At 43.8% G+C, this 277439-nt stretch overlaps 1 protein-coding gene and 2 long non-coding RNA genes across 6 annotated transcripts; 2 read left to right on the plus strand and 1 right to left on the minus strand.

Annotated features, from left to right (window-relative positions):
* Positions 1-10202: 10202 nt before the first annotated feature.
* LOC121143440 lies at positions 10203-12874 on the plus strand. Its single transcript, XR_005880625.1, has 3 exons — positions 10203-10255; positions 10566-10746; positions 12123-12874. It is a non-coding gene; the product is annotated as an uncharacterized LOC121143440 (long non-coding RNA).
* A 46043-nt stretch (positions 12875-58917) lies between these two features.
* Positions 58918-218456, plus strand: Pip4k2a (phosphatidylinositol-5-phosphate 4-kinase type 2 alpha). Of its 2 annotated transcripts, XM_040755419.1 has the most exons (10): positions 58922-59252; positions 149619-149716; positions 151464-151560; positions 169397-169549; positions 189284-189430; positions 195053-195091; positions 207663-207776; positions 212788-213031; positions 214558-214661; positions 216192-218456. In XM_040755419.1, the coding sequence occupies exons 1-10, from the start codon at positions 59109-59111 to the stop codon at positions 216414-216416; spliced, it is 1365 nt and encodes a 454-aa protein (XP_040611353.1). In that variant the 5' UTR covers positions 58922-59108; the 3' UTR covers positions 216417-218456. The 2 variants fall into 2 exon arrangements, with proteins under 2 accessions (XP_040611354.1, XP_040611353.1); XM_040755420.1 differs by lacking the exon at positions 169397-169549 and having other exon boundaries at positions 58918-59252.
* Positions 175651-181880, minus strand: LOC121143502. Of its 3 annotated transcripts, none has more exons than XR_005880714.1 (3): positions 181799-181880; positions 178112-178257; positions 175651-175833 (listed from the first exon to the last, which is right to left on the minus strand). It is a non-coding gene; the product is annotated as an uncharacterized LOC121143502 (long non-coding RNA). The 3 variants fall into 3 exon arrangements; XR_005880716.1 differs by lacking the exon at positions 175651-175833 and adding an exon at positions 176627-176857; XR_005880715.1 differs by lacking the exon at positions 175651-175833 and adding an exon at positions 176759-176860.
* Positions 218457-277439: the final 58983 nt, after the last annotated feature.

The raw sequence follows: 277439 nt of genomic DNA on the forward strand, positions 1-277439 counted from the left end.
AAACTTTTGAAGGGCAGATATCAGGATTTAGAAGTTCTGTTCCTGAGAATACAGTTATGAAAGCAAAAGGGGAAGACAGGGTTGGGCGAAAAGAATTGCAAATTGCCTGGTGTTTTTTAAAAGGTAGGAGACTAGAAAAGGCACCTCCCCAGAAATACGTCAATGACTACAAAGCACATTTGAAAATTCAGGAGTGCCAACCATTAGGGAAATGTAAATTAAACCCCAACAGGTCCCACCATAACCCCCACAATGGCTAAACTCTAACCAGCAATATCAGATGTTGAAGAGAACCGGTTACATGCACACGCCTCTGGGAGGAAAGACAAGAGCACACTGGTGTGGGGAACCATTCGCTGGCTTCTTGGTAGAGCCAAATGGGCACTTACCAGAGGACCAGAAAGTCCGTTCCTAGTTATCAACCCCAAGAAATGTAAGTGAATGCTTGCCCCCAAACACAAATACTCACTTTCCTAGTTAGTCCTTTTGTCACTTTGACACAAGCTAGAGCCACACAGTGAGAGGGAATATCAGCTGAGGAATTGCTCCCATCAGACTGGCCTCTGGGAAAGCCCATGGGATCACTTTTTCAGTTCATGATTGATTGCAGGAGCACACAGCCCACTGTGGGTGATGCCACCCCTGAGCAGGCGGACCGGGGATGTATATGAAAGCAGACTGAGCTAGACATGAGGAACAGGCTAGTAAGCAGTGTTCCCCCATGGCCTCCGATCAGTTCCCGGGTCCTTCTTCAGTTTTTGCCCTGACTTCCTGTGTGATCAACAAATAAACCCTTTCCTCTCCAAGTTTTTTTGTGTTGACGGTGTTTTACCACAGCAATAGAAACCCAACTAAGACACTTACCGCAGGATTTTATTTATTTTTGCATGTGATAAATGTTATTCATAATAACCGGACATTGGGTAGACATTTTCAAGATCCTCTTAACTTCATGTAGTATTACAGTATAGTAAAATGTGACATGTTTTTTTTCTTAATGGAACAATATTTTGGCATTCTCCAATGTTTCCTATGGGATAACTGGAACATTCAGCTATTATCTCTCTGTCATCACAGTTTTCTTTATAATATTCAAAAACTACACACAATAAATACGTATCAGCAGGTCAATGGAAAAAGAAAGTGTGTCCATGCCTTGACAACACAGAAGAACAAGCTGACATGTACAACAACACACCCTACGGAAATTATGTCTCTCATAATTCTCCCAAAGCTTCCTGCCTGTGGCCCACACCTCCACCACTGCAGAGGCTCTTTCCTCTCTTTATCTTGTCCCCCACTTTCTAGCCCACAGTCTGCACATATTAGGTGGTCAGTTAATAACATGATGAATCAGAGACTTGCATTATTTTGTGATGTTCATAAAGTTCCAATCTATTTCTACTGCATTCATCCTCCTAGGTTCTTTCTTGTGATTTTGATGGAGAAAGAGTTCTTCACCCTGGCTCTGGTAGACAGCTTGGCTGAGTTACAAGAGCATTAAAGAAAGCTGCTGGATTTAGTTGTACTCCTTTATTCCTTCCTCTTGATCTCTGAGAGGTTTGAGCTGAGGCCTCTCCCAGCCCTCCTGTAGGTTCAGGCTCACTGCCAGCTCCAGCCCCAGGATCCAGTTCATTTGCTAGTTGAGCCAAGCTGTAGGCGCCAACATGCAATTTGGCTTTTGCAGTAAGTCCTGGCTCTTTCGTACAGTTTTGGCTCATTAATATTCAAAAGCCCGTGAAGAGGAGGCTGCTGTCACTCCTGGGTAGCAGAAGGGCTTTTCCCCTGGTTCCACGACTATGTTAGCAGTGATCGGACTCTTGTTACTGCTGACACCGACCCTGATGCTTGCTATATAGTCTGGGTTGCTCTCAAACTCACAAACCTCTTGCATCAGCCTCTTCAGAGCTGGGATTAAGGTGTACACCACCTGCTCTGCTCTGATGTTCTTGAGCTGTTGCTAGCTTCCTTCTGCATGAGTATACATTTCATCCTTGAGTGTGGGCATTTGGCCTCCAGAGATGAACACCTAGAGCTTACACCACCCTGAAATACATGATGTTTCCAGTAGGACCATAATGTATTTTTCATTTGGTTAAAGGTTTGTTCCCAGGTCTAACAGCCCACAGCAGCTACAAAGCAAGTCAGAGAGTAGTGTCCTTGTTGGCAGAGGGTGTCATGGTTCAGCGGACCAGGAGCCAAGCCAATTGCTGCTTCTTGGGAAAGATTACTATTTCTGCTTGTGTGTTTCTTGTTTTGTTTTTTCCATTTAGGTCAGAGACTTGTAACATAAGCAAGCCTTTATTTTTCCTCATTCAGCTAATTCATTTTTCAGGATAAGCACTCTAGTTTTTAGTAGATCTTTGAGATGACGCTACCTGGTGTGCATGCATGTATGTAGTGTGTGTGTGTGTGTGTGTGTGTGTGTGTGTGTGTGTGAGTGTGAGTGTGAATGTGTGTATGTACATGTGTGCACATGTGCATGCTGGTGAGTAATCTGTATGGGACACACATTTAGGGGGTTTCAATATTAGAGGTTCTTGGATTAGCTAAAGTAAAATTCTAAGACCAGAATGTTCTAGAATAATCCAAAATATCCCACATTTTTACTTCACATTACAGGACAGACAGTGTATGGAATACTTTCCAAGGCTTATCTCCCTCAATATTGCAATACCCATGTGAGGTCAGCTAACATGAACTCCATGACACAGAAGAATGAGCTAAGATTTACCAAGATGGAGCAACTAACCCTAAGTCACACCTCTGGGCTCTCTTTTGAGCTCAGAAATCTGATAGCAGAAGCAGGCTTTTTACTCTGTGTGTCGGGACTGGTGATTTAGTCCTAGGGCTGAGGCTCTCAGATGAAGAGGGGCAATAGGGACTTCTGATTTCATGCTGTCGACTGTGGACCAAACATTGACCTCTGGTAAGGGTCAGAGTCGACACTCTGACTTGAGGCACTGGTTAATAGTTTCTAGAAGCAACTGTTTTGTCTTTCTTCAAACAGCTCCTAACATGGACCCACAAGAGCTTGAGTAAGGTTCCTACAGGGTGAGAAGGACATTGGTGATTTTCTAGGAGCCTGGGAAGAGCAATAACTCTGGTAGAAACAGAGCCTGCCACCATTACTGATAAGCAAAGAGCCATTCTTTCAAAACACTAAAGCAACTCTTAACTGGAGTTAGAGAGACAACAGCAGACTCTTCCTCATATGGAAGAAAAAGGGCGCTATTAAGTCAGTGACCTCAGCAAGGTGCAGTAAGAGGGGAGCAGAGGGGAATGGTGGGCACCACAGGACCACTGCATCTTAGGAGGGCACTATGGGCCAGATAAAGTGACATCAGGGTAGGAAGCCACAGGGAGAGGCACAGAATCAATATCCAGGCTCTGTCTCAACCATGAAAAGAGGCTGAATAAGACTCAGGGTGCTGAGGAGGGCACCAGTGTCCCAAGACCATAGAAACTGAACCCTGCCAGAGGAAAGCAGTGTGGGCAGTCAGGATTCTGGTGTTTCTCTGATAGAGAGGCAGAGCCAAAACATTTGTTATTCTCATTGCAGATGTCAGCCATCCTGCTAGCTGGTTTGTAGAAATGAGTGCATGCAACCATCCAGCTATTTTCTTATATGGGTTCTGCTAGCTTGCTTGGGAGGCGGGTTCATTTCCAAAGTTGATTTTTCTGAGAAGTAAACACTCACTTTGAAACACTGCCACACAGTGACTTGGCAAATCAGGGAAATGCTGTGATAATTAAAACAAGCCACTCAGTGCTGTCCAACTTTTGCTCCAGCACTCCAACAACAGAAGGGGGCAAACCCATGCCCTCATAGACTCTCGAAGATCACTCCGAGTGCTCAGAAATGGTTCTGCAATGTCTCTTTCTAAAGCATTACATGAATTGGGCATTCAGGGTATAATCTTTCAGGGACTATTTTAATATAAAAATGGAACATTGCATCCAACTCTCAAAGTGAGCTGATCCAGGAAAATGAGCAGGCTGTGTACACCAGAGCGAGGGAACTTCCTTCTTCACCATTACACGTAGCCTTAAAAAATAAACACCGCAATGTACCCGAAATTCACAGTAAAGTTGACAATATTCCACACAGCACTTTATGATACCCACCCCCTTCCCGCTTTGGCACAATGATCCCAAATCTAAACCAAAAACTTGGTATTCATCCAAGATCTCTTTGGATCATTATCTTTGTGGGATTTTTTTGTTTCTTCTCAGAATTTATGAATTAGAGACAGCAATATTCGCCACACAAGGATGCTTTGAGAGCTACACTGAATGAATGTGCTTTCTCAAGGGTGCATTGCAGGACAATTTAAATGGATGGCAAAGACGCATGGTCAGTCTTCTAAGTCCAGGCAGAGTTTCTCATAAAGGGTGTAGTTGGTGAGGCTTTAGCTCAACAGTAGAGTACTGGCCTCACATGCAGAAAGTGCTGGGCTCAAACCTCAGGACTTCAAAAGCAAAATCAAAACACCTCACTTAAAGTAAGTGATTGGAGGACAGGGTTTCATCTCTGTTCTCAACTTCATGGTGATGTCAGAAAATCATTAATGAGGGAGCGAGGTTCGCAGGTCTATGTGTCATGGAGTGTGTGTGGAGGTCAGAGGACAGCCTCAAGCATCAATCCTCATCTTCCATTCTGTTTGAGACACAGTCGCTTTGTTGTTCACCACTGCATACATCAATCTAGCTGCCCGGCAAGTTTTCAGATGTCCTCCTGTCTGGCCCATGTCTCACTTAAGAGCACTGGGGTTACAGACATGAATGACTGCACCTGTCTTTATATGAGTTCTGAGGATTTGCACTCAAGTCCTCACATTTGCACAGCAAAGACTTTACCCATCTCCTCACTCCTTAGAAAATAATTCATTCTTGCTCTGCTGTGCTATTTTGAAACAAAGTTACAATAATGGTCCTGACTTGTATGGAAAGTGAGATTAAAAATATACCCAAAAGATGCACATTCACACAACAAGGATGTCTGTTCCACTATGTTCATAGCAGCATTATTTGTAATAGCCAGAACCTGGAAGCAACCTAGATGTCCCTCAACTGAAGAGTGGATAGAGAAAGTATAGTACACAATGGAGTACTATTCAGCGGGGGAAAAAATGGAATCTTGAAATTTGCAGGCAAATGGATGGCACTAGAAGAAACCATCCTGAGTGAGGTAACTCAGTCACAAAAAGAGAAACGTGATATGTACTCACTCTTTTATGGATTTTAGACATGAATCAGAGGAGTGCCAGCCTACAATCCCACTGCCAGAGAGTCTAGGAAACAGAACCTTCATCCAGCGACTGATGAAAGCAGAGGTAGATACCCACAGACAAACACTGAACTGAATTCCTGGAATCCAGTGTCAGAAGGAGAGAACTGATGGGCAAAGGAGTTAAGACTGGGCTGGTTTAACCCATTGAAACAGTTGACCTGAACAAGGGGCAGCTCTTGGACCCCAGATTGATGGCTGTGTGGAAAGCATGGGACTGACCTAGAACCCCGAATGTGGGTGTCAGTGAGGAGGCCTAGGTAATCTATGGGCCTTGGGTAGTATTTATCCCTGGCATACAAATAAACTTTGAGTGCCCATACCACAATATGGGAGGCACTCTCAGCCGGAACTCTTGGGGGAGGGCCTAGGCCCTGCCCTGGATGAAATGACTGTCACTGAAGATCCTCATGGAGGGCCTCACCCTCCCTGGGGATCCTAGTGGAGATTGGGTCGGGGACTGGGGGACCTGATGGGGAAGGCGGGGGGAGGAGGGGAGGGAGAAGGAGCTGGGATTGATATGTGAAACAAGATTGTTTCTAACCTAAATTTTAAAAAATGATTATTAAAGCAAAAACAAAAACCATTCAAAACATACAGTGCTGTACCAACCTTGACTCTAGTCTTCTAAGTCCATTTGAGAGAGCTGATGATGCTGTTTTGATAGAAAGGAAGTCCTCACCTCTTGGGATATTCAAGAAACATGAGACAAGATGACATGATAGCCATGGAGCTGGCCAACTGGAGGACATCAGTGTCTCCACAACTGCTCATCACTGAGTAGTAGCATGTCTGTAAGTTCCCAAGTTATCCCAGTGTTAGACTAACTACTTCAGATATCTGACAAAAGACTCCCTGAGCGTCTTCTTATTCTTTTTTAAACTTATAGAGCAGAATGACTGAAGGAAAGAAAGGAGAATACAGTATTGGACCTCAAATCCATAGCATTTCTTTTTATTACAATGTAGAATTCTATATCAACAAATAAGATATAAATGGAGACTCTTTAATAGCTGCTATTAAAGTACATAAATATTTATTCTATTTTTAAAGCACAATTAGAGCTAAAAAGCTGCACGATAAAAAAAATGGATACATTATGAATGCAAATGAAATAAATTAAAAGTTAAATTTTGTGTTATAAATCAACATTTGCCATTCTTTTCTTATACACGAAAAAAGAGATTTAAATATTTAGTTATGTTATTAAGAGCATTATAGCCATTATATGCTAACTTGAACCATTTTAAATAAAGGAACATTCCAAAGGGTTTATTAGGCAGTATTAAAGAAAATAAAATTCCATTACTAACACAAAACAGTTTCCCTTTTTGGCCTGATACAAAGCATAAATTACTGTAATACCCTGAAGGACTATTTCACCTTTTTGTTAGCATTGGTAGATCTGAATGTTACAGTAAACAATAGGCTGTGTATACAGTGTGACATTTCCTGATGCTCATTGGATTCTCATCAGTTATGTGGTAGCTGTATTTGTGCCACACCAAAATCACCCGTGTGTTCCCTAATCCATTTTGTTCATTTGCTGCTTTTATAACGGCCCCTGTGCCCTGTGAGTGGAGTCTCACAAATTGAATCTTTTAATATTAGATTGTATTTTCATATTTACTGGGATATGTGGGAGAAAGACCAAAGACTTTGATGCCAGATTGTCACATGGAATTAAATCTGTGTCATTAAAAATGAAACGGTGTGCTAGACACTTGCCTGTGTTCTTGTGGAATTAGGTCTAACAGGGCCTCTGTTTTCATTGTTGTTGTTGTTTTTCATGTAGATAAGAACTACTTTTTGTTGCCTGGAAAATTTCTTTCTGAAAGTTTCTATGCACTTTTTAATTTAAATTGCAATACAAAATGATCTTCCACGGCTCGCTAGCACCCTAGAGCTGCTATGTAAATAAGCAGACTTAGGGCAGAACACGAGTTTCTATGTGCAGTAACAGAGACGCAGATGAGAAAGCACCATGTGTCTGCTCAGCCATCTATTCCTGGTGCCGATTTCAAGATCAGCTTTTCCTGATGAGAGCTCCTCACATCTGAAAATGTATTTTCTGAAATTGGCTCCTTGTCATGAATATTAAGGCATTTGAATTTCAAATAAACCTGCAAGGAATAGCTATTGGTTTCATTGTCCCAGTTTTTTATTTGTTTATCTTGCTTTGATTTACTTTGGTTTTTATTTTTTGCTTTGGTTTTTGAGACAAGTTCTTACTGTGTATCCAGGTTGGCCTTGAATTATCTGTATAAATCAGGCTGGCCTCATGTTTTCTTGCCTGTGCTCTCTGAGTGTTGAAAACACAGGTGTATATCACCACACCCGTTGACTATATTAATTTTCTAAGAATTAAAATCAGTTTTCCCACACATATGTGTTTTCTATTATAATTTCCTACTATGAACTTAAAATGATATTGGTTTTGATGGTGGCATCTGTCCCGTGCTTTCTAAGTGCCAGACCACTTTTAATCCTTATAATCCTTATAAAATTCTATGAGCCAACACTTATCATACCCACTTTGCAAATGAGAAAATAGAGGCTCAGTACTATTAGTTAAGATGTTAGCCAGCTTTCCATTGCTGTAACAAATAACCTAGACAAGTCAAGTTATAAGAAAGAAAAATGGATTTTGACTCATGGATGCTTGGCTCTGTTGCCTTTGGCTGTGTGGCAAGGTAGCACGCCACAGCTCAGCAGTCATGGCAGAGGAAATCCATGGCATCCAAGAATCAAAGAAAGAGAGGAAAACACTAGAGTCTCAATATCCCCTTCAAGGTCAGGCCCTTGATGATGTAATTTTCTTCCTCTAAGTCCTACCTTTTGGAGATCATGCCACCCACCAACACCATAGAGGCCTGGGAGTCAAGCTCTCAATACATGGGGCTTAGAGGGACTCTCCAGTTCCAAACCATCACACATACTCGTGGTTGTACCATCGATAAGATGCAAGGTCGATCCGGAAAGGAGACCCTGTGATTCCAGGTCTCATTTTCCTATGCTGCCAATCTACATAGAAATGTATTAAGGGGCCAGGGAGATGTCTTCTCACAACTTTTATGCAAGTGTGACAACCTGAGTTTGAATCCTCAGAATCCACATAAAAGTTGGCATGGTAACATGTAGCAGTGATACCAGTGTCGTGAGGTGAGTCGTCAGAAGTGGAGGAGAGAGACTCCCAGAAGATCTTGGGCCAGCAAGTCTGAAGTGTTGAGTAGCTAACAACAAGGAGACCCTTCCTCAAACAAGATGGCAGGTGAGGACAGGCCTGTGTACTACAGCACACGTACACACAATTCATATACACACACACACACACACACACACACACACACACACACACCACATTTTAAAAAAAGAATTGAAGGTGGCTTGGAAAAACATGTTATATATTAGAAGAGCATGAGTTACAGATGCATAAGAAAAGCAATAGGGAATGGGAGTTTAATAGGGCCCGGAATTATCCAGCTACCTGAAATGCATGTGCCTGCTTAGGCTGAGCTCTGAATTTATTCTAAGCTCTCCAGCAATCATTTCAAGGACCCAGCGAGAATGCGGTGCCTATATTATAAAATAAAGCCATTTGGCCAGGTAAAGTGCAATATTCTTCATATAAATTAACACTATGAAGACAGCCTCATAAGGATCTTCATAAACAGAGCATGATGCCATATAATGAAGGCCATTTCCAACAGCACCCTTACAGTAAATGGATGATGAATTACTCCAGGCCATTTCTTACTGATCTGCTGACATGGGCAAATGGTCCAATTTAGTTAAGTCACATTGCAGTTAAAGCAATTGTCCAGGAGGCCACGATGACATGCCAGATATACAAGGGCCATAAGGAAGAATGAAGGTGTTAGTGAAGCCCAGCAAATTGCTTGGGAAATAGGAAGCTAAGCCAAAAACACATCATAAATACACCATCGTGTTTCCTCCAACTGAAGATAATAATTGACTTTTGTCCGCAGTCATGACCTAGGTCACAATATTTTTCAAGAAGTAAAAGTAATGGAACACAGACTTGTACCTCAAAAGTCTATGTATGAGTGCAGGATCTTATCAAATGTCTGGCAGGTGTTAGCCAAGCTCACCCTGTTTCACATTCACTTCTCTTTGTGTGATGTGTGCTCACAAGTCAATGAGAGCTTTTCTTCTTCTTCTTCTTCTTCTTCTTCTTCTTCTTCTTCTTCTTCTTCTTCTTCTTCTTCTTCTTCTTCTTCTTCTTCCTCTGTCTGTCTCTGTCTCTGTCTCTGTCTCTCTCTCTCTCTCTCTCTCTGTGTGTGTGTGTGTGTGTGTGTGTGTGTGTGTGTTTTGATCCACAGTCCCTGCACCAAGTGCAAAGTCCATGAGGAAGGATCAAGTCTCGCACTATGTTTCCACGGCCCTTGGAAACGGAGTGATGCATGTCCTAAACATGGCACTTATGCTACAAGAAGATGCTGGTAGTGTTCCCACTTTACAAATGAAGGGGTTGGGATGCTCAAGGTAAAGTAACTCATCCAAAATTTCACACAACAAGCAGCAGAGACCTGCCTGGCTCCAGAGCCTCCACAGGTCACCTTGTGCTCTCGACAGCTGGTTATCATATGGTCGTTTATATTCTTCTCTCTTCCCCTTTCTCCACAGATGAATCGCCCTCTGCTAGCCTTGCTGGGTCTTCAGCCCCTACTCATTTATTGCAGTGACTTGGTTGAGAAATGTTCTACATAGGCTAATATACTGAGCACTTGGTCCCCAGTTGTTTGGGGACGTTATGGGACCTTTAGGGCTTGGAGCCTTGCTAGAGGAAGTACACTACTGGGGGTGAGCTGTGAGGGTCTATTGGCTAGCCCTACTTCCTGTTCTCTTCTCTACTTCCTGTGTGTGATGAAAATACGATCAGTCAACTTCCTGGGCCGCTGCCACACGATGCCTTCCTTACCATGGAAGACTAACTCTGGAACGGTAAGCCAAAATGAACTCTTCCTTAAGTTGCTTTTTGTCACAGTACTTTGTCACACTAACAGAAAAGTGGCAAATACAGTTGTCTTCCCTCTAGGACCCACTTCTGCACCCAGAGCAACCACAGAAGCATTGCCATAGCGACCACCATGACCTCAAAGTGACCTGACTCCTCTCTCCCTGGATCTCCCTGGATCTTGACCACTGCTGATTTCCATTTCTCTTTCTCCACCACAGTCTGCTGTTTCAGTCTCCTTGGTTCTTCTCTTAATGTCCATCTTAAATTGTGACTCTGTCCCTCTCCCTTTTGCAGCCCAGGGACCAGCATGCTTCCCCTTCCCTGAGTGCACTTGCCCTGGATCCCAGCTCATGTCTTCCCAGGCAGACCTTCCTCCTGAGAACAGCACCTGTATGACAGATGTCCCCTGGATTTCCAGGATCACATCCATCCAGTACTGCATTCTCCGCTTTTCTCCTTAGCACCTGGCACAAAGGTAGACATGAAATAAATACTTTAAAAAATTGAGTTAGAGTAAACCAGATTGGAGGATATTTGGGTCAGTCAGGGCAAGCAGATGACACTGTGAGAGAAAATTTTCAAAAGACTGATTAAACATGCGACAGAGAACAAGTCAAATATCATTCACAGGCACCTGGGTTTAATATATGGTCAAAGGTCACTGAGTTTTGAAATTTAAAAAAGGAGGACATGGCTGCTCCAATGTGTGGTTTGTGGAGAAGGTTTATTGTAGATAAGAGGGTGAAAACAGCCAGAGGCATCTGGGAGGATCCAGAATGAACCAGGCCATGATGTGGATGGGGAGTGAGAGAGGATAGAAGAGAGAAGACCAAGAGACCCTGTAGACAAAATGGCTGAGGCCATATAGGAGTCAGAGAAGCTGGGGGCAGGGAAGGGAATGGGGGGAGGCTAACGGTAGGGGGAGGGTGAGAAGGGCTGAGAGAAGCCACCACTGGAACCAGTTTTGGCAATGCTGAGAGACACCAGTGACCAGCATCAACTTTGCTATGTTAAATAGGCACCTCAGTTAGCCGTTTGTCCCAGCTTCCTTTGAAATCTATCAGGTACAGTGTGTGCAAGGAGAGGGATGATATTTTCTGTTGATCAATTTATTAGGTAACGTAATAGGTCAGGGTATCTGTTTTGTGCACATACAGACAGTCCTCTGTGTCAGATGGACACCAAAGAAGAGGTAGTCCTCCTTAGCCAAGTAACTGTGTTAATACCATGATCCTACAAGCTCTAGACATTGCTTTGTTCAAGACAGATACCAGACAGGATGATACTCTCCCTAAAGCATGAGCCAGCCATGCCCCTCCTATTAGTTCACAAGTGTGAGTGCCACAGTCCTGCTTGCTGTGACTAGGATATCATAGGTACACACTATGGCGGCATACACAGCGCTGCCCACTGTACAATGTATTTGGTACATACCCTTTTTGCTTAACATTGGCCCCAAGTGATGCTTGTTCTAGAGCTCACTTGTGTTGCAGAAGTAGCTAAGGAAATAATTAAACCTAAATTAGTCTGATCGCAAAAGCTTCCCTTTAATAAGATGCTGTATGAGTTTCTAACACTTAGATTTTTCCAGGAAACTAAATGGATATTAGGTAAATCAGGCAGTAGAATGAGAGGACTTTGAGGCTTATAGCCTCAGGGCTTGAACAGAATATTTTTTCCTTTATGAATTCTTATATATGATCACTCAAAGCAGGAAAGTTTTCAGTCTGATTTCAGTGCTTGACCCAAGTTTTGGGATGCTGTTTGACAGTAAAAACCCGTAGATGGAGTCGATTCTTCATGATGCTGCATTTGTGGCTGTTTTCATTGCTGTTCTTTGTTTCCTTCTAGGGGAAAGAGTGTGTCTGCTTTGACCAAAGCCCCACATCCCTCTTGGGGCCAGTCTGCAAGCCTTAACTCAGGAGCCTCAGCGTGGGAAGAGTTTGCAAGGCTTTCTGCAACCACAGAAGAGAGACGAAGCCAACACGTGGGAGAAGATTCAGAAATGCCCCCTCAAGAGACTGGGGGAAAAATTAAAGGCAAGAGCAGTACTCAGTATGTGATCTGAATTCTGATTCAGTAAGAGATCTAAACACTGCCATCAAGGCCAGGCGAGACAAGGTGGAGCTGAAAAGATGTGCTGCATTCTCGACAAATCCTAAACTGGGAGAGCATCTTCCCCGGGCTGTGAGAAGCTCGGGGTTCAGCCCCTAGCACTGAAAACCAAGAATAAAAAGGGTATGAGGAGAGGGCCTCTGAGGAAGCTGTGGTGTGGCCGAGCTTGACTGTGGGAAGGGAATCATCACTTTGGGCCAGCACTTTCCTCTTCAGCCAATAGTCTGCTTCAGTTCAGCCAGCCAGCACCCTACACCCACCCACACACGGACCCACACTCCGCCGGCTGCACTGCTGTGTCCTCAGCCACAGTCTCATGTGGGCCCCAGTCAAGGGCAGAAAAGTGAAGGGGAAGATATCGCGGCTTCCTGCTGCTACCTGCTGTTTCTTAGAGATCCCCAGTGATAAAGAAGAAATGATACAGTACTGTCTAGAATGAAGAGTGACAGGAGAGAGTTTTAACCTAAACAGAGTGAAGCAGAGGGCATCCTGGGCTGCTTCTTTGTTAAATGGCTTCCTTTCTTTGCAGAGAGGAGGAGGGAGGGAAGGAGGGAGACAGAGAGACAGAGACAGAGAGGGAGAATGTTTAATGTCTCTGTTAGTTTCTTGAAATAAGCTGTTTGTTCCTTTGTCTAAGCATAAAGCCAAAAATAGGAATGGTTTGGCTTTCTCTTCAATACCAAATCTGAGTAAGCCATGTGTGAGAAAATCCTCCTTGACTATTCTCTAAGTGAGCCTGCAAGGAGGAATTCTGGGATTGTGAAGCTCATGTATAACAGAGTGTCTAAACAGACAACAAAACTTGGCCTGGGTTTGTTTGTTTGTTTGTTTGCCAGCACCAGACACCCCCCACACACCCCTCTCAATAAATCATCTCCCATGCCTATAATCCCAGCTCTTGGGAGACTGAGACAGGAGGAGGGCAAGAGTTTGAGGCCCCTCTGGGCTACAGATGGAGACTTCGTCACAAAACAGACACGTGAGAGAAATCAGCTTGTAAGATTCACATTGCTCTCAGATCCTAAATGCTCTGGCAACTTGAGTCACTAAAAACGAACATGCCCTGATATGTGACTGGATGTGATTACAGGTGTTCTGCCCTTCCTTAAAGTAAAAACATTTTCTTTATCGGAATGGCCACCTAGCTAACACATCTGAGCCAAGCTGTAGCTCAATGACAGACATAAGCATGCACAAGAACGTGGGGCTGATTCTTATACTGCAGATAATAAGAATAAGGGTGATGGAGAGGAAGGAGAAGAGGGAGGAAGAAGAGATGATGACAGAGATGGAGACGATGATGGTAGCGATGCTAAACTTTACTCTGTGCTTTCCCTGGGACTGGAATGCTTTCTAAATACTGCACATGTTCTCATTCAACCTGCACAGCAGTTCTGCAAGGAAGTACCAGGATGGCCCACATTCTATAGATGGTTAGGAAGAGTCTCCAGACATTAACACTGTGACTATGTAGTTAGCAGAGGAAAAAAAAAGTCAAGTGTTAATCTAGGTGGTGGGACTACAGTCAGTGTCCTTGACCACCCAACTCCGAGTTTACAAGAGTAGGTGTACAGATGTATGACACAAGTGAAATCAGTAAAGTGAACCAGTGTAGGAAGCACAGGAAAAAGATGGCTTCCATACTCAGAAAAGGGGCCAGCATCCAGGGGGGACCACTGAGCAGGGAAGAAATCATGACTCTCAAGCACTTTGAGCTGTTTCCAACCTTGAAGCCAGCTGTTTAAACATGGGAGAGATCCCTGAAGACCTGCACAGAAGAGCCCTGAGTCAGTTGGTTGGTGGCCCCTGAAGCCACCTTCCACCAAGGCCACCATCTGTCTGGGCTGTCCAATTCTGATGAGTACAGTCCAGAATAAGCATGACTCTTCACATGCCCTAATCTTGAGCAGGAAGGAAAACATAAGTCTTCCTCCACCCCCAACACACCTTCGCTTAAAATGGCCAAGCCTCCTCTGCCAGTTTTGGCAGACATTTCAGGAAATACTAAGTTAGACTAAAAATTTAGATGTCCCAGTAACATTCTGGATTAATTTCAAACAGCCAGCCTACTACAAATACAACCAAAGCATAATTTAAACATTGATGCTTCCTATTTTAGAAAGACAACAGCTGCTTAAAATATGAATTGAGAACAATAAATAACTAAGAAAACAGACATATTTTCACAGGAGCTAAAAGAGAAGCTATCTTGTGACAGACATATTGAGATGATATATATGTATGTATATATATATTTGTATATATATATATATCACCTTGCCCCACTCCAATTCTAACTTCAAAGGAGAGTGAAATATGTTATGGCCTCCTCCACCTCCCTCACTTCCCACATTGAATACATGACTCAAATCCAGCACTACTGGCCCGTGCAAAGGAAATGCTTGACATCAACCACTGTGGCCTGGCCTGCAAATGCAAACAACCTCTTCATGTGGTGCATCTAGCCCGTCTTCAGAAAATAGATTAGGAACAAAGGAAAAGGAAGTGGATGGGGACAACATTATGTTCAGATGCAGCCACAAACAGCACACCACTGAAGTGGAGTCTGAGAGGCACTGGTACTAGGCGTAGACTGATAACCCTTTGGTCGGTTGGAGTTTTGTTTATTTTTTTCATCCCTCCTTACCTTGATGCAAACAGAATGTGACATCATAATGGTCAGATCGGCAGACATATTTGAATAAGGAATTCTCTCATGGCTGCAGTCATGTTCATATGGACCGTATGCTTCTCTTTGATCTCTCCATTGAGTGCTTATTGGGGTTTGAATGAAAATGGCTCATAGGGAGTGGCATTATTTGAAAGGATTAGGAAGTGTGGCATTGTTGGAGGACATGTGTCACTGGGGGTAGGCTTTGAGGTTTCAGAAGTTCAAGCCAGGCCTGGTGGGTCACTCTTTCTGCCTGCTGCCTACCAATCCAGATGTAGAACTCTCAGCCCCTTCTCTAGAACCATGTCTCCCTGAGTGCGGCCATACCTCCTGCCATGAGAGCAATGGATGAAGCCTCTGCACCTGTAAGCCAGCCTCAACTGTTTTCCTTTTACAAGAGTTACCATGGCCATGGTGTCTTCCCACAACAACAGAAACCCTACCTAAGAGAGTGCATTTTGCAAGTCACTAAGGTGACAGAAATGCTCACTGAAGCTACATGGAAGCACTTCCTAAATGAACCCCAAATATTCTTGTACTATTTTCAGACAGTATTTTTAGAACTTTTGAAAACTCATTACTCTTGACATCTCTCTTGTAAGTTGGAAAGCAAGTGCAATTATTTATACTATTGCCCTAGAGACATTTGTAATTTGGGTAGGGAATATATTTACATTTAAGACATACTGTACAGCATCAGTTATGGCCTCTTTTAGCACAATTCTTGTTTGGTCATCGTTTGGTAGCAATTCTAATTCTCCTTCATTATATAAACCAGGCTTGCCTCCAACTCATAATCCTCCTGCTCTAATCTCCCAAGTGCTGGGACTACAGGTGTGTGTCACCAGGCCTAGCCCTCTAGTTACTTCTTCTGTAGAGTGGTGCAGAGGAAGTAGATCATGTCCTTATTTATTAGTATTATCAGAATATTTGGTGCTTTGAAGCGAGATCAGGACAGCTCTGGAAAAGGCTGTGTGACATTTCCCATCTCCACTAACCTGAGCCAGCAGAAAAAGAGACCCCAGAAGAAAAACTATCCTGGACATTTCCCTTCTGGTAAAAAGTCTTGGACTTGCTCTCCCATGTAGAATAGGAAGCAGATATGTTAAAGTTCACACACACACACACACACACGCACACGCACATGCACATGCACACACACACACACACACACACATACACGCCACAGAGACAAAGATCCTTGGGTATCAAAAAGTCCCCAGATATATGTGCACCAACTTCAAGCACCAACTCATATGCACATTTTGGTTTCTAACTGCAAGTTGAGACACTCTTTCACAGTACATGTATATGTGTACATGTGTAAGTATGTGTGCATGTGAGTGTGTGCATGAGTGAGTTTGTGTATGAATGTGTGCGTGTGTGAGTGTGCGTTATTATGTTTGATTCTTTCTCTTCAGAACCATTAGGTTACTGCCTGTTATAGTTTTCTGTGATAAAGACCATAACCGAAAGAAATTTGGGGGAAGAAAGGTTTATTTGGATTATATGTCCTAATCACAGTCCATCATGAAGGATAGTCAAGGCAGGAATTCAAAGACTAAAGCAGAGAAATGCTGCTTGTTAGTTTGCTCTCTGTGACTTGCTCAGCCTGCTTTCTTATACAACTCAGAACCATCTGCCCAGTGGTGGCATCACCCACAGTTGGCTTGGCCTGTTCACATAAACCAAGAAAATGCCAACAGACATATCTGCAGACCAATTTGTTGGAGTCATTTTCTCAATTGGGATTCCCTCTTCCAAGAGTCCCTCTTCCAGCTTGTATCAAGTTGACAAAAAACAAAATGAAAAACACCCATAAAACAAAACAACTGCAACAACAACAAAACTAACCAGTACATTGACTGAACCCATCACCTTTTACATCTTTAGAACAGAGCATCTTTAGAACTGCCTGTATTACTATTTTGGCTTGCTAAGTTCACACACACACACACACACACACACACACACACACACACACACCCCACAGCCCGAGAGCAGGCATACATGTAGAGCAATGGATAGTGCACAGTTGTTGTCACTATGGAAACCACAAGGAAGACCAGATGAAGGCAAAGATTTCAAAGAACAGGGACTTTTGACTGCAATTCTAGTGTCAAAAATACTCCTTCTGCTCAGAGGAGTGATATGAATGAGACTCAGAAACATCTTTCTGACAGGTATGTTCTGTCTGTCTTTTAGCTCTCCCTCTTCTCCCTCTCCCTGATAACTACAGAATAAGAATGTGTGGAAAAAACTTTTATTACCCTATCTTCAAACAAAACCGCAGATTTATGTGTGTGACCCAGCCACAATCACAGCTTTAACCTTTTCCCCAAATAAACAAGCAACTGACATCCGCACTACCCATCAGACTGAAAGGCACCAAGGAGCTGTGCTTGAAGTTAGGATGCACTGAGAAGAAATGTGGATTTGGAGGGACAACTGCTGTCACTTTCATCTCCTGCCCTCAAAGGGCTTGGCTGCAGCTCTTCCTCCTCATCCTCATCCTTCTCTCTCCCTTTGCCCTGAAACAGGAGCTGGGAAGATCAAACAAATTAGTCTTAGTAGAAAAATTAAGAGACAACAAAGAGGTGCGGTCAATTCAGGGTAGGTGCAAGTATAGAGAAGACCTCAGGTTTGCATTTCTGGCTCTGAGGATGAAGGTGATTGGAGGGTCGTGTGACTGTTCCTAAGTGTTGGGGAAGGGCTTACCTCTTCCTGATGCCACCCCATTCCAGCCCACAGCCATTCTATAAACATTAGGATTCCCTTCCTAGTATCTTTTTTCCCGCTAATATGCCATTGTTAATGTGACATTTCGGAAAGACAGAACGGTAGGCATCTGAGAAATATGAAAATACTTCACTCCTCATTTTTCTTTTTAAAATCTCAGGCTCAATGAGGCGTAGGGGTCCATGCCCATAATCCCAGGCACCCAGGAAGTTAAGGCGGGACAATCTCTTGAACCCAGGAGTTTAGGACTAGCCTGGGTGACATAGTCAGACCCTAAAATTAAACAACAAAAAGATGAGGTACCAACATCTACACCTGAGTCTCAGGGAACATCTCAGATGTAGAAAGATTGTAATAACCAGAGGACCAAGAAATCTGCTGTGAAATAATGTTTCTAGATGTGACAGGGAGCTACATGCATGAGATCTCAACAATGTAGCTATGGAGACAAGACTTGAATAATAATAACATCAGTTGGCATGCCAACATGGATGGGGGAAGTCTCACATGGCCCCACCCCTAAATGGCTATTCAATACCAGGTGGTCAGTCCTAAAAACATATACATACCAGCAACAATAAATGGGCTCAGCAGATTGCATTTCTACATTTATTCACAAATATGTACAACAATGATTGAGGAAAAAGATGGCATGAATTTGAAAGAGAGGGGAGAATGGTAGATGCTAGAAGGAGAAGAGAGAGAAAGGAAAATGATGTAATAACATTTTAATTAAGTAAAAACAACTATAAGCCAAAAGATAAGGTGTGAAAAAGAAATGCAAATGGTAAACACTCTTGCAATCTCAGAAAGCTACCACATGCAACACACATATGCACATACACACATACATGCACACACAGAAACATTGGGGCCAAGCTGCTCATTATTGATGTTAGTGCCTCCTTCACTCCTAGCAGTTTTGTGATTCTAGGAGTTTCTCTGCCTCACTTTCCTCTTCTTTAAAATGAAGTTAAAATCAGTAAATCTTCCAGAACTACTACAAGGATCATGTGATTTATGATTACACACTCAGAAGATTAAGTCTCACTAACTGTTGGCTATTCCTATATTATGCAAGTTACTTATTGTGTGCATTTGGTTTATTAATCCATAGAAATGAAAATGATTGGTTATATAGTTTTTAGAAAAGGGAGGAAGACACACATGATGAGAAAGTTTAGAGAGTAAATTGGACAGGGTGAGCTAGTCAATTTGGGAGAACCATTTAGAAAAATACATCATGAACGCATCAAGCAAATAAGAAGCCACCTTGTCTACACATCATTCATATGTATCTATCCAGAAGTAATATTATCTCTAACAACTCTTAGTGTTGGCATGTTAAGAAAGGAGGGAAAATAATTTTCCCTACAACATTCTAAATTTCCAAGGAAGCCCAGTCCAGGAAAGATACTGAGTTTCATTACAATTTGCACAGCACCATGAAAATGCCTCAGGCTGTATCATAAATACACTGCTTAATACAATTTTATGGAAATCTTTTAAAGTCAGAACTGATGCTGAAAACACTTCCGCCACTTTGTAACGAAAACATTGAATTTCTCCGTTATTATAAATGACGACGTCCATAGGCAGACACACTCTTTTTACTTGTATACCACTGAGGGTTATTAACAAAATTACAAAGAATTATGTCTAAATGAGACAGTCTTTGAAGTGTGTGACGAGTCTCAGTTGGGAGGGATATTTGAAAAAGAATGATGAGCCAGACACATCTTCCGTAGTTGGCCCCTCAGGTCACCCCATTATCGCTCGTGGAGACGAGATGTGGTGCTTTAAAAGGCATTTAGTTTTGAAACTTTTACAAAAGAGCAAATTCTGTGTCACATGGACAGTTTAAATTTTCAATTAAGAACACACATTCATCGTCTACACTAGCACAAACCTGTGCCCCGACTATTCTAAAGGGCAGTGGAACAATTTAATACGTTAAATCCTGTCAAAAAATAACCTGTCAAGGGACGACAAAAGGAACTCTAGCTTTGAAGCTTGGAGAGAAAATAAATGTATTTCTCTATGAAAACTCATCCATCTTTAGTATCTGTTTCATGTTTCTTCAAACGTTCCATGTCAACCCCTTCCCCCAAAGCAAGATTGGAATGGAGTTATGAAATTTATTGCCATACTTTATGCATATCATAGTACCCTTTGATAGTTTTGGACTTTTTTTCTTCATAGGTCTCTGGACTATGGACTGACTTGCTGTGGAGAATAGAGAGGTGGGAGGATTTACAGAAACAAGAGGCTAATGGGAGTAATGGAGTGGAGGTGAGGATGTTGCAGAAAGAACATTTTGCTAATGTGAAAGCTGCGACATAAAGGATCCATGCTCTGAGCACAGAAACAGGATGGAAACTCATGGAAAACTACGAATACCCGTAGGAGTGTGGGAACACCAGACCTTGAGCAGAGACCCACTTCCCCTTCTGCCTGGGAGTAGGCAGCTGTAAGACAATGTTTAGTAAAAGCATGTTTACTAAAAACGATACAATAAGTTCCTGGAAAAGGCCTTCCCACGGAAACCGCCCTGACCTCGACCTTGTCCAAAGACTAACCGCACCTTCAAAACCCACACACATCCACCTCTGGTGTCAGAGCAGAACCAGCCAGGGGAGAGGAGAGAGCAGAAGCTTCTCTGGTGGAAGCTTTTCTTAGGAAGTTTTCTTGAACCTTTTTGGAGCCTGTTTAAAGTTTTCTTTATATCATTGAACGAGTCTCTGTGTTGTCAATCCCCGACACCCTCCGCACGTTCTCGGACACAGGCCGCGCAGCAGACGTGACATAGGAGCATGAACTTTGCAGCTAACACAACTTCACTAAGTCCGATGGCTGCACACAAGCAGGGAAGTCGTATCTATTGGGTGTTGCATGAAGAATGGCAGGCAGGTCCTTTGCACAGTTTATCTTACATCACATGCAGCATGAAGCAGCTGTTCTGTCCCAGGGCATAGATTAAGAAACAGAGACTCAAAGGAATTGGGGAATCTCTCAAGCGGCCTCTCAGGTGGAGCTGAGCCCCAGAGTGTTCCTTCCAAAGCTTGTGATTTTGCCACTGCAGAAGCTGGTTCTCTGCAACGGCAAGGTTCTGCATTCTCGGTGGCTCCCCAGTTGGCCAATGGCGAATAAAAGACTGGTGGGATGATCCTGTCAGTGCAAAACCTTTAAGCCATACATTAATTGAAATCAGTGAGTAAATGTATCTAAATGACATAGAAGTTAGGAACTGGGTGAGGCAGCTTCAACTATCCGTCTCTCATCTGAATCCACAGCTCTTCATCTCTCTCAGTGTGGCTTGTGACATCATTTGAGATTCTGACAACAGCTAAGAAATTGAATATTCAGTCAAACCTACCAAGAGACGAAGGACTACACACACACACACACACACACACACACACACACACACACACATACACACACTGCTAGTTTGGGGGTTCTTAAGCCCCTCGTAATCATATTCAATATAAAATGCATGTAGACATTAAAATACTCATGTGTACTAGCGAAGGACTCTTCAGATGCCCTTAGGTACTTGGTGAACACAAATTGCCTCAAGATTCACCACTGTGGAGGCACAGATTTTGAATGGACATCAACATCAAGGATTACCTAGGGTCTTGGAGAGTAATTTCACTCATCTCAAGGAAAGCCATCAGAAGAGAACCATTCAAGAAAAGCATGTTGGCTTGCAAAACCTGTGACATTATCCTACCCCCGTGGAGCTCTGCATAGTGCATTATTTTCACCCATCAAATGGAATCATATGCTAATTATTTCATGCAAATCGGTGCCAGGCCAGACTGAGCAGGTTATGGGACTCAAATCTGACAGAATTGAACCCTTCATCCACAAGTCAGTCTCCTACTAACGGGGAAAGAAGTTGTAAGAGGAATCGGAATCTCGCTGCCCACCACCAGCTCTCTTCCCCCCAGAATGAGAAGCTTCAAGAAAAGCCCAGGAGAAAAAATGGAGCATTAGATGACACAAGATAACTACCACGAGAATTTAAAGGGGTGCTTGTGTATGGAAGGTGGTGCCTGTCCATAAGGTGAAGGAAGCACTTTAGCCAGCTAGCAAGGATTATGTACAGTCAGAAGTTAGACAATATAAAGAAAGAAGGAAAGAGGGAGGGAGGGAGGGTGGGAGGAAGGGAGGAAGGGAGGGAGGGAGGGAGGGAAGGAGGGAAGGAGGGAAGGAGGGAGGGAGAAAGAAGAAAGTTGGTATAAACAGGACATTTTAGGATACTGGCATCATGATAAATTAGTTTACTTTCCCATTGTTATTACTTCTTTTCTATGTTTTCATATGCAGTGTTTATTAGTTAATATTACAGACTCAGCAAGGTAATTTCTGGCTTGGGATCTGCCACCAATTAGCTCAGGAAATTCAAGCATGTCTCTCTGGGGCTTAATGGGATTTATCAGTCTTTCGAGTGATTTGGAAGACTGTAAGGCAGAGCAGAAGAGCAGACACGCATGAAGAATCATTTGGCAGCACAACAGAATCAGGAAGGAGGAAACTTCTGCACCAAATCCAGGGGTATCGCTCTCTGCTTCTTCTAGGATGAGGGGAGAGAGTAAAAAGCTTGAATGGATCCAATTCTTTCTTTCCTTCTAAACTGAAAGCCTGAAGGCATGGCCAGACAGGGACCGATCAACAAAGGAAGCAGTCTATTCCCAGCACCTCCCAGTGTCTGTTTCGGCCCCGCACCTGGGATGCTGGGTTCTTTACTCCCGTCCTCTCTGCCACCTGCGAAACCTTGGCTGCTGTTCTGCATGTCCGTCTTCTGAATTGCCTCTCACCCCAGAATGAGTCTGTGACTGCCCTGGGGGTGTCCCATAACTGCATTAGATTCAGGCCTCTTCATTTATCTCGGTGCTTTTAAGGAAAATACCATATTGAGCCCATTTACACTAAGCTTTGAGTGACTCATAATTCTTGCATATCCTAAAGTCACTTGCATTGTATATAGCATCTTTCAGAGGAGAGAGAGAGAGAAAGAGAGAGAGAGAGAGAGAGAGAGAGAGAGAGAGAGAGAGAGAGAGAGAATCTCATCATTTTGATGAATGGGTAGAGAGTGAAGCGTATGTACACCAAGATCAATGTTTTAAGCAAGCTTTATCTAAGTACACACGGGTCAGATCTGTGAAGCTACAGGCCTGCACCTATGTTGCACAGTTTCTTCCATTCCTCCTGTTTTGAATCCAGAGAGAAACTTGGAATGTCCTTGCCAGCCCTCCTCTCTGGCCAGACAGATTCCCAGGCTGGGATTGCCTGAGACTCTGGCAGCTGGGATAGGGGTAAACATTTGTAACTGTCTGTTATTTATAAGTCAGAAGCTGTTTATGTTAGTAAGATTTCTAAAATTCCACCACTACATTTGTGACAAATAACACAAACACCAAGTTAATGCCTAAAATCAAATCAAGAAATGGAACACATCCATTTTTTGAACCATTTTACTCTTTGCCTGTTTTCACTGTTCAGAAGACATCAGAGAAGGGGTGGCATAAGAAGCCTTATGTTTTTGGTGGTCCTGAACACTCAGCATTTGGGCAGGCTGGGCTATCACTCTGCTGCTGAGCTACATCACCAGTCCTGAAAGGGGCTATCTATCTATCTGTCTGTCTGTCTATTTTTATTTATTTTAGAGAAGACTCACTACGTAACACTGCTGGCCTGCATCTCTTTGTTGTAGACAAACTGCCAGACATCTGCCTGCTTCCACCTTTTCCGTGCAAGGAGTAAGAGCTGGTACCGCCATGCCCATGCTGAGAAAGATTCCTAGCAATTGCTCACTTAGAGGTTTACAAGCACATAATTTAAGAGGTCACAAATGCTGTGATGCCTCTGTCCTTTGAGCTTTATAAACTGAATAAGAAATAATGAAAACAAAGTCTAAACCCATTTAGTATCTGTGGAAGTTTGTGCATGCACATATATGAACAAGTAGATATATGAACATGTGACTATGAACAAAAATACATATGTAACTATGCATGTGCACACATATTTACATAGTTGGATTTTGTTCTAAATCTATGTACTTTTTAACTCAATTGACACACCTATGTTAAGATTTTAAAATTTACATTATTTTTCTCTGTGAGAGAGAGAGAGAGAGAGTGTGTGTGTGTGTGTGTGTGTGTGTGTGTGTGTTAATGAGCTAATGGAGAATAAAGCTTGAGTTTTTATATAATATGCTAACATTTATGATGTGAGCAAAACAACTTGATAAGGAAGATGGAATTTGGTTCCTCTTAATTAACCCCCTTTGTAGAAGCAAGTTTAAGCTTAGTTCCTCCAGTGACTAGAGAAGTAGCCAAAGTGGTTTGAACATCCCCTCCAAAACTCATGTTGAAGCTTGTCCTTATGACATGAGGGGCAAGGCCTTCAAGAACTGAATAGGTCACAAGTGTCGTTGAGCAGCGATGCATCTTCCTGGTGATAGATTGGTATCACAGAACTGATACACTGTGGAAGTGCCTTTGTGCTCACTCCTCTCCTCTCTAGTCCTCCTTCCCCTCCCCTTCCTCCTTCTCTCCCTTCCTTGCTCCTTCCCTCCTCAAAATGTTTTGCCACAGGGCACTAGGCCCCTCACTAGATTCCAGCATTTTGATATTGGACTCCCATCCTCCAACACTGTCAGAAATAAACTTCTTCTCTTCATAAATTATCCAGCCTATGACATTCTATGGCAATATATAGTGGACTAGACTTACAAACAAATCCACTTACATTTTGAAACCCCCATTTTCCTTATGCATTAATGCCATTCTCATCTTCCAGAGCTCTCATGAACATCAATGTTAGATAATGTATATAAAAGAGCTTTCAAACTGCACATTCTAAATAAATATGACTATATCTGTTACAAAAATTAAAGTTGTTCAACAATGATGCTCAAACCTTGCCGTAAAATTGCTTCCCTGTCATCAAATTTAATACAAAGCAGATCTTTCTCGGAGCTCATCAAAGATCATTTACATAATGAAATATCTATATAATGTCATTTTAAGGGATGTGGAATGTGGATCAGGCCCATTATTCCAGGGAGGCTCCAATTCTCAGGTTTGCCATACCATACAGAAAGCTTTTTCATATTTACACTTTAATGAACCCAACAATTTCACCAAGGATCTCATAGGAGTGTTGAAATGATTTCTTTTTAACAATTTGTTTCTTATTTCAAACACACACAGGTTATGTGGACCTTGCTCCTCAGTGATGACTGCTATCAATATTTTAGGTCACAAATCCCTGCTTTTTAAAAGTATGACACTGTGAGGCAGAGGAGATAAATCTACAGACAAAAGTGTCTGTCCTGGAAACAGAGGCATCAGAATTGAGATCACCAGCATAGTTGTGTGTGTGTGTGTCTGTAACCCTACCATTAGGTGGGCAGAGACAGGCAGGTCCCCGAACATGCCAGCCAGGCAGCCTAGACAAGTTCTCTCCGTTCAATGAGAGACCCTATCTCAAAAAATCAGATGGCAGGCAATAGAGGATGGTACCTAACATTGCCTCTGGCGTCTGCATGTGCATGTACACAGAAACCCACACTCACAATGCAACACACACAGCAATAACAATAGCAACAAACAAAGCTATGTCAATATACACCTGGAAACACAGAGACATAGCTATTAACTGTAGAGTTACCAAGAAGCTCTCTAGACTGCAGGTTTCATAATCCATCTTTTTGTTGAATAACATAACATATCTCAGATGCCCTCATGCCATCACAACAGAAGCAGCTTATTGACTCTGTAATATTACATTGAACACACATCCTGCTATTTATTCATCCAGCCTGGTCTATGAGATGTGCTGTCTGTTCTCTTTCTTTCCATTTTGAACAGTGTTAAGAGCATTCTTGTTGCTACATCATTGGCTTAGAACAAATTGCAGATCATTCAAGGTCTATGGGAAGTAACAAAGTTGGTGGTAATGGTTGCTGAATTTCCTTTCAGACAATATGCCAGCTGGTACTTATTAGTAATTATTTTCTGCTCTTGTTTATACTGATACTACATGATTTTACTATTACATATTTGCTAAATAATGCTGTAAGGGCTGGAAAGATGGCTCAACAGTTAAGAGCACTGACTGCTCTTCCAAGAAGACCCTTGTTCAATTCCCAGCACCCACATCGTGGCTCACAACCACTTATAACTCTAGTTCCAGGGTATCTGATGTCCTTGTCTGGCTCCTGAGAGGGTGCCAGGCAAGCATGTGTACAGATATACATGCAGGCAAATACCTGTATGCATAAACAATTTTAAGAGTATTTTAACGATATAAACACTCCCCCCAAAAAGTCAAATTTCCATTACTCCTCTACCTGAATAATCAGTTTAATCATCAACACTTTGCCATATATCTTTGTGGTATTTGTAAGAATTTATATCGTGTTTTATTGCACGTTTTTAAATGTTTTATATGAATTGGTGTTTTGCCTTCTGTGCAAGGGTGTTGAATGCCCTGGAAATGGAGCCACAGACAGTTGTGAGCTGCCATATGGATGCTGGGAATGGTCCTCTGGAAGAGTAGTCAGTGCTCTTAACCTCTGAGCCATCTCTCCAGCCCCCGCCCTTTTTTTTCTTTTCATGTGTAGCCCAGGCTGTCCTGGAACTCGTGATCTTCCTGCCTCCACCTCCTTCAGCAAATCCTATTAGCATGCACCACCACAACTAGTTATTACACATTTTTCTTCTAGAACTTTGGTATATCTATCTTATCAATTTCTAAAAAGTTATTTTCTGAAATACACATTGCAAATATCTTATTGTGCTTTAATGTTTATTTCTGTACTTTCGGTGCTGGGAACCATACCCAATCAGTCCACCTATGTTGTCATCCACTGGATCTTGTTCAGAGTGAATTCTGATGTGGGCTTTGTTTTCATCTCCAAAGCTCAGATTTCTGACCCTCTCCCTTCTGTGTCACTTGAGCAGGGTCTCCCCACTCTTTGCTAGCTCTTCCATCCAACTGGAATCAATTTGGTATCTAGTGCATGGCTGACAGTCTCATTTTTTCCCTCAAACAGCTAACCATTTTAATAAGGCATTGATTTTTGAAAAAAAGTCCTTTTATGGTTAATGGAAAAATTCTTTGTAATCTGGGCTTTTACACAGTTGTATTCTGTCTCATTTAGCTCTCTAACTCCTAATGCTCTGGTACCATACTGAACAGATTGCTTTGGTTTCATTAGAAAATGTTTTCTACTTATGGCTTGGAATTTTATTTGTGTTTTTTAACAATATCAGAATTACCAAAACAATAGCTATTTTGACTGTTTTTTAAAAATATATGACAATATACTTAAACTCTGATTGGCCTCTATGTGTAAAGTGTGTGCATACACACACACACACACACACACACACACACACATTTCAAGACTGGCTAAACCCATAGATTAATGTCTAATCACCACATATCACTTTTAATATTTAATAAGATCTAGTTTTTCCTAATATCACTTTTATTTGTTAATATTTAAACAAATAGTGCTTCTATTTCCTTTCTCTTAATAGACAGAGAGACGCATGCACACTTCACCCTAACATAGAGTCAGGAGTGTGTGTGAGCAGGGCAGGAGGCACTCCAACTTCCCTAAAGTAAAAAACTGTATCTATCAGATGCAAAAGGCATTTCCGCTTGCAGACAAATCAGCTGCGTGTGAAAAACAAGGCAGTTTCTAAAGTTTCTGGGCTTGTTGACTCCATTCCCTTTCATACCGTCCTCCATTGCAGCAGGGCTGTGGGTGGCAATTGGCTTTGTCCATACTGCCCAGGGTTGTGTTGCTGACTCAGAGAGTCATCTTGCTGGTTTGTGCACTGTGTAGGGCTTGGTGATGCTTGCCTTGCAGCCTTCTTAATATCCCCTGGTTATTTTGATTTCTAGTAACCTTAATTTTTAAAGTCAGCACTGCATTGTCATTCTAGCCATTTCTGATCATTTCTAGTCTACAATGTTTTTCTGTTTCCTCAGCCCATTGCTTGTCAAGTGGAGCCAGCCTTCGGTTCCCCTACCCCAATTGCCATGGTAAAACACTCCTGCAAAAGCAACACAGGGGACAAAGGTCATTATGCCCCACAGTTCATACATCTTTATGACATGACAGGAAAGTTAAAGTGTCAGAAGCTTGAAGCCGCTGCTGCATTGGATCTGAAATCTGGAAGCTGGGAAAGATGAATGCACGCTGCTCCTCAGGTCCTTCTGCACTTCTCCAGCCCAGGGTCCCCTCCAGGAAACACTACCACTCCCAGTGGCTGCATCTTCACACCAATTCAATCAAGACAGTTACCCACAGGCATGCCCAGAGGCCCATCTCCCAGGTGACAGATGATTAAGACTAGCTACCATAAGTCCCCAATAGAAACAACAGAAAATACCAAGCATTTCATTATCTGATTCTAATTATACAACTTATGCTTATGTAGGTACACCAAATACCACAGGAAGTTCCTTCATTATTCAAAGAACTCACTGGCAAGGAGAGGGACCCTCAAGACCTAATCTCCTCTTCAAGATCTCACTTCTTAATGCTGTCACAGTGACCATTAAGTTCCAGTTTGGAGAAGACACAGTCAAACCATAGCACTGTGAATAAAAGTACAGATTTATAAGAAATAAAGAAAGTGTTGGGGATGAATAGATGCTCTTCAAATTATGCTGGTGCCACAGCCTGATAAACCCACTTTTCGTTCCTAGTCACTGTGTCACTGCTCTATTGCTAAAAGCAACCATTATAAGAGAAGCAATTTAATTGGAGGCTTACTTACAGTTTCAGAGAGTCATGGTGGGAACCACGGTGACATGCAGACAAGTACTGGAGCAGTAGATGAGAACTACATCCTGATCTGTAGGTAGAGAGAGACTCTGGGCTTGGCATGGGCTTTTAAAACCTCAAAGCCCATCTCTAATGACACACCTCCTCCAACAAGACCATACCTCCCAATCCTTCTAATCCTTTCAAATAATCCCACTCAATGGTGACACAGCATTAAAACATATGATCTTATTTTTATTCAAACTACCACATCCATCATTAACTGAAAATCTCATAAGGTGAAAATACATTTAAACCATCTATTCTATGGGATATCATGAAGTAGCCAAGTCCATCTTAAGTCTGCACAGGGCTCAGTAGCCTATAGTTGGGAAGAATCATAAAGCAAAAAACTTACTTAAAAAATTTTGTCTGTAGAATAGTTGAACCTGTTCATGAAAGGTAGCAACAAACTGCACCACAGAGAGAGCTGTTTCTGTGTAAGACTGCACAGCTCATGTGTAAGACTGTGACACCTACCACAGTCAACATCTCAAAAGATGTTGTAACCTCAAAGCTCAGAGTTCAAAATTCACAGTATGCTATCTTCTGAACACACATCACTTTCAATACACCTTAAAGTTGAAAAGTCACAGAACAAAACTTCATCAGTCAAGGACTGTCTGTGTCCACATATTTATGCATAAAGCCTGATGACCTGAGCTCCTTCCCTGAGACCCACATGGTAAAAGAAAAGAACTGACTCCTCCAAGTTGTCCTTGACACGCCACACTGATGTTGTGGCATGTACATACATTCACTCACACACAAATATAAATAAAATGTAATTTTTAATGTCCAAAGTTTTGAAATAGTACATCATGAGTCATAAAGAAAGAAAAATCACATGGCATTATCAATGAACTTAATGTCGCCAAGCTTATCCAAAGACATGAGATGAGGCAATGATAGAGGAATGGAGAAACAGTTGTTGGTCAACATTGTGCATGCCCAGAACATTCCAAGCTACTGATAATGAAGTGCAGCCGTTGGGCTCATCACAGTTTGACTGGCTTATGAGGCTTTAAGTATTCTGCAGTGAACGGGACAAGATTTGAATTACAACAGATGGCTGCCTAATGAATGCAGCAGCAAAGGGAGGGAACAGTCCAAGAGTTAAGTGTAAGGAGGAAGAGCCAAGATTTTAAATAAACATTGTCAAGCACATACTTTGGATCTCATCATGCCAAGGACTTGTAAGGGTATTTTAAAACTTAAAATTGTTCTTCATACTACCAACTTCATACAAGCAATACTGACCCATCTGAAAAGATATGATCAAGTTTCAAAACTGAAGGTGAAATTCGGATATAAAAAAAATTGAACATGCTTTAGTAAGATCATGTTGGGTGTTATGCTGGGCTTTTTTTTTATTAGCTGTGGCTGAAGTTTCTGGAGATTATTAAAAACCTGAGAATGGGGGCTGGGGAGATGGCTCAGTGCATAAAGCAATGGCTACCCAAGCGTGAAGACCTAAGGTCACATTCTTAGCACCCACCCACACAAAAACTGGGCATGGCTTGGATACTTACACCTGTAATCTCAACACTGTGAGGCAGAGACTGGAGGATACCCAGGGATAGCTGGGGGGCTAGTCTAACCAACCAACCGAGTCCCAGATTTAGCAAAAATCCCTGTCTCGAAAAACAAAAGCATCAAGGGAAGACTGGGGGGAGGAGGGTAAGAGTACCTGGTGTGCAAGTATGAGTTCAAATCCCCCAGACACAATTTTTGAATGTCAGCATCTGTAACATAAGTACTCCCACAGGGAGAAGGAAAGTAGGGACAGAAGAATCCCAGGAATCGTTAGGGACAGATAGCATGGCATACACAGTCTGGAAAACAACAAACAGACCTTGGCTCCAAAAAAGTGGAAAGCAAGGATTGTCTCCTAAAGGTGTTGTCTGACTCCACATACTTGCGATGCATGATACAAGCAAGGCCCACATTCTCACACACATATCCTCTCTCTCTCTCCCTCTCTCTCCCTCTCTCTCTCTCTCTCCTCTCTCTCTCTCTCTCTCTCTCTCTCTCTCTCTCTCTCTCTCTCTCTCACACACACACACACACACACAAGTAAGTATTAAGAGTAAAACTCTGAGAATTGTATTGGTGCCATTTTCTGAGAACTGCCTTTAAAATTTGGTGTTATTCTTTGTCCCTAAATTTTTATTATGTGTTAAGTATTATAGAGATTCTTTCTAAAGATATTCAAATTAAATTAAAGATACTTGTTATGTTTTTAAAACTACAGCAGTATTTTGTTGTTTATTGTGCAAAAACATTACTTTTAAACCTTAATAATGACAAATAATCGACATTTTTCAAAGTAAAAATAAATACTCTCAGAGAGAAAGAACAATTTAAAAAAGTAATGGTCATTCGTGTAAATATTTTCTCTACTCCTTAAGATTAAAAGGATAATATTTCTGGTAACAACCAAGAAGTGAGTACCATAGTGTGGAAGTTGCCTTAGACTACAATTACAGCACCATGAAATGAACACTGGGTTATGATTTCTTGTAGTCTAAGTTTTTAACGCCCACCCCCCACAAGCTTGCATTGTAGGCTTGGCTTCCATTGCCTTGGTCTCCAGTATTCAGAGGTGTTACATGGAGCATCATGAGGGCTCATCAGTAGATTAACACATTGATTGACATATTTAGGCAGTTATTGGGAAGTAGTAGAAACCTAAGGAGGACGGACTAATTAAAAGGAAGCAGATCACTGAGGACTGAAGGGGTCTCTCTCCTCCCTTAAACTCTCTTCACTCCACACCCACACGAACTCCACCACAATATTCTATCTTACCACAGGTTCCTAATCCATGATGCCAGGTGACAACAGGCTGAAACCTTGAGCCAAAGTATTTCCTCCATTAGGTTTTATGTCTTCAGATCATTTGTCACAGTGACAGAAAGGTGACTTCCACACTAAATGGGGCTGGCCATTCAATGCAGCAACAATCAAATGTGCTGATTTTGTAAGCACAAGGTAAAAGTGGTCCTGGACAGCTTTCCGGCTACAGAAAACAATTCATCTACTATCAGTTTCATCCACTGCCACATGAGCCCAAGCAGCAGTGGCCAGTATTGAACACGACCTTCATAGCAAAGCTTTTGTGCTTGCTCAAAGGTATTAGGTGTTGCTTTGATTTATCCAATCATAAAAACATGTACAGACTGTCTGGATGTTTTTCTGACTTAAGAACTTGTTTTAAGCTGACCTGACAAAGGTTAACTCTTGAATCCCAGGCATCAGCCTGGGAATCCAGCATGGGACTGATCAAGACCCCCTGAATGTGAGTGTCACTGAGGAGGCCTAGGTAATCTATTGAGCCTTGGGCAGCAGATCAGTACCCATCCCGAGTATACACACGGACTTTGTACTCCCATCCAACAATGTGAGGTGCACTCTCACCCTGAACTCTTGGGGAAGGGTCTAGGCCCTGCCCTATATGAAATGACAGACTATGGACACCCCCATGGAGGGCCTCACCCTCCCTGGGGAAATGAGGGGATAATGGGGGGGGGTTGGGAGGAGGGCATGGGAAGAGGGGAGGGAAAGGGAGGGACCTGGAACTGACTTGTGAAGCAACCTTGTTTCTTATCTAAATTTAAACTGAAAAAAAAAATAAAAACTTGTTTTAAAGCATCCTAGTATGAAAAGGAACTAAAAACATCTCTCTAAGGTCAGAGTGGGTTTAAAATACCTTTTGTATGTGGAGAACACACCCAGTGGCCTACAGGAGGGAAAACTCCACAGTCGTGGGCCAGAAAGTGTTTGGAAGCTAACTTCAAAAGAGCCATTTTATCATGAGACCATGTCAGGACGGTTGGGATTTTAGAGAAAACACTGCAGCAGCTGTCTAGTGAATGGATCGTGAGAAAATAGAACTAGGAGCAAATGAAGAAACTTTAGAAACAGACTAAGAAAAATGTAAGAGAATGGGCTATGTTTATAAAACCTTAGATACTGGGCTGGTGGTTAAAGCTTTAAAAAAAGATGATTTCTGACTGCTACTTGTACCATAGTAAGGAAAAATTCAAATATGACTTGCCTTTGAATTACCCTAAAATATTATGCAAATAGTACTCAGTCACATAAAAAGAAAATGATAAAATCATGTTTGCTTGGGACTTGAATTTTTTTTTTGAGATAGGGTCTCACTTTGTAGCCCAGGCTTGCCTTACCTCAAGATCCCCCATCTCCCTCTCCCAGAGCTGGGATTACAGATGTGTGCCACCCATCCATGAAACACCTATATTTGTTATTTCCTCATTGCCAAGAGGAGAGATACCTATTTCCCCTTTTTGTAGGAAAGTAGGAGTGGTCTGTGAAGCTCACATTTGGAGACAGTTGGTGGGAACAAAGTCTCGGGAGCTCTAATCATCTCTGTATGATCCTGGAATTCAAAACGATTAACCTAAAACCCAGAGAGACCTTCCTGGGGATACTGTTGTCAAGCCTTCAGACCCATATTCACAAATAGTTAATTTCTAGTTACCCTTCCCCCTCAGAGCTCCTATGTACCCAACTGCCACAAGAACATCTTGGGAATATCAAAGATGTCTTAGCAGTGGCACACATAAGTTCAAACTGGTGGTTTCTCTCCCCTAACTTGACTTATTTCCATTACTATCTAGTTCAGAGATTGGTATCATCGACCAAGAAAACAAACTAGCTGGCAGTAACCTTTGTTAGTATCCTTGACCAATATCCTATTAATCACTGATATCTGTAATCTTCCTCTCTTTTAAATTCATCAAATCTCTCCAATATCTAACATCTACACTGGACTGCTCTGGGCCTTTCCACTATCATAAGTCATCAAGTGAATGAACAGAGGAGCCTCCTGGAGTTGGACAGGCTATGTGTGATCATCACTGGGCACTACCCTAGTTAATGGCGTGAGTCTTCACTCTCCCCGACTCCTGCAATGCCCTCCCCAGCACTGTTTCTTCCCCCCAGGCCCCACTAAATTTGTGCTTTGCATCTCCAAAAATCCTGAAAGTCTAAATCGAATTCTGCATCTTTTCTGACTGAGATCCTTGTGTGGACTCTCACTGTTTTTAAAATAATGGCTCAAGTCTGGCCTGATAGGGATGGCTCAGTAATAGCTACTTGTCTAGAATGGATGAGGAATAAGACTTTAAGTTTTTAACATGTTCTAGGTCTTGGAATAGAGAGTATAAAACCCTAAATTCAATTCTCAGCACAACACATAAAAAGAAAAAAAAAGAAAAAGGTATCCTGCATGGTCCAACATGCCAAGACTTTGCTTACAGTGTTTCCACCAGCTGTTTCAAGATGTATCCACATAGGTCTTCCCGGGACTCACCATGCCCTCTTCCTGACCTATGGCTCTGCACATGCCTAGTTAATCCCTCTCATTTGTTATCAGCCAACCAACTGCAAAACTCTTTCTCTTAAAATCAATAGACATTGATTACAGCTTAGAGACCTACGGTCAGCGGGGTGGCTCAGCTGTTCTTGTCCAGGCTGCGCTGCTGTGAGGCTGGGCTTGTTCATTTAGCAGAGCAGCTGTGGCCTGGCTGGTGTCTGGTGGTTACATGGCTGTTAGTTAAGGTGTCAACGTGGGGGCAACCCCCCCCCCGTGTGTCTCATCTTTCTTCAGCCTAGCCAAGCTTATTTATATAACAGAGTCAATTGTCAGGGTGACTCATCAAAGCTTATTAAAGCCTTCGTTCAGTATTGGCTCAATGTCCCTTCTTGCACTGTCTATTGACTAAAGGAAGTCCTAGAGTCAGCTCAGGAGAGAGGGGTATGAAATAGACACTTCTAATGGGAGGAGCTGCCACATAACCTTATAAAAATGTAGAAATAACTGGAACAATTTTTGTTGTCCGTTGACCACATCACCTTTTAGATTTTAGCAGGAGAGAAGATTCTTTAGGAGAGCCTTTGCAAGCCTCCTGTCTGGAGAAAATCACACTGCCAACAGGCTTGCCCTGTGAACTCTTCCTAGCACATGTCACAGCTGGAATTGCATGTGTATTTGTGTGATCGTTTGCCTAGGTCTGTTTCTCCCCCTTCATACACTGATTGCCCCAAGATAGAAGTAGAAGGAAAGTCAACCTAACCTCTCTTTGTGCTCACCGTGGTATTTCTAGCTCCTGGCACAAAGTAACTCCTCAATAAATATTTATTTGATAAGTGATAGTGCTTCTCATTTTGTTATTTTCAGAGGGCACTCTGTCTCCTAATAAAACACTTTATTTTTTTTAAATAAATCACCTTTGGGGACAGGGATATAGCTCAGTTGTACATATCATTTTCCTGATGTATGCAAAGCCTAAGTTACATTCATACAACCTACCCACAAGTGAGTTAAGAGGACATTGTGCCCCATGCAGTGCAGAGATCCCAGGCGATACAGTGACTATTAACACCCTTTGGGATCTAGAACAGAGAAAGGACAGTAATTTGGTATTTGAAATAGAGACTCCAGTGATTTTTAGCCAGGCACGCTGGTGCACACCTTTAATCCCAGCACTCGGGAAGCAGAGGCAGGCAGATCTCTGTGAGTTTGAGGCCAGACTGGTCTGCAGCGGGAGTTCCAGGACAGCCAGGGCTACACAGACAAACCCTGTCTCAACACAAAATAAAACAGATTCTCATGTTATATTTATCAACTGAGATCAAGTGTGATGGCTAATCTTGGTTTTCAGTTTGACGCTGCTGGGAAGAAGGCAGCTCAGTTGAGGAATCGCCTCCATCCAATTGCCCTGTGGGTACATCTCTTCTCTCCACTGCTCTTCAGTGCAGGAGGGCCCAGCTCACTGCCAGTGGCACCATCTTAGGCAGTCGGTCCTGGGCTGTGTAAGATGGGAGTGAGACCAGGAGCAAGCAAGCCAGTGAGATACACAACTCTGTGGTTTCTGCTTCAAGCACCTTCCTTGAGTTCTTGCCTTGGCTTCCTTCAACAATGCATTGTAACCTGTAAGCCAAAGGAACCCTTTTCTCCTCAAGTTGCTTTCGGTCAAGGTGCTGTATCATAGCAACAGAAAAGCCAGAAGAAAAATGATACTTAACATTAAGTGAAGGTGGGACTCCAGAAAATGATCTGAGACACCAGAGCAGAGGTCAGAAGAAGTCAGTGTTGGGAGGAAGAAGAGGAAAAAAATTTCCAGAAGGAGGTAACGGGCAATGACACCATGAGCAGCTGGGAGATCAGGGAGATGGGGACAAAACTCAAAATGACCTGTGCTGTAGAGAGTGGAGAAAGCATTGAGTGAAGTCCTGAGTGAATGTGTGTTAGTGACACGGGCGCAGCCATGTAAGGACCTCAGAGCCTGAGTCCACAGAGGAATGACAAAACCTTCTCCCCATGGTGAGGCTCAGAGGCAAATGCAAAGCCTCCCCTCTGGTCCACGTGTGGATGAAATGTGTGTGTAGAAAATGTCTAGCATGGCTTTCTCCCTCCTGATATTCATAGCCTGAAGACCGCTGCCCCCACAGAGATTGCTCCTGTTGAGGTTAGCTAAACCAGCCTCATTATCCAACTGTCACCCTAAACCCTGTCTCCTTGTTTATCTGTAGGCAATAGCCCCACCTTCCTATTCAACTCCGTATAAAAAACACGCTGAGGGAACGGGAGGCTGTGTTCTCTCCAGCAGAGAGCCCTGTCTACCTGACTGTAGCTTTCTGTGTGTCTTTTCTTCATCCCCTGGCCACCCAGTCATATCTGTCCCTGGAGCCATGCTGGATGACACACTGTGCTGTTGGTGTTAAGAATTCTTCCTCTCAAAGCGTTAGTATGTAAATTCAAAATTCCTTGTATACAAGAAGGTAATATAGAAGTACTGTAATCTACACTTTGTTACTCTGGAGATGAACTTCCAGCACAAATGATTGACGAAGACCTATTCAGAATCCTGTTCCCTCCCCAATGTGTGGCACAGCTTCTCATTTACATGTGTATGTGAGATTATTTCAGTAATCGTTACTGCTACATGATAGTATAAACTACTGGCATAGCTGGCCATAGTGATGTATGCCTGTAATCCCATCACTCGAGGCAGGAGGATGCTGAATTCAATTCCAGACTCGGCTACATAACAAGAGCCTGTCTCAAAAATAACCAAAAGCTATGTTTGTTGCTTGGTGATAAAGCACATACCAAGTCATTCCAAGCACCACCCAAACACAAGTTTAGCTTAAGTATAATTAATTCCCATATTCCACTGAATCTTAATAAAATATCATCTGTATCAGAACACTTTATTTTAAAGCAAGAATGTCTTGTGTAGCAAACAGGACATGCTAGATCCTACTGCCAAGCGAGAACACAGCTGCCGAGCCCGGAACAAATTCTCTAATTTGTTAAATAAATGTTCACTAGTGAGTCGATCGCCTCAAATATATATGACACCTCCTCTGCACTCTGTCTTTTCAGAGGATGATGACTTTTTTGTTTTTTTTTTTTTGTTTTGTTTTGTTTTGTTTTTTTTGGTTTTTACGAGACGGGGTTTCTCTGTATTGTTTTGGAGGCTGTCAGTCCAGCCTGGCCTCGAACTCACAGAGATCCGCCTGCCTCTGCCTCCCGAGTGCTGGGATTAAAGGCGTGACCACCGCCCGGCTCAGAGGATGATAACTTATGAAAACAAAAGTGGAATGAGGTGGAGGTCAAGGGTACTAAGCAGGAAGTACCCAATGTACTAAGTGCTCCTTTAGAGGTACTTCTCTGCCATTGAGATAGTCATATTTGGGTCAGGCATGGTGGTGCAAGCCTTTAATCCCAGCACTTGGAAGGCAGAAGGAGGTGGATATGTGAGTTCAAGGCCAGCTTGGTGTACACAGTAAGTTCCAGGATGGCCAGAACTATGTTCAGAGACCCTAAGAAAAGGAAAGAAAGAGAGTGATTGCTAGGTTAGCTCCACAGTCATTGTTTAATGTAAAGTCTTTTAAGGAATTACTTGATTAAACAATTTCAGACCTGTTGTTAAATTTTAAATAGAGCTGAACTGCATCAATACAGGATATGTCACGAAAGAGAAACAGCTGACTTCTGCCCATGGCCAGTTAGGTACACAATGCGTTTTCCTGATAACCAAGATTTTATCTAAGAATGTGGAATTTCCAGTCTTTATATTTGCATTTTTTGGTCATATATGTGTTTCTGTAAAGAGAACCCATAATTTTACTGCTAAAATACAATATGGAGGGTTTTTGTTCTCAACATTCTCTATAGTACAAAGAAACTGAGCATTCAAGAGACGAATGGCTTGTCTAAATTACTAAGCAGACCTTTAAATTTCCCTCTTATTCCTTTACCTTTCCATTTGCACATTTATAGCAATATATAAATGAAGTTTAATGAATTGAATAGTTTTGTTTATCTAACAGGATATCTTATCACCTAATAAGAAGCACTATTTGTACAAAGAAAAGTTCATACTAAAATTTAAAATGTTTTGTGTCATTCTGAGGTCATTACACTGTTTAAGTTGGCACAGAAGTAGAAGTTGTGCTGTATTTATATTCAGAGGGTCTTGCTGGAAGACAACTCAGTATTGGTACTCAGCCAGAGACTCTGCTAGCACAATTTTAAAACAAACAACAAAAATAAAACCATTATGGATGAGAGCTTGGTGGTGCACCGTGGTAAGTAATAGTCCATTAGTCTCAGTGCAATGCTAATCTCACTAAATGTTTAAATTACAGATTGTTCATTTGTTCTGTGTGAATGTGTTTATGTGCTTGCATGTGGGCATGTGTGCTACAGCGTGTAAGTGGAGGTCAGAGGACAACATGCAGGAAGAACTTGTTCTCTCCTTCCAACATGTGTGTTCCAGAGATAGAACTCAAGTTGGCAGGCTTGTGGCAAATGCCCTTACCATATGAGTCATCTCACCAAGCCCTGCAATATTAATCTTTTAGAGAATGGAGAGACAGCAAAATTTGCCATGAATTCTTCCACTCCCTGCACCTTGCAAAATGGCTTACAGCATTTAAGAAGATAGGCTGTGTCTTTACCCACAGTCTGAACTTAGCCATCTGATTTCACTTTGCCAATAGAGCATTAGCAAACATCACACAAGTAGAGCCATGAAAGCCATTTGTACACGAACACCTGCTCTTTTAAGCTCCTGCAAACTCTTCCATCACCAGTGGGACAGTCTAGGATTGGCTCCTGGAAATTGGGAGAGTAGGAAGTATGGCCCCAGCTGAGAGATGAGTATTCCAATGGAGCCCCCAACACCAATAAGCTCCCAGTGTGTCTAGAAGCTAACCAGGCCCCTGAGTGAACCCAAGCACCACCTGTAGGACTACCCAGCTGAGATCAGTCCGAAGTGCTGATGTAGAAGCTCACAGCCTATATAAATACTTGGTTTTTTAGGACACTAAGCTGGAAGGTGGTTTGCTACACAGCAAAAGCTAACTGACACAGGAAGAAAGAATAAAATCCTTTCAGAGATGCATTACTAGTGTTTGATTTTTTAAAAAAGCTAAATTGGAAATACAAAAACATTACTTGGCTTTCTTAAAAGTCACATTATTTAGTGAAAATTTTGAATTCTAAATAACTGAAGTAGAATCTATGTTGTAATTTTTATTTTGTAATGGCCCTAGACAACCTGAAATGCTGCTTTTCTACCAGATTATTACAATCTAATTTTGACTGTAGTGCACTAATTCCTATTATAACTACAGATTCTAAACAACCTATGTTACAGCTGGTTGGGCTGTGAACTAGTTAAAAGGAGTGCTTCCTTAGCTGAGAGAGGGTACTCTTCCACAATTAGAGTGTTAAGTGTCCATTTTTTTATTGTTCTAAAATTATGGGAAATATGGGAGCTTTCCCTTGCTGGTATTGAATATTCTAGAATCTTCATGCAGTTGCTCCCAGACTTTGAGTAGACTCGAGTTTTTTTCTTCATTTGTTTTGTTTTTGTTTTAATGGTACCAAAAATGATATGCTTTCAGTTAATGTCATTATTCCAGGTGTGCATTTTGATCCTTTCCTGGGCCAGTCATGCATGGCAGGAGATTCTCACATCACTGGGGGACACGTCAGTCACCACCCATGCAGACCACTCGATAAAGCAAGCTGTTCTCTTCAATGTACTATTTACTAAATTATGGTTCATTGAATGCAGTTTTTTACTTTGACTTTTGATGCTTTCAATAGGACAGAATTCTATCGTTGTAAGTCAAGGCATGGGGCTATTGAGGTTATCTTCTTAGAGGTCTACAACAGAGGAAGCCATCAGTCTAGATGTCACTGGTTCTCACTTGCTTTAAATAAACATCAGCAAGACAATGGACAATGGGAACTGGCAAGACTTGAATCTATAACAATCAACTTTCTGTTTGGAATGATTTGCATATTTAACTCTCATCCTCTGTCACAGAGGGCCACATGTCTGTTTGAGAAATAAAGCCAAATACCTGACTATCTCTGCCATTTTAACTGAACAATTGTTTAATTCCTCTCTCTCTCTCTCTCTCTCTCTCTCTCTCTCTCTCTCTCTCTCTATCTCTCTCTCTCTCTCTCTTTTGTGTATGTGCATTTTTAAAAAGACTTTTATGTTATTGGTTGGGGATTTGCCACAATGCGTTTATGTAGATCAGAGGACAACTTTCAAGAATCAGTTCTTTCCTCCACCACATAAGTCCCAAGAATCAAACTCAGCCTATCAGACCTGGTAACAAATGTCTTTATCCTCTAAGTCAGCCCCAAGTGTCTGATTTTTACCAAGAATCATCACTTAACTGAAGCAAACAGTTTTCATGGTAATATACTCTCTAAGTTGACAAAAACATCCACATCTATAATACAATATTTAAAGTGTGGCAGTCTTACACACTTTCTAAAATATCCAACTTAGCAGTAAAGATTTTGGGTGTAGACTAACACCACTAGGTGAATGTAAGCTTTGAGGTTGGGTTGATTCTCCTCCACATGGTCCTCGATTACCAGAACGGGAACAATTAGTGTCTACTGGATGAGGATACACATTGCATCTGAAGGGCTTGGCTCCAGAGTGCAGCAGGCTCAGTGGAAGTGAATACAGAGTATGTAGCTCAGTGGGAAAATGCTTGTTTAGCATACTTGAAGTCCTGGGTTCAAACCCCAGTACACCAACTTTAAAAAGAAAGCAATAAGCTCTTCTCTTTCTAGAGCAGTGATTCTCAACCTTCCTAATGCTGTGACCCTTTAATACAGTTCCTCATGTTGTGGTGACCCCCAACCATAAAGTTATTTTCATTGCTGCTTCATAATTGCAATTTTACTACTGTTATGAATTGAAATGTGAATATCTGTATTTTCAAATGGTCATAGACGATCCTTGTGAAATAGACCCCCAAAAGGGTTGTGACCCACAGGTTGAGAACTGCTATTTTAGACCTTCCTACTCCCAAACAAGACCTTATGTAATGAATAAACTCAATTTGAAGAGGTTATATCTGAATCAGTTCTCTATTAAATATATGGGAAATCCATATCCTTCCTGAGCTTAAGGTTTTGTATTATTTCCAACATAAACCTAGAGCATAATGTATCAGCCTGTATCTGCCACTGAGATCTGAAGGTTAACTGTGTTGCATATATTTAGATCATTTCCTTTTTAAATGATAAATGTCATTGCTGCAAGAACCATTCCTTATCTCATTTACTTGTGTCTTCTGGAGAGCACAGCCATCCTTATTAAAACAGCAAGCCTCCAAAACAATACAGAGAAACCCTGTCTCGTAAAACCAAAAAAAAAAAAAAACCACACACACACACACAAACAAAAAAAATCCAGCAAATTAGACTGGGGGTGTAGAGCACTTCCCTACCATGGAAGGCTGTGGTTCAATCCTCAGCACTACACATACGCGTGCACACACACGGTAAATTTCACACCCTATCTTAAACACCTTTATTGCACATGTTTGTTTCTATAAGCAATAAGTATGTGTATAAGCATTAGATGTACATTACAGGGGAGAAAAGGTTTTTCTTCTATTGACATGAGCAGGCACATACAGAGGAGAAACTCAATGGTAGGTAACCCAAGGAACCGTTCCAGCCTTGGGACTCACATAGCCTCTTTATAAAGATTCAACTTATCCAGAAGCAGAAGATGAAGAGAATGGGGTTTAAGTTTTGGGATTTTTTTATTATTAAAGTTTTTGGGGGGGTTTGTTTAGGTTTATGCCTTTTTAGGTTTTTGTGAGATCAAACACATTCATTTTAGTAACTTCGAAGTGTTAGCTTTGGTAATCCATTCTACTGATTACTGAAGTAATATTTAAGGTTTTTTTTGGCTATTGTGATAATTCTTCCCTTTCTGTACTTTAATGAATGGATGTTAAGGTATTTCTCAGCAAAGAATGCAGGATAGGTAACACATATTTTCACTTGCACCAGACAGTGTCCAACTATAGGAAGTTGTATTGATTCCTGCTTCTCCATCAGGGGCTGAGAGTTTGAATTGTTAGATTTTGAAAATCTGTGCCCATTGCCTGGGAGTGCTGTAGCATATTAACTTCAGAAAAGTGTCCTAAGTGGCAGTTGCTCTCCAATACCCCTTGGCATTTAGTTTTTGTAAATAAGAAATCTATTATCTGTTCAACTATCATCTTATCTAGTGACTTGAATCTTTAAAAAAAATGTTCTTCTTGCCAGGCAGTGGTGGTGCAACCTTTAATCCCAGAACTCAGGAGGCAAAGGCAGGTGGATCTTTGAGTTTGAGGCCAGCCTAGTCTACAGAACAAGTTCTAGGACAGCCAGGCCACATAGAGAAACCCTAGCTTGAAAAACCAAAACCAAGCAAAACAAAACAAAAACCTCAAGTTATGGGTAAGTAAGACACTTAGTTAAATGAACTGTTGGCAGATGTTGCCACTTTCATTTAGAAAGTTTCAATAGTTTATGTTTAGAGACGGTGAATTTGTTTCTTCTGTGATTATTATTAAAGGCGGTATTTGTAATGCTTGGGATTGAAGCTGTGTTCTTACTCTTGCCCAGGCAAGAGGTCTACCACTGTGCTCCATTCCCAGACCTTGAGATGATAGGCTTACAGGTGCTTATGTATTGAAGTTGGAAGTACCCTTAGGCATAGTGATCCTTTCACAGGGGTCTTCTAAGATCATCAGAAAACACAGATATTTACATTATGATTCATAACAGTAGCAATGAAATAATTTTATGGTTGGGGTCACCACAACATGAGGAACTGTATTAAAGGGTCACAGCATTAGGATGGTGAGAACTCTTATCTGGAGAGTGAGAATATTGATCAGCTGGTCATGATAGCAATGTCTATAATCCTTGTCCTCAGGAATCTGAGGCAGGAGGATTGTGAGTTTACAAGCAGCCTGGCATATACAGCAAGTTCCAAGCCAGAATGGGATGTAGAAGAAGGAAATGAACCTCATTCAGTCTTAAAATGGAAAAGAAAATCCATCGCCTGCAACAACCTGGATGAATTTGGAGGACATCTATAGTGAAAAGTCAGGCATAGGACATCAGTGCACAATCTCATTTGTATTTGAAGTGGGAAGTCAATCTCCAGAGAATAGATTGATTGCTCCCAAAGGGTCAAAAGAGAGAGGGTTAGGAAAGAGGTGATGTTGGTCAAACAGTGCAGTGTCTCTGTTACACAGGATGGAGACACATTGAGAGCTGCCGCACAGCAGGACGACCACAGGTAATGCTGTGCAGCCCAACACTAAAACAGCAACAGCAACATCCTATGGCAGACTTGGGACCTGCTAAGAGAGTAGACCTTAATGTCCACACACACAGTAGGTACTTCAGTGAGGTGGCAGGTGTGTTAATTTATTTAAGTAATCATTTCACAATGCAGGAATGCATCAAAACCTCACATATACTTTAAAACAAGTATATATAAAAATTTTCTCGATTTTATTTCAATGAGAATAGAAAATTGAATAATAAAAGTAAAAACTAAACAAAACTTAAAACATGATGATTGTCAAAGCGAATTCTTATTAAAAGGACACATTTTAATTTTATGCTATCTATGGTTTCAATATAAAGATATACATAAGTTAAAAGCAAAATAATGTGCAAAGACATCTTGCTAATGTTAAGCAAAAGAATACTGAAATAGTTACATTAATCTCAGACAAAGCAGACTAGAACATGAAGAGGTTGTCAGATAAATTAAATAAATTTATATATTCTTTCTAGTTTCTTATTATTAAAGTAATCAATAATAAATAGCCCATCATAAAAGAAAGCACCAGTCTGGCATGGGTTCACTGATCAACTCAACCCACATTTAAGTAAAGGAATGGTATTCATTTTCAACTAATTTTTTCCAGACTGACACAGAGGAAACATCTCCTGACTCATTCTGTGAGGTCAGCATGACTCTAACAGCAAGATTACATAGCAATAAGACACATACAGAAAATATGTAGACTAATGTTTCTCACTAGAAAGCCAAGTCTAACATATAAGATAAACCATACACCATACAAAAGTGAAGCTTGCCCCCCAGATAAGGGCTGGTTCAACATTCAAAAATAAGGTGACACCATCTTCCATGTTAACAGGCTTAAAACTGATGAAGAAAAAACATTTGGCAAAAAACACGTTTTGTTTTGCTTTGTTTCCTGATTAAGAACTATTAGCACACTAGAAAAAAGGGAGAATTTCTTCAATTTTCTGGAGAACATTTACCAAAAAACTTAGAGATATCATCATGCATAAGGCAAGGACATCTCCTCTTATTACACTGCCCAGCATTGTACCAGAAGTCCTCATTGGTGCAATTTAAAACAAAAAGAAGTAAAGGGGACATGAGGAAGAAGGAGGTGGAAATGACTCCATTGACAGGCGAGATCTTTATGTAGAAAATTCAGGAAAGCCAGGGAAACATAAAGCAACACTGTCTCAAAGCAAACAAAAAATGAAACTAACACCTGGAATATAGGATATGGGGATAAGATATAAGTTCATGGGATTCAAGATTAATATACAATAATAAGTAGAAACACAGCTGCTTTTCCACACAGCATCTATAAATAATTGGAATTTGAAGCTAGAATACAATGTGGTCCACAAACACTTTTTCCCCAAATGAAATACTTAAGTGGTAATGTAATAGACTACAAGCCCAATCTATGTTTAGAAAACTGCAAATTTTTGACAAAATATCTATTTAAATCTCTAGACAAACATATTTCATATGAAAATAAGGATTGGAAAACTCCACATTAAAATGTCAGTTCTTCCCGACTAGATCTATAGATTCTACAAAATTCCAAACCCAACCCCCAAAGCTATTTCACAGATATTGATATAACTACTTCTAACATTGACTCAGCAAAGGACCCAGAATAGCCATAAAAATGTTGAAGAATAAAGTTGGAGAATTGAAACTACCACCTCAAAACTTCCTATAAGACCTACTGTGACTAAGACACTGTATTATTGGCAATACTATATGTATACACATCAAGAAGACAAAAATACAGAGTTCAGAAAGAGAATCCTGCAAATACAGTGATCTGATTTTTGACAAAGGAGCAGAGGTAATATAATGGACAAAGGACAGTCTTCAACTATTGGTGCAACCACAGTCTGTACACAGAAAAGAATAAAGAATGCAGACACACCTGGGCAGTGGTGGCACACACCTTTAACCTCAGCATTCAGGAGGCAGAGGCAGGTGGATTTCTGAGTTCGAGGCCAGCCTGGTCTACAGAGTGAGTTCTGGAGCAGCCAAGGTTACACAGAGAAACCCTTTCATGAAAAAAAGAAAAAAGAATGCAGACACTTTATACCTTTCACAAAAATGAACTTAACAAGAACTAACAGACTAAACATACAACAGAAAACTCTAAGACAGCTAGGACAAGATATATGAGCCTTTGGTTTGGGTGTTAAGGTTTTAGATACAACACAAAACAAAAGTGGATAAGTAAGGCTTCATCAAAATGTAAATCATCTACTGGTAGGGACCCTGTTAAGAGGATGAAAAGACACACCATAGACGAAAAGAAAAAAAAAAAAAAGAAAAAAGGCCGAAGATATCCTTAGTAAGAGATTTATCTAAAATAAACAAAGAACCTTAACATTGGGATGTTCATTTTCTTATGAACATGTTGGGATGGCCGTTTTCTTTAAAATGACTGGAGTAAGGATTTATTTACTTTTTCCCTCGGATGTTTGGGTTCCTGAGAGGGAGCCTGTTTAGTCCACGTGACCCGTGCTATCACTCATGGTGACTTTATAAGGGGGAAAGCCGCCAGCAGAGAAGGTCCTGTGACAGCTGGGGCAGAAAGATAAGAGCCTGAGAAGATGAAAGTACAGATTAGAGTCAGAGAGACTCCAAAATGCCAAGCTGCTGTCTGTGAACATGGAGGGTGGAGTCAAGAAATTCATTGGCTGGGGGAGACAAGGAAATGGGTTTCCCTTGGAGCAGGCAGGAGTACAACCCAGCTAGACTTTGAATTTAACCTCTGAAACCCATCTCAGATCTCTGACTTCCTGATCCAGGAAAGAATCAACTTGGGATGACTTAAGCTAAGTGAAAATACTTTGTTGCTCTCCTCAAATCCCATGCCAAGGGTCCCTAGGAGGGCCTCTTCCCTTGGTCGAATCTGAGAGATCGGATGGGAGGCCTTGGAGAGTTTGCATAGAGCAAAGCAGTCTTCCCTTTCACTTCACTGTGTGGATGGTGAGCTCCTATACCAGGCAGGTGGGCAGTGTTCATTTCTATTGCCTTTCTGTGGGCAAGGCAAGGTTTAGGCTCACTGCTCAGTTTTGGTTCTCCAGGCTATGACTTCTGGGAAACATTCTTAGCCGCCCATCCTTTAAGCTCTTGTAGTACCAAGTGGCCCCTGAGACAAGTGTGGTGTCTTCACCACCCCCCTTTTTTCTTTTGTCTTTTAGAAACTTCTCTTTCATTTTAGTTGAATCATTTATTTACACAGTTTTTTATTTATCCTTCATTTCCAAGCAATTGTTAGGTTAAATAGATTCACACAGACATGACAATCTGTTTAGTAAAGGGCAGAAATGAAACTCAAGATGAGATGCAGGCAAAGCTATGCTTTAGTAAACACGTCTATAGAATGAAAGGCACCTACTATAAAAGAAGAAAGATTAGAAAGAAAGAAATGCATAAAACATCACATCGTTCAATCCAAGGATGAGGAAAAAGAATAAAGCAACCCTAAAAAAAAATGAAGAAACTTTAAAACTGAAATTAAATCCAGATTGGTGTGTACCCTTAGTCCCAGCACTCAGGAGACAGAGGCAGGCGGATCTCTGTGAGTTTGAGGCCAGCCTGGTCTACATAGGGAGTTCCAGGACAACTGGAGTTATACAGTGAGACCCCCATCTCAAAAATAAAAAGAAGAAGGGAGCGAAGGAGGGAAAGGGGTACAACAAAACCAATAAAATGCTAGCAGCTAGCAATTACACTTGCCAAATTGTTGAATATATAATGTATGATGTTGGCAGAAGAAAACAAGAAGATTCCCTTGAAAAATGATTGGTCAGGAGAACAAAATGCTTAGGGTCAAACTAACAGGAAACACGTAAGATCTATGTGAAGGAAATGATAAGGTTTACTGAAGACAATAAAAGAAAACGTTGTAGCAAATAAAGCAGACACCCACAGTATATTCTTAGAGGAGTCCCAGTGTTATATAATTGTTTGGCTCAAATTTGCCTGTAAACTTAAAGCAATCCCAGTAAGAAAAGTTCATTTTCAAGTTCATAGGGGGGAGCTTACATATAACCAAACTTTTTTAGAAATGAGAAATGGAGGGTTTGACCAACAAGTTGCCAAAATATGAAAATACTGTGGCTTTTAAAATAGTGATGATGGGAAAACACATACTATACTACTGGAAATAGTCATGTCACATTCTCATGTAAATGAGAATTTACTTAGGAAGTGACATTTTACATCAATCTGCAGGGGAGATTGAAGATACTGTGCTGGGATATCATCACATACCAGAGGAATTAAATAACTGGCATCTTTAAAGGCATAAGTGCATTCAAAGAACACAAAAAGTATTTGTGTGATCTTAAAGAAAGAGGTACATAAATTTGACTATCTTGAAATGTAACATATCTTTAAAATAAATAATGCTTTAATGACATTTTTTGAGACAGGGTTTCTCTGCGTAACCCTCGCTCTCCTGTAACTCGCTCTGTAGACCAAACTGGCATCGAACTCAGAGAGATCCACCTGCCTCTGCCTCTGGAGTGCTGGGATTAAAGGTCATGCACCACCACTGCCCTGTGATTTAATTAATTTAGTAATGCTTCCAACATCTACAGCATACAGAGGGTGGGTATCCAGGATAAAACCCTCGGCTAAACACTAAGAAAGCAGAAGGACTGAACAAGCCAGTCACAAATTTATGAACAGTGTGCAGCGCAAGTGCTGTGATTTGAGGCTGAAGGATTTATTTTTCCTGCTGACAGCATTCCCGTGTTAGACTTCTTTGGGAATTTCCCTCCTGGGAAAACTCTCCTCACCAAGGGCTTGCAGTCTCGGGCTTTTCATAGAACTGACAGAGGAACGCAGAGCAGAGTAGGTCAGTGCTAAGTGTTTGGTAGGTCAGGGACACCCAGTGTCCATCTTCCCTGGCACACAAAGAGAACATGTCTATAGATAAAACCTAACACACCAAAACACTGGGTTCAGGTGGGGCCGCCCAGTTCTGTTCTCTTGTTTCTCAATAGAATCCCAATAGCATGAGAAAAGCCCCCAAGAAATGATAAAAGGGATTACCTGAAACTAAAAGACTCCTGACTAGCAAAACAAACTCTCAATGGGGTGAATAGAAAACCATTGCCAGTTATATTTCAGACAAGGGATTGATCTCTAGAATATATAAAGAACTGCAAAGATTAAACACACAGACACACTCCCCCCAAAAACAAAGAAGCAAACAACAAAAATGAATTCTGCCAACCAATAAGTGAATAAGTGACTAAACAGACAGTTCTCAAAAGAAGAAATAAAAAGGGCCAATACGTATATTTTAAAGTGTTCAACATTCCTAGCCATTGGAGAAATGCAAATTAAGGATACTTTGGAATGACATCTAAGTACAGTCAGAATGACTATCATGGAGAAACCAAACGCTGGTGAGGATGTGTGTACTGAAAGAGAGATGAACTCTTATGTATTATCAGTGAGATTGTGAACCACTGTGGTCACTGTAGCAATCGGTGTGGAAACTTCTCAGAAACGATAAAAATAGAACTATCATGTGACCCAGCTATTCCACTCCTGGGCAGACCTCTACCTCAAGACCTCTACCTGGCACACGCAGGCTCATTGCTGCTTCTTTGACAACAGCCAAGAAATAGAGCCAGCCTAGACAGCCACCGATGGGATGAATGGATAACGAAAGGAAGAGTGGTACATATACGCAATAGAATTGCATTCAACTGCAATGAAAAATGAAATTATGAAACTTGCAGGAAAATGGGTGGAACTAGAAAATATATTAATCAAGGTAACCCAGACCGAGAATGACAAACACCATGTTTTCTCCCAGACGCAGAGCCTAGCTTCTAATTGTTGAATATGTATTTAGTTGGGAGTAAATGTGAGGGAAAGCAAGCCGGGCCTTGGTGGCCCACACCTTTAATCCCAGCACTTGGGAGGCAGAGGCAGGCGGATCTCTGTGAGTTCGAGGCCAGCCTGGTCTACAGAGCCAGTTCCAGGACAGCCTCCAAAACAATACAGAGAAACCCTGTCTCGAAAAACCAAAAAAAAAAAAAAAATGGTAGTGAAAGCTACAAAACTAGGAAGGGGCCCATGAGACAAATAAAAGAGGCTTTTATAGAGGGAGGAAGGGAGGGAGATAATGAAAGTAGAAGGGGAACACCAGGGCAAAGAGTGCATCTGGAAACGTGGAAATAGAGGGAGGGATTGTTGGAGATTAATCCAAAGGTAATATGGATTAAAATGCCATAGGGAAACGTGTTGCTTTGTAAGCTAATTTAAACGAATGAACAAACAAACAAACTTTAAAAGAAAAATTCATTTTTTAAAGAGCAGGGATTTTTCCTCCAGGCAAAGGTAAAATTTAACAGAAATATTCAAAACTCTCTCTGGAAGGAAAGTTGACTTTTCATGTCTTCTGTAAGTTTTGATATTTGCTTTTCACTATATTTAAAGTATTACACATTATACTTTAACCCATTTTATTGCAGTACTAAGATTGATACAAATAACCTAGTTTTAATCAAGATAATAAAACTCAAAAGAAACAACCGAAAAGCGCTCTGAATGCTACTGGTGTAGCTCAAGTTTAGAGTGTCTCCTTCCTGTGCAGGAGGCCCTGGATTCCATCCCTAGCACCATAAAAATGACCCCCCTCAAAAAGAAGTGCCTTGACTTTTCCACCACAAGAATATTAACGATGTGTTGAACACTAGAGGGTGACCTAAATAAACGATAGTGCCAGGTGCACCAGGAGTCCTCAGACTTTTGAAGGCCCAAGTTGAACAGGTCATCTGCCCTGAGCCCCAGCTGTGTAGCTGGACTGCAGTGGTGGCCTGGAAACAGAGGGGTGTGGCTAGTTCCGCTTAATTTACAGAACATGGCGGTAGGCTGCTCCGGGGACCCACAAAGTGGTTGAAAGGTGAAGTTCAGGACTGGGGAAATAGTATGGAGCAGGAGACCTAGCCTGAAGCTAGAGGGAGGCAGATGCAGGCAGGACCAGATTTGCAGCTCTGCTGGCTGATAGGCCAAGGGCGCAAGGGAAGGGTATGGCACAGCCCTGACTGCAGGATGCTTTCCTGTGTCCAGGGGTGGCTGAAGGGAAAACTCTCTCTGAGGGGAGCTAGAATCCAGATAAGGGGTTTCTAGAGCCCTGGCCCTGAGTAGTGAAGATGGAGGTTATTTAAACAGATGGCACAGGAGCTGAGCTAACAGCTTCCTGTGGTCTCCACTCCAAAGTCAGAGACAGAAGCCTCTCCATCTTTGTCACTCCTAGAGGGAGGGGCATTGAGTTTCACTGAGGAGTGCCCAATGGAGACAGAGAAGGCCAGTTAAATCTTGAGAAGCTCCTATCAAGCCCTCTGCTGTTGAGTAAACAGCAGAACGAACCTGTTTACATAGAAGCAATGTGTGTGATGCCCCAGAGTGTGCTGGGATGCTAATCAGAGGGCAGGGGAGTAAAGGGGAAATGGCAGGGCAGCAGAGTGGGAATCCGGGGAGGAGGACTTTCCCTTTTTAGTCCATTCACTTCTGCACTGCTTTCTCTCTTTACAGGAAAGCATTTGACCGATTTAGAACAAAGGCGACAGTGAAAAAGCCAAAATCTGTCACACTTCAAGTGCCATGCCCTCAGGGCACCCTGCTTTGGCTCTGCAGACCCCACTGCCCTCCCTTTACCTGCCCACAGTGGTTTCTCCTTCCTTCGTTTGCCTTCAAGGTGCCACCCCCAGAATCCCACAGTGGCATGCACCAAATAGCACTAAAACCAGTTGGTTTCAGGGTTGATCTTCTCCACCAAGTTTAAAGAGCCAGGAATGTGTCTCATTCATCTCCACACTGAGAATCTTCTCAACTCTTACTGCATAGGCAATGAGCAAGGATGAAAAGAGATAACAAACCTATTTCTGTCTCCAGATAAGTCTCTCTGAGTTCTATTTTACCAAGGTTCTAAAATACCAGTTCAATGACCTACTTAAATTTTGATTTTTAAAGCTAAAACAGAAAATGCCTCAATGAGCAGAGGAAAAACAAAGCTTTCACTGAGAGTTAATTTTGACAAGTACCAACTCACTGAGGAAGAATCGTGCCATGATTAAGATGATGCAGACAAGACAGGAATAATACTAATAGTTAACAATCCCGAGTCCTTAAAATCCAGACCTAACATTTATGTAACAGTGACGTGTTCCGTAGCTTCTGTGTAATGCAGACTGTTAGCTGGCCCTAAAAATGTTTTTAAAATTAAAAGGTGTTTTTTTTTTCTGAGTCTGTAAAACCTATGAAGCTCAATTTCGCCAAATTTTACAAAATTTGCAAAGTGACTAGGTTAGTCTTAGACACAGGGTTACTAACAGAAGGCAACTATCCCATGACAACTAAATCCCAAATGAAAAACAGTCAGAGGCAGAATTCTCAGATCCTATACAAGAGCAGAGAGGTGAGTTTCTAGTTTATGGTACCCCTACTAGGAGTGAAGATGCTGTGGCTCAAGGTTTGGGAGTGTGGGAGCAAGGCACACAGGAGGGTCTGGGATGCTGTGACAACGTGTGTCCCTCGACTGAAGGCTCTGGAGCTACTTCCGCTTCTGTAGGAGGCCTCAGCAGCTTTCGGGAACTGAGAATGGCGAGGAGGAAGTGGAAACAGCCAGGGGAGCAGTCAGGACTGCTTTGGGACCCCTAGTTCCTCTTGGTGGATGGGAACTGCCTGACACTAACCAACCCAGACCCTTGGTCCGAAAAGGAAGAAGAGAAGCCCATTGTTCTTCACTGACTTGCCAACTTGCTTTGACTCTTCAACTCAGTTCCCAGAGGCGTGGATGGAGACCATAGGGAACACCCACCTCCACTGTTCACAGTGCCTTGAAGACAGCCTTGAGCTGTTCTGGATGGTGATCTCATACCACATTGCTTTAGGTTTGGTCCAAATCTATGTATCCATTATTTTTCTATATCTCCTGCCTTCCTTGTCTTCTCTCCTTTCCCCCTTCCCCCATCCTTCCTGTTTTTTTTTTTTCTTTTTTTGAGACAGACTCTCAATGTAATTCTATGCTGGTCTCAAACTCATAGGCTTCTTGCCTCAGTCTCCCAAGTGCTGGCATTATAGGTGTGTGTCACATTCCCGGGGCCTAGATTTCTTTAGGGAAGAATCAAGGTGACATGCAGTCTTTCTTAGAAAAGAAAAAACAAACAAGCAAACAAAACCCGACCCAACTCTATTAAGGAGACTTTGGAGTGGACTTTTAGTGAATGTGCTTGCAGGAGACCCTCCTGGGTACCAGGTGGTTAGAGTACACAGAAGCAGGACTTGAGTTGCTCTCTTAAACTGCCTCCAGGCAGGGAGTTCAGGTTTGTGGTTTCATCCCACTCCACCCCCATTTTACAGCACTCTGCCCCTTTTAAACAAGTCCGCTCCCTCCCATTGCCAAGATTCCAGATTTCTGTAACACTCTCCTTATTTGATTCCCTCACTTGACATTTGAGCCACTGGGATCTTTTTTATAAACAAACCCTCAAATTCCCAAGCTCCTGCCTCATTCCTTCATTGCCAGCGTCTTGGTTGGCTGGCCTAGTTACTTCCTCCTACCCTGTGCTCTGACTGCTGCCCCTTTGCTGTGTCAGGGCAGAAGCCCTCTTGATGGCCTGCCCACTCTCCCTAGCTGACATCCTTTCTTTCAGACTTACATACTTTTCCCTTGGAGAGGGTTTTCTATGAGTCCCCCCTCCCTCAGTATCTTGTTATGTATTCCAGGCTGACTTTGAACTTGTGGTCCTCCTGCCCCCACCTCCTGAGTGCCGGATTACAAGCGTGCACCACCACTGGCCAGCATCTGGTGAGGGCCTCGTGCTAGGCAATAGGATGAAGGGCGTTGATGGTGAGATAGGCGAACACGCTGGAGAAAGGGTATTTTTACAAGTCAGTCCTCAGTTATGAATGGATTGATCTATTCTTGAGGGTTCTTACAGTCCAATCACCTTTCCAAGATCCTACTTTTCAAATAACATAATTTCAGGGGCTAAGTTCCAACATATGAAATTGGGGAGGGGGACACATTCAAATCATGCCACCACCTTTGTTCCTCCCAGGGCATAAAAAACAAAACAAAACAAAACAAAAAACAAGCAAAACAAACTGATGCAGTGTCTAGAGAGATGGTTGAGTGGGTAAGACTGTTTTCTGCGCAAACATGAGGAACTGAGTTCAAATCCTCAGTACTCACATAAAAAGCTGGGCATGGAGTGGAACACACCTCTGTAACCACAAACTGTGGACAGTGAGGAGAGCAGGATCTCTGGGACTTTCACCCAGGCTCCTGTTCTCTGCAAGTACATCAGAGGTAATCACATACCATTCACACATACATACACATGCAACACCAGATCGGAAAATAGAAGAATTGTGCCATTATGTAGCTCAGTGACAGAACTTGCCTGTCAAATCAAGAGGCCTTGGGTTTGATCTGTAGCACCACAACAGTCAATAAAGGAGCTACCTTAATCACTAGGCATTATTTTGTTGTTGTGAGACAAAGTCTCACTACATAGACCAAGCTGGCTTATCCCTTGCCTGAACCACCAAGCCTAGTTTAGGAACTCCTAGTAACATGAAAATTCATTCACAGGCTACATTTAATACAATGTCTTCATTATATTAGAAGAGTTTCATCAATCATTATGCATATATGTACAATAAGAAAACTAATTCACAAGTTGCTTGTGAATGTTTCCTAAATTTGCATGTATTAAAAATTTCCCATTCAACAGTGCTGTGTTTTGCAGATATTTAATAGTGTTTATTTACTATTGCTATTGGTTTTAGAGTTCTCCTTTGGATCAATTATTTTGACACAATTTAAACTTTTTTTGGCTACATGTAGTAGAGCACACCTTTACTTTTGGCATTCAGAAAGCAGAGGCTCGTGGACCTCTGCGAGTTCAAAGCCAGCCTGGTCTACATAATGAGTTCCAGGACAGCTGGGGTTATGTAAAAGAGACCTGTCTCAAAAAACCCAAACCAAAATAAAATCAAAACTTTTCCTATATCCATGAAAAGCTCAAAGGCGCTCAGCTTTGGGCGGATACTGCTCATTTGTTCTCAACCTGCAGCTGTCTTTTTTTCTCAGGAACATTTTTTTCAAACCTAGGGGGAATTCCTCTCCTTCCTACATCTAGGGAAATGGTCTATCTGTGCCCCACGGCCTTAGCTCACCGTTGCCAAAATCATACAATAACAGTTACAAGAAGCCAAGAGTTCTGACCCCCCCCCCACATATTAGTGTGTGGTGTGTGTGTGTGTCATGAGTGTGCTTGTGTGCTAGAGCATGTGTTCCGAGGAGGTCAGATAATCTCAGGTACCCCACTTCCGGCCGTGCCAGCCCAACTGACCTTTGAGCTGCAGGCATTTTTCTTTCTGTGAAGCAGGAGAATGGGATAATAGACTGGTGCTGCTATCCTTGGATTTTACATGGGTTCTAATGGATTTGAACTCAGGTCCTCACAGCCCAGCAAACACATCAGCCACTGAGCCATCTCCTCCACCCCCAAAGGCCCTCTTACAATGGTTTCACATATAAAGGTTTCTTTTACAGAAACTGGGCTGGTAATATTACATGCTGCTTCTCTGTTCCTCATTCAGTTAGGGAAGATGGTTGTCTTTGAAAATTATGAAAAATAACATTCATCTTAGAGAACGTGGAAAATGCAAAAATCATCTATAATCCAAACTATCTAAACTATACCCCTGATAACACTACCAACTTTTTTATGTTTTAAATGCATACCCACACATCAGAATCATACCATGTATATAATTTGTATCTTTCTACTTATATTAACATTGGCAATAATAATGATTCATGTTTATCCCATCATATTTCTGGGAAAATCTAGGGGTGAAAATCCTGACTGGTGGATTGGCTGTTTGGGAACTGTAGATTGAGCCTAGGGCCTCATACCCTGAACTATATCCCCAAACAGAAATCTTTTTTTGTCTGTTTGTTTTTTTTTGAGACAGGGTTTCTCTGTGTAGCTTTGGAGCCTATCCTGGCACTGGCTCTGTAAAACAGGCTGGCCTCGAACTCACAGAGATCCTCCTGCCTCTGCCTCCCCAGTGCTGGGGTTAAAGGCGTGCGCCACCACCACCCAGCCAGAAATGATCATTTTTATGGATGCCTCATCACATGTTCTGACTCAGGAGCCTGCTGTAATTCACTGGTTGTTCCTCCTGCATTGGAAGCTTCTGTTTCTGCTATAAAGAGCTACCTGCTAAACACCTAACACCCGGTGTGTTGACTCCTGTCCACCACAGCTTCCTGCCTTCCGTGGCTCTGGTTTAAATTCTTACCCTGTGAATAGAAACTGGGTAATGAAGACAACTCAGGAAACAACTGGCCCTTGTGCTCTAAGCTCCATCTTCTCCAAGTCTGGTCTCCCCACACCAGACTAACCATCTTGACACCAACTCAATAGTAGATTCTTGGAATTGCTAACCACTCTCCAGGAATTCCCAGCCAGCTATGGAAGCCAGAAGGATGGTTATAGATTTTTAAGTTGGAGTGAAAAATCCGCAGCTAGCTTGTGTACAAACCCCAGGCAGAAGGGGTTTGGTTATCATATACAGGGATTCACAGACAGCGAGCTCCACCACACCGTGACAGTGTCTTCCTACAGAAAGGAACTCAAAGTTTCATAATTGAGTTGCTGGAGCCTGCTTAACTGTATTTGGACCCCGCTTGTCTTTTAGCTGGGCGTGCCGGTATATTAACTTTAATGGAGGTCTTCCAAGCGTTTTGAGTGGCAATGTTATAGAACATACAACATAAGATGGAATGGACTCATGCTACAGCTCTCTGTGGCTTCCACATAAAGCAGTGAGAAGGGCCAGGAGGTGTAGCTCAGCTGGTAGAGTACTTGCCTACCACACACCAAATGAACAGGGGCTGTTTGGCACAGACCTTTAATCCTGGCACTTAGAAGGTAGAAGCAGGAGGACCAGGAGTTCAAGGTCTTCTTTAGTTACACAGCAAGTTTGGGGCTGAGCTAGGCCACATGAGACCCTATTCCAAATAAAATAAAAGAAGGCACACAAATGCAACCAGATAACATAAACCAAAGAAGTTTCTGGAATTATCCAATTGAAAAAATGTTTATCAAAAGGGCAGTGTAATTTAAGTCGTGTGGTGGTGCACACCTTTAATCCCATCACTCAGGAGGCAGAGGCAGATGGCTCTATGACTTCAAGGCCAGACTGGACTATCTAGGGAGCCCCAGGCCATCCAAGCTGGGGATGGGGGGAGGAGCCAGATCATTCATCCTATCTTCACCTTCATTTCTGGTTGGACACTGTAGTCATCATGGTACCTTCAGCTTTGTTGTTTTGATGGAGGGATTGAAACTGTTTTATGAGAGTGAATCAAGTTGGTTACAGTAAGAGAAAGAATCAACAAAGTAACCGCTACAAGAAGTTCAAACAACACCGGGAGCCTTAACACTGTGCATTTCCCTTTCTTAGTACTTGGCTTCTGGAGCAGTCCTGGCATAGTTGATGGCCTTGACTCAGAATGAACAGCAATAGTCCAAATGCAAATAGATGTGGATCCCTTGACAGTGGAAGCAGCCTGCTCGGGTGTCGAATCAGGATTCAGCAGGATGTATCAGTGTCTCTCGATTATACCTGTGTTTTCCTGTCCTTGTCTATGCCCCTCCCAGGAAAGATGTTGACCTCTGCCCGTCTGTGCTCATTGTTCTCTCTGAAGGTTTGCCTGACAACGTCCAAAGCTATCTATTTCCTGCTCTTGTAGGCTCACCTAGCTCTTTGCCATCACTGAATTCAGTTTTTCAGCAAGCCCATTGTCTTGCATTATTAATATACAATTAAGTACCTTACTGCCATTGCGAACAAATAAAAGAGCTACAGAGGCACTGAAGTGGAAGGATTCAACCAGGAGGCAAGAGGTAATTGTTTTCTAAGGCGAGGGCTAGGAGAGGTTTCTGTGGAGTGGTGCTGAAGAGCAATAATCAATGATGAGAAGCTCTTGAGTCTGGGCCAACGAAAGTTTGTTAAATAAATGAACTCCTAACTGGGTTAACAGCACTATGTTATTTCCAATATAGCATGAAAAACGAAACTACTTGTGGGCTGTGTAGGATGTTGAATTTGGTTGTAGATGCGCATGCGAGGAAGTCTGTGGACAAGATATGCAGACTGCTTCAGAGAGGCTCTTTTCTCAATCAGGAGAGAGCGTATGGGTTAGCAGCAAAGAAAGGACCTTAGACCTTTTTCTTTTCTGAGACAAGGTCTCAGGTATACTGTGTTGGCCTCGACTGAACTAGTTGAGGATAGTCTTGAACTATTTCTGATCTTCTTGCCTTGCCTCCTGAGTGTCAGGGATATAGGTTTGCAGCATTATGTAGTTTTATCTACTGCTGGATTCTAACAAACATTCTATAGAATAGTCTGGAAAGTGACACGTGTCAGTCAGAGTGTACCTATCAACACAAATATCTCGCCTCTGATTAAACAGATCACCTAGAGGAACTACGGGTCAAGCCCATGACTTTAAGAACAAACTTGGGCTGTTTGTGCCAGCGTCCTCTTCCTGCTTAGCCATTACAGTAGTGATGGTTGGTACCAGGAGAAGCAGGGCATCATTTCAGAGGATAGTGCGAACAAGCTAGAACCACCAAGAGGATTTGGGGGGCAACCTCGGTGTTGGAAGGTCGCCACAGGATCTGTCACCTCCCTTCGTTCACACTATCTCTTATTCTTTGTCTTCTTGAAAGACCCAAGTAGAATTTTAGACTCACACGGCAAGCACAGTAAATGCCAGCATAAGGGGGGCTAAATTTCAGTGTGGGGGTGTGATAGTGAAAGATGAAAACATTTGCAAGTCAGGTGAGTGTCCTGAATAAGAGATGGAAGGGGTGACCCAAAAGTGGTTGATGGATTCCAAGCAAATGGTACAGCTGCCCAAAGCAAGGGCTCTCAGTGAGGAATCCCAGGGTTGGCCGGGAATGGCAGTCTAGTGTTCCAACAACAAGGGGGAAGCCCAACCACAATCCAAAAGGCATAAGGTTAGCAAGTTCATTCAAGGCAGAGACTCTCTGGCAGACAGTTGACAAAGAGAAGCCAAGGTCCTTCCGTCGATGCTGGGAAAACCCTGGTCCCGGTGAAGTGCTCCAGGTCCCATTAACTCTCCTGGCCCTTGGCACGGGAAGCGGAGGTTCCGGGATATTCCTGCCTGCCCCTGGCCCACGCATCTGGGGGCTTCCTCTTCGGGGCTCCCTCCACTCCTTATCCCGGGAGGAGAGAGGAAGGGATGCTCGCACAAGTCCCCGCACTCCCCAGCAGTCTCCACTGAGGGTCAGTCGTGGCCACCCGGTTCCGGAGCACAGCCTAACGGTCCAGCATCTGCATCCGCACCCGCCCCGCCCGTCGGCTCAGCTGCCCCGCCCGCCTCTGCGTCATGACGCCGGCGCCCAACGCGGAAGCCGCCGGCCGCCTGGACCAGCCCCGGGCTGTGCGCCGATCCGCGGCGGGCGGGAGCCAGGCGGGGGCGCGAGGCGAGCGCAGCTGCAGCTCAGGCGGCCGAGCGCGCGGAGCGGGCGGAGCGAGCGCCCAGGACCCAGCGCAGGCGGAGCGGGGCTGGAGCAGTCGCGCAGCGGCGGCTGCCCCGGGGGATGCGGTTGCCTCCCCGGGCCGGCGTGTAGGGAGGGCGGGTCCCCGGCCTCGGCGGCGCGGCGGTGGAGGGGACCGAGACTGCGGCCATGGCGACCCCCGGCAACCTGGGGTCCTCCGTGCTAGCGAGCAAGACCAAGACCAAGAAGAAGCACTTCGTGGCTCAGAAAGTGAAGCTGTTCCGGGCCAGCGACCCGCTGCTCAGCGTGCTCATGTGGGGGGTCAACCACTCGGTAAGTCTCCTGCAGCGCGCTCATCTTGTTCCTCGGGCTCAGCCTTCCCAGTTTTGCTTCTCTTGCTGCAGTGGTGGCAGGGCGGGGACCTCTGGCCGGCTGGCTCGGCGGGTCCCAGGCCCTCCCGCTGCTTGCCTCTCCGGGTGCCCCTAACCCCACGGCATGCGTCAGCCCCCAGGGTTCCTCCGGTGTCACTTGCGCCCCCCCTTCTAATCCAGGGAGGGTGCGGGATGAGAAGCGTTCTGTGCTTCTGAACCTCCCTGCCTTAGTCCTCCCGCCGGTCGGTGCCCGCTGCCCGGGAAGTGGGAAGTTTGTGTGGGGACTGACTCCGCCTCAGCTGTCAGCCCCAGGAGGGGACTGCTCAGGGCCCAGTTCGAGCGATCGCCCCCTTCTCTGGAGCCGATAGGCCTGAGTGTCCTGTACCAGCGGGCAGGTGTACCTGTCCCTGTCAGGGAGCGTCCGGAGCTTCCCACAGGAGGACTGGAGTGAACCAGAAGATTTTGGACGGCAGCTTGAGAGTTTAGCTTCCTTTTTTCCTTTAAAGGCAGTATTATCAGACTCAAGGGGGATTTTTTTCCCCCAAAGAAAAAAGACATCGTAAATATGGCCCTGATGCTGAGCGTCTTCGTCCTTTCCTGCATCGCCCGGCTGCTGTGCCCGCTCCAGGTCTCCTGGTGGGGAGTGCCTCCCCCCTCTGCTCGGAGAGCCGGGCAGAAGTCACCGGCTGCGGAAGGGCGGATAGGGTGGTGACAGACGGAGGGGTCCCAGGGGGCGCGGGTTCGAGGCGGTCTAGAGTTAATTACATCCATTTGAAAGGTTGTTTAAAAGGCTGGGGGGAGTGCGTTGGAGAGGTTAGCCTAGCGCACAGCCAGGGGTGGAGGAAGGCGCACAGCTGCGGACTCTGCGGACTGCGGTGTGAGGGGCTGAAATAGCCTCCTGCAGATGTGACAGCAAGAGAACTCCAGCAGCTTTAATCTACTTAGATGGGATCAAGAAACATGATAGGCGCTGGTGGCTGAGCCATGAAAGTTTCAATGAGCTTGTGAATTTTGACCGTGACCTTACCGCTGCAGTCAGCCAGCTCGGGAGGCAGAGCATGAGCCTGCTGCCCTGCTTTTGATTTTGGTGGATGCCCGGGTGTCCTTTTCAGCATAATGGAAGTGACAGAAAGCCAGCGTGGTTTTTGAACTCTGAAATTAACAGAGTTGTTTAAAATGGCTCAGTGTCTTTTATTTGTACTTTTCTTTCCTAAGCGGAGCTGGGGAAAGGTGAAACAGTATAAAGATGATTGTGCTTGCCTGGAATGATTTAAAAAGTCGAGAATGGTTATTTCTTCTGAAGTTCACTTTAACTTACTGACTTCTTTAGCTGGTAGGAATATCAACTGTTAAAACACCAGACACCAATGCACCCCACCCCCAGTTTTATTATAGATAATGAAGTTACAGTTTTCCATTGTAATATGCCTATAATTTAGTTGTGTCTGATTTGTAAAGTTCTTTTTCTATTTCCATTGCTATTTGAAGCTCTTGCTGCAGTGGGGCCCTGTGAATACAAGTAGGTTTCTGGCTGTGGACCCATGTTTATGGGCCTAGTGTTTTGGTCAGGAGTGTTTGGTGTGTCCAGGTTTAATATGGTAATGTCAACAATATGCTGCTGGGGGGAAAGAGTGGCTGTTTGGGAATTAGTCTGAATTCCAGTCCACCTTAAAAAAAGTTGTCATTGGGCATGCTTCACTGTAACATGTGGCTTGCTACCTTGTGGTTTTTTTTTGAGTTGCTACATTTATTTTCCAGTTGTCATACTTGAAAAATACCGAATGAATGATGGCAGGAACATTGAATATTACTTTCTGTTGCTCTCAAGAACAGTTACTAATTAATTCTAAGTATATACACTGACAGAATAGTGTATCATGTAAGCATGTTATTAATTCAACACATACCAGCACACGCAGAGCATGCCACAATGGGGAGGGTTGCTACAATGTCTCTCTCATTGATGTCCCATGTGTCTTTTTTTTTTTTTGAGGAATGTGGGTTGACAAGAAAGTTTTGTTTCTTCATTTTCTAACAATGTATTTTTTAAAAATAATAAAACTCCCACATTTGGAAGACATGCATTTTTGGTTGGTTTTATTTTAGGAAATGTTTCTTGGTACCAGAAAGATGTTTTATCATGCTTTTCTGTGCAACAAAATTTATAGTATAATGTTAGAATAAGTAAGTCCACATTCTCAATAATGAGCATGTATATAAATGGGGACATTTGAGAAAGCATGACAGAGAGGCAGATAATTCGAATCAGAGCCTTTCCCTGAAATTCTAGAAATAGCAGGGACAATTTTATCATGGATATAATAATTTTTTGCTTTTAAAATTCCATCAGACTTTTAATTGGATATTTAAAGTAACCACAAATTTGCAGCACTGAGGAAAACCATACATTTTCATCATTCGAGCATCTTAATGGTGGAACTGGGCCTCTTCCTTGTGCTTTAGCAAAAACTCATTGAGTCAGTTTGAATTTTATGTATTTATTTATTCATTCATTTATTTATTTATTTTCAGGACAGGGTTTCTCTGTGTAGTCCTCACTGTCCTGGAACTCGCTCTGTAGACTAGGCTGGCCTTGAATTCAGAACTCAGAGATTTGCCTGCCACTGCCTCTGAGTGCTGGGATTAAAGTTGTGTGATGGTGACCTGGCTGATTTCTATCCTCAACTGTGGCTATTCACCTTGTCATATTAACCAGTTTGGGGGAATCAGTGTTAATACCTGGGAAATGGGATTGTTAGTAGATGGCTTGCAAATTTATTTTTGTTTTCTAAGTTGACTATTTTTCTGGTTATTGGTCAAATTGCATCATATTAGGAGTCCCAGAGTTTGCAGCAACCTTTGGGGATTTTACAAAGCCTAGACTGCAAGAGGGGGACATCTGTGGTGATTTTAGGAGACTGGACTGACTTTGCCAGATTGATTGTAGCTGAACTTCATTGCCATCTATTAAGTCAGAGTCTATTTGATTGAAATGTAGAAACTTGACATTAAGGCAAAACCTTTCAAGTCCATTGTAGTGGTAATGAAAATCTTGATTTGGACGATGCTCAGTGCGGAGAATAAGCTTGCCATTGTGTGCTTGATTTGATATGTGACTGCTTTCTAACTTAAGATCTCCATCAGTGCGTGGATCTCTGCCAATTCTTATTTTAAGCATTTTAAGCAGAGGATATAATTGAATACATAAAGGAAAAGATGACTTAAGAAGGCAGTTTTATCTTGTTATGTTTGAAATTAAACTAAAAATGATCAGGCAGTTAGCTTCTTAAAATGATATTTTAATATGTAGGGAGCATGTTGAATGCTATGTGCCAAGACTTGTTTTAAATAGATAGTCTAAAAGATTTTTATACACTGTGAAATGTGAGCTATTTGGATTACTATTTCAAACTCTATTTAGATAAATGAAGGAAGACACAGTTTTATCTGTATAAAGAAACATGTAAACCAAATATTGTTTTTAGAAATAGCCACTTTATTGATATTAAAGCTTTGTGGTTTCAAACCATAGGAACACACATAGGTTACAGGAAAATTCTCAAGTATTACAGGAATTTTAGAGATAGTCACAGTAGAAGGGAGGATGGGAACCAGAACATGCTAAGAGCCAGGCACTTTGCTGCAGTCTGACTTTCCCATCCGATCCGGCTTTATTTACCTTGTTCATAGCTGGTTGAGAAACTCCATGGGACTGGGAACCAATGAATTCTGTCATTTCTGTTTTCTGCAAGGACTTTCTGTCTCCAAATTGGCCTCAGAATACCACCAAAAATCTTGACTTGTCTGGATTCAATTAGTGGTAGCTTCCTCTTGGACTAAGTAGTTATAAAGTGTGTAAGGTGAAGAGTTCCCTAGAGAGAGTTTCCAAGAGCTGGGGGTGTGGGGGTCAGTAGGAGGCAGACATCTACCCTAGTATAATAGAGTTAGTGTTGATCTTGATGCCTGTGGGAATCTGTATAGGCCAACCTTACAATAGCATGCCTTGTCATGTGTGGATTGGGAACTATGTTGTTTTCCATGTGGAACATCTGAGACATGTTCTGTATTCTCAGCCAGGTGAGATCTGGAGATAGATGATAGTGTATTCCACTGTTATGTATATACACATTTATTTCTTTTGGGTCCCATGGGTTTATATTTGGATATAGACAAAAGAAAGAGGAGGCTAGGTATAAAAATGATGTGGATTACTATGGAATGGTAATTACTGAAAATAACATAATGAGGGAATTAAAGTATAAAGTAGCTAGATATCAAATGAAACTCACTGAGTGGAACCCAGCCAGTCATACATTCTAGAACTAATCCCATACTGTTTTTTTTTCTTTACGTTCCAGAAGAAAGAAGCAGTCATACATGGAGTTTACTTTTAAGGCAGGAGTTTACTGTTCCATTCAAAGACATGATTATTATTTTCTTCTCCATTAGTCAAACACCTTAGCATGTCTTTAGTATGCAGAATGCTGCCCCAAGGCAGGGTGATTGGTTATACCTATAGAAAGACTGCCAGCAAGAACTGTAATAAACCAACAGCATCTGCATTAAGTTGATAGAGCATGCAGTTATCCTGAGTAGTTAATTCTGCCACCATGCACTTGAAATACATATCTTGACATTGACATGTGTTGGTACACTTTGGCAGGATGGTTTGTGGTCAAGCTGATTAGGTTCAATTCCTCCTTCATTGTTTATGGGTCTTTGAGCATCTGGTTTACCCACTTGAACCTCTGTGTGTGTGTGTGTTTAAACACTTTTATTTACTTTTATGTGCATTGGTGTTTTGCCTGCATATATATATATATATACATGAGGGTTCCAGATCCCCTAGAGTTGGAGTTACAGACAGTTGTGAGCTGCTATGTGGGTGCTGGGAATTGAACCTTGGTCCTTTGGAAGAGCAGCCAGTGCTCTTAACCTCTGAGCCATCCCTTGAGCCCCCCAATTTGTGCATTCTTTGGCTTTTTTTTGTTTTGTTTTTGTGTTTTTTGGTTTTTACGAGACAGGATTTCTCTGTATTGTCTTGGAGGCTATCGGTTCAGCCCGGCCTCGAACTCACAGAGATCCGCCTGCCTCTGCCTCCCGAGTGCTGGGATTAAAGGCGTGCGCCACCACTGCCCGGCAATTTGTGCATTCTTAACATTGAGATAATGATGACTGCCTCAAGAGCTATTTTGAAGGTTAAATAAGACAATGTATTTAAAACCTAGTGTTGTATATTAAGGAGTCAGTAAATGATTCCTAAAAATGACCAAATTGGATGCAGTTCAGGTGGTAACATACTAATGAGCACTAGATCAATGGTTTTCCAAATGTGTTGTGCCTATAAATCACACAGATCATTTGAGGGACTTTTCAGACACTGAATCAGCAAGTCTGGTGAGGATGCTGTCTGACGCTTTCCTCTCTAGTACAGTCTCAGGTGATGTTGATGGGCTGCACTTTGGGAAGCAAGGCAGTGGAAGGAATGACATTAGACATAGACATGTATGTTTAGAATTTGTACCCAAGCTGTTTGTGATGAGTTGCCTTAGCAGCATGGTGACCCTGTAATAAAGATAGAAAAGCTAGGAGAAGGAATTGTGTCTTGGAAAGAGATTTTAAAGTTTCTGGAATACTGACTTGTTGGTGATGATGGTGGTTAATCTGGTTATCACCCTGTGGGATTAGGATTCCAGAGCAGTAGAAGGGAGAGAATAAGGAGTTGAGACTCTGCCACATGTACTTGATGATTGCTGTTGTGATAGTTTGAATGAGTGTGGCCTCCAGAGGATCATATATTTGAGTGCTTGGTTCATAACTCCTGGGACTGTTTGGGAAGTATTAGGAGATAGGCCTTTTTGGAGGGGGTGTCTATGGGGATGGGCTTTGAGGTATCAGAAGCCCACACCAGGCACAGCATCTCATTTTGTCCGCCTCCTGCTTGTGGATGTTGTGTGTCAGTTTCCTCCCAGATTGAAACATTCTGTCCTGCAGGGAAGCTCCTTAAGCAGAAGTCAGATAACTCAAGATAGGTTCAGGAAGTCCCTGAAACCAATCAGATTCACTAGGCCTCCATGCTAGAGTAAATAATAAAAGTGGAATCCCCCTCAGACAAAGCTAATTCAAGCAGCTTAGCTGCTGTGCAACCTCTTTGTGCAAAGCTACAAAGAATTGCCAGACCAGGTCAGCAGCCAGGAAGAAGCAGAAACCAGCTGATCTGCCTGGAAGGGGTTTAGACCAATTGAGGAACCTGGAAAGGACCCTCTTCAACCTGTTGAACTGCAGTCTGTGCAGCACGTTCCAAATTCCCTGCTTTCTAAGCTCACCCATGCTGGGGTGGGCTTTGATGCAGTTGTCTTTGAGTCACTTCTGCTCCCATAAGTAATACTAATAACACTCATTGGCTCACCAAGCTGGACTTCGGTGGTATCCATTTGTCTGTTGTGGGTTCTCGGGATGAATAAACGTGTGTGTGTTGTGTCTCTGCAGAAAGCAGTGGATCAGATGTAAGATCTCAGCTACTGCTCCAGGCACCATGCCTTCCTGCTGCCATGCCCCATCATGAGGGTCATGAACGTACCCTCTGAAACTATCAGGAAGTACCTAATTAAGTGCTTGCTTTTATAAGTTGCCTTGGTCATGATGTCCTTGCATCAATAGAAAAGTAGCTAAGATAGTCATCAAGGAATGGATTATTTACTATCTCAATTGCTGTGAAAAGATTCTCGACAAAAGCAATTTAGGGATTGCATGTTTTGGCTCATAGTTTGAGACAAGAGGAACATGAGGGAGAGTCACATCAAATCTGCAATCAAGACATAGAGAGAAATTAATGTTGGTGTTCAGTTCACTTTCTCCATTTTGACTGAGTCTAATCCCCAGCCCATGGGATAATGTTGTCAATATTCAAGGTTGATCTTCTCTGCTCAGTTAAACCTTCCTGGAAACACCCTCATAGACACAACCCAATGCATGTTTCCATGGTGACTCAAAATCTTGTGTTGTTGACAATGAAGACTAACCACCAAAGGGTTAGATGTCAGAAGGGGAAGGTAGACTGTGGGGGTTGGCTTTGAGAGCAGTTCAGAGGAAGAAGAAAGAGGAAGCAAGAGACAACTGAGTGAGGTGCTGCAGGGTTGTGGGTGTGCATGTTGACGGTCATTGCTTCAGGGGTGGAGGGAGAGAGATAGTAAGATTAACCGTCAAAGGTGTGAGTAAGTGAAATCAGTTTTCTTTTTAGAAGATTAGGAATGGAAGGTAAATAACGGCTGGATCACGGTTGCTTCTGTTTGGGGCCTTGAAGAAGTCTTCGGGAGAGGTGACATTGAGGGGGGAAGTTACAGAAGATGGAAAAGGGTCTATAAAGCCAAGGGGTCAACAGCTGGTAAAGACCACAGGAGTGGAGTGAGTAGTTGGCTCTGGCTATGTGGCCTGAGTTCTTGTCTTCTACACTGGGGCTCATAGAACAGTGATACTAAATATTACCCAAGAAGCTGTTGGGTTGTGGGCCTCCTGGAGTACAATGGGCATTTTAACTAGCAGGCACCTTGTGAATAGTTTGGAAAAGCACCAGCTAGGGCATTCTGCTTTCAAATGCTCAGGACTCTTTGGTGTGCTCCAGAGGCTGCTGGGAGGGCCAGATTGCCTGTGGAAATAAGCCCCACCACACCCTCCCCTCACCCGGAGCAGGTTGTTGCTTTCTGTCCTTCCTTCCTTTGAGGTACTGAATATAAAATATACAGGCAATCTTCTGCCAAGAAGATTGAAAACCAAGGGGTGGGTTGTGGGAAATGTTAGGAGATGGCTGGAAAACAGTTTGGGCTTCAATTTGAAAAGTGGAGAAATAGATTTTAGAAAAGAAATCTCAGTACCGATAGGGTCACTTGATAATTTTTGTGACTCTCCGGTGGCACTCACCCTCCAATGTGCATTTTGCACTGAAATAATTTTTCCTATTTCTTCTCCATAGACTTACCGTCGTATCTCTTCGTTCTCTCACAGTGGCTGTCCTTCACCAGGAAGTACCGGACATACAAAAACTGTTAAGTGTTAAGTCTCTCCACTGACATATGCTGGGAGCTGCCTACTTTGGCTGGTACTGGTCACACATCACTGTCTTGATTTCAATTAATAAACCTTGAATTCAATTTCTCAGTAGCCATCTGTAGCTAGTGGCTACTGATAGGACTTTGTAGCTGGGGCATATTCCAGAAATTTCCTTCCAAGGTGACCTGTCTCTTGCTGTAATGCGTATTCAGCTTCTTGGCCCTTTTCACATTTGAGATTGAAGCTCTAGGGCTGCAGCTGTTGCCTGTGTCCTCCGTGGCTGTAGTACCCTACCCACTCACCAACCTTGTACTGAACTTGCTCCATCCCATCCGCCCCAAGCCAGTTCTTTCCTAGTGTGAGGGTTAATCTCCACCATTACCTGATGTGATCTAGAATCGCCTGGAGACACAGGCCCAGGCACACCTGTTTGTGATTATCTTGGTTAAGCTAGCCTCTGGGCATGTCTGTGGTGTGTTATCTTGTTCAGTGTTATTGCTGTGCGAAGCCCTGTCCTGTGTGTGTGTGTGTGTGTGTGTGTGTGTGTGTGTGTGCTGTCCTCTGTGTGTGTGTGTGTGTGTGTGTGTGTGTGTGCTGTCCTCTGTGTGTGTGTGTGTGTATGTGTGTGTGTGCTGTCCTCTGTGTGTGTGTGTGTGTGTGTGTGTGTGCATGTGTGTGTGTGTGTCTGGGACACTGGACCGCACAGATGGAGACAGGAAGCGAGCAGCAGCACGTACTCTCTGTGGTGAGCTCTCTGCTCAGTTTCTGACCGGCTATCTTCTTGTGAGTCCCCGACAGGCATCGCAGTCCATCCCCTCCAGCCTGTGTCTTCACCTCTGTAAACAGTCGGCTGTCTACACAGGTACCCACGCCAAATGCCTAGGCACGAAGCTCCGGTGTCCTTTTCTTGGCTGCTCCTTGCACACCCTCTTCTAAGTACGGAGTCTGCGTCCTGCTCTCGCTGTGTGCCACACTGGACAGTCTCCCTGTATTCTCCCACGCCCACGCCCTACTTGAGCCCAGATTCTCTAGAGCAGTGGTAAAATGAACTTCTGACGTGTACACGATCGCTCGTCACTTCCTCAGTTAAAGCCTCCAGAGAAGTCCCACGGACATCTAGAATAAAACTTAGACTCTTTATTCTGTGGATCTTTTTCTCACTGTTGTGACCAAATAAAATACCTGATGAGAAGCAGTTTAAGGGAAGGATTGATTTTGGCTCAGGGTTTGCCAGAGAAGACACAAGAATACATTGCATAGAGAGTGGCTCGTGGCTGTAGTAGCAATGAGGTTGCTTGCACACACGTTGGAGGAGAGGAAGGAGTAGGGAGGGGTGCAGGTAGTGGAGACACACACACACACACACACACACAGAGACAGAGACAGAGACAGACAGACAGGCAGAGACAAAAGAGACACACACCTAGACCAGCATTGGGACTTGGTCGGAACTCTCAGTACCAACCCCCGGTGACCCACTTCCTAGAGTTGGAACCTACTTGCTTCCCAAAGCAGCAGCGCACCAGCTGGGGATAGGTTAAAACATATTGTGCCTGTGGGCACATTTTGCATCCAAGCCATATCATCTCTTAAGGCCTTGCCGGCCTGGCCCCACTTCCCTCCTTGCCATCATTGGCTCCCTCCCATCGTTTCTCCTGCCCTGCAGTCATCTGGGAGTAGCCACACTAGTGTTTTTCTCTGCACAGAGCAACCAAAGCGCATCTGTGTTTGTTTCCTCTTGGTCCAGTTACAGTGCTCTTCCCTCAGCTTCTCAGTGGCTCCTGTGCAGATGGCCTCTCTAATCTAATGTAAGGTAGCCCCTCCAATGTCACATGCTCTTTCATTTTTCTCTTTGACACACTGTCTGAAACAGTTGCTTCTGTGTGTATTATTCGTCCCTCTTAAATAAAATGGTAACCTGAGCAGCAGCCAATATACCTTGTCATATCGACTCGGCTGTGCTCTGTACACTGTGAAAGTGCTTTTATATAGAGTCGGCACTCGAAGGACTGTTGAGTGGTGCAGTAGGCCATCCATGCTCAGCGGGCACCCCAGGAGCCCCCAGTCCTCAGAGCCATGGGACGGTTGTTTGCTATGACTGAGCACAGCATCAGTACATTCCACTGAGCTGGTTGTGCAATGTCTTGAGAGTGGGGAAGCTTGCTGCGAGGTGGTGATAAGAGGTGTGGGGAGCCACAGGGCTGTATGCAAGCCAGAACTGTGTTTACAGAGCAGCCGGGAACTTTACCTTGCGCACAGAGCAGTCTTCAGAGAAACACTTCCTCAAACACTGATGGAAGCCAGTGGTTCACCCAGTGAACTGTGTGAAGACCGAAGCTGTTTCTAAATAGGTGACGTTATCGTGTGGCAGAGTTGCACTACAGTGTTATCACGAAACTTATCCCGTATGGCTTAACTCTCTGGAGGCCTTCAGACATGCCTCTAAAATGTCTGGTCCCCAGAGGTGTGCCATAAGTTAGATTCCGTCAGCTTGTTAGGCACGGTGGCAATCCCACTGTCCCAGGTGTTTGTGGGGATTTTCTACAGTCTTGTTTCTGCTGGTCCTTCCCAGGGCTCCTTGTTGCCACACCCACTTGGTTGGTCTTGGCTGCCATCTGTCCATTTCCCTTGAATAGTTATTGAGAGAGGATTTCTTGAATCTGAGGGCAGAAATATGACTCCCAGAAGAGGTTGTTTTTGTCCTGTTTCTCTGAGAACTCTGGACTTTGAACATAAACTCACAACTTGCCATAGTTTGAACCACTTGGTAATATGAATTTGGGCTGCAGTCCCTTGGGAGAGGAGTGGACTCATTCACCTCACCTGGAGGCTGTCATTCATTAGCAGCCGTAGGGAGAAGGGGTTTTCTGATGGACTCCACTCCTTGGTTGGGTGCGAGGCTCTGCCCCTGTTTCCATCCACACCGTCAGGGACAGTCACTAACTTGCTCATACATCCACCGAGACTGTGGTTTAGGCAGGCAGCTCCCCCTGCTATCCTGGCTTTTTTGATGCACTTAGGAAGGTACTTTGAAAGCACTTTATTCAGCGTACCTACTTGTTTCTAGTAGCAGAGCTGATTGGGACAGCTCTGTTGGCAGAATTAAAGAGCAAAGCCTTAACTGCCTTTCCTTCCTGTCTTCACCTCCTTCCTCCGGCCCTGCTCCTCTCTCTCTCCTCCCTCCCATTCCTTCCCCTCTAGCTGGGGGTTACAAGCTTGGACAACCGTCCTGCTGTCTTGGTTGTTTTCTTTTTCTGTGACCACGCAATTTGGAGAGGAAAGGGTTTATTTCATCTTGCAGTTTATAGTCCATCACTGAGGGAAGTTGGGGCAGGACCCTGGAGGCAGGAGCAGAAAGAAGCTGAGGACGCAGGGAAATGCTGCTTGCTGACTTGCTCCTCATGGCTCACTCGGGTTGCTTTCTTATGTACCCCTGAAGTACCCCAGGGGTACCACCAGTGGGCTGGCTCTGCTTACATCAGTCATTAATCAAGCAAACACCCTCCACCCTTGCCTACAGGCAAACCGAGAGAGGCATTTTCTCAGTTGGAATTCAGCTTCTCAGATAACCCTAGCTTATGTTAGGGTGACAGAAGCTAGACCTGTGTCCTTCATGGCTGCTGGGAATTCAGGTCTTGATGTGTGTGTGTCAGGAACCTTGCTGACTGGGCCCCAGCCCCTCCCCATTGTTTCGTGACCCTTCACCTGGCAAGAAGTCCATCTAGGCTCCTCCTTAACTTCAACACTGTGGGAGAAAACTAATCCTGGCTTCTTTAAGTGTGTGTATATTATAGTTGACTTCAGTGCAGAGGGCTTTCCCTCATTTTCAATCCAAGCCAACTGCTTTGTGGGTGGATTTTTAAGAGGGGAATGCCAAGAGTGTGGTTGGTTGTCGATCCCCAGGACTGGACAGGGAGACTAGGCTCTTAAAACTAACCCAGGGATTCCTACTGATTCTATCAAGAGAGGAATTTTTATTACCTTTTCTAGGAGTAGTGTTGGCTTTGGGTGCCTGAGATCACATACCCATTGAAAACAACAGCATCAGGGCCTTGTGCTTTGGGCTAACCTCTGCAGAGGAGTCTGTGCATAGTTTCTTGGCACCATGTCTGTGAGCTGGACATCATGGCGGTGCGGCGTGTGGCAGAGGACAGCTGTTCACCTCAAGCCCACAGGAGGAGAAAGCAACAGGAAGTGGCTGGGAGTAACGCACCCCAGTGACCCTCCTTCTCTAGTTAGGCCCCATCTTTAGAGCCTAGGAAACCTCCTAAAAAGCCACTGGCTGGAGACCAAGTGTTCAAAACATGATCCTGGGGACATTTCCGATCCAATCCGTGACATAGTCTCCCCCCCACCCCTTTCAATGAAAGGGGGGATTTGCAATATATTTATTTTTCTCATATAATATATTCTGATTATGGTTTCCCCCTCCCTCTCCTCCTCTCAGGTCCTTCCCACCTCCCCTCCCAACCCGTCCCACCCATTTGTGTCTCTCACTGGGAAACAGACAGGCTTCAAAGGGATGATCATAAAATATGACACGATGAAGCAAAACCTAACACATCCATATAGGAGCAAACAAACAGAAGGGGAAGAGCCCAGAAGACGGCACGAGAAAGAGGTATACACACAGTGATCCACTCATTTGTACATTCAGGAATCGCATAAAAACGCTAAACTGAAGGCATAGAAGATCACAGAGGACCTGGAGGGGAGAGACAGAGAGAGGAAGCAGAGTGTTTGTGGGAGAGAGTATATATATAATAAAAATAAAAAACATTGAAAAAAGGCCCTGAAACATCATGAGACAAGGAACTACCAAATATGCCGTTGAGTTCTTTTTCTGTTTGCCATCCACGGCCAGGCATGCAGCCTACCCTTAAGATTAGTTTGTTTCCCCAGGAGACTCTCTTGGACATTTTCATCTGCAAGCGGTTGTCAGGTGGAGACAGCTTTGGGGTTATGGTGGGGCCTGCGTCCACTTCTCCCGGCTGTAGGACCCCACGTCTTGCAGACCCGTGCGTGCGTGTCAGTGTCCGTGAGTTCCTGTGTACACTGACCCTTCACTTAGGGGGAAGGCGTCAGCTCAACTTTCTCCGTGTTCAGTGAGTCATAAACAAACATTCTCAGCCAGATTTCTAAGAATAAGGTCTTTCTATTTATCCCACACAAGTTCATTAGATATTTATTAGATATTAGATCTGATCAAGGCCTTAAGAGAAGAGTGGCAAAGCCTTTGTGAGGAACAAATCTGCATTCTGACTGGGAAGATAAACAGGATTGCAAGGTAGGAAGTAGGTGGAGCCCCGGAAGTAGCTCATTCTTCGTTTATTGGGTGATGTGTAACAGTTACTAATGAGAGTAGCTAAAGGAAAATGAGCGGAGGTACAATTGGTCAGTAATTCTGTGATGCTGAGGGCAGGAGCCCGGTCAGACCTCGCCACCCCCAGCCCCAAGATCAGGACCCAAAGTAGCTTCACTTTCTCTTGGGGTACTACAGTCTCTAATCTTTTCCCATGGTGTGTGTGTGTGTGTGTGTGTGTGTGTGTGTGTAGGGCGCATGTGTTTATATGGAGGGCATGTGTGTGCATGAGCACAGTGTCCAGAGGAAGAAGCTGGGAGTCTTCCTCCATCACTCTCCGCTTTGCTGAGACGGCCTCCCTTTGAACATGAAGCAGCGTTTCAGTTGCACTGCCTGGGACAATGTGAACATGTGGCCATGCCTGGTTTCATGTGGGCGTCGGGGATTTGTGCTCAGGTCCTCTTGCTTTCACAGCTAGCATGCTTACCCACAGCCACCTCCCCAGCCAGAGCATGAGTTTTCTCTAAGCCCTTCCTCCAAGTGTGTTCATTTTCCTGGTGTTTATAGACTAGAACACACAGCTGGTTTACTTGTCCCCAGATTTGTGTACATTTAGATTATGATCAGCCACTCTGAATCCTAGTTTCAGACTTATTAAAAAGTGAGACGAAGCCTCGGTGCACACCCAGAGACAACCCACTGTGGCTTTTGGAACTGGGTAACTGTGTACCACCTGAGTGGGTGTGGCCATTCTCAAGTCTTAGAGTCACCCTGGGCGGGGCACTCCCAGCAGCTCATTAACCTAGATGCACAGATGCCCCAGAGTGGCAGAGCGTTCACACACTGCCTGGGGGAGACTTTGTGATATGTGAGTAGGATCTTGAAATTCCTTGGGAATTGGGTTGGAAGTCCCATGGTGGGGAAGTTAGAGAAAGTGGGATTTAAGCATGGTGATTAACAAATACAGAAGCATGGATGGTATGAGGTACAAATCTGCTTCTTCTACTTAAGAGTGTCAGATCCCCTGGAACTGGAGTTACAGACAGCTGTGAGCCACCATGTGGGTGCTGGGAAATTGAATCCCAGTCGTCTTCAAGAGCAGCAAGTACACTCAACCAGTGTGCCATCTCCCGGCCCCTCCTCTTCTGCTTTCACAGTTTAGTCATTTCCATTTTTAAGGACACACTGCTATTTAATGCTTCTGTTTGTGTTGTTTCCATAGGCTTGGTCATTTATGACTTGCATCCTGGAAATCACTGACCACTTCTACTTTCAGGGTTTGGTGTTATTTATAATAACAGAGGATCATTTGTCATAAGCGTGCTTGAGGGCTGGTTGTTTTGAAGGTATTCAGTAGCAGTCAGCCCTGGGGGGGGGGTTCTCTAGGGTGCCATGTAAAGGCCCTGGCCGTGGGAATAGGTGGGAGCTGATTTGAGCATTGCCTTGTGCGCATGGTGTCAAGAGCTGCTTTAGCCAGACAGGCGCCCTCTCTAACGCACCTGCTCACAGGACCCAGCTGGCTTTCTGACAAGTTCAGAGGCGTCTGTCTGCTGCCAGTGCAGCTTCCTCCTGGATTTCTTGAGTCATGTATCCAGCATTCCTCATTTCCAGTTCTCAGATGCAGTAATTTCTGTTACTCTGACCATATATCCAACCAAAGCGACTGAAGGAAGGAGGGCTTTCCATTTGGCATATAGTTTTAGGGTACTTTCCATCATGGCAGGGAAGCCGAAGCTGAGCAATGTGAGGCAACTTGTCACATTGCATCTGCCCTCAGGAGACAGCATGAATGCTGGTGCTCAGCTCACTATCTCCTTTATTTGCAGTCCAGGATCCTAGCCCATGGACAGTACAGATGAACCAGGTCCCCTGGCTGTCAATGGGGGGATGGAGCTTCCCACTTCACCTAACCCAGAGACTTGTCTCTTTCTCGAGTCTAGATGTTGTTAAGCCAACATTATCAACCATCACACCAATATCTGTATCATTGGGGAAGCTCCCAAGAGGCGCTTTGCTGGGAAGAAGGGAAAAAGTAAGATGTACAGAGTTCTCTTGGCAAATCTGATTATGTTTTAGAAAATGCAGGGCTATACCATCTTCTCTGCCCCATGCTTACTATAAGCTCAAATTAATGTATAGAGGATGGGGGGGCAAGAATGGAGCCTGTGGTGCAGGAAGCCGTCCTTCCCCAGTTTCCCTTGGGTCCATCCCTGTTTGGTACCTCCAGGTAATTGTAACTGGGTGCAAAGTGTGGGGAACAGTGGGCAGGAGGGAGCTTGGCAGACCAGACTGTGCACCTTAATCAGTTGACCATGGCTTTCTCCCTGCTCAAGTGCAACACTCCATATTGGAATATATTTTCAAAGTTGGATTTTTGTTTGTTTGTTTCATTCTGGTGATAGAGTTCTATAGATTTTAATAAAGGTCTTGCTAAAATTTGCTCTCTTTATTTCTCTGTCTCTCTGTCTGTCTGTCTGTCTCTCTCTCTCTGTCTCTCTCTCTGTCTCTCTCTCTGTCTGTCTCTCTCTCTCTCTGTGTAAAATTTAAAGCTTTTGGGGAATACACACATTACATCACAGCAGAAGGATTTGCATTTACAGGTTTTTGTGATCAGCCATGTGCCCAGGCATCCTTCCAAACACACAGTCATAGTTGGTTGATTAGTTGATTGGTTCCATGAACTGGAGACTAAATGATCCTTTGTCTAAAAAGAGTGTAGACACATTCTAAACATGAATGAGAGAAAGGTATGGAGACACGCTCTAAACATGAATGAGTAAAGAGTGTGGAGACACACTATACATGTATTTTTTTAAGGTTTTCAGCCCTGAGGATGGGACTACAGCCATGTGTATGCTAGACATGTACTCAAACTAAGCTTCACCTCCATCCTGAAAACAGATTTCGTTTGTTATGGGCCCCTTGCATTTCCCTAGAAATCTTCCTTTCTGCCTGTTGCTCATTGTAGTTTTCCCAGCTTCTCACATTCCCGAGTACATTCAGACCTCTCATGGTGTGCTCTGACCCTTACATTGCCCTTCTCCAGAATGACCCCTGTGCTGGTCAGCCACTGCCTTCTTCAAAATCCACCCTTGCAACCAGCTCGCAAGTGTACATTACAGAACCCAGTTATAAATTAGGTCCTGCCAGCACCGAGGCAACAAGTCCCAATGCTTTGGCGTAGAAATGTCTCCTCAGTTAAGATTATGGCTTAAAAGACACTGTGAATATTTGATCTAGTCTATAGCCAGTGGGGAATAGGGGAATATTTTAACGTGTTATGGGAATATTGTTTAGTGTTACAGACATATTCTTTCTTTTAAAAGAATTCTTTCCTACTCTGCACACCAATTACAGTTCCCACTCCCCCCCACTCCCCCATTTTCCTTCACCATACCCCTCATCCCTCCTCAGAGAGGGCAAGGCCTCCCATGGGGAGTCAACAAAGTCTGGCACACCACCCCAAGGCAGGACCAGGCCTATCAAGGTATCCCTCCAAAGAGAATGGACTTCAAAAAGCCAGTTCAAGCACCAGGGATAAATCCTGGTCCCACAGCTAGTGGCCCCACAGACTGCCCAAGCCACACAACTGTCACCCACATTCAGAGGTCCTAATTTGGTCCCTGCTGTCAATCCAGAGTCAGTGAGCTCCCGCTAACTCAGGTCGGGTGTTTCTTTGGTTTTCCCTGAAATGGCTTAGCTGTGGATCTCTGCATCTGCGTCCCTCAGTTGCTGGATGAAGGTTCTTTGATGATAATCAAGGTAGTCATCATCTGATTACAGGGGAAGGCCAGTTCAGGCACCCTCTGCCATTGCCTAGGGTCTTAACTGGGGTCATCTTCTTGGACTCCTGGGAATTTCCCTAGTGCCAGGTCTCTCGACAACCCCACAATGGCTCCTTCAATCAAGACATCTCCTTCCCTGCTCTGCCTCTCTGCGCTTTTCCCGTCTCGACCATCCTGTGCACTTATGTTCTCCTCCTCCTCTGTTTCTCACCTTCCCCTCCTCTTCTGCCCCCTCTCCAGGGCTCCCAACTTTCCCAGGGGGATCTGCGTATGTCTCTCCTAGGGTTCTCCCTGTTCCCCAGTTCTCTGGGGCCATGAACTATAGGCTGGTTATCCATTGCTTTATACCTAATACCCACTTATGAGCGACTACATACTGTGTTTGCCTTTCTGAGTCTGGGTACCTCACTCAGGATGATTTTTTTATTTCCATCCATACAAACGTATTCTTACATGTCTTTTTAAAAATAACTTTATTATTTTTATTTTATGTGCATTGGTATGAATGTGTCCGATCCTGTGGAACCAGAATTGCAGTTTTAAACTGCCACGTGGGTGCTGGGATTTGAACCCGGATCCTCTGAAAGAGCAGTCAGTGCTCTTAAGCACTGAGCCATCTCTCCAGTCCCTTACGTGTCTTTAAGTGATACGTTCACATGGTTTCAGTGGAGTCTAAGTTTTACTAATTACTGTCATATGGGATATTTTTTGAGAAACTTGAAATTTCACCTAACTATACCACTGTAACTATGCCACATGCAGTGACCAGTGTTAGTGTTTTGCTATCTTTCCAGCATCTTTTTCTTCTAACCCATTGAGATTAGATTGTTTTTATTTCCCCATCTTCTTGTATATTTTTCACAGTGAAATTTTAACTGTTTTTTATTTTTGAGACAGAATCTCACAATGTAGGTCTGGCTAGCCTAGAACTTGCTATATAGACCAGGCTGGCTCACAGAAATTTGCCTCCCTCTGTCTTCCAAGCTTGTGCCCCACCACATCCTGCAACTTTTATGCCAAGGAAGTTTTTGCATTGTGTCCATTGGTTCCCGCCTTTGCTGTTGCAAATCCTGCTGCTTTCTGAATATCATTTATTCTTGTCTTCTCTGATTCCCCTAAAGAAGTCTCCTTCTAGGAAATTACTTGGTTGAAGTGTGAGAATATTACAGGATCTTGACATGTACTGTCAAATAAAAGTTTTCTACAGTTTTGATGGGAGTAAAGGGGGGCTAACTTCTTCATCCTGTGTCTTGCTTTGAGTATTTCAAGGTTGAACAGCAAGGCTTCCAGTAAAAAGATATCTTTTGTTTATATATGGCATGTCTTTTGCTATGGTTTTTTTTTTTTTTTTTTTTGGTTTTACGAGACAGGGTTTCTCTGTATTGTTTTGGAGGCTGTCGGTCCAGCCCGGCCTCAAACTCACAGGGATCCGCCTGCCTCTGCCTCCCGAGTGCTGGGATTAAATGCGTGCGCCACCACCGCCCGGCTTGCTATGGTTTTTTTTTTTTTAATCTGTAATGACCTCTGAAGACCTAGTGTGACAGTGTTACCAGCTGTTGCACTGTGTGGTGGTGTCTGATATAAGGAAGTCTGGTTATGGAGAGTTATGCCCTAGAAGGAGAATTTTTGGCCCTGGGTCCTCCTCTCTAACTTCTCCTCTCTAATTTCCTCTCTTCCCCCATGGAGGGAACAGGTCTTCTCTACCAGATGCATCATGATTGACCATGCTGCAACAGGCCAAATAACCATGAGCCAATGGATTATTTCACATATTTTGTCATGGTGTTGGAAGGCTGGCTCGTATACTCTGAGATCTCTGTTTATAGGAATTTTCTCCAGCTCAGCAAAATTGGAGCACATGTGTGCAATGGGAGTGTCAGGGCTGGAGGTGTGAGCTCTACCTCCAGGAAAACCACTTGGGCTGGAGGCTGACTGTGAAGGAGGGTTGTGAGTTCTTTCTGGGCTCTCCTGTAGACTCTCAAGTTCTTGGAAACAGAAAGTACTTTGTTGTTGTTGTTGGTGGTTGTTTACACAAAAGCAAGGTGACTAAACCTATGCTTTCCTAGAAGCCTAGAGTCTGGCAGTTGTTTGGAGGTGAACCAGGTTGGTGGTTTGGTGGTAAAAAGCATCACGTTGATAACTTTCCAAGCAGATGGCCCATGTGATGTTTATTTATTGTACTCAGGCCAGATCATTCAGTGGCAGGAGTTCGTAGCTGGTAATCCAGCCTGACCACTCACCTTTACTAAGCCTGACCTTTGGATGATTCAGATGTAACTGTTCAGAAAATTTAACATGACATCCCTTTGGGTCCATAATTAAGAGTGTACGTGTTTGCTTTCAGAGATTGGATGCTGTCGCCACTCTGTGGTCCTGTCAACCTTGGCTGTTTGATTTGGTGCATGCCTGCTGTGAAGGCTATGCCATCTGATGTTAACACATTACTGAGCTGACATCACAGCCCTCCTGAAGCCTGACAGAGCCAGCTAGAGGAAGGGGAGGCAGTGAGAAAGGCATGCTTGCCCACCAGAGCTCCTCTGCCGCTAGTGCTCCACTGTGAGGACGACATGCTAAGTCCTGGTGACGGTCATTGCCACTTTCCAGAAGTGAATACAGGCTGTAAATATAGCCCTTGGGAAACAATTCCTTTAAACCTAAGCTTTGATTCTTTTTATTTTTATTTCATTAGATTTGTTTGGTGTGTGTGTGTGTGTGTGTGTGTGTGTGTGTGTGTGTGTGTGTGTGTGTGTGCGTGCGTGTACCGCTCGCTGTGTGCCTGGTGTCTGTGGAGGTCAGAATAGGACCTATGATTCTCTGGAACTGGAGTTGTAGATGGCTGTGAACTGCCATGTGGGCTCTAGTGATCAAACTTCGGTCCTCTGGAAGAACAGCCAGTTCTCTTAACTGCCAAGCTATCTCTTCAGCCCCCTGATTCTTGTTCTCTTAACTGTTGAACCATCTCTTCAACCCCCTTACTCTTAATTTTTAAGTTTAAAATTAAATTAAAAGATGTTAGTATATATTTAACTGGGATGATTCTAATAAAGAACTATACCTTATTCTATTATCACTTAAAAGTGTAAATGTTGGCCCCAAACAAACTATCCTGAATGGGCTTCGGGAAGCAAGGGACTTTCCAGTGTGAATGACTTAGGTACTTTTTCATTAATTTTGAAACAGAATCTTTAAAACTTGTGGGTATAAATCTCCTGTACTTTTTTTTGTTTATTTTTCGAGACAGGCTTTCTCTGTGTAGCTTTGCAGGCTATCCTGGCACTCAGTCTGTAGACCAGGCTGCCCTCGAACTCACAGAGATCCGCCTGCCTCTGTCTCCTGAGTGCTGGGATTAAAGGTGTGCACCGCCCCCTCTGGGAGCCTTTCAACTTTTAAGAAGTAAACAGGAGTGCACCTTGTTTCCTCCTGCTAGCGTTTCAAGGATTCTTACAATACAGGAATACTTTGAAAGGGTTATTTTCCCTTTAGCTGGAATGAGCAAATCCTACTTCAAAATAAATGTATTTCCATATTTTTGGATCTTCACAAGGTACAATTGAAGAACACAATTTTGGTTGGGCTGTTTATTTGATGAAAAGACCATTGTGGCGATGCTGGGTATACGAGAAAGCTCTCCTAGGAACTTTCAGGTGCACCGATTGAGAAGAGGTACAGATGTGGCTGCTGTAGACCTGCTGACACGGAAGTGGGGAAGCCCAGGACAAAGGACTACAGGCAGCTAAGGGAAGCTGTGAGTGGGAGGAAGAAGTCTTCCCCAGGAGAAAGCACAGCGATTTGTTATTCCATACCAAATGGTCAGCCCTGTGGGGAATGGTTTACAGTGGAACTGTAACATATTGTTACCAAAATGAACCAAAGAGGTGGCGGAGGGACCATTGATAGTGGCCAGTTCTGTGACATGCAGCCTAAACGTGGGCTGCTGGTGCATTATCAATCCTGTGTTTCTTGCCCTTTTATTACATTTATTTATAATGTGTCTTCATTTATGTAAGGGGGTCAGAGGACGACTTGTAGGAGTTGCCTCTTTCTACCATGTGGGCCTTAGGAGATTGAACTCAGGTCATCAGGATTGATGGCCACACCCTTGCCAACTGAGCTATTTCACTGACTCATTTCTTACGTTTTAAGGTAAAACTGGCTATAAGTAGGTGTTCTGAAACCTTCTTTTGTAGCCAGTCTTTCTCTGTCCACCAGCCAGCTCCCAAATAGTGGCACGGAAACTTATTAATTAGGAAATCTTTGGCCTTAGGCTTGTTCTCTACTGTCTCTTACAACTTAAATTAACCCACTTATATTAATCTACGTTCTGCCATGTGGCATTACCTCTCTTTCATTGTGTACCTCCTGATTCCTCTCCATGTCTAGCTGGAGACTACACCTTTCTTCTTCCCAGAACTCTCTCTGTTCAGGAGTCCCACCTATTCCTCCTGCCTATTGGCCATTTAGCTTTTTATTAAACCAACCACAGCGACAAATCTTTACACGGTATAATCAAATATCTTGCAACATTCTCCTCTCCCCAAAACTGTCTTGCTTACTCCTTTCCCTAAAATACCCCCTCAGAAACTTTTACACTCAGTGTGTAAATGAAGGAGAAGTGACTCCATTGTGTGTCTTTCACCAGGTTCTAGATTCGTTTCAAAAGACTTAAGATGTTAGAACAAGATGGTAGTTGTGGGCTACTTCCCCGTCCCTTTGTTTTGTACATGTGATGGGCAGAAGTCCTGGAACGGCCTCCACCACGGACCACGCTCATGTGTGCACTGAGTTCATCTGTAGGTAGTGTGGCTGCCTGATGACCCTGCTGGAGTCAGACTTCCTGACAGCTAGTTTCCTTCTCACAACTTCTGGCTCAGTGTCTGCCACCAAACATAAGGTCTTGATGTCACTTACTTGGTTTTCTTTTTGCTTCCTTCTTGTCTGAGACGTAATGCTTTATATAGCTAGGACTGGCATGTAAAATGGTTCTCATAGATAAACCCTCATTTTCTGAGAAGTAGCCATCTAAGGGGTCGAAATGCGCTTGTAGAATCTAGAATCAGCCCCAGAAAGAGGTGATGGCAAAAGCCTTATGTATCAATTCTCCAAAACCCTTTGCAACTTTTAACAATAAAAATGTAATTTTTTAAAGGCGAGGGGCATTCAATAAAAATACCAAAGTAGACAGAGAAGGAGGAGAATACATTTTCCCGTAACAGTAGCACAGCCCTTGACAGGGAGGCTGACCTTTGAATAGAAAACCTAGCACTCAGTTTCTCAGCTGGAACAAAGCTGGGGCCAGCTTTCTGTGGCTAACTGGGAACTGCCAGTTTAGTTTCATTCCTTGGTTTTGAGGGAAATTTGTTATGAGGGAATTAAGCAACAAAATGAATGACACCAGAATATTAGAAGAGTTAGTCCTCTTAAGTTACTGGGTTTGCAGAACTGTTCCTGAGTTCTGTGAAAGCAGAGGCGCAATGTGACTCTGGGTATCATTGACACAGCTGAGCTGTGTGGCCATCTGTTAGTGTGACTCTGCTAGTGTGCTCTGTGCTAACGTGGCTCTTTGTTTCTGTAACACTATGCTAAGGTGGCTCTCTGCTAGTATGGATTTCTTCTAGCACGGCTTTCTACACAGATCAAGCACGAATAAATGATTCCTTCAAAAATCAGGCTTTCTATTCTGACTTGGTAGCAAAACGGGTGATTATTAAGGGCTTGAGGAATGTGGCTTCTGATCTGCTGACCGGTAGAAGCCACCTGTGCTGTGTAATTTGGTAGGGGCTACTAAAGACTTCCTTGTCTTTTCCTGGAAGTACTGCCTGGATTGTGGACAAGAGGGAGAGCCTGCTCTGTCTTTCTTGGGAAATATCCCGGACATCGCTTCTTTTACATTTTATTTATTCCTTGACAGTTTTAAATGTGCACAATGTATTTGGTCGTTTTTTCACTTCCTGTTGTTCTCATACATCTCCACCAAACCCATTCTTCTTCACAAGTCCCTCTTCCTACTCTCTTGATTTTGGATTTTTGTTGTTTGTTGGTGTGTTTTTCTTTTCTTGCAACCTACTGAATTTAAGTACAGTTACTTGCGCGAACATGGATGAGGGATTATTTACTAGAGCATGGGCAGTTTAGCATTGGCTACACCACTGAAGAAAATGACTTCCCCTCTCCCAGCATCCATTAGCTAGCCCATCTTGTGTCCAGCCCACAGTTGTCATGAGTTCATGGGTACAATGGCCGTGACATAGGACCTGCATATTTCTGAGAAAGTGCCCCAAAAAACCTCCAGCGGGAGACCCCAAATTCAAAGCTGCGGGTGAGAAAGGATAATGTGGAGAGAGATCAAGTTCTCAGTGTTAGAAGACTCTTCATACAGCTTGCATGGTGTTTATTAAAGTATTCTATGCTGCTCTCATCTCAGATAGTCTGCTGCAGCCTTTACACAACTTTCCATTGTCCGAGGCACTGACGGGTTCTGATGTGTGGGTGAGACTGCCAATGCCAATGCCAAGGAACAGAGAGTCTCAACTGTAGTTCAAAGAGCCTTTGAGTAGTCATTAGACTACATTCTCCGCAGACCTCACTGTTGAGCCTGTGCTTTTCGGGGGGAGTTTGTCTGTTTGCTTGCTTGCTGAGATAGGGTCTCCCTGTAGACCAAGCTGACTTTGAGTCTTCTTGGTCTTCTTGCCTCAACTTGCAGAAGTTGTTGAGGTGCCGGAGTTACCATGGGAGCTCTGAAGGGTGACCTTGAGGGTCATTAGCTGAAGCCTTCCCTGGTCAGCACTGTTCCGAGAGCAGGGCTACCCCCTTTATAACTAGCTTATAATTGGAACCACAAAATGATGGTAGTAATAGCTGCAGACAGAAGCAATAGTGGAAGGGCCCCCAGGAAGCGCATCTGTGAGGAATGGAAGGCTGGAAGTGGGAGCTGGTTCTGCTGTACAAAAGAAAGAGCCTGTGCTTGGTCCCTGCCCCTGTATAGAGAGGGTAGAGCCATCAGTGTACTCGGTCCCTGCCCCTGTATAGAGAGGGTAGAGCCATCAGTGTGGCCACACTGGAAGCACAGATAAAGGGGTCTGGCGATCACAGCTCTGTCTTCAGGTTTAATACAGAATCGTGGCATGGGGCTAGTGGTATGCATGACTGTGGAGTTGTAGCCAAGGTATGGCCAGGCTGGCCATTGTCTCAGCCCTGGTTCTGCAGGCTTTTCCCTGTCCCTATCATCCTTAGGGGGACCGTTTGGTTCCTAGAAGATTACTTCTATGGCAGCACTTGTCCCCATCCTAACTGCCCTCTGTGACCTGTTCCAGGAGCACTGTTCATCCTGCATTCAAGGTGACTGCAAACACAGGATGGTGACTTACCTTTGTGCCTGTGGATCCAAGGGAGCAATCAGTGCTATTGAGCAAAAGTAGTTTTTAAGGACTGTGCTGTGAAAAAATGAGAACAGAAGGAAGGAAGGAAGCAAGGAAGGAAGGAAGGAAGCAAGGAAGGAAGGAAGGAAGAAAGGTGAATTGGGGCTTCATCATGTATGACAGGGAAAGAAAAGCTACGGCCTGTGGAAAAGCACCCTAGATTTTTCAGCTTATGATTCTAAGGGCTCAGGAGGCAGGGTGACCATGACCATGTCCAGCAAAAGGAAGGAGCCCATCTGCGCCCTGAGCCATCCTGGCTCTGGTCAGAACAAAGTGGAGAGTCATGCCCATGCACACAGTTGTGTAGAGAAGGCTCACCACAAGCTAACCCTCTTTGGGGTTCCCGTTTGTAAAACAGGCATGCCAAGCCTCTTCTGCCTTCCTCAGGGTACTCCGTGGGGACCACAGAGAAACCAAGTGCTTCAGTCCTTACTCCAACCCCGAGCAAGCAGGGCAGGGACATTCTTGCTCAGTGCCCCACAGCTCCTTCATAATACCTTGCTCTCTTGTTGCATTTGACCTCTTTGTTGTTTTTTATTCATTTAGGGGGAATGCAAATTATTGATTTCAAAAGTCAGAGTGGCAGAGCACCTAGAACAACAGCAGCGACAAAAAGCTGGCTCTGGAGCCAGGCTTGTTAAAAAGCCCCGCCTGCCTCCTGCCTTAGACAAATTGCTGATTGCTAGTCTTTCCAAGCTCAATGTTTCTCCTCCATGAAATGGGTGTTTGTACTGTGTTGTCACAGCACAGAATGTGGCAAGGTTATGAAAGTGTTGGCAGGGTTAATGGTAGTGACTCTTAGGTTTCTTCTTTTGTTGTTTGTATCCTTTGTAGGGACATTGTCTTGGAAGGAGACCCTTCAGCTTTGAGAAAGAGAGAGCGAGAGGGGGTGGGGGAAGGAAAATCGTTCCCATTGGGAACTACTGATGCCTCTTTGATTGATGGAAAACAGTCCAGCAAAGTACCCAGCACTTCAGATTTAGGGACTGATGGACCCGCTCATGTCCTGGCTCCAGTTCTTCCTGTGTGGCCTTGGGCAAGCTATTCAGCTACCCTCTCTGTCTCGGTTTTCTATAGTGAGGGTAGAATTAGAGCATAACTCATTGGGCTGTTTTCCCCACTTCACCAAGACGGGTTTTGTTAGAGACTGTAAGACACACGGACCCTCAGACAGTGGCTGGCATGCACCCACTCTTTGTTACTGTACTTGTGCTGCTGTGAGGCTAGTAAGGGCCAGATGGATGCAGGTTTAAAGAAATGCCTCCTTAGAGTAAAAGTCTTCTGGGATAAGCAGTTGCGGGCCATCTTCTTTCTGCAGGACTCCAGCTGTGAAAACAGTGAGCACATTCTGGCCTTGTGCGGGGACATCCTGATGCTCTCACACACCCTCCTTCTCTGACACACTTCAGCAGCTGGGGAAGATGTTGAGGGGTGTTGCTGCACCTGTGGGCAGGCTGCAGTAGTCAAGCCTTTAGGTTTCCTCTCATATATCTGGTCTTCCAGGGTAATGCCTTCACGTGATGTTTACATTTCCAAGAGGATGTCACGTATTCCTTGCCAGTCCTACACACCAAGATGCATGCATGCTCACCCACCACCTTGGGTGCTACAACAGCATGGCAGAACAATGTAGTTCTCTTAGAAAAATACTTTTAGGTATGAAGGGTCTCTTAGCAGTTGGGAGTGAACTCAGTACGTGTCAGAAGTGTGTGCAAGGTGGTTTGCTATAGGGCAAGGAAAGGGACCGGGTGAGATGTAGCCTGGAGAGTGGGGAGGTTGGGGGCTAGCCTGGTCTCCTGGCCTCACTCTGCTTTCCCTCAGATGAAACCTCAACCCCCCCCAGGGAGAACAAAATGATAGTTCTGTGCATTTGAACTTATAGACATAACTGGCACTGGAGAGGTGGCTCAGCAGTTATACACACTGCTGGGTTCAATTCCCAGCACCTACAAGGCATCTCACAATCATCTGTAACTCCAGTTCCAGGAGATCCAGTTTCTTCTTCTGGACTCTGCAGATACCAGGCACACGTGGCACACAGACATACATGCAGGCACATAAAATAAGTAAATACAATTAAAAAATAAAGTTATGGGCAGGCAAATGAGTCTGTGTGGTTCCTTTTTAAAATCAAAATTTGGTTTAGGTACTTGGTTATTTTGAGATGTGTGACAGATAATGACAAGCCCAGATACTTTGCCTATGTTTCAGGGTGTGCATCCCTGTGAGGAGCTCCCTGAGGACAGGAACACCTTTTCATCTGCACTAGTGACTCTGTTACATTGATTTACAGTGTCAGCCACCTGTTTAGAGTTAACTGAGTCAGAGACATTGTTGCAGATACATGTCATAACCACAGTGAGTACAGGGTTCTGTGCACTGAGGACTGACTAGTCCCAATCCCATGGGCTGTCCTTACTACTGAGATACAGATGAGATTCTTGCAGCTGATTTTCACTTTGTGCCTGATCACTCTGTGTGTGTGTGTGTGTGTGGCTGTGCGTGTGTGTGTGAGTGTGCATGTGTGTAGCTGTGTTGATGGACTCTCCTGCTGAGTGCCCAGAGTCCTATCCTCCCTTGGTACTCCATGTCAACAGCTCAGTGTTCTGTCACCAAGTTCACGTTTTCCTGTTTATTTGTTTTATTACTACTATTAGAATAATTTTCTCTTTAAAGACTGTTGTGAGTCATTTTCATGTTTGGGGAGATTCATCCTTGCTAATGAAATGGTATCTACATGTTGAGATGGGGGTATTTATCATTGCTAGTAAAATTCTGTCTACATGTTGAGATTTTTAAAGTTCATGCTGGGGGTGTATCCTGTCTGTAAATTACCTCTAGATGATTCCTCCTCCTCCTTTTTTTTCTGTCTCGATTTTCTTTTTCAAAACTTTAGTGATACACACACACACACACACACATGAGGTTTACATTATGGTATTTTGGGACATGAAGAGGTTACTATAGTAAAGCAGATGAGCATGTATTTGCTTTCATAGTTACGTTTTGTGACAGGGCAGCAAACATTTCCCCTTAACTGATAAAAGTATTAAATCCCACATCAGCTCTGCAGACTTGTCCCGTGTACCTGCTGTCCTGTGCCCTTAGTCTTGTGTTAGTCCTTCTGTCCCCCATGCTGTCTTCTTTCCTATCCTCTCTTGGTCTTTTATAGAATTCTACGTCTGAGTGAGATTTTGTGATATACCGTGTCTGCTTTATTTCACTTAGGAAAGTGTCCTCCAGGTGCCCTGTTGTGCAGTGGTCAGGGTCTCGGCACTAGTCTCTCTCTGGCTGCATGAACTGCGAGTTGTTAGAGCCCTGGGTGCAGTGCCCAGCTCAGCACGTCACAAACGTCGGCACGTCACACACGTCAGCACGTCACACACGTCAGCACGTCACACACGTCAGCACGTCACACACGTCAGCACGTCACACTACGACAGTTAGTTGGTGACAACGAACGCTCCACCTGGGCAAGTGTGGATGAGCTGGGTGACATACCTGTAGCTTGGGAGGCTGGCTGTGTGCCTGCCTTGGCTTCTGGAGAGCATCATAGCCAAGGTCTTTAGTGTAGTTTGATGTTTCAAGGTGTAGAATTCAGATGGGTTAACCGAACCATATCGACATGTGAAACTTAAAATACTGAAATGTTGCTCGCATATTTTGTTTCCATGCTCTGCTTTTTTAAATGGATTACAGCAGAAAGTGCAATCATTGAGTAGCTACCCAGCCTAGAACTGAAGGGAAGAAAACAGTCATTTTCATACATAATGACACCACTTTTCAAGACTCTGAAATGAGTGTGTGGATTTAAGGTCCCCTCCCACAATTCATTTGTGGGGTTCACTTAAGGTGCAATTGGTGGACACGCTTGAGAGTGGAGATTTCCTTCAACAGATAACACCAACTTTCTCAGAGTTTGTTGTTTGAGGCTGTAGCCAGCCAGCTGCCTTTGGAAATAATGAGTGTTTCCTCCTCTTCCTGTAGTGATGCAAGCAGGTGCTGCTTCAGCATATTTCGCAGTTGTTTTCCATAGTGATAGGCAAGTTGGATAAATACCCCCAGTGGGGCAGACTCCATGGGCAGAGTCAGGTTGGGGCAGCATTCTTGACTCCACTGGCTATGTTCCATGATGTCCCCTTAGGGATGGATATTGGAATTATAGAGTGAGGGATATGGATACAATGATTCTACTTATGGGGGGGATTGGAAAACTGCTGTTAGCTAGGTGTGGTGGGGCATGCCTTTAATCCCAGCCCTCAAGAGGCAGAGAGGCAGGTGACTCTCTGTGCATTCCAAGACAGTCTGGTCTTCATAGTGAGTTAGTTCAAAGCCATCCAGTGCTACCCAGCAAGTCTCAGACTCAAAGAGAAAGAAAAGAAAACTGATTTTTTTTAATGAAGATCCAGGATGAGTATTAATTATCCTCTATCTAAAATACTTGGGACCAGAAGAGTTTGTATTTATTGTCTTCTGGTTTTAGAATGCTTACATGTATATGAGAAGTCTTGGGGAGGGTCCCCAGACTATGCATGTTTCATGTTCATCATATGTGCACAACCTGAAGACCATTTTAGGCAGTCTTTAGTGTGTCTGCCTTTTGACTGTGGCCTGTCACTCAGCCTCAGATTTGGAACTTTCTGCTGCACCCTGGAAATTCAGACTTTGGAGTGCTATGATTTTTGCATTTTCACATTAGGGGTACCCAACTTTATAATAGTGACACAATAGATAAATGACTGTTACACAGTAACCAATATGTGCAAGTGGGTTTGGCATTTTCTAACCTCTTTCAAGACTGCTGTTGTTGGGGCTGGAGAGATGGTTCAGAGATTAAGAACTGGCTGCTCTTTCAGAGGTCCGGGTCAATTCCCAGTACCCACATGGTGACTCACAGCTGTAACTCCAGTTCCAGGGGGTCTGACATCTCCACACAGACATAAATGCAGGTAAAAAGCCAATGCAGATAAAATAAAAACAAATAAATTATTTATTAAAAAAGACTGCTGTTGTTCTCCACACTAGGTGAGTGACAAAATTAAATACTGTTATTTTTTTCAGATGGTCCTATGTAGCCTAGGCTGACCTCTTATCCAAGTGCTGGGCGTTAACTAGTGTAGGCTACCATATCTGGGTTGATTTTTTTTAAACCCTGGGGACTTTGATTCTGTCATGACCAAATTTCACAAGGAAAAACATTCTTTTAGTGATTCATCTTTCTTTAGAAATGTGTTACCGTCAACACTGTGGTTCAAAGAGACAGAGACTTTGTTAAGTCTCAGCCTACTCTGCCTAATTCGTAGTGAATACTTGACTTGGTACGAGTTATCAAAAATGTTGGTTGTCAAACAATGAAGATCATACAAAAATGGCGTGCATATCCTCTCATACTAGGTAATTATATGTTTTAATTGCCGTTTCATAACTTTACATTCTCTCAAAGTCCTACTGAAAATGTATTCAACAGAATTCTTGGGGGGGACAACATGTGTATATGGCAGCTGTGCAGTGGTCAAAATTAAGTGATTGTCATGAATGCTAAGGCTTTTTCATCACATTTGTTCCATATGTAACGGTAATCCTATAGACCCACAGGGCTGCTCAGTTGGACTCTTGCAGAAGTTGCCATCTATGCGAAGGTTAGGCAGCTGTGTGTGGTATGCTTGGGTGGACAGCTGCAGGCAGGATGGCCTGAGAGGAGCTACTCCTCTGAAGAAGGCTTGGCTGGGCATCGGGATGCAGGGCATGAGTAGGACAGGGGAGCTCCCCAACGTTTCCTCAGCAAGAGGTCACATTGCGTGTACCTAAGGCAGTTGGTAGGGGTGACTCTTTTTATAGGAAAAATTCTGAGGTGACTCTGGTGTCTTCTAGATTAGTGACTGACTCTTTTGATAGGAGGAGTCTTCAGCCAGTAGAACTTAGGGTCCTCTGATAGACATAAATATTTTTATTTGTTTACTTGGAACTAGAAATGTTCTTAAGGGGACAGAGCAAACCAGTTGAACACCTTTTTAATTTGAGTTTATTACATTGTCTATTTATTTGGTGTGTCTGTGTGTGTGCTTGTGGAGGACAGAAGGCTCTCTCCTTCCACCATGGGGGTTGCGAGGAATAAACTCAGGTGGTTATGCTTGGTGGCAAGTGCCACTACCCACTGAGCCCAAAACAGTTTTTGAATTATGAAAAATATATACAGTAGAGTTAAATGAAACAGTCATAAGCCAAAGAATGACAGCGTCATATGTGAGCTCTGGGGTGGGGATAATCTGAAAGCTTTATTAAGCAGTTTTCCTCAGCAGAAGCAGGCTGCTTCAAGGGAAAACACTGACTAGCTGCACTGTCAGTACCATAGACACCAGTGCCGGTATCTGATAAAGAAGATTTAGCTAAGTGTGGTAGTACTTGTCTGAGATCCCAGCACTGAGGCAGTAGGATTGTGAGTCCCAGCTAAACCCTGCCTCAAAACAAATGAGAGAGAAAATAAAGAAAATCTGCTCTGTAATATCTCTTAGAATCTTTAAATTTACATTGCAGTGGTGGTAACACTAAAAGTTGATTCGCTCCCAACCGCAAACTCAACTTGGGGAATTTAATATATTAAATGTGTACAAGTGCAGTCATGCATTTAGGGGGTGGGAAAGACTACATTCTACACATAAACATGGAGCTCTGCACTTCTGGCTGGATAGATGTCACCCAGCTTCTGCCGGGTTTCGGTGCTGTGTCCCTTCTAGCCAGTGTCAGGATGGGCCAGGCAGTTCTAGGACAAAATGAAGATGCTCCAGGCGGGTCTCAAAACTGTGTGCCCGGTGCACAGTCAGGTGTGTGTTCCGTCACTGGTAGGAACTAGGCTGCAAAGACTGCTGGGAAAGGGTAAGAGAGGAAGCGTTAGAAGAGGCCCCATGGTTATGAGAAGAAATTATAGTTGAGAAAGACCCTGTAGAAAGACAGGGCTGAGGCTTAGGCGGTGGTCTCCAGCATAAGGAAAGAAAATTCTTTCCTGTGAAGCTGGTGCTAAGAATACCACGTAGGCTGATGACTTCTGTAAACCAAACCCTGCAGAACCAAATTCAAGGTGCTCACTGGGAACTTGCAGGAAAGGATAACTTGGTTTAGGTGTTTACTACATTTCCACTCTTTTAGCTCCTCTGTACACAACAGTGAGGGGAAGAGAGGGGATGCATTGGAGTTCACATTTGACAGGGCAGAAGTCAGCTCAGCTGACTTGGGCCCTGCGCCTGTCCTCTGAGACACCCTGGACAGGGAGGATGCAGGATCCAGGGGACCGCGTGTCAGATCCATCACCTTTGTCAGACTCTCTGGGATGAAGTAACGTTAGAAGATGTGAATACATCTTCTCAGAGGCGGTGCCTCTTTCTTGTGTTAGTTGAGTCTGGGACAGCAAAGTGTCATCCCAGAGCCCTTGTTGGACACCAGTAATGATTGACTGTAGTAAGTTGCTCTATTTTATATGGTGTGAAGTCTCTTCATATTTCGGTACACTGAACCCTTGTTTATAAAAAGAGACAGCCTCTGCCAGGCAAAAAAAACACAAAAAAAACTAAAAACCTAAAAAACCAAAATGATCCAAAAGATGATTCTCGTGTAGAAACGGGAGCACAGGTGTCATAGAAGTGATTGTGCACACAGTTCTCTTAGCTGCTTAGATTTATTTCCCCTAAATTACAGGTCCTCAGTCATGGCTGATGCCATGATCTTCATGCAGTTATGCCTTCAGGCCCTGGTGGGAGTTCCAGGTGTCCTGATGACCCTTGACATGGTGCATTTACCCCTCTCACAGTCGATTCCAGTTGCCCTGCCCACCCAGAGACAGGTGGAGGAATTCACTGTTTAGTCGGTTTAAAGGAAGAGCTGAGTCTATTTCTGAGACCCTGTCATGTGGCCTCCACCCCTAGTAAGATTTGTTCCTTTCACATGCTGCTAGCCAAACCAGGAACTGCAGGCCTCCAGCAAGCATCATTTACTTTAGCTTTATATAACTTGTCAGTAATAAGATGATGAGGACCAGGGGTCTTCTCACTAAGTAAAGGCAGGTGTGCACAGCTGTGTTGGAGAGCAGGTCTTTCAGCGGTGACAAACAGCCTGAGGATACGAGCAGAAAGGTTTCCTGGAAGGTAACATCCACTCCTCAGAAGGCCCAGAGGAGCACGGGAAGACCATATGAATGTCCTTGGAGCTGTTGCAGTTGGGGTGTGAAATATCCCCACAAACATATATGTTGGAGCACATTGCCCCTGCTGGTAGTTCGGTTTGGGGAGGTTGGAGGAAGTTGGTCATGGGGGAAGGGGGATGTTTATAGACCCACAGGGCTTCGGGCCCAATCTCTGGCTACCCTTATCCCCTCCATGGAACAGGAAGTCCTAACCTCAAACCACACCAACTCCTCCCCTGCCATGGAGTTATATGCTAAAAGTCCTTCTTGCTCTAAATTGCTGCTGCTTTCTGTTTTTGTTCATGTATGTGCACATGTGGGGTATATGTCCATGTGTGCATGGGTGTGTGTGTGTGTGTGTGTGTGTGTAAAGGCACTGAAGTCTGGTGCCTTCCTCAATTGCTCTCTCTTCTCTCTCTTATTTACTGAGGAGGAGTGTCTTGATGAACCCAGACATCACTAATCTCATAATGCCACCCAGTCTAGCTGGCCACCCTGCCGTGAGGCTCTCCCTGTCTTTGTTCCTAGTGCTGGGTTTACACCCACTGCTCCCTTGCCAGCGTGTGGTTACTGGGAATCTGAACTCTAGTAGGCATGTTTGCGAGGTGACACTTTATCCACTGAGCCATCTCCCCAGGTCCCTAAACTGCTGCTGACAGCTCTTGTGTGCCAGCCACAGGAAAGTAACTGATGCAGGGGTAGGGTAAGTCCTAGAGGGTGCTTAACATAAGATCCCCACATCAAAAATTATAGGAATCTTGCGTACATTATCCATGTACTTTGCATTTTCCTTTAGTTGAGGAAGGAGTGGATATGTACTCCGTACATGGTACCTGTCTGCACATGTGTGTAAAGATCCAGGTATTAATCATTTGGATTGGCTTTAGGTAGAGTACGAATCTGCTGTTGAAGGTCTTCCCAGCCCACACACTCATTGAATGGAGCCAGGCTGCCTTTTGAACCTGCTGCTCTGTGTTCTTCCTTAGTGAGAAAGTACCCTGATGTCCGTGTTTTCAGTTGGATCAGTGTGATTGTGTGCATGCGATCTTGATCTGCTATAATAACACCTTAGAGTTCATCTGAAGGTGTGGTGCCACACTAGTTGATGTCAAGGTCATGGGGCCACTAGGGAAGTCTGGCTGCTACTGTTTCTTTGCTGTGCCCTGGGGCATTTAATTCATTGTTTTACCGAACAGGAGATTGGCGAGGCTCAAACTTGGCTGATGTTTTTCACTTAATTCTACCAGAAACACAGGCATTTAAAAAAACAAACAAGCAGTGAAAATTGGAGACACTCCCACCCTGCCCTGCCCTGCCCCCCTCACACCTTTCACTGTGCTGTCCAGGATTATCTTGAGCTCATGGGATCAAAGACTGTAGATGCGTGCAACTGTGCTTGGCTGAATATAATTCTTGCCACTTATTTTTAATGCTTTAAAAGGAGTTAAGGGGTTAGAGAGATGGACACTGGCTGCATAAACATGAGGACCTGAGTTCAGATCCTCCAAAATTCACACAAAAAACTGGGCATGACTGTGCCTTTAACTTCAGCATAGTTGGAAGGCAGAGACAGGAGGGTCACTCAGCCTTGCTGGCCACCGTCTTAGCTCCAGATTTAGCAAGAGATGTTTCAAGAGAACAAGGCAGTGGTAGAGCAGCATAACTGATGTTTCCCTCTGGCCTCTGCATATACATGTGTGATCCCCTGGCCCCCACTGAATCTTAAAAATAAATAAACTGAAAGACTTAAACCTCCCAGGCACTTTAACTGATGTCCTGGCCCTGTGAAAACTATGACAATATAATCATGGTCAGCTGTTCATTTAGACAAAGCTGAGTAGCCACGAGTGTTTCATATTTTTAGACTCTTTTAAGAGCCCTCCGTGGCCTCTCACACTGCCTCTTCATTATACTCACTTAGCAACCTTTTAATAAACCTGGAAACTCCTGCCATTATGCAGACATCAGTGAGAGGACCACTTTAGTGCCTCAGCACTAGATCGAGATGCTAAGTTTTATTTTAGCTTTATTTTAGGGACATTTCCCAGGGCTTTGGGAGGCTGGTATTGCTTGCCATTAACTAAACTCAGGCAAAGAATGTGTAGGAATCTTGACGGTGAAGCGGGGCGGGGGGGGGAGGGGGGGAGTTTGAAAGTAGTTTTGAGAACGTTTCAACAGTAGAGAAAGCGGTATACTCCCTCCCCTCCCCTGAACCCCTTACTGAATTCTCAGAGCCAGCCCTGCCAGTTATTCCGCAGAGTCCCCTACGGTAGGTGTTGCTGCCATGTGACGCTGCTGCTTGTGTAACCACTGTTCTGGACTGAGGTGGGCTGTACCTCCTCAGTACCACCTCAGAGGCTGCCCCTCCTTGGAGGGCCCCCGGAGCTCTTACCTGGCCTTTCTGTCTAAACACCTTACCTTCCATGAAACTGTAATAGCATGTTGCTTTTGAAGTTTCAGTCTGACCCCTTGTATCCACTGTGAGTAGGGAGGGAACCCCACTAGGAGGACCCAGAAGAAATGAACTCCCAACATATACATTGTACTCCTTTTTTGCTGTCTTTCTGTCTGTGGTGCTGGGAACCGAACCCATGGCTTTGTGCATAAACAGGTGAGTGCTTTACCCCTGAGCTATCTTCTCAGTCCTTGTTTACTGTCTTAATATGCTCATTCTTGAAAAATGAATGTAATATCCTAAGTATAACCAAAAAAATAAGGAAAATACCTTGTGATAAAAATGTTCCCGCCATTAAATATAATGGCATTTAGATTTTATCAGACTAACCTGAAGCAGATGCAGGCAGAATGACCTCTGAACACGTGCGGCCACGCATGTGCGCACATGTGAGGAGTGGTGACCCTGGGCCACATCGGGCCTCTTATAAGAAGTTTACCAGGCAGGCCCTTCCTGACTGAGTCTATAAACAGTATGTCTGGGCCCTCCCACCATTGCTGGCCCAGCCTCTGCCTGGGGACACCCAGCGCTAGCTGCCATACTGCCTTTTCTGCCTGCTCCACTATGTCCGTGAGCCTGAGAATGTTACCTGTTCTTGACTGTCCTCAGCACCTAGAACAGTGCCTGGAAGTGTAGGAGGTTCTGTGGGATAAGCAAGTTCTTCTTGTTCTCCATTGTTCTCAGAGTCTTTTGCTAGAAAGGCATGTGAACAGCTAGATTGCTGTCAATTGTCTGCCAAACATTCCATCTGAAGGGCGTCTTCCCCTGGCTCCTTGTGTTGTGAACTGAGATAATGTAGGTCAAGAAGTACTACCTGTGACTTCACACGATCTCACACTTGGTAGTGCATGCACTGAGCCCTCTTTCACTTAAGTACTGAGGCAGAGGCAATCAGCGTGAATACTGAATAAGAGGTTCTGCTGGAGAATTTACTGGTATTTGCTGGAAAATTGACTGGTACTTGAAGTCTACTGGGCGTCACATGGCTAGGTGGAAAGATATGTCATTACTGTAAACTCCCATCAATAGTACTTACTTCTTAAAGGAAGGAAATATATTTTTGGATTATTTAGATGCCATTATAACCTTATTACTGAAACTGCTACTTGGTGTAAAATCTCTAGAAGTATCATAGCTTCTGTTTCTGAGACCCAGTTTTCCTAAGTCACCCAGGCAATTTGCTGCATCTCCTGGACTCAAGCTATCCTCCTGCCTCGGCCTCTGGAATGGTTGGGATTACAGGTGCCTGCCACAGTGCTGGACTGGAACACGAGGCTGGGGCCTGTGCTGCAGCGCAGTAACATGTTCTAAAATGCTGAACATAGAAAGACACAAACAGAAGCGCCTAGAGGGAGAAGAGGAACTACTCACACAGAAACCGGCCTAGAGGCCACGAGGGGTAACAGTTTGCCCACTTCCCGGTAAATGGTGGTTGGAAAATACTAGTCAGCACCTCATGCCGCAGTACCTCAGCAACAGATAACGTGTAGGACATTGCTTTATTAAAAGATAAGCCGCCTTCCTCTTTTCCAAGTTAAGAAGTTACAAAGAAATAGTATCCAAGGTTGACAACCAGAAGCCACTAAGGCACTGATAGCACTGTTTTGTTCCCAAACTCTCAGTAGAGTGGACATGACAGTCCATGTATGTAATGTACTCCTCATGTCCTAAGAAACACACCACATTGATCACCAAGGGCCCTCTTGTTCACTATTTTCATTCAAAGCCCTATTGATTGACTTTGTGCCTTTCCATGCCAGAGAACTAACCTGAAGCCTTGTGCTTGCCAGGCAGGTGCTCTGCTGCGGATCTACATTCCCAACTCTTTATTTTCTGAGGCAGGGTTTCATTGTGTAGATCAGGCTACCTCAAACTCATGACCCCCCCCCCCCTCCCCGTGCTGGGGTTTTAGTCAGGCACCACTGTGGCCAGCAGACCCTTCTCTGTGTTTTCTCCTCAACACTGTTCCAAGAAAGAGTTTAGAGCAAAGGTGGCAGGGCTGATTCATTGTGCTGGTGCCCATCCGAGAGCGTTTCAGATGCTCCCCCGCTGTCTGGTGTCTGGGCTCCTACTGCAGCAACATTTCCAGTACTAGAACTCTGCATCAGTCCACAGGGTGCAGAGAGTAGGCGGGGCTGGCCATTCGAGGGAGGTGCCAGGGAGGTATTGCATACCAGTGCCGCCATTCATGTTGCCTGAAGACAATTAATTAAGGGTTGCTTGTTTGGTTTTGGTCTACATGGTGTGCCTTCTATTTGGAAATTTCTTAGTTTCTTAGTAAAACAAAACTGGTCAGTAGTCCAAATAGATTCTCAATGCTATAGTCATATTTTCAGAAAATACTTCCACGTGCTGTCAGCTGAGGACAAGAGTAAAGAACTGTAGCCTCTGTGGGGACTTGGTATAAAGCGGGTGTGCTGTAGACACTTGCGTGTGTGCGGTTGGGTGGCTGACAGAATGGAAGCAGTGAAACAGCTATAATCTCTTTTGGTCTCACAACATGTTCCCTCTTGGTTTTCTGTATTATGGTTCTTAGGAGGAGTGGTGAGTACTAAGCATGGGGAGAGGCTGTGTGTGTGTGTGTGTGTGTGAGAGAGAGAGAGAGAGAGAGAGAGAGAGAGAGAGAGAGAGAGAGAGAGAGAGAGAGAGAGAGAGAGAGAGAGAGAGAGAGAGAGAGCGGGGGGGGGGGTTAATGCCAGGAGTACTCCACTGTGGTTCTGTGCATTATCTTTTGATACAAGATCTCTTACTAAACCCAGAGCTCACTGAGTGGTTAAACTGGCTGGCTAGCTGGTCCAGGCATCCTCCAGTTGCCATCTTCCCAGTGGTAAGAGTTACAGACATTTGTGACCATACTTGACTTTAATGTGGAGACCTGGGATTCAAACTTAGATCTTCCTGCTTGTGTGCCAGGCAGCCTGCTCACTAAGCCCTTCTCCTCAGCCCTGGGAAGATGGGCTCTCAAAGGGAATATGTTCCCAAAAGAAAGATGTAAGCTGAAAAGGGGTATTAGAGCAGTGTAGCATCAACACTAACACCAGTGAGTGCTTCTTGAAAGCAAGCCCAGCATGCACACAACAGTGTTTCCTGGCCGCTCTGAGCCTAAGCTCTTAGGGAGAGTGGAAGTCTGTCTCCATGGCTGAATGCTCGGTTGTTAGCATGCTTGCAGTAGATACGCCACAAACGAGAAACAGGAAAAGCAGCAGCAGAGGCAAAGGCTTCTGTAGACAGCCCTGGGGGGAGTAAAGACATGTTCTTGCACAGCACATTTTATGAGGAAAAGCAGTTGGTTTTTCAGTGGGGAAACAACTTTTCATTTGGCTGTAATATTCCTCTGGGATGGCTTCATGAATTCAATAAAACAAAACTAAAGAAAAACCCATTCTGTTTGTGGGAATATATAATTAACCCATAGAAATTAGTGCCATCCAGTAATTACTGAGGAAAGAGGATTAAATGCTGGGATGAATAAAAATAGTCTCTGATATTGTTCTTCCCCGGGATAAGATTGTAAGGCCTGTCAGTCATGCTGTGTAAGGGTCTGGCTTGCCATTGGTTGGGTTGGGAACAGTGGAGCTTTCTCATCCCTATTACATAACAGCACAGCAGAACATGCAGGGAGCCTCTCCTGCATTCTCGGAGGGTGTGGTAAGGGGAGCTACCAGAGCAGAGGGAAGTTATGCTTGCATGGGCATTCTATTTAGTTTATATTTAATTTGTGTTGCAATACTTTTTACACCTTTTAAATTTTCTTTCTTGCTGAAGAGAAAGCCCAACAGTTGAGAGCGTATACTGTTCTTGTAGAGGACCCAAGTTTGGTTCCCAGCACCCACATCATGAGTCTCACAAACACTGCCTCTATGGGCATCTGCATCCTCATGTTATCACCTGCATCTGGTCAAGGCTTAAAACAAGACCTCTCAACTGGAGCTAGGACATCTGAGTTGACCCCTCCCTCTGCCCTCAATGACTGTGATCATTTCCCTGCTCTCAGTTCTGAACACATAAAAGTGAGTCAACTCCAGTTCCTGGAGATGAGTATTCTGTGAGGCAACACACACACACACACACACACACACACACACACACACACACACACACACACACACACGCTGGTGGGGAAGGACCATTTTCATGACAAAGGGGATAAAACTGAAGCCCTCCTTGGTTATGAGCCGTGGGAAAGACTCCCCAGAGGTGAGACATGAACTTGGTGAAGTAGCCGCTTTGGGGGTTCATGGGTCTAGTGGGTCATTCAGACCAGAGGCAGCTCAGTAGCAAAAAGAGGTGGAGCATGAGGCTGCTCCCAGGAAATGTCTGGAGCCTGGTTCTGTGCCTGAGTGTGAAGCTGTGTTGACACCATGGAGTTTTCACCCACTGCTCTGAAGCCTCCTTAGCTGTTGCCCATCCATTTAGAGTTCTGAGGGATGGGCATTTTCTCTCTCCAGTTGGACAATGTTTTAGAGAAAGACATCTTAAATGAAAGTCTACTTGACTCAGGTTTGAGTTTATCAGACTCAACAAAAGCACCCCCCTATCTTTTGGCCCTTATCTCCCTGTTGCCTTGTCTAGACCTCTGTGTCTTTCTGCCCCATCTTAATCAGATTTTCTGGGATTCATCTTACATCCAGCTCCTCAGGAGGCTTAACGTTCTCTTTGTCTCATGCCCTTCCCCATTTCCATCCTGCTTCTTGGAGATGTCCTACAGATATGGCTGGCTTGGTCCCCACCCTGCTACGTCTTCTTAGGTACACCTTTAGCAGACAGTCTGTGTTTTCAAATTCTGTCTTTTACCAAAAAAATATGCACGCCTAAGAAATTCTACAAGTCACAGCCCTAGAGCTGAGGAGTTGCCTGGCATTTTGAGATGGTCTAGAGAGAGAGGTGAAGATGCTCTATGCAGTGTGCCCTATAGTCCAGCTAACTGTCCCTCACTCCTGTCCTCCCCTGTGAGCTGCCCAGCTGCTGTGTATCCAGAAACTGTTCCCCCAGAGGACTGGCCTGATGTATTACTCAAGGCTGAGTGGCATTCATGTGCTATGTGATTAAGCTCTTAAAAAATGAAGCAAAACAACCCAAACCAAAAGAGTTAACTGCATCATGTCAATTAGTTTTTATTACCAGAAAAACTACTGGAAGTCTTTTTTTGTTTTGTGTTTTTGTTTTTGTTTTTGTTTTTGTTTTTTTGAAGAAAGAAACCCTAGTTTAGGCCCAGACATTCCTTACGTAGATTTTATTAGCAGAGACTGAGTACAGGTAAACTATAGTTACATAATTTTATAATGGTTTGGTGTTTGTCAAAATATTGGCTGTCAGAAGAAATCACCACACATTAACCAGTGTTACACTACTAATTATTTGATAACTTACTTTTCTCTGTAGATGCTAATCCAGTCTTTAATTTTTTAATTTTGTTTATTTTTGAAACTTAAAAAAAGTAAAGAAACATTTCTTCATGGTCATGGACCCACCTACCTCATGAAAGAGCAGCCATTTCTCTATATTTGTAGAAAAATATTCTCATAGGTAAGATCTAGACTACCAAATGTGTATGTACCAAATGTGTGTGCTCACACATATCAAATTCCAACTAAATCTGGATACCCAGGAGAACAGTCACTTTCTAGTAGCCTTTTTGTAGGAAGGCCTGTCTAGCCCTTGAGCTCTGACTGTACCCCTGGACCCATTGCATCTCTTCTGTAATACCCCACTCATTGTAATAGCGGGGTGTGGGTGTGTGCCATTTGCTGTTCCCATACTTAACAGCCCACGGTGGGCCTGCACCACCCAGCCACATACCTTTAGACACATGTGGGTGCAAGAACCCTGAGAGTCTTAGGTAAGTCCCTAAGTGTTGTGCCTGACCAGGATGAGTACATTCAATAGCTTCTCACTAGCAATTTGTCAGTGATGCCTGTTTCTGCCCATAGATGATCAGTAACTAAGGTTCATTACTTTTTCTCCTCCTCCTTAGTTCATATTTCCTTTTATATTTCCTTCTTGCCAAAAGTGGTCAGTAGTCTATTAGCCCTTTTGGTAATCTTTTAAGCCAATATTTTTATTTTGTGTATATTTGTGCACGTGTGTGTGTGTGTGGTTTTCTTTGGTCTGCACAAAGAAGTGACAGCATCCATCAGTATTCACCACTGACTCTGGAGTGCTTGGTAGAGGGAAAGCATTCCCATAGGACTGTTCAGTGTCTGAAGACCCAGTGTGAAGATGCCAACAGCCTGGCTTCTCCTCTCCCATCTCACATAAATCCAGTTCACTTTAGGAACTTGGTTCTCACTGCAGCTATGACTGTAGCTGGAAGCTAATGATTATTTCTAGGGTCAAATAAATACATTGTCTTCTTTAATATCCAAGACTAGAATTGTATTACTATCTTTAACAACAGGTTTTTTTTTTACATTGATTTATTTATATATGTGTGGGGAGGGACGGTGCACATACCATTCCCATGCACAGACATCAGAGAGCCTCTTGAGGGAGCTGGTTCTGTTTCACCATGTGGGCCCCAAGATTTGAACTCAGGTATCAGTCTTGTCAGCAAGCACCTTAACCCATTAACCATCTTGACAGCCCCTTAGCAACAAGTGTGTGTGTGTGTGTGTGTGTGTGTGTGTGTGTGTGTGTGTGTGTGTGTGTGTGTGTATGCGTATGCATGTGCATTCTAGGAATTGAACTTAGGTCCTTGCACGTGCTAACTCTACAACTGAGATATATCCTTAGCCTTAGCAATGTTTTTTTGTTTGTTTGTTTTAGATAATATGTTATTTATTTCATGGACTTAACAATCAACACAAGTTAATGTCAGGAACTTCTTGAGAATGCTGTAAGAAATGCCTATCATCTAGCCGGGAAAATCATAAAAACTTCCATTTTAGGAACAATACCCAGGGGTCGATAGTTGAAAGGATGAAACATTGCATAATTAACCCAACTGTATCCTGTTACATTTCTTCCCAGTTTCAAACCATTTTAGGCTTAAATACAAGCACATTCTCTTTAACCATCTAAATTATGCTCTGTCTCTACTCCGTTGTCACAGTTTTAAATGTTTGTGCCTACTCTGAGAAACCATGACACAGAAACTCTGTTAGGAGTGACATCCTGAAGCTTGTTTTCAGTCACATCTGCTTCCAGAGAGACACTGTGTGAGGATTGTTTGTCAGCCCCCATAGTGTCTTTTGCTATGTAGTCTTGGTGCCTGATACTATATGCAACTCAGACCGACCTTGTACTCCCAGAAATCCTCCTGTCTCAGCTTCCTTATTTATTTTTAACTTAAAATGACTCCTGTAAAACAGAGAAATTGAAATACGTGTTTTGCTAATTTAGCTATAAAACCATAAAAATGATAATCCTTGTTATGAAAAAGCTTCTGTTGAGCCATTTTTCAGTTGACTGTGTTGCCTGACACAATCTCTGCAGTCCACTGGATAGTTGGACGAATACATGGCCCTTGTAGCAGACACCCAGCAGAAGTAAGGACACAGCCTTACACCTGAGAGCCAATCTGTATGTCAGAACTTGGGAGCCTGGACATGCAGGAACTTTTCAGTTGTTTCCTTACTGCATGTCTAATTAAAACCATAAGCAGGTTAGAAGTTAGGAAACCATTATTACTTACAAATATAGATTGATAGAACTGTGTAGAAATTACTTGCTTTGTCACAACTTACATGGTTGCATTACTTATACCCTCAACTTAGCAGATGGAAGCTACCAGCATCAGAGGGCACCAGCTGACTCTGCAATGGGCATGTGAGGTGTAAGTGGCGTACCTATCCTCTTTATACAGATGAATTCCTCAGCATTCTTACTCTTTACATAGCTTGCCTTTTTACTGAAGGTTAACCTCATTCCTTTTGTACATGCATACAAGCCTTTCTGTCTTCAACTTCTCTTATTTTACTTTTTGCTCATTTTCTTCTGATTATAACTGAAGACCGTAACAGTTCCCTGGGAGAGAACTTCACAACCATGAATCTTGCAGTTAAGAATAAGGCTTAAATGCATTGTTCTTAAGTCTCCAGTGGCATGTTCAAATGGTTACCTCAATAAATTTAGGACTACAAATGTACTACACAAGGATAATGCTTTATTATCAGATAACATCAAAATGTAGGGTACTAAAAGCAGGGGTGCTGAGTTGAAAACAGTGCATATTAAAGTGAGTGAGTATCAGCAAGTCATGAAGACTACAGCCTCAATGCTTCTATTAAGTCATCTCATCTCTTTTTAGGTCAAACCCACCCATATTTTCTCTGAAAACTTCAGCCTTCAAGAGAAATAAAGGTTTCTCTTATAATCTTAAATAGTTTGTTTAATGATTAAATGTTGCAGATAGGCTTAGTATGTAAAAGAAAATAACATGTTATCATTTTCTGCATCAGCACATGTGCATAGGGCTTTATTTACTTTACTGGTCATACTTTTGTGGACTTGTTTAGTAAATGACTAATGTTCATACCATTGGATATTCTGGAACATTCACTTTGAGTTTTGAATACTGAGCTCAGAAATTCACTTTGAAAGACAGCCCAGTCGTGAACTCAGCACCTACGTCATAAGCCAACACAGTGTGTTTGCCGGGCACCCTGCTCAGATGTAGTCTAGAAGCAGCTCGTTTGCACAACACAGTTTTTGCTCATCAGCCCAGAACAACTCGGACTTTGCTTTGGCCAACTCATTGTTTTTTAGCAGTAGTCTAGAATGCAAAGGCCTGCTGGGAGACCTCTATGAGATTTCTCTACTTGCTTCAGCATTTCCAATCAGGGCTTCAAAAGTATTTAAACATAGTACACGGAAATCCAGAAACTCTATAGTTTCTCACAAATAGGAGCCAATATTGAATCTGAAAAATACCTCTTTTTTTGAAAAATGTTAATGCTGTTCAAAGCGTTCTCCTGTGTTCTTTGTACAAGTAGTCTCTGGAGAAAGGTGTATGAAAGATGTATTTTCTAGTTATGAAATAAAGGCCAGTATTAGTTTGTCTAAGGGGAATCCATGCCCAGTTTTATAATTTTGAGTGTTAAAAATTGCATCTTGTGGATTCTGCCATGAGGAATATTCCATTGGTTAGATGTTGATGACATTTTCTTTTAATGACTGCTGATTTTGTAAATAATTTTCAGTTTGTTGAAAAAAATCAGTAAAACCCCATAAATACTCTGTTCCATTCCTGCTTTTATCCTTGAATGAACACAACACATTTGGGGTCAAAGGGCCACTAGTGAAATCTTAAGATGTTTGCTATGCTGGTTATGATCTGATGGTCCACAAAGTCATTGTGTACTATTTAGATATATTGTGTTTATACATGTATCACAACTTTCTGCTGACTTTTATCCTGTGAGCTGTTAATTTGCAGCTAGTTACAGAATACCACTGAAGCTACTTGCTTTCATTTCCTTGCTATTGGTGAAGATCTGGCTTTTTAAACATCTCATAAAACCGTTGGGACCCACGTTCACCTGGTGAATTGATGTGTTTGACAAGAGGGTGGAAGGTTTCATTCTGACTCCAGGGAGGGATTTTTGTGCCAGGCATTACAGTTTTAGTTTTACAGAGTCATAATGTGTTGGAAACATGTATTTTACCTGAAACTAGTTTAGCCAATCCATTATTATCTTTGTGCAGTTATATTCTGTGGGTTAGAAACATATGTTTTACTTAGAATAAGTTTTACTGTCATGAATAGTGAGTGGATTCACCTTGTCTTAGAGAAGGTGTGTGTGTGTGTGTGTGTGTGTGAGAGAGAGAGAGAGAGAGAGAGAGAGAGAGGGAGAGAGGAGAGAGAGAGAGAGAGAGAGAGAGAGAGAGAGAGAGAGAGAGAGAGAGAGAGAGAGAGAGAGAGAGAGAGAGAGAATAGGAATGAATGAACGAACAAGCGAACATCCCCCACTGGGGAGAGAACCCAGGTCCCAGTGCATGGTAGGCAGGCACTGTACCACTGAGCCACACTCAACCCCTCACCCCAATCTGTCCTCTTCATGCATGCCCATGGACTAAGTTTCCTGGAGAGGAGCAAATATTGTCTGTTCTGAGACTGTGCCAGCATGTCGTTCCTACCAACAGAGGATTATTACCTTTTCTTACTTTAAAAAAAAGCAACGGAGAGATGTGTGTTGGGGGAGCTTATCAAATGTGAGTGTCTGTTTGAAGCTCTCTTTCCAGTGGGGCCTGTTTTTTAGAAGAGTAGATGTCCCGGAAACAGTGTGCTGAGAACTTGAGAACATTGCGGGGTTGTGTGGCTGCATGTAGTGTTTGAAGACAGGCCAGCTGTGAACAGTTGATAGTGGCTGTGCTCCTCGGGTGTCTAGAATTGCCTTCTGAGATGCTTTTAGAAGCATCTTCTCGCTGTCTTTCAGGATTTGATTATGGCTTTGGGGTTGATGAGTTTCCAAAGCAGGCTTCCTAAATTAATACCGTCCAGTCCGCCTGCATAAAAAGCTGCCTTTCTTTGGTGAGCTGGGGGAGGAAACTTTGAAAGACTGTGGTTTCACTTCGGGTTTTCATCTCACGTCCTTGTCCCCATGGTTAGATGGCATACATGGACACTGTGGTTGGTAGTCAGGAAGTCTCATGTTAACATTGCTGTATCTCCATGCTTCCAGATGTTTATTGTGAAAGCCATCCTAACAGTGGATAAACTCAGCTTCTGCACTTCCACACACAACTCATAATTGTCTAAGTTGGGATTGGGTAATGATGAAAGAAGCAGAACTGGGATTGGAATTTGAAGAGAATAATTAAAATGTGTCCGTTGGTTATTTTTTCCCCCTTAGAATACCTGACCAGTCTTTGCTTACTGTGATTTCTTAGAATCCCATCCCAAACATTGTACAGTTCTGTCTTTAGTCTTTCTGGGAAAGAAAATAAGTTGGAAAAAGCTACCAAAAATATGTAGATTTTCATCCCACAGTCATATTTGATAATCTATTCCACAGAAATAGAACTGGCTCACTGGTTAGTAACATAATTGTGTGTGTGCGCGCACGTGCGCTTGTGTGCATGCGCGTGTACAAGTGTGTGTAATTGTTGTACACAGTGTTAGAACATTGAAAACAAAGTGAATAACCTTTCAGTACTGAAATAGTCAATTAGGCTGCAGTACATTCATGCACTGTGAAGATTAGTTAATTGAGTTAGACCAGCAGCCCAGGAGGAAATCTATAAAATTCTGTTCAGGAAAATGAAGGTTCAGAGAATGATAGGACATGAGATATTCTTGCATGTCTTCAAATCATATTTTAAATACACAAAACATTTCTTGTGTTATTTGAAGATTAATTTATTTTTTTATTTATGTGTATCTGTGTGTGCGGGGTGTGTGTGAGTGCACATGAGTGCAGTGCCCACAGAGGCCAGATGAAGGCATCAGATACCCCAGAGCTGGAGTTATAGGCAGTTGTGAGCTTCCTGAAGTGATTTCTGGGAACAGAGCTCAGGTGCACCGGAAGAGCAATAGATTTCTATAACTGCTGGACCATCTCTCCAGACATACTCTCACCCCATGGTGTTTCTTCATCACAGCATTGGCTATGAAATAAAGTGATAATGGCAGGTATTCAAAAGACAGTTTGAGGGTATTTGTGTTTGGGTCTATTAGACATATAAATGAATGTATGCATACAAGAATTATCAGAATATTAATGGTGATTATATTAGATATTAATAATGTATAGAAAGATGTTTGTATTTTTCCTCATTTTCTTCTATTTGAACATTTGAAGAACCCCATAGTTATATAATGTTAAAGAAAAATAAAGCTTTGTGCATCAGGGGATAATAGAATCATTTTTCCTAGCGACATATCATGATATAGTGAATTATAAATTTGTTTATGATGCAGCCTATTTGTAATGACCAACAGGAAAGAAAAATTACAAATGTGTAAGAATAAGATGACATTGTGTTTTTTATGTTTTGTTTTGGTTTAGTTTTTTTGGTTTCTGTTGTTGTTGCTGCTGGGTTTTTTGTTGTTGTTTTGTTTTTGTTTTTAATTTAATTTTTTTTTTTGAGACAGGATTTCTCTGTGTAGCCCTGGCTGGCCTGGAATTCGCTTTGTACACCAGGCTGGCTTCAAATTCATGTAGATGTGCTTGTCTTTGCCTCCTGAGCTGGGATTAAAGGTGTGCCCCACCACACCTGGCTAAACTGACATTATGTTAAGAGCTATCCAGTTGAGACTTAGGTCATTTCAAATCACAATATAATTGTGTATTCATATGTGCAATTAAAATTTAAAGACGGTTAAAATCAGTAGTTACTTATTAATATACATATATTATTTTTATTTTGTAAAATTATGAATAGACCATTGTATAGAAAAATATCTAGGTGACTACATATCAAAATATAGTAAATTGGCTTGGGAAGCTGGAGCACGTACTGCTCCTGCAGCGGACCCAAGTTTGATTCCCAGCATACATCTCAGACAGATTACAGCTGCTTATAACTCCAGTTCCAGAGTATCCAAGGCCTCTGGGCTCCTCAGGCACCTGCACGCATGTGATTTACAAAAACTCACTCAGGAGCATACACCCATAATAAATACATCCATCTTTAACAGACGTAAGTACATCCATCTTCACCAAAAACACTGTGCCTCGGGCCACTGCGATGACTCAGGACAAGCGTGTTTGCTGCACAGACCTCTAGTGACTTGAGTGCAACCCTGAAACCATGTGGAAGGAGAGAAAGTTCTGCAATTGACCTCCAGATTCCACACACTTGCCGTGGCTCTTGAGCATGTGTGTGCAAATGCACAGTAGAAATAGCGTGTTAATAATAACACCAGCAAACAGTGAGTGTTCCTGGCTGATTTCATTGTTTCATCATTCTGAGAAAACTCCAAACCCGTAATAACCATGTTACTGACATTCAAAGAAATACATTTCTCAGTATGTAAATGTCCCTCTCATAACTAGATTTTAAAAACTATTAATTGGTACATTAAGAAAAACCCAACACCTAAACACATAGAAATTACATATTAAAGATTTCTTCACAACTGGGAGTGGGGGAGAGGAAGGTTAAGCTACTTTTTAAACATTTATTAGGCACTGTGTGCCCTTTCTTCACATACATTATTCTAGCTAAGTGTTTGTTTATTTGCTGATTTAGCGACTTTATATTGGTCATCTGTTGCTATGTTATAGTCCCAATAAACAGTCCTTTTTATAGGCAAGAAAATAGTCTCATAAACCTACCCTTGGAAATCACACAGCTAGTTAAGTGGAAAGCCAAGGTTAAATCCAGCCAGAATTGTCAGGATTCTCCCCACGAGTTGCTGACACAAGGCTACCATGGTTGGTCTGCCAGCGGTCACCCGGCTGTCAGTAGGAAGAGTAGAAGCCAAAAGAATGTGCATCCTAATTCCAAGCTGATTCCAGAATTTGGGAGTCTCCTAGCTGCCAGTGTAACCTGGCTGCAGAGCTCTGTTGTAAACCCATTGAACTGGTCCTCCCCACTAGGCCCAGGCTGGAGTTTATCAGTGATGTATTCTGTGTTTCCTGGCACTGTCGGTGTGTTTTTAACGGATGCAAGTGGCCATTGGGCTAAAGGCTCCTTTTTCATTTACTCATTCACATCAAATGAGATTTTAAGCTAGCTGAAACGTATATATTTCTCCCAATTGAACAATAGTGCACCACGCATATTAAAGGGCAGAGCGGAGCACAGAAGGCAAGAACCCGTAATTATGTGCAAAACGTTTTCAGTTGAGTCTGTTGGCATGCACGCCAATGGAAAATTGAGGCTGCCCCTTGGAAAGCATACAGCACAACACTTCAGAAACCATCTCCAGTATTCAGCAGAACCTCTCAGAAATGCCGAGCCAAGCCAGAGAGAAACTCCTCTGTGTTGTGGAAGGCACTTGGTTCTTTGAGTTGTTTAGGAAAGGGTTGGAGTATGGAGCTACAAGGGCAGCTTATAACAGAATGCAGTCCAGTAGAGAAATGTCGATGCCTCCCTCCCTGGGACATGAACTGTGGGCATTCTTGGGGTCTTCCTCACATTTTCAAACCCTGAGTTTGTAATAAACTGCCAAGGCTGTATTGTCTCTTAGGCAAGAAATTTTAATTCGCACAAATTTGTGGTCCCTTTTGGTGTCTAGCCGAGTTCCTCCATATTCTTTCTATCACTTTGCCTGACTTCATTTCTTAGGGGGCACCATTTTCTCAGCCCCTTTTCTCTTCTGCACACCAGAAGACCTTTCCTCTCATCTAATTTCCTGCCTGCTTTTCACAGCAGAAAGTTCAGGACCCACTGATCGTTTTTTGGAACCCTGATTATGTACCAGGTGTTGTGGCAGGGAGTAGGTTCCAGAGTCAGGGGCACGGGAGATACATTCATGCCTCCCTTGGAGCTAATGCCTGGAGACAGTCCTTAAAGGAGGTTTAAGGTCAGTGACTGAGACCTTGCAGCCCCAGGGCTGAGGGCTTTGCTGTGGATGGGAGAGATGTAAGCCCGGGAGGAAAGTCTCATAAGTCAACTCCTGATCAACCCTGCACACAGCCTGTAGGGCAGTACTTCTCAGCCTTCCCAATGCTGACACCCTGTAATCCTCATGTGGAGGTGGCCCCCAACCATAAAATCATTTTTGTTGCTACTTTAGAACTGTTTTGGCTGCTGTTATGAATAGTAATATAAATATCTGTCTTTTCTAATGGTCTTAGGCATCCTCTGGGAAAGAGTCATTTGACCCCCAAAAAGGGTCTTGACCCACAGGTCAAGATCTATTCTTTATGGCTACTAAATAAAAAAGCCTTTTGTGTAGCTAACACTCATGGTGCTTGAATCGTCTCGTAGCTTCAAAGGAGTATATTATGAGCCTATGGGATACGTGTGTTTAGGGAAAGGGAAAATAAATCACCGAAGACTAGAGAAAATTAGGGTTTTCAAATGGAAGTTTCATAGCCGGAAGTGGGTGTGACTTGTCCATTTTCCCTCTGCATGTTGGAGGGAGGGAGCCGAGACCCAACTCCAAAGTTCTCGGATTCTCTTGTCAGGCATGAGCTGTCCCCAGGAGGCTGGGAAAGCCTGGAAACTAACTTAGGACTTTATAGAACCCTTAGGGAGAGGATATAAAAAGCTCAGGACTAGATTGTCCAATATTCAGAGGATTAAATATGACCTTGGGTTACTGAATTTCTCCTAATTCAATTTTGTCTTCTTTAAATTGGAGATAAAAATCCACCTGTAATGAGATTGTTCTGCAGACTTTCAAGGATAATTTATGTAAAACATGTGTGAGATTTCTGGGCTTACAGTAACTGCTTAGTTAAGAAGGGTGACTCACTCTACTGGAGTCTGCGGCTGCGTAGCAACTATGTGAATGCCATTGGATTGGTGTTGCTAAAGAGGCCATTTATTTGTTTTTAAATCAGAAATGTGGCTACTCTAATTGAACTCACTGTCCTTCTGTTTTGGTCCTTTATCCTTCCTGTTGTTTTGAATTTATTGACATCAGTTTAACTTGTGTTTTCTTTAAGTTTTCAGACTGCTCTATGTACATAAACACTACTATGCCATGGTTGGCTTCTTTTTTGTAGACCAGACTGACCTCAAACTCAGAGATCTGCCTACCTCTACCTCCTGAGTTCTGGGATTAAAGGCGAGCACTATCACACCAGGCTATATTATTTTGTAAATGTTTTGATCCAGAAGTGAACTTGCTGGCCAAGTGTCCTTTTTGTCGAAGTTCATGTCACTTTCTCTAACTTATATTTTCTCTAGTTGACAGTATTTTTCCAGAGCGGGTTGTCTTGGGCATGGCCCGTGCCACCACATCTCAAAGAGCAAACCTTTCGGTGTGTAATTCTAAGATCAAATTTAGGAAACAGTTCTCCTGTGAGGTGAGCAAAGCACTAGTGTGTTTTATTCATAGGTTGCTTAGGAAAAAAATTGTTTCTTTTTCTGCCTGTGCTTCAGGCCGCACATTATTTTTGTAGTAGTGACCTCAGTAGAGGTTGTAGGACCCCCAAATAGATACGGCCCATTTTCTAAGGCCAGCTGAAAAATTATTTTTATAGTGTTCATATATATACACATATCCACCCAATATACTGAATGTAAAATTTAATATGGGTGCACCCATTTTATTGATAGTGCTAATAATAGTAAGGCCCTATGTGAGGAAAAGAAAAGGAAAAAAACAACAACAACATCTTTTTTTAAGAAAAAAAAAACAATACTAGAATTGATGAACAAGTCATCGAAATTCGTTTTAGCCTTTATTTCTCTTGGTCTATCTTTATCTTTGCTCTGGGCTAGGAAGATTGAAGGCCATCTTTTTGGAGATCTTGTGGACAAAGAGAAAAATCTAAAATTCCTTGGGGAGGGATTGTCAGGAGTTCCAAAAGCAAAATTGCAAAATGTATGAAGTTCCCTGAAAAGACTGGTATGAGCCCCTTGAAATATGAAGAGCAGAAGGAAGATTCATGGCTGTGTTCCTAAAAATTATCATTAACCTAAGTGTTTGAGGATGGTTACCAGTCTTTTTCTGAGGATGGCTGGGGGGTGATGCTTCCTGTCACAGAGTCAGGAAGTGCTCTACTGCCAACAGGATTGTCTCCACCAGTGGGTGTGCATGGTTGATGCTTATGAGAGTGTTGTGTGGGAGGCCTGAGCTCTGCAAAGTGACAGTCCCTGTGTGCCATGTCAATCTCAGTATTGTGTGTTGAGGCAGATGCAGAACAAAATAAAACCTGACCCTGGACCTGTGGCGCACATTGACATTGAATGCTGAACCCTCTTTTTGATGCCCTTGGGAGCCAGGGCATACTTAATCAGGCTAAAGGAGTTTAACGTCTAATTGCCAGTCATTTGGGACTCTGTTTTCAAAATCAGGTTTGCAAGTGGCAGAAAATGAACTGTTTTAATCAGAATGGGAAGTCCAGGTGTTGGTGCAGCCAAAGGCTCACAAGTGTCACCATGCTGGCCTCAAGCTGCCCCTCTGTGCTCTGTGCTTGGTTTATCTTTACCCTTGAGGTAGCAGGATAGCCCCAAAGGCCCAGCCTATCCTTTCCCCTCATTGAGTCCAGCAGGGCAGAGTTCTCTCCTATCTGTGAGAATCCACATCATAGGCATGACAGGAGGTAGCCCAGTGGGGACTTTGTTCCAGCAGAAGCTGCCATGTTTTCACTGGACAAGAGTGCTTATTTCTTGGGCACAGGTCAAGTTCCAGCTCTGGAGGTAGGCAGGGTCAGGAATCAGAGAGGGTCTGGCATACCAGGTGAGACTGTGGGAAGCTATTACCAGAAGGAGCTGAGGAGAGGCTGAGGAGAACAGCGAGGGTGCAACAGCTAGCATCCAGGAGAAAACAACAACAAAACAGAACACGTTATGTATCATACATTATTTCCTCAAGTGTGCAGAGAAGACTGGAGTCGTTGAGGCATTAGAGTCATTGAGCAGAGGGATATGAACGTGGCCCTTGAGGGTAGGTACAACTTTGGGGCTGGCTTTCCCAAAGTGCTAATGTGTGGATGCTTTATATCAGAACTGGTGATGTCCATCTCAGCCCCTGTGACTCTCCCATGGAACCTTCCAGAAGAATAGTGTAATACTACATAAAAGACCCTTCCCTTAAGGTCAGCACAGGGACCAAGAAATAGAATTCTTGACTTAAGATATTGTGCCATTTGAATGGCTGGGGAGTGGTCCAGCAATAGTCCATAAGTAAGTTAGGATACAGGTGCATGCTGGGACATTTTCTACCCACCCAGTGTTGTTTACATCCCAGTGAATGGTTGCTGAGCACCCACCCATTACCGTGTTTTGGAGAAGTTTTCAAGGAGATAAACCAAGCAACAGAATAGCTTGCCACATGAGCTCTGCCATCTGCATGCTACTTAGAGTGCCACAGCTTAGAAGGAAACACATCAAGAAGATGTGTGGTTACTCCTGCCCTTTATGTTTTACCTGTGTTCCCAAAACAAAGCAAAAGACCACACAGCTGTGAGCTGGTGAAAAGCAGAGTCTGCATTAGAAGCATAGACCATGGGCTTCTGCAGGGACCGTTCTAGCAGGCATAACAGATGTCACAAAGGGGGCCTCCAGCATCTGCAGAGGTCCCAGCCCGAAAACTGGCTCCGTCTGAATACACGGAATCAGTGATTAGTGTATTGAAGTAATGTGCTCGTCAGTGTCTTCGGCGCCTGCATTATCAGTACCGATCCACTCGTTACTTTCCACGTGGCACCTCCTTCCTGAAATGTCCCTTAGGTGCACCCCTTGTCTCCCCCACCCTGTGCCTGTCATCCTTTCCTCTCTCCTCAGAGGCACTAGCTGCCTCCCCTTTCTGTCCCTGTATTTTCCTCTGGCAACCCCCTGACCCACTTTAGCCAGAGATGTCTTTATTTGAAATTGGACAGGCATCACCTCGTAAAGCTTTCTTTCAGATCTCACATGGTACCTTGTGATGCAGCGTTATAATTCCCAATTAAAAGCAGGAAGACTGTACTGAGCATGTGCTAACTCACACCCACCTTCCCAGAATTCAGCCCACTGCAGCAGGGGGTTTGCAAGTTCAAGGACAGCCTGGGCTACCTAGTGGGGCCCAGGACAGCATAGCTACAAAGTGGGATCTTGTTAAAAATAAATAAATAAATAAACAAGCAAACATAGCCCAGTGGTTTCATGTGTCTAAATTTTTCAAAAAAAAAAAACAGGCCTGCCTTGGAATAAGGCCCTCACTGCCTCACTCCTGAGGGTAGGCTTGGCCAGAGCCAGCAGGAAGGCTATATCTTTGCTGGAAATTACATGCATAACCACCCTGAAGAAGCTTGAAGACTGCTTCTTAAAGACAACTCACTAGTTCTGTGCAGTCTAGCTAGCAACCTTCATTCCTGCTGCCTTTTCATTAGGAAAGCAGAGGCATGGAAGGAGACTCCTGTCCTGCCTGCCAGCTCCCAAATAATCACATGGAGACTTCTTATTAATTATGAAAGCTTGGCCAATAGCTCAGGCATGTTTCTAACTAGCTTTTAAAACTTAAATGAACCCATTTCTATTAATTTTTTTTCTGCCTCATGGCTTGTTACCTTTACTCTGCCCATGTTGCTTTCCTGCTCCTCCAGGTGTGGCAGGCAGCTCCTTAAATCCTGCCCTTCTTCTTCCCAGTGTTCTCTCTGCCCCCAAATTCTTCCTTAGCTATTGACTGTTTAGCTTTTTATTGAACCAGTCCCATGAAATATCTTCACACAGTATAAAGGAATAGTCCACATCAGAGGCAGGCAGATCTTTGAGGTCCAGGCCATCCTGGGCTACTTAGTGAGACCTTGTCTGCAACACATATAAATACTATAATAAAATCCTTTAGTCATGTCCTATGTTGAGAAGTCTTTCACAGATGTTTTTGAGGAGTCTCGTTTTAGGCTCTTCCTGCCTTGTAAGTTGGATCATTTGTCTGCTTCCAGTTAGTGTTGGCGTGTCCCTTGCTCCTTTCCCAGGACATTCTTGGAAAGTGGGACCTGTGTTGTCCATTTTCTGAAGAATTAATCTTCTCCCAGGATGAAGTCCAATGAGGGCTGAGTGACTGACTGACCAGCCCCAAGGAAATAAAGTCATTTACCCTCCAGGAACACTTTCATAGCATTTCTGGAGATAATTATGTGATACAGTTTTCTTGGAAATTTTACTGTAACATCTGTTTTTCACAATGAACTTGGAATTATTAATGGCCTTGGGCATCTGTGCCCAGCAAAACCATTTAACATTGCAGAAACCCTCACTGTGGGGTTTCCCTTCCTGCTCATTCCATCAGGGCTGGGCAGCAGGCAGGACCACTGTACTCACCCAGAATCCAGTGACTGTTTATAGAGGTGCCCAGGCACCTTGGAAACTACAGCTGTTTCCTCCTCAAGTGAATTCTGACCCACAGATGAACAGTCATCCGGAACACAGGCTCTACTGAAGGCTTCTCTAATTTTGAGAATGCAGGTGAGCCCTGAGCTGTGGGTTTTGGTAGTCACAGCGCTTGGGAGGCTGGTACAAGGACTGTCACTGGGGTCACAGATTCTAACCCAGTCTTGGCACCATAGTGAGACCTCACCTCAAAACCAAACACCCAAAATAACAAACCAACAAAAAGTGAGTCCAGGTGAAAATCCCAACCCCTGATCTTGGGATGGGAGCAGCACAGCAGGGCTGTGACCCACTGAACTGTGGGAGGGAGAGCAGGGAGAGCACCGCTACATTCCCGTTCGTTCCTCACGCTGAGCATGGACATTTGTGTCTGTGGCATTGACTGCAGGAGAGAAATTAAGAAGGTGACAAGACAGCCTGCTGTTGCCAAGGAACTTATCGAGAGAATAGGCTTGTAGATGGTCAAGAACTAAATGCTCTCATCACTATAGCCCTGGGATTGAGGTGTTTTCAAAAGGGGGCTGGGAGCATGGGAAGGCAGTGGCTTCCCTTGGGCTGCAAATTTTGACCTTTTGACCTCCTTCATTTACACACACACACACACACACACACACACACACACACACACACACACACACACACACACTGAGGCTTTTCTCATTTTCCATATGCTCCTTCTTATCTATCCTGGCAAACACACTTGTCTATGGATATGGGCCTGAGATTAATTTACCATATGATTCATACCCCTGGGGATGGCCCTTGCTGGAACATGTTCTTTTGAAATAGTGTTCACTGGGTAAATATCATTTCCCACTTCTCTGGCTGCACACAGTGTCATCTGAGTGGTGACTGAGTTTATTGGGCAGGCAGATGGTGCTTGACTTTTCCATGCTTAGTTTTAATACTCATTGGCTGTTATGAAAGTAATTATTACCATCAGCTCATGAAACAATATACTTCGTGGTTTTCTTTTTTAATCATAGATACTTAACCCTTCCAGTTTCATTTATTTCTTAGGGTTACTATAGCTTTGCTATAGTAACTTGCTATGGTACTACTATCACCATGTAGACATTACTTTGCAGAAGTAGCCCCCAAAATGACACGGCTCAGCGCTAGAAGACAGTGACTGCAGGAAACAGATAAGAATGGTCATGTGTAGCTTCTACGTTCATGAATATTAATTACTGGATGTTAAACACATATTGAGCCCTATATCACTCTGAGTTCAGTTATAGGAAGCAGAATCTATGAAGGAAAACTCCTGACTTGAGCCTCGGGTTTCTACATATATGTGCACACTTGCAGACATGTGCTCACACACATGAACAACACATAACTCACATGCACCACAGATGCATACAAAACTGTTTTTAAAGATGAGAACTGTACTGTGGTGGTGTGCTAATGACACTTTAATGAGAGAGCGCCTGAGTTCAGAAACTCTCCTTATTAATAAGCAGTAAAACTGAGAAGAAATCTGTCCTCTTGCTTACATAGTGCTGCAGCAGTGTGCTCTGATGTCCCACGGCAAGGTGTGTAGTGCAGATACTCCTGTTCCTGTTTTATAATTAAGGGACCGGGTTGGAAAAGAGTGGTATGGCAGTAAGGCATTTACAGCCACCTGTAAATTCCTGTGATGGGTTGTCAAGTCACATGTGTCCAAGAAGTCCCTAAAGGCTTGGGAATCAGGGAGTGTCATCTGTGCTGGAGGAGTATTCTAGAAAAGCTTGGGACACAGTCTGGCCGTGTATGGTGTTTATCAAGCCAACCCTACAAGTGGCCCAAACTTCATTTCTGTCCCCGAGGAGTTTAGAGAAGGACAGTAAAGCAGATACAGGTAAGTCTTGAGCAGAGACTAAGCTTGTGCAGGGAAGGGCCTCCTGTGACTAGACTGAGGGGGCGGGGGAGGTGATATGAATGGCCATGGGGGAAACAGAAGCAACATGGACTCGACTGGTGCTGTGGGCTGAGCATCTTTGCAGGGTGACCCTTGTACATGGACTACCTCACTCACTGAGGGAACCGCTGTGGCCGTGGCCTGTTCCTCCTGCAGGGTTGGTTCTGTGGCTGCCACTGCAGCTGTATAGCATACACGTGAAAGTGAGCCAGCTTGCTGTACTATCCAGTTAGCCATTGGTCCCTGCAGTAAGAGCTGAAGGGCAGGGCTCATATACCCTCAGACCTGTCTGCCCCCTTCTCCGTCTCCACTTGCATGGAAAAGCAGTGACAACTGTGGATTTTAGCCCACAGTATTTTTCCACATATTCAGCAGTAACTCCAATCACTGCCCTTTTGCACAGAGGAGAATTCATGCGGCAGCCCAGTTAATGGTTGAAGAATAGGAACTCTAAAGCCACGAAGGGTAGTGCACCCGCAGGCCCACAGTGATCAAGGCTGGGGTAGGAGGATCAAAAGTTTGAGAGCTGCATGTGCTACACAGTGAGACCTGGTTTCAACAAAACTAAAAGTCAGGAAGCAAACTTTAAACAGTAAAGCCACTTTTTTTTTTTTAGTGAGAAAAATAAAGTCCAACGAGAAAGTCTTTCAGACATTTATAGACCCATCTGATAAAGGAGTACTGGAAAATGTTAAATTATTCATAAGTTGCCTGATAACTGGTAAATAAATGCATGACGGAACATTTAGAATTTGGCACGGCCTTCTGGAGAAGCCATTAAACAAATGTATTGTGCAACAACAAAAGGCTTTAGTGGAATTTTTATTCTGATAAATTGGATGGCAGGCAGCTAAACTCCAATTAGAGCTACCAATGAACATATTACCGTGGTCTAGTTAATTAATTATCTTATTAAGGCCATTTGACTTAGAAAACTACTATTTTGAGGGAAATGAGAAAAGGGATTCTTGAAGGTGAGCTGCTGGTGGGTGGAGTGCTCTTGCTGCGCCTGGGTGTGTGGCTCCTCTCAGGCCCAGCTCTGACGCTCACAGATAACCCATTGAATGGCTGTCTTTCTGTTTGAAGAACGTGTGTGTCGTCTCCAGCCTTTATTGGCCAGATTGATCTCTCGAAGACATTGTGGTCTGGAAAGGCCACTTCTTGCTCATTAGGCTTGGAGTGTGTTGTAAATAGCTACATTCAATTACACTTGTTGCCTGGGAGCATGTGAAGAAAATGCTCCTCTTGCAGACTTCAAGAGCGGGGGAGGGGGGGAGGTTGTAGGTTTGATGGTGCTTAATCTGCTCTCTGTGCTTCCTGGAGAGAAACTGCTTAAGCAAAGATCACATGTATGAAATAACAGGGGACCGTCACATATTGGTGACCGTTTTTCATTCTGAGTGAAAATACTGGGCACAGATAAAACGCTTGTTATCTAGAACATGTGGTTAAATACTTTCAAAGACACTCATAAAAATTGGAAAAAGAGGAATAATGAAAAGAAGCTGTCCAATGCGGGGGGGGGCCGGGGGAGCCTCTTTTGTGGGGCTCTTCTTTGGAAAGGTAATAGCCCAGGGCTCGTGTAATGCCAGTTAACAGTATCAGCAGAATGCCCATAGTGTGTACAGTTAAGGAATTAACTGTCCTACATTTTTAATTCTTAGGGGTTTTTTGTTCTCTAAGTATTTTCTATGCTTAATATCATTCGTTGTTAGGCATTTAATTTTTTTTACTTGTATATCATAAGATGGAATCTTTGTAGGAGGGGGGTGGAAAACACTGTAGATAAGTCCTCCGAGTCATGTGATATAACTGTGGGGGGAGGCCGACAGGAAGATCAGGCAGGGCCGCAATTTTCCAGGAGGGCATTGAGAGGATGAAGGAAATCAAATGTAAACAGTCTTGAGGGATGTGCAGACTGGGGTGGAATGCTGGAGAACTGGGTTAGGTGGGTCTTTGGGAAGAGAGAAGTGCCCAAGGTGGTGTCCTTGGAATTTTTATTTCCTACATGTTTTTCCTGGAATATCACCCTTCTTTTCACATATGCTATTCGTTTGCCTTTTCTTAGCCTTCTGCTTCCAGGCCTGATGCTGGTTTCTGTAGCCAGTCTTTCTGTGTCCCACAAGCCAACTCCCAAATAATGGCACAGACACTTATTATTAATTATGGAAGCTTGGCTTATTCATAGTCTTGTTCCTAACTAGCTCCTATAACTTAAATTAACCCATTTCGGTTAATCTACGTTTTACCATGTGGCTTTTTACCTTTCTTTCATTCTGTTCTTGTTGGGGGTCTCCTCCTCCTTCCTCTCTGTGCCCGGAAGTCCCTCCTATGCCTCCTGCCTTGCTATTGGTCATTCAGCTCTTTATTAGACCAATCCCAGCAATACATATTTACACAGTGTACAAATATCCCACAACAGGATTCTCCATAACATCTTGGCAGGGCTGTTAAGTAAAATTCCAGAGGGTCCTCATGTTCACTTGAGTTCGTGTTTTCATGGGGTCACTTACTGATGGCTTCACTACAAACTCCCTCCATGGGCCTGATGAACAGGAAATCCCCACTATCTCCTGTGATCTGTTAGGGGTGTGTGTCTTGATACCTGAGACCAGAATGGTCATGGGAAGAAGTGTTCTGGGACAACTGTCACACCAGCCATCCATCCCTTCTTGTTGAATGTGGACCATGCTTGCACCAGCTTTCCCTTGAGTTGCTGCCCTTCACGGTGCTCGGTGAGATGGGTGTCAGCCAGGGTTATCTCTAACCCCCACCTCCTCCTTTGCCTTCCATTTTCTTATCTGTGTTTGCGCTTCTACCTCTTCTCCTGTAGCTTTTCATGAAATAATGGCATGTTTACTTTAAGACAGAGCAGGAAACACACATTACCATTTAGATATGGAATTATCTGGACCGACTTAGAATCTCATTCACCTGCCCCATGCTGTGCCACTGAAAATCTCCCATGCCCCCCTTCTTACTCATGCTCTCTAGTCCTCCCTTCCCTACTCACTGTCTTAGAGCCCGTGAACTAATAATATACAACATATCTATGCAATAAAGTGATGTGGCATTCTGTTTCCCACCCTGCTCTTCCCAGCCTCGCTAAGCGTCTCGTATGACAGTCTTTGTAGTGTCTATTATAAATGCTTGGTTTGCTTTTCTGGGGAAAATGTCCCTTGGTCATTCAGGTGACAACCTGGTCAATTTGCTGCTTTTTCCCTCTGCGGATTGTTTTCTGTTAGAAGAGTCTTCCTTTACCTGCTCTACCAAGATCAAAGGTGGTGATGAAAAGAGGGGATATCTCACCTCTTCTGCCCCGGAAATGACCTAGCTAGGCCCCTCCGTGTCTCTTTGGTAAGTGGTTAAAACTGGGTCACACCTGACTGAATCACACTAATGGTGGGGCTCCATAGAGCCCCCGCCTCAGCCTTGGAGGACCACCCCTGTGCCTGAGACACCCCGGCCTCTTGCCACTTACAGTGGTGCTCAGCTTTCACTCTGACATACAGTACAACCCAGAAGTGAGGGTAGGCTAGATTTTAAGCCGTTAAAGCCAGTTGGCTTCCTGTCTCTCCGGATGACTGTGTGGAAGGAAGCATGTAGACTGAAATCCGTGACGTTTGAGAAGAGAGTGAGAGGACTAGACAGAATGAAAAAGGAGGCCGCGGGGCAGCTGGCAAGCCGTTTTTGTGAGACGAAAAGAGGAACAAGGCCTCAGCTGAAGAGTATCCGAATTCTGTTTGATGAGAATGTACACAGAAGTCCCTGGAAGTCTCAGTCTTCCCTTCTGTCCTTTGGTTTGTTTCTGGCCACATTTGGGGACTTTCTGGGAGAGCACATCATCATCACCTGCCCAGAGCTGGGTCCTTCAAAGGAAAATTCTATCCTTCCCGAGTGCAGCATGCTGGCTGGAGTACCCCTCTTTGTTTCTGTGACCCTCCAGACTTCTCGGTTTGCCAGGGTTGGTTACATTTTAACACTAAGCAGATGGGTTCATTGTTTCAGGTCATTTTCTACTTGTGACCCACAGCAAAGTTTATGGCCCTGTCTTCTACTTGTATATCCCAGGAAAATGAATCGCCAAACTCTGGCATAAATAAGTAGATAGATAGATAGATAGATAGATAGATAGATAGATAGATAGATAGATAGATAGATAAAATAAGGCTGCACAAAATTTTCTGCCTTTCAGATTTGGAGTTTCAAAGCATATCTGGAAATTGACTGAAGCAATTGTTTTCATTCTGTAGTTGGCAGGGAGTTATTACACATAGTCACATGACTACTAGGTTGGTAGGTTTAGTGGATTTTTTTCATTTATAAAACATTGATGGTTTGATAGCTCTAGTCTAGGTCCGCCCTCCCCACTCCCCCATTTCTTTTGATTCAGGGTCTCATTGTGTTGCACTGCCTAGCATATGAAGACCAGCTTCAAGCCTGCTCCTGTCCTGTCATCTCCCAGTGCTGGTTTATGGACGTGTGCCGCCAAACCCACCCAGAGCTTAGGACCTCTTCCAGGCTAGGCACTGAGCTTCTTACATGAAGTAAACAAGGGTCTTTGATTCATTCTTTTCCTGAGATAGAGTCATGAGTAAATCTTTGTTGTCAAGAGACAGTAAATGTTTTGGCCATGACTCCCACACGGTCTGTTACCTGTGTGTGTTGTTTACCTCTGTGTGCTTAGCTAGAATATAGACAAAGGTAACATGGAAGCAAATGCAGGTGACTTTATTGATTCGTCTAAAGGTGGCGGCCCCTGGAGCTAGGCTGTTTATACTTGGGAGAGGGACAAAGAGGAGGTTGAAAGTAGTAGCCCGAGACTCGAGGTAGGAAAACTAGAGCTCTGGGGTCCCATCCCTTGTTCTGGCTCTGTCCCAATGAGGGAGTCTCTTTCTGGCAAAAGAAAGCATTTTCATTTCTTCATCCTAAGGTGGGAGCAGTCGCTTTAGAGCTTAATGAAAGAGGCAGATAGCCTCGGGACTACCAGTGGCACAGGAAGAAACAGACTTGAGATGTAATTAAAGTCACATGAAAGAATGGACGCTGATAATTGTAAAAATACAAAACTGCCTAGGAAAATGTGAAGGCTATTAGAGTTTTAGTGAACAAGACCAAAGTCCTTCTGTGAACCAGACCATAGAATTTTCACTGTCTAATCAAGTTCTAGGGACTTTCATTGAATTACTATTTTCTACTTATTGTTTCTATTTTTGAGGCATGTTCTCTATATAGCCCAGGCTGGCCTTGAACTCACAAAGGTCCTGCCCCCACCCTTCCAAAATGACAGGCATACAGCATCTTGCCCACTGCAGCAGATCTGTGGAAGCCTATTTTAAATCCAAGTCCTTTGAGAATGAAATACTACACATTTACTACTTCTCAAGTTACACAAGGTCAAATTACTTCATACTGTTTACCCTGGTAAAATGTGGGCTTGGTTATATTTTGAGTGATGAGCTTGGTTTTTGCCATGCCTTTTATTAGTGTAGTTTTATTTTCTTAGATGTTAAGTATCCTCAAAACAAAATGGAGTAAAACCTGGAGGTTTGTGAGTGACAGAAACCCTGGTGAACTAGGCATCAATGGGAGTTTCTCTGAAGGACCTAGGGATGGTGCCGGAGCCCAGAATGAGGCTGAAGCTGCAGTGCAGCCAGGTTGGGAGGTGACACTGGTCAGGACCTCTCCCTCTCCCTCCTGTGTCCTACACACCAGACTGAACAGTATACTTCTGCCTTTGTGTCTCTGCTTTGCCTGGTTGGGCCAGGCTGGGAGGATGGTCTCCAGTCGGAAGCTGAGAAAAAAGATTCAGTACACCTGCCCAGGTCTTGTTCGGTCATGCACTGGGCAGTTTGTGGCTGGGGAATGAGGAACTGTGCTAGCTGAGGAGCAGAGTTGTGGCCATAGAGTTATTTATTGCTCCAGTAAGAACCAGATATATCTGGCAATTGAGAAGGGTAGGATACTTGTGGCAGGCTGAGCATTCCAAAGAGAAGGTTGAGTGTATATTAAGTAACCAGAAAATCTTTTGAAGAGAGTATAGGTTCTGTCTGTCATCACTTTGCTGCAGTCACTAAGGATCTGTTTTCTGAGACAGAGTCTTTGTCATGACGGGGGCCTCGGGCAGCTCAGCATCCCTTCACAGCTCACACCCTTCTGTAGGTAAAAGCAGAGCCCTCTGGGGGAGTCTCTGCGGTCTCCCCCATCTTACCATGTGTGACCTCAGACCTAGCTCTCTTCATAAAGCAAGGGGTTAGGTAGATGGTCTCCAGCGGCCCCTCCAAGTTCAGCCGCTGAGTCTGTGTGCCGTCAGAAAGGCTCATACACAGTGCTGCGTGCCGTGGTGTATGTAAGGACCCTGCAGCCGCACAGCACGCATTGCTTTGTCTGGCTGATAAGGCCAGCACATGAGTAAAACTGGCTGATCTCTCTGAATCTTTCTCATGCCACTTAATGCTGCTTACTGCTTTTTGGTTTGGTAATTTTCTCCTAGAAAACGAGCCCCCACGTTCTTGCTGTGTGCTCAGAAGACAAATATTAACATTCTTTCCTTTAATCCAACTGCAGCAGCCCCTCTCTAATGCATCTGTCCTTCCTTTCCCCTTTGCATTAGGGAATACAAAACCAAGGCTTGTCTAAGCAACTTAGTGTCAATCATGGAGTCTAGAATCTGTTTTCCCAGGCTGAGGAGGAGCTAAAGAAATTGGATCTAGGGAGAAGGCTGAATATTAGGATGTGCCTGCCCATCACTGTCTCTCTCAGCAGGACTCCATGAGGAGGACAGTAGTCCCTGAGGCTCTGCATGGGTCACTGGACAAGCTGCCGTATTATGCAACATCAGCATTATCTACTCTTGGGTCCTTTGTGGGGCAGTGGGTCCCAGGCAGCCTGCCCCAACTGCTGCCCTGCAGGCCAATCATGCACTTTTTACCCTTTAATGCCTTGTTCCCAAGAACAAGACCTGGTGTCAGCTAACAAACCCAGACCTCTACAGAAGGAGTCCTAATTAGCCCCATCCACCCCTTCACTGGGAGGTACCCTTCCGTCTATCCAGAGAGAGAGAGCACTTGATTGTCATCAAGGTTTGTGAGTAGTAAAATACCTGGTGCTACCAAGGATGAAAACTTCCCAGGATGCAATACTATTGTCATCCTATTATGAATCCCTATTATGTTAAGTTAGTCAAATGATTTCTTTCAGTATTCTATAATCATTTGAGAAATCCAGTGAGCTTCTTGTGAAGGATTGTGTAAAACACCTGCTTAAACTCATGGCTTTAAATTCTAACCAAAGCTCTCTTAATCCTTTGTTTGGGATAGCCTGACAATTCTGTTGATTTCTTTCAAAAGAGGGAAAAAAATAAAGACAACAATGATTGGTTGGTTGAAATTTGATTCTTCTTAGTAAAACTGCTTTTAATTAAGTTTGGAAATTAAACTATGGCTGAATATTGAATGAAATTGGCATAATGATCTTCTTGAAGTGTTCTGAAGCAGGGATATGAATTTGTGTTGACAAAGATGTTGTATGACCTTAATTGTTACTGCTTCTTGAATTAAATATGTCTTTGTTTTGTTGGTGCTTATTAGCATACATGTATGCTTATTGAAGGAGAGCGATCACTAAACAACAATAACAATAATTCAGGCCAGGCCTGTTGGCAAACACATTTAATCCTAGCACTTGGGAGGCAGAGGCAGGTGGATTTCAGAATTCAAGGCCAACCTGGTCTACATAGCAAGTTCCAGGTCAGCCAGGGTTACATAGTGAGATCCTATCTTTAAAATGTTCACACATAAACACACACACACACACACACACACACACACACACACACACACACAATACCATATTCAATTGTAATCTATGACTCTTTTTACTTGCTGTAATAAATAGCCATAAAGTTTCTATGGATTGTTTTTAATTGGAAAATTGTAATTGTATATTTATGTGATATTTTGATACTTGTATACTCTGTGGAATGATCAACTCAGGGTAATTAGTATGTCCATCACCTCAAATACTTGTTCTTTCTCTGCAGTAAGAACACTTAAAATCCTCTTTCGGCTTTTTTGAAAGACAAATTATCTGCCCTAGTGTACAGCTGAACTGTTAAATGCCAGAATTTATGTCGCACCTGTTGTGCGGCCTGCATCCAAGAATGTAGCAAGGTGGTCGGGATAGATGACACAGAGACCGGTCGGTTGCTTTAAGAAAACTTTATGCTTCCCAAGTCAGCTTAGGAGGAGACCCCAGTCCGCTTAGGAGAGCTCTCAGGAGAAGTCCCCCAAGAAAAAGGAGCTTCCCTTTTTAAGGACTTTTGCCATCCATTTACATACCATTCTTTCCCCTTCTCACCCTCCTGGCTGGTGGTTTAATCTCCGGCCCCAGAATCAGGGAGACACCGCAGGGGGCGGGGACAGGAAGAGGCATCTAGCCATAGGAGGTGTGAAAGGCATGGTATTTCAGTGAGCAAGCCCTATCTGAGCCCTATGAAGAGCTTTAAAGCACTGAATTGTTTTCAGTAAACATTACACAGATGCCTGCTCCCAGGCGGAAGGGGAAGTGGGTTTCTGCTCAAGGTCTGGTGTCCCCACAAATTTATCCCTTCTGTGTAACTGAATGTGTTCCCACTAATGGCTGTTCTTTGGGGGGGGGTTTCAATAGGAAAATTAGATGCCCTTATGTCATGAGACATGCACTCTACTTTTGAGGGGATTTTAGAGTTGAACATGCTGTGAATTGTGCATACATACCCCTTCCTTACCAGTTCATGCAGTACACACCTGTTTCTCCTTTATCTACCAGCCGGTTGTGACCTGTTTGTGGGCGGGGGAAGTTGAGAATATGCAGACCTTAAAAAAGAGAAAGAAGCCAGGTGGTGGTGGTGGCACTCGGGAGGCAGAGGCAGGTGGATCTCTGTGTGAGTTCGAGGCCAGCCTGGTCTACAGAGAGAGTTCCAGGATAGTCAGGGGTACACAGAGAAACCCTGTCTCAGAAAACAAATGGTGGGGGGACCCTCACAACTCTTGAGTAGAGAAATCAGGAGAAAAATGTTTTGTGTCACTAAGTTAATTCAGACATTTAAAACCCCGTTGGGATGCCTTTTAGGAGTGAGGTAAGTGGATGTTGTAGGGAGTGCAACACGCTTTGTCTCTGCTTATGGGTTTGTTCCACGCATGGTGGAGAACAGCATTGCCTTCTCCGTGTTCTTTCTTGGTTTTCTGCGTTCCATGAGACCTACCCAACCTAACTCTTTTGCTTTCTCGTGGTGAGGCATTGGTTTTTTTCCCCCTCCCACCTCCTGACCACAGTTCTGACTATAATTGTTTTTCCTTTAGGTATAAACAAGCTAATTGGACGGGGCTTCTGTCTGTAGCTTCCAGACTACACCTCCCAGCTGAGTGGCTTCTCAACCACTGCTCCCTCAGGGGGTGGCAACACAGATAATACATTTTAAAAGTTTTAAATGTGTACTGGAGAGTTTTGGGAACAACAACAAAAAGAATGTGACTAATGACTAGAAATAGTCTAACAGAGGTGTGATGCTTTTAGTGTTTGGCAACAACAGTGTCACAGATATTCTAGGACGCCATGAGTTTAAGGTCTTCAGTGAACTTCAAAGTTGAGTGCACTTCTTGGAAAACAAGTTTGCCAGAAATTTTCTTTCAACTACCCAGAGAGTAACAAAGGAAAGGTGTTTTCTCTCCCTCCTAAAAACGCATGTCTGTGCTGGGCACTTGGGAGGCAGAGGCAGGCAGATCTCTGTGAGTTTGAGGCCAGCCTGGTGTACAGAGTTAGCTCCAGGACAGCCTCTAAAACGATACAGAGAAACCCTGTTTCGGAAAAACAAAACAAAACAAAAAAACAAACAAAGAAACAAAGAATGCATGTCTGCCAGGTGGCACACACCTTTAATCCCAGCATTTGGGAGGCAGAGGCAGGCAGATCTCTGTGAGTTCGAGGCCAGCCTGGTCTACAGAGTGAGTTCCAGGACAGCCTCCAAAACAATACAGAGAAACCCTGTCTTGAAAAAAAAAAAGTCCAGAATTATAAAGTTAATTAATGGCTAATGGCTAATTATTCAAATTATAGGAGGTTGTTTTAAAGGGGTTCCTTCCCGAGGTGTTCCCTCACTGTCAGAAGAGACAGTGAGAAGGAAGAGGACTTGGGTGAGGGGGACACTACTGAGCACAGGAAGTGAGACTTCACGGGTCACACTGAAGAGCTGTCAGTACCTGGAGTCAGGGCTTTGAGGTGGCCATGGGATGAGGACCTCCTGGGAGTGAACTCAGTGTGTGCGGTGGAGGGAGGCGCGAGGGTGAAAGCTGGACACCAGGTATTACTGAGCTGGTCTGAGCACCAGCTGGCACAGGGAGGGGGAGGGGTGGACAGGCAACAGGAAAAGGGAGCACTGGCCAGAATGTTCCAGGGTTTTAGTTTGGATACTGGACAGGAAGCTTTGCTAACACAGGAGAGAAACTGATGTGGAGCGTGTACATGACCCGCTATTTTGGAGTGTGCATAGACACATCCTGAGAGGTCTAATCAGTGATTTTGTGACTAGAAATACCTGGAAGTAATCTGCAAACGGATCTTATTTCAGCTCCAGGAAGAACCATGTTCAAGGAACTGATAATGTCACAAAGGGATTCAGAGTCTACAAAGCGCCATGCTTGTCTGGAACAGGACAGAGGATTTGGCGAAGAACAATGGAAGGGTTTCTCTAGGAAAGAACCAGGGCTAATGGGGATAGTTCCCTTCCAGTCATGCCGAGGGACTCCAGCCCTTCCAATCATGCCGAGGGACTCCAGAACCGTGAAGGCAGGGAATGTCCCCTCTCTCAAGCAGAAATGAAAACTGTCTTATGAATTTTTAACTTTTTAAGCATACCGGACACACAAACATTACATAAAGCAAAAGTCACCTCTTCTGGTTTTGTTGGGTACCAGGCACACAGGCAGTACACACACATGCATGCAGGAAACCACCCATATAGGTAAAATAAAACTAACTTTAAAAAATTATAAACCACCACAGAAAAGTCTAAAAATGACTCATGGGTTGATCCAACCAACCTTAAGCAACTTTCCTAGTGGGGCTTTAAGAAAATTGCTATATCCTTATCTGTTGATCCCATCCATATGATTTACAGCCAGGGGACAGCAAGGAAGAGAGGGTGAAAAGAATGTAAGAGCCCAAGGGTCGGGAGGAGTGCTGGGAAATGCTATCTTCTGGACATGACACACCCGCTGCACTCAGGAACCCACAGCAGCTGATTGCACAAGACCAGGCAAGACAGGGCTCGCCAATATTCCCTCATGAATGCAGGGGCTCATGAGGAACTATTTACAGTTTTTTTTTCTTTTGGTTTTTACGAGACAGGGTTTCTCTGTATTGTTTTGGAGGCTATCGGTCCAGCCCAGCCTCGAACTCACAGAGATCCGCCTGCCTCTGCCTCCCGAGTGCTGGGATTAAAGGCGTGCGGCGTGTGCCACCACCGCCCGGCAAGGAACTATTTTCAGTTAATGGTTGCTAGATGAGGGAGAGTCTTTTTTCTTCAGTGGTGTAGCCATTGGTAGAGTGTTCACACACAAGTAAATAAGTCTTCACCAATGCTCATGTAAATAGCCATAATCTCTGTCTCTGTCTCTCTCTCTCTCTGTCTCTCTCTCTCTCATACACACACACTCACATCACTAAAACAAACAAACAAACAAACATTGAAGTAGGAGGGGGACTTGCTGGAAATAAGACATGCAGAAGTGTGTAGAAAGTGAAGAAAGAAAGCTGTGTTGGTTTTTTGGGGGAGTGGTGGTGGTTTTGTTGTTTTGTTTAAGAACCAGAATACCTTACGAATATGTATGAAAAAAATTGTCCAATAATGAGCGAACAAATAAGCAAGTAAATAAAATAAATGTAACTTAAGAGCAGCAAGGACCTTGGGATGGCCAAAAGCCGAAATGAAAAGTGAAAGAGTGACTCATTCTTAAGGTAACAGACAACTTACTTTTGCTGTCTACAGCGGAATCCAGACCTGACGCCGCACAGTCCAGTGTGTTCCACGACTATACAACCTATTCACAGCGCCCAGCACTCTGTATCACTAGGGCTTCACAGGCTCTATCAACAGCTGCTGTCTTTAAGGAAGGCACACCGAGGTTATGTGGCCCCTGTACCTTTGCAGCGGGGCTCCATTGTCAGGTGCTCTCACCCAGGCAGCAAAGCAGCAAAGAACATAATGATCTGCCCCAAATGACGCAGAACCACTCATGCTCAGCCCCACTACTGCCAAGATGGCCTGGCTCAGAGGATGCTCTGTTGGAGGCCCAGAGCCATGGGATGGGCAAAGTGCACAGCTCTCAGTGTACATGGTCAGGCTCCCATGGGTGTACTTTCAAACACATATTTTCTAATCCACAGAATAAACCTGAACGGATAACCTGAAAATTACTCTATAGTAGAGCTATGAATGAAAAGTCATCTGTGAAAAGTTGGCCCCTTTGGAGGTCCTGTGTTATACAGTTGATCAGTTACTCCCATCACCCCATGTCCTGAGCAGTCCCCTGAAGCTGGACGTGGGTCACCCTGCAGTGATGATCCCCCCTGAGGCACCAGGAGGCTGTGTCTTAGGGAACAGCTTGTATTAAGAAGCAGTCTTCATCTTCCTGGTCGGCTGTACTTGCTTAGCGTAGACATAATTAAAGCAGAAAAGTGTTTGCTTTTTATTTGAAAACATCCTATATCATATAAAGTTGGAGTCAGGACATTGAAAATGCATCGTATTAAATGAACTCCACCCGTCCTGACCACACTGCCCCTTTGCCTTGAACAACCTCTTGTTTGTGGGTCTTTTTTTTTTTTTCCAAGACAGGGTTTCTCTGCATACACATGGAAGCAGACAAAGCAAATTCTAGAAAAGTCTCCCATCTTGGTTGCACCTGCCACCCCGTACCCCTCAGCTGACCCTCTGTCCAGCTGTCTTTTCTGGACAGACGTCTTGCAGGTGGGCTGTATCCGTTTCAGCTGTCTACAGCAGCCCTGTTGGTGGCTAGCTGCACTTCCTGTCATCACAGATTCATGCCTGGAAGTCGAATGATTGTGATTTGGATTTGATTTGCCAAGATTTTTCTTTCAATAAACGTCAGTAAAGATATACTCTGTCAGCTCAGGGAGTGTGGACAGCAGTGACAGGCATGCACCTGTGCAGATTCTCTTGTAGAAGTAGGATGTCACAGCAGCCTAGAGCACTAAGACTGGACACCCCTGCTCCTGAGACACTGCCTGCGATGCCTTGTGAAGACTTCCTGTGTGTGCAGACCCCGTAGGTCCTCACTTACATTTCCTCTTGTTGCCTTCCTGGGACAAAGATTTGAGAAAACAGTGCTGCACAGATGTAGTCAGTTTGTCTCATTTGGGGCTCACTTTGGGAAATGTTTTTAGGGCATACTGTGAACAGCTTTTGAGTGTAGCATTAAAAAAATGACCATTCGAAATAAGCATGGTGGATGGCTCCTGCCCCTCAAGGGGGGGGGGGGGGGGTGGTGGGGCTGGGGCCGGGATGGAAGGATTGTGACAAATTCAAAGCCAGCCTGGGCTATAGTCTGAGACCTTCTCTCCGAAAAGAGAGTGGCGGTCCCAAGTGGAGTGGAGTGGTGCGCATATATCATCTTAGCCCTCAGGAGACAGAAGTAAGAGGATCCTGAGTTCAAGGCCCACCTGGATACATAGTGCGAGCCTTGCCCAGCAGAGCTAGAGCTGGGGGCTAGAGTTCAGTGGTAATTAGCTAGCACGTGCAGGGTCCTGGGTTCCATCCCCAGCACTGGAAATAAATGACTTAGCCCCCTCTGTGTGTGTGTGTGTGTGTGTGTGTATCTGATGCGCCCCCCTGCTAGGGTTTGCTCTCCACATCCCTCGGCCTCTGCTTTCTGCAGGGACCTTCTCCCTGCTAAAGGACAGACACTGTCCCCTTTGCCCCCTCTCAGGATCCTTCAGCGAGTCGTGCCCTATCCTCAACCGTGACTACTGTGTCCCTTCTCTTTATCTGCAACTGGGGGGAAACCTTGGTTTGTAACACTAGGAGGTTAGGTATGAAGAACAGGGCATTGTGTAGACCTACAAAAAGTGAGAATCTTACTGGAGGTTTTGCCTGTGTTTTATCTGGTTGCCATCTGCCCATAAACAGCTTTCTTCTGGCTGCTTTAAGTGGCCCAGCAGATTTTCTTTCTTTGTAAAATGTGTGTCCTTTTCATTTATTTATGTGCATGTAAAGAGGCCTCCCGGCACCATGGCTTAAAGGTACAGTGTCTCAAGCCCTGAGATGCATATTGAATACCTAACCCTTAACGGACCAACATTTGCAGATGGAGTCCCAACATTTAGGGGGCAATGAAGCTTAAGTGAGGTGTATGTTCTGGGGACACGGTGATGAGCTGTGACGCCCCTAAATCCTGGCTTTCCCCTCCTTTCCCAGGGTTGCAGTGCGCCATAGTTGAACCCATTTCACGGGCTTGTTGAAATGACCACTTAGGAGAGACTGCAGAGCAACGAGCAGACACCTGACGTATAGTGAGCCCAAACACATGCTGGCCTTGGCAATGCTGCATTCAGTTTTTGGAAAGGATGGATGCTGGCCATGAAAAGTGCTGCCAGGGTAGAAAACCAAAGACTACATGACAGTGTGTAAGGCTGAACTGTCCCGGCAGAGAGTGTCTCCCCTCTCATCCTGTCTGTTTGCTGTGTGTTTAAAACGGTGTCTCACTTGTTTGCTCTGGCAGGCCTCAAACTTCTAATGCAGCCCAGGCCGACTTCAGATCCGCAGCCCTCCTGCCGAGGACTCCTGTGATGGAATTACAGGCGTGTATCACCATGCTTGGCTATTTCCCCCTCATAAGTCCCACTTAAAAACAAGCTGTAAGGGTTTGTTATTCGTTTCACATTGAGCTAGATGTTCAGAAGGTGCAGTTCCCCCTACATGTGAGTTCGCTCCTGCTTATGGACTAGGAGAGACGTGGTTCATCCGGTGGGGCCTGAAATATTCCACTGAATTGTAAGATTCATTCTGCGGCACAGAAACCTCTCAGACCAATGAACCTGTGGTAATCATGGTACAGATTAGTAAGGAATTTTAGTCATATTACATGTGTAACAAAAAGGAGGCAAAGAACCCCCCTAGCCTCTTACACAGATGTCCACATCTTACACAACCAACAGTGCTTGGCTAGGGTGACATCAGCTGTCTCCACTGTGAAATTATTCTTCCCTTTGCTCTTGAGTGTCTTGAGAGATTCCTAGAGTTGCCTGTCCCTATCCTGCTTCTCATCAGACATTTGCTTACTAATTTTAACATCTATTGCTCATTCTTAACTTGAAAGAGTTAATATTTGCACATTGCTGCATTTTCATATTTTTGTCTAGGCTCCCACATTTAGTGTTGGAATGACAACGTAAGGAAGATGGGTTCTTTCTTCCCCTTTAGATATCTACTTATCTAAATAAGTCAATATAAGCATAAACTCATAGATTCTCATTTTGGAGGTTACTGTGCTAGCCAGCGTGGGCTGCCATAACAAAAGGCCATAACCTGGATATCTTAGACAGCGGGTATTTATTCTTTACAGCACAGGAGGCTGGAAAGCCCAACATTCCTGGAAGGGTTGGTTTCTGGTGAGATACCCTGCACAGGCCACCTTATGGTTCTGCCTATGTAGCCCTATGTAGTCCTGCCCTGCCTGACTTCTGGCTTACTATGTAGCTTGTGTACTTAACATGAGGTGTAGGGAGGTGGGGGGGGCAAGTAAGCTTTCTAAATACCTCTTTATTAGGCACTAGCTCCATCAGATCCATCCCCCCACCTCTATGACCCCATGTAACCTTAATTGTCTCCTAAATGTTGGTATGCCATCTCCAAATGTCAGTACATCAAGGGTTAGGGATTCCACATATGTCAGGGCTGAAAACAGCAGACAAAATATTACGCCCAAAATAGCTATAACCCATTACTGTTATTATTTATAAGAAGTTATTTTTAAAAGTTAAGAGGAAAGATTACTGCTAAGGCAAAGATACTTCATTGCCTGTCAATTCAAAGCACATGGAACATTGAATCATCTTTCTGTGGTGGCAGCGTTGTGGGAAGCTGTCATTTTAGTTCCTGCCCACTTCCCACAGCCCCCATTTCCACACCATTCATGTTTATTCCTTTGTGGGCATAGTGCTGTGGCTTGAACCCAGGACCTTGCTGATGCACTTTCCTACAGAGCTCCAGCCTTGTGTTGAGAACGGATGTGTCCTGCCCTGCCTGACTGCTGGCTCAGTTGGACCCAGGCTGGCCGCAGTAGTGTGGACGGATGGACACAGAGCCACCCCTCCAATCCGCACGCTCTTGCTGAGCCTTCGGGGACATTGAAGTTCCAGAAAGCAAGACTTAGAACGTAAGGTTTTTGTTGTTTGGGGGGCCTTTTTTATTCTCTGTGGCTTATTCTAGTGTTTTATTGGCAATCTTTTATCTGCTAATGTCTGAAAACTGAGCGGTGGTGTCATTGCTCTAAGGGGAGCACACACAACAGTTCCAGAAGCTGCTGAATCAGTAGACTCTCACCCGCAGGGGAAAGCAGTTTCGCTGCAGGATCTCCGTCACACAGAAGAATTATCTGTCTGTCATATTTTAACAGTTGCTTAGTGATTTTTTTTTACTAAGTAGCTACTATGGTATGGTCCAGATAACTACAGAATAGTGAATTTAACATGATGTTTATAACCTTGAAGTATATAATAAGCACGGTCAGGACTCATAGTGTTCTATACCCTAGGGCTTAGAGGGAAGCAGGCTCAACCACATAATGAATACTGTGATCACTGGGCCAGAATAAGTCATCGAAATTAGAAGTTGGGAAGAGGAAATGGCACAGTGTCTCTGACAGTTTCACATCACACAAGGGGGCTGCTGGAGACTCGCCCCTGTGGCCGTGCATTGGCAGTCACATAGAGCCCGCTGACCACACTGAAAGCATTGTGTAGGCGGTCCTGGTTAAAGTATTTAGAGTTCCACTTTCTTATGATTTTCTAGGCCTGTAGAAGGTGATAAAGGCTCACAAACTTACATAAAATTATAAAGATTATTTTAACACTAGATGTGGACATTCTTCCTTAATGTAACACGTGATGCAGACACACAGAAGGAAATGTCTTTCTTAAGAATTCCTCGACCAGTTGTTAGTATTCAGGCATCTGTACTGGCCTGTCTTTGGAATGAGTGTTTGATGAATATTTTTATTTCATTTGTAAGTTTTATTTTATTGGGGTAAATGTGCTTGTGTTTAATCAGATCAGACTTTTTGCCTGGTAAATGGGAATTGACCCTGTGGCTTTCTGAAAGTTTTACACGAATATTAAAATTCACTTTTCTGGATATAATGGTCAAGTCACGTTTTTAGTTTCTAGTAAAGATATTAGTTAAAATTGTCCCTCAACTCTTTCTTGTACTGTGTCCCCAGGGATGGACAGGAATGTAGAAAGACAAATATATGTAGTCCCCCACCCTTGACACACTTGTAATCTTAGAGAGAAGAAAGTCATCTGCAGGCCTACTTTGCTCTCATCATGGAATATTTTGTTTCCTCGGCAGCTACAGCAAGTGTTGACTCTGTTCTGTAAGGAGTCATTAGAGTTCTAGATAATTAATGTCATTGAACACTATGGGTCTTCTTTGGCTCACACAGGCAGAGCCCTTGCATGATCTTCTGGGAGCAATGAAAAGCTTAACTTATGAGGAGGCATCATAACAAATTTGCACACTTGCCACACCAAGTGACTTCCTTTTCATACTAGATTTCGGCTTAACACATGCAAGAAATTTCAAGTAATTTCTTAGATCTCCATCCTTGATGAGCAGGAGACAGTGCTGTCTCTTTAGGTTACCTGGAGTTGATGCAAAAGAGACAGTTGCTCATGGCAAAACATCAGGGAAAGCAGACTGCTCAAACCATGCATTGTCTTCTACATAAACCCTGAAAGACCTTTCAGGACAAGTGTAGCTTGTTCTAGGAGCATGTTTGTAATACCAGGGGCAGAGGAAGGTTATATTAAATGCCTGCAGTTTGCTGGTTATCTTGACAAAAGAGATTAGCCCTGAATGCCTCAGGAAAAGTCCACAAAGGTGGTTGATCTGTCAAGACAAGAGAAAGTTTTGGATATTTTGTAATAGCAAATAGTGCAGTTTCTTATTCAAACTTAGAGATTTTTCAAGATTAAAACCCAGGGAACTGCCTGTAGTAAATCTGGGTAGATTGCACCCTAAATTCATGTCTGTAACAGATGGAAAAAGAGGTGTTACTGTCAGCTAATCAACTAGGAATTAGGATTCTCTGTCATCTAATTCTCTGGTGAATTGGACCATCTCGTTTTGTAGTGATAGACTCTGTAGAATGATGTGTTGAGAAGAAGGGAGAGAAATATTAATGCCACACTCATGTGCAGGCAAGTACTCTTTTTCCCTAAGTAATTAATACAAGCAATAGCACTTTTGTTCTTTTGACAGTTTGCAAATGGGAGTATTTGTGAGAAGATATGTTAATTGCTACAGCATGCTTTTAAAAATTAATGAATCATTAAACTGCAACAGTTTTTTTCTGTCTTTTAAAAAAGTTTGTTGTGTGTTACTATTTGTAAAGCACTTCAGCACATTACTCATGAGTGTGCAAGCGTCTGAGAAAAAGTTTAAAATTATCCCGTTTTAGGCTGGGGTGTAGGTTTAGGCTCAGTGGTGGAGCATTTGCTGAGTCTTGGGTTTGATCCCCATACCACATACCCACACCCACACAAACAAATCCTATTGTCAAATCAGTATAAAATAGGGGCTTGGGATGTAGTTCAGCTGCTGGGGTGCTTGCCTAGCATTCGTGAGGCTCAGACCCAGCCCCCAGCACCACAGAAAGCCATGCATGGTGATGTGTCACAGTTTGCTCTCTACTGCTGTGATGAAACGCCAAGACCAAAAGCAACGTGCGGGGCAGAAAGGATTTATTTAGCTTGCACCTCCGTATCATAGTCCACCAGCGAGAGAAGTCAAGGTAGGAACTCAAGCTGGAACCTGGAGGCAGGAACTAAAGCAGAGACCATGGAGGAATGACTTTCTTGAAGCTGCTTACCGGCCTGCTCAGCTACCTTTCTTATATACCGCCACTCTCTCAATGATGGCACCATCCACAGTGGGCTGGGCCCCCTGCAACAATCATTAATCAAAAAAAAAAAAAGCCCCACAGACTTGCCTAGAGGCCAGTCTGATGGAGGCATATTCTCAAATGAGGTTCCCTCTTCCCAGATGACCCTAGCTTATGTCAAGTTGACAAAACAAAAACAAACAAACAAACAAACAAAAAACCTACTAAGCACAGCGGTGCAAGTCTAATCCTAGCCCTTAGAAGGTAGAAACTGGAGAAGCAGAGGTTCAAGGTCATCTTTGGCTGCCTGAAGTCCAAGAGCAGCCCAGGGGGATATGAGACCCTGTCTCATGTAATTAATTGCATTTTTATCTATGATGAGTGCTTTTCTGTTGTCCACTGTGACTTGTGGAGGCTGGTAAAACTCAAGTGGAAAGGTTTTTAGAATAACTCGTATGAGTGGAATATCCTCGATGTTCAGAACTGCTCCCCTTTAGAGGGAAGCTATGTGAAACTCGTCCTTGGCATGCCTGCCTTAGACACGGCATTGTCTCGCTCAAGTTCAGAAGCTTGGGAATGTTGTTGGCCAAACAGTCACTTTTTTAGATAAAATGTGTGTTGTTTCTCAGTTTGCTTGCTTGCTTTTTCTTCGGTGCATTTACACATGGCTGAAATAATTTTAGGCTAAAGAATGTGACCAGCCAGAACAAACACCATGAGATCAGCATATCAAATAGGTATGTCCATAGCTTAACTAATATTTTTTCAACAGAATATGCTCTAAAAATTGAAGAAGAATCTATTATAGAATATAACGTGATTTGTACACCAAAAGCTCACTCATATAATTATTGGGTATCTTTTCAAAATTAATCGTGTGTGTGTGCGTGCGTGCGTGTGTGTGTGTGTGTGTGTGTGTGTGTGTTGCTAGGGATTGACCCCCAAGACATCAAGTGTATGCTACCACTGAGTTTCTTCACTCTTTGAAATAAATTTGTATCCACCCCTTAGGTTTTTGAAACTCCTTAGATGGTTGCTCAGACAAGCCCCCAGAAGGAGAGTGTACTAGACTCTGGTTTCATTTAAAATGCTATGGGAATGGCTGGGTCACAGAGGTTACACCTCTATCTATATGGCCCCAGCTTCAGGACTCAGAGGTCTTGGTGGAAAAGATGTCAGTGCCCTTATCAGCCTATGGGGCTGGGTAGCAGGCTCATCAGAAGGAATCTAATTCTACCTTTTCTTTTCACTGCATGAGAAAAACTCTTTTCCTTCTGTGCAGTTTCCCAGCCATTACTGCCTGGGGAGAACCATACTTCATGTTAACAGGAGACAAACAGCCTTATGGGAAAGGTTTTGACACTATTTAAAATGATGATGTTGCCTTGACCACAAGCCAGTGTGAAAAGATGGGCTCTCTGTCTCCAGTGTGCTGACTCCATGCTCAGAAAAAAGACTGTATTAGAAAGATCTGGGAACTCTTTATTCCCAAAGCCCAGCGCCAAATTTTCTATTTTCTGCCCAGGGATAGATGGATAAAGATGTAAAAATTCTCAGAACAGTGAGCTGCAAGATTTTTTTTAAGCCATGCAGTTCTGTGTGTGATCTGAGCATACTAACATGTAGGTTCGGTTGTATTTTTATTATAAATGCTAATATATACTCTATAGCCTATTTGCAAACTTTAGAAGTCCAATCAAATATTCAAATAATTTGAACACTACAAAGAACCTGTAGCTTTCGTTAAAGATCCCTCCCTCCCTCCCTCCCTCCCCCCCTCTCTCTCAGTTCAAGTACTGTAATTGTTCAGTTATTTTTCAAAATTGTGACCTGATCATGACTTTCTTGACACTTAACTCTGAGTTCTGTGCACTTTGCTTCTTAGCTTTAATTGCTTCGTTATTGAAAATTACACCTCACTAGCCGGGCGTTGGTGTCACACTCCTTTAATCCCAGCACTCGGGAGGCAGAGGCAGGTGGATCTCTGTGAGTTCAAAACCAGCTTGGTCTACAAGAGCTAGTTCCAGGACAGCCTCCAAAGCCACAGAGAAACCCTGTCTCAAAAAAGCTAAAACAAACAAACAAAAAAGAAAGAAAATTACACCCCACAAAAATACATAAACCCAGATAATGACGGAATGCATATTATCATGTTCTCTCTTACCATCCCACACCAGCTGTACTGAGGTTTTATTTTGTTGTATTTCAAATGGTAAAAATTTATTTTCCTGAAGACTTCAAAATTGGCCAGAAAGTTTGTGTGTCTGTAAAAGTCCAACCGATGTGTTGTAAACCAGTTGATTAATGGACCAGAGCTCTCTAACCACATTTCTCACGGAGTTTCCATCAGTTGCCCAAGTGCAGTTGTCTGTCTGTTGTTGGTGGCAAACTGGCGAATGTGGAAACTTACAAGTGCCTGCTTTTCTTGAAAAGGTGGAGTCTCACCTCTCTCCAGAAAGGAAGTGTGAGGTGCATCTGTGGGGGTTTGCTTCCGGGTAGCATTCTGCTGAGCAGCACCTTTAAGGACTGGCAAGTTTCACCAGTGACTACAGGAAGCTCACGACTCATCCCCTAAGCTGTACAGTGTTGAGAGCCTGTCCTCGGCTTTCCTCCGAAGCACACATTCGGAGTCATTCTTCAAATGCAGCAATCACTTAGCAATGCAGGGCCAGGGAATTGCTAAAATCAACTTTACTTTGGTGCAACCATGAAGCAAGCTTCCCCAGGCTGTATAATTCATTCTATTTTTAAGTCTTGAAATATTGACCCTGCCTTGAGGGCATCTGCCAACAGTGGGTATTAGGTGGTAGAGGGATCTATGCCAATTTGGTCTCACATTAGTTTTTGTGCACCTTTCGCTGTTCCTATCCTAGTAGGAGTATAGAACATTTTTCTAGTGTTGTACAGGGATTGTAGTGTTTGTTGGAGTTTGGTTGGTTGTTTGGATGTTTGCTGTTAATGGTGCCATGTATGGACTATAAGTACATTAATCAAGAAATTTAGTGAAGTTTGGTGAGGCACTAAACTTGGTAGCTTGGTGCCACACCGAAAACCTTCTAGTCACTGTCTTCAGGCCCTCATTGTCCATAACTTCTAATCCTCAAGACACAGTGTGCATTTAGGGGAGGGTTATCATTAGCATTAGTAGTTGAAAACCCATGTTTTAAATGAAGTCTTTCTAGCCATTTCAGTTGCTCCTGACAGCAGTTCTTCTGTATTCCGTGAAGCCCTTAGCACTTGGGTTGACTGATGGAGGGAATGCACCACGGTCAGTTCCACCAGTCTCCACATGTCATGCTTACTCAGGTTTTAATTGTAGCATGGCCCTGAGGTTTCTTTGCAGTCATCCTTTTAAGCTCTTACTTGCTTGCTTTGTGGATGTTTGTTTCAGCTAAAGACAAGTACAAGTGTGAATCTGAAGACCTGGGCACTCAGAAACAGGTGCAGTGCTTTTGATGAAAACAGTACACAGAACACAGGTTAAGGCTTGTGCATACGCTACATACACTCATGAGAGGGGGGGAATATCAGCTTGTTCATATTAGTTCATCCAGCTCTGCTGGCCGCTAGGTGAGTTCTGGGTGCATGGAGGGTAATACCTTTGTAATATTGCCAATGGTGGAAGTCCACTCCCCCGGGGACTTCTTTTCAGAGGGGAGTGCTCCAGTCCCCATTGAGAAGCCTGGACTGCAGGTGTGCCTGCAATAAGGCAGAGGGTGGAGATGCATTCCTGGGGATTAGAGTAGAGGTTCTGTTTATTGGTACCTGGCTCTTAAACCCAGAGCCTCTTGGAACCTTGTCTCAATAAATCAACCCTTTCTCTGCTTCTGGGATTCCAGCTATGGAGACTTGGTAACAGCCCAGCTGTCCAAATCCTTGTGTGTTTAGATGGCAACTGTGGGTCTTTGGTCAGTTACGCATCCTCTGCTTACTTACTTTCTGCCTTTTAAAGATTCTCGGCCATTTCTCCTATTCTGCTGTCTGTTGTACCATGTCTTTGTCATGGGTTTGTTTTTGTTTTGCGTTGTTATTGTCTTCTGTTTTGTTTTGTTTTGTTTTTCATCTCTTCACCTTTTGTCATTCCAGCAGAGTTTCTGGAAGGGAAAGAAAAATGCAGTCAATTCATCAACTCCAAGCAGGAGTCCAGGAAAGTACCATTACCGGCTTTATAATGGTAGCCTTCCTCATATTGTTCTGTGGGGCAGACCTTGGGTGGTGAAGCTGGCTGCCCTTCTGCTCTGTGCTTGGAAAGGAAAACAGAAGTCTAGCATAAGAGACTAGGAATCCAGCACTTCCTCTTTGGAATCTTAACACAGGTCCATTAGGGAAATCTCTTAAAAATCCCTCTCTAAAAGAAAAAAAACCAAACAAAACACCACCCAACTGTGCAAACCAAATCCTTCCCATCATCTGCAGGTTTTACTAATGATGCATATGTGACTAGCATGCTAAAATGCATGGCTGTCTTGCATTGCTTTTCAGCAGATATGTTTGGCTTTCTAGGATGCTAACAGGACCATTTGACAGGCCACCTCATCTTCTTTGTGGCCAGTTGCACCCCATTCCTGGAGGGCAGGAAGAATTAGGAACCCCTGTCAGAATGACTGTCTGTACCCCATTGCCCAATCCCTGATAGAATCACAGGCATACGGTTTGACAGTATCCTCATTACAAGATGAATTTACAGGAAATAGTAAATTATTTGAGTATATTGGATACTGGCTAAAAAGAAACATATGTACCTTTGAAACTTTCCAGATTCATTTCTTAGAGTCAGGATAATTGCTAGCATTTGAAGCACCCAGAGGAATGGAGTTTCTGTACATGGACACCACCAACTGTTGTGTTTAGACATCTTCAGCTGCAAGCAGCAGAAACCTCCCCTCCACTAGCTTAAGGAATTAGTCTATGTTAATCACTTCTCTGGTCACTGTGGCTGGGATGTTGGTTCAGGTCTTCAGAAGGTTGATTTGTCTCTGCAAGAACAGGATTTGGGACAGACATGGCCATACCCTTCAAAGGCCCAACCTAGTGTCCTACATCCTCCAGCTAGGTCCCACATCCCAGAGGGGTCCCACAATCTCCCAACACAGTGTCACAAGCTGGGAACCAGGAGTTCAGACATCTGAGCCTGCAGGAGAGTTGCTCAACCTTCCTCATGCTGCAACCCTTTACTACAGTTCCTCATGTTGTGGTGACCCCAATCATAAAATTATTATACTGCTACTTCATAGCTATGATTTTGCAATTGCTATGAATTGTAATGTAAATATCTGGTATGCAGGCTATCTGACAGGTGATCCCCAAAGGGATTGAGACCCACAGTCTGAGTGCTGCTGATCTAGTTCCATGGTGGAGGATTTAAATGATCTGGAATCATTACCACATAGTTCTTATTCTTTTCCAGAGTTTCACCCAATGTCCTTCTAGAGTCAGCTTGTTGAACAAGGCTGAAGATGTGACGTAGCAACTGCAGATGACCCTGCTGGACAAACCTGGGTGATCTCACAGAGATCATTGAGGAATTGGGGGGAGGGAATCAGTGAAAAAAATTTTTTTGATTCATTTGTATTTTGGGACTGCTTCAGCAAGCTGAGGCACTGGGGTCCTGTGGTGCCTGAAAGGTTGGAGATGAGGGACTAATAGGGAGTGTGTCCAACAAGAGGTGCATCCCTGCAGCCAGTGACATCAGAGACAGGATGTCAGGTACATGCCACATCATCCCTGCCTGTTCTAAAAGAAGCCAGAAACCCAGATCTGTGTGTAAAATGTCTGAAGTCTGATAAAATAGGCATTAATTCAAGCACTTTCTAAATCACCGAGCTAAAAAGCACATCATTTGATACTTCTTATCAAACTCATTTTTAAAAGCATAATGTGAGATCAAGGCATCTGGGTTGAACAAAGAGGTAGGACCAGTTCTCAGTCATGGGTCTCTAGATTCCAAGCCTGGAATCCTTCTAAATGGACCACTTTGTAACACTTGTTTTCAATGGCAAAGTCTTTCTTAATTGTTGTTGTTTTCCCCCATGTGCCTCTGTAATAACTTAATAGATTTCTGGCCTTCATACAGAAAATTAATGTTGGATTCTGTGTTTTATGGGTAGTACATTTTAACACAAAACCATTCTCTGGGTGAAGTTGGCAGTGTGCCAGTCAGTGAGTCCATCCATCAGAACTCTCTTTTGGATGGTCCTGGGCAGATTCCATCCCCCAGAACCCGGGTGAGGTGGGGACAGGCAGAACCCTTTGGCTTACTCCCAGCTAGCGTTGCCTACTTGATAAGGTCCAGGTCAGTCGAAGACCCTTTCCCAAAAAAACACAATGGATGGCTCCTAGGGACTGACTTATGAGGTTGACCTCTGCATGTGCACGCACACTCGCGTGCGCGCACACACACACACACACACACACACACACACACACACACACACACACACAGAGGGGCCAGGTGCGGAGGACTGTTGTTGGTAGAGCTCTTGGGCATTATGTTGCTAGGTAGTAGAATTTGTGTTTGCCTTGTAAATTCAAGTAAGAGTCTAAGCCAGAGTTTAGATATTGCGACATTTATTTTCATTTTAATCAAGTAGCCACTGTTCAAAAGATTGACTTGGTTGCTCTTACTCGAGAGGAAATTCGCCAGTAAGTGATTAATTTAGTTTTTGGGTTTGCAGGCTAAGGGGACAGACTCTTTTGTCTTTGCTTATATTGCAGCTTTGCTATCACAACAATTTCATTTGCCCTGTCAAAATGAAATATCATTTTCTAGATATTGGAAGGTAGCTCACGCTTGGATTCTGTCATCTGTCTGATCTACAAACACAGAAATGTTAGCTTTTCCAAAATGCCTTCAGAAAATGAATATTGATGGAGCAGCTGTAGAAAATTGACCTCTCGCCCTATGACAAATAAAAATACACTTCGCAAACATCTTCAGCTGCCTGTTTTTCCTACCTCCATAATTGGCTCTAATTTGCTTTGCCTGCCCCCACGGAAACCTCAGAAGTTTCAAATTGCTATTCAATTTGCAATGTCAGCTGTAATGAAAGCCACTCCAGCCAGCCCAAGTGTGGCCACATGCCTGTGTCGGGGCCCCTGGTTTCTGAAAGCTCTTAGTTGTTTCAACCTATATCCATGACAAGATCATAAGAAGTATTTACAAGTGATGTCCAAATTATTAAGGGTTTGTGTTTTTTTTCCCTTTGCATGGAACTTAATTTCAAATGGGTATCAAATGGATACTAAAAATCTGATTTTAAAAATTTAGGTAATTCTCCCCAAACTTAAGTTAGTAGGGAAAATATGGGGTTTTTTTCTTCCTTTTGATTTTGCTTTGCTCTGTCCTACCCCATTCTGCTTTGTTGTCTGTTGTTGAAACAAGATTCATCTGTGTTACCCAAGTTAGTTTCAGACTGCTGGGTTCTGGCAATTAAAGACATTTGTAACCGTCAAAGCTGTAAGTCTCTTTGGCCTGCTCTTATCAAGTCTTCTCCTCTGACACCCAATAAAACAAGTGTAGGTGGCTCAGAAGAGCTGTGGGCGGAGAATCTTGATGGCATTTCTAAGTCACACAGGGAAAAATATTTTCTTAGAAATGCAGCTGGAGTCATTTTGTTGTTCTTTGGGGGAGAATCAGTGAAAGTTCCCAATTGTGTGTGCGTGGGCCCCTCGGGTATGGGAGGGAGTAGAACAAGCCAGAACTTCCAATTCCTGCCATACCATATAAATACTGTTTTCATTCATTTCCTACGTGGAATGAACCTCAGGGCAGAAAAATGCTTAAAGTCAATGATTTGACAGGAAAATCTCTGTATGCTTTATCAAAGAGCTGCAAAGGAATTTTTTAACATGAGTCTGGTAAGGGGAAAATATTTTCAAATAGTGATAATGGAAGGGGATTTTTTTTTTACAATAACAGCTAAACCATCCCATTGTTTATTGTGAAGTGGGGATCATTTTTTGTGAAAGACGGAGCAATTGAAAACCCAATGTAGGAAGTCTGGAATGGCACACTTGTGATTAGATTTCCCTAAGAAGTCAATTAGGGGTAACTCAGCTTTCCAGATAACCATGTTGAGTTATATATGGTAGTTCTCTTCCGTGAGGGGTCCATGTTGATCTTGAATCCTTGGTGTCTGTTCTGCCACACCCCCAATCTGGCCCAGGTCTTTACTCTCTATTATTGATCTGTTTTAAAGTGGGGACTCCATTTGCTTGTCTTGAGATCGGGAGGAGGAATGAATGGACATCCTTGGGTCCTTCCCATTCTTCTGTTGCCACCTCATATCTTGCCCAAATGGTAGGTAGACTTGACTGCTCCCAGATACCTGTGCCCCCAGGAAGCTCTGACCTTGTAGCCCACGGCTGCTCACACTGGATTCATGTTTTAACTCATGAGTCATGATTTCTAGAGAAGTGTCTTTACTAAAATCAGATTAGATGACTCTAGGCAGGTGTGTGGTGCATCCCTTTAATCCCAGAGGCAGGTAGATCTCTGTGAGTTCAAGAAAAGTGTGGTCTATGTGGTGAGTTCTAGACCATCAGGGGCTACATAGTGAGATCCCATCTAAACACAAACAAGCCAAATAAAACCTGAAAACATTTGCCAATTACCTATTAGTTCCAAAACATGCTGTTTTGGGTGAATGTATCCAAATTAATTGTCATAAATGATGCCTTAGTATTTATGAATATATCCTTTGCTTGACTTAAAAAGTATATAATAAGTGTATTTTTTCGTAATGCCTGTTATGAAGCAGCTTTGTGGGGACACCTTTTTGTGCCTTAATTTTAGAACCATTACCAACTGAATTGGGACTTACTTTTCTGTTTCTTGCCCAGAATCTGCTTACTGATCCCAATTTTTGTAGCTTAATTGCTTGCTTGCAGTATGAATTTCCATACAGGAATGATACTCACTTCAGTCCTCTGACTCACAGAAAATAACAAGCCTGTGTTTTACAGTGTTGGTGCCAACTTGCACATGATAGAAATTAGAACATTTTGCTGACAAGAGAAGTCAAGACACCTTTTCTAAGTAGAGCTGTCTGTTAGGACGAATCCACAAAATGCTATCGTGCTTCCAGTTAGTCATGGTTTGTCCATACAGAAAAACTCTCACAATTGTCTGTCATAAATAATTACTATGGAAATAAATTTTGCATCCTTCAATGATAACTGTTTATGATTCATTCAGGTCTGAATGCAGACTGAGTGACAAGCAGAGGGATGATAACAGTTGAGTGACAACCACAAGTTTAGATTGTGTGGTTGAAACCACAGCTGGTCTAATTATACACTACAGTACATATTCAATTAAGCATGCATTTACTATTGATTTATTATTTTTTAAAGGAGTTCCTTAGAAGTTTTTAACATAACAGAGGCATACATTTAAGATAGGCTTTTAATGGCACCTTGCTGTGAACTCTCACCTCTAGGCTGGCAGGAAGGTACAAAGATCCTGAGTTTGGGGAATGTAGCCAGACTGCTGGAGCCTTGACCACATGGGCTGGATTCCAGGTCCAGCCTGCCCAGTTAATAGCAGCTAATCTCACTAGTCTGGATTTCCTTATCTGGGAAATGGGAATAATGATAGTACCTACACTACTGAGTTATAAATATCAGATAAGACACTATGTCCAGAAACCTCAGTGTGGTATTTGGCAGATGTCCAGTATTAGCTGTGACTTTAATGCCAAGTGTTAAAGTGAGTTCAGACAAAGCCATCTCCCTGGCCCCCTTCATCCATTATCGTACTGTGCCAACTCCCTCTGTCCTCCCCCTTCCTTAACTCTTGAATTATAATGCAGTCAGGTCATCTGGGCACTTGGTACTAATAAACATTTGTACCAACCCTCCCCACCCCACCGTAGCCTTGCTTCTATTCATGTTGACAACAGAGCTCCTTTATTGTCATATGTGAGGCCTGGGTACTGTGAGTCTCTGTACCCAGTGACTCTGCAGAGAGGCAGTGCTGAACAACACCTGTTTTGGGGGTGACTGGCACAACATAAACAGAGCCATGAGGTCATTCACTGAGTACAGAGAGACTCAGTCAGTAGCCGCTCTGCCTGGATATATGTCTGATACACTTAGAAAATTCTGAGCTGTGTAAGATGGGGAATACAACTCTCTGACAAGCTGCATTAGCACTCACACGTCTGAAAGTGGTGCTGCCTTTCTGTTCTGAGTCCATTGAATGTTTGCAACCTTATAAAACTGTGCCCTGAATAATATAACCTGTTTTCAGTTTGTTTGCCTCCACTCTTATCTCCATAAATTGAAAAGTTTTTGGATTTTAGAACATATGCTTATTCTTTTTTTTTTTTCCAGTTTAAATTTAGATAAGAAACGAGGTTGCTTCACAAGTCAGTTCCAGGTCCCTCTCCCATTCCCTCCCCTCCTCCCATGCCCCCCTCCCCGTTATCCCCTCATTCCCCCAGGGAGGGTGAGGCCCTCCATGGGGGTGTCCATAGTCTGTCATTTCATATAGGGCAGGGCCTAGACCCTTCCCCAAGAGTTCAGGGTGAGAGTGCACCTCACATTGTTCTATGGGAGTCCAAAGTCCGTGTGTATACTTGGGATGGATACTGATCTGCTGCCCAAGGCTCAATAGATTCCCTAGGCCTCCTCACTGACACCCAGATTCAGGGGGTCTTGATCAGTCCCATGCTGGATTCCCAGGCTGATGCCTGGGATTCAAGAGTTAACCTTTGTCTGGTCAGCTGTTTCTGGGGGGTTAAACCTGCCCAGTCTTAATCCCTTTGATCATCAGTCCTCTCTCTCTGTTACTGGCTTTCTTGAGTTCAGCTCAGTACTTAACCAAGGGAGTCTGCCTCTTCTTCGATCTAAATGAAGTTTCTGTTTCCCAGACTCTCTGGCCATAGGATTGTAGACTGGCACTCCCCAGATCTATGTCTAAAATCCATATATGCGAGAGTACATGCCATGTTTCTCTTTTTGTGACTGGGTTACCTCACTCAGGATGGTTTCTTCTAGTGTCATCCATTTGCCTGCGAATCTCATGACTCCATTATTTTTTTCTGCTGAATAGTACTCCATTGTGTAGATGTACCACATTTTCTCTATCCACTCTTCGGGTGAGGGACATCTAGGTTGCTTCCAAGTTCTGGCTATTACAAATAAAGCTGCTGTGAACATAGTGGAACAGACATCTTTGTTGTATGAATGGGCATCTTTTGGATATATGCCTAAGAGTGGAGTTGCTGGGTCTTGTGGTAGGTTTATTCCCATTTTTCTGAGGAATCTCCATACTGATTTCCAAAGTGGCTGAACCAGTTGGCACTCCCACCAGCAATGGAGGAGTGTCCCCCTTTCACCACATCCTCTCCAGCATAAATTGTCATTGGTGTTTTTGATTTTAGCCATTCTGACAGGAGTGAGATGGTATCTCAGAGTTGTTTTGATTTGCATTTCCCGGATGGCTAAGGATGTTGAGCACTTTCTCAAGTGCCTCTCAGCCATTTTAGACTCCTCTATTGAAAACTCTCTATTTAGTTCTGCAGCCCACTTTTTAATAGGGTCCTTTGGTGTTTTGGAGACTTGCTTCTTGAGTTCTTTGTAAATTTTGGAGACCAGCCCTCTGTCAGATGTGGGATTAGTGAATATTTTTTCCCATTCTGTGGGCTGCCTTTTTGTCTTGCTGACTGTGTCCTTTGCCTTACAGAAGCTTCTCAGTTTCAGTAGGTCCCATTTATTAATTGTTGATCTTACTGTCTGTGCTACTGGTGTTATGTTCAGGAAGCTGTCTCCTGTACCAATTCGTTCAAGGGTACCACCCACTTTCTCTTCTAAGAAGTTCAGTGTGGCTGGATTTATGTTGAGGTCTTTGATCCATTTGGACTTAAGTTTTGTGCATGGCGATAAACATGGATCGATCCGCATTCTTCTACATGCCAGTCTCCAATTATGCCAGCACCATTTGTTGAAGATGCTTTCTTTATTCCATTGTATATTTTTAGCTTCTTTGTCAAAGATCAGATGTTCGTACGAGTGTGGGTTAATCATATGCTTATTCTTAAGGGATGGGGGCTTTCAATATAGTAATGGTTAACACAAATTTTTTTTGTGTTCTTCCATGAATATTATATAACCTACATAAATATATGTATTCTCAATTTAAATATCTATAAAGACAGAAATTCTCTTTTAGATACTGAGTGTGTAGTTCAGAGGGAGATTACTTGCCTGACATGCGTCGGGCCCTGTAATCCATCCCAGCACCATTTAATAGTAATAACAACAACACTAATAATAATAACAATAAGACAACAACAAGAAACCATTGTTAGTCTTATTTCCAGTTTTGGGATGGGCCACATGAGATGCCTGGACTAAAGTAGAATGCTAAGTCAGTAGGCTTTAAAACTTCAAAATCTGCAAGTCCAAAGTTAGGAGCCCCATATGAAGCACAGAAGTTAGCAAAGAGGGTTCGTTTAACCTCCTTTAAGACGGGGACTCATTGCCATTGCCTGTGTAGCACTGTGGTTTTGAACTGGAAGCAAACACATTTCAGAGTGTATAATGGCAGGGCCGTAGACAAAAGGGATAAAGTCACCCAGGAAGTTGAATGAGCTTTCAGTTTTAATGCATTTCAATAAAGCCAACGAATGACTACTTACCTATGCACCAAAATGAAGCATTCCTACAGAAAAAAAAGTAGATGCTTAGGAGACATCGATGGAAGCATAGTGTCCTCTAATAAAAAAAAAAAGGAATTCCTACATGTGAGCTGTGTGACACTGGCTTCTCATTTCTCAGTGGTGGTCCTACAGTTCCCTTGTCTCTCTGTATCCCACACTTGGTCAATAAGAATCTCAAACCCGAAGGGCCCTGGCCACCCAGCATCAATCTCTATGCCTGTTCTCTGAACCAGACTCTGCCAGCATGTACTCAGCATGTCTCTTCTGGCCTCTGCAACTCAGCATGCAAAGGGACTCTGCCCCAAAGCCAAGCCCCATTTCTTCAGACCTACCTTTTTCCTTTTGCTCTGACACTTTCAAACCCCATCTTTTCCCTTCATGCCCCGAGACACCAACTACCATCAGCTTTGCCTGAGAAAGTGTTGGAGCCAGCATCAGCTTTCAGGCTTCCCTGCTGATTGCTTCACTGAGTCCTGTGCGCTGGATGTCTGGCGGGAAAGACAGTGTCCAGAAGTCATGGCTTTTTAAGAGACCGGTAGTACCTTCAAACCCCTGCCCTAGCAAGAAACGTATTACTTGTTTCCTTGGTTTTGTTTTTGCTTTTTGGAACCAAGAACCCTGCATAGTACCTTCCAGTCTACAGAAAGTACCGACATTTAAAGTGGTTTTTATTGCTCTCAGTCAGGGAGAAAACAGCATGGGGATCAAGTACAAAACCAAGCAAGGAAAAAAAGTCAGGGTTTTCACAGCCATGTGTCAGGTCCACCCCTGCCACTTCCTGTGGTGCAAAGGGAACCGGATTCTATGCTTTGTCCTCTGGAGTCACACCTTTGCTCTTTGTTCTTTTCTTGAAATTGTTTGACTGTAGCCCAGGCTAGCCTCAAACTTGTCATCCTCTTCTTCCAGACTCCCAAGTGCTAAGAGTCTAAGTGTCCACATGACCCTGCTTTTGCCCCTAACCCCTGTTAGAGCTTCTCCTTGTTTTGTAACCCCATAAAGCTGTCTTCCTCCTCCCTCAGAGAAGGTCTCATCTGTTGTGTTCAAGCCCGATCCCGATATTTATGTTTAAACCCAATTCCTATAAGAAAGAAAAGGCCATATGGTCTTTGGGTGTTCCGCCATATATTGGGTGCTCCACTGCATAAATGATGTCTGTTAATTCAACACATACTTACCTCACAGATTTAAAATCCCTCTTTCTCAGGTAGCACTTCGTTCGTAGAGGAAGCTGTCCTAGAAGTGGGGCCAGGGGAGCTCTGAGTTGAGTGTCTGGAAGGGAAGTCGGGTGAGAATGATGTGTCCCGGATGATAGCCTTAAGGTCTGGCCCCCATGTTCCTCCTGTGCCACTCAGGCGCAAGGTGGGAGCACAGAACCTGGGCAGCAGCTGGAAGGAGTGAGGACAGCAGGAGGAAAGAGTTGATGCTGGGAAGCAAGGGGTGGGCAGAGTCCTTGTGTTCACCGGGTTTCTTTGCCAGTGCATGGCGAAGTCAGGTCATCCTCACCAGGATGGTAATAACCGGTGCTGTTTATTTTGTGTGTTTCTAGATCAATGAACTGAGCCATGTTCAAATCCCTGTCATGTTGATGCCTGACGACTTCAAAGCCTACTCAAAGATAAAGGTGGACAATCACCTTTTTAACAAGTAAGTACCAGCCAGCCTCTTCGGAGACTACGCTGGCCGTGCAGATAGGACTTTTTTGTGACTTTCTGTAGACACATAATTTTTTTCAATGGGTGGGAGTAAAGTTTTGCTGATGAAGTTAATCCTGTGATAAACACAGCCATCTGTCATATTCAGAGAAGCAGCAGCAGGCCCCCTGGGATAATATCTATTTGCCATATGGCATATTGTTCCCTATGAGTATCTTATACATTAGAAGTGATATCCTCATTACTGTTTAAATTATGGAGCTGTAAATTACTTGGATTGTTTGAGCCGTTATGGACTTCTGCTCTTGTATACAAAACTTCGAAAATAGTGGCTTTATGAATAGAAATGACTACATTATAAAACAGTAAATAATTAAGGTGTATTATCGCAAAATAGAACCAGGGGTCATGTTAAGCATTGCTAATGTTCATCATGTAAATGGGGTACATTTGATGTCATCATGGAAAGTCGATTACATATCAGGCAGTTCATCCAAAAGCTAGAGATACACCGTGGTCCTTCCCTCAAAGGTCTCACAGCCAGGACAGTAACTGGAAATTGACACATACACAAATGGCTATTATTCCTATATAAAGAATAGTTAATAGATGGGTATGCCCAATTTGTATCCATCATTCTGAGGATACAAAGGAGGGGTCATTCTGTATGCATAGGGTGAGCCCAAGAGCATCCTGCCATAACAGGATAAGTATGGAATTTCTTGCCTCCCTTTTCTCTGTGTTGTAGTATAGTACTAGGATTGAGCCTGGAGACTCACATATGCGAGGTGGGTGCTCTACCACTGAGCTACACCCCAGCCCTTCACGCGGGGTCTCAACCAGGCTGCTGTTCTGTTGCCAACATAATGAGTTTGTTTCTTCCCATAATAGTGTTTAGAGGTTGAGTTCATGAGGGTATAAAGTCAGAACATGACTATTCAGAGGTATGGATGAGGGGAAGGTTTTATTGTAGCTATGAGAGCACAGCCAGAGGTGTCTGGAAAGGTCCAGAGCAGGGAGAGAAAGCAGTAGACAGAACATGGCCAGCAGACTGGACTGGCCATGAGAGGACAGAGAGGAAGACAAAAGAGAGAAAGCATAGGCTGGGGGGGGGGACCAAGAGAGAGGGGTTAAATGCATGGCCAAAGCTGAAAACTGGGGAAGGAAAGCCCACCACAAGCTGGAGACGTTTAGGGTAGGGGTGGGCTGAGAAGAGCTGAGAGGAGCCACAGGTACTGAGGAGGCTGGAGGCCAGTGTGGGCTTTAGTGTGCTAATAGGCAGCACAGTCAGCCATTTGTCCTGAGTTTCTTTTGAACCTGACTATGAGGAAGTGTTCTCAGTGTGGATGTGGAACGTGGGTCTTGGTGTGGGGCAAGCCCTGTTTGACAGCTGCTTCCGCAGTAAGGTTAGTAACTGCTAAGCCTTTCTCACTCCATCCTGAGGCTTTGCTTTCACTACCGTCTTGTAGCTTGTCCCTCCCCACCCCTCTCCGTAGAGGACGGTGGTGTGTGCAGCCAGGATGAAGGGGTAACACAGTCCCGGGGTGAGACAGACAGCATTTTCAGTCTGTCCCCTCTCTTGTCAGGTCTGGTTGGGTTGTACCTAATTCTGTGTATCATCTGTGCTTGCTGTGGGTGGTGAACTCTCTTCACTGCTGCACACAGACCCAGATGGGACGTTGTGAAGCCTGCTAACCTCTTGTCTGTCTGAGTCTCATTCCCCAATGTGACTGTTGCAGGGAAAACATGCCGAGCCATTTCAAGTTTAAAGAATACTGCCCGATGGTCTTCCGGAATCTTAGGGAGAGGTTCGGGATCGACGACCAAGATTTCCAGGTGAGCTGCTTTTGTGGTATGGATTTGCTCTGTGTTTCAGTCCTTATGAGTATGCGTTGGGTGCACAGTTTCAGCGTTCATTCTGAAGTCAGGCATTCTCGAAGAGTTAAGGGCTCTGCATGCTTTGATTTCAGTGAGATATGTACAGGAAAAGAAATGGATTTTGTATGGAAGGGGACAGAGCACTGAAGAGTTCTGTGAACACTGTCACTTGTAGATGCAAGTGTCTGTCAGCCACACTGCTTTCTGCTTTCTTGGGTTGGGTGTGTCATCAGCTCATGCAAGCATGTATGTGTGTGTTAGATTCGTGTTTTCCTGTTTTGGCAGAGGTCACGTAGGAGTCCCGGGGATTGTGGTCTTGCTAGTTTGCTGGGTTGCAAGCTGACAAACTCTGCCTCATGCCACAGCATTCCCGCCTGTAACATGAATAAATAAATGAGCCCAGAGACAGATATTGGGGTTCAGACTTCAAGCTGAGTATCAGGAAAGCGAAGCAGCTAGCCACTAGCTCTTACAGCTACCTCAGGCTGAAAGGGCTGATCCATGCATGAGCTCTTCACCAAGTCTCAGACTGCTGCCTCTCCTCAGTGAGGCTAGAGAATGAATGCCTTTCTGAGACCTTGCTTCTGTCTTATATACTTTCCTGATGTTGGGATTAAAGGTATGAGCTATAATTCTCTTTTAGACTGATTCACTCTTGTGTAGATCTGGTTGACCTTGGACTCACAGAGATCTGTCTGTCTCTTAATTCTGAGTCCTAGGTTTAAAGGTGTGTACCACCACCTCCTACCTTCTGGCTACTGGGATTAAAGATGTCTGCCTGGCTTCTATAGCTTGTGGCTAACTTTGCTTTCTTAATCCTCAGGCAAGCTTTAGTAAGTCATAAATAATGTATCACTACACTCGCCTGGCTTGCTTTGTGTCTCACAGTACTGAATGGTAGAATAGCCACTTCCTCTTGTCACCTGTAGGAACCTGCCAGCTGCAATTCTCCGTGTGTCTCCTTTCCACTTACCACGTAGTAGCAGGCTCTCACTTCTCTCCCCATACTTGCATGGTCTCAGTTGTGACTTTGAAATGTGATGTAACTTTTTAAGTATCTCCTGCTCCCTGGTCAGTTTCCTTAAAGAAGGCCTGCTGTCTTAGTACTTTTCTATTGCTGTGCTAAGACTCCATGACCAAGGTAACATACATACATACATACATACATACATACATACCTACATACAAGGAGCATGGCAGAGATATGACAGAGCACTAGCTGATCTATCCTATCTTGAGACATATGCATGAAGCTAAGGGTGCTAACTGGAAATGGTATGGGCATTTGAGACCTCAAAGTCTGCCCCTCAAGACACGCCTCCTCCTAATGTTTCTCAAATAGTTCCACCAACTTCAACCAAGTATTCGAATATATGAGCCTGCAGGGGCCATTCTCGTTCCAAAATGCTGCACCTGCCATTGATTCCCCAAGCTTCATGTGGACAACAGAGCCATAAGTACTAAAGGATTTTTGTTGGTCATGAAGCAGAAATCTAAGTTCTAACTTGTTTTAAGCCTTCTCGAATGAATAAACACTTTCTCTAACTTGCCCTGTATTTAAAACCTGCATCTTACAAGTGCCACATTGTCACCCCAGGAAATCTTACAAGTGCCACATTGGCACAGCTTGCTCTATGGTTTCTCCTGAATATGCTCACTCAGGCAAACTGTGATTACTTAACCTGCCTTGCTAAACATTAGGCTCCCATTCCCCACCCATCCTTGTTAAACATTTCCAAGAATTTCAGCCATGCTTCATTGTAGCAAGCTTTCTTTGGGGCCCCCCAACCAGAACCCAAACCATGACATGGAGACTTATTATTAGTTAGGAATGCTGAGCCTTAACTTAGACTTGTTTGTTGCTACTTCTTATAACTTAATTTAACCTGTTTCTCTTCATCCATGTTTTACCTCGGGATTTTTGCCTTTCTTTCATTTTGTATGTCCTACTCCATGTTTGGCTGGCATTTACCTCTCTTTTTCCCTTGTTCTCTCCTTCTCTTGTTCTCTTCTGTCTTGAGTCTGGATTCCTCCTACTTATTTTCTCTGCCCTCCAATCCCATCTATTCCTCTACTGCCTCATTATTGGATGTTCAGCTTTTTATTAGACCAATCAGGTGCCTTTGGCAAACAAGGTGAAACAAATGTAACACATCTTTGCCTAGTTAAACAAATGCATCATAACAAATGTAACAAACCTTTACATCCTTAAAACAACATTCCACAACACGATATTGTTATACTTTGAAAAGGCTGCTGCCCAGGTGATCATTGTTCAGTAGGGTCATAAGCTCCACAGAGGCTCAGGTGCAGGGTGGAAGCTTTGGGCCCCAAAGGAAGACTTAGGGGTGGAGGATATAGGTATCCCTTTCCTTAAACAGCTCTGACATCAGCCCTCAGGTTAGGACTTCCTTAATAAAACGGAAACGTAGATCAGAGTCATGGGCACAACGTCTATGGTTTAAAGAGTCACTTTCACAGAATAATGACTGGAATTTTAAGAACAGGTTTGTGTGAAATAAAAAGGGATAATTTCATATGACTTGAGAACTGTTATTACATTTAAACAGGCCACAGATTCTTTGATATCTTAAAGAAATCCCTGCCTGACTCTGGGGTCAACATGTCTGTGGCCCTCCTGGATCCCACCTATCCCCATTTTAATTAGAAAATAGCTAGGGGCTGGTGAGCTACTCGGTCACCAGAGTCCCTGATATACACACGTAAAAGCCTGCCTAGCAGATGGAGACAGGCAGATCTTCAGAGTGCACTGGCCAGCCAGTCTAGTTGGTTTTTGGACTGTGGGTTCAGAGAGAGCCCCTATCTGTCACAAAACATACAGTGGAAAACAGTAGAGGAAGCTACCTCCAAACATATGCATCTACATGTATGTACTCCCATATACTCATACCACACACATACAACACACACAACAAACAGCATTGGTAATTATTAAAAAATGCATTGGCTTTTCACAGAAACTGGGTTTTGAGGACTCTACTGGGAAATCTTCCTGTGTTCCTTGATTCATTACAGAATTAAAATCTGTACACTTCTCCTCATCAGTTCTGTTGAAGACATTGAAAACGATCCCATTAGGTTCTGAGTTCTGTGTGGTGGCAGAATTAAGTAGTTTTTTAATTATTATTTTATGTTTTATTTTTTATTTTTAAATTTAAATTAGAAATAAGGTTGCTTCCCATGTCAATTTCAGGTCCCTCTCCCTTTCCCACCCCTCCTCCTGTGCCCTCCCACCAACCCCCCCATTATCCCCTCATTTCCCCAGGGAGGGTGAAGCCCTCATGGGGGTGTCCATAGTCTGTCATTTCATCCAGAGCAGGGCCTAGACCCTCCCTCAAGAGTTCAGGGTGAGAGTGCATCTCTCATTGTTGGGAGCCCAAAGTCCATTTGTATACACGGGATAAATATTGATCTACTACCCAAGGCTCAATAGATTCCCTAGGCCTCCTCACTGACACCCACATTCAGGGGGTCTTGATCAGTCCCATGCTGGATTCCCAGGCATCAGTCTGGGATTCAAGAATTAACCCTTGTCAGGTCAGCTGTTTCTGGGGTTAAACTAGCCCAGTCTTAATCCTTTTGGTCATCAGTCCTCCCTCTCTATCACTGGCTTTCTTGAGTTAAGCTCAGTGTTTAGCCGTGGGAGTCTGCCTCTGCTTCCATCAGCCACTGAATGAAGGTTCTGCTTCCCATACTCTCTGGCCATGGGGTTGTAGGCTGGGACTCCCCAGATCTATGTCTAAAATCCATATATGAGAGAGTACATGCCATGTTTCTCTTTTTGTGACTGGGTTACCTCGCTCAGGATGGTTTCTTCTAGTGCCATCCATTTGCCTGCAAATTTCAGGATTCCATTTTTTTTCTGCTGAATAGTATTTTTATTTAATGAGGAAAACATGTAGAAACAGTGGGCTGCCTCCAAAAAGTGCCGACTTGAGTTTCGAGCTACTGGCCTGGAGGTGTCAGCCTCAGAGACTGCAACCCTTTGGTGAACACAGCTCCAAAGGCAAAGAGCTGAGGAGGCACAGAAAGGGCCTCCAAAGCCTCAGGTGGTGCCAAAATTAGCTGCTGACCGCTCCCTGCTGGCGGGTTCCTGGTGTAGAGAGATTCAGGGATGGGGTTGGGGCTTGATGGAGGCACAACCCTCTCTGAGGGTCCATGGCCCGGCTCTGAAGAGTAGAAAACCAACAGGGTCAACCAGGGTTGACCCCCAAACCTGGTCCCAGTTCTAGTGGGAGCTGAATGCTAGATGGACTGGTAGGTGTTGGCTGGTGACTGGCCCCCAGTCCCAGCAAAGCTGGAAGCGGTTAGGTATGGCAGGTGTTTCCCATCCCTAAGCACCGCCCCCACCCACTCCATTGCAGGGCAGCGCCAAGTTGTCATGCAGAACCAAGGGACAGCCAGGTGTCTCGCGATCGGCTCTGAGGCAGCACATCCAGTAGGAACGTCCATAAGGCAGGTCATGGTGGTAGGGCTTGGGGTGCCAGCGGCAGAGTGACAACATCGCCCTTCTCATATCTTTTGTGGCACTGCTTACAAGAGCTATCGCGATAGAGGGGGTCCCGGTTCTTCAGCGAGAGTTTGTGGCACGCACACCAAAAGCTTCGATGATGCCCTCGAAGTGGTGGCAGGTGCACTTAAGGGCTGCCAGGGCTCCGGTGGGCAGCAAGCTGAAGATCTTGACCAGCACATGCTCCGATAAGTAGTTCTTAAGGTTTCCTAAAATGACGGTTTTGTTGCTGAAATACTAAGGCACCACTCTCTCCCCTTAAAAACACCACCATGTAAGTCGGTATTTAAGAGTGTGCAAATCGCTGAATATAGACTTGGAAAGGAAGTGAAGCAAGTGGAGGGTGACTCGAGTAATTAATTGGCAAGTCTGTTGAACCCTGATCATGAGAGATCAGGATGGAGGGAGTCGGTATGAGTGGAATTAATCATTGGAACGCCTCTTTCCCTCAACCCTGCCTGCTGCTTCAGGCATGGAAAATGATGCTTTCTCTTTGACAACTGTATTCCTATTTAAAATGTTTTCCAGTGAGTGTTCAGGGTGCCTTCAGTAAACCACGGGTGGGCTTTTCTTTTCTCTCCAAGTCTACATTCTTTTCCCAGAGCCCTAATTTCCCAAAGTCTATCCAGCAGCCCAGGGTGTAGCTCAGTGGTAGAGCACTTGTCTAGTGTGCCCAGCTCTGTGGGTTCCATCCCTAAGACGGGAAAAGAATTTTTCAGCAGGACAGAATCCCACATCTGAGCCAAAGAAAAAATGATAAAATGAGGCTTGAGTCCAGATTGTTGACTACGTGATCTGGCATGAAGGATAACATTTGTGATACTCTGGCTCTCTAGCTGTACCTGGTGGATTCCTGTGGAAAGCTTCAAGTGGGCAGGATTCAGGGGAATCCAGCTCAGCTACTCTCCAGCCTATGTAGTAGAAGACACTGGTTGGCACATGAGCACCACAATGTCATGTATTCCTGCCCCTCCCAAGTGCACTGTATGTTGAAAGGCGACATCTAAACTGTGGTTAGAGTCTGTGCTTAGCATGTATGACACTTGATCCTATCCCTTGTACCAAAACAAAGAGAAAAAGAAAGACAGAATCTTTTTCTGTTCTGAGCCCATTCGTGTGAGCCTGGGATGCATTTCCAGTGCTAGGCCAGCAAATTAGGCTCCTGTCACCCCTCAGAGGCACCAGCCTGTTAATGGGAAGCAGCTGTTGCCTGCCTGTGTCTGTTTTCTGAAGTGCTTGTATTTTAGACGTGGTGATAAGGACCAAGATCATCTGATTCATCTTGTATTTGGGCCTTTCCATTAACTCAAATGGATACCTGTCTCACCTTGCTTCCTCGGCGTGGTTTACTGGAAGCCACTTTGGCAAAGTAGAAGGAAGTAATTAGCCAGCCTTACTGAGCTCTGTGAGCTTAAACATCCTACATGAGGTTGAAAATCTCTCCTCACAGACAGTAAACATTTGTGCCTTCACTCTGGTTTTGATTTCATGAGTATCTTTAAGTTTGGGGTTTTGTTCTTGTTGTTGTTGTTTTGGTTTTTCTTGGTATTAGAGACAAAACAGTTCCATTATGGGACATTTATCACTAATTAGCAGTACCATCCATGTCACTTTTTGTTACTATGACAGAATGCCTTTGAGAAATAATTTTAAAGGAAGGAGGGTTTATTTGTGCTCATAGTTTCAGAAGTTATAAACCCATGTTATTTTGGGCCTGGGGTAAGGCAGAATATCATAGTTACGGAAGCATATGATAGAGAAAGCTACTAGCCTCATGATGGCCAGGAAGCTGAGCGGGGAGGGGAAGAGGCTGGAGGAGGAAGGGAGAAAAAAGGAGAGAGGGATAAGGGAGAGAGAAAAGGAAGCCTTCAAAGGCTCTGCTAATGAACTCTCATCACCCAGGTCCAGCCTCCTAGCTTCCATCTCAGCTCAGTAATGCCATTGGATTATGAGACCATCAATGGATTAATCTACCCATTATCTTAGAACTGGCACAGTCCCATCAGCCCCCAGGAGCTCCACCAGCTGGGGACCAACACATGAGCTTCCCTGGGACATTTCACATCCAAAGTCCACAACCACCTAACATACATAGGCAAGTGTGTGTGTGTGTGTGTGTGTGTGTGTGTGTGTGTGTGTGTGTGTGTGCGCGCGCGCGCGCGCACATGACTGGTGGTTTCAGAGTCAATCTCACTGCAGAACCTTTGTATCAGATTGATTCAGTTTTCTGATTATTGTAGGTTCATGTGGTCCCAATCCCTGCTTTCTTTCTAGGTGCTTTTGAAGATGACCACTGCCTTTTCTATATTTCTAATACCTCAAGCCCTGACCTCTTTCATTCTGATTTCACTCAAACTAATTGACTCTGAATGTATCTGTTTGTGCTGCTGTATTTCAGATTCTATGCTAAATATTCCAGACATCTTCCCTAGAGTCATGTGCCATCATGCCCAGTTTTATGACCTAGAATGGAACCCAGAACTTCATGCAAGTTAGGCAAGCACTCTACCAACTAAGCTACAGCCTTGTATTTGGTGCCCAAGGCCTAGACATTCTTGAGATACAGACAAAAGAATAAAGCAATCAAAAGTTGTTTAATTAGCTTTGAGAAAATCTGCAGCCTTCTTGCTGGCCTTGAAGGATATCAGGGCATCTAAGATAGTGCTGAGAAGTTGGGGGGGGGCGGGGAACGCTTCAGTTTGCTTGTAAGCTTTCAGAGGATTGCCCACCAAAAAACAAGAAGTTGCACAGGATGGAGCCTGCACTGCTCAGCCTAAATACAGGGCACAGTTGAAACTGAGCCCTCTTGTTCATTGTGTTGGATAATACCAGGTTTTGTTTTCCCCCACTGCGCCTCCTGAATTAGAATCCCTCATTATTCACGTTTGATGCCCTTTCTTCTCTGTGTCTGTAACAGAGAATTCTAATTTTAAAAATAATTCATTTTAAAGGCTAACATTTTAAACTTCTGATGTTCTTGCTTTAAGTTTCAAGCTCTAAGTTGAAGAACTCCTCAGTTCACTAAACTTAGGGAGTGGGGGAATTCTGCCATTTCATCTGGGATGTTGGCTTGGTCGAATGAAGATGTTTGGAGTATAGATATGTCAAGCTGACTTAAAACTATCTGAAGGAAAGAACTGTGGTCTTGATTACTGCCTACCTTTCCTGGGTACCCTTGAGAGCACAGAGAGAAAGAGAGAAGTAGGGGCATTCGTGCAGTGTAAAGCAACTGGGTAGAGAGGGAACTTTGGGAAACACAGATGGTGAAATGGTCAGACACACAGGGAAAACGTGGCAACAGTTCTGAATACCTCGCCCTTATTCTGCACCTAGCAAGCAGTCCTGTGGATTTTGTGCAATGGAGGAGAAATGTTACAAAGTCTCTTTGTTTTTTGTGTATATATGTGCAGCCCTGGGTGCGAGGTAAACATGGTGTTTGCTTTTCATGAGCCTTGGGGACTGGTGTATTGTATTTCTATCTCCAAAGTCAAGAGCCACTCCAAGAGTGTAAAATGCTGTCCTCTCAATGCTCTGTGACGCTCCAGCCCCTTCACTCCTCAATTCGCTAAATTGCATCACCATCTTCCTCTTTTCTGATAATTGTTCCATTATCAATAAGCATTAAGTGTGTTTTGCTCGCCTCTGAAGTGAAAGGCAATCTGTGCTGAGGATCCCAGCTCAGACTTTCTTTGAAACTCCCTAAGAGCTTAACCTGGGACCTTGAACACAGTATGCATTTAGCAGCTCCTTGATGGTGTTCAAGCTAGCATGCCTGTCTCTGTCTGATGATGTCAGAACGCCTGTGCCCGCTCACATATGTCCCATCTCTGGGCCATGATCACACTTTCTTCCCAGGGCTGTATAACTGTGTAGTCATCATCCTGAGTCTCCAGCAGGAATGAGATTGGTTTCCAGACTTCAGGTACATCAAACAGATGGAACATTTCCTAGAAGCTGGTATGTCTGAATAAGGCTTGGGTCACCGGTGACTGATGCCATGATCCCCCCCCCCCCCCAATGGTAGGTCTCAGTTTTATCTGAGTTTTAGGAAGGATAAGGTGCTTTCCAGATTCTCTCAGCCAAGCTCACGAATCCCAGAATCCATTGCTAAGTCATCAGAGTACCGACTATTGCTTAAATTCTGGTAGGGTTTGAAGGTGGAATCCACCAAACACCTACTCCCCCCACCCCCCCCCCCCCCGCCCCCAATGCCCTGGCTCGTGTTTTGAGTGCTTGTTCCAGCTGGTAGTGCTATGTGGGGAGACTGTGAGCTTGTATGAGATGGAGACTCACTGGCAGCAGCAGGTCAGTGGAGTAGAGCTTGTCCCAGCCTCCTGTCTGCTTCCTGCCTGTCACATCCTCCAATGTCTCCCCTGCTGCATGATGTCCCAAGTAACCAAGCAACCACAGACCCAGCACTCCTAAGCCAGGAGCCCAAATAAACCCTTCCTACTTGAGTTGTTTCGCTCAGGTCTTTGGGTGACAGGAGCCTAAAATGTAACTAATACAAGCTCTTATACATAATACTGATAGCTTCTCTTAGGAAGCTAATGGCTTGCCCACTTTTGAGCTTGGCAGGATTAATTTTTCAAGCGTTTTCGCAAGATTAATTTTTCAAGCGTTCTTCCTTTTGACTAACATTTTTAAAAAGTTTCACAAGTGATTTTCAAAATGTTCACATGTATTTGTTTGTGTGTGTGTGTGTGTGTGTATTATGATAAGGCAGGGCTGAGGTGCCACCACACACAAATGGAAAGGGATCCAACTCAGGTCGTCTGTCAGGCTTGGTGACAAGCACCTTTACCCACTGAGCCATCCTGCTTCATATGTAATTCTTACTAGACTGTACATGATACAAACAATGGGAAAAACTATATGCAAATATGAGATTAGATCAAGAGAATTAAATGTGAAAATGCTTGACATTTTAAAAAAAGGTACAGGGGGAAGTAACAGTTACTAAAACAGGATGTTTTATGAGAACTATAAAGGATTGGTGATTGGAATGAGCTAATTAAATTGACCCTCATGGTTTCTCCTCCTTCTGGAGGCTCCACTAATCCTGGACCTCCCACTGTGGAAGTAAACATCTTCAGTGCCCACTGTTAGAGGAGGAGGAGGGTGAGAAGGACAGCACTGTTGATCCCTTTCAAAAGGGGAAGGATAGTAAATTTCCAATTATAAATGCAAGAAAGATGATCTTGCTTTATTTCCTGGTGAGGGTTGCTGGAGTACCAGAGCTTCAAACACAGCTGTTGAGGTTGGGACAGGATGTCAGATATCACAGATATCTATGGGAAAAAATGAGCTTACATTCCAGCTTGTCTTTGAAAGGGACGAAATCATTAAGTAGTCTTCATATCTACACAGCACAATCAGCTTTATCTTAGAACTTCAACTTGAGTCCAGATGTCCATCTTACCCTTAGCTCCAGCAGCCTGTGGTGAGTCCCCTGCAACTATGGCCAGGCACAGAAATGAGCAGAGGTCTAGTGACCCCTTGCCCAGCCTGAGTCAGTGTGGAGTCTGCAGCTTGCAGAACTGTGCAGTCAATGGCCTCGTGCAGTGATACCCATGTTTCTAAGCATTGAAAAAAATGTGTGGGCCAGTTGCAACACATTTGTACTATGTGAAATGTCCAGGCAAATGTATCACGACAAGAAGTTCTCAGGTGAGAGACAGAGAAAGGAATCAGAGCAGAAGTGGGTGCAGACTGCTAAAAATGCTCTGAAACGGATATGACAGCAGCTGCATGGCTTTGGAAACACACCAAAACTTCTGAGTTGTGTACTTTAGGTTAATGAGATGACCTGTGAGTTGTTTCTAAGTAAAACTACTAAAAAGGAATGTCTAGGGTCTGTCAGGATAAAGGCACCTGGTGTCAAGCCTGATGATCTAAGATCAGTTCCCAGAACCCACATGATAGAACAATTACAAGTGATCCTCTGACTCTTACATGGTGTCACTCACATACATGCACAAATAAATCATAAATTTGCATTTTTTGAAAAAAGCAAAAAAAATGTTTAGGGACACAGGAGATGTGGCTCAATAGGTGTAATGTTTGCCATGAAAACATGAGGACTTGAGTTCAGATTCCAAGCACCCAGGTAAAAAAAAATATACTCCACTAATCCAAGTGCTGGCGGGAGAGGAAGGCAGGAGGCTGCTGGGGCTGCAAGCTGGCCAGCCAGTGTAGCTGAGTTGGTGAGCTCCAGGTTCAGTGAAAGACTGTTAATAAAAGACGCATAGATGAAGACATCCAACATTAACTTCTGACCTACATGGGCGTATGCACACATACACACATGCATACACACATGCATAAGTAGGCATATACATACATACAAATAAAATCAATTTCTTTTTTAAAATAAACTCAGTTTCTCAATATTGATTTTTGTCTGCCTTTTTCTTGGAACACATTAGAAGAATACTATATCTACTTATGACAACGTTTAAAGAATGATACAAGTTTATGATACGAAATTATCAACTGTATAGAAGAAAAGCTATAGCCAACATGTTTCATTGTAGATAAATGGGTCTGTCATGGGGGCTATTGTATTGGTTTTTATTGCAGACCCCTTTTGTCCTGCTCCATGTTTCCCCTACCTCCATCTTTAGCCATTAGTTTGAGAAGATGCTGAGCTGTAAGCAGAGGCCAAGGACGGAAGGAGAACCGTGTCTGTGGGGGGGGGGGAGGGTTGTGTCAGCTTTCCTGGAGAAGTGGGAATAAATTATTTTCTAACAACAAACAAAAGAAGCAGTTACCAAGTCCAGCCTAGTAAAGCACCCGAGTTTAATAGACTTAGTTTAAGAGCATGGGTTACCCTTAAACAGCTGCACCCCTGAAAAGCCCCACCCCAGATGGGTGGCAGCTGCCATCCCTTCCTCCTCCCCTTATAGTCACCCTTCCACTCTGATATATTCTAGCTCGCACTTCCCAAGTACAGCCAGGGCAGGGTTACTGACAGCTGGGAGAGGGGTGCAGGGGGAAACAAGCGGCTGGGATCTCCGGTGAGGGTCCATGATCCTCACCCCACCCTCTTTCCATGCAGGAGTATCAACAAGCCCAGCTTGTCAATGTCTTGTTCAGAAGCCACAGCTGCTCCCATTAAGATGGTAATGGCCATGCTGTGCCCAGAAGTGTCTCCCAACAGCTGGGAATCTTCAACTTGAAGCTGCTTCCTGAAGTGGTTTGAGTTCTCTGATTAAAAAAAAAAAACTTGTTGTAGGAAGGGCTGTAGCAGATAATCCCCTGTCACTCTGAACTGATCTGTGCAGAACCCTGGATTTACAGTTTAAATAGTGTCAAACTCATTTCAGAACAAGTAACTGTCCAAGCTTGTCCAAAGCAAGGAATTTGGGTTTCCAAAGGAGATCTCTCCAAACTGGGGTGGGTTTCTGTAATTTTGTCTGACCTCTTCCTAAGGACAGATGAGTGGATGAGATTCCTGAAAAGTATGTGTTTTACTTTTGAAAAGGAGACAGTGAAAATTAAACCAAAGTGGCACTTTTCAGCCTTGGTTGGATCTGATCTGAAACAGTCTTTCTTTTTCATCAGTTAGTTAAAATAAAGTTTTTAAATAATGCTTCTATTGGCCTCCCTTCTTCCAAGCTTGCCCACTCCATCTTCTTCCTTCGTGTCTATCCATTTCTGAACTTAGTGTTGAGGAGTGTAAGCTAGACGTCCTGGATGAATTCCTGGTGCAAAAGAGATTCCTCTCTCTTGGAATTTTCTACCAGGGGAGCCCGTGTGGTTTTCAACAAAGAAAAACAGAGTGGGACAGATACAAGTCAGTGGTGGAAGGAGAATTAAAATTCCCCAACAGTCCTCACTCAGCCTGTGTGAATTAAGATGGACATGATAGATAAAGTGGCCCACGTGGCCAGAAACGCGAAGAAGTCCTAGGGTCGGCATCGCCACTGTAGCCCTCAGGACTCATGGGAACACTACAACCTGTGTCTGTCTCCTCCAGCCCCATCCTCATTCTGCATAAACTAGCTCCCAGCTGCAGCACCATGAACTCTGCTTCTCCTGAGGTTTGTTAGTGCCTCAGCGCCTGTCTGGAGACAAGACAGCTTCTACTCCTGCCCCCTGCAGGCGCAGTTCAGCAAAGGCCTACCCCTGAATGAACCAAGTCTTTGTACACAGGTTAATAAAAACATACATAAAGTAGTCTGGGTGGCTTCAACACTGCGGCTGTTATTGATATTTTCCACACACTTGACTTGGCAAAATTGAAAACATGGGGACAAGTTTGATTTTGTGCCAGCCGGCTCACACTCTAAATTGGTATTAGAAGGTGTTTGTCACCATGGAAAAAAATCAATATGAAGTATCCCATTGAAATGGCTGCCGCACTCTGGAGCCCAAGGCCTCCTCGTGCCTGCTGTAGCATCTGGGTGTGTCCCTAGGCTAGGCCTTTGCTGGCACCCTCTGGGTCTGTTTCCTTATCTCTAAGTTGAGGGTGTTGGGACGTTCTAAAAGCTGCCTCCAAGTCTTTTTATCAGGAGGACCCCCGGGGCACCTATAGGTCAGCTCTGTTTCCCACAAGCCGTCCTGGCCTCCCTCCTGCCCAAGTGTCCTGTACAGTGCTGGCATTCAGTTTTCCTTTGCAACAGAATGAGGACCCCGAGCTGTTCCAAACTCCATTTTATTAGATCACAGGCTCTGAACCGAGTCCTTCCCTTAGGTGCGGATGCCTGCTGTTGCTGATACTGCCCTGAACACATCTGGAATCTGTGAAGTGTAGTTTGATGTGGCCTTCTGAATTGTCATCTTCTCTTAAATCTTGGCCTACATGTTCTAAGCCATCATCACACCAAGAGTATGGTAGCCTTAAGTCTCCTGACTAGAATCTTCTTAGGAAACATGCTTTGAGTTCTTCTAAGATTTGTACTCCCAGCCTTTGCTTGAGCAAAGAGCCATATCTTAGAGGAAAAAGTACTTTGGTTTGGGCTGGGTTTTTCTTTTAGTATGAATGCCTGTGTGTAGGCATGTTTACAGGTGTGTAGATGTATGTGTGTCGGAGCTCATGTATGCTGGAAGGTCTCTGGCTGAAACCAGCCAGTCAACTAAGTCTAGCTAGCCAGCTTGTTGCAGAAGCCTGGGTGTCTCTGCCGCTGAGTACCTGGAATACAGACACACCAGCTCCCAGACTCAGGCTTGTGCGGCAAGCGTTTGAGCCACTGAGGCACCTCCTCAGCCTGGGAAATGTTGAGCCTGGTCTGTTTGTTGAATTATAAGAGATCTGAGGTAGACGTTTAGCTAACTTAGCTCCCTGCCTCCCTGCCTCCTGTCTTACTGCCCTTCATTTTACAGACCAGAAACTGAGGCTCAAAGAGGCTAAATGGCATATGCAAAGGCAGAGGAATAGCAGGTGGTGTTATGAGAGAACATTCTAGATACTTGGCCCTCACCTTCAACATTACACAACATTGCCCAGAAATTCAGACAAATTTGCATTATTTTTTAACCTTTATTTTTATTTGTATAGGTGTGTTGTCTGAATGCATGTCTGTGAACCACATGTATGCAATGCCTGTGGAGCCAGAAGAGGGCGTTGGATCCCTTGGGACCAGAGACATGGCTGTGAACCACCATGTAGGTCCCCTAGAACAACCAGTGACCTTAATTGCTCCAGTCCATGTCTACCTCAAAAGCTGTAAAAAGAATCTACAGTTAGGTTTTGTAATGGTCAAAGTTTAGTCTTGACTGTCAGCTACTCCATTTAGTTTTCCCAGGGGGAGTTTTAGGCAGGAACCTGAAACATGTTATCTGACTCCACTGTGTGCCATTGTTTTACCTTCAAGTGGGAAAATGCACCTATGGGAATGTTGTGAGGAAACTTGAAATCATGAACTGAACTTCTCCGGGGTTTGCAGTCATCCCAAGGAACAGGCACTTTGTGTACAGTTGCATTAACTCTTCTGATCTTCTAGTTGTCTGTTAGATGAGGCTTTCACTAAATTTGATTACTACATTTTATGTTAATGTGACAGGCACAGTCTAACTTTTGGCAAAGTGTCTGTAGCTTCACCAATTGTTTGAAAGCCAAGAGCCTTAATGACATGTGCTTTCATGGTCTGAAAGTGGGGAACACGCATGGCATGAAGCACGTTTAGGCAGAATCAAGATTATAACTTATAAGGTTTGTATTTGCCAAGATTAAGACATGATCAGTATCCTAACACAAAGTCTGAAGTAAAAGATTTTTTTAATGTCTTTGAAACTGAAGGGAAAGGGAGAGGCACAATCAGAGCTAAGTTCTTACTCTATTTTATTAATGCAGTTTTAATATTTATAAACACATGCAGCCTTATCCATGCTCGATGTCGTTAACTTAATTGACGACTGTGGTGAATGACTACAGCTTCCCATTTTAACTGAGCTTTGAGTTGGAGGGAATAGAATGAACAGCAGCAAGTGTGTGTTACTGCATACTAAGTATGTATGCTCTTCACATAATGTGGATTAAACACATTGCAACCATCACTCGAGAGACCCTCGGCTATCACAGGTGGGTCACAAACCCCCTCCATCAGCATCATCTACTTCCTCGAATGTCCTGACACCAGCCTATGGAGCCAGAAGCTGCAGTTCCCATGTCGGTTGCTCATTGAGCTTGGGCAGCATTGACCAGTTAGCTGTCGGTTTTGTTCTCCACTGGTTCCCCAGAGGATGGGTTACCTTCCTAGAGCTATGAAACTTGAGAGGGCTCCTTTTGTCAATGTAATAATTGAAAGATGCCCAGGGCTAGTGAATGGCACTGCTGGGTGAGTGTGAGGAGATACTTCCAGAAAGGGTGTGTGGAGCAGTAAGTGAGGGGGAAAGACACATCTTGAGAGTGAACAGCATCATTGAATGACCTGGTAGCCCAAGTAGAATAGAATTTAGACAAAGCCAGAGAGAGAAGTGCCCACATATCCCACCCACACGCTCCCTGATCTGATACCATGTGAACAGCCGTCCTGCCCACATGTACCTGCCACAGTGTTCTGTAAAACTCATGGGAGTGTGGCTGTGAGCTGAGCCTGCTGAAGTCATGAGCCAAAATCATGCTTCCTTCAGCAAGTTGTGTCTGTTAGGTGGTAACCACTCCTGACTGAAAACATGTGTCTGTCCATCACTGTTCCTGCATCAGAGTTATCCTATTGTTTGCACTGCCTCTTCCTCCTGTCTAAGTCCATTTTTCTTGCTTTGATTTTATGTCTGAAGGTAATTTGCAGGATAATTTGAGGATGGGGAAAAATAAGATCATTAGCAATGTATAATAACTTTTTTTGCTAGCATTTACCTACAAAAGGGGCATCCACTTTGATTTTTCTTCCTTTGTATTCTAAGCGAGAAGTAGTATAAAGGAGGTTTGTTGCTGCTGCTGTTGTTTTTAACAACAAAAAATTAACTGAGAATTAAATTTTGCTAATGTCCCCATTTTCATCCTGAAAATTCTTTCCCTATGTTCTATCTACCTGATAAATTTCAGTTGTCTTAATAATAATTTAATGTGGCCAAATCTTGATACTTAAATCCTGCTGGAATTACATTTTATTTTATTAGTTTTTCGTCTCGAGTTTTCTGATAAGCTAAGAAAAGCAGATTTAGTTAATTGGCAGTCTTGCCTCTGCACTTGGCAGGTGTGCTTGCTTACATCGGAGCTGAGATGCTCTCTCTCAGGATGTAACTGAAGGGTCATTTGCCTCCTCAAGCTTCTGTGCTGCTGAGGTCTGATTCTGCTGTGCTGTATTGCACATGGAAATGAGAAAATTACAAAGTGACCTGAATATTTGAGGCAGAGAGTCCTTTCAGCTCAAATTCCATGGTACCGTGATGCTGCCTGCCTCTTCAAAGTCAGCTGTGTTCCCTGGAATTGTGTTTAGTCCACTGGTTCCTATGGATGCTTGTTTAGAGAGGAAACTAAAGCAGGGAGGCAACTTTGCCTTTGAATCCCTGTACACACGGCCAGCAAGCAAGGCCTGGAAGGGGATGATGTCATTACTCAATGGTGCAATAAGCAGTGATGAAGCCCAGACTTCCTCAGATGCAGGAGTTCACTAATGCCACTAGTTTCATGATCAGTGTAGAAAGAGGGGCAAGCAGGGGGACTTTCTTGGCAACTCAAAGAAAGAATGACAAGTGAGTGAAGAGTTGTAGAGCCTTAGCTGCCATGTGGACATCCTGGGGGTACATTGCTTTGCAAAGAGTCTTTACAGAGAGCCCTTCCCTACCCACCCTGGATAACACTCAAAGGTTATTGCAGAGGGGTAGAGGGTGTGCTAACCCAGAGTCTTCTAATGCATTGTTGTAGAACACACTTGTCCAAGCTCCTGTTTCCTCCACAGGCCACAGTTGACTAGCTAAATACTTTGCTAGTTTACTAGTTGAGAACCTAGGTTCTGGGCCAGCAATACAAGCTGGAATTCTAGTTCTTCATTTATTGGCTATATGACTTTTACTCTGTTACTAAACCTCTCCAAACTCATCTTATTGTCTATGAAATGATGTGGTAGTGAGGGCAGCATTGCATAGGATCTTACCAGAATGTGCAGAATTCTGGTTGCCTGCACTATAAAGAGATGTCTTGTGTCTTTGCAATTTCCTTTTGTGACTAAAACCTGATCCTGGTTAGAAGAAAATTTTGAGTTCTAGCCTAACTCTGAAAAGGAGAACAAGGCAAAGAAATAACTCATTACAATTCTAGATATGACCTGCTTGTTTGTTTGTTTGTTCTGAGACAAGATGTTCAGGCCATGCATAGCCTGAAACTTGCTATGTAGACCAGGCTGGCCTATATAGGTCTACATGGAGACTTCTAGGCTAGCCTCAAACCAGGCATGGTTGTACATGCCTTTAATCAAAGATGAGGCAGAGGCAGGTTGATCTCTGTGGATTCAAGGCCAGCCTGGTCTCCCTAGAGAGTTCCAGGATAGCTAGAGATACATAGAATCCTTCTCAAAAACAAAACAGCACCACCACCACACAGGCTAGCCTAGAACTTGCTACCACCCTCCTGATTGCTCTGCACCACCGTGCCCAGCACTTATTGCTTTAAGAACATTAGAACCGTAGTGCTTGCCCAGCTGTTTCCATTTCGTTTAAAAGACTTGCAGTTGAGTTACGAGAATTGTAAAATAATGCCAGCCACTTACCAGTTTGTTCCAGACGCAAATGTTCTTGCTATGACAACAGTGTTCCAGACTCACAAAGCCACACCTTAACCAGTTCTCTTCCCTCCTCTTCTCTCATCCCACCGGGAAGAATTCCTTGACCAGAAGTGCACCCCTGCCCAATGACTCCCAGGCACGCAGCGGGGCTCGGTTTCACACATCCTATGACAAAAGATACGTCATCAAGACCATTACCAGCGAGGACGTGGCAGAGATGCACAACATTCTCAAGAAGTACCACCAGGTAACTTCCCCTTGCCTTTACCAGAGCAGGTTTGCATTCATGCCGAAGTGTCATCAAGGCCAAACTTGTAAAGTATACTCAGGCAATGTAGATGAGACCACATTTGATAGGAAAGTCTTTTATCCTGGTGCTCCAGAGTGACTGGCCTGATTACTGACCTATAACGTGACAATGCTTATGCTCACTATTTATATAACAGTAATCTAAGTTATTTAAAATAAATTCGATCTGGTGATGCTTTCAGTGATTGCCATGGTAAAATTGCTTCCCTAAAGATCTGGCAGAAGATTCCCTCTCTGGCAGAAGTTGGGTGTTACCCTCTGAGTCTGTGTCTGTACACTACTGAGTCTTTTACCCATCTCACTGGCTCTTCCTGTCCAGGATCCACCTTTGGACTATGTAGAAAATTTTCCAATATTAGAGGTGTGTTGGTCACCCCAACTATAATCACTCTGTAATCACCTGGGGGTAAAAAGAAATGCCTTTGAGTCCTGTGGTCTTGCTCTGCATAGCTTTGCATGCTGAAGCACAGATCCGCAGGTCCAAAAGCCAGATCATCCTCAGCTTAAATCCCACCTGCTTTCCATGTGACTTCTGGGTTTTGAGACCTAGCTCCTCATTTATACAATGAAAATATTAATACCTCCCAAGTCCTGAAAATTAAATAAGAAAGACACATATCAAGTAGTACATAGCAAGGTATTGGATACACACTCCATGCTCAGCATATCAGAAAGTAGTGACAGTGATGGTTGTCATGTGACCATGAAGTTAATGCCTGTCGTGAAACAATAAATGAAATCATAGCCTCTTTGCACAAATGTCCCTACTTATGCAACCACTGCAGTAACTGTCCTCAAAAGTGGTATTTAAACACTTGTATGTGCTGGGCAGTGGTGAGGCACACCTTTAATCCCAGCCCTCAGGAAGCAGAGGCAGGTGGATCTCTGTAAATTCAAGGCCTGCCTGGTCTACAGGACAGCCAGAGCTACACAGAGAAACCCTGTCTCAAACAAAACAAACAAACAAATCCACATGTATGCATGTACACATGCATGCACAAGTGCGCACGCACACACACACACACACACACACACACACATTCTGTCTTTCAGAGTCTGTCTCAGTCTGCTTGGCTGTATTAATGAAACACAGACTGGGTAATTTTTATCTTGCAGTTCTAGAGGCTGGGACTTTGAGACCAGGGAACCACAATGGTGGAGGTCCGGTCTGCTCCTGTCAGTGTTGTCCCTGTCACCTCCTCTGGGGGAGATGGGAAAAAACTCTGCTGCTTCTTACTAAATACATGGTCACATCATAAGGAACCCATCCACAGACCCATTTACCACAGTGGTGATTGGGGTTTTCAGGGTTGTGCGTGTGTGTGCACAAGCATGCGAGTGTGCCCAGTGAGTGTAGGTGCCCGTGGAGGCAGAGAGGACATCAGACCCCTGGAGCCAGAGTTCCAGGTTGTTGAGCTTCCTGACCTCGGGTGCTGGGAACCAACTCTGATCTTCTGGAAGAGCAGTAAGCACTCTTAACTCCTAAGCCATTGTTCTGGCCTGTGATTAGGGTTTAAAACTATGAAAGTTGAGGAAACACAAATATTGAGCTTTTACCTTGCTTTTACCTAAACACCTTTAAATTCCCCTCAGCAGTAAAGACTGACGATCACAGAGAGTGTTCAAAGGAAAGTGTTGTGAGCCCTGGCTGCATTAGATGAGGATTTACAAAGAGTTTAGGCATTATTTGTCAAGTATCAGCCTCTCGTACTGTGTGCTTTGAAGGCCGCTCTCGTGTGTATTTGTGAGCTTTGAGATGACTTGTTTAAAGTGTTGCTTTTGGCCGTGCTCTGTGCCCTAATGTGCTGGATTGTTTCTTAGTAATCGCTATTCTTCCAGTCTTTGCAAATGTGATCGAGCACATTTCACTTGCAGTGAAGTCTATAAAAACCTTTGCATTGCATTTGTTTCTGGAAACCTGTGATGGCTCTAATATGTTTTCTGAAAGCGTTAGTCAGTCTTTAAATTCATTTAACATCTAATACATCTTTGATAGCAGCAATTGCATTTGAAATTTATTCTGCCATGTTTACACCACTACCTCTTATTAAAAAAAACTTTTGAAGTGCCCAGCTGATCCCTGTGAGGGCAAAGACACGGGCTTGAACCACTTGAATCCTAGCTCCTCACAGTTTCATTCGCTGCCCCTTTCTGGAACTGGATGCCACATCCGTGTGTTCTTTTTATGCTTCACTTGTCTTGGAACCACTCAAAACAAAGCGGTGTCTTGTGACTGGTGAGAATGTATTCTTCAGATAAATAGCAAAGATGCCTTGTGGACAAGCCTGGGCTCAGAGTGAATCCTTCAACGCTACAGAAATCACAGGTCAAGATGTGTTCTAGTTCCATGTCTGATGCTTGCTAAAACACCCTAGCCAACTGCAATTTAGAGGAGGAAAGAGCTTGTCTTCTAATTCCAGATTACAGTCCATTCCCGAGGAATAGTCAGGGCAGGGACTCAAAGCAGCTAATCACATGATATCCACAGTCAAGACCAGAGAGAAATAAATGCATGCTTGCTGCTGACCACTCAACCAGAATGAATTCTGTAGTTCAGGGCCTCCCGCCTAGGGGATGGTCCTGCCCATGGTGAACTAGGTCAATTAACAATCGAGACAATCCCCCATAGAGACATCCACAGGCCAACCTCATCCCTTATTGAAATTACAATAAAACTAACCGACACAAGGTGTTTTCCTGATGTGACCTAACACATGTTTGATATGCCCCGGTGTTGCGTAATCACGTTGGGCGTCAAGACCGTTGATGACACGCTTCAGGATCACTCACAGTACTAAGATTTCTTTTTGTTTCACTACTACAAAACTGTTATCTTTTTCATATTCCCTTTTATTCAGAAAAGTCACATTTAGCCGACGTCTGTGTTGTCTTCCCATCTTAGAATCCGTATGCCTTAGACAAAATGTAAAGCATCTCGTCACCGAGAGCCACCATTTAAATACAGTTTACTTCAAGGACCCTAAATTGGAGTCAGATGGTGTAGGCCTTTGCTGGTTATGAGCTGGCTGCTTATGCAATCTGTGAGCTCAGATCTCTCATCTGTGTTCCATTTCATTAACTCATCCAGCTGGGCACTTACCCGTTACCATGCTCCAGAAAAGATTTGAAGTTGCCTTCAGAGCAATAAGACAAATTTAAAAAGGAAAAAAAGTAGATAAAAGGTAAATTAAAAAGGAAAGAATTACATTGCAACCTGAAATAAGCCTAAAAACTTATTGTTTTGTTTTTATTTTTTGATTTTTTGGGGCAGGGTTTCTCTGTAGCTTTGGAGCCTTCCTCGAACTCGATCTATAGACCAGGCTGGCCTCGAACTCACAGAGGTCCACCTGCTTCTACCTCCTGAGTCCTGGGATTAAAGGTGTGGGCCACCACCACTTAGCTCCTAAAACTGATTGAGAGTACTTGCTACCTTGAGGGCCACCACTTCGAGCTGAGCTACCTACCTGTACAGAGGGCATTGTACAGGCTGGTTTTGTGTGTCAGCTTGACACAAGCTAAAGTCATCAGAGAGGAAGGAACCTCAGTTGATGAAAAGCTTCCATGAGATCCAGCTGAAAGGCATTTTCTCAGTTAGTGATCAGTGAGGGAAGATCCAGCCCCTTGTGGATGGTACTAACATTAGGACCAGTGAGATAGCTAAGTGGGAAGAGGCATCTGCTACCAGCCCTGATAACCTGAGCTTGGTTCCTGGGAGCCACACGATGGGAGGAGAGGACTGCCTTCCCCTAAGTTGCCTTCTGACCTACACGTATGCACCTACCCACAAACACAAATAAATAAACAAACAAATAAATAAATAAATAAATGAGACAAAACAAAGTTAAGAGTTATGCCAGTTAGGTAAATCCATAACAGTACCATGCTCAAGACCATCTCTGGTGAATAAGTACTATATAAGTTATTAAGATAATTAAGTTCCATTCTTATCCTTAACTTCTTACATCCCGCCCTTGAAATCATGTGTTATTTGGTCATTTACTCTTTTAGTCCACTAGGAGGCATGGTTCCAGTATCGGGTAGCGCTGGTGCCAATTGATGGAGGTTTAAACCGTAGAAGGTCCTGTAAGTTCCAGTGCTGTCCTTGTTGTCCACTCTGTACTAAAGACAGCATCCTGCATCGGACCAGTGGGGAAATCATAATATACATAGCAGACTGGAGTCTTCTGTTTGATTTTCTCTTTTGTATATTTGGGGAAATAATGCTTTGTAAATATGCTTTTCTTCAACTCTGTTGGCTCTGACGCTCTCAGGTCTTACAAATGATGGTTACTTGTCAGCTGTTCTGCTAAGTAGTATCAGAAGAGCATGCAAAAATGAGGCTGAGAGTGTAGCTCAGAGGTGAAACACATCAGCTTTTTGTTATGTGCTTGTTCTTTATGTCTTGGATTTTGGAGACATAATCTTACTATGTAACTCAGGCTGGCTTTTACCACATGGCAATCCTGCTTTAGCCCCTGAAGTTCTGGGATTGCTTTAGCTAGCCCCTGAAGTGCTGGGCTTGGGGATGTGAGCCACCAATCCAGGCCCCTTTGTTTCTTTAAAACATCTGATGATTAAGATGTTTATGGTGCATTGTTGATAGGCCAACCCTTGCAGTTCCTGAGACCTGAGTTTCCTCCGCCTTTGGTCTGCTGGCTTATGCAATGACTAACCAAAACTGATGCAGACCTAGATTTGGGGTTCAGAGTGTTGACTGGGGATCAGTACCATGTGGGGCAGAATCAGCAAACTGGTAGGGCACTATTGAGATGACCTCTGAAGCCTCAGCATGGCTGGATGCCCTGTTGGGTGATGCAGACCCAGAGGGAGCTAAGACCAGAGCCGAGTGACAGGGCCGTCCCTGAGGGCACCTGTGCATCCCTTCTCTTCTTGACCCCCCCCATCCGTGCCACCACTCTAGCTTTCCCCGTGTCTGACGGTCTCTCAGAGCTTGCTTCTGTCTACTGTCTGGAAAGCCTTGGGACTTGATTTAGGGAAACTGCTTCCAAAGTTGTTTGTCACTGATGGATGAGGAGACAGGGACTTGCCAGCTCCCTTCAAGGATTGCAGCTGAGAACAGGGGTCTCAAGTTCCCTTCTCCATCACTTAATTCTCTGCTGGGTTCTATCCAGTACCCTCTCCCTGCCTCACCCCCTTTGGGGGCACCAGCTCTGCAACTGATTCTGGACACATCTGCTCCAGTTTTTGCTTCCTGTCCTCACTTACAGCCATCCAAGGCCCAGAAGACCAAATACCAGCCAAGCTTCCGGTTAGGGCCATCAGTCCCCCTTGTCATCTTCAGTAAACACCACTGATTATAGAACGCACTTCATGGGATATTTTACAGACTTCTACTTCTTCCCCTTGCTCCTTCTCTTTTCTTTGTTGCTCTTCTGGAGGTGGAAACTAAAGCCTCAGGCAAGTGCCCTGCGGAGCACTACACCCAGAGCCCAGGTTCTTTCCTTTTGAATGCTGATGCTCTATGTGGCTCTCCTGGTTTTGGTATTACAGATGGATGAGGAGCCTTCACATGTGCACATCCTCTCTATCACTACAGCTCTAAGAACTGCTATCAACCAGGGGGTGGTCCAGCTTTTGTCTTCAACTACATTGCACGAGGAAGGACTATCTGGGCCACACATAACGCTACAGAGGAATACTGATTCCTTTTAAGCCTGATTTTCTGGCGATTAAGAAAAAAGTTAGAATGCTGGGGCAGCAGCCAGTGATGGAGGACTTGCCTGGCATGTACAAGGCTCTAGGCTGCAGCCCAGCACCACAGAAAAGACAAGAAAAAAGAACTTGTTATTTCTTAAATGTAGTATTATTTTGTTTTGTTTCTCTACTCCAAAAGCATTTAAAACCAAAATAAATTGTATTAATGGATAGACTGTTGTCCCAAGCCAGGAACTCAAGGAAACTTATTTATTTAGTTGTTTATTCTAAAAGTCTCTCGATCCCTCCCTCTCTCCTTCCCCTCCTCTTCTTCCTTCTCAGCCCTCTGGGGTGTGTGTGTGTGTGTGTGTGTGTGTGTGTGTGTGTGTGTGTGTGTGTGTGTGTGTGTGTGTGGTGGCAGCTCACTGATTAAGAGGGCTTCCTGCTCTTCCTGAGGACCTGAGTTTGGATCCCAGAGCCCATGTCTGGCAGGTCACAAGGCCAGTAACTTCAGCTCCAGGGTATCTGACACTTTCCATCTTCGGAAGGCGCACACACGGATGACTTCTGTTAAAACAGACAAATCCACATACACCTAAATAAAAATAAATCCTTAAAAAAACCCGTAGCCACAGGCACAGTAAGGATTACAGATAATTTAATCTTCAAAAACACTTAGTGAAACAAGACTTTACAATGCAGTGTTAATTTGATGTTATGTGAAACTCTCAGTTCAATAGTGAACTGATGAGAACAGCAATTTTGAAACCCAGTTCACACATCACTTAGAGCCCTCTCTGCTGGAACCTTCCGGAGGCTGTGGATCTTTGAATGATGCTCACTTTGTATGAAAAGAGCAGCAGATAAGGAATTCATAATCCTTATTATTCAGCCCAAGAGCGAGGGGAGCTGTGATCTTGAGGCTATGACATCCATGTATTTATGAGTCTGCTTCCAGACATCATTTCTTCAATGCATTGCAGTTCTAATAAGCCTATAGTTAATTCTGAGAAATAAGAGGAAATATGTCTCTACTGATGATGCTGTGGCGTCACATACACATATACTTTTGAGCAGAAAGAAGGACACAGCAGTCGTTGCTTTTATTAGAAACACAAGTCATAGCCAAACATACTGGTTGCATGTTAAAAAAAAGTTTCTGAGGAAAATCTAGGAATGAAACAGAAGCCATGACATAGTATATAATGCAACTAGGTAACATGGTATAGGTAAACAGTGCTTAATAAAAATAATTTTAATGTAAGCTTAGCTAATTCCATGATTTCCTATTGAGAATATGGAATCGGACCCCAAGAATAACAGTGATCAAATTAGCTATCCAAGATAACGAGTTCACTTGTTAAAATTTGGGAGCCAGTATTGGGCATCTGTACCCATGAACACCAGGTCATGGGTGCATTCAGGGGCCAGATAGGGCAGTTTTGATGTTCCTGAAGAGATTGGTGACACTGAGAACCCAGCAGTGTGAAACAATGGTCAGCATTGGGTCCCAGAAAGCAGTGCCTCCAGGAGAACGCTGGCTTCCAGCAGCACATGGGGCAGCTCAACCTTTGTGTAGATGGCCCGAGGCCTGCTTGGGAGAGTAAATTCACATTCTGTGAATCTCTGAGTCATGGCAGATAACCAGCTGCTGTAAACCTTGATAAGTTTGCAGGTGACTCTCCCTTGGGACCTCAGAGGGTCCCAGGACAGGAGTCGTGAGACTTTTGCCGTCTTGAAAGACATCTCCCAGGCTATGTGAGGGCTCTGCACCTGTTGGTTTGATAAACTGGTAGACACATCAGTGCGACAGTAGGAACACCTAGGTGAATTGTGCCCTTTGGCCAGTTGGGAGGGTTGCCCATCCATAAATTCCAGTGCTTGAAAACAAAGTAAATATTTGTACCAGCAGCTTAAAGACATAGCTCTGAGGGTTAAATAGCTACTGTTCCTCTTCTTTTTTCCTGAGTCAGGACCTCAGGATATAGCCCATGCTAACCTCAAACTCAGGGTCACCATGGTTCCACCTCCCAGGGTTGGGATTACAGGTATATACGACCGTGCCTGATGACTTTCCTAGCCTTGCAATCTGGAAGCTAAGCATGGAGAAGGGAGAGAGCAAAGATTCCTCTGATTGCCGTGTGCTTGTCAGCAGTGGTAAGAAATGAGTCAATGCTAAAGATGTTTTGACTTTTTTTTAAAGGGCACCAAACAATAGATATTCAAGAAAAAAATCATAGCATTGTGGTATGCTGGTACATTTTAAAAGGGAAGCTCTCAAAGTTGTGGCCTAAAAGTAGCAGAATGCAGCAGTAAAATTTTTTTTCATTTTTTTAAATTTTATTTTCCAGTTTAAATTTAGATAAGAATCAAGGTTGCTTCACAAGTCAGTTCCAGGTCCCTCTCCCATTCCCTCCCTTCCTCCCGTGCCCTCCCCCTCCCCCCCCCCGTTATCCCCTCATTCCCCCAGGGAGGGTGAGGCCCTCCATGGGGGTGTGCATAGTGTGTCATTTCATATAGGGCAGGGCCTAGACCCTTCCCCAAGAGTTCAGGGTGAGAGTGCACCTCACATTGTTCTATGGGAGTCCAAAGTCCGTGTGTATACTTGGGATGGGTACTGATCTGCTGCCCAAGGCTCAATAGATTCCCTAGGCCTCTTCACTGACACCCAGATTCAGGGGGTCTTGATCAGTCTCATGCTGGCTTCCCAGGCTAATGCCTGGGATTCAAGAGTTAACCTTTGTCTGGTCAGCTGTTTCTGGGGGTTAAACCAGCCCAGTCTTAATCCCTTTGATCATCAGTCCTCCCTCTCTGTATTTTATGTCTGTAAAAAACAATGCCTTACCTTATACACATATGCAGCATTGGAAATTATCTTACAGAGATTCCTAGCGGCAGGGAACTCCCATCATGCATTTAAGATGTATTCCTGGACTAGCAGGATGTCTCGGTGGACAAAGTGCTTGCTGTGAAAGCTTGAGGCTGGGATCCCTGGAACCCACGAAAAGGCAGATGGGAAAGCACTTGTCAGTAATCCTGGCAAGGTGGAGAGGGGAGATGGGAGGATCATCCTCAGGAGCTCAAGGGCCAGCTAGCCTGGTGCCCCATGGGGAACAAGAACCCTGCCTCAAGATGGAAGGAGGGGCCTAGCACCCAAGGGTGATCTCTGACCTCCACATACATGACATGGCATGCATATACCCATCACACACACACACACACACACACACACACACACACACACACACACACACACGCATACACTCGGGCACACATGCATGCACACACATGATAAAATACTGTGTCTATGCACAGCAGTTTCTCTGAGAGTGTTTTGGGGAGCCCCCTGGTTCTTCTGGAGGTCCTCCCTCCTTGCTTTCCCTCCCTTATTCCTTCCCTCCTAAGCCTTCTCACCCTGTGTGTTTTGTTCCTCAGTGATCTGCGATCCTTTGTCCTTATACTCACATTCTTCAGCACAGAACATTGTTTTTCTGTGGGGAAGGGACTCACTGTGTAGCCCAGACTAGCTCTGAATCTTGCATCAGCCTTTCTAGTCCTGAGATTAAACCTGTGCACCACCACCCCCAGCCCGCACAGGGCAGCTCAAAAGCACCAGGTTTCTCCCTAGTTCCTGTGGAGGACCAAAGTTTCCTTCCTAGTCTGTGAAAATAGCAAGGACGGAGAGGAGGAGGAGGCACCTGGGGATTCCCCCACACCATCCTGTGACTCAGAAGGTCACCATTTGCCATCTTTGTAAGTTCAGACATAATTGGGGAAGTTGGGAGAATTTCCAGTGTGAATTCTGTACAAGTCATCAAATATCATTACTGACTTGTATTTGGTGACACATTTGTATCTGTAGGACTGTCACTCCGCTGCCTTTCCTTGCTCTCGTAACCTTCACGGGATACCTAATATGTGTAGAGTGAGAGAATAGTGGAAGGTTTTCCTCAGCCACTGCTATACCATGTAAACTGTAGCCCTTAACAGTCACCCCCTGGATTAACCATGTGACAGCTGTTCTCATAGAGTTGCTTTGTGATGCCTCTGCTATGGTTTGTTTCCATTGTCAACTTGACAGTCTAGGATCACCTGGGAATGCCATCTCAATAAGGCACTGTCTAGATGCTTCCAGGGGCATGTCTGTGGGGGTGCCTAATTAGTAAGACAACTCACGCAGTGTGGGTGACACCATTCCCTGAGTAGGGCATCCTGAATTGTGAAGTGGAAAAAGGCAGTCGAGGGCCAGCATGCCTGCATCCATTCATTCAGTGTTCTGCTTTAGACTGGGTGTGACGTGAGCGGTCTCTTCCTGCCCCTGCTGTGTTGACTTCCCTGCAGTGATGGACTGTAACTGGAATTGTGAGCCAACTAAACCTTTTCTTCCTCACGTTACTCCTGTCACAGTGTTTATCACAGCAACTGGAGGTGAAACTGAGACACTTATCTTTCTATGGCTGACACATGTAGCAGGCTTCCTTGGACCACCAGCCCCCAAATCATGACTGGGAGACTTATTATTAGTTATGAATGCCAGGCCTTATCTATGCTTGCCCCACCAGCTCCGGTACCCTATTTTAACCATTTCTCCTTATCTGCATTTTGCCTCAGGGCTGTTTGCTTTCTTCCATTCTGTAGGTCCTAATTTCGCTGCTTCTTCCGTGTCTGGCTGGCTCCCTTTTCCCTCATCTGTCTTCCCTCCTCTGGAGCCTGGATTCCCCTCCTCCTCACTCTCTCTGCCCACCTGCCCTGCCTATCCCTCTACTGCCCAGCTATTGGCCATTCAACTTTTTATTAGACCAGTCAGGTGCCTTAAGCAGGCACAGCAACACATCGTTAAACAAACGCAGCATACACAAATGTGACACATCTTTACATCATTAAACATATGCAACACACCTTTACATAGTTAAAATAATATCCTGCAACATAAGCAAACTAATCCCATCTTAGCCTGGTTAAAAAAAGATTCTACAACAGACACATACATTCCTTTTCCTTGTGTGATGTGTTTCTTTTATTATGACATCATGAGAACGCTTGGGCCTTCCCCTTCATCGAAAACCAAATCGTACCTTTTCTTTCTGCTTTCAAAATCCAGAACATTCAGATTTCTAATTCTGAGAGCTGAGAGTCCTAATACAATTGTGAACAAAGCAGTGAGGGGGTGTACATTGCCGAGTATTTGTAAGGTGTACCTTCAGTCATTTTCTTTCTTTCTTGTTTTATAAGTATATGGGTGGGCTGGAGGGATAGCTCAGCCGTTAAAGGCTAGGCTCACAGCCAAAAATGTAAGTATATGGGTATTTTACCTGCATGTCTGTCTTTGTACCCTGTGCATGCCTGGTATCCACAGAGCCAAAAGAGATCTTAAACCCTGGGGCTGCAGTTACAGATAATTGTGAGATGCTGCATGGGTGCTGGGAATCAAACTTAGGTCCCCTGGATGAGCAGCCAACAGTCTTAACCACTGAGCTATCTCACCAGCTCCTTGAGTTATTTTTTGAATTTGTTTAATATATTTACTTATTAAATGATCTTTACATGCTATGGACAAGTGTTGGGGATTTGATAATGAGCAAAATAGAAGCAGTGGTCCCTTCATGGAGCATACATTGTCAAAATATACTACACTGAGTTGAGTCCTATGTAAATAAAACTCAAAAGATAATTGTTGACCTTTTAGGATGCAGAGAATGAAAATAGAGGGTGAGATAAGGTTCCTACAAACTGGTCAAGGCTCTGGGCAAACCCCACATATACTGGGCACATGCTCATGGAAGAATTGGGCAACAAGTTAAGAAAGGAGAGAACCAAGAGAGAAAAACCAAATAGGTACCTCAGAAGCCAAGTGGAGATCAGGCAGTAAAGACCTTGAGAAGGTCACGTGCTCAGTGGGCAGCCTGAGAAGCATCTGTCACATTTACTGACCGGTGAGCCATTGGTGCTCTTAATGAGGGCAGATGCCCTGAAGAGGTAGGGGGCAAAATTCATGGGGAAAAGAAGTTCCAGAATGAATGGAAGACAAGGAAAAGCCATAAAACAAATGCAGTCTGTCAGGAAGTTGGTCAGGAGGTCATGGGTGAAAAAGGATATGAATCAAATACAGGCCTGGCTCCATTTCACTTTCTTCATCTGAGCACAAGGTGGGGGGGGGCTTAAGCATGCCCATACATGTGAATGTAGGTATGCCTGCTCCACAGAGCACGTGTGGAGGTCAGGGAAGGTCTGGGCTCTGAGTCCTTGCCCTCCTCCATGTGGGAGGCAGGATCCCTGTTATTCTTTCACAGCCTGTACAAGACTGTCTGGCCCTCACACATCCAAGGATTCTCCTATCCCTGCCTCACCTATAGAGGAACCTGAACAGACTCGTGCACTACAGCACCCTGTTCTAACATGGATTCTGAGGAGTCAAACTCTGCCCCTCATGTGTGCACAGCAAGGGCTCTTACCCACTAAGCCATGTCCTCAGACTCCCATTTTCACTTTCTGTTATAAGAATTTTCAAACATGAAGGAAATTTATAACATACCCTGTAGCGTGTAGTTTTCTTCCGCCAGCCACTTTGGTTTCTCCCCCGCCAGCCGCTTGGGCTCTGCCACACCTGCAGTTCCCAAATAACACACAGGAGGCTATGTTATAATCTAAGTATTTCTCTTACCGGAGAAAATGGTACGGACATCTTACTTCTCTGGCGGCTACCTTGTTTCTGCTGTGTCTCTCTGTAAAGAGAAGCTTTCCTTGCTAGCCGCTTTGGTTTATCACCCGCCAGTCGCCTGGGCTCTGCTGCGTTGTAGTCCCCAAATAACACACAAGACGCTGTATTAATTATGAAGCTGTTGGCCTTGCTTGTTTCTTCCTGGCTAGCTCTGACTAAAGTAATTACCCCATAATTGTCAATCTATGTATTTCTCTTACCGGAGACATTCCGGGCTTCCTACCCCATGGCCGTTACATCTCGAACTCTCTTGTGTTTCTCCTTCTCAGAGTTCTCCTGGACTCCTAGTCCCTCCCATCTAGATTCCCTATAGGCTCAACAGTACTTTATTGACAAATGCACAGGACTTCCCCCAACATCTCCTCTTTTCTGTTTAAACAAAAAGAAAGGTCTTAACTTTAACATAGTCAAATCATATATAACAGAACAGTTATCAAGTAAGAACACAGTTACAATATTTTGTCAACATTTAGCAAGGATTTAAAGGAAATATCATCCATCCCATCCTTGTGAGTCTAAAGTTCTATATGTAGCTTATCTTTTATCATAACTAAGGAAAACTATAATTATAACTATCTGTCTTCAACTCCATCAAAGACCACGGAAGGATAATATATAAACACTAGGATTGACAGAGGTATCTTACTGCCTGGACAGTCACCCGAAGTTCCTCTGTAACGTTGGGGCATCCATCTTCAGCCCATAGGCCACAATGTGTCTGGAACACTTCTCAGCAAAGCAGGAAATTTCAAACTGTCCATCTGCGCTGGCAGTCTGTCAGTCATTTTTCTTTGTCCTGTAGAAAGTCTCTTAGACTCTTTCATGAAGCAGGAACCCTGTAAGACTGAGTTCAGCAGTCACTTTCCTGTGGGTCCTGCATGTCCAGTTTATACAGCAACAGACAAACAGTCTAGGCAAGAGCAGTTTCTTGCCCAAATGGCTAATCTTGCCATGTTGAAAGCAAACTCCATAACAAGTTTCTTCGATGCCCATCTTCCTCTCAGACATAATTGGTGCTGCCAGGAGCAGACATTTCTCATTGTCAAGAAAACCCTAAACCATTTTAAATGCCATTTTCTGAAGGTCTTTAAAAGGTTTGAAGACTGTATATCTATCTCAAATACATCTCTATATATCTAGAAAACCTAACTTACCTAACAATAAGATCTGACTCTTATAAGTAACTATCTATAGCCTGTATTTAATTATGCATTACTTTTTAAAAGATCAGTATAAGCATAATACTTAATCAAGAGGAGAAATATACACATCACAAAATTGACCTTGAATTTGTCTCAATAAATGAAAAACAATACCCATACCATAATTCCCCTTTTTACCATTAAAAAGAGATTGGCTATGATCATTAACCAATTATAAACAATCCCATTTAAATGAAAACAAAGACTTATAAACAAGATGGGAATCAGGACGTCGCTCATTCCAAACTGCTTCCTGCTGGAAGGGGGCGCTGTTCACACCATGGGGATCATGACAAAACTCAGAAACCTGTATAAGTCCTTATTTTCATGGTCTGTAAAGCTCCATCATCTTAGCTGTCTCAATTGTTGAAACGCCTGGCCCACTGCTTCCGGGGGTCTTGGTTCATCAAACCACAGAAGCCTGGAAGGAATCCTCAGCTTTTCATTTTCTGTGGAAACATAAACTAAAACTCCTTTTCCGAGTAACATATTCTTATACTTAAATTTTGAAGTCAAGGCATTTTTAAAAGATAGAAGTTGGATTAATTCAGCAGCATTTATAATCAAGTGTACTTTAGTAGCTGTTCCTTCCTGAGCAATTATAAAACTGAAAAACACAATAGCATATGGTATCCAGACTCTCTGTGTATTTTCCATCTTTACGTGGCTTATTTATTTATCTATTATTAGTTTATTTAGTTTACTTTTATTTATTTTTCTTTGAGACAGGGTTTCTCTTTGGAAATCTGCCTGCCTCTGCCTCTGGAGTAAATCCTACCAGTGTGCGCCACCAAAACGCCGGCTTTTGTATTTATATACCACTTTGCCGTTTCATTTTCTCTCTCAGTCTCACGTATATTTTTAAACACCCTGTAAACCTTTAGAGGTTTTGTCCATCCAAGTCTGACTTTACTGTAAATCTTTACGTTTTTCTGGCCACGTGTCTTATCTGTAAGACCGCCGCTGTTTCCAAGATGGCAGGCGTAAGCGTGATTCCAGCTTACCACCTCAGTCCATGCTGACATCCAGCAAAAGCTGCCACTTCCAGCTGTATGTACACGCCTTTCAATCCTTAGCAGAGTCTCTTAAAACAACCTTGCTGTTTTTTGGGTTTTTTTTTTCTTTTTATGCCGAGTCAGGAAGACTCCGGTAAGCGAGCCACGTGAATCTCGGCTTGTTGATAACAAAACAGAGCCCACCTGAGAAAATGCTGCTACCAAAAATCTGTGCTTCTCTCCGTTCTTCTGTTTCTAAAATTCCTTTAAATCTTTTGTTATTTTGCCTGGAAATTCAATCCCGCTCCTGACAACCCCAAATAACACACAAGGTGCTGTATTAATTATGAAGCTGTTGGCCTTGCTTGTTTCTTCCTGGCTAGCTCTGACTTAAGTAATTACCCCATAATTGTCAATCTATGTATTTCTCTTACCGGAGACATTCCGGGCTTCCTACCCCATGGCCGTTACATCTCGAGCTCTCTTGTGTTTCTCCTTCCCAGAGTTCTCCTGGACTCCTAGTCCCTCCCATCTAGATTCCCTATAGGCTCAACAGTACTTTATTGACAAATAACAGGCAAATAACAGGACTTCCCCAACAGTCTCTCTTTCCCAGAATCCTCCTCAACTCCTAGTCCCACCTATCTTGCTTCCCAACGTGCTTTATTGACACATACACAGGACTTTCCCATCAATACCAATGGTTACAACATTTTGAGGTTTCCCTGAATTATTTGAAAGTAAACAAACACATCTGTAGTGTTTCTCTCTAAATGCTTCAATTTGCTTCTCTGAAATGTAGGTCCTCCCACTCTAGCAAAAATATGGACAGTTAATCAATCCCTCACGACCACTAAATAACTAGTGAGGGACACCCAATTAGCTTCCATTGGTGCCTGTGGGTAGAGGGAGTGTTTGGGTCTTCGCTCAGTTTTGTGAAGGAATCTGCAGTCCACTTAAACGTTCTGTAGGTATTACCAGGGGTCATGGAATCCTGAACTGAGGGGAGACAGTGGTGCCTGAGAACTCAAGGTAGATCCTGGGCCAAATGGAGGGAGGTGTTGGAAGGAGCCTGACCCTCACCTCTGTGCCATAGTAAGAAGCCGGCAGTGGAACCAACTGGAGACTACCTGAGGATGTGACAACAGGAAGCGGGGGTCGTTCCCTCCAGTGGCACCTGCTGTAGGATGACTTGTATAAGGACAGAGTCCAGGTCTCTCTGTTACATGTTATACTGTCACACACAGTGCGTGGCATGTAACAGATGCCCAGTAGACATGTTTATAAATGAATATTGAGAGTAAAGGTTGGGGGTTAAGATTTGAGGGGAACAGAAAAGATCCAGATAACAAACACTCCTTCTGCACTATTTCAATCTCTTAAAAACCCTGTCGTTGGGTCATTTTGTCCCCTGAAAATGTTTTTGTTTTCCAAATGCAAGGGGTCACAGACGTTGAGCATTTCATCCAAGGTCACACAGCATGTGACTGGGTCATGTAGTATTCTAGTGGGAACTGGAGGCATTGGTTCACCATCTCTGGTTCAAGGGTTGCCTCTAGAACAGTGGTTCTCAACCTGAGGGTCAGGACCACTTTGAGGTGTTGAACAACCCTTTCACATATCAGATATTTACATTATGACTCAAAGCAGTAGAAAATGGCAGTTATGGAGTCATAACAAAATAATTTTGTGGTTGGGGGGGTCACAACATGAGGAACTGTATTAAAGGGTCAAAGCATCAGGAAGGTTGAGAACCACTGCTCCTAGAAACTTCTGTCCTTTTGTGCGCAGAAGGAAGGAAAGATGTCTCAGCAGTTAAGAGCACTCGTTCTTGCAAAGAACCTACGTTCTACTCCCAGCACCCACATCGTGGCCCACAACCATCATTAACTCCAGTTCCAGGGGATCCAACACCCTCTCCTGACCCCTGAGGGCACCAGGCAAGGCCCTCATATGCATAAAATAAAAATAAATCTATGAATAAAAACTTTGAAAAGTTTGTGTGCAGAGTTGCCTGGTCTATGGTGAGGGGCCTAAGGAACGCCTTGCTTCTGCACCAGCACTCAGCAGCTGGAACACTGCCCCAGGTCCCCGTCCAGAACCCCAGCCAGCGGGTAGAGTTTTCTCCCCTGCACAATTCCTCATCTGTAAGGTCTTCCTAGACTCTTAGTATCAGATGCAGTTTGGAGGCACTGACATGGAAAAGATGGGCTTTGATGTGATTTGTGATTTTGCACTTTGTTTACACACTTAGGAGTGGTGTTCATTTAATCTGTGTTTTCCAAAGTGTTCTTCTCAGAGCCCCGTGGGGGAGCTGAACCTTTGAGAACAAGTACATGTGATACTTGTTGACAGAATTCATCAGAGTTGGTTGTTTTGCCATGTTATCTAGTCTTGGAGACAGGGAAGTTGTAGTGTGTAACCTGTGGACATATTTTCAAAAACAAAAATTTTTTTTTTTTTGGTTTTACAAGACAGGGTTTCTCTGTATTGTCTTGGAGGCTATCGGTCCAGCCCAGCCTCGAACTCACAGAGATCTGCCTGCCTCTGCCTCCCGAGTGCTGGGATTAAAGGCGTGCGCCACCACCGCCCAGCAAAAACCAAAAGTTTGTTGATTTCCTGTATACCACTCAGTTTCTTTAGCGTGATTCAGTGTGACTATGGGTAGTTCCTCTGTGAGCCAGGCTCTCTGTGGCTCTGCAGAGAGTTTCATCTCGGCAAGCCTTGTTTTTTTGCAGCACTGGTGATTGAACCTTTGTCTTTAAGCATATGTGGCAAGTGCTCTATTCCAGAGCTACAGCCCCATCCCTGACACAGTCTTTTTTTAAGGACAATGTGAGTGGAGGAGTTAATGAGCCAATGCCCTTGCGGCCTCTAATAACCTTCCATGTATGCAAAATAATACCTGCCATAGAATGACCCCCAGATGAGACCCTAAGACATGGCTGTGAGAAGTTTGGAACGTGAGGCAGATAGGTGTGATATTACAGTTTCTTACCAAGGTTTGGAGTGAAAGCTAGCATCACCATAATCAATACTTGAGAAAGGGTGGGTTCAGTAAGATAATGGCATGGAGTCTTTTGACATGCTTTCTCTTGCCATCCTCACAACTGCATTCTAGGTGGGCGTTTGGGTACTCAGCTTTCTGGAACATGAAACCCAAAACTTAAGTGGTTTAGTTAACTTACCCCAAATCCCACTGCATAAAAGTAGCTACCCAAGAATTTATGCTTCGTCTTCCTGGCTCATAAGCCCATTCCCGTCCTACCTCACGAAGTACAGATGCCCCCAGACTGTGTTAAGACCCACTCATCCACCTTCCAGCACTGGCAAACAACAAGGTTTTTAATCCCTTAACTCACTGTGGGAAATTTCTTTTTCAGCCAAGAACTATTAACCACCTGTTGTGCATTAGCAAACCTCAAGTCAGTTTATTGGCTTCAGATTATGCTCCACTCATCTGATTTCAAGTAACAAACTGAGATGAAACTCAATGAAAAAAATTAGACTGCATTCAAATATACAGCTCAATTATTATCTGTAAGGAAAAGGGAATCAGAAGCATCTTTGAAATCTGTCAGAACTCTGCATAGCAAAAACCAAACAGACACTGTTCAGTTCTAATGAGAACTGAGAACTTTTTATTCTTTAGCTAGTTAAACATGCTCAGGCTTAATTATTAATAATGTTTACCAATAAAAAGTCCAATTAGAATATTTTGTTAAAGTTTCATTCTTTAATAAAAAGATCTAACAGTATAGCATTTTTTAAAGACTCAAAATAGAGGTTAGGGAGCTGGCCCCATAGGTAAGATCACTTGTTTGGATAATATGAAGACCTATGTTTGAAACCCCTTGCCCAGTAAAAAGCCAAGCAAGGCTGCATGTGCTGTAAACCCAGCACTGCGGGGAACAGAGCGCAGATCTTGAGAGCTCCCTGGCCAACAAGCTTAGCCAAGATGGTGAGTTTCTAGACAGTCAGTGAGAAACCCTGTCTCAAGGCAATACTACCCAAAGCCCTGCATGGCCTCTCTATGCTGACACACAGGCACATGCATACATACCAAAATAATCCAAGCTATAACCCTTAACTGTTAAGTGAGCATTCTTCCAGGCAGCTGGCGTAGGCACAATGGGTAGGGCACTGACAACGTTGGAATTGTGGTGTTGATGTATCCTGGAGATTTCATCTCTGTGTCGTAGACATAAAATGTTTCCCCATTGTAAAGGCCCCCGTGGTGGTACCCATAGTTGATCAATAACTGCTTCCAAGAGGAAGTAGCTCCCTCTTGTGGCTTCTTGGCATATGACCCAACTCATGTTGTGTCTTTGCAACCCTGGGACTTGATGGGAGCCAGCACCTGGCCAAAGAACTCCAGCTTGTTTGTAGTGCAGGCCCCTTCATGCCCATTGAAGTCCAGATGAAAACAGAATACCTAAACTTCTAGACTTCCTACAGCCTCGCCCTTCCCCTCCGCTACACCACCGCCAAGGTCAAGTGGTGAGGTCATTCATCCTCAGGGCTTCTGGGGAAGAGGAGCAAGGACCTAGATGGACTGTCACTTCAGTTAAGAGAAATCTCCTTTCTTGCTTTGTGCTTCTGTATCCAATTTTGACCTTATGAATTAGTTGGGCTACTAAAAAAAAATGTCTCTTTAGTGATAAGATCGAATGTTCTACCACAGCTTCCAAGGCGAGATTTTTTTCTTTTTTATTATTTTGGGGGATTTTTTTGTGGGGGAGGTTGCAAGGGTAGAGGGTAGATGTGGAGGGATGGGGAGATGAGTGGGATCGGAGTGCATGATGTGAAATTCACAAACAATCAAAAAGCTTGTTTAAAAGATTGAATATTCTAATTTATATAAGAGAGAGAACACAGATCTGAGGGATGGGCAACACAAAGTGATTGTTTTCTGAAAATAAAGCCCCAGGAATTGGACATTTCTACTTCAAATAAGCCCCACAGGTAGAAAGGTCATGTTTCACAGTGATCACCATGTTCTGATGGCTGTTTATCCTCTCTCTTCCCCCTCCCTCTCCCCCTCCCCCCTTCCCCTCCCCTCCTTCCCCTCCCCCTCCCCCTCCCCCACCTCTCCTGCACAGTACATCGTGGAATGTCACGGGGTCACCCTTCTTCCTCAGTTCTTGGGAATGTACCGGCTTAATGTGGACGGAGTGGAAATATACGTGATTGTTACGAGGAATGTGTTCAGCCACCGTTTATCTGTATATAGGAAATACGACTTAAAGGTAAGATTGACTTTGATTATTTTCATTGACTCAAGCTTACCCATCCACATTGTATGTAATAATTAATCGTGAACAAAATGATTTAGATGATTCTAGAGCTTGTGTCCATCGGGCAGCTACCAGTGCCATAGCACATCAGCTGCAGGCCATGTAGCAGTCTATGTGATGGGAGTAGTTGATGGGTGAAACAGACCAGCAAGATAGCCCAGTAGGTAAAAGCACTTGCCCCACAAGCCTGATGACCTGAGTTCACTCCTCAGAATCCATGCAGAAGGCCCAAAAGTTGGCCTCTGACCTCCGCCTGCACATGCACAAGAAACACACACACACACACACCAGTAAATAAAGAAAAAAACATTTAAGTAAGGATTTCATATATGTGTGTGTATGTAATTATTACTATTATGGGTAGAAATGAACAGGGAAAGGCCACACTTCTGCCAACAGTAGACAAGTAGTCTATTGTTGAGCTACAGTCTGAGCCCTTTTTCTTCTTATTTTGAGACAGGATCTCACTCAGTTGCCCAAGCTAGCATTAAACTCACTCTGTAGCCAAAACAGACGCTGAGTTATAATCCTGGCCTCAGCTTGCCAAGTGGCTGGGATCACAGACCTGTTCTACCAGACCTAGCAAGGTATGCATTTCTAAGGAGGGTGTAAGGAAAGCTGCACCTGAGAGGGTGCCATTGGAGCCAACGTAAAAGAAATGAGGGAAGACTCCTGACAAAGGGGACAGCAAAAGCCCAACGATTTGTAATGACACAGGGACCCCTGGAGAATTTTGAGTGCAGTGACATGATCTGACTTTTAGAAATTCAGACTCAGCCAAGTATGATATGGTTCCATTTTTATAAATAAAGTTTTATTGATGTATCACCATGTGTACAGTATGTGTTATCTGTGCATTTGAAGTATATTGATCAAGTTGAACAGTGACCACAGCGACTTTGCAAAACACAGAACTAAAAATATTTACCCTCTGACCACTGAAAAGGTTTTTCTCTCTTGATCTGTGGTATTTGGCTGTCAGAATTTTTTTTTAATCTTAGAACTCATTCACATGCACAAAAAAGAACCCTAAAAAGCTTTTCTTATATAGGTTATGTCTACAGATAGCTACAGTATTAGAAACAGATACAGGGACTTGATAGATGGCTCTGTGGTTAAAAGTACTTGTTTTTCAAGAGGACATGATTAGTTCCCAGCATCAGACAACTCATTACCTCCTGTAACTTCACCTCCAGGAATAAACACCCTTTTCTAACCTATCCATGCTCCCCACATACCATTACACATAAATAAAAAAATCTTTGCTTAAAAGAAATTTACAAGTATGTTAACTTATAAGTTTATAAGATGTTGAAATTGAAATTAATGTTTATTAATAGCTACTTTAAATAATGAAAATACTATGTATTAATTGATTTTTGTGAAAATAACTTTTCAAAATATTAGTGAGACAAACATGGTTTTACTTTTTTGTTGTTTTTTGTTATTGTTGTTGTTTTGGGTTTCTCCATGTAGCCCTGGATATCCTGGAACTCACTCTGTAGATCAGGCTGGCCTCAAACTCAGTGGGCACTAGCACCACCACTGCCTGGCACATTTTATTTTAATTAAATTTATTCTTTGCGTTTCAGTTTGTATATGGTATATTCCACTCACACTCATCCTTCCCTCCCACCCCCTTATTTGAAATCTCTGTAATGTCTGAATTAATATAGACAGTTAGAATGACATATCTGATCCTGTGGTCAACATGTTGTGCTATAATTTGGTTGGGTAGGTGGGAAAAAATGTTAGTTCACACAAATACATAGTTAGAAAAAAGAGACGAGAAGTTTTAGGGTTAATTTAGGTGCCCTTTGATAATACACCAAAGCTTAGCAGTTAGTAATATCTCCAGTATAAGTCATACTGAGGAATTCGTGCCCTGGTCATTAAGATCTATTGTCAGTTGCATCCACTGGTCCAAGTATGCAGTTTTATATTCATACGTGTCTCACTGAAGACATAATTTGTTTCTTAATTAACATAGTTTATCCCAATGTCCAAATATTGAATTATGTAGCATCAAAAGTCACATGACCATCTCCACCAGTCACACTGAATGCCTCTCATGTATGGGAAACTGAAGACAAATACAGTTTTTCAAAAGTCTGGTTTTTCATTTGGTAGCATTTTATTTGCTGACCTCAAAGTCCTGTATGTCATATCATGAAATGACAGAACACAGCTCATCCAGAGCCTTGCAGTTTCATCCATTGTCCAGCGAGTGATTTTCCTTTTCAGATCTGGACAAATACAGTTCATTTGTGAGTTTTTTTTTTCAAATAAAAATGTTGTTTTCTGGGAAAAAAAGGTAGCTTGTTTATTCCTGCACCTGTCGGAAGAATGACTCTGGTCAGCATTTACTGCTTAAACAGACATTCTGTCGGCCTGCCTCCTCTTCAGTACTGCAGGGTGTGTGCTGCAGGATCATGGTCCTGCATTGCTTCTTCAAGGACTTTCATAGAGGATGCTAGGGACCTGGGCTTATCTCAATGACTCTTAACTGCCCACTATTGTGCTTGCAATGTCCTTGTGAACATCAAGAGAGTGAAGAGGCAACTGGTGTCACAGTATTATTAAAAACAATTTTGCCAGATGTGGTATTACACACCTGTAACCTCAGCAGTCAGGACGTTGAGACAGTAAATTCACAAATTCAAAGCCAGCCTGAGCCGCATAACAAGTTTCAAGTCAGGCTTTCAATGCAGATGACGTCCTGTCTCAAAAGGCCAAACAAACAAGCAACAGTTTTGACCTTGCAGGCCCCTCAGAGAACCCCAGGATTTAACCCACACTTTGAGAATGCTAATGTACGTAAAAGGAAATGACGCAGCCTTAGTGTCCACCCCCTGAATGCCAGGCAGACTGAACTTTCTGCTCACAGCCTTGTCCTGTCCTGTATCCAGCTCTCAACTCAAGCCATTTTGTTGCCCTGGAATTGCTTCTAGGGAGTTCCATCCACACCCAGTTCTTGCCTTTGACACCTGTTCTTCCCTGAAACAGTGGGACAGAGTAGCAGTGCTCACACTACTGAGAAGTTTCGGGGTCTGGGTGGTTCTCTGGCTGTCTCACTTCAGAAAGCCAGTATGGTCTCAGAAGCCCCATGAAGTTAGCAGCTGTGTGCAATTTCCTGAACCTTCAAGCCTCAGTTTCCTGGTTTATTGCAGCAGGGATAGCTTTATCTGCACCTAGAGAGTACAGTAAGATGCATGCATAGCCTTATACACAGCATAAGGCTCAGCTTATAGGAACTGGGGGTCTTGTCTATTTTGCTAGTGTATCAGTTACTTGAGGGCAAGCCTTGTGTCCCACTTAATGTTTATTCCCTTGAAATTCTAAGATAGCCCTGCCTTCAAGTATGCATGCCCAGGTATAAGTTACATTTACAGACTGGATATCTTAGCATTTCACAATGTCATCTCTCTCTTTCCATTGTAGAACAAAAACACTGTTCTTGCCAGAGCCCCCAAGTACATGGAAACTGTACCCTTGGTGTTATTTCATGATTCCAATTCAAGGCCTTAGCTTCTGTCTTAGAATTTCTATTGCTGTGACAAAACACCAAGACCAAAAAGCAAGTTGGGGAGGAAAGGGTCTATTTGGCTTACACTTCCAGATCACGGTCCATCACTGGAAGAAGTTGGGAAAGGAACTCAAATAGGGTAGGAACCGGGAGGCAGGAACTGATGCAGAAGCCGTGGAGGGCTCCTAGAGAAGGGCCGCCCTCAGTTGGAAGGACTTCCTGCCTCAGCATAATCAAGATAATTTCCCCCAGACATGCACTCAATCTAAACAGCTCCTCATTAAGACTCCTTTCCTAGGTGAGTCTAGAGTGTGGCAAATTGACAGTTACGAATAACCATCACGTGGCTGGAGAGATGGCTCAGAGGTTAAGAGCACAGAGGTTCTGTGTTTAATTCTCAGCAACTGCATGGTGGCTCACAACCATCTGTAGCGGAATCTGATGCCCTCTTCTGGCCTGCATGCAGTTAGAACACTGATAAACATTAAGTAGATTGATAGTAGATAGTGGATAGATGGATGGATGGATAGATAGATAGATAGATAGATAGATAGATAGATAGATAGATAGATAGATAGATAGATAGATAGATAGATAGCGAATCTTTTAAAAGAATAGCCATCACTGGTAGAAAAAGGACCTGGCCAATGCTGGGCAGAGGTCTGAGCATGGTTGTGCTCCTGGAATGGATCTTCTGCCTGGTGTTCCTCTGACTTGTCCCAAGAAACTTTGAGTGTTTTCCCTGGGCCACTCTCCAGGGGTTTGATACTCATCAATCCTGGACATGCCAAGTACCATCGAGTGGAGAACTGGCAGTGGGGGGCTCAAGCTTGCTCTTGATCTCTCTCCCTAATACAGGGCCCCCTTCTGCCATTTCTTGTGTCTGTGGAGCTGAGTATGCACACATTAGTGGACAGGTGGTTACTGGGAGAATGCTTCTTTCTTTCTGAAGTTTTGCTCAAGTCAAGTATAGATTCCATTCATGATTGGCCACTTTAATGATCCTGGATGGTAGTTGTGGATTTGAGCAGTGGTCAAGGCAACAAACACTCCACTATAGCAGTTCAGGCATCTGATGCTGGAGGGACAAGTAATTCATAACTCTGTGATCCTTCTCCAGCCACTTGTCCCCAGTGAGATACAAAGACTTAAGTAATGAACGCTGAACTCACACATTTGGAAACCTAAAGCACGAGCCAAGTTGTCTGTGTGTCCCTCAGCCTTTCTTTTGAATTGAAGTCGTACACCAAAAGGCAAGTTTCTCTGCTTGAACACTGCCTGCCCTCAAAGCCCCCTGTGGACCTCAGAGGTGACTTCCCATCTCCCATCAGACATTTGGGCTAACACAGCTCTGAGAGGCTGCTTTTGAAAACTGGTGCGGCAAACTAGGTGCGGCGAGGATCAAAGGCCGTGTTTTCTTCCACTTTGTCCCCTTGTGCTCAGCATAGGGCCTAGAACAAAAGAGGTGGAGGAAAGCCTGTGGCTTTGAAGGAGTCTCCAGAGTAAAGAGAGTCAGAAAGTGCTCGCAGAGGATGTGCTGGGAGCTCAGTGGAACTGTCCTTCAGTGGCTAACACTGGGGAAGAACAGCACGTGGTACCGAGAAGGCTGTCAGAGGCAAGAATGGTCCACGTCTGAAGGTCATGATGGGGGCAGAAGGGCATTCAATGCTTTTGTTGCCACAGCCAGCTGTTGGCCCGCCTCCCTTTTGAAGACAGTGGAACCAGCCATTTCCAGCAACTGATGCAGTTTTGATCAGTGCTTAGCAAATGGTGGCTCAAGCGATGCCTGGGTTTCTGGTTTCCAAGCAGGTGTTAGAGAACCAGAGGAAAGTCAGAAAGAACGACAAGGATGGGGGTGGAGAAGAGTGGAGAGTAGACAGGAACACTGGCAGGGGCAGCCACAGACCAGGTGAGGGCTCTTGGGACAAGGGGAACACGCTGAGGATGAACCTAGGACAGAACTAGGTTTGTCTCCGCTCTGCCCATGACCACTTCTATACTGTGTATATCTCATGCAACACCATCCTTATCATTTCTTTGTGTTTCAGGGCTCGACGGTGGCTAGAGAAGCTAGTGACAAAGAAAAGGTAAGCACTGTGACGTCTCTTCTCTGTCCAGGGAGCATGGCTGGTACAATGCCCCCGTTCATTCTTCTCATAGCTCACCACTGTGGCTCTCCCCCTTCCCCTGCTGCTGCTGCTGCTGCTGCTACTACTGCTGCTGCTGCTGCGAGCTCAGGTGGTACTCCCTGCAGCCTGGGGATGCCTTTATCCCCTTGCTCAGTGGCTGGATGATGCTGTAGTTTCCCGTTGTGTGTGCAGTCGACAAAGGGGGGGGTGTCACACACAACCTGCTCGGCACAGACAGAGTCTGTGCTGTAGCTGAAATGGAAACTCCAGCTCAGAACATGGCTTCCAGGGTTTGAGGAACCGGAGTCCCAAGGCCTCTTTTACCCCAGTTTGTCTGTGTTCTCTGCCTCTCTGTTCATTTTCTCAGCCATTACATATTGACTTGGGTGAGCTTCAAATTCCTTTTCAAGTATTCAGTGGTAAGATGAGATCAGAGTTGGTTTTGCTTTTGAAAATGAAGGATGAAAAGACTGCATCTTTGCATCTGTTGGCTGATTGAAAACCAAATGATATTTCAATCTCATTTCATTTACAAAATTACAAACTTGAAGGGTCAGTCTGTAGGGAGCATTATAAAGAGACTTTTGAGTTTTAAAGGTTAAAAATATAATAATTTGGTATTTGTTAATAAGATAAGAACTGAGGTACGGTTGATAAAGCAGAAAGAGAAATTGGTTAGGTATTAGGGAAACACACCAAGTGACAGTTGTAAACTGAACATGTTGTGCTTATGCTTCATAAAATGCACTAGATGTTAACAGGACACAGTTCATCTTGAACATAAAGTTTATAGTTGGGATTATTTGCAGAAGTCTTCCTGAGAGATCCAAGTTAAAGTCAGTTTGAAGATTGTAACTAATTCAGGTTGGTAGATGGAGACATGAAGAGTTGGATCCAATTTTACTAAAAGTGAATCACTTGGAAGAGAAATGGAAGATGACAATTAAGTGATTACATGTTGGAAAGACTTCAAACAACCGTAGCAAGTCTGTTGAGTTATGACAGAAGAGCAGGTGAGTGAGCAGACATTAGAGACATGATTTAATGAAAGACCAGACTTTCTAGGCCAGATAAGAAAAAATGATTTCATATGTGATTCCTTTTCAAAATTAAAATACTTAAAATTAAAAAAAAAACGAATTTGGAAAATGGCTTCCTGCAAGTAACCCAGGTGATAGATCTAAACTAGCCCAGATTGGCACAATGGTCAGATTGACATATTGGGTGAAAGGCTTGCCTGGACTCTTGTGTATTTTTATACACCAGCCTCAGAAGGGTCTTTACTATCCCATTTAAAGCTAGACTCAAGAATTTAAAATTTCCTATTAAGTTCTTGTAGAATATTATTTTGTTTCGATTTGAATGTTATGAATTTGCACATCTTCTCCTGTGTTCATTCAGAAGTGTGTGCATGTGAGTGCACAAACGTGTGTGTTTTCATGGTTACTGTCAAGCTTGCCATGTTTTGGTTAATGTAGTTAATTTTCCTTTTCCTTTTCCTCAACCCCTGGCTAGGATGCTCCTTTACTTCTGGTGTGGGCAAATGGCCGGTATTCCTCTCGACATTGCCCCTAGTGGTCATGAGATCTGGCAGGGCTTGTGGATATGAGAGGTCAGAGCCCAGCTATGTGCCCAGCCGAGACCCAGAAGCTGCAAAGCCTGAGCAGTGTGTCACACAGCTGCTTGCACTTTTTCAGTCACTCTCTTCCTCCCCCACTCCCCAGAGCATCAGAGTTCAACTGTGGCCATGCATTCCGCTAGCTGATTGTGAGTGAGTGTGTCTGGGTTATTAGTAAACTCCCAGGCAGCAGAGTCACCCTACCTCTCCAGCCGCACTCTCCTGCGTGACTGTAAGTTTTGATTGCCTTTGCATCCTTCATGTGCAAACTCTTTCTCCTCTCCTTCCCAGTTAGAACCTGAAAGGTACATGGATAGGTGAGGTAGCCCTAGAAAGCCTCTGACCTTTGGGGAAGAGCTGTCAGATTCCCCAAACTCCAACACAATGCAAAGCCCTGGGGTCTTTCTCAAGGCAAGAGTATCAGCAACTGCCAAAGACTGTGTGTACTGAGTGTACCAAATCAAACACTGAGAAATAGTCATGCATGAGAAATAGACTCTTTAGGTGGAGAATACACAACTGGGTTGTTTTGCTAAAATACTCTGAAGTCAGATCATTTACTTGATTACATAAAAAGAAAAAAAGGGTCAAGACCTTGGGCGAATTGTTTTAGCACAATATTAAGCCTGCTTGCAATGTTTTGGTTAATGTAGTGAATTTTCTTTTCCTTTTCATGATTTAAAAAATTATGTCCCTTAAGAAAAAGGCAGAAGACACAGAATGAGACCCAAACATTGAGAAGGCAGTTATGTATTGTGGTTAGACACATGAGTTCTGGTGCTAGAGCGCCTGGGGCTCTGTCACGCCTGAGCTGTGTGGCCTTAGATTGGTATTGAACCCACTTTGAAATAACTCCATTGACTCAAAGAAAGTAATCATTGCACGGTCTTAACTAAGGATAACACGATGAGATGCATGTTCAACTTGAGATAGTCTCCTGCATGTCAATACATTGATATTAGAATAGAAATAAATCCCTTCTTTGAAGGCATAGCATTGTTTGAGTTCCCGAATAAAACCTTAAACATCTTTAGAATGATCACTGGTACCTGTGGTTTGAAATACTTGGGGACGGCTGAAGATGCTCTGTTTCCTCTATTGTAGCCTCTTAGAAAAGAAAAAACTGGCAACTGTGTTGTCATTGCTGCATGATGCTGTCCTGTGCAGAGTGATTGCTGCTATGCAAGCCCCCTTCCCAGGCTCCGACTGGCACAGCTTAATTAGTGCGCTCAGTTCTTCCCCTCTCCAGGCTTCCTTCACTGGAGTCATTATTTAATTTCCCATACTTTTCACTTGTTGATGACAAGTTTTGAAACTGTCATTTTCAATGTTTAGTGATATAGGTGCAGACAAGTCCCATCCCTTGGATTTCATCCTGACACATAATTAGTGTGATTTGCATTAGCATAATAATGGAGATGGAACTGGAGGAGATAAAGTCCCTGTATTCTAACAATAATAGAATTACTTTTATGGCAACAAGTATCAGAACATGCGTGTACAGATGTCTAGATTTTTTTATGGGAACAGTCCTTTAAAAAAATTGTCAAATTCTGACAGCTGCTGTGACTTGTTTTATTCCCTAACTCTTTTCTTTTTAGTGGAAGGGCATCTTCCATTCATGAGTCCAGCAGTTCCACCCCCTCTAAATGAGACAGAGAAATGCGAATCTCCCTGGTGGTCGATCTTTTCACAGCTGCGCTCCAATTCCAGTGTGACATCAAATTACTAATTATAGCTGAGCGAACTGCTTTTTACAAATGACAGTCTTAGCATGCTGCCAGCTAGCCAGCTCCACAGCAGGGACTCTGGTGGAGTAAAAGGAAACGTAACTGGACTCACTTGATCTCCAGGGGATTTGACCTGACTCTTTAACAAGCCGGTGTTCTTGTGAGAGAGAGTCCCGGGGATTTACACAAATATGCATTTTGCTCATCATCCTGCACGGTTCTCTAAACTCGGGTCTGATTTTTCTTGGGTGCAGTGAATCCTGTGTGATGGGAGTCAGAGAGTCGGAATAAGGAGATTCCTTTTAACTCACCACCTTTTCCCTGAACCCATCAGGAAGAAAGCAGCTGCCCCGCAATTGGCATTTACAGAGCTCTATTGGCAATAATCATTGTTGATAATGGGCTATGGAAAGCCTCCTTGTTGATTCTTATTTATCGTGAATTGTACCAGCGATTAAGAGGTTGCCTCTAGCTCTGACATTTTACCTATTACTGGCTGGAGGTTCCATAGAATTAATCATTAATACCCTCCCACCTAAAACTGCTTTCCCAAACCAGTTTTCAGCATTTCTTTTGAGGTCTTTAAATGGTTCCCCATTATAAGTAATACATAACCCTATCTAGTCCTTGCAGTTATAGGCAAGATAAGGAGGGTGCCAGGCCCCTGAGCAAAGTACAAAAAGCACAGCATGTACCATCAGGAACTCTTTCTCCAACATGTCTTTGCACTCTGAGTGTGGTGTCAGCTCAGGGACTTCATGTCTCCAAACAGCTAATATTCTAAACATATTCTGTATTTTCCCCCTTCCCCTCATAATCTTACACAAAGGCAGATACTTTTTCTTCTTTAGTGGCATGAAGAACACCCAGAGGGCAGGGCACAGTTTCCCTTCAGAGCAGAAGCACAAATTATTTCACGGGCCTTAATTTTTTTTTTCTGCAATATTAGCAATCAACCCCAAGGCCTAATGTATGCAAAGCAGGCACACTACCATTCGGTTCCTTCTCCGGGCACAGCACTTAAAGACAACAGCAGGAACTTCAGTTCTGTGAACCAAAAAAGTTTTATAAAATAAAAGCGAGTTTGGGACCAAAGGCAGCTGAGAATCAGGGATCTAAGTCCAACTTTAAGACCAAGCAAGGAAATGCCAGAATGGAATTAAGAGATTTAGCAATAGGTCATATATTTGATGATGGAGGAGAAGGAAAAGGAGGAAGAAGAAGAAGAAGAAGAAGAAGAAGAAGAAGAAGAAGAAGAAGAAGAAGAAGAAGAAGAAGAAGAAGAAGAAGAAGAAGAAGAAGAAGAAGAAGAAGAGACTATTGGTTCTCTTGCTTCTGGGTTTTATGGAATCTCTGGATTTAAGTGAAGCCTTTCTGATGCTTCCTTTGGAAATACTGGTCAACAGTAGACCACATTTACAGCCCTTCACTTAATAGTCAGCAAAATTACACTTGTTCTGTGAAAACCTTAATGTGATTGATTCGTTCTGAAACATTGTATCAGCATGTCTAAGTTCACCCCTTGGGAGACTGTGAGGAAACCCCGAGGGTATTCTGGGAAGTGGTGTTGTTTTGTTTGTGTTACATGTGATGCTGGAGATGGAACCCAAGGGTCTCTTGCATGCTAGGCAAGTGCTCAATGGCTGAGCTGGATCCCTGCTTACAAGTAGGGATTTCCAGCTTTTAATTTACTTCTAATTGTTCCTGACTGGTAAGCCTGGCAGAGGACCTCATGCATCCACCAGATTTGGCACACATGGCAGCATTGAAATCGCCCAGCCCTTTTGATATGGAACGCTGTGTAAAGTCAAATTGCCTTAGGTTCACTTGCATTTCCCTGGAGAGAACTCAGCCAAGCATCGGAAGCACACACAGAGCTCTGCTATTCGATGTGGGAAGTCCTGTAAGCCAACTTGCCTCTAGCTACAGTTAGGGTAGAGAGTATATATCTGACATGTAGTATGTAGCCTGAGTTTAAGCCAGCCTGCTACAGAAGTGCAATTCTTACAATAGAAGTAGAGATCTTTACAATGTCCGTGTTAAATCAGAATCAAGAGGACTTAAGACACTTCTCTTGAGTTTTCAGTCTGTAACATTTCTTACACCACAGTAGAATCCTTTGACCAAATTTAAACTAGCTTTTTAAATAAATATTATTCTATTCATTTTAATTTTATTACTTGTAATTATGTGTGTATATATAGATGTGTGTCTCTGTGTGTGGTTCTCTGCATGCAAATGTGGGTACCTACAGAAGTCAGCGGAATTGGGTCCCCCTAGAACTAAAGTTGCAGGCGGTGATGAACCACCTGAGTGGGTGCTGGGAATCGAACTCAAGACCTCTGGAAGAGCAGTGCATGCTCCTTACCGCCAATCCAATTCTCCAGCTCCTGGTACAAACCTATTTTGAGGTCTTTTTTTGTACATCTTGGAGACCATTTTTGCATATGGAAGAAGACAAATTATCACCTTTTTTTTTTTTTTTTTTTGGTTTTACGAGACAGGGTTTCTCTGTATTGTTTTGGAGGCTGTCGGTCCAGCCCAGCCTCGAACTCACAGAGATCCGCCTGCCTCTGCCTCCCGAGTGCTGGGATTAAAGGAGTGCGCCACCACCGCCCGGCTCAAATTATCACCTTTTACATAACTACTTCATACTCATTTAATTGTAAAAACCCAGAGACAGATATTGGGGCTCAAGCTGAAGATCAGAAAAGTAAAACAGCCGTCCACTAGAGAGTTCTTACCTCTACCAAGGCTGGGGCAGTCCTATCCTCAGCATGACTGCAGTCTGACTGCCCTGTACGCCTGTCTCCATCCTCCTTATATCCCCTCTCTAGGGCTGGGATTAAAAGTATAGCCACCACCACCCAGCTGTGAAAGTATTTTTAAGTTATAAAATTTTCTTTTTTACATGTTAGCTTAAGATACTTAGAGAAAATAGCCCATAGCTGGAACATAGCTGTTTTAACTAGCAATATGACAGTTATACTTACCCAGCTTTTTGCTTTTAATTGCAGCACAGTTTCATGGGTGTGATGCGGTATACATTCTAAACAGAGATTCCAAACAAATCATGAAACTGTCCTGTCCAGATGCTGCTGACAGATGTGTGCATTCTCTTTGTTTCCATTGTGGATGTTAAAAGTTAGTCCGGGTCGACTAGACCATTTCCCAAGCTAGGTACTTATGTCAACATTTGCCTCTGGGTGAGGGAGGTCATTACGTGTAATCCTGTGGGAAAGCACCTGCTATCTTTGCCGATTCCCAGTGAACTTCACCCACATTCGCTAATTTGCCTTTTCATGTATCAAATTTGTGGCTTAGCTGTTTGGGGAAGCGGAACTGATTTTATTATAAATCCCTAGCGTCTCTTGTTACCCAAAATTGATACCATGCATGTGATGTTATTTCATCACACTGCTTTTATCCTGACTCCAGTACAAGGATTACCTATGTTCTCTCCCTTACAGGAACAGTTCTGAGGAATTTTCTACTTTATAGACTGGCTTTTTTTTTTAACGACAGGCCATGAGTTTATTTTCATTTAGATGCGCTTGAAATAACAAGTAAAGTACTAACTTAAGCAGTCCCAGGCACGGCACAGCAATGACAACATGTTTTTTAAGTTGTGTGCTCAGCTTGATGTGTCCCGCTAGTGGCCGTCAAAGACACGCGCCGTCAAAGACACGCGCCGTCAAAGACACACGCCGTCAAAGACACGCCGAGCAGCCATCTTTGACATTGAGGGTTACAGTGAAGCTAAGTGAGTACATTGAACAGAAATTCATTTCATTCTAAAATACAAGTCCTTTCATCGCAACGTACGATGATACATCTAATCCTCTACATTAAAACCTTCTGGTACCAAATCCTGTTTGCATTAACCACTCAAGTGTGACCAAGACACTTGTCTTCCCAGCAATGTTCGTATGCAGACTGAAACAAAGGTGTGGCTCTATGTTACGTAATTGTGAGCTCTGTGCATTTTAATTTTAAGAAACTTGTTTTACTCACTTTCCTATTGCTAATAGTCACTTATAATACAGTTGGCTGTTTTGTATAAAATACAGACCAAAAAATAAAACACAATGCTGTGTTAGTTTGAATTCTGTATGTTTTAGAGTTATAGCTGTGACTGGAGACACAAATTTATTTTTTGTGGTAATTTTTAAATTGTCATCTGAATTATAACTTGATTTTAAGTGAACACAAAACCCATGTAATTTCTCATCTTGTAAGCTTTAAAATGGACTGTTCATTAAACTCTGCACAAATGACAGTAGTTGTGCATACACATCAGTATATATGTGTGTTAGTTAATCCTTATTTGAAAAAATTACTTTCATTAAATTATGTTGGTAAAAAACATGTTGGTAAAAAAATTCTGATATTTTTTTGGTATTCCAATATCCTGTAAAAGTCCTAATAATTTAATATTTAAATATAAAAGGGTAAGTAATATGAAACAAATTTTCGAGGCTTTGCTTTTTACCTTGTATCTGCCCAGTTCCCCTGGGAAGCTTGTGGAGTCTCTCATCTCCTTTCAGTGAGGTTGTCACCTTTCCCAGGTGTGGCTCTGTCACTTCTACAGTGTCTCCTCAGCCATCTGCCGAGGCTTGTGGCCACATCTAAAATTGAGAGTGCTGTTCTGAACATCTTAAAGTCTCAAACCTCTGGCTAGACACACCCTCCACCCCCACCCCCACCCCGCCAAAGGACCCTTTGCCTCCCTTATTGAGTGATAGGGTGTAAGAATTAATTAAGAACTCACCCACTTGCTGGGTGTGGTGTGGACTCCCCCGTCTCTCCTCCCTTGTCTCTTAGATATGCCGTCCTGGCCTTGATCAATACTGCTACGGAGTCTGCTTCTCACTGGAGGAGAGAGCTGACCTGCTGAGCGACTTTAACGCTGTGCTTTAACCGAAGCCAAAGGCTTTCACTGTTTGTGCAAACATCGTCCTTCAAGGGCTCACAGCAAGTTCGATGTTCCCAGTGTGCTCACTGCCTCCTATGAATCAATTTGTAGCTCCCTTATACATCAGTTATCTTTCCTGACCACTAAGCATGGACTTTTGCTTTAGGTCAGCAAAAGAGCAATCACTAAATCACAAACTACAATGAGACACTCACCAAGAAAATCTAAAAAATGTAAAAGTAACACAGGAAGAAAAAAAAATCAGCAAGTTCCTGTCCTTGGCTTTAAAAAAAGCATTACATTTTATTCCATAGATTTAATAAATATTACATAAATTTAAATAATTACTCTTAAAAAGTTAACTTAGCTAATTTTTATTGTATGACCACATTCTATTCTTATTTGAGTTTCCAGTTATTTTGTTTGTTTCTCTTTTTAAAGATTATTAGTCAGGGTTTTGTACTGGCCAACCCCTGCTGCAGGTCTTAGGCTTCCTAGCCAGGAAGGCAGAGTTGAGGTTGACAAGTGTGTGTGTGTGTGTGTGTGTGTGTGTGTGTGTGTGTGTGTGTGTGTGTGTGTGTGGAACTGGGGTCACTGGAGTCACGGAGGCAGGGCAGGGAGAGCTACCAGCCAGTGTCACAGTGTCACCATGGCTGCATCTGTCCAGTGTGTTCCCTGTTCCACCATGTGCTCTGGACAATAACACTTGCATACACTGAATTTGTCAGCCCTACCAACAGGTCCTTCATCATAAAGGGCTGCATTGTAAATCCATGTGCAACATGTGACCAGTGAGTAAAAACAGAAAACAAAGGAAGTCTTAAGCATGGTCTGTATCATCGATGGGTTAAGGTAAAAAAGCCTGTTCCTTTAAAACATAAGAAAGGAAACAGAAGAGAGGAGCAGAGAGAAAACAAACTCAGTGTGTTCTTGTGAGCAAGCCCTGTATGTTACCTTTCCATTCACACACTAACTCTATTACATAGCTGTGGTTATTGTCCAATTACTTGTCTGAAAAAGTGGTTTGGGGCTGACCAAGCAGCTGGTCCAAGTCACGGCTACTGAGGCAATGCTTAATGTGATATCTTCTAGAAGAGAAGATAACTTTGCTCGGGATTTCTCAGTTACAGCTTGGTCTAAAGGAGCCATGCCTGAAAACATGACAAGCAAGTCACAGGAACCACGTGTGGCGTATACTGCTCCACCTCTTTGACGTGTGTGACTAGTGTAATCCTCATGACAACCCTCTTCACATCACAGGAAGAGTGACTTGCCCAAAGACACACAGCTAATATTTAGACAAGCTAAGATCAGCCTAGCAGCCATCCTGGGTCCAGCTATATCCAGAACTATAGGCTTTGATCTGCATCCCCTGGATGGAAGTGGAGATGCAGAGAGTCACCCCATGGCCCAGCATCTTCCAGCATGCAAGTGAAGGACTGATCGTATACTCAGTCATTTTATCCGGATACAGACTCAGGAGTGTTAGAGGGTGGGGGAGGAGGGTCCCTCTGGGTATGTCTTTAGCCATGCTCATGTGTTTGCCCGTCACACTGACAGAGATGCCACATCTTGAATCCAGCCCTTATCTTGCCTGCTCTGAGTGGATCTGGATGGATGTGGGTGTGTTCCTAAGCATTGTTCTAGGGAGAACATCTGGGAGAGGGCCTTCTGCCCATCAGTATTACCCTGCCCTCTCCCCCAGCTGCCCTGCTGAGGACCTGCCTTTGCCTCTTGATCCTTTCAATAAGCCCTAAGTCGTTTAACCAATCTGGTTGCCCTTTTTTGAACTTGATCCAATCTAAATACATCCTTAGTGCCTGTGAAATTCATAAGCAGGCTTAGTAATACAGTACAGGGTATCCAGAGTTTTATGAGAAAGGATTAGACCTTTCCCTGTCACATGAGGGAATTCTGCTGGGGTGAGCTTGAAATGGCATTCATCTCCATTAATGTGACTTGTGTCACAAACACCTCCAGTGTGTAAATTTACTGCGTCATCTGTGGCACATCATCTCAGTCCTCAAATGTCTTGAATTCCCACAAAAACATCTTACTCCATTTCTTACATACAGAAATGGAGTTATAGAACCATAGTGGAACCTTAATCCCTGACACTCTCCAGCTCATACCTCCTAGCCCCAAAGCATAACTGCACTAACACATTCAAACTGTCTACCTGGAGACTCTGGGTCCTGGACTCCTGAGCGTCGTGGGGAGGTCTGGATGCTTCTCAGAGCCCTAACTCTTTTTTTTTTTTTTTTTTGCATTGGTGGGTGTTTCCTCTTACTGTTTTCAGAGTGAAGCTTGCTAAAACTTCTGGGTTTGTGTTTCATTCTCCTCAAAACACTGTTTGGGGAGCTGGGATGGCACCCCAATGGGTTAAGTACCATGCGAGCATGAGAACTAAATGCAGATCCCTAGTACCGTGTAAAAGCGAGGTGTGGTGGCGTGCTTCTGTAACCTCTGCACTCTAGGGGAGACAGGGGGACAAGAGGGTCTCCAAAGCCTGCACACATACATGTGCACACATGCATACACCACACACACACACACACACACACACACACACACACACACACATACATGCTCCTTTTCTTTACAGTTCTAAGTTCAGTACAAGTGATGCTACAGTTGAAAGATGTTCAGGGTTTTTATTTCTAACAGTTATTACATTATTTTTAATGTGTATCTGAAACTCCTCTTTGAGATACCCACACCCATGCCCTTCTATTTGTGAGTGCCTCTGTTTCTCCCAACCCTTCTGCTTTTATTAAAGTATCTTTATTAGTACCTCCCCCTCCCCCCAAAAGTAGACTCTAACTCAGCATAAAAGTACATGAAAGCACATTTCACTCTAGTCGTTATTTTTCCAGACAGGGTTTCTCTGTGTAGCTCTGGCTGTCCTGGAATTCACTCTGTAGACCGGGCTGGCCTCGAACCCGGGTGCTGGGATTAAGTCAGCCTGCCCAACTCCCACTCTGATCTTATCACCTGGCTTCATCCCAGGTCTGTGTTGTCCTACTTCCCATATAAGATGACAAACTCCTTTACAGCAGGAAGTTGTACACATTGACTGCAGCACCCTGTGTGTGTGGCAGTAATTCAGGAACTGCCTACTGAATAGAAGCCTTGAATTTATGAGACTTGCCAAACCTTCTTTATAAAGAGAGCAATGTTGATGACGATTTCAGTCACAGGATGGCCAAAAAGTTCTCTTCTCAAAGTGAAGCAAAGTAGGCAAAGCTAATAATTTAGAAATGAATGATACACATATACATATGCATGTGTATTGATCGATGTATGGCTGCATACTCTTTGTAAAGTGAGAGGGAGACATGTACATTCAGACATTTGAAGGGTTAAGAAATATCTGAAAAGGACCATTCAGGGTTTAGCATTAGGCCAAAGGGGGCCGTGTATTATACTAGATTCCTTGAAGCTGAGAGAAATAAGCTGTGGTTAGCAGAAAGGAATTGGGGTTGGGGAGGTGGTTTGGCCTTTGAACTTTCCCAGAGAGCACATTGCACGCAGTACATTCCACATAATCTTAAAACTAGATGCCTGCATTCGGTATGCCTTGGCACAGGTCAATTCTTATTCTCTGCTGTAACCCATACTTCGAGCTTCTCCAGCCCTCCTGCATTGGTGAACAGAAGTGCGATTACCCGCCTGCTTGTTCTCCTGGTTACTTGTAAAGGGTAAAGTTTCTCAGCTTAATCCACTGTCTGTCACAAGATTATTTCTTTGGAGTTATCCAATGGGAATTGCCCTCTTGATGTAGTGGAGAGCAGCAAGGCTTTAACGAACAACTGCAAAGTTTCAGGTTGCAGGCACACAGCGGATGGATGGGACTTTGTGGGACAAGGGAACACGCTACTTGTAACAAGTGTTCAGTTTAGGCTACCCAAGAGTGTCAGAGGATGGTATTGTACAATAGAGGGTTCCCAAGAATATGTACTCCAAGAATATATGTTCAATACTTAGAGAGCTTCTTGTAAGAAAGTGAACCAAAGAAAGCCATCAGGTTCATTCCCATGAAAATCATGAAGTGTCACAGAAGGGGAGGATGCCATCCCCTGATTCTCAGTAGGAATGCTCCCGGTGGTCACAGCCTACTTGTTCCTTTGATGATATCAAGCCACCTTATACGCCATTGCCCCTGCCCAGGTGGGCAAAGCAAACTTCAGTGTCCAAGTTAGAGAGAACACATGGCTTCCAGGCTTTATTCAAGCTCTTCCTTCTTCTTCTTCTCATTTGTTCTAGGCCAAAGAGCTGCCAACTTTAAAGGATAATGACTTCATTAATGAGGGCCAAAAGATTTACATCGACGACAACAACAAAAAGATATTCCTGGAAAAACTGAAAAAGGATGTCGAGGTAAGAAAAACCAATAGGAAGGATGTGCTACCGTTACCACCCTATGCTGGCTTTTGATCCATCTTTTAAAATCTATAATGAAGGCAGGAATGTATATATTCTACAGTTGCCATTGCTCAGATATAGGCAGACCCTGTGTTATAGGATCTGACTTGAAGATGGACTGTGTCAAATCAAGATAAAAACAACCAGAGAGTCCTGCTGTCCCCTACCTTAGGTGGTGAAGATGACTTACCCACAGCAGCCACTGTGGAAAGGGCATGAATACTGGCTTTGCTCCAACAGCAGATCATGTCAAACAGAAACACTGGCGACTCAGAGTCGGGCTCTCTTCCCTCTGAATCATATGTCTGTGTTGGTATCACAACCTCACCTTAGTTCGCTGTTTCCACCAGCTATGCTGACACCAAGAGGCCAGAGAGCCAGCCAGCCAGCCTGGCCATGCCAAGGGACCAGCATGGAGCAGTTTGGGTACATGGTCCTCCGTGAGAGTGGCAAGAAACAGAACCCATTGTTCCAGTGAGCTTTTAGCCTATCATGAGAGAGATTTTTTTTTTTTTTTTTTGGTTTTTATGAGACAGGGTTTCTCTGTATTGTTTCGGAGGCTATCGGTCCAGCCCGGCCTCGAACTCACGGAGATCCGCCTGCCTCTGCCTCCCGAGTGCTGGGATTAAAGGCGTGCGCCACCACCGCCCAGCGAGAGAGATTTTTTTAATACTGCTTTCTTTAAGAATTAAAACAAAAAAAAAAACCCTCCTATTATTTTGGTTAGCTTTCCTGTTTGGCTTCCTTATTTAATTCTTCTAGAAGTAAACTTGGGACCGGGTAGGACAGTTATTTTCTTGTCATTTGTCGAGTTACAAGACAATTTAATGAGAATTTTAATGTAGGCAATTACTCACTAGGCTTCTCTTGGCTGTTACTTTTGTTCATGTATGTGCCTTTTTCTTTTTACTTTGAAGTACTGTTTCCTACATACCAAGATCTGCTACCTGGAGAAAGGTGTTGTGGAAAGATTCTCTTTCTCATGCCATTAAACACAAGCAGTTTGGATGACTGGAGCCCACGGACGAATGCCAGGCCTTTGATCTCTCATGAAGGCCTAGCAGTAGCTGAGCTTGTGTCTTAATCTTCTAATAGCTTTTTCACTGCAAGATATTCGGGCATATTCTCAGTTACCTTTAGCTCATTTAACTGCATTCTTTTCTATTAACCTCCATGGTATTCATATGTAGATTCGTTACTTGCAAAATAAGTAGTTTGGCTTTGTTTTTTGCTTATTTGTTTAAGTAAGGTGTTTGCTTTTCTCGCGTAACTTTTTTTTCTCTCTTTTATAATAAACAGTTCATTTTGCTTGGCCCTCAGTGCTTACTTTAAAAACATGTCTTAGCTTGAAAATCAACTTGATCTAGCTGATAATTAAGAGTCGTAGCCTAGAGGAAACACTTTCTTTGGGTTTTCACTTCCTAATAAAGAAATCTGTGATCCTGAGAATGATATTGTCTTAGCAGTTATGGTAAGTAGTCCTTAGGGTGATCTGTGACCAGCCCAAAGATCTTGTTTTCTTTTTTCTTTCTTTTGCCCGCACACCACTGAGGTAGTTAGCCTCCAGGAGAAGGTAACATGGGCAGTTCAGACTTAGGGTCAAATTCTGAGGTTGCTCAACACTTTTGTTGTCTCTGATAATGCCTTGATTGAAGGATTCGATAGGTTAACCCTGTACACGGCTCTTACACACAGATAGCTGTTTGGGGGCACTGGAGGCAAAGCATAAAGTGTTTGTTCATTTAAAATGTTTCCCAGTGGCTGGTAACCGTCTTTCCTTTTGAAACCATGCAGAAGCATCATTAAACTTTTAAGCAGGTAATTACAGTGAAACAACTTGACATCTGGTCTTGATAATAGACTAGCATTTAATCTAGTTTTCTTTTTTCATGAGTTCCATGATTTCTGATTTTGACCACTGGCCTGACTGCTAAAATTTCCAGTAGGCATGCCTGCATGTTATGTGTGTTTGCATACTTATGTATGCATAGATGTCTGTGTGCGTGTACGTGTGTGTGTGTTCACTTTTTTATTTTATTTCCATAAACTGTTTATGAGTTTAAGCCAGGGATGGTATTGTACTCCTCAGAACACAGAAGCAGGTGGGCCTCTGTGAGTTTAAAGCCAACCTTGTCTACAGAGGGAGTCTTAGGTCAGCTAAATCCACACAGCAAGATCTTACCTCAAAACAGGAAAAAATTAAGGAAGCAGCAAAGAAGGTTAGAGTTTATTGTATAACTCAGTAAAAATGGTTTGTGTTTTTTCTTTGAAAAAATAAATAATTGTCATTTAGAAAACTATTCTAATTTTTTTTAATTCTCTGCAGTAGAAATCCTCTTTTGTTCATATATACCAGTCAGGATCCAATAGTCTAGATAGCTTTCATATATGCATTCAGCATATATATGTAAACTCTTTCCTGTAGAAAAAAAAGAATAAAGAATCTTGGAAAGAATGAAACTCCCTTCTGTTTACTTCTTGCTTCTTGTCAACTCTAATTCTGACAGAAATGAAAGTCAGTGATACCGAGGTCCCCTGTGTCACACAGCTTAAAGGAAAGTCGGTGACACTGAGGCCTCATATGTCACACAGCTTAAATCTGTGCTCTCGAGAGTGTCTGGAGTACACCTTGGCTCCTGAGATTGTTATGGACCCACAACTGTGGCGAGGCATACAGCCTTTGGGAGGGCGAGTGGGGAGCATTATGGAGCGTGTAGTCCTTCCTATAAAGTTGCCTTTCTTCAGCCTCAACCCTCCTTCTGGTCCAGTGCTGCTACTGCCCTTCTCTGCCCAATGGGGAGTTTAGTCCAGGGATGCTGAGAGACAGCCACTGAACCAGACCGTGATTTAAGTGCTCAGAGTCACACTCCTCACCACACTGACGTGAAATGTAAGCTGGAAATACGAGAGCACAGCCAAGACTTCGTGTTCTGAAAAGACTCTAAAGGAGATGACTACAGTTTCTATTCTAGTATAATTTTTAGTAATTTTTGAGAATTTTACAAGGATTGCAGTTTTTAACAATGTGGGTAAATGTTGAGCAGTCTGGTTGGAATTTCAGTTCACAGTACACATAGTTGGGAGGTGGGGTTGAGAAGGTAAATTCATTTACGACTGCTGAGAATAGTTTAACTTGCCTCTTGACCACAAGACCTGGTAGAAGAGTTGGTTTCAGTACTCTTTAAATCACAAGGAAAGCGCTGGCTCCAGGAGTTAACACAGGTCGAGGGGGTGAGTCCAAAATGGACTATGTGCTTGACATATGCAAGGCCCTGGGTTCAAAACCAAGCACCAAAAAGAAAATGAAAATATGTGTATTTGGCATAATAAGGAATTTATATGAAAGAATGAGATTAGATTGGATCCTAGGGAAAAACGCAATAAAGCAGAGGCCTAGCAGCACAAGACTTGTAAAGAAAGGCAGGCACGGGCCTAAGGAGTTCTGAGTCTGCGCACTTTAGAATACTATATATTTCTAAAATAAATACATGAGTTAATCCAGGCACAGTGGTTCGAACTTTAATCCCCACACTCAAGAACAGCCAAGACTACACAATGAGACCCCACCTCAGAGAGAGAGAGAGAGAGAGAGAGAGAGAGAGAGAGAGAGAGAGAGAGAGAGAGAGAGAGAGAGAAGCTTAAAAGAACGGGTCGGGGAGGGAAGAGTAGCTATGCCTTGTGTTTCTTGCATTTCCTGCATTCACAGGCAACAGCCCCACAGTGGAGCCCTGGACCCTACCTAGCCTTGTCTTCTCTTTCTACCTGTGAGCTCATACTATGACTTCTTGTTGGGACTCTCCTCTACCCAGAGTTTCGGTTTTACTGCCCAGCTCCTTCCACTCAGCCACCAAAGTGATTTGCAAGAGAGAGTGTGAGTGAGTTAGGAGCCTTTCCCACATGCTTCTCCTCTAGACTCATACCTGTCTTCACACTCAAATTGCATAGACTGGTTCCGTTTCATTTTCATCAGAACCGTCTGGCCTACCATGTCACAGGCGTACTCTTTGTGTGTGGAAGAACACTTCCTCTAACCTCACCAATACATCAGCAAGAGTGACGGCAACTTTTCAAGGAGTTGTGGCCATGCACCCCTTAAAGCCTGGCCTCCGTGCAGAGCCAGCCAGCAGACGGGCTGCTCAGTCTGCTCTCAGTTAAGCCCGCCACACTTCAGTGGATCAATTAGAGCATTGCACATCATGTATCTGTGTGTATCCAATTAATTAAGAAATCGAAAGGGAGAAGAAAAGACATAGAAAGTCCAAGAATTTAACAGATGGGAGGGGCCAGACCTGCAGCTGGGTTTGGCCTCACCAGACACTGTATCCATGTCTGGAAAGGTGTGGGGGAGGGGCAGTACCCCTGGGATCTCATGGGAAACAGAGCATGTTAGCACCCTCATCAGCTGGGTGTGGAATGGGTACAGAGGGATGTGGTATTTACAGGAGCACTGACACCCTTCGCTCACTGGTTGATAGAGACATATGGGCTTTTACTTATTGGTGACAGACAGCATGATCATTACCTGCTATGAGTATGCTGGAGTTCCAAGTACTTTCTAGAAAGCTCTTGGGAGCTCTGCTGGAAACTACCTGGGGACTTCCTGGTTCTCCCCTTTAGCCATTCTTCATTGTTGGGCTAAGCCCCACCCCATACTCCCAGGGCTCTTCCCTGATAGCAACTTTTGCTCCTAGGAGTACCGTGACTTCTACAAAATAGAACAGATGCCAGTCTCAGAAGCCAGCTTTGTATTTGGGGGTGGAGTGGAATAATCCTAGCTCTGGAGTCGCCTGAGATGAGAGGGAACTGCCTAAGGATGGTGGAACCACTTTAAGTTGGCTCACGGGTCCCCATTAGCATTCTCGCTGCCCACTCACTTGGAGCCTCCCCGATGAGTGTTCTTCCATCCTAAATTCTTTGAGTCTTAGCAGTTGTTAAGTTGTAACTGGCCTGTCCCCTCCCCCTCCAGTTCCTCGCACAGTTAAAACTCATGGACTACAGTCTCCTGGTGGGCATCCACGATGTGGAACGAGCCGAGCAAGAGGAAGTGGAGTATGAGGAGAATGACGGGGAAGAGGAAGGAGAGAGTGATGGCACCCACCCGATCGGGACTCCACCCGACAGTCCTGGAAATACACTCAACAGCTCACCGCCCCTGGCTCCTGGCGAGTTCGATCCAAACATTGATGTTTATGCAATTAAATGTCATGAAAGTAAGCTCAGTGCTATTGACTCTTTCTGCTTGTAAAGTGGTTTGATTTTTGCACCGTGATGTATCAGTAATTCTGACCCCAGTTACAAGGGTGCTGCCTGCCATTCAGGACTCGTACTGAGTCAAACACATTGATATCGACAGCCAGTCATATGTGTTTAAAGGGAACAGTAGTTTCTGGTGTTAAAGGATGGAAGAAAAGTGCAAACCATTTTGTTGTTTTCTTTTGTTTTGTTTTGTTCTGTTCTTCAGATAGGGTTTCTCTATGTTGCCCTGGCTGTCCTGGTACTCCCTCTGTAGACCAAATTATATAAGCAGTTTTGCTGAATATTTTTTTCCTTGCCCAAGCTCAGTGTGGCACAGGCCCATAACCTCATGTATCCCAGAGGTTAAGACAGGAGGATCACAAGTTCAAAGCCTGCCTGAGCAATTTAACAAGAGCCTGTCCCAAAGTGAAAAATGGTCTGTGGCTATAGCTCATTAGTAGAGCACTTGTCTGGCATGTATGAGGCCCTGGGTTCAAGCCCCAGGACAGGAGCTGGAAAAACCAGCTTGGCTGTCTTTTAAATAAATCCAGTATGCCATAGATCTGTCCTGAGTGAGGCAAGTATGTGCAGCACACTGTGCCCCTCAAGTGGCCTTTCTGTGGAGATGACTTGTCATCTTATAGCCTGCCTTTTCAGGGGTAGAGAGGCAGGCCCTGGTGCACTCGATGAGAGTCATGGCCCCTTCTGCTGTCTCCGTGATAAGACGTGTGATGGTCTTCCACAGATGAGATCTATGACCCGCTTCCACAGAGTCAACCCCATCTCAATCTGAAGGTGTTTGGTTGTTTGCTTTCTACTTTAGCTACATGTCCATGGCAAAATAATTACTGATAGGATTAAAATACCCCACTTATTTAAATAATAAAACAGGAAATTTGTGCCACTACCCCTCCCCCACCCCCGCACTTTTTTTTTAACTTGGCATATCAGCCAAGCAGGTTTCAGTTGTGTTTTACTATATTTTTAATTTTACATGCCAAAATCATTCCTTAAGCATAAAAAAATTGGATATAAATTGAATGTATATTTCTTACTATTTATAATTGAAACAACATATTTTTTGAAACTACGTAGAAAGAGATAATAAGGGCATAAAATCCTTTATTTGGTTCTGATATTCTGTCCAAGGAGAAATATGCACAGTGTCTGGTGTTAGGGAAAGATTAATAAGCATAATAAATTCTACTTATTTTACAGAAAACTCTAAGAATAGCATTTCTGTGTACACAAACAGTATGCTATCATTAAAGAAATGCAGATTAGGAAGCAAAACTACAGGCTGCAGATCCCAGCCTTATTGCGTTGCTTTGGTACAGGGAGCCAACAGATCCCAGCCTTATTGCTGCGTTGCTTTGGTGCAGGGAGCCAAGCGGGCTGTGGTTTCTGCATTCCTTCACTTCCCTCTCCCTCCCTGAGTAGCGGGTGGATCCCCACATGTCGTCACATGTCCCACATGCTCTCTGCTCTCCTCCCTTTCCAGACTCACCTAGAAAAGAGGTGTACTTCATGGCAATTATTGACATTCTTACTCATTACGATGCAAAAAAGAAAGCTGCCCACGCTGCAAAAACTGTTAAACATGGCGTAAGTACTGGCTCCCTCTCTCCATTCTTCACCCACAGGTCCCTGGTACTGACTGTAGCATGTGAACACTTTTCGCCATTCTGCCTAGCTGTTCTCAGTTCTGCAGTGATGATTGTCTGGGGGTGAGGTAGCAGAACAACCAGGTAACAAGAGCCCCAATACAGGCTCTCACCCTGGCTGAGGCTCAGCCTTTCACACAGGAGTTCATAGCCCTGTGCATCTGTAGACTCTTCCATGTTTGGAAAACACCCCCAAAGATGAACATACTTAAGATGGTTCAAGGTTTTCATAGGAAATGTTCTGGCATGAAGCAGGGCACTCCAGAATGTGCTGGATTGTATTTCTTTTCTTACAATACTTTTTTTTTCTACCCATATCTTTTGAGTGTAAGATCAGCATTTTAAGCATTTTATATCTACCCTCATCACTTAGCATGCATGCCCCCAAATCCTCACTGATCCAGGAATATCGTTGGATCCCCATGAAAAGCCTGTGGGGGAGATTCCATTGCATTTCTCCCTCTTCCCCTTGTTTTAGGAAAGTACTGCAGTGTTTTACATCAAAACTTTTTCCTACACGGGGCTATGTAAGGCCACTAGTGTGTGAGCATATAGTGTAACTTGAGTGTATTCCCGCTCCACTACCCCTTCCTCAGAGTAACCTTTTTTTTCCAATGGGGAAACTGAGATGACAGCCCTAGGAATAACTTCCAGAACTTTGACATAGTAGTTCATACCTGGAATCCCAGCACTTGGGTGGCTGAGTCAGGAGGATTGAGGGTTTCAGGGTACCCAAAGCTACATAGGGAGACACTATTTTAATCTGAGAAAAGTGGAGTGTATTGGAGGGTTTTGAGTAGAAAAGGTAATGTCTCAAACGTGACTAGTTTGTGGGGAGAGGAGTGTTTTAAGATTTCTTTCTTTTTATTTGGTGTGTGGGGGTGTTTTGCCTGCGTGTATATCTGTGTGTACCGCATGCATGCATGGTACCTGCAGACACTGGAAAAGAATGTTGGATTCCGTGGAGTTGGAGTTGCAGACAGTTGTGAGCTGCCGTGTGGGTGCTAGGAATAAAATCTGGGTCCCCTAGAAGAGCAGCCAGTGCTCTTAATTGCTGGGCCATCTCTCCCACCCATTCGTTTTGTTGTTGTTGTTTTCCTTTTTGTAACGTTACAGCAGTCCCAGGCCTGTGTTAGTAGTGTGTGGTCCTTCACCAGACAGCCTCGTTTTCACTCACCAATTCCTAAGAACTTTGATTTGCTTGTCCAAATGGCAGAGACACCCGTGAGTGGCAGTTTGAGAACATAGGCTGCTTAGTTGTGTCCTTAGCTTTCTGTTGAGGTGTGGCTAGTGGGGAGGCGATTGTCAAGCATGTGCAGGGCCTTCTTCATTCGGTCCCCAGTACCCGTCCCAAAAAATAACCGGCCAGCTTGACATTCGGCTGCATGTGGAAATAGCTGTAGATACTGAATGGGAATTTGGGGAGGTCATGAGTACCCATCTCATCAATATCTTGTTTCCTTCCACCTAGGCTGGAGCTGAGATCTCGACCGTGAACCCAGAACAGTATTCAAAGCGCTTTTTTGGACTTTATTGGTCACATCTTGACGTAACCTCCTGCACAGCCCCCGGTGGACATGAGCACGGGAAGGCTGGTGGTGGCTTCGGCATAGGGAAGTTAAAACCAAACTCGATGAAGCACTCACCTTGCAGGAAGCAAACCCCCTTGTTTACGTCTTCAAGCCAAGATGACTGAAGTGGGGGGGGGGGCTACTGGCTTTAACAGCTACCTGACATTTCCCAGCACCCTTCTAGCTACTTCTGACTTTGTATGTGTGCGCAGGCGTGTGCGCACACACTCTAGAGCCCATTTTAAAGCAATTAATTAATATTAATTAATTAAAACCAGTCCGTTTGGATCAGAGCTTGTAACAGCCAACCCCCCTCTGATTCCAGCTGTGGTTGGGTGAATAGGTGAAGGGACAGCACATGGGGGAGGGAAGGAGGAAATGCACATCAGCTCAGCACCAGGGCAGTACCACAAGATAAACTGTAGATCAGTTTGTCTTCTGGGTTGAAAGGTGTGATGGTGTTCATGATGGTGATGATGGTGATGGTGATGATGGTGATGATAATGATGATGATGATGAAAAGAAGGAAATTTTTACTTCAAATGTTACACTCCTGGCCCACACAAAAACTACTCCTGTACTGCCCCAGGCAGAAGAATGCTAGCAGCATTTCCCTGTGAACTGGTTCAGGGTTCTGTCCTAACAGTGTCACCACCCCCACTATCCCGGTCTGAGTCCTTCATCTTCCAAGAGTCTGATGCCAAGAGACTGTCTACAATTTCACCTTCGTAAATGCTTCCAGGAAAGCCGCTTGCTTCTCTTTTCTCACCTGGAGACTCTCATTGTTACACCCTTGTGTTGAGCTGCAGAAGTTCATTCTGCAGAACAGATGTAGAACTTCCCTGAAAGGTGCATAGTTTGGGGCAATAGCAGCTACACCTCCCACTGCAGGAAAACACGCCAAGGGTCAGAACCCTCCTGTAAACGAAGGCAAATCACAGTTAATAAGGTTTATGTTCGAGCATTGCTTAAAGAGTGGAATTTTGTTATGATTATCCCCTTTAACTGAAACCCTCAGTTTTACTGTTTACATGGTTAGAAAAACAGGGATATTTTTGAATCTAAAAATTTAATATACAGCATGTGATTTTCGAAGTTTACATGTAAAGCCATTTTGCAGTGTAGGGAACATGTTTGTTGTGTTTTGAGATATGTCTTCTTGCAGTTGTGTTTTTGAGTGAGTGTTTTGTTCAAAGTACCTAGTAGACAGGCTTTCACATAAAAGCAAAAGGATTTTGTTCCTCAAGATGTGTATTTACCAACCTAATGATTGATATATGATTAAACCCAAAAACTGGTCATGTAAGTTCATTGCCCTAAACTGTGCTGGTTGTGTTTAACCAAGTTAAAAACCTTCCAGCATCCATCATGTATCTACCCATTTCCCTGTGTTCCTAAAAAGCCTCAAGTTACAAAATACTCCATTTGCTTAGAGCATTATCAGCTTACATGCTGTGCTGAAGCTGTGCCTTTAAAACCCCTGTTTAATATGTGAGATGATTTTTGTGGGCAGTTTTAGAAAGGAAAAAATTCCACCTTTCGTTAATTACTTAGAAGCCAACAAGCCCCCTGGCAGGCTGCCTTCCCAGTCACTTTAGTTCGGGCCTCTCCAGGTACAGCTGTGCCCAACATGTGTGGGCTGCCTTCACAGCGTCTGGAAGCCAACGTCAACACCATCGACTCCTTTGTACTGACCTGCCACAGATTCATGAGCTGATGATGTCAACTCCACTGTAACGTAGTTGTACAAATCTATATTTGATGCATTTAAAATAATCAATGCTGTATGATTCGGTTTCTGGGCACTGTTAATTGGGGTGTCCAATCTGTTTGAGTGTTTTGATGCTCTGCTGTAACCTTTGATCTCAAAACTTACAAACCCAAGATCCCAAAACTTTACAAACCTAGAGTATAAATGAAGGTACACATACATGATCTGAGTAACCATTTCCCCTGTGGCCACTCTGTGTGCTTTTAGAAGTTTACAAGAAATGCTTTGGTTTGTGTCTGTAACCATCTCTGTCATCAGATAAACTGTTTGGACAAAAGCAAGGACACGTGTGGTGTCCCAGTGCGAACAGTACACTGAAGTCGGTGTCCCTGTGCTAACAGTGCACTTGAGTCGTGAGCCGGGCTTTATCAATAAAGCACTTTGATGACTCACACACAGTTGTGCCTCTCTGTGCTAGAGACTAATTGTGAATAGGACCGGGGGTATCCTCAGCCTTTCTGTGAAAAGGTAAAGGGTGTGGCAGCTGTTAACTGTCTAGGGCAGTGATTGATAAGACACTTAAAGGACAAATGCACTCCTCACACAATAGACAAGTAAAATAATGATGATGATAATCACAAGGCTGGAGGATAGCTCACTAGGTAAAGCACTTGCTGTATGAGTACCCACATAAATGCTGGGTGGGCGTAGTGTCCAGCTGGTAAACACATTGTTTGCTGCAGTAACAGGCATTCTGAAACTGTAATTCTTATGTGACTGGAGCATTGGGTGTAATTTAAACATAATACACACTTTGTGTTGTTAGTGTGCAAGTTGGTCCCCATGAAAGATTAGGCCAATACAGAAAACTGCATCCTGCTAACCTGAGCCATGTAGGAAGACAGAAGTCACACAGCTTACCCATCCTACCTTTATCGGGCACCACACACACACACACCATCCTTGCCTTTTTCCACTTTGCAGTGTCCAAAGGCGATCAAGTTCTCCATAGCTGAGCTGTGGGTAGCACTCAGCTTTTGTAGAAGTAACTTGTTATGATCTTTGAGTCCAGGTACTGTGACCTAGTATTCTTTGAATATGCACTCTGGAGTAAAAATCTGGGCCATAGGTGGTTCTGTTTTTAGTTTTTTGAGGAACTGTCTGTCATACTGATTTCTACAGCTGCTGTGTTAGCCTCATATAAGAGCCCATCTCCATCTTCACCAGTGTTTGTTGTATTTGTGTCCAGATGATAGCCACTCTGACTGGGGTGAGATGCAATTTCAATATAGCTTTCATTTGCACTTCTCAGATAAATTCCCACCTTCTACAGTTTCAACCAACTTCCAATAGTGTCACAGGCCAGGGACTAGATGTTCAGCACATACACATTTGTCAGAAACTCAAGCTCCAAATAATAGCAGCAGATGACTCAAGCATAGGAATTCAGAAGGCTTAGCTGCCTCTCTGCCCTATGAAAAATATATTTCATGATTTAAATAAAAACTATCTCCACATTATGTGACTGAGGATGAATAATAAACCGTTACTTAAGAAAATGAGATACGCGTTGGGGAGATGGCTCACTGGATAAGAGTGCTCGCTATATGAGGACCTGAGTTCAAATCCCCAGTGCTCAAAGCCAGGCATGCTCACACCTTCAAATCACACACATACAAAACTACAACAAAAAACTGAACTAAGCTTCTTGATGACCAGCAGGCACTCAGCACTTAGTCTTAGGCAAATGCAGATCAAAGCTACTACTGGAAAAGTGGAAAACCAGAGCACTCACTGAACTTCTGGGAAAATTGGAACTAGGGGTTCAAAGCCCCGAACCTCACCATTACACACACATTTAAGGGGGAAAAAAGTACTCTAGGGGTCATAATGATTCCCATTGTTTTGTACAGTGAATGTGTGCTAATTTAAAAAGAAAAAAGGAGGTAGGGGTTGGCAAGATGGCTCAGAGGGTCAGGGTACTTGCTGAGAAGCCTGTTGGCCTGAGTTCAATCCCTGGAATCCACATGTGAAACAAGAAAACTGATTCCTTCAAGTTGTTACCTGATGAGACATACCATGATGTGCACATCTACACACACACACACACACACACACACACACACACACACACACACCCTTAATGTAACTGTTTTAAAGGTGAGGCCTAGTAAGCAAGGTAGGCTGTGAAGGGATGCCCTTAAATAGGTGTGTACCTCAGCCCCTTCTGGTCTCTGCTTCCCAGCCATCAGGAGGTGAGCAGGCTTCCTTTGCCCCATCATGACATTGCAGTGACATGAAAGCCCAAAGTGTCAGGGCCCAGTAAGTATGAACTAAAATACACCTTTTCTCATTTTAAAGTAACAGCCTCTGGTGTTTCGTCACAGAGACGGGAAACTGACTGGCACACCATCAGCGCTTGGCCCAGCCTCTCCCCAGCCTTCTGCTGAACCCGTTTGTGCTTCTCTGAGTTAGTATCTATAGTTAGGTGAGCACAGAAGTAGACCAGGAAGACAGGTGTCCATAGCTTAGAGTGATGCTCAGAGTACCTTTCTAAAAGAAAACCCCGATGCATGCAGTCGGTACCTTTCTACCAGACAGAAAGTCCTCCAGAAATTTGTTCTATTTGTTTTGCAATTACATGGAAATCCTGCCAAGGAGCAGTTAGATGCCATCATCTGTAATTTTCTGTCTTAAATATTGTTCAGTTTAATTTCATGAGAGAGGGGACAAAAGATCATAATTTCATAGTATTGGCTGCAATAAATCTGTGTAATAAAAATCCCACACGTGTTGCTGGAAGAGTTGTTACAAACGAATAAAATAGGAAATGGTTATGATTTAACATAGCTTTATTTAGCTACAGAGGGCTTACAACTGGGCTCTGCACAGTGTAATGCAGGGATACGGAGCATGAGAAGAGGTTTTTAAGGTAACAGGATGGAGATGGTGGGTGTTGTTTTGAAGCAATTATCCTTGGATGTTGATGGAAGGGTACCACTTGGTAGTTTTTAGGCAGATGTCCCAGATGTATTGTTTGGGTACAGTTATAGTGGATTGTCAGTGTTGTGGTCCTTTGAGTATCTCCTTATAGTAGTTATCACAGGGGTGTGTTATGAAAGCTCCTTTGTGGTCTCCCTGCTCTGTTTTGCTAGGGTCTGTAATGATTTACTCCAGTTTCATAATTGTCTTCTTTCACAAAACTTTGGACTGGAGACTCTGAGTAAGGTGTTTAAGGTCACAACAGTGGCATAACCAAGATGAAAACTCCACTGTGATCCCACTCAAGAGTGGATGTTCATCTCATGTATGGTAGACCTGGGACTCATAGCCTGGGATCTCACCCTCACCCTACTGAGAGCTCATTAACAATATCAGATCTTCCTAGCATTTCCCTTTAGTCCAACAGTCTTATTGTTGATGATAATTTAGGTTTTTTTTTTAATCAGGGAGTCTCACATTATACTTTTCTGTTGTTGTGATAAAATACTTTGACAAAGCAATTTGGAGGAGAAAGGGTCTCTCTAGTCTGGCTCCCAGGTCAAGGGTACAATCCATCTTGTGTCAGGAGCTTGAAGCAACTGTCATATACACCCACTATCAGGAAGCAGAGAGTGAGGATGCACACAACTCATCAGCTCCCTTTTTCCATGTATGCAATCCAAGATCCCAACCAAGAGATGGTGACACACACAGTAGGCAGATCTTCCCACAGTGATCAATTCAAACAAGATAATATCCCCCTGCCTCCTCTTCCAGATGGTTCCAGACCCTGTCAGGTTGACAGCACTAACTAAACATCCCTCTGAAGACTATGAAATATTTCTAAGCCTACTGGATGGCAATCTCTGGAGGCAGAACTTAGGTGTATCATAAGTGATTGGGGTTGGAAAACACCGACTTCAATGGCGACCTGATTCCCACTGATCACTGTGTGTGTGTGTGTGTTCATGTGTATGTGGGTTCATATGCATGTGTGGAGACTACAGGTCAACCTTGGCTATCACTCCACAGGAGCAGGAGTTAATCACCTTAATTTTTTAGGCAGGGACTGTTAATGGGACCTCAGGCTCACCGGTTAGGCTACACTGCCTAGGCCAGAAAGTCCTAGAACCCTTCTATCCACTTATCTAGTACTGTGACAACAAGCATACCCACCACTCCTGGCAAGAACTTTACCAAGTGAGCCATCTACCCAGACCACTCATTATTTTAAACACTTTTTCTAAACTGTATCTTTCCCATCCCTTTTTTCTGTACTTTTTCCTAATCTATGAACAAGGCAGCTGTTTGTTGATTATAATAGAAGTCAACAGAACCCTGGCAAAGAGTCACACCAACCCACTCCTTTTTTTTTTTAAATCACGAATAAAGTTTTAATCAAACACAAGCCTGTCCACTCATGCAGTGATTCCTATAGCTTCCTTAAGACAGCAACATCAAAGTTCACAGTTGGGGCAGAGACCTCACAGGCCACAGAGCCTAAACCATTTACTGTCTACCCTTTTTGGAAGAAGTTTGTTCAGCTCCAAAGTAGGACTCATTTTAAGTATTCCAGTGTCATCCCTTCAGACCTAGGGACATCAATTAGCACTCCTTCACTGACCTCTTGCCTATGACACAACATAAAGCAAAGTTGGAAAATAACTTCAAAACTTGCCAGCAAAATTCAATATTAAATTTTATTATATTTTAGGATTGAATAAAGTATGCTTGTTACTAGTCTGTCATTAATATACCCTTACTGGTTAACTCTGGTGAGTGACTGTTCTGAGACCCATTGGTTTTCATATAGGGATGATAAATGGAAACTATTTTTTTAAGACAACAAAGAAAATGAAAATAACTCAGAATGCTTGGAAAGCCTGTAGGTGAGCCTACCTTATCTCTCCATCTCTCCTATCACTCCCTTTAATTCCTTTCTCTAGGACTTTACTAACTCACATATTCACTGACGTTAGATGCCATTTCATATTCACAGTAGATATAATAAAACTCTACACCGATCATCACGAGTGTGTATATGTCAAATCCCAATGTCCCCTGATCATGTAATTATATTTTCCCGTGTTGCCACACCTGTCCCTGGAGACCTGCATGGTCCACAGAGAACTTAGACTTTCTAAAGTGAGGTTTCTCATTTTGCACATGACACACCTGTATGCTTTTTGCTGAAGGTGCAGGGTCTTTGACTGTACTGTCATCATCTGAAATCGCCACAATTACTAATGGAGTTTCCTGTCCCAAGACCCACTTAGAAAGTATCTTAAATATAAATCATCCAGTCTGGTTGTTTTCCTGTGGACCACCACAGATGCCATATGGGTCTTTCTATAGCAAGAACAGGAAGCAAGGATGGGTGGCATAGTAAAGTCTTGGGAGCTCTTCTCAGGGTCCCTATGTGCCACTGCCAGTGCCACTGCCACCATCCTGTCTCTAATGACCTGGGAAAGTCCACACCAACATATAATAGTCTTTGCCATTAGGGACACAGAGCAGTGATACCCTGGTGCTTTGTTGAGTGAAGTGGACATCTACCTTACTAAGAGATGGGAGATGTCACTGAGAGTAGTCGCCAATACAGAGAATCCCTAACAGCACATGGTCACGGACATGAGGGTTGAAAATACAGTCCAAGCCCAGGGACATGGCTCAGTGGGGTAAAGCACATGCTGTGAAATCCTAAGGACTTGCGTTTGGCTCCTGGAACCCACACAGAAAGGCAATTACAGTGGTGTGCATCTGTAACCCTAGCACTCCTATGGAGAGATGGGAAGTAAAGACAGAACTGCCTGAAAGCTCATGGGCCAGCTAACACAGAGAACATGGCACAAGGGCAGAAACAGTACGGGAAACCTTTCCTCAAAACAAGGCTGGAAGTGAGGACCAAGTCCCAGAAGTTGTCTTCTGACCTCTATATACATTTGACAGGCATGCACCTAACACTCAACACACACTATTAATGAATGAATGAAAAATAAGTAAAACAAGAATACAGTCAGATCTTAGCCAGTAGTCCAGACAAGCTCTGTGAAGATCTGAAAATGTAGACCCCCCACATGGGGCTGTACCACCCCGGGCCATGTCCAGGGCCAACCTGTCATTGGGCTATGATGGCTGTACTGTGGGTAGGTTCAAGAAGTAAATCTCCAGGGCTTGCCTATTCGTGGATGTTTATACATGAAAAACAAAGATCCTCTGAAAATCCACGTGCCTACGGAGGTAATGGAAACACTAACAACACTTGTCATAACCAACTTTGGCAGAGCTCTGGACATAACCAAAAGCTTGCAGCAATCTTAAAGACCTGCTCAAGGACAATTGACACCCAGGAAAAACATGGAACTTTCTGTGTTTCCTTTTACTTCCCCCACATTCCCCACCACACAGCTCCATGATATCCCTGGAAAACAACATTCTCACAGCATCAATAACTGACCCTATTCTCCCTTGGGCATCTTAAAACTGCAGCTCTATTGCTAATAAAATTTTGAATATTTCTACTGCTTCCCGAGGTCTACTATTTCTTGCATCATTTTTGTTTTTGTTTGTTCTTAGTATGTTATTTCTGGTTTAAGATGTTTAATCAAACCTCTAGATGCTGTTTGAAGATATTTAATAAAGCACAAAGTGCTATGATCGCGTTTGGTTTCATGGTTGTTTTCTGGAGAACAGTTTGCTAGCTGAGCTATTTGACTGAGGGAAGCCTAGGAGATGAGTGAAGTTCACTTCTAGTGTGTCCTGAGTAAAGGGCACCTTGATGTGTCCACGAAGGCGTCGACTGGAGTATTCACTCTGTCACCCTTGTTTTAGGAACTTTCTTCCACTAAATAAAGAAGTCTGCTTGAGGCCCCAAGACCCAGGAGTAGAACTTGCTTGTACTGCTCATTTCTAACTAGGTGACCCTGGGAAATAGGCCAGAACATGCCCGCCTATAATCTATCATGGCAGAGGCTGAGGCAGGAGGATTGTAAACTCCAGACCAGCGTGAGCTACATAGTGAGACCCTGTCTTAAAAACAACAGCAGGTATTCTTAGAAACAGCGCAAGTTCCGTTTCTCAGAGCCTATTCTGGAGTAGGGAAAGAGAATTGCTGCAGACAATTCAAGGGGCATGCAAAGGACACAGAGGGCCTGAAGCTGTCCAGTTCACGTTCAGTTCTCCTTTCTGCATATAAACCCCTGCCGGTGTGCGAAGAAGCACTAGGGTGGTGAGTCTGCCTTTCAAACCTTCATGTCTACAGAGGAGCAGCAGGTTCATCAAGAGTTAAAATCCCACCTCTCTTCCCAGCAGATTCATAAATCTGGCAACACCCAGGCTCTGGCTGCTTGCAGGCTGGGCAGTCTCAGAGCGTTCTGAACCACAGGAGTCAGGGGTGGGACCAGATGTCAGCCTATCTCCTCATTAGTCTTGGATTGAATGTCCCTTCAGCACTTAACCCGTGAAAATAGGATAGCAAAACCAACCCCACCCCACCCCTACCATTCTCTCCTTCCTCATTTTTATTTCTCACTTATTTTTATTTATTTGTTATTTCCCAACCATAATTCTCACAGGGGCAAGAGCAAGCCAACGTGTGAATCAGATGTCAACGGCAGCTCCACGTCTGCAGGCAGCAGCCATAACCACCGGCAGAAGGACAGAGCTGTGTTGGGGGCTATGTCCAGGCTGTCAGTCAGGTGACCCAACACTTGTAAAATCAGAGCTAACACAGTACACACTGTCAAGACAGGAGACCTCTAGATAAATTGGAAAGGCAGACTGTGGGACTTGATTATGCAGAATACACATCATAGCCTCACTTAACAAACTTTTATTAGGTTTCTATTATGTGTTAAGCCAGTGACAATGTGAAAGTCAGCAAACCAAGGTTGTTTCCAGGCCAGCATGGCTGCTTACCCCAGCACGGTGCCATAAGGCTCGGCTCCTGCCCTCTGCCTGCTACCTGGGAGTGTGTCATGGCACGCTTCACCTTCTAAGTGGAAAGCCACAAGGCTCCTGTGCTTTTATCGACCATAAGAGAACATACTTGGATTCATTTAAAGCTGAGCATGAATCGCAGTTCTGTGACCGTGGGTGGTCTTCAGAGCTTTAGTTTCACATTTCTAGCAAGGGACCGATATGTTGCTCACATGGTTTTGTTGGTGATGAAATAAGATTGTTGAGTTCTAGGCATTAACATGGGGTAGGTGCTCATATCCCCCAAAATGTTCAGGGCCATGGGTTTGCACCAGGATACCAGGATTCATTATTAATGATCAGAAGATTCAGCGAGCCCACCTCCACACCATCATCTGACATGACAGATATGTGGGATTCTGTAGATGCTATCTGGTTCTGACAGATCTGCTGATGTTCCTTCTTATGAACCATATCAGAAATTTGTCCTTGCCTCTCATCCATTCTTTCTTTCTGACTTATGTTTTCGTTTTTTCTTTGTGAAGACAAAGTCTCACTAGGTAGTTGAGACTAAAATGGAGCTATGCAGCCCAGGCCAACCTTGGCCTCGCGGCTCCCGCGTCCCAAGTGCTGGGGTTCCAGGCATGTGCACTATGTTGATTGTCTTCACAGGGTGTCTCTGAGTGAGATCACTGTGTCTGTCATAAGATTGGGGTTCAGAGTCCAGTCTGGGGGTTCCAATTTGCTTCTAGGTGAGACACAAGAAGAACCAAGGGGAGTCCCCAAGCAGAGTCAGATTATGCTCCAGAAGAAAAGAGCTCTCCTTCGTAGGAAACGGTGATAAGTGGTTTCTGACATTTTACAGTCAACGAAACAGACTCAGCAAGAGGAGCTCTGGGGAAGGGTGGGGAGACAAGGACAGATGTTTGTGCCACATCAGCCTTGCAATTGGAAGTTTCTCAAAGGTGGATGACATAGAAACTTCCAACTAAAGCGACAGAATGTCAGCCTTGGGTATGTAGTTCTTCATCACCCTGGTGAACTTTCTGTTGGGATAAGAATTTCACCTGAGGATTCTACACCATCACCTTACATAACTTTGGTTTGCTGACTTTCACATTGTCATCTTTCTCCTTATCTTCAAGTTCCTGTCATTCTGATGTCTAACTGAACCTCTTCCTGCAATCCCATTCTTATTCATGGCCTCCAGGGTGACTTTTCCGTGAGGTTAAAATGCTTGCAGACCCTGTCAGAGTCTTCCTCAGTGGCTCTGCATTATAAGTTATTAAAAATAAGCTGTATTTGATAGGAATCCAGGAAAGTTCATGACTACTGTGTCCTGTCTTGGGGAGATACAGGGGTGGGAGGAGAGGGAGTTCTTGGATGAATTCCCAGCTTCCTGGATGCTGTGACTAGGTAATCCTTAGCTGTATCACTAAGAGACAGATAAGGAAACTGTTTTTAAAGAGAAAAGAAGAAATAGCACATGAAGGGGGAAAGTATTACTTTAGTTGGATTAGGAGGAGAGTCCAGGTCACAAAGAGAAATTCCAAAACTTAGGGGTTTTGCTTGGGGATTAAATCAGCCATTCTTCTCACCTGCCAAGGGTGTTCAGTCACAGAGCCCAGTCTCCTCACCGTGGAGAATTCCACTTAGCAAAGGTCAAGCCCATCAACCAAGGTCATCAGCTCCCTGGCCCCACGGCAAAAATTCTCTTTGTTAAAATTTCAAGCGCAAATTAGCGTGTTTCATAACCTAAAAATAAGAGTTAGGATACAAAAATAAAGCAATTCAAACACCAAGAACGTGAAGTTATCTGGAAGCCAGTTTACAGAGGGCTTTTGGTGAACTGAGCAGTGAGAAACGATTCTTCGCTGTAATGTCCTAAAGGGCTTTGTGGCTCACCAAAGAGTTACATAAATCATGCTTGGCTTGCTCTGTGGGGTGTGAATGTCATTAAGGCCTTTGAAGCCTTTTTTTTTTAATTAAGTGGCTCTTTTAGGACATATTCATCAACTTAAGCAGAAGTTTCCACTTGGAAATCGTTTGGGGAGGGGGCTTCCTAGGAGAAAAAGCAGTGGATGACCTTTTTTGTGATCACAAAGTCTTTTCCTCATTCTGTCCATCCAGCCATCCAAAGTAGGCCTGTTCAGTGTGCCCGGTGAGCTCCAGGGATCCCTGTCTTCATCCCTGTAGCACTAGGTAACAGGCACACTCCACTGTGGGTGAAGCAGCATTTTCTGTGGATGCTGAGTACCCAAACTCAAGTCTTCGTGTTTACCTGGTAGGTATTAGGCTAACTAAACCATCTCCCCAATGCCCCCGTCCCTGCCCCATTCCTAAAGACCTTTTAAGTGTCCAAAGTTATTATTAAGTGCTTCAAACTGAAGTGGTTGCTCAGTGCACAGATTTCTATGAGAAATATTGGAAGCTTCAATGAAACAGCATGTTCATTTAGACCCTACTTCTAGAATGTTTTTACAACGATTTCACACTCAGAACCGAAGGCAGACATTGCCTCACTTGACTGACAGCTGAATTCCACCTGTTCACCCCCTAGTGCATGACCCTCGCTGAAAATCTCTTCCTGGCCAGGTCTGCCCCATCTCCCAGCACCTATCACATGCCCTTTCAAAAATGTTCTTACCAGGAAATCTCACTTTCCTTTCATAATTCCTCAAATTAGGAAGAGAAATTCATGATGCATGAAATCTGCAATAATAGGATTACTTCCTCAGCAATTAAACGTTTCCCACTTTAACCCTGGGATGGGAATCTCAGCCAAATGATGCTTTCAAACAGAACAGTATTTTGATAAAACGATGTCTTAACTTCTCTGGGCAGGCTTGGCTTTGGTGAGCTTGAAAATGGCTCTCTGTTTGCAAGGATAAAGCAGCCTTCGACAGAATGCAGTTGTGAACATTGTCTTCACTTTTGTTTTGATTTACTTTTTTTTAGTTAAATCATTAATTTGGTTTTGGCCTTTTAAATGTTTTATTTATTTGATCTGTGTGCACGCATGCTCTCATAGGCACAGGAATGACACAGCATGTGTATGGAGGTCTGAGGTCGCACCACGCCACAATTTTCAGGAAACTTCCTCCTTCTACCTTTGCAGGGTCTCTTGTTGCTTCTGCCCTATGCAGCTGTGAGTACTCCATGCCAGCTGGCCCTCAGCTTCCAGGAGAGTCTCCTGTCTCCGTCTCCCACCTCACTGTAGGACTACTAGGCTGTGGTGTAGTCTACTACACTTACTTTTTGTAAGTTCTAGGGATCAACTTGTCACCAAGCTTGCACAGCTCACACGTTCCTTAATGATCCATGTCCCCAGCCTTTGTTTAGACTTTTTATGACAGTGTCACATTAGGTAGTTCAGGCTGGTCTCAAATTTGAGGTAATCCTCCTGCCTCAGCCTCGCAACTACTGGCATGACAGACTTAGTACTCTTCATTTTCTTGTTCTTTTCTCTTTCTCCCTTCCTTTCTTTTCAGTTGGAAAGCTCTAGGATGTTGTCTTAGTGCAGAGGCTAGAACTCTCTCCCGTTAAAAGGTATGTCTACTTTTAATTGTCTTACCCTTGGAAATGCCAGCCTTGCTAAAAAGAACATTCATCTACATTTCTCTCCACTCTTTGCCAGTGATCTCAAGTCACATGTCAGTGTGCGCTAGCTTTCCTTAATCTTTAGACTCTTCCTTCCCATACTGACTGTTCAAGTGGTACTTTCAGGCATTTTGGAAATGCAAAGCAGTATGACCAGTCAAAGAAAAAACCATGATGAGTTGGAAAGAGAAATTAATCACAGGGAATCTCACTGCCCTTGACCTCACTGTGGTGGTTTAGCATACCCACACAGGCTTGAGCATTTTGGCAGTAAGGCTGTAACACATCTCTGAGAAAGTCCTTCATTTTCTCATAGAAGCTGCAACATTAGCAAGGATGGCCTTGCTAGTGAACAGTAACTACTAACTATGTTTAATGCTGATTTTTATCAACATGCATGTCTCAGGCCTCTATCTTAAGCTAATCTGTGTTCTGTATGGTAATCCTATATGTTGTGTTACTACTTTAACAAGCTGTGTGACTTTCATATGAAACTCTTTTTGTTTCTTTTTTGTTTGTTTGTTTGTTTGTTTTTCGAGACAGGGTTTCGATATGTAGCCCTGACTGTCCTGGAACTCACTCTGTAGACCAGACTGGCCTCGAACTCTGACCTGTCTTCCTCTGCTTCCCTCCTCCACGGGGATTAAAGGCCTGCACCATCAGGCCCAGCTCTATGCGAAACTCTTAGTAAACGTTCATCAAAGCTCTCTTGAACAGGCTAGTGCCCTGACTTACCAGCAGAGTGAACGGAGCAGACAGAAGTAAAGGGTTTCCCGGCACCACATGATCACCCTGTCCCTACAGGGGACAGTTTCCAATGCCTCCTTCCCTGTTTCTGCTTCTTGCTAGGAAGACCCTGGCCCTCCCTTCTGGGCCAGCAAGTCTTATTAACCCAGGAACTGATGTTGCTATTTCAATCTAATCATAAAGGTCACATTCTGTAATGGGAAAAGGACACATTTGCATAGATCCCTCTAAGTCTACTGTCCTATGAACAGGGCCAGGAGCTAAACAAAAGCTTTTGTGAGCAGAATGATCTTGTGGGACCTCAGAATCTTTATCTTTCATGCCTATCTTATCGCTCCTGAATATACAACCCAAGTCACAGGACATCAACACAGCTGTCAGCTCAGGACAGGTTGATTTAACTCCAAATGCCATGGGAAGGAAGAGTATATATATGGGAGGGGGTGGGGTGGGAAGGCAAAGACACTATTTACTACAAATAACTGCTTGCATCCCCATCTCTATAATCCCTGCTTTTAAAGGTGGAAGGGAGACAGGACGGCTTGTGTTAGGAAAGAAGTGTATGAAAAGGGGCAAATGTCCGCACGGATCATTCTGAACTGCAAGGTTGAGTTTTGGGTTCAGGCTCTTAGCAGCTTATCCCTGCTGTCAGAGAGCAGCTCCTAACATATCCGAAGATAAACACCACCAATGGCTCCCTTTCCAGCGGTAGCTGCCATGAATGGAAGTGCTGTCAGCCCCCTGAGAAGCCTGGGAATCCAACAGCACTCGTCTCCTCTCTGCTCAGGCTGGCCTCGCTCAGCTGCTCCCCTCACGTCTATTTCCCACCAGTCTCTGGGACAGGACTAGATTGGCTCCCAGCACTGGAAACTGTTCCCCGTGATGGCTCTTTTATGGTCTTGGCAGGCACACACAATACCAGCAGAGAGAAATCCTGCCTACAAGAGAAAATAAAGCCCCAGCATAACTGCACTGGCCCTGAGTGGTGTTTTACATGTTAAGCCTGCTGGAGATTTATATGTTAAAAATCAACCTTGCAAAGGAGGCTTGAAGAAAAGAGATGATCAGGCTGCCAAAATATAAAGAGCTCCTTCCTTACCATCCAATGACAGTGGGTTTGAACAACTTAAATGACCTGATACAAACTGGCATTTCCCAATATTTGAAGGTCTTTACTGATGTCTGTGCCCAACAGTCCAGCCCCCCCCCCTTTCACCCTTATTCTATATTCTTCGGTCTTAAACTTGGACCCAGGTATCTAAGGGAAGTGATATTTGTTAATCCAAAGTCACTGAAGTTCATTTTTTTTAACTTGCATTTGGAAATGTTCTTTCCTCGTTCCACATTTTTTCTAGACCCCTCTGTCAGGCCTGATCCCACCTAGACCTCGGCTGCCTGGTTTAGCCAGTTGTCATATTCCCTGACACCTGCTTCACAGGTCAGGCTTCCCACCAGGGGATCGGTCCATACTGATCTCTGTTCCTGCCCCGCCCCAGAGACAAGTCCCTGGATCTGGAACTTCTTCCAGGCTTCGAAGAGGAAAGCCCTCTTCCCATGCATGGAAATACTGTTTAAATTTCCCCGAGCGGCTAATTAACCAGCCAGTGTCCACTCTCTCAGTCACTCCCTGTCAGAGCAATCATCAGATTTGCTGAAAGAAAAGAATCATTTTCATATAATCTCCTGCCCTGCTCTCCCTCCCACGTCTCCCTCTCTCTTCTTTTTTTAACTGTATTCATCCACCACAGCCTAGAGGCCACCTGCCTCCAGGAAGGCGCTGAGGCGGCAGGCGGGGTGGCAGTAATGAGTTTTCCTGCTGACAGGGTACCTCAGATGCCCAGTAAGCGAGGAAGCACGATGCACATGGAAGGAAAATGAAAACAGGCGGAGCTCAATAACCACCTTCAAGGAAGGAGGAAGCTGTCCAGCTGTTTTCCATTCAGGGTGAAGACAGGCGAGAAAGACGCTGAGGTATGGATGTCAAGAGCAAAGCAAGACTTTCCAATAAACACCACACGGGGCTGGGGGGGATGTCGGAGGAGGAGCCTCGCCAGGGGATGACCAGCTCTGTGAGAAGAACCAGACCCATGCTGCTGCAAAGGGTGGGGTTCTGGCCAGGGCTTGTAGACTCCTGCACGAACGGTGGCTCCCTTCAAGGTTGTCTGAGTTCATGTTTTCTGTTTGCTCTAACAATTTGTAAGCAATGAGCAATGGAGACAACCCCCAAGGTAAGAGAGACCGGGGGCTGCCTGGCTGTCACTTCCTTGCTCATAGTAGCTGCATGCTGTGTCCAGCTGCGTGAGCCAGAGTAGAGCAGCCTTGCCCTTGTGCTAGTTCCTCAGAGTGTTTCTGTAGAGGACCCTGAGCTTGGGGTTTCCCGCTACACTATGTGAAGGGGGTTGTTCTCTGAGGATACGGGATATGGCAGGTCTGGGGAGGAAGGACATGTGTACCTTGTGAGGGGGAATCAAATGAGTTAATAGTCAAGGCAGCACTTGTTTTCAGTTGCAGGGACCTACCCTTCATCTCAGGCGAGCTTGGCACCTAGTCCCAGGGGCTCCCATCACGCCTGTGGAGGAGTCTATGAGCCTCTGGGTGAAGGTAGCCTTGAAAGGGCAGAGCTGTATTGTACTAAGATGCCTACCAAGCCCTTCCTAGGAATCCCCCTGTCATTGTACTGATTGACACTGAGGGATAGCGTGGGGGGGGGTTGTGTGTGTGTGTGTGTGTGTGTGTGTGTGTGTATGTATCTTGCATGTGTAAGGGCTAACCTATGTGGGTGAATGTTTACACATGTCTACACGGATGTGGTGGCCCAAGGTTGGTGTGAGGAATCCCCTCAATTGCTTTTGCGCTTTATCCATTGGCCTAGGGTCTCTCAGTCAAACCTAGAGTTCTTGGATAGCGCTGGTCTTGCTAGCCAGCTTGCTCTGGGGATCCCCTGTCTCAGTCTTAGGAGGCTAGAATTACAGGTGGGCTGCTGAACCCACTTGACATTCTCATGGGTTCTAAGGATCTGAACTGTGATCCGCACGCGTGCCCCGTGAGTGCCTTAGCAGCTGATCCTCACGCGTGCCCCGCGAGTGCATTAGTAGCTGATCCTCACATGTGCCCCGCGAGTGCGTTAGTAGCTGATCCGCAAGCGTGCCCCTCGAGTGCATTGGCCGCTGAGCCTCCTCCCCAGGCTTGTGCTGCTGTCTCTTGTCTGTTGGATAACCAGTGTAGGACGGGAAGCTGTGCTGCTCTGCAGCCGCTTTGCTCAGTCACTGATGAGGGCCGAGGAGGAGGAGAGACTGAGCGGACCACGTAGCATCAGAAATAGAACCAAGGTATTGGCCAACTTTCAGAGCACAAGTCAGTCAGCCACTAAAGCTTCGAGCCTAGGTGGAGGTGTGGGAGCAGGGAGAGTCTACTCAGCTAGTGTGCGTGTCTGTGACCGTTCCGGAGCTGCTCTGGTTCCGTTCCCTGTCCTCACCCCATTTGTTTATCCGAATCTTCCTAAAGTACTGACCTCATCACTTTTACTACCTCATTAAACAGACATAAATAAATGATTCTACCCTGACCCCTGGGCCCCAAGAGGCAGCATTCAGTCCCATTCACTGCTATGGCTTGAATGTGTCCTTCAGAAAGTTCCTGTGTAAGAAACATAATTACAGGGTCCTGGATTAATGAAGGCTCCGCCCTCAGGAATGGATTAATGTCACTCCCGTGGGGGTGGATTCATTAGCACAAGAGTGGCTTTGTTACAAAAGTTGAGCCCCTTTCTCTGGCCCTCCCACCATCGGATGCCCTCTGCTGTGGAGGACCCACCATGCTCCTGGACTTCCCAGCCTCTGAACTGTAAGTAATAAGCCTCTTTATTTAATTGCCCAGTCTTCCAGTACTGGAACTTGGACGAGGCCTCATAGGCTCATCTGTCCCCCGTTTGTTATGGTCCTCTGAGAGCTGTGCTGGAGATTCCCAGCTCTCCCCTTGAGAGCTCTAGCCAGGGTTGAGCCTCACAGGCCACACTCATGTCCCTTTGTCAGTTCTGTGAATGTCATCTCTCTTACCAAGATATCTTCCCCCATTTCTCCACCTTTCAAGCCCTGTCACTTCATCACCTCAAGTGATGCTTCCTAAGATACCGATGCCTGTTCCACCAATATTACCCCTTCCCTGGGGTCTGCCAGTTACTTGCATATGGTGAGGCTTTGAAGTACTCTTGAATGAATGAGTGAATGAATGAAGGAAGGAATGAACGAATGAATGACCTTAACAGACACAGAGAGATAAAGTCAGAGCTCAGTCCAGCCTAAGAATCCCAGGACATAGCAAGAGAACTGAGAGTTCAAGGCCAGTCTGAGCTACATAGGGAGACCACCAAAAAAACCACACTCACACACACACACACAGAGTCAGGGGCACAGGGCTCACATAGCATGCACAAGGCCCTGGGTCCATCTGTGCAGTGTATATAAGAACAGGCAGCTTTGAGAACCCTGCCTCTGCCCTGACTCTCCAGAGTGTGAAGAGACAACAGTTCATACCCAGTCCACCCTGCTCACGCTTCCTCCACAGCACATCCTGGGCCCAGAGGCACAGTAGCGCCCAGTCTCTGAACTTCCAGTGACTGACAGGGATACCTTCACTTCTATTTCAGGCCCCTCTCTGTGTGCTAAGACATCATGTCAGGCCTGCAGGTTTGGGGGGAGGAGAGATACAATTTTAAAAAGTAAGGGTTTATTTGGGCAGCAATTCTGACAGGGAGGGGGGAGCGTGGGATGAAAGGTCGAGTAGTGTTTAACATGGCTCCAAGGACAGATCTGACTGGGGGTGGGGGCAGGTCAGTGAGGAAATGAGGAAAAGACAAACCCAGAGAGGCACAGGAAAGCTGGCTTGGGGTGGACTGGGCTCTCTGATGCAGAAGCCACTGCGCCCTGGTAGTCAGTGTTGATTGCATGAAGTTGAACAGAGAGGTGTGGTTATTGCACACAGCTGAACAGGGGGTGGGGGTCATTGCATACAGATAAACAAGGAGGCTGGTTTATGATGTAAAGTTGAAGGTAGGTTTAGTCGTTTTGGCAGGAGTAGTCTCTGCAGGGCAGCCATCTTCCGGCTGTAAATCCAGGGAGAGAAAAGTAGAGTGGAAATCTGTTTTCTGTGCACACTACCAGCGTCCACACATGGACCAGAGGAAGGCTTTGCCATCCCTCAGAGCCTCACCCTGGAGGGTAGGGGAAGGCTTTACCATTTTCCCATGGGTCTAGATCGAAAGTCTTTGATCCGGCTGTGCCCATGTCAACAATACTAACTTCACTAGTTAGTAGCACTTCATTAACTCTGGGCTTCCCCTGCTCCCTACACCTTGTGGCTAGTGTCCCTTCCTCATCATCTTACAACCTCCGGGGAGGGCTATGTGGTTCCTCTTATACAATGACCCTGGCCTTTAGCAATGAAACCTGATGCTATGTCTCATAAATCAATCTAAGCTATGACTGAGATACAGTTGAAACCTAAGGGGGTGAAAGTGGGGGGCATAAGCATGCCCCTACTTGTGTTTCTCTGAGTAATTCTTCCTAAATAAGTACCCGGTGTAAGTGCCTTCTAGAGCAAAACGATGGCGTGAGTGGTAGAGCCTGAGGACCTGGGTTCTAGTCTCAGCATGGCACACATGGACCAAAAATGTTTGCTAGATTTGTTTTTCATGGTAATGATGACAGAATTACTGAATGAAAACCTTGGGACTTTGGGTGGATGATAATAAACACTTTCTGCTGCTGGTCAGCTCAGAGCAGGCCTGGGCTGCACTGGCAGATGTGATCCTAGCAGACCAGGATGCCTACAGGGTGAGTGCTCCGGAGGAGCCACTGTCCTGTAAATCCTGAGCTCATTTACTTAGACCCTCAGATCACTCACTGCCTTCTCTGGCTCAGGCACCTGAAAGGCATTGCTGACTGTGCCCTGGAGGTTCACAGCACACCAAGGTTTCTATGCTAATTTGTCACCACAGTTTTACAAGTGAGTGGATTTCTCAGAGTTTGCAAGCAAGACTAGCACCCTTTTCAGAAATGCTTACCCAAACCAACTAAACTTTGCAAAACTTATGTCTGCAGGCCAGTCAAAGGGATTTTGCACAGGGGGGTATTTTACAAGGGAAAGTACTTAATGTGCTCATTTCTGGAATGTTCCTTATTCGAGAAGACTGAGTAACCTCCAGCCCTTGGGGATTCTAACCGTCTACATGGTTCACAAAGGTTCTCTAACTTTGTCGATGACTTTTTTGTGCCTGAATGACCCTATTGTTATTGCTTGTTGTTGTTGTTTTGACGGGGATGACTCTCACATGCTTGGCAAGTCCTCTGACATTAAACCACAGCCACATCCTGGCATTCCTGATGCCATTGGTGATTTGAATAGTTCTTTCTTCAAGAACAAGTTTGCTGGCCTAGAAAGATGGCTCAGTGGTTCAGAGCACTAGCTGTTCTTGCAGAGGACCTGAGTTTGATTCCCAGCAACCATGTGGTAAGTTCCAGAGAATCTGATGCCCTCTGGCCAGTGTAGGCACTAGACATAGACATATATGCAGGTAAAATATTCATACCCATAAAATAATAAAAAAAATTTAAGAATCAATTTGCATGATTCTTTTTCTATGATTTGAATGTGTCTCCCAAAAGTTCATGTGCAGGAAACTTAGTCCCCAGAGGTAAGGGCTCTTGGGTAGTAATCAGTACTAGATGAGGCGTGAAGACAGGGTCCTCCAGTCAGGTTAGCTGATGTCTTTACAAGAGGAAGAGAAAGTGAAATGGCATGCTGGCTGGCTCACTAGCCCTTTAGTGCCTTCTGTTATGCTGTAATGTAGCAGGAAAATACCAGATGCCAAAGTCATGCTCTTAAACTTCTCAGCCTCCAGAACAGGAGCTAAAAACAAAAATAAAATAAAGTAAAACACAGCAACAAAAACCTCCATTCCTAAAAATTACCAGGTTTTAGGTATTTTTGTGATAGCAACAGAAAATAGACTAAGACACCTTTAAGCTATGAACTGTCACTTTATGAATATGGGCTTACAATAAGTTGATTTCTGAGTATCAAACTCAATAGACATTTAAAAAAAAAACCAGGCTAAGCACTTCTCATGGTTATACTTGTGGACTGTAGGGTCAGGAAATCAGTGAGTAGAACAATGAGCCAACAAGCAGAAAATCTCTGCAAACTGCTATGCAAACCCAAGAAACAAGGTAGGTCTGATGACATGCAAGACCAGGTGATGACTGATGGCGGTTAAGTCAATGCTGGGCAACTGCTCTCTCCTCCTCAGCAGACCCTGAGGTTGCTGCAAAAGCCAAGGAAGAAGCTAGGAGAGCACTGCAGTCCAGAGACAGGTAAAGCGAGATTTGGCAAATCCAAGGGAACTGCTCTGATGGTCTCCTGACTGGAAACCGGTTTGCTGTGGTTTGGTTACTCAGTGTAGGAGGTGGATCCTGACACCCAGACAACTCTTCAGAATCTAGATTTAATCATGCAACTAATAATACTTCATGAGCACCCACCATGTGACAGGAACCATGCCAGGTACCGCAGATACAGAAGCGGCAGATGACCTCCTGCTTTCATGCATCTTGAATTATGTTGATTTTGCCTTCTATCTCTGGCACCTTGCTTATGCTACCTTTTGTATCAGGAATGCTTTATTTTTTTACATTAGATATTTTTTCTCACTTAAGTTGGTGATAATTTGGGGCCACATTTAGTAAGTAGAGCTATTCAGAGATACTGAGAGACACTGGGTAATCGGTACATCAGTAACAGAGGGATGGATAGCCCCCTGATGTTTGAATTGTGTGATGTGTCTTGACTTGCAGTGAGTTCAGCTGAGTTCATGACCCTCTTGTACACTGCTCAAGGATCTGCCAGACCCACTGCAGTCTCCTTGGGACAGCAACTATGGGTATTGCTTCTCCAGAACCACACACAGTCCCTGGCAAATGGCGCATACCTAGTGGATGTTTGTAGTTGTCTGAACAGGCTGTGATTTAGCCACACAACCCATTCAGCTCTTCTTTTCACAAGCATTCAGTTTTCTTCGCTTCCTCATTCCTCTCCCGACCCTGCAGCTGATTTAGCATGGTCATTTCTACCTCCTTCAGATAGCAGGAGCCAGCACACCAGATACGTGGCATCTTTACAAGAACAGATGAATAGAGCTGGGTCTTCCATATCTGACTCACAGCGTCCGCCTTGAGCAGAACCCTTCCTTGCATGAATGATGTAACAGGGTGGATTTTCAGTTGCTGGATACTTCCCAGGAGAGATGCCCATAACCCCTGCTCCTTTTCGCAGGTGGGAATCCACACTGATTCGAAACACTCACCAAATCAAAGGGAGATTTAGGTGCAGTCAAATGACACGTGGCCTTTTGAGATTTCACGGTGCTGTCTCTCCTCTAATCTCAAGGGACTGGCCTGGGTCTGAATTCTGTGTTCAAACTACTGTTTCCGAAGTGGCTCATGATTTATCTGACAGCTCTGTCATTTGGCTGTTGGTGATGGGTTTGTGAGGGAGGGTACACTGACTTTCCATGCTTCCTTGGAATTTGGACCTTGACGGTGAATTTGCTCCTGTGTTTTCCCCTCCAAACATTCACCTGGTGTGTCTGAAGTGTGGGCCTCTGTTCTCTCAGGCTGGATTCTTTGTGGATTAACAAGCTGACAGCGATCTTTGGCAGAGCTTGTCCACCTGCCTCAGCCTTGCCATTCTAAGAGAATTTAACGTGCCTGGAAACTACTGGGCTCTTTTCACGCTCTGGTTGTTCCAAAGCAGTAACCAGTATCCCCACAGTTAGCAAATACTGACGAGAAACATACCATGAGAAAAGTGTGAGGAGGATGCAGAGGTCCATGAGGGATGCCCTGCAGGATGCTGCCTGCGGGAGGGGTCAGATAGAGCTGAGTCACGGGTAGCTAAAGGTGACCCAGGTCAATAAAGACTGGTGATTACAAGCTGTGCAGTCAACTTACTGTCATCTTAAAGAGTGGTGATCTTATAAATAAACACACAAGAACAAGAGAGCAATAATAAAATTTGGTTTGGGGATGCAGCGCAATGATAAAGTACTTGCTTAGCACATACAAGGCCCAGAGTTCAATTCCCTGCACCAGGACACGGGGAGATATTAATAATAAAAATCTATGTGATTGATCAGTAGTCACAATCAAGGTGACAATAAAGATGAGATTTTAGTTCAAACCTGTCCTGTTTTATTTTTACATGGATTATTTTTGTCAACCCTCTCAGCTTTTCTCCAATCTCAGGATTATTTCCATGTAGAATTTCCCAGGCATCTAACATGGCAAGCTTGGATCTGGGCCAACCAGGGACTTGTCTCGGTTCCACTGTCACAAACAGGAAAGAGACCAAACCCTGTGCTGTGAGGCTTCCTGAAAGTTAAAATGGAGCTAATGAGGCTTATGCGACCCTCAGTGAGGAACAGTGCTTGCCGTGCCAGCAAGAGGTCCTGCGCTCTGGTCTAAGGCACCCGCTTAAAAGCACTGCATGGGGTAAGTGCCTGCACCCCATCACTGCAGGTCAGAGACTGACATCCCGGGGGCTCACTGGTCAGCTAGTCGTGTGGAAACAGTGAGTTCAAGGAGAGACCTTGTCTCCAGGGAATAAGGCAGAGAATGACATTCTTCTCTGTTGTCCATACACTATGATCTCCCCCCGCATCTCTCACAGACACACACACACACACACACACACACACACACACACACACACACACACACACACACACACACCTAAACAAAGAAATAGCATACTAATAACCCCCACCAGAACAGATTATTCAGAATAACACAATGATGGTGTGGAGTGCCTGACATGGAGTTGACGCGTAGGGTGTGCTCTGCTAGGTGACAGCCATTCCGGCTTGGATGACTGACTCCTCTGATTTAGCAAGCACATGGTGACAGGCAGATGTTTCGTACAGTGAAGGCATTTTGACAGGCATGTGATAAATGTTCACTGAGTGAATGGTTGGATTAATTAAACAAGGTCTTTTCACTCCATTTAAAAGCTACCATCTATGAAATCAACACGGCATACTTTTATAGGCTAGAGACGTTGGAGCTACACTATTTGGGGGGGAGGTCCATAGCATGGGATGCCCTCATTTACTTGACCTCCAAAAGACGAGCGAATAGTTCTGGAGTTTTATAGCAAAGACCGGCTGGTGAGCTCTTGTATGTGAGAAGACATGCATAATCATAATCATAATCATAATCATAATCAAGACATTACAAGCACTATTTAAATATAACCAATTGAGGCTGCTGGGTTCCAACTTGAAGTAAGAATCTGGCTCTTTTTCTCTTCCAGTGAGGGCTTTTCTGAGCCCTTGCCGCAAGCAACAGCCTCCCTTCTCACCCCTTCCAATCCTTCTGTTGGAAGGTGGCCAGGTGAAGCTTTAAAAATGGAAACCACAGGTTTGTTTAAAATAAATCTGCTTTCTTAGAAAGGAAGATCCCTACCCAGAAGCAAACCATGTCTCAGCTCTTTTTCTCCCAAAAAAGGAATTTGGAAACTGGTTTAGTATATGAATGTTGAGATTTTTAAAAGACATTTTGAGTCCTGGGCATCATGTCAACTTGTTTGCACATTTTGAAGAGCATCTGGGGGGAAGACATCAACATTGAAAGGCCAAAGGGTAAATAGAGTGTAGAGTCACACACACACACATATACACAGGGGGCGGGGTAGAGGCAGTAAATCTGCTCTCTGCTCCTGGCCTGATTTCTTGGGATTCTGGGAGCCATGTGGATTACATTAACTTCATGGTTCAAGGATTTGCTGTTTTCTGAAGCCACCACACTTTGAACACCCTCATGGAATCCACTAAGGATAAAAAAATAACCTGTACTAACTCACTTGTAGTTTTTAATGATTTTCATTGTATTTTATGTGTATGAGTGTTTTGCCTGCATATATGTATGAACACCACATGTGCATGTCCTTGGAGGCCAGAAGAGGGCATCAGACCCCCTGAAACCAGAGTTACAGTTGGTTGAGGGTCACCCTGTGGATACTGGGAACCAAAGCAGGTCCTCTGCTAGGGTACCAGGTGCTCTCAATCACTAAGCCATATTTCCAGTGTCCTCACTTGTAGTTTGAGAGGCTCCTCTCACATGCATTGAGCCCACAATCAATTTAGGGATAAAGCTTTGGAAAAGAATGATCCTCTCTGGGAAAGAGGAAAGACCTCTGCTGGCTATCTCTTTGCTGGGCTGGAAGATAATGAGCACAAATGAAGACATGCCCATGATTTCTGGGCCCCTCGAAAGTAGACACTACTCCACAAACACCTGATTTCCTTTAACTTCTTATATATAGAAACTTTCAAGATGGCCAAAGCATTGGTAAAGAAAAGATAAGGGGTTCTGGCTCTGCACAATGCTGATGAGTGTTGCCAGTTCATGCCATTTCTAACTGACATCACTCTCGGGAGTTCTGCAAAACTGAAAAGAACCTTAACAGGGATGTGAGTCCATAGCAGGGAGGGAGTAGGAACTGTAGGTGAGAAACCCTTATTAACTAGCCACTTCTCTTAACTTCTGGGCCTTGGGAAATACCCAGGGATGGTGTGCTGGCTAATTTTATGTTAACCTGACAGAGGCTAGAATCGTCTCAGAGGAGGGAACCCTGATTGAAAAAAATGCCTCCATAAGATTGCGCTATGGGCAAACCTGTAGAGCATTTTCGTAATTTGTGATTGATATGGGAGGGCACAGCCCACCACAGATGGCCTGGTGATGCTGGATTCTATAAGAAAACAGGTTGAGCAAGCTGATAAGCAGCACTTCCCCAGGGCCTCTGCATCATCTCCTACCTCCAAGTTCCTGCCCTGTTTGAGTTCCCATCCTGACTTCCTTCAGTGATGGACTATGGATGTGGACGCATGAGCCAAAGAAACCCTTTCCTTTCCAACTTCCTTTTGTTCATGGTGTTTCATCATAGCCTTAGGAACCCAAACCAAGAAGGATTAGGACAAAACATCTTAAGCCCTCTGGGATTGTGTTTTAAAAGATTGAATAAGGAGGGTGAGGGATAGCCAATAAGTAAAGTGCTTGCCCTACAAGCACGAGGACCCATGTAACTCAGAGTGTAGTATTTCCCACTTGTAACCCCAGCACCTGGAACACAGAGGCAGGAGGAGCACTGAGACTTGCTAGTGAGTGCCAAGTCTCAGTGACAGATCTTGTCTCAAAAAATCAAGGTGTTCGGCTTCTGAGGAAGGACACTCAAGGTTGAACTCCTGCCAACACACACACACACACCACAGAAGGATCCCATAGGACTACTGTCTCCACAAAGAAAAGTTGTGTGTGTGTGGTTGTGTGTGTGTGTGTGTACTAAAATGCACAACTGCAAGGCATATAGTAAGAAACTTGCGCATTAAATTTTAAAAGAAATGACTGACACAAATGGTTTTTTTTCACCCTAAAAATCTTAAATAAGTAGGGCAGAAAAGATCATGTAAATTCCCCCCAAGAGGCTGCCTAGGCAACTACCTTACCTATTACTTAATTTTTTTCTTTCCATTTTGGAAAAGTATAGGCATGAAAATTACATCTGAGTTGACAACAAAATGCATCCTTTTATCCAAGACTCATGTGATATATCATTCCTGTGCTTTTTAAAAATGCTTTTACAACCAAGGACACTGAAAAAAAAAGGTAGACATGTCTATGCTGGCTTCTGTTAAATGAAATAGAAACAGTTGTTTTTACAGGAAAGAACATTAACACTCACAGGTTCACTTTAGTTTCATGATTCTATGTATTTGTGACTTCAATGGTAGAGAATGACAAAATTATTTGACTTTCAACCAAGCTCTAGTCCCACTTGTTAAAATTTCCAGTTTATTTCATAATTATCAACTCTAATTAGCTTTGCAAAATAATACCACCTAATCAAACTACCACTGAGTTAGCAACCAGTGCTGCAAAATTGACTCTTTAGATCATGAATCTGCTTTTTTAAAATGTCACATACAGGACTAGATGGCTCAGCAGTTAAGAGCACTTACTGCTCTTCCAGAGAAGCTAAGTCCAGTTCCCAGCACCTACATCAAGCTACAACACCTGAAAGTCCAGCTCCTGGGGATCTTATGCCTTTCCCCTCCATTCACTGTCCACATCTCCACGTGCAGAAACGCACACCTACACATATTAACAAATAACAAAAAGTAAATCTTTAAAAGCTGAAACCCACAAAATGTCAGAAGGCTGATCACAGAGTGAGAAGCTCTTTAATCAGGATAAAGGAGAAATGTTATCATACATAAAAGCAGTGAAATCATTAAACTCATTCAGAAAACACATAAATGGCCAAAGTCTATTCACCACAATTCACATATAAAACAAATTCACAAACATCTGAAAAATCATATTGGTCTTTGTTTGATCAAAGAAACATACATATAGAACAAGACCAAAATGCAATTTTGTACTTATCACATGCCACCTTTTTAAAGTAACAACTCTATTCAGTGTTGCAAGGAGAAGGTGAAACTAGATTTCTTTTCCTTTTTTCAAGAAAAAATTCTCCATGCCAATGCCAGCACAGAGCAATATGACAGGCACAGGAAGAATCAGAAAGGTTCGTTTCTACCCTGGAAATTCATCAATAAGAACTACAAGCATCATAGGGTCAGTGACCACAGGGGCCAGTGCCTAGGGGCAGGTGCAAGAGATCAGCCTGAGGTTCCTGATGCTCAGACACTTTCAGGGGTCTGTCACCACCACTCTGTCCCTCAGTTTTAGAAATTGCAAAAGGAGATTAATAAAACTACCTCCTGTGGCTTTTGTTGTCCTTGGGTGAAATGAAATGTGCTCTTTAAGTGTCTTATCAGAGGTGCCCACATAGTTAGTGCTTAGTGCCTGGCAGCCTACAGTATCGCCGCCAATTAAATACCCAAAACTAGCATTTAAAACAACTGAATTTTTCATTTTCAGAGGCATAGTTTATTTAATGTATTATGGCAAGTCATCAAAAGGCTTAACGCAGCCATTTTCTTAATAGTCTATAGAAATAATGAGATGTTTGTAAAATAGGGTATTAAATAAAATAGCAAATAATATACTTATTCTTACAAAAATGACTCACGTTAAGTACATTGTTTGAAAACAAAAGCAGTTGTATGAGAGTAGATGGATTGTGACTGATTGAACATTATTTTAATAATGACATATTTCCATTTAATGAAGTGGTATACTAAAATCTGTCCAGGAAGAAATGAGTGAACACTTAAACACATCTTCAGCATATTAAATAAGCCAAATGCATTTTTCAAAGCAGAAAAAAAACCTCAATCATTTTCTTATTCACTTCTATCTACTTAATTAAGAATGTTTCTCCCTTAAAAAGCCCTTTACTCTTATCAAACTAGCACGTTAGAAGCCAACTCATTCTGGAACGGTGGCATTATGTTCCACACAGAAGCCAAGAAAAAAAATCCTGGAGTTGCTTTGAGGGATGTGGAAATATCAAACATTCATTGAGTCCAATGAACTGTCTTAGTAAAACTGGTCCTTTTTTAGTCTTCGTAAAGACTGAAAGCAATAAACAAGGAAAGATTATGGAGGAAATGTTACAAATAACCAAACCTCCCTCCCCCACCTGTAGGTTTAAGATTCTTGATGTGTCAAAAAGAAAGAATCAAATCCATAATGAGAGGATATTTGGGAAAGAAATAAGAGAATGTGCCCAGAGGACCTTACTTGGTGCCTTGCGCGCAAAAGACAATTTTCATTTGTTTGCTGCACCCTCTTCCTGAGAAAAGATGAAATAACTTGCTCCATTGAACTTGTTAGGTATGAGGCAAATAAATGCAGCAATACGTAAAAAGAAGTTTTGGAAAATAAAGCACTCTAAACTTACAGAATAGTTTACTAAAACTGGTGTGCTGGTTTAGCTTGTTTTTGTTACTGCTGTTTTGTTTTTGGCAATGTCTACAAGCTAGGGGCCTCCGGCAGGAAAATGCCTCCTCCAGATTGGCCTGATTAATAATTGAGGTGAGAGGACCCAGCCCACTGTGGGTGGTGTCATCCCTAGCCAAGAGGTCCTCTTGGTTTATATCAAGAAGAAAGCTAAGCAAGCCATGAGGAGCAAGTCTTTAAGCAATGTTCCTCCATACCCTTTACTTGAGTTCCTGGCCTAATTTCTTTCCATCATGAGCTCTAAGGTGAAAAAACTTTTTTCTACTTTTACTGCTTTACTCTGTTGCTCTTAGGTCTTTGGGAGCCTGCAACCCAGCTCCCAAATAAATCCACACACAGTCTTACTACTATGAACACCTGGCCTTAGCTTCTGGCTTATTTCTTGCCAGCTTTTCTTAAACTATCCATCTATCTTTTGCCTCGAGGCTTTTCTCTTTATTTCTGTATACCTTATTTTCACTCTTGCTCCATGACTGGCTGTGTGGCTGGGTGTCTGGCCCTTAGAGTCCTCCTCTCCTTTTCTTTTCATTCCTTCCCCTTCCTTCCCAGACTTCTATTTATTCTCTCTGACTGACAGCCCTGCCTATTCTTTCACTTGCCTTGATATTAAACGTTCAGATCTTTATTAGACCACTCAGAGAGGTAAAGTAACACAGCTACCCAGAGTTAAACAAATGTAACATAAAAGAATGCAGCACATCTTTGCATCATTTAAACAAATGTTCCATAGCATAAACAAATGTAACACATCTTAAAATAATATTCCACACCATGATGCTTTTGGTAATGGTGTTTATCTCATCAATAGAAAGCAAGCTTGAACAAATGAGTTAAAAGAAATAAAGGAAACACATATATGCTTTTCAAATTCTTTGAACTATTGCAAATTTTTGATTGCTGAAAACAAGATAAATGTTTGAGCTTCAATCACCCACTCTCAATCTATTACCAATGGGCTTTTTGTTTTATATTGTTTTGTTGTCTTTCTTTTGGTTTCAGGTTGCTCCTCCCTACTTCCTCCGATTTATTAAGCTAACCTTATCCCTGATCTTTCCTCTGGCTTAACTAACCCAACTGATGTCAGATATCAAATGCTAAATGACTAGGAATAGGTAAGTCCTCCATTGGTGTTACCTAACCAGATTCTGCCTGGAAATTCTTCCTTGAACTCTGTGGGACACATTTGTGTGACCTGCCACTTTGGCACTACTCAAATAGCTCTATATTCTAGGAAATATAAAAAACAAATAGCCTGAAATGTGCTCTCATGCTCAGATAGTAGAAAAGTACATTCCAAGAGAAGCTCCTTGGCCTCAGTGGCTACAACTTTACTGAAACTGGTTTCCCCTATTTGATGACTTGTGCACATTCACAGGTGAAAAAAAACAGTCAAATCCTGATTCTGTTACATGCCAGTATTAAAAAATATCTCAGCACCTCAGCTTCCCCAGTTTTATAACAAAGATCGTCAGGACTAAAGAGAGAACTCAGCAGTTAAGAACAGAAGTCCTCTTGCTCCAGCTCCAGGGATCTGACCTCTGGCTTCCATGAACACCTGTACTCACATGCCCAAATTCACATGTACGCATAGATGACTGAATATAATAAAAATAAACCTCCATGTGTATTTTAAAAGGTGGTTCATTATAGTCACTTATAGTTGAACTGAGTGTCTGTGTGAGAGATGTTTGGTGTGGTACCTTGAACTGAGTGTCTATGTGAGAGATGCTTGGCATAGTACCTTGTATACAGCAAGTCCTCCTATCTACAGTGAAAGATGCTTAGCATAGTGCCTTGTATACAGCAAGTGATCCTATCTACTGTCATTACAAAGCAGGCTCACTCTGGTGAACAGATGTTGAAGATTCAGTGTCATGTTTATCTAAGTGGTTTTCAAAAGTGGTCAAATTTCCAATTAATGATTGGGCCCAACTTTATCTATCAAAGGACACCCCCTTCTGATACAGTTCCCTACCTCTTTCAGTAGTTTCCATGTCAGCAGACTGAGGACCTGGGACATTATAAGCACCACATAGGAAAACCTAAGCAAACGCTAAACTATATCAAATTCTTTTAGTTCTCAGTCTGGCCATCCTTTGTGCATGCCAGGTGTGGGGTGTAGCTTCGTGCTGGTTTTCCGAGTGTGACTGGAAGATGTGCCTGGCTATCTGTGCTATATAAAATGCAGGAGGCTTGGCAACTCCAAGACAGTTAAATGTGTAGGTAAATACACATTACACACCCTGAAGTTTCTCAGTGAAGCAAGGCCAACTGTTAGGCTCTATATTCAGTCAGCCACCTTGGAGAGATGCAGTGTGACTTAGAGTAAAACCATCAGTCCCAAAACTGACAGTGATTTCCAGTGTCTCTCCTTTGCTTTATAGTGACTGCTGTGGGGGCCAGAGCCTGTGTTCCACTTATGTCTGAAGCCAAGTCTCTGTCCTCTGGGCTCTGCCTCCTCTGTCTGTGTGGGCCATAGGCAGTAGTTACAAGATGATAGCAAAAGTTGGTTCCACCTGAAGTCCTACAACAAGGGAGGTGCTTGTTGTCGTTCCTACAGCAGCTCCAGAGGCTGGAGAAGAAATCAAGAGGGTTTGGTACTGCAAAGCCAGGCTCAGCCAGCTGGAGACAGACACAGCAGCCTTCTGGGTCCCGTTCTAGTATTGCATCATCCTGGGAGGCCTGGACTGAGGCTAAGCTAACAGAATTCAAAAACAGCTTTCAGAGACTTTTACTGCCAGGGAAGATGAGTTGTGGGTAGGGTTTCCGAGAGACAAGTACAAGTTAGTACATGACTTTGATTTTTATCCAGTTAAAAAGTACAACACAAAATGCAAAGGGGGCAGGATTTGTGAGTATGTATGTAGGTAAGTATAAGGGAGAGAAAAGTGGAGGGGGATTGATCTCAGGACTGTCATTAGCAAAGAAATATTTTTAATATTTCTCTCAGCCTTGTGCAATTATTCTTGGTTGAAATAAAAGACCGGTCAAGATGAGCCTAGAAAACTCCCATGAGGTTTCCAGCTGCCATTCTGTGGTTTTTAAAGAACAAGAGGCCTGTTCTCATTATGTCTACCTCCACTTGCTCCAGAAGAGAACGTGGGGGGAGCAGGAGTTACTCCATGCAGGCTTAAGAGCCAATAGCTCAATGTCCCTTCAGAGAAGACTAACCTCACATTGTCATACTGCTGTTCTGGGTCACTTGACATCATTATTGAGCATCTGCAAGATGCAAGAATAGTAATTTTTTAAATGCCTGCCTGATCTGCCCAAATGTCCTTCATGTTCACCCATATTCACACTGTTTCATGCTCTTAGTCCTAATTCCCCCTCATCCTGCAGCCTCTTTACCATTCTGGTGACCTTAGGCTGGCTGGCACAGCTGGGATGTGGCAAAGCCAAAACTGTTCTGTTGCAGTTTTCAGATCTCCAGTCTGACCAAGACATATCTCCCAACTCTGAGCCTGGGTAAAATATTGCCGCTGGTCTAGAATCTATGTCAGTGGCTCTCAACCTGTGTGGGTGGCAACCCCTCTGGCAAATCTCTGTCTCCACCAATGTTTACATTACGATTCACACACCAGTAGAAAAATTGCAGTTACAAAGTAGCAACAAAAATAATTTTATGGTTGGGTGGGCCACCACCACAAGAGGAACTGTATTAAAGGGTCAAAGCATCAGGAGGGCTGAGAACCACTGGTCTATATGAATTACACAGGAAACATCAGTTTGGTCAGGAAATAAAACTCATCTTGCCTCTAAAAGCCCCACCAGAAATTACCTACAACCTGTAGCTAGGCTTGAATACCTGAACTGAATTTCTTTCTGGTGGTTTCAGGAGATGGTTTAGACTTTAGGAAAATCCAGACAACCACTCTGACCACCTATCTTTGAGATTATCAAAGTTTCTTTTCCTTGGACCTCTGTGACTGTGCTGCATTTTAAACTGAAATATAACTAGTACTAATTTACCTACTGTGGGAATATTACCTGAATTTTGAAATTTCCTTTTGATGCAACTTAAATGTGTATCGCGTAAATAGAGAATTTAATGTGTTTGGTTTCGTTTTTTGAAGCAGGGTCTACATATCCAGACCGTCCTCTAATTTACAACCTTCTTGCCTCACTCAGCCTCCAGAGTGTTAGGACTATGTGAATATGCCATTGATATGCTCCTCTGATAGTTACTTTTGTAAATGATAATAATCCCAAGAGCATGAATAGAATCTGTCTGCCTTAGGCAGCAGTTTGTGGGTACCCAGAACCTTGAGCTAAAATAAGCTGAATTCAGCTGTTTCTCGCTGACTTTGGCCTGGCCTGAGAAGTCTAAGTGTCAAGTATGCACCAAGAAAAATCAGACCTGAAACACATCAAGCATAATGTTCTCAGTGTGTCGCTGACCTCCTCTGAATTAGCAAGGTTGACTTCCTCTGCCAGTAGGGTATCCCAGGCCTCCAGAGCTCTCCCCTAGTCTCTGGGACACGGAGCTGCAGAGCAGAGGTGCTGCCGAAGCTCAGAGCAGGTGGTCTGACTAGAGGTCTGGGCAGTGCCCGCCAGTGCTGGGCTGGACGTTGTGCTAACACCCCGGACTCAAGGATCCGCCACGCGTGGATCCTGAGTGCCAGGAGGACTATAAACTTCAGGCTGCCACGACCTCCTCCAACCTGCGACCCAGAGTTCAGAGCCCTTGAGTACCCGCACGCGCCCCTTCCCTTCTCACTGAGTGGTCCTAGAAGCACTGGGAAGAGCCCTCCTGCAAGGAGCAAACTGTCCGTGTGGCAGGACAGGGTAGTGTGCCAGAGCGACAGGATCAAGCCAACCACAGCGAGTTTCCCCGCCACAGTGGAGCGAGCAACCCGGGATGGTTTCACCGGTGGGGGAATGAAGAGTCTGTTCTCGTGAGTCATTTGTTCTACAAGGTCACCCTTACCTGGCAAACCCTATAGGCTGCTGCCGCCTTAGGATCTTAGGGACTTAGGAAAGAGGCATACAGGCAGGATCCTTTGGTAGCAGAGAGTGCCAGGTTCAGGGGAAGGGAGCTCAAGGCTGCCCAGGAGGGAGATAATCTAGTGCAAGAGGAGGTGCCACTGCTCTAAGGGTGATTTTAACCCGAGCGCACAGGCGTAGCATATGGTTTCCAGGTTGGGCAGCACAACACAAAGGAAGACTTTGAGCCAAGGGGGCCTCCAGACACGGAAACCAAATGATCCCGATTTAGGGAGGCCTGAGTGGCAGGAGGCTGGATTTTTGGTTGAGCTACAATTAAGGGGAGATAATTAAGCCCGGAGCCGTGCAGCTTATTAATACTTATAGCCCGGAGCGACAGGGCCTTCGCCGCCCAGGAGAGGGACCCGAGTGTCCCTGGCCAGAGGCTTCGCAATGACTGGGGAGGAGAAAGGTTGATGAGCAAAACCGGGTGAATCCGCTCCTGAGCTTCTCTTAATTACAGGAGCAGGAAAGTCTACAGGGAGTGGAGGTGGCCAGGAGGATAGCTGTGGGTGTGTGCTCCAGGGACTACACACTGAGCCGGGTACCCCTCGTCCGGACCCCAACCGCGCTTTCCTGTGCCCCTGGCTCCTGAGACTGATGACGAGTTAAAGGAATCCATCTTACAACTAGGATTCCGGTAGAATCTTCTTTTCCTCCCAGCCTTAAGGGCGCACCTCAGGGGACACAGTGATTAAGGGCAGTCCTGGTTCAAGGGTGATCCAACAAGCCCGCCCTCTGGCCTCGAACTTTCTCATGTGCCCTACGCGGGGGCGCAGAGCTGCAGATCCGCATCCAACATCACCACCCCCGCACACGCCCACAGGATCCCGGGGATCCGTCGCGCCTGCCACAGGCCTTTTATTCCCGCACCGCGGCGGCGGCAGGCTGCGGAGGGGACCTAGGGGCTGCGTGATACGGGTTCTCCGGCCTCTCCAGCAGTCTGCGAGCCACTGCGCCACCCACCACTGAGAACCGAGTAACGAACGTCAGCAATTTGTACTTCACGCGACTCTCCGATTTCTGCGGTTCCTAAACCGTGGTGGGGGAGGGGAGGGAGGCGGGTGGAGGAGGGGCGGGAGTCCCACGCCCCTGCTCCCCCCTCCCCTTGTTCCCCCGCCCCCAGTAGCCTCCAGCGGCCTCGGCCCTGGCAGCCTCCGCGCCCAGTGAAGATCGATTCTCCGTAATAAACGCGGAGTTCCGTGGGGCGGGGGGGGGGGGCGCCACTGCGGTTTCCATGGCAACCCCGTGCTTCACTGCAGTCCAGGAGTCTTGGTCGAGCGCGCTGAGCTGAGGATGGAGCTGTTCGCGGTGACCGCGGTGGCGGCCAGCCTCTTCCTACTCCTGCTCTTCCTGGTGTTCATCTCGGTCTACGTTGGCTCTAGTCCTCGCCCACAACCTCTGTCCCAGAACTGTTAAGTGAAGGGGAAAAGGAAGGGGGTGGCAATTTGTCGTTGTCGCAAGGCGTGGTCCAGATGGAGCCGCACACCACAAAAGATCCTGCCAAGGAAGACCCAGCCTCCATCCAGGCCAGATGTGGCGACACCAGACACACTCCACGAGTTGTGCCCAGCTAGTCCAAGAAGCTACGAGGGCTGATTATCGCTGACACCAGTGAACGATAAGGAAGAATCCGCGTGTGTCAAAAGAAGATCAACAGGATTTAATTATGATGGTTGAGGGTTATAGCATAAAGGCTCGCTTAACAAAGAGATGTAGACGGCATTATAAGCGAGTTATTTTTACACATCTGTATACACACACCTGAAAAGGAAATGTTTTGGTAGGCACGAATGCATTTTCTATATATAAAAATGTGTGCCGTTCATGGCTGGTGGATTTAAGCAGAAGGAGATGGTGATGTTAATTTACGATAATGATTATGCTGTGCTGAAAATAAAAGCCATACCATCTATCAGGTATCACGGTTTACATGCGTACACCTCTTGTAGCTTGGATACTAAAAAGGTAGCTTATTGACTATCCCCTGTTTTATCAGGGGAGAGTGAATCTGGTCTGTGACACTGCCAGCTAGATTTTTAAAACAAAAACATCCGCCCTGACTACTTCATGCTGCCTGAAATAATGTACACTGGTATTGTAGCGCTCACTTTCTCCACTTTATTTCAATGTCTCGGGTATCGGACACATCGTCATTGTCCTTATTCCTAGTGTTTCTATTCTTTAAAATAAACATTTAAAATTATAGAATAGTTGTAGGCTTATAGAAAAGTTGCTAAGAGTTCTCCACTACCCTGCCCTCAATTTTTCCCGTCATTGACGTTAGTCATGATTAACTACATTAGTGTGGGACATTTGTCACAACTAATGAACTAATGTTAACACATCATTATTAACTAAGCTTCATATTTCATTTGGATTTCATTAACTTTTCACTTCCTTTTCTGTTCTTGGATCCCATCCAGGCTACATCACATTATGGTTAGTCCTCCTGTCTCCTTAGCCAGGCTGACAGAACTTGACTGTTTACGACCTTGAGAGCCAGAATCATTTTTGGTTTTGATTGAAGTATAATTTATATAGTAACATGCAAAGCTCAAGATACAGCTACATGAGTTTTAACCATTGCATCTACCGAATCGACTCATGTACAGAGAATATTAAATCTAATACAAATTTGCAGCTGTGTTTATTAAGTTTCCTTCATTCATAACCACAATTTAATAACCATTTTCTCAGGATCTTTCAAATACAACCTACTATGTAAAACTGGTCAATTTCCAAGGGTGTTAAAAAGCTATTAACCTGATGGTAGCTTAATGAGTCATTGATCATTTACTTTGAATAATCTTCTTTTGGACACAATTTAGGCTACTGACCTCTGTTCTAAAACATTTCCCCCCTGTAGGGAGCCCAGACAGGCAGCTTGAAACCAGGAAAATCCAGAAACCCAGTCTATTTTACAAGCTCACTAGAATGGCTGGGCAGTTTCAACAATGGCTTTCTTGACTTAATTTTTAATATTGAAGCAATAATTAATGCATTTATTCATGCACAGCTCTTGGGGGATTGTTTTTAAGTACCACATCTGTAATTTTGTCATAGCTCACTGGCTCTCCTAATTTAATATTTTAAATCCACATTTTCTTAAATCTTCAGACTTTGACAACCATCGTAAACACCAGAGGTGTATTTTTAAGTGATGCAAATGAACAGAGCTGGCATTTAACAATGAAGAAAGAGGTAGCAATAGTCTTAAAGTCACTGTGAACTAGATGCTAGAATCCAGAGCTTGAGGCACTTTAAGCAGAATTAGAACCAAACCCTACATTAGCAGACTCTAATTTCTCTTCACTGCTGCCGTGTCTCACTAAGCAGCCTCAGTGGATCCCATTCTTCTTGTTGCTAATACAAAGCAGTGACCGTCAGAAAAGACAAAACAACAAACCTGTATTTTACCATATGTACGCAGCTGCTGTTTGGTGATTAAGAACAAAACAAAACAAAGAAACCACCACAAACCTTCCCAGTGAGGTGCAGACTCTCTGGTGAAATTTAGTTGAAGCTGGGCATGTCAGGTGTTCCCCTTAGTAGATTGCCAGAAACTACCTTGTGGACATTTTTCCTGTTTTTTAAAGTCAGGTGGTATTTATGCCATCACATTTCTGGCTCACATTGTCTTTCCCATCCCACAAATAAGAGCAAAACCAACCAGGTTTAAAAAGTTGATACTTTATGGGTTGTAAGAAGAAACTTTTTGTTTATTTTGCTATGGCAGAAATTTTTTTTAAAAATCTTTATAATTTAGCATTAGAGTAGACAAATTCTAGCTACACCACAGATTTCAAATCTTATTCAGATCAAGTAACATGAATAAATACCTTCAAAAGAAAAGGGGAAATAAAATTTTGAGGAGTAATACTTTGTTAATGAAGTTTCCATTTAATTATGGCTGAGAAAATGCATAATGTTAAACACGCTAGCATGTGCCATTTTGTTGGTTGTCTGAACTTTTAGCTATCAGAAGAAAATAATTGTGTGTGTGTGTACATACATAAGTACACACACACACACACACACACACACATGCATCAGAAGCAAAACTCTGGTGTCTCCCTCCTGTCCATAAATCATATATTTCAACAGCTGCCACTCATGGTCTGAGAGTTCAGATGAAGCATAGATTGGGTCACAGTCACACACACACACACACACACACACAAACCAGTTCCACAACAATGGTGAGCAAATGTGGGCTCTGCAGAAAAACAGACAATCTACATCTGGTTCCTCCCCTGACTTGGGAGTGGCTGCAATCATGTCTTTTTTCATTTAACCAAAATTGATTTATTTATGTGTATGAGTGTTTTGCCATCATGTTCATGTACATGTTTATCTATGTACCAGGTCACACCGAGGTCAAAAGAGTGTGCCAGAACCCTTAGAACTGTGAGCTACCATATAGGTGCTGGGACTTGAACCCAGTCAGTCCTCTGCAATAGCAACAATTGCTGTAGACCACTGAACCACCTCTCCAGCCCCTAAGCATGTCTTTTAACTGCTCTGGGTGCAAGTATCCTCGATTGTGAGACAGAGTCAATAATATAGGCATTTTATATAGTTATTTGGACTAAACGGGATAGTCACACAGAAGTTGGAACACAGTTGAAGCAGTAATCCTAAGAAGCACTCAGTAAGTGATAACTACTACTGCTGTTTTATTGTTTAAAATTCCTTCTGTAGCCAATCTATCATAGTACCCATTATTGGAGAGAAATCAAATAAGATCCTTAGGTTTGAGGTGTCGTCAGCTGTTTTGCTTTCGCAAGTTCTTATTTCTGGCCTGTAATAGTCACAACATTATGTTAAATGGGAAAGTAACTCTGGGCAAACTTGTCCAAAGTCTCATATGTAAAAACTAACATTGCACTCAGGCCCCGAGCAAGGTTCCCCCAGGAACACATAGGACAAGACTGCAAATTATCTTCATTTCAATTGACTCTTCTGTGTATCAAGCATATGCCAGACTCTGTTCAGAGCCGGCTGTTCATAGACAACAGTCAGTCCCTCAAGAAGTTTACCGTGAATCAAGGGAAGATATAAAAGTAAATGTACAATTAGTGTGCGTGGGATAAGCAGGGGTCTGACCACACAGAATTTAACTCTATGTGCATGAGGGGTGCAGGCAAGCAGAAAAACCGCCCAGGGGAGATGCCTACTGTGGTGTGGAGGAAGAACCATGGTGCTGATGCAGATGGAGACTCTGATCCCAGAAGAGGCTGTGAACAGAGAAAAGGGATTTGATTTCACAGACAGAAGTCAAGTCTAGTCACCAATCATGAGAATAAGGGAGAGGAAAGGGAAAGAAAGGCTTCTGATTGGGAGGCTGGGTTAATGGTTTGGCTGAAGAGAAAAGGGTTGGGGATAAAGACGTTCTGTGTGAATTCAGATTCAGAAGTCTTAAGTGATTGGGGGACATAAGAGTGGTGTCTCTGTGATGGGTGGATATAAGGTTATAAAGGCGGGAGGAGCTGTAGCATTTATGTAGTGGGCTACCAGGAGGCTGCCACTGTTACCACATAAAAGAGGAACAACAAAGCAGGAGACAAAGGTCAATGAATGTGCTCACAGGTGTCCCCTGAAGTCACATGCAACTGAAGGCTCTGGAATCTATGATACAAAGTCAGTAAAGAGCAGCAAGAATTTTCTGCGAACCATCAATCTCCTGGGAAAATCCCAACAAGTTAGGGAGATCAAAGACACAAAGTGTAGCAAAATGAGAAACACAATTAAAGCCTGCTGTATGCTGGTCTAGGACATACTATTCCATCACCTTTTCATCTTAATTCTTTTAGGCCAGGATAATTTCCTGTGAACACAGATTCAAAGTTATAGTCAATGGGAAAACTCAGAGGATGGTCCTCTTCTGAGCTCTTCAGGCACCTGTAGTACACATTCGTACATGCAGGCAGGCGACTCACAAGTGTATTAATAAAATAAACCTTCAAAAAGTTTAAGGCTCTAGAGGGGTAGAATAGTAAACATTAAGCTTCAAATAAAGCTCCGATTTTCTGCAAGATACATTTCAAAGAGGATGTCTGCAAAGTCACTGGAAACCAGAGGTGGGCAAACAGTGGGGAGTAAGACAAGAGCATACTTTGTCATTCAACTTAAAATTTTGTGTTTTTCTCTGAAATAAGTGGCTACTCTGGTCTATTTTGCATGTTGGTCACTGACAGATCCTCTAAAATTTGTATGATTTGTGGTGATATTTTGTTTATGATCTAACAAACCTCACCTGAAAATCAGAGAAGCAAAGCAGCCAACCACTAGAGAGTTCTTACCTCTACCAAGGCTCAGACCAAAGCAGCGATCCTGTGCTCTCGAATCCTTAGACTGACTGGAGACTCAGACTGAACTCCTATCTCTTGTTGCTACAATGATTAGAAAAATAAAAAGAACCCAGGTACTCACATCTGAAAAAAACTATTTACTGGGTACATTTTATGTGCTGGGTTCAGTGCTCAGAGAAAGGCCCAAAGGGCAAATCAGCAAACACAGGACTGGCTTCTGGCCTTAGGGAGCCACTAAGGAAATACAAAGATCTAGTGGACAATAGTGACATCTTGCAGCAATGCTTAGATGGGGACACCTAGCTGCTGACCCGTATTAGCCTGAAAGACATGGTAAGCGACATTATCCAGCTGTCCCCCTTCTCATTGCCACAACACTGGCCCACAGTGACAAAACTTACCTGCTATTTCCACCAAAGAAATATGGCTCGGGATCAAACAGAATTCATGGGGAAAGTGGTTGTGGGTGTGGCATGGTTGTGGCACTCTTGCCTAGCATGTGCAAAACCCTAGACTCAAACTCTAAGCTAGACATGGTGCCTGCTCCTGCAATTCTAGCACCTGAGAGGCCGGAGAGCAGATGTTTCAGGCCAACATGACCTATATAGCAAGACATCATGAGAAAAGAAAGAGGAGATAGAGGGACAAATGGAGAGGGTTTAGAAAAACAAAACTCAGGAAAAGCCTGTACTGCTTGACATCAAACATATTGCAAGCTAAATATGCAGTGCTCAAGTTAGGACTGGTCTAAAAACAACTCCATTCGTCTCTGTTTGTATGTACTCTTTGTGTGTCTCTCTCTCACCCCCCTCAGTGTTTGTGTGTGCGAGTGTGCATGCACATGTGTGTGTGTGCACACGCGCGCACTGCACATATGTGCCTACATGTGTGTGCTACCAGGGATGAAAGCATGCTCTGGGCAAGCACTCTGCCACTCCCAGCCTCAGACCCACTTATGAGCTCTAAGCATTTGATGCCATTAACATACCCAATCCTCTTTGTCCTTATCTAGAAAATGTGATATTGAGGCTGTGTGAGAATTAAATGAGATAAGCTTTGTAAATTTAGCTGCTGTATCATATTACTAGATCTTATGGCCAAAATACAAAGTGTTTGAAGTCGGGACATTAATAAAAATGAGTAGATGCAGTTTAATTTATGTGGGGAGGTAGAATTGATGTTACGCAACTTTTCTTTTAATCTTTTATAGACTTTTCACGTAAATCACTTAGTAGAAGCCTGACCTTTTAGAAATTCATATTGAAGGGTGTGTGGGTGAAAAACTGTGATATCCAGACTCTGCTTAAAATACTGTAGTGGAGCTGGTAGTGGGCCATGGCAGAGCTCTAGCCTAGCATGCACAAGGCTCTGGGTTCGAGTGCTGTCAGCACAGAACCAAACAAAAACAAATAAAACAACACATTGCTGCAGCTTAATGGCAGCATGCACAAAGCCCTGAGTTCGGTCTCTAACATCACACAATAATAATAGGCAATAATGTCTTCCTGCTAATCATTGTTGAAGCTAGGCTACAGGCAGATGAAGCCTCCTTATATTGCGTTATCTACTTTTGTGCATGCTTGAACTTGTATTAAAAAGTTAAAAGATGACAATCATAAACTCATAATTTGTAGCTATATTTGTATATATCCTCTGTGGAGTGTGAATGTCCAATTTTCTTTTCAGAGCAGGCAAGCACGAATACCTGTCAACCTGGGACAGAATCACGTTGCTACGGCAACTCTTCACTACACTAAATGGTTGTGGAGTCAAAATGGCGGCAGCTTCTTTGCCAGGAGATGATCTGTATATGAGAGAGAGAATTAACCAAGGAAGCCAACTGGGTACTCCCACTCTCTGGGACAGCCTCCATCCCTTGCTGGCCACAAGGCACCGAGGTGTGGACAACCCCAGAATTTCAAGACCATATTGAGGATCCTTAGAGACAAACACCTGGAAGAAATCACCTTGATTCTGAGTCCTTGCTCTTTGCTGGCCCTCATGGCCCAGGTAGGTAGCAGTTAGTAGATAGGCAACAAGACCCTCTTATCGGGAAGACAGACCCTCAGCAAACATCTGTTTCTTTCCTTTTACGCCACTTCCCAACATATGCAACTGATCAGCGACAGGGAGCCAAGCCCAAGCCCCATTTCCTACCCGTGGACTCTGTTTCCATGGCCCACTAGCAATCTTAGAGGCACAAGAACACTATCGTGTGGCTGGGGGAATCTCTGGGCATCATTAAGTCCATCCCCTCCCTCCAGAGAGAGTTGAGCTAAATCGTTCCATATGGTGACTTACGTGAAAAATGAAGGTCTCTCTGCAAATACGTAAGGGTTAACTCCATAGAACACCAGGCTACTCCTGTCCCACAGCCAGCTTGGCTGTGGTCCCCACTCCTTAATCTGGTTGATGGATTATCCTAGGCGAGTCATCTCACCTCTGTGTGCCCATTCTCAAACAAACAAACAAACAAAAAACAAAAACCTCTTCCCTTCCACAAGATTTGGAAAGCAGGGTAAGACCTGCGGATAAGCACCCAGGAATGCCGAGGTGCCTGCAGCACATGTGAATGAGGGGACTTCACAGGGCCTCTTCAGTTCTTGGTCTCTGCCTCCTGTCCCTCTCTCCCTTCATTAACTCCTCCTTTTCAGAGAGTGCCACCAGCCAGCCTAGGGTTTGGCTTCTAAGAGTCCCATGAAGACTGGCTCCTCGAATTGCCAGCAATTCACTTATTTTTCAGTTTCTGGGCATTAAGTTATCTCCTAACTCGAGTATCCTAGAGCATGGCTTCTGCCTTCAGCAAATGTCTGAAAACAATCCTACACCACTCTCTGAGCTGCCTCTTTCAACCTGTCTCCACACAATGGAATTCAATCCCTTCTGATGGAAAATATCAGTGACCAATTCAAAGATGCCTACACAGCACAACCCAGGGAGCTGCTTCCCAGGGTTCTGTGGGAATGATGAAATGCTTCTTCTGGTTGCATCCAAACGTAGGGTTTGGTTTTATATTTTCCTGACACTGTCTTGACTACAAGAAGCCCCCAGCATCCTGCTTGGTGTCAGGAGTTCCAAACATTTCTAACGTGGTAGAAAGTCAGATAGCATGTACTTTAGTATCTCTCCAGGGTGGGAATCAGACATTTGTCATGAGGCCACTTCTGTTCTATGCCTTTAGCTTCAGGTAGAGATGCTGACAAGTGGAAGCAGCACTTATTTAATGATTAACACTTGAAAATAGTAATGCAAAATCTTGCCTTTTTTGGGGGGGTGGGGGATGTTTGACGCTTGTCAGGCTGAATGGAATACTAATTGATGAAGCATGTCTTCCCTGGCACCCACGGTAGTGTGCTGGCTCTGGAAGGTGACGTGCATTTCCCCTCCTAAGCTGCCCAAAGAGCAGAGGCCGCTAAGTGCACTGTGTTTGTTGGAGGCTTGAGCAACAGTGAGATGAAGAATAAGGGCATGGTAGAATCTCCCTTGATTCCAAATGGCAGTGGGAGCTATGGTAAGCTCTAGAGAAGTGAGAGCATTTTAGATCTCTCCAGCCCATGGCTTATTTCTAGTTATTTTGTTGGTTGGTAAAAATAACATCAGAGCCAGTAAGATGGCTATTTGGATAAGGCATTTGCCGTACAAGCCTAACCCGAGTTCCAGATAACCACCTGAATTTGATCCTTGGAACTGAGTCTGATTTCCTTCAGGAGGAAGGAATCAAATTCCACCAAGTTATCCTCTGACCGCCACATGACATTGTGCCATCTACCCAGGTGACTATGATAATAAATAAAAATTCAATGGTAATTTTAAAAGTCACATGAGAGTGTGAAGCAATATCCTCGATGACTGTGCGGGCAAGTGACCTGGGTAGGCTGAAGTCTGCTACGGCTATGCCAGCATTAAACAAAGAGACAAACAAGCCATGAGTGTGATCTGCCCAAAGAACATTAAAAATTACAGTTAGGGATAGCTAGTGGCTCATACCTGTCTTAAGCTACAGAGTGGCATCCAGTTCGGCCAGAGCAACTTAGTAAGACCGTGCCTCAAAACAGAATGAAAAGAAGGTGGGGATGTAACTCAGAAGTAAAACACTTGCTTAAAATCCATGAGACCCTATGTTCAATCTCCAGCACCAGGACAAACTAAAATTAAAAAACAGCAGTTTGGTTAAGGGTGGGGCTCAGTAGTGGAATGCCCGCCTAGCAAGTATAATGCTCTGGGTTTACTCCCTAACTACACAAAACACACACACACAAAATACACACACAAAATACACACAACACACACACAAAACACACGCACACACATACACACATACACACACACACAAAATACACACATACGCACAATACACACACAAAACACACGCACACACATACACACATATACACACACACAAAATACACACATACGCACAATACACACACAAAACACACGCACACACATACACACATATACACACACAAAACACACACATACACACACACACACAAACACACACACACATACACACACACACAAACACACACACACACACACACATACTCAGTGGAACATCTTCCTCCTTTCCTACAAGCATAGCAAAGACTAGTTATAGAGAGGTGACTAGAGGTTCAAGAAATTTGTGAAACAATCTATTTCTTGGTAATATTTACCATCATTTAAAAATGATTAGAAGTCAAAATTCCAAACCAAAAAAACCCAAATAAATAAACAAAAAACAGTCAAAATTCCAGAAACACTCTGTAAAATATCATAGGAAGATACCGATGAGATATTTGCATAAAAGTGTTTGAACCCCAGTCTGAGAATACTTGTGTCTATGTGGAAAAGAAATGAGCCCTTCCAGCCAGACTGCTGCTGCTCTGAAAATGTGGGTGGTTCCCCAGACCCACTCACGGGAGAGGAAGTACCGTATAGCAGTGGTCACACTTTCATCTTGCTCCTTCAGCATGAGCTGGGAACCCCTACCCCAGACATCCCAGATCTTTAAAAAGCTGGACTTGGTGGTGGGTGAGTGGTTCAAGGGACGGGAGCTGTCTTCTCTGGCTACCACTCTAAGGTGGAGTTGTCTCCATCTCCAGTCGAAGCTGGGTGCTGCAGGGGATGCCCCAGACCACAGCTCCACCAGGGCATGGAATTAAGGATGTCTCCTCCTCCATGGTCCCATACTTGGAATGGCTCTTAGGTTTTAGCCCTTGCTAGTTACTGAAAATCTGTCTGCTCTAAATACTGTAGACAAAGGCTATGAAGTCAGACAGGCTTGGTATCTGAGTCCCAGACACACTTTTTTTTCTACCTGTATCTCAGGACTAATCACTGAGTCTCAGTTTTCCCAGCTATAAAATGGGATGCTCATAGTTAACCTCTGTGACAGGAATGTCCGGACAACGAAACCACTTATCACAGTGCCTGCTCTTGTCCTCAGCTAACTCTAACTGGCCCTCTTGGATCACAGTGCTTTTCTGTGAGTGTTGTTTCTGCTTTGGGCCACATCATGCTGGGATTGTGTGGTAAACTGTGGGGACAAAACCAGAGGACAAGGTGAGGGACTCAACCTTAAAAAGCACCTAGCCTGATTTCTGGCAATAGTCCCTGATTAGTAACTCTGATTTCCCCCTTTGACATGGCTTTTCCCTTCTTTAATTAGCCTGTTCCCCTTTGGCCTGAAGGGAACATTTGACTGTATATTTCTTGTGTTTTTTTCTTTTTTACCACATTAAGCATTTGGGGAAATGTTTTTAAAAATGTATTGTTCTGGGTCTCATTTTTGTTTATTTTACATCTTGTTCTGTTTAGACTTTAGTGTCCCCAGGAACTCCTAGCTTGACTAATAATTCGTTCCCATTCCACTACCTAAAAATCCCTCCACCCTTGGACCCAGATCTGTGTGTGATTCCTGCCTCTGACCTCACCACCGATCACCGGGAGTGTGCGAAGTCACCAGGAGTGTGTGGAATCCCAGACTCAGAGGGCTTCTTCACAGTGCTGTGCCAGATCTGCTCACGTGTGTGATTCTGCCTCTGACCTCACCACCGATCACGGGAGTGTGCGAAGTCACCGGGAGTGTGCGAAGTCACCGGGAGTGTGTGAGATCCCAGACTCAGAGGGCTTGCTCCCAAGCGCTGTGCCAGTTTGCTGCAGCCACCCTCCGCCCTGATTCTGTCCTGCCCAGGATAACAAGTTTGTCATGAGACCACCTGATAGGAAAAGGAGTCCTCAGACTGCTCTGAGTACTTCAAAAAGTCTGACAAAGGCTGGTGAGATGTCTCAGAAGATAAAGTCTGATGACCTGAGTTTTATTCTCTGAACCCACATGGCAGAAGAAAACTGACTCCAGCAAATTGTCCTCTGAACTCCATACGTGTGTGTGTGTGTGTGTGCATGTGTGTGTGTGTGTGTGTGTGTGTGTGTGTGTGTGTAAAAGTCTAAACATTGCCAGGCGGTGGTAGTGCATGCCTTTAATCCCAGTACTTGGGAAACAGAGACAGGCAAATATCTGTGAGTTCAAGGCCAGCCTGGTCTACAAAGTTTCACAGAGAAACCCCATCTCAAAAAACAACAACAACAACAAAAAGGACTAAAAAGTCCAAACGTCTGTAGGTGGGAGGTGGGTCTCCATCAATGTCTGTAGGTGGGTCTGCCCCAAGACCTGTGAGGTCTGAAATGCTGTGAACTTCTGCTCTTGGCTAGAAATGTGTCAACATTGGGTCTGGACAGTCCCTCCTGCTCATCAGATGTTCTGAGTGGAAAGTCAAATAATTAGGGCTCCTTTTTCCACGGTGGGGATTGAGATAGTAAAGAGTTCTTGGCAGTTAGTTGCCTCTACTCTCATCAATTCCATTTATTAATGTGGATTTTCATAATTATTAGACCAAAGGGGAACTCCAGCATGTGAAATCAGCATGCACTTTCAAATAAATTCAATGCCGATTTTGCCTGAAAAGCCAACGTCTGGTTCCTGTGAAGCTACAGACATTCTGCAGGGGGGTATTTCCTGCTGCAATGTACTCTCTTAAAGAAGCATATTCCCCCCCCCCCCCGCCGGGCGTTGGTGGTGCACGCCTTTAATCCCAGCACTCGGGAGGCAGAGGCAGGTGGATCTCTGTGAGTTCGAGGACAGCCTGGTCTACAAAGTGAGTTCCAGGACAGCCTCCAAAGCTACAGAGAAACCCTGTCTCGAAAAAAAAAAAAAAAAAAAAGAAGCATATCCCCAGACTCTTCCCGGAGGAGGTGTATGTTACTCTCTTGTTGGTAGAAAACAGCATTACTGGGAAGAATGGTCATAAATTCCTCCCTGCTCCTCTTCTAGCCCATGTCTACCAGCCTGATTGCATCCATAAGATCAGCTTTCCTGTGCTTGATGAGGTACAGCAAATGAGTGGAAATCCTATTCACTCCTCCCTAAAACAGAGTAGAGCATAGAGCCATGCTCTGCTATACTGGAGCTATGCACTGTGCTGAGGATGGAACCAAAGTCCTGAGGGTACTGTCTTAGTCAGTTTTCTATTGCTGTGAAGAGACACCAGGATCACAGCAGCTCTCATAAAGGAAAACATTTAACTGGGGCTGGTTTACAGTTTCAAAGGTTTAATCCATTATCATCCTGGTGGGAAGCATGGTGGTCCACAGACGACATGGTGCTGGAGAAGTTGAGAGTTCTACATCCAGAGAGAAAGATAATGGGCCTGGTTTGAGCATTTGAAACCTTAAAGCTCATCCCCAGTGATCCACTTCCTAATCCCTGTCAAGTAATGCCACTCCCAATGACCATGCATTCAAATCTATGAGCCTCGGCGGGGGCATTCTTATTCAAACATAAGAAAAAATGTAAGAAAAAAACTTTATCATATATATTCATATTTTTCCCAGTTCTGGGATTCAGATTCAGGCAGGGCATTGAACATACTAGGTGAACCATCTGTCTCTGAGCTACATCATGATCTGGTCTTTTTATGTCGTATGATTCCTCTGGCATTGTTTGATGAGCTGTAGGAATTCATGGCACTTTAAACCCACAGAAACAGAGGTCACCTAGAGAGAGTCAACTCCACACTGGGCACATTTCAGTGTCCAGGGGTCCTTAGTCCTCAGACTGTCTTATCCTCTCCTGGACTGGTCAAACTCATAAATAAAGCATCTGAGGGAGGAATCACCCTCACTTAGAACTCACTGATCCTTGAAAATGGAAAGGATTTGTTTAATCACCTACCTTGAAAAATGCTGTGGTGGCACTAGCAGACAATCGCATTTTAATTATGAATCCAATGTATTTATATCACAAAACCTGGCAATCTTGATGATCACGTATGGTGACTATATCAAGCATTTTTAGAAATGATAAGCCTCCATTATTTGATACATCCATAAGCCACAATAAGATTCTTTTTAGCCCTCCTCAGTAATATCAAATAATACGGGTGGGTTGGCTATTTTTAAGTGTATTAAATTGATTTTGTATTGTGAGAATAATACTGAGAGGCGTCTGTTGTTTCTCTCACGAAGCTGCTCTGTCTTGCGTTTCTGGCCACAGAAGCACAGCACAGCAGTTCTGACTCTCATTGTGTACTCTCTTGATTGCCTAGTAGGCGCTTGCTCCACGTCTCATTCTGCCTTCCTGGATGAGTGTGTTTAATGTGAGCTGGGGCCCACTCTGGGGATAGACACTGAGCGCCAAGGCTGGGCCGAGCCTGGGAGACTGGGCAGTGATCCCAATACAGGCTCGGAAGGCAGCTTCCAAGGTTTTTCTCTTACAGGTTTTTAGCTTTCCTGCTACGGGGACCTGAAAACACTCCTTTAAGTCACAATCATTAGTTTGTCATGTAATAGGAGTTGACATCGACCAAATGACTGCATTCCCCTTTTGGTGGGAACACAGATTTGGAGATTTCCTGGGCACTGGAACAAAGAATCCCAGTAGCAACAGCTCTGATTTGTTCACATAATACAAGTCAGAAGCATGATCAAATAATCATGTCTCCTGGGAACTCCCATCTTGTTGATTAGGTGGAGTCTGCAGCAGAGGAGAGGGATATCAAGTTAGTAAAGGAGGCTGTGTGGCCTTAAACATAACTGTGCGGCACAGAAACGGGCAATAAGACCTCAAATGAGAACAGTGAGGCACAGAAAAACTTTTGCCAGGGAGGCGCGGGAGGTGCACACAGAAGAAAAAGACAGAAAGATTGCCCTGGCCGGAGACAGCATGTGCAGGGGCCAAGGGGCAGGATGCCCTAGCAGGGGCTGCTCTGACCACAGCCAGCTACCAAAGGAGGGACCCAGGTTGTTACCAGACTGTTAATCCCTCTTTGTCTCTCCTCGCCCTACTCTCCACTCTCTTTTCTCCCTTTTGCCCCTGTCCTTACCTTTTGTTAGCGCTGGGGATCAAACCTAGGGCTTCGCATGTGCTGGGGAAGCACTCTTACTGAGTTACATCCCAGCCCTATGCATAAGATTTCTTTCCAGCTTCATACTTGCTGTTGGGACTGACATCCGTGTCATAGTCCACTTACCTGTTGGCCACGCATCCTAGATATCTTCTGCTCTTCATTAGAGTTACTTTCCCGCAGGATAGCGTCACTCAACCACTTCCTGACAATCAGATATCTGGGTTCTTCTCAGCCGTTTTGTTATAATAAATTAGATTGGGGTTATTTTGTATATACATGTTCTCTCTCCTATATAAAAGTAACCCTATGTCGGGACATGTGACTAGCTGTCACACCAGTTTTATGGGACAATATGGGCTTCCTTGATGATGAGTGAAAAACATTATCTTCTATTTCCAGTTTATATCCTTCTAGTGATTTGTAAAATATAAATGTCATCGTATTTCCCAACAAATATTCTTAGGACAACAGATAAAGTTATAAAGTACTTTAGTGAACAGATAAAAAAGCAGAATATCAATTGGTATTTTATACCCCAGTAAATCCGTGGCCTTTGGAGACCATCAGAACAATTATAGACCCAGCAGGGTTTCTTCTATAAAGCCATCTTATTATTTAAAAATCAATGTGTTTTCTAAGGGCTAAATAAATTGTTCTTTGGAAGGAAAGCATTAAGAGAAGCCAATAAACTTTACAGGCGTGTACTGACCAAGTAGCTGTGTGATTTAGCCGCCACCATCACCTGTTTATGTGGTTCAGGCACAAATCTGTGTGTAAGTCACTGTCCTTGCATTTCAGAGCTCTCCCATTCTAATAACACAACCACATTCTTTTTATTGACCACAGGAAAGTGTAATATGCCCCTGGAGGGCAGCTCGGGGCAGAGCTCTGGTGGTTTTAAAACAGTGACTTCACTGAGCAGCCTCACGCTGGAAAAACCATGTTTTCCAGTCCATTAGGATGAACCCCCAAATCAATTTACAAGTGTGTTCATGAAAAGCTCTGAGCAAGATTGCTGCCAGACTCCACTTCAAAGGCCAGGTTCTAAGGGGGGATTTCACTCCCTCCAGCTGCCTCCAGGATAGGACCCTACTCTTAAAAGATTTGTTTGAAACTTACGTAAAATCCATCTGCTTCCCAGGGCAGTAACCACTATCCCTGAGTGAAAGCCAGCCGCCTGTGATACGACTGACTTTGCTGGACGCATGGAAAGGTGCCGTCGTGAAGCAATCCAGCCTTCTTCCTGGGCCTATTTCCAGAGTGTTCTGTGGAGGGGGTAACATTGGAAAGCCCTGTGGACAGTTGTAGTGTTGGTTGTGGTGGGCATATGCATTAAGCCAGAATGTAGATCCCTGACTGAGAGACACTGTAGGAACTGCTAACTGAGCTGTGCATAGAGAAGGCCACTGAAATCCACAAATTCTCAAGGCCAGAAAGACTCCTGGACCCACGTGACCTCTTCCTACTGCAAGGGACTATTCCTTGAGGTGTGTGGTCCGGGTGAGCACACCCAGACTATCTACGCCTCTTCTATTGGAGTCCTAAGAGTCTGGTGCCACCAGTTCAATGACTGTTTAATACCCTTGTATAATCTGATCATTTGGTAATTGGATTTCAGAAGGTTGTCAGAGTTCTAGGTGACATTCCAAACTAAAATCCCAAGCACAGTTATTAGTTCAAGTCAGTCAGCCCCCGTGTCACCAGGAGCCTCAGGGCCAAGGCAGCATGTTGTTTTTTTATCTTGGAGAGTCTTGAATAATATTTGGGGCAACCTCTAAATGCATCAGACTAGAGGAAAAAAGAACATTTTACTGGATCCCTCCATGTGGAAACACAGTGTGACCAGACAGACCCACTTTGAATTCATGATTGTCTTTCAACAAGTAGGTCATGGAACAGAGTGGCTGGAGAGGGGCGAGAAAGTCTTTCTGACATGTTTTCTGCCACAGGACACAGGAATTGTTCATTTAGGGGACTTACTGTTCTATTCTGAGATCCTAAAGCTGGACACCACTCTGAGAAGGGAGATGACGGAGCAGGAACAGCACAAAGGGAGGGATAATTAATCAGGTCGTTACTTGGCACATGGCCAGAGGTTCCTTGGCAACACGAATCCTTCAGCTGTCAGCAATCAGAGCACAGGCAGCTTTCAATTACCACAGCTATTGCAGGGGGCAGTGATGTGGGGAATCCAAAACAGCTGATAATCCCTCCAAATCAGTTAGCTTCCCGTTTGAATGATTTGTGTATGCGTACACACAGCTTCTTCCTCTCATTATGTTCCACGTAAAGCAAAAATAAAAGTGATCTGCATTCCATAGGCACCCACCAGTTGATAAGAAGGTTGGTCAAAGGAAACCTGTTCCCAAATTAAACACTTCTGATGAGTCATCCACTCATGGAATATCAAGAATTCGATGCAGACTCACAGGACTAGAAAGGACCAAAAGAGCATTTACTTTAAACTCTTTTTGCAGAAGGAAAAGCACACAGTTGCCCAAGAGCCCGTGGACAGCTCCCTGTCTATCTAGTTGTTATCATTTTATTCTCCTTCTGTTGTTTGGTCCTTTAACCCGTTTCCTGCCATTGGGAGAAGCCAGAGGAACCCAGGCATGGTATTAGCTCAAGAGTGCCTGGGAGTATAAAAAACTAAGATGTTATGCTCCAGAACAATGGTCCTGATCCTGACAACTCATTCTGCTCAACCCAGGAGCATTAAAGACATTTTGTTGTAGATGCAGTGGCATATACACTCAGAGGCAGAGGAAAGGGAATCGTGAAATTGGGATAGCCTGTGCTACATAATGACATTGTGTCAAAAAAAAAAGTGTTCCAGGCCAATTAAATTGGAAAATTGTAATGTGGAATGGATACTGGGGTCAAGGACACCATGGGTGAGATGTGGCACCAGAGTTTAAAGAGAATTTAATTCAAAGGGAACCAAGTTGAGAATCGCTGCCCAGAATGCTCACTTTTCTTCCACTAGAAACATGGTGTCAGGCAAACCTTTTAGCTCTCTGTTCTTCAGATTCCTCTGTAGTGAAATGATCAGGATGACAGTTTAATACGGGACATGCTCGGTTGTTGAAGAGATTAAATGGTTTAACACATAGGAAAACCTAAGACAGTTAATGCCTAAAACATACTATATAAATGTCATCTGTTGCTATTACTGCCATGACTGCTAACATTATCACAGAGGGACACAAAAGGAAGGAGTATGTGATAGGTGTGTCTAAAGCCATTGTACTAAATAGGGAGTCCTTCTAAAATGTCAGATTGTCACTGAAATTTAAGTCAACTTCTCACTCAACAAAATATCCAAAGTATAGAAAGTAAAGTTGGAGGGAACATCCGCTGTTTAAACTGACTCACTACTAACTTGATGACGGAGAATGGGAACACGTTCAGAGGTTGCACTTGGGTGGTATCTGTAGTTTCTAAAGTTGCCATAGCATCTGATCATTAGTCACTCAACAGTTCACATCATGAAGCAGCCATTGCCTGCCTGGATTTAAAGCATGACTGAGTGTGCTGTTGTTACATTACAGTCAGAGCTCTCTTTAGGCATCTTTGGTACTCCTCACAAGGGATGAATCTCTAAATAGACATTCTATTTCCTAGGCTCCAAGTGGCAGGAAACCCTTGACATCTGTTTTCTTGTGATTTAAAGAAGTTTTGAATAGTAACTTCTCTGTGATTCCAGGAATATTTTTGTTTCCCAAAACATTTATTGAAAGACCAATCCTCTTAAAGGAATGATTTTAAGAGAAAATAATTAGATGTCAAAGATGGAACCCTTAGGAATGGGGTTAGTGCCCTCACAACAGGTAAGAGAAAGTGTTCTCTGCTTCTGAAAGTCTAGACAATAGCCTGAACCTGACCTTAGAACTTGCAGATTTCAGAAGTATGAGAAACAGATTTTTACTAATGACAGGATATCTGACATGGGATTCTGTAATAGCAGCCTGAATCAAGACATTCATTTTTTTATTAATAAATGGATATGTTAATGAACAGTCACTGGCCTTCAGAAATTCACTCTTCCTTAACAAAGTAAAGAGCATTTTGTTTTAGGAAGACAGGCATGCTATTGAGGGGGAAAAAAAGGTGAAATCAAACTACAAGGATTCTTAACAAGCACTTCTTATTAAATGCCAGCAGAAGGCATCTTTTAAAGAAAACCTATAGAAAAAAATTGAGATTAATCATTGGTAAGAACACATAAGGCATATGTGTTCCAGAATTTAGTTCACCTCTATTAGTAAAAAAATAACAACAAGTTGGTTTGTGATTTTTAAATCCTTTTCTTTTTAACTAGAGTTGCTATAGCCCAGGCTGCCTTGATAGTACCAATATCACAGTCAGCCTCCTGAGTGCTAGGACTATAGGTGTGTATCATCACGTGCTCTCAGTGAGAGGCTGTGATTCGTGGGCCTGTTGATGGGTTTATACTTGGCAGATCCCATACTAGAATCCTGTCAGGCAGCTCCTTGCCGTTAGAGTTTACAGTAGCCTCAATGTTCCAGAAAAGTCACTCCAGCAGTCAGGGTAGGAGCATAAATCAGAACCGGGACTAATGAACCTGCGGGTCCCACACAGTCCAGCCACGGAGAAGCAGATGCTAGACAAAGATGCTAGGTATTACTAGAGCTGGCTCCTGTGTAACACTTGCCAACTTTTATCACCTGAGTGCTGAGAGGACAGACACGTGCTAGCACTTTCCTTACACTGTTGCTCATCCTCACCTAGCATAACCCCACCAAGACTATGCTTAGACCTTAGAATTTAACAAGTAAACCCTCTAACTGCAGAGCCACAACTTCCCTGCATCTCAGTTCCATCATTTGTGTGCATGAGAATTAATTTAGATAACATATAAAATGCTCTGTGCTGTCCCGGGCCTACGATCACCATGAAATAGCATCTAACACTGTGCTTGTCAAATTATATGACCACTTGACTGGGACCTCATCACTCTTGATATGATAGTACCACACACACACACCAGGGGAACATTTCTCTGTGATAGTGGAAAGTCAAGCAGGAAGCTATCTGGCTGTGTGTTTATATCTGGAAATTCTATCTTCTACAAGCATCCCATGTGATGACTTGGTTACAGTGTTCTGGAATTTTCTTCATGGTTTGTTGGGTTTTCCATGTACTATTTAGTCCACACAGGGAAATCCAAACTTCATCAACCTATTTCCTAACTTAAATCAAAATTTCCATCACCTTGTGTATAGTGTTTGATATCACTCTCTTTTCACTTTTTAAATACGGTTTTCTGCTCCAAGATGTGTTCTCAAACATTTTCCTTAAATAGTTATTGGATAATCACACTTAGTCCCAAAAATGAGACTGGAAAATGCTAGTATATAACATGACTTAAGGAGGTTAAACAAGCTGTAGACATCAATACTTGAATGATTTGTTGAGAGCAACAAGTGTTTATATAAATCTACAAGGGTTAAGGAGCCCCAGAGACTAATGAAAGACTTCTCTGAAGGGGCTTACAATGTCAAGGAGAAAATGATTAATAATATAGGATAATGGTTAGTAGGATGGCTTGGTCAGTAAAATGCTTGTCTTGCAAGCCTGGGGAGTTGAGTTTGTTCCCAGAACCAATGTGAAAGAAAAACGGAGCATGGTGGCATAACCCTATAATACCAGCTGTGTGAGGGTTATAGAGGGTTGTGCCAACAGGCAGATCCCTAGGGATCATCAGCCAGCTAGCCCGGCTGCATCAGTTAAATGCCAGCCCAGTGAGAGACCCTACTTCAAGAAAGAGGGAAAGACGGATAGTGTCTAAGGAATGGCACCCAAAGTACACACACACACACACACACACACACACACACACACACACACACACGGGGGGGGGGGGGAGAGAGAGAGAGAGAGAGAGAGAGAGAGAGAGAGAGAGAGAGAGAGAGAGAGAGAGAGAGAGAAACTAGGAGAAAATGGTAAATCAAGACAGTCAACACTTGACTGCCTCTTCTACCAACTACAGGCTGGTGAGCTATCTGTGTCTCATCTCCTCTGATCCTTGCTTTCCTTATTAACAAAGCAGAGAATAGCCACTCCTGTTGACTAACATTAGGAAGAGTAAGCAAAGGGATACCTGAAAAGTACTAACATGTTAGTTGGTAAGCATCTGTAAGTGAGAAGTACTTTTCAAATATCTTACAAGCTAAACTTGGACATGAAGACACTGTTTAGTAATTTAATGCACATACCTAGTGCCAACCAATCAGTCTATAACCTCGGGGCTTGGGCACAGAAAGGCAGGGCAAAGAGCCCTTATGCTTGGATTCCTGAGGGCAAGTCTGATGAAAGAAAAGATCTTTTTTCATACATAATCTTTGGGTCTGGGGGAAATGGCTGTCTATTAAGAAGTTGGAGACAATGTGGGGTTGAAGTATGGCAAGTCAAATATTCTAAGTAAGCAATGCTATGCAAACTGACAACTGATTTTTCCCAGAGTGCTGTCCACGTTTCCGTTACCACACCTTGCTTAACTGCAGCGATAAGCAGCCCAGGACACTCAGCTTAAATAGGACTTTGGACTTTGGAGAAGTGAGCAAGCTTCACCATTTATTGCTGATGTTGGTGATTGTGTGTGGAGATCACCTTCCCAGCTTGCACTGCATGGACAGACTGCCTGCAACAGATATCATTAAAATGTTACAGCTCCCCAGAGGGCAGGCTACTTTGAAAGAGACATGTGTTCCTGATTGGTTTTACCAACTTTAGCACAAATACCTAAGGAAATCATGTATATCCATATGTAAAACATTTTCACACTGAGGTGAGAAGTCGCCACTTTAGTTGTGTTATTAAAACAGTTTCTGTACTAGAAAAGGAATTTTCCGGGGTTGTCTGTTTGCAAACCCTACAATAAGAAATCTGAAGCACATATGAACATGCACACATGGTGACACCTTATGCGTGAACACTCAGCCGCAACAGGCCCCAGCCTCGATCCCTACCCAGGCCATCATATTCTTCCCACGTCCCCCTTCCCATATTGGAGGCAAATTCTAGCCAGTATATCATTTTACTTGTAAACATTACCACAACTAAAATAACTGATAAGATGTACCTCCAAATTGGCAACATTCCTATTTCTAAATGTCTCATGATAACATAATTTAAAAAATCTGGATTCTGGGGCTGGAGAGATAGGTGTTTCAGCAGTTAAGAGCACTTTCTGCTCTTGCAGAGGACCCAGGTTAGATTCCCACAACCTTCTCTGACCCCAAGGGATCTGAGACCATTTTCTGACTCTGCCAGCTTCAGGCATGCACATGGTACATAGACATACATGCAGACAAAACACCAACACACATAAAATAAAATAACCTGACCATAAAACACAGGATCCAAATGAAGTGCACACGTGGCAACTGATCGCTACGTCTTCTGCTTCTCCTTTGTTCTGTGATCCTCCTCCAGCTCCTTGTCCCCTTGTAATTAGTTTTCAGAAGAATCTTAGTTGCTTGTGCTAAAAAGTTTCTGCTCTTAGGATTTTGCTGACTGTATCCTGAGCTGACATTTAACATCTTCTTCTATATTCTATACTCTGTCTTCTAGAAATTGGTAGTTGGAAGCCTGGGCCACATGTAAGATGTTTAAGTGTTTTCCTTGACCTTTATCTCCTTTTATTCGAATTCAGCTTTTACTTAGTATCTACTACCCATCTATCTCTGCAGGTTGCTATGGAAACAAAAATGAAACAGAAATTTGGAAAACAGTCAAGGAAATACAGAGTTATAATCAATGTGTTTTGTGATAAAGTTTAAAATCACTGCTAAGGCAGTCACAAGTGCTGGCAGCTTCTAAAATGTTGTATGCTTCCATAAACCAGTACATTTCTTCATATAAACCTCAGCTCACCCCTCGGTGAGAGTGTTTCTTTCACCCATTTTCCCTGACCATAATGAGTCTTGTACTAGACCACTACCAAACACTATGTGAAAAGTTACAAAAATCACACACACACACACAGTCATAAGACAAAATTAGTGTTTCTCTTGACTTCCCTATGATAGGCAAATTAATCTTGTATGTTCAAGCCTATGACAGAGAACCCAACACATGCAAGTGTCTTTGCAGAGGATCTGTCAGCTATAAAAACAGAGTCCTCTTGCTTTTGCATAGATTCCCATCTGTTTATGTACACTATGCTCTATCATCCCAGGAAATACTTCTATTTTATATGGAGAAAATCAGGGGCAGGAAAATGTCAAACTTTCCCAGAACCATACATGAAGTGAGGGCTCGTGGCTCCCAGACTCTCCATTCTTTTCTTTATATTGTGCTGCAATTCAAATGCCAGAACACTGTGGAAGAGGGAAAGGATTTAATAATTTTTAAAGCCCATAAAGTAGAATGTAAAAAAAAACACACCATAATTTTCAAGCTGATAAAACGGTTGTGAAATTAGAATTTAGATGCAGTTTATGACATCTGTAGGAAAAACAGTATGAAGAAGACTTGAGGTAAGCTGTCTATGTATACATGTATGTATGTATGTATGTATGTATGTATGTATGTATGTATATGACAGGGTTTCTCCATATAACAGCCTTGTCTGTCCTAAAACTTACTTTGTAAACCAGACTGCCTCTGCCTCCTAAGTGCTAGGATTAAAGGCGTGCACCACCACACCCAGTTTATTCTTATGGTCACAAAGAAGCTCTGTTGGTCCTTAAAGAAAGATGAAACAGGAAACTCATGGCTTTAGCTAGCTCCAGCTTTTTACCAGCCCTCCCATGATTCAGCATTAAACCAAGAGCGCTTCATTTGCTCGCAGTTCTTAGGGTTAGCAATTCAGTCATGGGACAGTGAGGCTAGCTCTTCTCTGACCCACATGTTCTCTGACTGTGGCACCCCACCTGACATTGCAGGGCTGAAATGGCTTCATCTACGTACCTAGGAACTTTAATGCTGTTGAGCAGGGCACCTTTATTCTCCTCTGTTTCTTTTCCCTCTCCCCTGCCCCACAGCACCACACCTATACACTCGCACCCCTCTCAATTTTGTAACGTAGCCCATTTTTATGTGACAGCTGTGTTCCACATGGGTAAAATATATCATACAGTCATTTCTACTGTATTCTCTTGGTGAAAGCAAGTTACGGTATCTGCCTAGATTCAAGAGCTGGAAAATAGATGCCACTCCTAATTGAAACATGGTTTGCGCACACTGCAGAAGACTATGGCTAGATTCACTGAAAGAATCCAGATACATAAATTTAGTATATATGAAGGCTTTTATGTATATGTGCTTATGTATTTGTATGCACATGTGCGCATGTTTGTGGAGGCCAGAGGTTTGTGCCCAGTTTCTTTCTCAATCGCTTCTCCATGGTAATTTTGAGACAAGGTCTCTCACTATACTTGGAGCTCACTGATTCAGGTGGCTGGCTGGTCGGCAAGTCATGGGAATCCTCTGGTCGCTGCTTCCCCAGCACAGCTGACTTATATTGCATGGTGAGGACCTAGATTCAGGTCCTCATGTTTGGAGCAGCAAGAACTTTATCTACTGAGTCTTCTCCCAAGTCCCTGGAGTTAATAAATAAATCCCAGAAAAGGCAATCTAATCAGTAGTGACAGGAAATAGATCATGGGTTGTTTGAAAATGATGGATGGGGATTGTCAGCAAAGGGGCACAATTAAACTTTGGAAGTGATAAAAATGTCCCATACATTGATTGTTGTGGTGCACACATAAAAATGTATGTTTACTGTGTGTGTTTACAGTAAATATATATTTATACTCCTGTGTTTTAATTTATGGATGAGAAAAGCGAACACACACATAGTGGCATACACCTGTAATCCCAGCACTTGGAAGGTAGAGACGGGGGATATTGAGTTTGAGAACTATTGTTTTAAACATATATCTGAGCTGTCTATTATATGATTCCCCAATGTAGCTGTTCCATAGAATCTTCTAGATGCTTCATAAGGTTGCCAACACTAGGATTCCACTTCCACTGGCTCTAATTCAACTAGTCATGGGCAGGCTAGGAACCAGCAGTTTTTAAAAAGCCTCCCAAGTGATTCTCATATGCCAGTCAACACTAAGAGTCATTAGCATGGTGAGTAATCCACCCGACCTCAATATGTAAGCAATTGCAGGAGGAAGGCTGGAAGGAAACCAGCTGACATCTTCCTTTAGACCAAGGAATGAACAGGGAAACGTTTCTGCAGATCTGAAATACAATGCATTCCAACATGAAATGGGGAAGGAGAATTCTAACTAAGCTATGGACTTCAGAGAATATTTAGGGCAGTGAGTACTTTAGACTTAAGGGAGAAATTTTAGAGAAAACTAATGGAATAAAACCAAATATGGATTGACAATTCCTTCAGAGGCTGTGCTCTACACTAAAATCTTTTCATACAGTCTGGATTTCTGAGCTAGTGTCATTTACTATTTTCTAAAAATCCTCCAAGAAGTCTAGTATAATGGTGCATAGCTGTAATCCCAGCACTCAGGAGGCTAAGGCAGAGGGTTGCTGGGATTTTGAGTCCAGGCTGAGCTACAGTGTGAGACTTGACAAGAGAGACAGAGAGCAGAAGAGGAAGAGATGAGCGAGAACGAGAGGGAGGGAACGAAGGAGCCAGAATGAGGAAAGAACGGAAAGGAAAGCAATCTTGAGGACATCTATTTTAAATGCTCCTCTGATGGTGCTACTATCCTCTGCATTATGTTTTATGATCAAAGTTTATGTGAAAAAAGACACTCTTACAGAAGGGCAGACATTGAATAGATAGTAATTATTTTCATTTACACAATAGTCAACTGAAAGAAACCAGGGAGATTAGACTTTACAAAAAGAAAATTTGAAAATTAATTCTTTTGCTAAAAGCTAGCTATGACCTTAAATTTTATTTCATCACATTTTATTTCACATTATTTCATACATTTATATTCTGAGTGAATTGAGGGAGGTACAGGAAATGGGAACAAATTTTTTAAAAACTGGTAAAGGAAGGACCCAGATAACAAAAAAAAAGCAGTGACGAATGATTAAAATAGGAGAAAAGATGCAGTAAAAGGTCCTGATAGGAATAATGTACAAGAGTGGGAAGACTTTTGTCTGTTCACTGATGTATCTGTGGCATCTATAACAATGCCTGACACATAATAGATGCTCATGAGTTGAAAATACTTGAATGTATGACCTCCAAAGATATCTCCAGTGTTGCATATTAGGATGCCATAATTACTGGAATAATTGCAGCATGAATACTTGAGATCTTATGCTTATTTCTTATGAAGAGCTTTTCTAGCTCTGCTCTTACAGGTATTGCAAACCTGCCTGGCCAAGGTGTAGATTTTTCCTAACCAAAAGTTCCAAAGAAAAGGAAATTGATACAGGAGAACCCCTTGGGGATAGCTGGCTATTCTGTGTCTCCACACTCCCATTTAAGTACTTCATCTCATTTTCCTTGGAACTAAAGAAGGTTCACCCAATTTTCATTCCAAGTACTCTCCAGGTGTGT

Source organism: Mesocricetus auratus, unplaced genomic scaffold (assembly GCF_017639785.1).
Source record: "Mesocricetus auratus isolate SY011 unplaced genomic scaffold, BCM_Maur_2.0 Super-Scaffold_100013, whole genome shotgun sequence".
Taxonomy (NCBI): domain Eukaryota; kingdom Metazoa; phylum Chordata; class Mammalia; order Rodentia; family Cricetidae; genus Mesocricetus; species Mesocricetus auratus.

What these genes read in the sequence shown, in the direction of transcription:
- Pip4k2a (XM_040755419.1), top strand. Translation starts at nt 59,109, where the DNA reads ATGGCGACCCCCGGCAACCTGGGGTCCTCCGTGCTAGCGAGCAAGACC. An exon ending in TGTGGGGGGTCAACCACTCG is followed by an intron (nt 59,253 to 149,618) that starts GTAAGTCTCCTG and finishes GTGTGTTTCTAG; the next exon opens with ATCAATGAACTGAGCCATGT. An exon ending in TGCAATTAAATGTCATGAAA is followed by an intron (nt 213,032 to 214,557) that starts GTAAGCTCAGTG and finishes CTCCCTTTCCAG; the next exon opens with ACTCACCTAGAAAAGAGGTG.